The sequence below is a fragment of the Lagenorhynchus albirostris genome, chromosome 17 (genome assembly GCF_949774975.1).
Source record: "Lagenorhynchus albirostris chromosome 17, mLagAlb1.1, whole genome shotgun sequence".
Taxonomy (NCBI): Eukaryota; Metazoa; Chordata; class Mammalia; order Artiodactyla; family Delphinidae; genus Lagenorhynchus; species Lagenorhynchus albirostris.
In genome coordinates this window covers 72253444-72541801 of record NC_083111.1, presented here as the reverse complement: position 1 = coordinate 72541801, position 288358 = coordinate 72253444, and the positions used below count along the sequence as shown (strand labels likewise).

Below are 288358 nucleotides of genomic sequence, written 5' to 3'. Positions count from 1 at the left end.
GAGTGCGCCTGCCGATGCAGGGGACACGGGTTCGTGACCCGGTCCGGGAAGATCCCACATGCCGCGGAGCGGCTGGGCCCGTGAGCCATGGCCGCTGAGCCTGTGCTCCGCAACGGGAGAGGCCACACCAGTGAGAGGCCCGCGTACCGCAAAAAAAAAAAATACCCCTAGAAATGTCCTTTTTATTTATTCTATTATTAAGCAGTGTTTAACAACAACAAAGTATTGTCTACTCATGGTATGTCAGGGGACTGGGGATTCTAAGATGGACGAAACAATGTCGTGTCCTTCCTCAAAAAGGTCAAGGTCAAAGGCTCTAGAGATAGACACAGTTACTATGTCACAAGTTTAATGACAGAGGTCAGTATAGGATGCTATGGGCATTTTCTCCCTACTCACAAATAATTTCATTTTATCCCATATCATCCTCAAGCTACCAACCTGTATATAGCCAACTTACTTATATTTACTCTCATCATTTTCTTACCTCACTGAAATTCCTCAATCCACAGAAATCTAGAATCTAGCCCATCCTCCACTTACACTGCCCAACCAAGGTCACCAATGACCTCCTTGCCATAAATCCAATGGGCACTTTCACTCCTTACCTTAATTTGCATGGACATGTGCCTCCTCCTTGAAGTAACTTTTTCCATTGGCTTCCATGGCACCTCATCCTTCCAGTGGTTTCTCCAAGATTTCTGGTTAACCCATCTCAACCTCTTTCATGATTTCCTGTTATTCTGTTAGTCTCTTAAAGCTCAGTCCTATATATGTTTCCCACATATGTGAACTATAAATATGCTTGATGATTGCAACCATAAATATACTGGGTGATTGCAACCATAAACACACTAAATACTGACAAATCTGTATCTGACCAAAGTCTTTCTTCTGAGTTACAACATGTATATACAGTGCCAATTCATCACTTCTTAAGTGTCACTGAGGCCTGTTACATTTAGGCTAAACTAATGTATTGTATCAGAGCCGTAGGAATATATGTAGAGATAATACATGTGAAGGAGGTTACAAGAAAGTAGAGTTTTGTTATCTCAATAGAAATATTCAGATAGCTACACATATTTGGGACCCATCCAGTACACCTGCAGAGAATGTCTTCTGGTCACTGATCGTCCCTTTGTTGCTAAAATGTTCTTGCAAGGAACAAGCAACAACCAATGCCCTAGTTGTTAGAATAATTGACTCCTTTTTTCTCCATCTTTCTCTACAGGTAGATAAAGAGAGGGAAGGAGATGGAAACGAGCACAAGAATAAAAGTACATGGTTATCACGGAAGGATAACAAAGGAGATGGTGGGAGAATGCAACCTATCACTAAGGGGAGCCTTGGACTCAATCAGTTGCAGATAAATCAAAGGGAAAACTGAGCTAAAGGTAATTTTGCCCATGTGATTTTGAACTCAACAAAAGAAGTGTTTTAAAAATAGAGCCCTTGTGACTTCCCTGGTGGTGCAGTGGTTAAGAATCTGCCTGCCAATGCAGGGGACATGGGTTTGAGCCCTGGTCCAGGAGGATCTCACATGCCACGGAGCAACAAAGCCCGTGCACTACAACTACTGAGCTCGCGTGCTGCAACTACTGAAGCCCGCGCTCCTAGAGCCGGTGCTCCGCAGCAAAAGAGAAGCCACAGCAATAAGAAGCCCACGTACCGCAACAAAGAGTAGCCCCTGATCCCGGCAACTAGAGAAAGCCCGTGCGCAGCAACAAAGACCCAACGCAGCCATAAAAAAATATATATATATGTGTATATATATATATATATATACACATATATATATGTATATATATGGAGAGAGAGAGAGAGAGAGAGAGAGAGGTAAAGAGAGTCCTTCATTAAACATGCAAACGGATGCAAGATTTAGTGGAGCTTAAAGTGATTTATTGTATGGGAGCAGCCCTGGAGAGTGTGTATTTATGGACAATTATACACATCTCCAACAGGAACAATAATAGCCTGTAAGAAAACGTGCCCCACATTAGTTCTGGTGTGATCTTTAGAGCACTGCTTTTCTCCTAGGCTAAGCCTGTGGGCATGATGAGTGACAGGTGGACCAGTGGGGTTCCAGGAGCTTCCCTGATGCACCCACCCCTCCCTCATCTCTGACCTCTTCAGTTCACCACTCCCAGCCCCCTGGAACCTGGGAAAGAGTTGCCTTCCAGAGCATGGCAATATTTTACCCTCCTTTAACCCAAGGGTTGTGAAAGCAACTTGGAACTCTGTGAGACAGGGAGCTCAGGAGACATCAAATAATACTTTTAATAATAGCTAGTTAGCATCTATTGAAGACAGTGTGGCAAACACCCATCATCACCTATTTGGGATTCTAATGTCTTTACCACCATAAGTCTAGGTAGGGTACCCCTTCTTTGACCTGGACTACTTTATGAACCTCGTCTCACTGCTTCTGCTCTTCTCTCCCCCTTCCCCCTGATATCTATCTCCAAATAGGCAGAGCTATCATTTCAAAGTATCACTCACATTATATGATACCTTTGCTTAAAATTCTCAATGGCTTCAGACTATCATTGAACCAAAAGAAAAAAAAAATCCTACCACTCCCTGACTCAATAAATTCCAGCCACACTGGACATCTTTTTGTTCTCGAACCTACCATACTCATCTCCAAGAAAGAGTAGTTGTTATTGTTCTCTCTGCATGGGGGGCACTGCCCCTGGAGCTTTCCATGGGAGCTTCTCCTTGTCATTCAGGTCTTAGTTCAAATGCCACCTCTTCAGGGAGCCTTCTCTGATCACCCATTAGCCACTGCACTCTCACCTCTACTTATGCTCTCTTCCTTCTTTATATTTTGTTCCTCCACAGTTATTTATAACCATTTGAAATTCTCTTATTCATCAGATTGTTTGCTTGTGTATGGTCTGCCTCCTGCCCACCCACCATGGGAATGAGTTCCATGAAAGCAAGATTATATCTGAATCTCCAAAGACCTAGCATTCTGCTCAAAGCCCAGGTTGGTAGGTGACAGGGCCCACGTTGGAACCAGGTCTTCTGTGTCCTGTGCTTTCGCTGTGGTCAGCGTCTCTCCACCGTCTTCTTTCCAGAGAATAGTTTTGAATCCAATCTCAAAGAGTCATCTCATAGGAGGCCCACTTCTGACAAAGAGACTGCTGTGCAAGTGTGTCTGGGATCTGTGTCTCTGGACGCTGTTAACGAGCTGCAAGTGAAGGGACAGTACTGCCTGGTGGAAGGTCAGAGCTGAGCTTGTCCTTTTCCTCCTTAATGCTGGCCTGTGTCTCCACTGACACCCCCATGACGATGGGCCGGAAAAGCTAGAGGGAGAATTTTTTTAAATGATAATAAGACTGACTAGAATGACCTAACAAAGTGAGAAATAAAGACAGAAGACACATCTGACTGCCTGCTCGAGTGCATCCCCAAACCAGCCCCTGAAATGTAATAAACAGTCCCCAATCTCACCCTCTGCTGAGTCATCTGGAGCAGGGAACCTCATGCATCTCAGGGCCTGGTCTGATGCAGAATTCCTTTATAAACGTTTCCCTGAGGAGGAGCTGACACAGGGCTCATGAATAATCCACCACTCGGGCAGCTTTTTAGAGACCACTGCTCTTGATGAGAATGGTTCACATTTTCTAAATAATCCACACCAGCACCCTAAGCTCAGCTGTAAATAAAATAAAAATTAAAAACCCCCAAATATGGATTAGGGACCAACGGCGTTTACTCAGGCAGAGTTCTCTAGATAGGCCACTGGCTGCTCTCTTGACATAGGTGAGCAGAATTTCAGTGTTTAAAAGAATATTGGAAATTTTCTCAGCCCAGCATTTCCCAATGTGTGTTATACTAAAAATTGGAACTACAGGACATTGTTGTTTGGGAAAGGGAGGTTTGGGAATAGAATAAATGCAGAGAAGGCTGCTTCATGAAGTTCAACAAGTTTCTTTGTGTAAGAACTTATGACGTCTCTAAGGTGTATTGGGAGACTTTAATTGGGAAAAAATAAGGTTTCACATCTTATCTCGTTACCCCTGGGACTCTTTGCCACGGAACAGCTCGATGGAACAGTGTTGTGTGGGATACTAATTTGGGAGATGCTGGTCTGGTCTTACTTTACATAAGTAAGTCACCTTGATCAGGGAATAGCTGTGTGTGTCTGGTGTACAAATTTTTCTAGACATGCTTTTAACTGAAATTTATGGAAATCTAAATTAGAAGAGATGAAGAGCTGAAAACAAGATAGTTTAGTGGAATGTACATGGACTAGAATGCTGGCATACCCAGCCATGAGATGTGTGGTTTGGGGAGAGCTATGTTATACCTGTGAGAAGGCTCAGGTCAACCCACTGCCAGAAGGGTGAGCGACCAGTTATCTCCTTCTGGGGAAGAACAGCGGTGCTTGAGACCATCCATCAGACTTCAGCACCACAGCACATCCAAAGCTGGTGTCTGCTACCATCTGCCCATGCCTTTTTCAGGTATTTGGTTCTCTTGGGCAAAAGTTTATAACTACTTGATTATTTCCTGGAAAAACCCCATGTTCCTCTTCATGTCCAATAGACTACAACTGTGGGCACTGATTCAACAACATTTGTTAGGAACCTGCTAAGTTCAAGCACTGTGCTAAAAGCTGACAACGTAAATAGAAACAGACTAGGAAGAAGTTAAGGCCACATTCTGGGCTCTTGACACTTTCTTTTATACAGAGTCTCTCACCCTGATTCTAGCCCACATCCTGAGTCTTTCCTTCTACCTGCCTTCCAGGGAAAAGAAAGTACCTGTCACGATACCATCCTTCAGAACTTTGCTCTCTAACAATATGTTCATTCATCATTACATCCACTGAGCATGTACCTAACGCCAGGTGCTCTGAAAGGTACTGAGAGCCCACAGATGAACAAGACACAGGCCCTGCCTTCAAGGAATCCATCACTGAGCAAGCAGGCATGGCCAACCTCGAGGTGGGTGAGAGAACATGCTACTGAATGTTGCACAAAAGAAAACAGAGGCCTCCACTTAAAGCTGAAAGTTAGAAACTTTGATCTACCTTTACCAGCTGGGTAACTCTGAAAAAGCCCACTAACACCTCTATTTCTCAGTTGCCACCTGTTCAAGAATGACCTACCTGATCTCTGTTCCCAGGTTTTAATTAAACAGTGAACATTCACATAACATCTAACAGTATGTAAGTGCTTTTAACATCTATTTTTTTAATTAATTTTTATTGGAGTATAGTTGCTTTACAATGTTGTGTTGGTTTCGGCTGTACAGCAAAGTGAATCAGTTATACACATACATATACCAACTCTTTTTCAGACTTCCTTCCCATTTAGGTCACTAACATCTCAGCGGCCATGGCCCACAGGCCCAGCCGCTCTGCGGCACGCGGGATCTTCCCAGACCGGGGCACGAACCCGTGTCCCCTGCATCGGCAGGCAGACTCTCAACCACTGCGCCACCAGGGAAGCCCACTAACATCTATTTTTAATCTTCACAAAAACCTGGTGAAATAAGTATTTGTCATTAGTAATTAATATCAGTAGTAGTTGTTACTGTATTAGTACTAGCATCAGTATCATAAGCAATAGACGTATTAACATAGCAGGGTTAATAATATATCTGACAGGCCCAGAGCAGAGCCAGTGTGTGCTTGTATTCTCATACAATTATTAAAAGTACTCATCTTGAAGCTCAAAACTATCCAGGTTTGGATGGTACATTTTATAATTCCTCTGTCATTAGCCCCAATCCAAATAGGGTTCAGAGAGGCCATGGGGGACATTCAAGATCACAGAGCTGATCAGTGAACAAGCTCTGGTATGAATGGGGGCCCGTCTCATTCTAAATGCCATTTCCTCTCAAGCAGCACACAGAGGACCAATCGCTTTGTGAGAACGAATAAGCCCACAAATAGGAAAGGGCTCTGGAAACTGTGAGATGACGAGCGTTGTTTGGACAATGTGCCGTTACTAATAACCCATCATCTATCAGTCCTTTCCAAGATCTCATGTCAAGAGGAGTAAGCCATGGAGGAACAGCCAAGAGAAGCCACAGCAGAGGTGACCAAGGAGGAAGACGACTCTTCTCACACGTCGGTAAAGAAAAATCCCTTCAACAGAGGAAAACGGTGAAACAGGCTGAACGACACAGTGTCTGCCACCGAAAAGAGGAGACAAAGAAGCGAACTAGCATTTTCCTGAAGAGAAGCACAATACCCCCGTTCATGAGATGCCGTGGAACGTGGCATCCGGTGTGAGGAAGAGGCAGAAACATGGCATTTGTCCCAGAGAGAGATGAACCCACGCCGAGAACAATGACCACCTCTCCAGGTGGAAATGTCACCTTAGGAGCATTAATCATCTCCCAGGCTGAATGGGGTCCTGTCACAGCAAGGACAGAGAGGAAAGATGGCTGGTGGCCATTTCCTTTTGTGACCCTAGCAAACACTCTGTAGCTTTTCATTTTTTTTCCAGTTCTATTGAGAAATAATTGACATAACATTACTGTACAAGTTTCAGGTGTACAGCACCATGGTTTGATTCACATGGATTGTAAAATGATTACCAAGATAAGTTTAGTTAACATCCATCATCTCATAGAAAGAAAAGAAAGAAAAGAAAAAAAATGTCATTATGATGAGAACTCTTAGGATCTACTCTTTTAGCAGCTTTCCATATAACATACAGCAGTGTTAACCATAGTCGTCACGCTGTACATCACATCACTTGTACATAGTTGTCTTATGTAGCTTTTGAAGTTAAGGTAGGAGAAAGAAGACTAATTACAACTGAGTACTTGCTTTAAGCCAGGTGCTCTCAATTGACAAATATTTTCAGAGCTCCTAATATGTTTCCAGACACAGATTTAGGCATGTCAATGTGGAAAACAGATATCGATCCCTGCCCTAAAAAGAGCCTCACGATTAGGCAGCTTCTGTGGCTGGTGGTGACTTCCCATCGTCCTGGAGAAGAGTGGATCTCACTACCTAGCTCCTATCTGACTGACAAAGGACCCACTGAATTGTAAGCATTTTGCACATCTTTGCAAATCTGATTTATAGTGACTTTGCTTCCCAGGAAGGTGGACAGCTTATCCTTTTGATGACATACTCAGCAGAGGCCAGAGTTTTCCTCCCCAAATCTGTGTACTGCCAAGATGATGTAAGCCTTTGATATGATGCCTGTTTTTTCCTCAATAAATCAACTTTGATCAGAAAAAAAAAAAAGGAGCTTCAATTATGGAGGGGAGAGGTATACAATTAACAATAAGCACAATAAATCAGTACATCTTCTAGCATGTTAGCAAGAAGCAGGTACTACTTACCTAAAAAGAACAAATAAAACAGGGTGCCATGAGACTACATGGAAAAGAGGGTACCAGGCAGAGGGAACAGCAAGTGCAAAGGCCCTACAGTGTCTATATGCTTGGGATTCAAGGAACAGTAAGGAGGCCAGTGTGGCTAGATCAGAGAGAGCAGGGGCACAGCAGAGGGTAGAAGGATGGAGTCAGAGAGGAAAGGGGACCACTTCAGGCAGCACCTTGTAGGTCCTTGTAAAGGCTTTGGGGTTTACTCTGAGTGATAGTCTATTGGCTGTTGTAAGGTTTTAGAAGTAACATGATCTGACTTAAGATTTTGAAGGGTCACATTGTCTTCTCTGCTGTAAGGGAGCACACAGGCAGAACTAGGGAGACTTGTACTGAGGCTATTGCAATAACTGAGGTCAGAGACTTTGGTGGCTTGGACCGTGATGGTAGCAGCGGAGTTGGTAAGAATGGTTGGATTCTGGTTGTATATTGAAGGCAGATCCAACAAGGTTTTCTCATATAGAATATGAGATGTAAGAGAAAGCAATCAAAGGTGACTCCAACTAGAAGAACAGAGTGGTCATCAACCGATACAGGTAAGGATATGTGTGGAACAGTTGAGGGGAGAATATCAGAAGTTTAGTTTTAGACATATTTTGAAATTAATCTTAGTTGTCCAAGTAGAGATGTCAAGTAGTCAGTTGTTTTTATGAGCCTGGAGTTGTTTTTTGGTTTTTTTAATTATCTTTTTAAAAAATATTTATTATTATTTATTTATTTATCTTGGCTGCACTGGGTCTTAGTTGTGGCACGCGGGATCTCTTTTAGTTGCAGCCTGTGGACTTTTTAGTTGCAGCATGGAGGATGTAGTTCCCCGACCACGGATCGAATCCGGGCCCCCTGCATTAGGAGTGCAGAGTCTTACCCATTGGATCACCAGGGAAGTCCCTATCAGTCTGGAGTTTGAGGGAATGGAAATTATAAATTTGCCCTACCGATTGGTTTCATTCATTCCTCCTCAAAACCCTTCAAGGTAGGTAGGATTCCCTCTGGCTTGTTACAATGTGGTTGTGACTTACCCAGGATCCCATAATTAAGAAGGGACTAAAGGGGATTTTGAATTCATGTCTGGCCCCCAGAGACTATGCTTTGGAAAGTTAATCCTTCAAGAGCAAGCAGATCCCTTTTTCTCTTCTCTTTGTTCTTTTAGTTTTATCCCTGTATCCCAGTTTGTGTTCAGTTCAGTGTAGAATCATAAAGGGATTACGAAACCTAGAAAAAGCTGTGTAGATCTTTCCTCCCTCTTAATAACTTGGTTAGACAATCAGGAGACACTCTGAGATATTGAACCTGAAATGGGGACTTAGAATGGATGGACTAAAGGCAGTAAAGGAAGGAAACGCAAAGAAAAAGTGAGAGTTGACAAAGCAGGGCACTGACAGTCACGAGAACATCAGGGGTATGGGATATATCAATGGAGTAGCTCTCAGCCCTATCAGACCCACCACTCCTATTTTATTGCAAGTGAATTGAATGACACTTAGTAGCCCAATGAGTGCCTGTGTACATTGAGTGCATATATCCCAGCGAGTGGACATGTATCCCCACGGTGCATCATAAGAGTCCATGTACATGTTTTGTGCCCTGTTAGACTCTGAGCTCCCGAAGGACTAGTACATTTTGTGTCTTATTCACCTTTGTAACTCCAGCACCCTGTATAATGCCTGACATGGAGTACATGTAAAATGGACACTTGGATGAATGAATGACTAAAATGCTAGATAGCGAAGAATTTGGTCCTACAGTTTCCTGAGAGGACATTCTTGAAAGAAAAAAAAATAATTCAAACGAAAATCAGCATCTTGTTATTCTACTTCAACATGAAGGGTAGCAGATTTCTGTGGACATACATTTGCATATCTTTTTCTTAAATAGGCAGGCCAATTTACATACATTTGTATGTACCATTCAAAGAAACTTGCTGTCAGTGTGTAAATTACTCAGCACATTAAATTCTCCTTTTCTTCTTTCCATTTGTTTCTCATTTTTGCTGTTTCTTTTTCATACTTAAATATGCAGATTTTATGCAAATTCCCTCCATATTCTTATCATGCCTTTCAATGGCATATATTATTTTAAATAAAATTATATGATTATATATGCATTATGTATATATGTATAATATACGTTCCGAACTTTTATTTATTTTTGGGGGGGCCACTCCCCCCCAAAATGGGATCTTAGTTCGCAGACCAGGGATTGAACCCTCACCCTCAGCAGTGAAAACACAGAGTCCTAACCACTGGACAGCCAGGGAATTCCCCTGAACTATTATTAATCAAAGAAGCCACATCCCTATAATTTAGTATTAAAATCTTTTATTTTGTATCCACCTCTCTCTCAAGCACAAAGTTTTATATACTGAGAACCCCAAGTCAAAGCTTCCTGACCCATCTCTGCCACTAACCAACTATATAACCTAAGAGAAGTCACCACACTCTGGGGTTCTAAGACCCACAAGCATTCATCGCATATCTTCCAGCTAGTGGGGATCTCTGGGAGACACACAAGCACAGGGCCTCAATGGGATAGGAGGAACTGTCATAGCAAAAGGGAAACATGGGCTGGTTGGAGAGGACCGAGAGATATGTAGGGAGAGAAATCATTTTCAGCGCAGAACAGAAGAAGCAACTGAAGAAACACACAGGCAAGAGCTCTATGAATTGGGTAAATTAGTGGTCCTGGGAACCACATATTCACAAAGAACACTGGGGACTCTGGTTGTTTCTTTTTCTTTTTTTTTTTTTAATCAGTGCTCATTCCCGAGCTCATTAATATCAAGCTGCAGTCCTTTCCTTAGGAAATTTATCCTGAGCGAAGGAGAAACTATTTCATCTCCCATAAACGGCTCCCTGCAAGAAGAATCTTCTCGGAGCAGAATTTGTCCTGCCATCAGAACATGATTTTCAAAATGGTCAACAATTCTGGCAACATTCCAAAAAGAAAAAAAGAATAGTGTGTGAAAAACCACTTTGTGTGTATATGTAAAGTGAAGTTAGATTCTAGGCTGCTATAGGAATGGGCTTTTCACCTACATGAACGGTGAGGTATGAGAACATTTTTCAGATTAGGAAGAAGTTCTTCGTCAGGTGTGTCCTGACTGTTCAGAAAGTCTAGCATCCCTGGTCTCCATACGCCAAATGCCAGTAGTGACCCCCAAATACCGTGACAAAGAATTCTCCCGTGGGGGGGAATTCCCCGGCAGTCCAGTGGTTTGGACTCAGCACTTTCACCCGGGGGGGGGGTCCGGGTTTGATCCCTGGTCAGGGAGCTGGGATACTGCAAGCCGCAAGGGGAGGCCAAAAAAAAATTATAAAAAAAAGAAAAGAATTCTTCCAGGGGGATCGAATCTAAAACATGGTCCCTATAGTCACTGAATCACAACGCAATGTGATGTAACAACGGAGAGGTGCAGAGTGGTACAAAAATGGCAGGGAGGTGCTACTGAGTAATCAGTCAAGACCAGGGTATTTTTCTCCCAGGAGGTTGTATCAGAATCCTGAACCAGCAGAGAGCACATTCGAATGGGATAAAAAGAGAGAGTTCACAGAGGGAGTAGTCTCAGAAGTGTGAGCAGGTTAAGGACATCTGACAGGGGTGGTGAATCCCCCCAACCCCGGTGGCTAGCAACCTGGAGGGAGCTACCACCTTCCTCTGTCTGAAAGGCAAGAGAGGGCGGCAGTTGCCATGAGCCAATGACAGTAGCTGAGCTAAAGGAAACTGGACGAAAAGAATCTGTGATCTTTGCTTAGAAAAATATCAGCCAACGCAAGGTCTGGCAGGAAGGATCCTATAAAACACACTGAGCGTCCTCCTTCTCTGCATTTCCTGCAGTATCTCCCACTGGTCAAACCCAACCGGAAGTTGGAAGGCACAGAGCTCAGCTGATGCCCTCCGTAGAAATCAGCCTCCTGGGGCACAGTGCAGACAGAAAATGGATCTCTAGGGGCAAATGGGACGTTAGCCAGAGAAGGACTGTGGGTGACCTCTGGGAGCTGAGGGCAGCCTCTGACCAACAGCCAGCAAGAAGGATCTGGTCCAAAACCAAGGTGTTTGCAGGGTTGCACTTCCTCTGAAGGCTGTCGGGAGGGATCCTTCCTAGTGTCTGGTGGTTGACTTGTTGAAGTATCTCTCCAATATCTGCCTGCATCTTTAAATGGCCTTCTCCCTGTGTGTGTCTCTGTGTCTCTATTCTTTTTATGACACATAAGTCATGCTGGATTTAGAGCTCACCCTAATCTACCATGATCCCGTCTTAACTAACTACATCTGCAGAGAAAAAACCTATTTCCAAATAAGGACGTATTCTGAGGTTCCGATGGGAATTTCTTTTTAAGTTTCATTTTATTGTAGTAAGAATTTTCCATTTGAAAAGGAAAAGTACGTTGATCACGGATGTCTGAATGAGAGAGTTGTGCCACGTGACCACGGGAATCCGGGAACCACGTTGGATCTATGGCCGTGGCACAGTGAAGCTTCCACTCCAGCCACTCTATCCAGAGCTGCCCAACTTTACAATGTCCAGTCTCATGAAGCAAGCACTCTGCCTCCAGTCTCTGTGCAAAGAGCACACAGTGGGTTCACGTCTCAAGGTTTATACAAGGTCCATTGTGTAGCTGTCAGGCTTGAGGCAGATAAAATCATTTTGATTTTGAACTTCTAGCCAGTTGTGGGCCCAGGGTGCTCCCTGTTGGGGCCTCTGCAAGCACAGAATAAAACCACAGGATGTGAACAAAGAGGTAACAAGGGAGAAGCAGAATCTTAGATGACAGAGTGAAATGGGCGTTTGTGGCTTTCTCGGGAACTTCCTTCTCCTTAAAATTGGAGTCAGAGAACCAAGGATCATAAACGGCCAGCCTTTTTTGAAAGAAAAATAAGAACAAAGCACCTTTGAAAACTTGTTTTTCTGCCCACAGCATTCTGTGGATGATTTCTGGGAAAGGCCAACCGTTTCTTGCAAGGCATTCAGAGCATCTGGTCGGACGTGGGGCAGTAGTTCAGTCTGTCTTCCTAGAAGAGGCCAGATCATCATACGGATATCTGCAGACTGGATGCATCTGGAACAGATCCCAGACTGAGCCTAGAATCCCAATATGGCTGCACCTTTTGCTTCATTTATAACCTCCCCTAGAGCCATCTTACAGGTTATATAAGTACTAGTATTCCTCTCCTTTTAGGTGGTCTGACCCTGCCGAAAGTCCGTACTTCTGCATCTTTAGGGAATAGAGTTGATGCATCCCAAATTGCCCTTTTCTCTGCCTCCATTCAACAGTTACCTGGCATTTGACTTCCTGTCACCCAGGTCTGCACGGTTTTTACTTTTACTAGATAGCAATATTCTCTCTTGTCAATAGCTAGAAGGCACAGAACATTAAAGAACATGAACAGGTCATTCCCCTTTCTGTGCCTTGCATCCTCACCTGTAAAGTGGATGGTGAGTCAAGTGAGATGCCTGCTAGGACGCCTGTCAGAATCACCGCTGTGTGCCTCACATCTTCCAGCAGAACTCCCCATGTAATCAAGACTTTGGTTTTTCCACCAGCTGATTTCTGGAGGTTGGTTCACACTATGTCATTCCTCTCCACACTCCTTTACTAGATTGAGAAATTCCAAATGATAACAATAACTACTGTCGATTTGGACCTGCTCTGTGCTTTGACCTGTACAAAGCACATGAATGTATTAACTCCAATCTTTACAACAACTGCGCAATTTGCATACTACTAACTCAGCTCTGCAGATGGAGAAACTGAGGGTCGGAGAGGTTCAGTGACACTCCCAAAGCCACCCAGCTACTAAGTGTTGGTGTCAGGATTCAAACTCGGCTCCAGTGGCTCCTGGGTCCACAACCCTGTCAACTCTAACCGATGGCCTCTTTCTCAAAGTCAGACTACGGCCTCATGCATGTTGGTGTCTCCTGTCCCTAGTATAGTTCCTGGAACAGAGCAAGGACAAAATGAATATTTAACTAATTAATTGAAATCGGAGTTATGTTGTCCCAGAAATTATAGGGGGAAATGAATACCCATGCTTCCTTACCGCTGGGCACCTCCCACCCTAGCCTCTCTGCTTCTTGGAGTCCAGCCTCAGTCTGCAGGTTTCAAGACTCAGGCCAAGGGCCATCTCCTCCAAAAACACATCCCTGATGGCTCTTGCCTGCATGTCTTTCTCCCACTTCTGAAATCATTCCGTACGCACTACCTATACATCATGCATCTAATGTATTTGACATTTGAGGAGTTAATCCCAGCATCCTGGAAAGCGCATCCCTGAGAGAAGAGGAGGAGGTGCAGCTCAAGTCCAGGTTCTGTCCCTCCCCGGCAACAGGGACTTGAGTATCTGTTAGACTCAGGCCTGGATCTTCCTCTGCAGAATGGCGATCATATGCGCCCTATCTCCCTCACACGTCTGCTGGGAGGACAAAATCAAATTGAGGTAAACCGTATCCAACTCTTGGCCCAAAATGCCTGCCACGGAGTGTGCTGTCAGTAAATATTTGACTTGATGTTGCAGCTGTTCTTTCAAAGCACTGTGCAAATTGAAAGTACTGTTAATGATAGGATCAGAACGTTTCTGTGCTCCCACAGAATATGCACATGCCCTGAGAAAGCAGGGAACCTGGCTTCTTTGTTTCATCACAGCCCATGTTCACACATTCATCATCTTTCACCTAGATTACTGAAATAGCTGCTGAACTACTTTTTTTCTTTTAAAATTTTTTTTCCCTATTTATCCTCCACAATCAACCTAATGAATCTATGTCTATTTTCTAAAGAAAAGCTGCCAGTTTCCTTCATTGCATAAGAGAGGATAGACAAGCTCTTTGGCATGTCATATAAGGTTCTCCTTGATTTTGAACTTACCTCCCAGCCTGGCCTCTTGCCATTACTGAACCTCACATCCTAGGGTCCATCCACCTTGAGGTTCATCTTATATGATGTCACTTGAACATGGGATTCCATACGAGCTCTCTAGACTGGCCCTGTATTCTGTAGCTCACCATATCATCTACTTCTACCCCAGGGAAGACAGGTACCATATACTCCAACCAACCCCCAAACACACAGTATAGCCTGGAGTGCCCTTCCCCTCAACTTCTCTACCATGAAAAGTCCTATCTCATCTTCAAGACCCTGCTCAAATATCACTTTCTTTTTTTTTTTATTGGAATATAGTTGATTTACAATAGTGTGTTAGTTTCAGGTATACAGCAAGGTGAACAAGTTATACATATACATATATCCACTTTTTTTTAGATTCTTTTCCCATATAGGTCATTACAGCATATTGAGTAGAGTTCCCTGTGCTATACAGTAGGTCCCTATTAGCTATCTATTTTATATACAATCGTGTGTATATGTACATCCCAATCTCCCAATTTATCCCTCCCTCCCCTTTCTCCACTGGTAACCGTAAGTTTGTTTCCTACATCTGTGACTCTATTTCTGTTTTGTAAATAGGTTCATTTGTACCATTTTTAAGGTTCCACATATAAGCTATAGCATATGCTACTTGTTTTTCTCTGACTTACTTCAATCAGCATGACAATCTCTAGGTCCATCCATGTTGCTGCAAATGGCACCAAATATCACTTTCTCAGGAATGTATTTCCTGACTCTCCCAGTCAGAATCAATTGAGCACTGAGTGTTCCATCAATATTTGGGGCTCACTTTGACTATAGCACTGGTCCCTTATTGTGGGTGTGTAATGCAGTCTTCACCGCCCCAGCATCTATACTATGAGTCCCTACAAAGTAGAATTCTTCTTTACCATCTCCTAACTCATAGAAAGCATTAAAAAATAATTATGAAGTTCAGAGGTTAAAAAGGCAGGCGGCCATAATCGGAAGTTTCTCCCAGCAACTGCACACATAGAATTTTTCTGTTTGAATACATTTGGTGCTACCATTAAAAAAAATCAGTAGAGTAAATAACAGCAGTGCACAATGAAGAGAGCTGGAATTAGAATGAAAATAGTATGGTAATGGTGAAAAAAACAGTGGTGACTGTGCAATGGAATTGCCAGTAAAAATGATTGAAATGTGGAACTAGTCACAAAAACAATTGTGAGGGTAATGTGGGAAATGAGCTTATGTGGGAAGTAGAACTTGTCAGCTTTTCTATGTAAGAATAATAGGTTTTAGAAGATGGCATATGGGGAAATGTCTCCTGGGGAACACAAGCTCAGCCTGCTGGGCACTCAGCCTAGGGTTGTTGATTGTCATTAGAAGCAGGCAACCTGTGGGTTGGTTTTTTTTTGTTATACATGTGATTGTGTGCGTATTAACTGCTTGACCCATGTCACCATTATAAATATCACAAGAATTACTCAAAATATCTATTTTTTAAATACGTTAAAAAAAATGAATCATCACAGGAAGTGCATAGGCATGGAATAAAAGAAAATGGAACAATGGAATTAGCATGACCTTTGGAAGTTGAAATCCACCAGTTCTGCTCCACCCTAGCTGTGTGACGTTGGAAATCCTACTTCACTTATTTTAGGTGTTTCCCCTTTAAAATGGAGGGAGCCACTCCTTTCTCATAAGGCTGTTAAAAAAAAAATAATAAGCTAAAACAGTAGGTTGGTTCTTCTGTTCTTTCTTGTAAAACATCGATTGTTTTGGTCCAAATAATAAGAGTCAGTAGCTGGTTCTAATTTTTCCTAGTTTTAAATGAACAGTCATGAAAAGCAAATACTATAACACATTGAACTTGAATTTCAAGTTCAATACACATCTCATGCTTCTTCATTTCACTGTGCAATGCAGCAGCTCCATTACAAACCGCTCATGACGTCACTGTGATCTGAATGTTTACTAACTTTGGGTCTGAAGTCTAGCATCTTTTAATCTTCTATTTTTATGTTAAACATATTTAAGGATCAAATAAAACTGATCACTTAGGGAAACCTTGCTCTCCCTTTGCTCTTTTTCCTGTCTCCTCCAATTTCCTAGATAGTCTTTGTTTGTACTAAAATGCTTATCTCAAAAGTTATCTGCATAATTCAAATGAAGTAAACAGTGGACAGGTTTTTATTATGAATTAGCTGTGTAACTGCAAGCTAGTTACCTGAATTTGCTCAACTCTTGGCTTCCTAATCTGTAAAATGGGCATAATTGGACCTACACAATTCCCAGGTCCTGATAAGGGATCAGAAATGTGACACGAATGTACTTTGTGTAATGTAAATGTGTAAGCCAAGGCTCTAAATTGACTTAGGATAAATACCTAGAAGCTATATTTCTGGTCCTAAGGACATGTATATTTTTAAGGTTTTTGATATATATTAGCAAATTATTCTCCAAAAAGCTTGAGATAAGTATATGGCTAAATGAGAATGTCTGTTTTTTTCTCCCAAACTAATGCTAAATTTTATTAAATAATTTCAGCAATTAGCATTTTGTGTTGTTTCATCAAGCATATTTGATAAAAACCAATAACCATAGTCCCAACTGCCAGTGGAAAGTCATCTCACATGAATAATGGCTCTATTATCAGGAACGGAGGGCCTAGACTCCTGTACAGGATACATCTATTAGGTCTCGAAGAGTTTGCCCTCAGCAAATAAGGGAGAAATCTGTATTACTTCAGGTCCAACGTACCAACAAAGGTCAAGGTTGAAGCTGCCTCAGGCAAAATGCCTCTGCTCACCCACCAAGAAGAGTTGATTCTTTGAAAATTAGCTCATCAGAATCTTATAGAAAAGGTTGTAGAGGCAGTTCATATGCTATGAAGACCAGTCTAAAGGTCAGATCTGCCATTAACCATGTTGAAGCCTTTAAGAAGGTTGCTTAAGTCATCTGGAACTCAAGAGAGCCTGACTAAGTAATCTCTCAGCCCTTCCAGGCTCTGAAAATATCTGAATCTATAGTTTGAGGTTTAATTACTCTTATAAGAATAATTAACTCTAAGTCATATCTCACATAGGATTGTAATTCATTCAACCCAATAGTCTGTCTGAAACAGGTACCAGAAGATGCTTTTTAGGATGTTTTATTCATTTATTCCTTTATATATTATTTATTCTCCTCAAATAATTTTCAGTAAATAATAATAAATAAATAAATATGGAAAAATTAGTTAGGCAAAATTAGGACAAAAAACAAGACCTGGGTTTCCCTGGTGGTGCAGTGGTTGAGAGTCCGCCTGCCGATGCAGGGGACACGGGTTCGTGCCCCGGTCCGGGAGGACCTCACATGCAGCGGAGCGGCTGGGCCCGTGAGCCATGGCCGCTGAGCCTGCACGTCCGGAGCCTGTGCTCCGCAACGGGAGGGGCCGCAGCGGTGAGAGGCCCGCGTACCGCAAAAAAAAAAAACAAAAAACCAAGAGCTGAGGATAGGGAAGGTTGAAAAAAACTGTACGTAAAGATAACCACTACAGTAGAATGCTCAGTTTAGCTCTGAGCTTCCTGGTAGGCAAGGCAGAAAGAGCAATGCAGTCAACCTCAATAGATCTATGTCTCAAAATCTGACCAGTGGAAGCATAACTCTTCATTAGAAAAGAAGTGTGTTTCTGGTTTTGTTCCCTTGCACTGGATATTTACAAAGATCTTTATTTGTTACATCATTGGAAACACACACACACATCTTTATATTACATCAAATACTTCAAGTTTCCAGATTTCCTTCAAGTATGCCTGATTGCTCAGCTACCCAAAATGTAAATGTAAATAGCACCATCAAAGCTTTAATAGCTCTTTATATCCTTAATCTACGCCACCTTTTAGAGTAACTATCTACACCTGTACTGTCTAATATAGTAGCCATTAGTCATACGTGCCTATCAAGCATTTGCAATGTGACTATGCAAACTGAGATATGCTTTAGTGTACGACACACACTGGACTTAAAAGATTAAGTAAGTACAGGCGAGCCTCAAAGATAGCGCAGGTTCTGTTCCAGACCAACACAATTAAGTGAATATTGCAAAAGAGTTATACAAACTTTTGGGTTTCCCAGTGCTTATAAAAGTTACGTTCACACTATACTGTTGTCTATTAAGTGTGCAATAGCATTATGACTAAAAAAACCAATGTACATACCTTAATTAAAAAGAACTTTATTGCTAAAAATGCTAGCCATCATCTGAGCCTTCAGCGAGTTGTAGTAGTCACATCAAAGATCACCGATCACAGGAGTATAATTGCTTTACAATGTTGTTAGTTTCTGCTGTACAACAAAGTAAATCAGCTATATGTATACATATATCTCCATATCCCTTCCCTCTTGGGAGGGTGTCCCTCAACTCTCCCTATCCCACCCCTCTAGGTGGTCACAAAGCACCCAGCTGATCTCCCTGTGCTATGCAGCAGCTTCCCACTAGCCATCCATTCTACATTTGGTAGTGTATATATGTCAGTGCTACTCTCTCACTTTGTCCCAGCTTCCCCTTTCCCCCGCTGTGTCCTCAAGTCCATTCTCTACGTCTGCGTCTTTATTCCTGCCCTGTCACTAGGTTCATCAGTACCGTTTTTTTAGATTCCATACATGTGTGTTAGCATACTGTATTTGTTTTTCTCTTTCTGACTTACCTCACTCTGTATGACAGACTCTAGGTCCATCCACTTCATTACAAATAACTCAATTTTGTTCCTTTTTATGGTCGAGTAATATTCCATTGTATATATGGGCCACATCTTCTTTGCCCATTCATCTGCTGATGGACACTTAGGTTGCTTCCATGTCCTGGCTGTTGTAAATAGTGTTGCAATGAACATTGTGGTACATGTAGTTTTTTGAATTATGGTTTTCTTGGGGTATATGCCCAGTAGTGGGATTGCTGGGTCCTATGGTAGTTCTATTTTTAGTCTTTTAAGGAACCTCCATACTGTTCCCCATAGTGGCTGTATCAATTTACATTCCCACCAACAGTGCAAGAGGGTTCCCTTTTCTCCACACCCTCTCCATCATTTATTGTTTCTAGATTTTTTGATGATGTCCATTCTGACCAGTGTGAGGTGGTACCTCATTGTAGTTTTGATTTGCATTTCTCTAATGATTAGTGATGTTGAGCATCCTTTCATTTGCTCCTTGGCCATCTGTATGTCTTCTTTGGAGAAATCTCTGTTTAGGTCTTCTGCCCATTTTTGAATTGGGTTGTTTGTTTTTTTGATATTGAGCTGCATGAGCTGCTTGTATATTTTGGAGATTAATCCTTTGTCAGTTGCTTCAATTGCAAATATTTTCTCCCATTCTGAGGGTTGTCTTTTCATCTTGTTTATGGTTTCCTTTGCTGTGCAAAAGCTTTTAAGTTTCATTAGGTCCCATTTGTTTATTTTTTATTTTATTTCCATTTCTCTGGGAGGTGGGTCAAAAAGGATCTTGCTGTGATTTATGTCATAGAGTGTTCTGCCTATGTTTTCCTCTAAGAGTTTTATAGTGTCTGGCCTTCCATTTAGGTCTTTAATCCATTTTGAGTTTATTTTTGTGTATGGTGTTAGGGAGTGTTCTAATTTCATTCTTTTATATGTAGGTAAAAACATAGAATGCTTCACGAATTTGCATGTCATCCTTGTGCAAGGGCCATGTTAATCTTCTCTGTATCATTCCAATTTTAGTATATGTGCTGCCAAAGCCAGCACACACTTTGCTTTTGCAAGTAAATTTGCAAGGATTTAGAATCGTTTCAGCTTACTTCGGGTGCAGGTATAGTTCATATATCCAACCCCTGTGGATATGGTACATATTCCTATATTTAACCCACAGGTGAGAAATAAACAGTGATGGTAAAGATGAAGAAAAAAAGCTAGAGTCACTTCAATTCTCTCATTCTATGTGCTCTTAGAGTGTTTATTTCAATTTAAAAGTGAAACAGAATGTGAAATTCAAGCAGTAAAATTTTAATTTGGCAAATACAAATTTTGGTTCATACATGAAATATATTCATCCCATTTCATGATTATTACTGAAAATAATTCTGCTTATAGAAAGAGTCCTCAAAAACAAATCTGTTTCAGGGGATCAACCAGGCTAGATTTGCCAGTTCACTCTCTGAGTTTCAAAGGACAAGCAGCCTCATCTAAAAATGTCATGTTCTATGATTATATCAACACTCATTCTTCATATTTCTGAACTTGGGCAGCTCAGTGTGCCTGAAATCCTGCTACAAAACCAAGCAGGAAATAAAGGAACAAAATTAGTTGATACCAGATCCCTAAATCGTGTTCTTCACTTTATTCTGATGTTTCTTCACTGTGTTTCTGAGAAATGTGGTTGCCCAACCACAATGTAAAGTCAATGTTTCTTTGTAGCTCTGACCCCATCGTCCTCCCCAGCTTCCTTTTATCCTAACAAATTCTTGCAGTTTTCCCCACGATGTACCGTGGTCTCCCTCACCTCTGCTTTTGTGTGCCTGTTCCTCCCTCCACCTCCTGCCTTTCTCCCTCTCTGACCCACCTTGTCTGCTGGAAAGATCACTCCTCGTCCTTTAGGACTCAGCTCATATGTTACTGTCCCCTGAGGAAACCCTCCTGACAGTTTTGGGCAAAATTAATGATTATTTTCTCAAAGAACCCTTACTATAATCTCTTGATAGCTAATTTGCATGTCTGCTTCCCCTTCTTCCACCTTAGAAGTGGCCCCTGAAGCTCAGGGATAACTTTCTCTGCATTCTCATACCTAAGAGACCCAAAATACAGCCTATTGCCTTGTATGAACGCAATAAATATTAAGCTAATAAATGTATGAACGGGGTCCAATGTCATCCAATTGATGCCCCTAATGAAGACTACAATGATATTGAAAACAAGAAGGAAAATTATCTAAGTGTGGGTTAACTAGAAAACAGTCTGAGGCAAATCTTAGCTAACATTTTTCACGGGGGTGTAGTGCCAGGGCACGGGAGAGAGGGGCAAGAGGGAAGAGAGAGGGAAGCGGGGAAAACAAATACACGATGGGCATTAAAAAACTGGTCCAAGTTTCAGAGGAATAAAGGGAGAGGGTGGATTGGTCAGGGGGATGTCCCTGGAAAAGCCAAATGGGGCTACATGCTTCACTGTCTCAGAGGGAAGAAGGGAAGCAATTCATCTGCCAGCTCCTTCCTGCCTCCTGTATCTCGCTGGTCCAAGTTCACCCCATGAGGTGTCAATTGCACCATGGTGTTTGGCTATGTTACACGGCTTTTTTTTTTTTTTTTGCAAGCCCCTTGGAAAGCCAGAGCCTCTTGGGTCTGGTGGAGTCAAACCTAGGCTCTGTTGCTACCTCAGTCCTCACCCCTGAGGGTCCTTGGAGGCTAGGCTGAAGCCTGGTTCTTGTCCCCAGCGGAGGCCCCAGTAGGATTCAGTGATGGAGGCTGCAGACAGGCTTTGCTACTATAGGACTTGGAGAAGCCAAAGTCAGGAAAAGGACAACTGACTGAGCACCAAGCGGTTCACCAGAAGTACGTACACTGAATCCACTAAAAAAATATTAATAATAAATAGCGGCTGAAATGTACTAATCGTTTACATTGGTCTGACTCAATTCAACACTGCACTCTGGGACCACAACGGCGAGCCAAAAAAAAAAAAGTAAAAAACACAGTCCGTCTTCATAGGGTCTAAATGGTCTGGCAGGAAAAACAGACATTAATCAAGTAACTGCCAAGTAAATGAAAAATGGCAAATATGAAAAGCAAAGCACAACCAAGCAAAAGTGATGCCACTTTTCAGAGCCTGTGATATGTGCTGTTGACCAAATCAGGACATTGGGGAGAGATTCTCTGAGGATATAACAATGAAGTGGGATATTAAGGACAAAGAGGCATGATTGAGGTGACCAGAGGACCAAGGAGAACACAAACAGCGGTGATGGTGGGCAGAAGCCCATTGGCAGTGAGGAGAAGGTGTTTAGAGAATGTGATCAAAGCTGACACTTGGGGCCAGGTGAAGGTGGACAGACAGACAGGGGCTGGGTCAAGGGAGGCCCTGAAGTCCATTCTGGGAATATCTCTCCTAACCATAGGAGCAATAGGAAGATACCAAAGGGGTTTAGTAGACTTGTTGTGTGCTACATGCCAGATTAGGATTGCCAAAAGATTATGCTGACAGTGGAGAAGAGAATAAACAAAAGAGAGAAAAGGATAAAGGGAGACCACTTGAGAAATTATTGTACCTTGGACAGAGGAAGTGACATTGGAGTTGGGAGAAAAAGTAGAAAGATTTGAGAGATGGTCAAATATGACAGACATCTTGCAATAGCCGATGAGGCAAAGCTGGAGAAGGACTGTAGCCAAATGGTCTAATAACCCTAGTTTTACATCTAGGCTCCTATGCCTGAAAACTGTGGGTTATATGTTGCTTGAATTATCTTTCTTCTGAGTACATCACTTCACACTGTCCCAATCATGTCCCGTTTCACATAATCTTCTGAAACCTAGTTGAGCTCTTCTCCCTCTCAGCCAGGTATCCCGCTGCAGAGCAACATCTATAAATGGAAAGATTATTCTTTCATTCCGTCTCCTGTAATGTTTAGTAATATATCAAGAAGAACGCCTACATTTCTGGGATGATACATTTTTTAAAAATATAAATGGTAAGCATGTTAATAATAAACAACATCATCTCAATTTTTCTAGTTTGGATGGAGAGAGTCATCTGTATTTTTGAGGAACTTTGCCCAGGTCTGCAAAGCACAGGACAGGAGGCAAAAGAGATGGCCATTTACAGTTTACATGAATGAAGGCAAGACTCTCGACCTCACGGCTTCCTGTGCTCATCTTTACAAAGACAATCGGCTCTATTCACCAGGTTGTTGTATAAGCCAGTGAGAGTTTCCTTTTCTGAGACGAAATCACTTATAACAAGGATCATTATCATTACCACAATAGGAAATTGTAAAAGGACTGTTGAGTGCAGTGCAATGCACTGTAGTGTAGGATTTTTTTTTCCACTGCAACAGGAAACATGATACTATTTTTTAGCGTAGTAATGCTGGTAGCAGAGGAAAATTCATTAAACATTCTTATAAGATACAATTATGATAAGAAAAGACAAAATACAAAGTATTGTGGATGGTATTAAATACTAAACTTGTGTGAAATCTACATAAAGTCCCATCAGACTTCTAATAGGCAACTTGAACTTGCTTCTCTGGTGATAACTTCTATTTCACAGTAGATTTTATGCTTGAATTGGCCACACACAATTTCTGATTGATACTTTCTAATGAGGCTCTTTTCAAAGTTTTAATAGTTACCACAACTAAAAACTGTCTTTGTATGAGTAGGTGATAATAAAATGTAAAACTATTTCACAACCATTCAAAATTTGCAACAGCTGAAATTAAATTTACAGAGTCCAAAAGATCTTTCTCTTCTTTCATTGACAAAAGTATGGAGGAAATTTCCTGCGGTAACGAGAATAGATTTCAAATGCAATCAAACATTTTCTTACAGAGTATCTCAAAGCAAAGCACAAGTTCTCTTTGAATGATGGTTAGGATAATTATCTTCTACAGCTGGTTTGGTCTAAAAGAGTGTAAAAGAAGTATCACTGAAAGAACACATCAAGAGCAAATCGAACAGGAGTATCCAGCATTGGTGAAAACAGAGACTCTGGGCTCGTCCCTGGAGCTGTGCTTTCCAGACTTTGCAGAAGCCACCTCTCAGCTTTCTTTCCTCTTACGTGGGCTGCAAGCTGTGCTTCTAGGGCACCTGGGAGGTAAACTTGACCTTCAACTCTGCCAATGCCTGGTCCACAAAAGGCAGAAAAGTGCTCCCCTGGCTATGTTTCACATTTAACAGAACAAGAAGAAGCATGTGTTGCTTATTCTGGTCAGTGTCAGCAGTGACCCCCTTGGCCTCAGTCATCAGCCTCCATGGTCCAAAAGCTTCCACGAGTCTGCGAAGACAATTATCACAGGATCCTGGCACCCACAGAGATGAGTATGACAAAGGTGCCCCAGGAACCCACTCCATTCAAACCATGTTCTAGAAAATTCTAGTTAAAGGAGCCTCTTCCACCCTCCATATGAGGAAGACAAGAGTATGTGTGTATGAAAGACTTGTAAACCCAGCATTACCACATCAGGCATGTTGTCTCCCAAAGGGAGAGCAATCAATTCAAATAAACACACCCTGGTGCTTCCCCAAATGGTCCTATCTGTTATGCAGTGGAATACAGCTTTATCTTCTAAGCCCATCTAAGAAATGTGGGCATTTTAATTAGCGAGGACAAAACCAAGCTTTTACATCTAAAAGTAAATGTGAGTCACTAGAGCATTATATATGTAGGCTGAAAATAATGATTAAAGATACAATTGCATCCAAAAAACATCTCAGAAACAGATTAGTAAAAATAAAGCTCCTTCGTATTCCATCACTCTCAGCAGGTAATGAAGAGTTCAACATAATTCAACTGAGGGTTTTGTTTGGTTAAGAATCGCCAAGTGGAAATCATGCTTCATTGCAAATCCCATCAGTAATGTCCCTTCAAAGTGACTAAATATTTCTTTGACGGGAAGAAACCTCCTCTATTTCTTTTTTTTTTTATTTTAAATTTTCTGCACAGGAAAAAAACTTTAGAATAGAACTCAGAAGAACTTTAATTCCTAATAACACCTCAATAATCTTACATGTGACCTTAGAAATGTCACTTAAAATCTGTGACTCGGTTTTCCATCTATAAACCAAATGCAGGAGCTGAAATTTTACGTGAGGCCACAAAACGCTAAAATTCTGGAATTTTATCTTTCTTTCTTCATATTGCTTAATCGATTAGGACTGTTTTACTCAGGAACTGAGTGTTTTCCCAAACATAAAATGTCATTCAGATTATCATTGAAAGTCAAGAAAATAAAATAACGATGTAAAAAGATGCAAGTTTTAGGTAATAAAAGCAGGGATGTGCTGTTGTTTATCTTTGCACCCCAGGGATGTTTAGCACATATTTGGTGCTCAGTAGATATTTGATGATGTCAAAGGATCCCTGCTAAATACCTAAACTTCCTTGATTGTTTTGGGGAGCATTTTTTTCTTTATGCTTATTTATTTTGTTTTTGGAAAAGAACTTCTTTGCTTGAGCTCCTCAGTACTAAAGCTGGGTGGCATATAGGAATCATCAGAAACTTTTTTTTCTTGGTTCACGGCAGCTTCACCCTAACCCTCAGTGTAGTGTACAGGGCTGTCTTCCCAGGCTGTGCCCTTGAAACAGTGGTTCAATGTACCATTCATTCCTTTCAGAAACATGAGTTAGGCATCTGCCTTGAGTCAGGTACCTATGTTCAAGGCAAGGGATATGGCGGTAAATAAAATGAACAGCAGTCCAGTCTTCATAGAGTTTATAGTCTAAAGGAGAAAGACATTGAGAATACATTTAAGCAGGTGACAAAGAAAATTTTCAGTCGTAATAAGTGTTATGAAGAAAAAATATAACTGGAGTAAAAGGGATGGGGAAAGTGGGGTGACTGGGCACTTCAGGGAGCGTGGCTCTCAAGAGACAACATCTTAGGAGATGTCATATGGCAAAATAAAGGCAGTCAGTGAAAGATCTGGGGACCCAGGGACCAGCCAGAGGCGGGGCAAGCACAAAAGCCCTAATACATGAAGATAATTTGGAGAGTTAAAGGAGAGATGTAGGTCATTGTGGCCACATCGTTCTGGGTAAGAGGGAAAGTGCGATGAAGAGTTGAAAAGTTCAGAGAATACTATTCAAGTCTCAACTGGTTGCTTACTCGTCGTGTGGAATCAAAACATTTCATTTACTCTCCGGAACTTATTTATCTTCTAACTCTAAGTCAGTAGGGCACAGCATGGTGATTATAGTCGACAAGACTGTATTATATACTTCAAAGTTGCTGAGAGACTAGATATTAAATGTCCTCACCACAAGAAAGAAATGATAATTATGGGATGTGATAGAGGTGTTAGCTAACCCTAGGATGGTAATCATATTGCAATATATAAGTGTATCCAATCAACACGTTGTATATCTTAAACTTACACAATGTTCAATGTCAAGTAAATAAAAGAATAAAATAAAAGATTCTGAGAGTGAAAAAATTAATAAATAAATAAAAGATTCTGAGAGTGAAAGATAAAAAACAAAAATCTCATTTGACCTCTTTGAACCCAAGTTTATGCCTGTGTATTAGGGGTGATAATAATTGCCCCATGGACTTGCTTATGGGTCGCCAAATGAAAGTCAAAACTCCCTAAGGCAGCACTCCAGGTGGTCTTGACCTGAGGTCCAGCTGCCTTGATAGCTTCATTTCAGCCTTTTCCCCTTCACTCACCCTTGACCCAAATACAACGTGTCCCCGCAGTTCCCTGAATATGACTTTCCATTTGTTCACATCCACCTCTATCTAAAATACCCTCCACCTCCTTCTAGTCTTAATTCACTTTTACTTGCTTATCAGAACCTGGCTCAAGCCATTCTTCTTGCCCCTCCAATAACACACAGAGCACCGCTGACCTATAGTTACTAATTTACTGATTTGTCTCTCCCTCTCTAGTGTACACGCCTTAAGGAGAAAAATATATTTGCACACCACAGTCCCGCATAACCTGGAACAAATAGGTGCTCTGTGAATGTTTATTGGGTAATCCCCATGTCACCTGGGGTCCACTTGATGCTGAAAATCTGGACCCACCCCGTTCCCACTGTCAAGTTCATATTCCCAGTTTTAGTCAAGTTAGGCTGGGTTATTCCATAACAACAAACATTCCTAAATCTCAACGGCTTAACACAAATGAGAATTATCTCTTACTCATGTGATATGTTCAACCTAGATCAGCAGGGGAATATGCTCATTATACTTCCCAGGACTGAAGAGGACAGAGGCTTCTTCTTAACACCTGCTTCCTTGGTCATCGCCACAGAGAGAAGTGAACTTTTTCTTTTCTGAAAGGATTTGGCTAGAGGATTCTCAAAGGCCCATTTTCTGATTTCTCATAAAGTGCTTGGTTTCCAGTTTGACCAGAATTTCTATGAGAGCAGCTCCTTTAAATATATTTCAAAAGTTAAGTGGAATGGGGAAAAAAGCCTTCATGTTCACTCACAGACACACACACACATGCACACTTGCAACACACATGTGCACATGGGAGGACACACACAACAATCAACAACTGTTTCTGAAATGTCACAAGAGCTTAAAATCCTATAGTCATCACTGTCACCCACCAGGTTTCAGAATAGAAGTGATTTCCATGGTGTTCAGCTATCTGAGCTGTCATATTGCCTTAGAGTTAGGATTCAGGGCCACATCCATGTGGGAGTCTTTTCACCTCCACCTAAAATAAAATCTAATTCCACCAGTAGATAGTGATACTGAGTCAGTCACTTAACTTTTCTGAAACTCAGTGTGAAACTAGTAATCAAAGCATCAAGACCATAACAACAATAGCAGTAACAGCTTACATCCACTGAGCATCTATTTGCATGTATTATCTTACTCAGTTCCTACTCTTACACACACACACACACACACACACACACACACACACACACCCCAACACAAACCTATTAACTAGTACTATTATCCTATTTTGCAGAAAAGACAGCTAAAGCACAAAGAAGAGAAATTAAGTAATGTGCCTGGGGCTGCAATTAAGCCAAACTGAACCCAGGTCGAACTCCAGATCTGGGGCTCTTAATTCTAATCTTATACATCAGTGAAAGAGAACAACAGTGCCAAGAATCAATATGTGTGAGTGCATTAAATGGGAATATGTCTACAGAAAGTTAGTAAAAGGTAAAGAGGAATTCCCCAAGATGGTTATAAACATTTGAAGACGGGAATCATATTGCATTCATCTGAGTGTTCCTTGGCATACAGTAGATACTAAATAAATGCTTGATATATGCAGTAAACACCAATTCAGGTGATTCACTTGCCATATCCCAGTAGCCACATGGGGTACTACGGGACCATGCCTACCTGACCAAAGATGTTACTGTTGAGGTAGAAGAACTTGAGTAGGCTGTCAGTCAATCATTTCTCTTTCCTGGGAATAAGAAAGCTGAAAGGAAGATTCCAGAGACTGAGGGGCCTTGGAGCTGAGTTATACCAATGACTGTAATGTGGAAAGAAGATCAATAAAACCTGTTGCCGAAGCCCTCAGAGACTTCCTGGGTTTTATCCTTTCCAAGTTCCACTGTTCATCTCTTCCTTTTACACAGTGAGCCCCCTCAGTTTCCCACCATGAAATCCCACCCTCCCCACTTTTATTGGCTTAAACTATCTGGAGGCATTTTCTATAGTTTGCAGCCAAAAGAACTGTAACTAATACAATTAATTGATATTTACATGGAAAGGTATTATGGACTAAATGTTTGTGTCCCCCCCCCAAGATTCATATGCTGAAGCCTTAACCCCCAATGTGATGGTATTAGTAGTTGGAAACTTTGGGAGGCAATTAGACCATAAAGGTGGAGCCCTCATGAATGGGATTAGTGCCCTTATAAGAAGAGATAAGAGAGATGATATCTCTCTCTGCCATGTAAAGACACAGCAAGAAGGTGGTCGTCTGTAAGCCAGGATCCAACCATGTTGTCACCCTGATCTCAGACATCCCAGTCTTCAGAACTGTGAGAAAAAAAAAATGTTTTCAAGCAACCCAGACTATGCTATTTTTTTATAGCAGTCCAAACTCACTAAGACAGAAGGATATGAATAGCTATGAGAAACTTAGGGGGTAAAAAGATACTTATTAGAGTGGGATGGGAAGGAGAAGGAGAGAAGTGAAATAACCAGCCCATAGCAGTGTTCCTTGCTCCTTAAATTTTAGAGTGCATAAGAATTCTCTAAAGCTGAGGCCAGTTACTACAGCCAGTGGGTTTTTGTAAATAAAGTTTTATTGAAACACAGCCATACCATTCATTGACAATTTACCTGCTGTCTATGACTACTCTCATGCTACAAATGCAGAGGTGTGTAGGTGTGACAGAGCCCATATGGCCAGCAAAGCCTAGACTATTACTATCTTGGCCTTTATAGAAAACCTTTGCCAACTCCTGATCTAAAGCTTAGTAAAAACTGTGCCTTCCTGCCCCTAAGCCCCACAGATTCGGATTCTGTAGGTCTGAGATGACCCTCTGGATTGCCTTTTAACAAACGCCCCAGGTGGTCTGCAGGGTACAATTTCAGATATGGCGGTGTAGAAGTTAAAATACAAACATGGGGCTTCCCTGGCGGCGCAGTGGTTGAGAGTCCGCCTGCCTATGCAGGGGACGCGGGTTCGTGCCCCGGTCCGGGAGGATCCCACATGCCGAGAAGCGGCTGGGCCCATGAGCCATGGCCGCTGAGCCTGCGCGTCTGGAGCCTGTGCTCCGCAATGGGAGAGGCCACAAGAGTGAGAGGCCCGTGTACCGCAAAAAAAAAAAAAAAAAAAAAAACTTAAAAAAAAAATACAAACATGCAATGGCATCAGGGCTCTTCCTGACTGTGACCCTGCTTCTCCCACCTCCTCAGCCTTGAACCCTACCACCGCCTGCAGCTCAGGTTCCGCTCACTGTACAGCCTGGTCCCGCTGTGCCTTTGACCGTGTTGTTGCCTCTGCCCACAAGTCCACCCCCACCTTGTCCACTTGGCTGAATCCGTCTGACCCTTCCAACCTCGACTCAGGTGTCGCCTGCTCTGGGAAGCCTTGTCTGACAGCCCTCAATCCATCCTGGAGTGCCTTGTCACCTTAGTCAGTGCCCGTGGTGACTCACCTCCTGCCATCTTGTATCTAACTTCTTCTCCAGCTGTTATTTTTCTCCCCAAATATAGACACATACCTCTCCCTTAATTTCTCCAAAGAACAATTAAAACTGTGAGGGTTAACAAAACTCTATTGAAAATCAGGTATGACAGAAGGGAGTTAAAACTGATAAAAAACAAAAAAGAAAGCTTTGAATCTAAGTCTTACCCCATAGCCTGGCATAGAAAGGAGCCCATGACCTGTTGAACAGATGAATGAGTGTGTCCCGGCACCCCTTGAATCCATGGCCCCTTCTTTCTCAACTTTGCAGCAGCGTTCCTTGGCCTAAGCTTCCCTTCATCAAGTCTTGGTCTTCAAACCCCTTTTTCCCCAAGGGAAAAATCATTTCTTTCCCCAGCCAGATCAGAATAATCTACAAATATTTAACCTCACATTATTACACCGAACCACCTGACTCTCTTGAACTCCCCACTCCAGACTAAGCAGGAATTTGCTTTATTTTTCAGACAAACAGTGTTTTTAAAGTATTTTTCTTAATAAGACAGAGAGAAAGAGACAGAGGAAGGAGGGGAAGGAGAGAAGGGAAAGAAGAAAGATAGAAAGAAAGAAAGAAAGAAAGAGAGAGAGAGAAAGAAAGAAAGAGAGAGAGAGAAAGGAAGGAAGGGAGGAAAGGAGAGAGGGAAGAAAGGAGGAAAGGAAGGAGGGGAGGGAAGGAAAAAGAAAGAAAGATTTTTTAAAAATAAGAGAGAAAGGAAGAAGGAGGAGAAAGAGGGAAGAGGGAGGGGGAGGGGAGAGAGGGGTAGAGAGGAATTAGTCTTTCTCCAAAAGACGAAGTCTGGCAAAAAGCTGCTGGCAGCTTCATAAGACCACTGTGGCCTGTCGCAGACTGAACGCTTACCTGTGCCAGGATTTCACAGTGTCCCATTTGTACCTTTAAGATATCTTTCTGGATACATGTTACTGTATTATCATTCCTAATTTGTAAATAAGGAGGGAAGATAAGTTACATGGTCAAGGGCACACAGCTGCCTAGGAGAAGTCAGGATTTGAAATCAGATCTGACTTCCAGACTGCGTGTATCCCTCTCAGATGGATTACAGTCCTGTAATGAGTAAACATGGGCCCCAGTCCTGATGGGAAATTCCTTTAACCTCCCTGCAGCTCACCTATGAAATGAAAGAATGTAAGTTGAGTCTGTACTTTCCTTTCCCATAAGTCAATGGTTTTATTATCACCAAAACATACTGTATTTCTTAGAACGTAAAACACCATTAATTCTAAGACACTCCATACTTCACGCATCACTAAAAAAGAAAAAAAAATGCTGGTAATTAAACTATAAAACAATGCTTTTTACCACTTAGAATTTTAAATATGTACTTATTGAAAGAGCATTTAAACAGCTAAGTATAGATTTTAACAGATATCACACTTGAAGATACATATATACACACACACACACACACACATATATATGTGTATATATATGTATGAAAATGTCAGTGACATTAATTGGGAAATATATTCCTAAAACTGGTACCATTCCTAAAGTGGTACCATTCTGAATAACTTTTCACCTCAGAGTCATCAGTGTTCTATGCCGTCAAGAGCATTGGTGTTGCATCATTTCGTTTCTTAAAAAGATCTTCTATTGTCTCCTGGATGTTCTTCCAAGCTGCTTACCTTCATTCTTCAAGCTTCAATTCAGGCACTTTCTGGATTTTACCAGATGATGTCAACAGAAGATTTTGTAGACAGCCTCATGGAGCTATAACATCAAAGGGTAGAACTGTGGTCCTTTGTCAGTTTGAGGGCCTGGGACCAATGGCCCTCCTATGTTGGGACCCCCCACTCAGGACCACCTCTCCACTCCAAGTTACCTCACCATGGGAGACTCTCAGATAAATCTGGGTGCGGTGGGACCTTAAGCTGAGCACATGGAGAACCAGTAACCATATCCTGCTTTCCAGCCATCAGCCTCTCCAGAAGCTGAAGCCAAAGAGAGAAGCTTTATTTGTGATGATCTCCTTCTGTGTTCCACAGCCACAATGTCTAGACACTATTTATTGGCAACCCCCCTGGGGTTTGTAAGGAGTACACTCAAGTCTAATTAATCAATCTAATAGCGTGCACGGTCATTAAAGAGTAACCACAGCTGTAATGAAGACAAAAGGGCACCAGATGTCACCTTTGATCGTAATTGGGGCTCTTTGCCTCATCCTTCCCTGTTCTTTCCTTTCCTTACCTGGCTGCTCCCAGACCTCACTCATTTTCTATCACCTCCTTATGTCTTTTCTCCTGTGATTTAGTGGCAAGCACAGAACTTCCAAGCTTCTGCTGATACTCAGTCCCATTCCTGAATCATCTAGATCAGTGGTCTCCAACCCCCAGGCCGTGGATCGCCAGCGGTGGTCCACGAGCCGGGCCGCACAGCAGAAGGTGAGGTGCAGGCGAGCGATCAAAGCTTCATCTGCCGCCCCCCATCGCTCGCATTACCGCCTGAACCATCCTCCCCCGCCCCTGCCTCTGCCCCCAACGGAAGAATTTTCTTCCACGAAACCAGTCCCTGGTGCCAAAAATGATGAGGACCACTGATCTAGATGAGTCGCTGTGAAGGCTCGCTGAGGCCTCTGTTTCCTCATCTGTACTATGGGGGGAATGGTGTCTACCTCACAGGGTTCTTGTGTGGATCTAATAAAGTATGTGGAAATGCTGAGTTCACACTGAGTAGGTGCAGGTTACCCTCATTTCTTCTCTCCCTCTTACCTTTCTCAATCTTCCTTCTATTCTTCTAACCTCTTCCCTTTTATATCTTGTTATTTTCAAAGCCTTTTCCACCTCTCCTCCCTCTTTCCCTTCTGTCCTTCCTCCTTTCTTTCTTTCCTCCATTCTTTCCTTCCTTCCTCCTGTCCTTCCTTTCCCAGGCTTCCTCTTTTTTGCTCACCCTCTCCTTTCGCCGCCTGAAGTCATCACATGCACCATAGATCTGAGACCTCTTTGGGTGTCTGGTAAGGCTGGCCAATTTGTAAAAGACTAAAACACAAGAATAGCTCTTGAAGTGGCAAAATGGATAAAGGTGTTTGTTGTTTGTTATTACAGGAAGACTATCTTTCTCTCACTATCTTGGCTGGTGAGGAATGCTCAATGAAACAAAAGATTGAGGAGGTCAGGAGAAAAGAAAGGGAGCAGCCTCTCCTATTCAATGCCTCCTGTTTTGTACCTTGTGTTTATTCATGTTCACCACAGAGGAACAGATACAACTAACTGTATACTTGGAAAGTTTCAAATATTTGAGCACATTAAATTAGTTCTCAGTGACATGTATGATCTTTGAGCAAATCTGTAGGCAAATCTAAATAGTGTTTGTTTGTTTGGGTTAGTTATTTATTTACTTTTGAGAGTTACTACGGCTACCTGGGAAGCAATCTCTTCTCTCTGCCTGAACTGTAATCCCAAGTGGTTTTCTGTTATCACAATGGTGGAGTCTGGAGGGGTGAACCAGTCATGTCAATCCCTTTCCTCACTTCCTCGGCCTCCCTTGCGGTTCATGTGACCATGTCGTCTAGTTCTGGCCAATGATATCTACGTAGAGTCTGCTAAAGAGTGATGGTTTGAGCGAAAGCTCTTGATTTTCTTTAATAAAAAACAAAAAAAAGGTAGATGGAAGAGATTGACAGGCATAGCTCTGTCCTCCTCCTTTTCTTCCTGGCTTAAATGCAGATGTGATAACTGGACCTATAGTAGCCCTCTTATGACCGTAAAGGTCAGGATAATTTCTCTCCAAACATCTTTGAGATCCTGATTCAATGCTTGTAGCCACCTACCCTGAGAAAACTAACCCACCATCTATATACTTAAGCTAATTATTCATGTATTGTTATGGATAAATTATGTCCCCCTTAAATTCATACGCTGGACCCCCAACACCCAATGTGTTAGTATTTGGAGGTGAGGCCTTTGGGAGGTAATTAGGGTGAGATGGAGTCATGAGGGTGGGGCACACACAGCAATAAGGCAGCCTTCTGCACACCAGGAAGTGAGCCCGCACCAGGAACCGGATCAGCAGGTACCTTGATCTACAGTGAGGAATAAACATCTGTTGTTTAAGCCACCCAGCCTATGGTATTTTTTTAGGGTAGCCCTAGCAGACTACTCGTATACTTGTAGCTAAAAAAATATAGCTAATCAATATCCTCCTGGCCTTTGGAAAGAAATAAGAGTCCCAACTCTTCCACAATCCAGACCTGAGCGCGAGAGTTATTCTGGACGTATGCAAATGCATTCAAACACCTTCCTGAGAAAATAGCACTAAGCCTGATATACAGTAGATGCTCTAAACATCTGTTCTCATTTTTCCCGGAAAATGAGAAAGTGCCCCAATTAGAACCCAGTGAAACATTCTCAGTGCACTAGGCTCTCCTTTCCTAATGTTGAGGTTTGTTCTGCTCCAGCTCATGAAAAACATAGATTCTTCTCCTAACCTGGCTATCTCTGCTTCTATTGCTTCTGTCAGAATCACTAGTCAGGAAGTTACGAGAAGTGGGTCATTTTTCACTCATTTGTTCAAAAACTGTTTGCTAAGCTTCTGCTACATGCCATGACCTGGGGAGAGAGTGGAGAGTAAGGCAGAGACTGGTCCTTGCCCTCAAAGAGCTTTCGTTCTAGTCAGAGAAGGCAAAAAACAAGTACACAGACATCTAAATACGATCGTTGCAGATGGTAAGGTGTCCTCTATGGGAAGTAAACAGATATTTGGGGTTGCAAAATTCTGGGAGCAAGTAGCTTAAGTGGAATGGTCAAGGACCACTCCTCTGAGGAAGTGACTTCTGAGTGAGGCCAGAATGAGGCGAGCAAGCAATGATCCAGAAAACCCTCTTAACACAGGGAATGCCAAGCACTGGTGAAGAGCAGCTTGTCCTCTGTGCCTTTCCTTCCTGGCTAGTAACTGAGTTTCAGCACCTATTTGTCTTTCAAATCCTGGTGCAAATGTCTTCTCCTGGTATCTCCACAATTTATATCCATTTGTCCGTCAAGGAATGAATGAATGAATGAATTGCAAGAAGTGCAAAATATTCCAAGTACAACAGGAACCTAGTGAACGAGTTTAAATGAAGTGTTATTATCTCATTTATATGATGCTCCCTACCCCAAGTCACTCATGACCTTATGAAAATAAAAATGATCACTGGAACCATACAAGACTTCTCCTTCCTGTATCTTATGAATTAAATATAAAGAAATGCCTTTCTGTCATTCTGAGTAGTGTACAACTGGAGGCTGTATTCTTTGTTTTTATGGTTTTGTTTTGGTTTTTTTTTGCTGTACGCGGGTCTCTCACTGTTGTGGCCCCTCCCGTTGCGGAGCACAGGCTCCGGACGCGCAGGCTCAGCAGCCATGGCTCATGGGCCCAGCCGCTCCGCTGCATGTGGGATCTTCCCGGACCGGGGCACGAACCCGTGTCCCCTGCATCGGCAGGTGGACTCTCAACCACTGCGCCACCAGGGAAGCCCTTGTTTTGGTTGTAGTTTTAAGAAACGTATAGTTTACTGGGGCCCTCAGATAGCGTATCAATTATCTATTGCTGCATAACAAATAACCCCAAAACTTAGGGACTTAAAACAATAAACATTTATTATCTCACAGTTTATGTGGATCACAAATGTAAAAGCAGCTTAACTGGGTGCTTCTGGCTTAGGGTCTCTCACGAGGGCTGGTGCAGCAGCATCTGAAGGCTTGACTCAGGCTGGAATGTTCACTTCCAACGTGGTTCTCTCGAATGGCTGCCGGAAGAGGCAACAGTTCCTTGCTCACTGTTGACAGGAGGCCTTAGCTTCTCCCCACATGGGCTTCTTTATCGGGCTCCCTGAGTGTCCTCACAACATGGTGGCTGGCTTCCCCAAGAGCAGACAAGGCAAGAGAGGGCAAGACAGAATGATCTAGACTTAGGAAAGACATACCACCCTTTCTGCTGCACTCTGTTGGTCACACCAACTGATTCTAACACAGTAGTGGAGGGGATTATGCAAGGGCATGAACACCAGGAGGTGGGTGGTTATTGGGGGTTATCTTGGAATCTGGTCACCACAGATGGGCAAAGAGGAGGTGACTGGATAGGGGTGCGATGGAGGTGTACAGTTTGCTAAGGAAAGAGCTGAAAGGGGCTATACTACCATCTCCGTTACCTATCTGAGATCCATTCCCCACATTCTTCTTTGTTTCAGACCCCTTGATCACTGGGGGACCCCGGGTCCTGGCTTAGAGTTAAGCAAGTGATACAGTTCTGGCCAATGAGATATACGTGGACGTTTTCTATCAAATTCCAGAAAGAGTTTTTTCATCTCTGGTAAAAAGAAGGTACTGAGGAGAAACTCTGAGCAATGCCCCTACTTCTGCTTCTACCTTTCTATGCGGTAGAAGAGAATGAATGCTCAGAGACGCTATAACCATCTTGTGACTGGGAGGAAAAGGCACTCTTTGTGCTAGAGTGCTAGCACAAAGCCCCTGATAGAATTAACTTCCTGAACCAAAACAGCAAGTCTCTACAGCCCCCATTCTTGTTGTGAAAGAAAAACAAACTCCTATTTGCTTAAGCCATCCTGATTTGCATTTTGCCATTATCTGTAGCCAAAAGCATTGCTAATTTGTAGAGGCAGCTAACCTAGACCTGGGAGGCCAGGAAAAGCTTCTTGAAGAAAGTGACACCCATGCCAACAGCAGAAGGATGAGTAGAAAGAGGGCTCCAGGCAAAGCGAATAGTAAGTCCATAGATTCAGAGCGAAGAGAGAGCAAGATACCTTTGAGGAGCTGACAGACTGACAGCAAGAGGAACAGCAGTAAGAGGGGGCCGGAGAGAGAGGCAATAGCCTCTCCTAGAGATGTTTGTCTTCCAGTTTAAGGCATATGAGGGCAAAGCAGAGTCATCGCAATGTTCTAAGAAAGACAGTGACGTGCTTGGCTTGGGGGAAGGGGCGGTGGGGAATTGCTGATCTCTGGGAGATATAACGTTTCAGTCACGTGGGATGGAGAGGGGACTTGGGAGATACCTCACATGAGGATGAGCACAGCGTTGACAATTTGTAAACTAGGAAACTGCTGGGAGGGTAAATTTCATGTGTTTTTTCCACAATAAAATAGAGTGACATGATCATATTTTTAAATTTAGGATGATCGCAGCAGTTGGAGAAAGGAGGCAGACTACAATAAGAGAGACATGTTCATTCTATTGACATCATCTAGGTGAGAGAGGATGGTAGCCAGAAATAAGAAAACAGCAATGGAAGAGGAGGAAACAAAAGAAAGTTGTGATCTACTTGGTCAGTAGTGAACAGGTCTTGTTTGTGGAGTTGGTGGGGTCGGGTGAAGTCTTCTATACTGAGCATTTCCTATGTGCGATGCACCGTCCCAGGTGCTTTATATGAATGACCTTTAACCTTCACAAAACCTGGCGAAGTTGTTATTTCCCCCCATATTATGAAAGCTCAAAAATGCTAAATAACTTGAGCAAGCTCACAGGGCTGGCACCTCGTAGAGTCACAACTCAAGAAGGAGTCTTCCTGACTACAAAAGCAACTCGTTTCACTAAACCACGACTTCGGGTAAACGTAATATTGAATAATTCCACTACGGAGCTGAGGACTGGACCAATCACCTCCAAACATTTTTTTTACTTCAATTCGCATTACAAAAGCCACTTTAAATGGTGCCCAGTGCATACCATGTGAGTATGTGTGTGTTTGTGTGTAGGTCATGCTCTTCAAATCTACTTGATCGCTAATTATATAATAAGAGTTGAAATATCAAATTGGATAGTGAGAAATGCCATATTAAACTGAACTTTGTTTTGTGAAGTTCAAATAATGTAATTCCAAGAGTTTGATAAGGTATTTTTCTGAAATTTCATCAATTTTTTTTCTGTTCTTAACTTCAGAGGAAGAATTTGGATGCAAAAGAAAGCCTTTGTATAGAGTAGCAAGATATAATTATCCTTATGATTCTATTCTACTCTTTTATTAATTTATTCTTTGAATGCTAATCGTGACCCACAAAGGTGATTTCACAACCCACGATTTGGTTGGAACTCACAGTGCAAGAAAACCACTGATCAGGGGGAGGGGTGAGTCTCATCTATTTTATATGTGTGGATCCTATGCTGAGATACGAATTTATGAGATTTGCTTTGGTGCACCTCCTTTTTCCCTTTCTTTCATGCAAGCCTTCTACAAATCACTTCCAGAAAGGATGAACAGAAAACAAAAGTAGTCTTTCCATCTTTCCATCTTTTGTTTTTATAAAAAAATAATTCCCAAAGAGAACAGGAAAAGTCAGATGGGCTTGGAAGAAACATAAAGCAAGGATTCTCACGAGCCTAAAGGAGATACTCCCGCACTGGGTCAGAAGGAGAGAAAGGAAGAGACAGAAAGACAGAGAGACAGATAGGAACAGAGAGAGAGAGAGAGAGAGAGCTCTTGTGTGCTAAATAATGGCTTCCCAGGGGCGTCCTAGAGAGGATCCAGCACCCTAAAGAGGAGGGGCAACGTGTTACGTCAAGCACATGGGCCCGTAAGCTGACCTGTGAAGGCTCTCCTGTCTTCGTTCAAAGGAAGCAATGCAGATGCTGCTGGTCCCATAGGGACCGTGTGATGTGGACAAAAGACGGACTGCCTCAGTGGTGACCTTTATGAATAGACAGCTGAAGACCAGAGGGCATGCATGTTTATGGATGCATACCCTCCTCCCTGCCACCCCCGCCCCCGCCACACACACACCTGGGTACTACATAAGGGCCTGGATAGATGGCATCTTCCTGGGAGTAGGAGGGTACAGATGAAAGCCTCAAGAAGGATGCAAGTTAAATGTCTCACAGACTGCGTGAAAACAGAAATACATTGATTTTTGAAAGGTGAGGAGATATGTTTCTTTCACACTTAATCAATGGATTGAGATTCATATATACAACTACATAAATGCATATAGATTTACTTATGTTATCTATAAACTTTTAGCCTAAATATTCTACATAGATCCCAAAAATCTCCAGGAGGGTATGAGTAATGCAGTGAAATAGTTTAAAATATAAGAAGTGTCTGGTATTAAAATAAGAATCAGGTAGATTTTAAAAGAGAGAGAGAGAGAATAGGGGAAAATGATCTGCTTTGCTTCCCACTGTCTGATCATTTTGCCCTAAGACTTCTTAAGTGTGTCAAATTAAAAAGCAGGTATTAAACCATGGCCAAAAGAAGGTTTTGGTGATGGTGTTACTTTTCGTTTTGTTACTACTTCTTTTAGGTCACTTCTTAATAGTTTCTCCAATGAGCTGTACGTGTGTGTGTTCTTATTATCGTTTCAGTAAGTGAAGGCTTCATAAGTGATATCACAGTAAACTTATACTCTAGTTAAACCAGAGACAAGGGAATCATCTTTTAAGAAGAAAACAGTGTTTAAGTCTGTCTCCCTTGAAGATTTCTTCCTCTGACTTACCTAACTGATGAATTCCGCATATAAATACGTTGTCTCAGAATTGCTTTCCCATTGATGAGACTGTCTTCTTTCAGGCACCAGAATCCAATTTAAGCTAGTTCCCGCGAAGATCCAAAATGTATACAAAATTTTCCCTCTCTTACATTTTACAATGCAAAGAAAATACATGATGGGTGTAAAATAGACATTTCATTTTTTCTAATGTATATTCTGCTGCATTCCAGATGAAGTGTGAGTGCAAAGGTTTTCATTCATAGACCATTTCCATGTATAAGCCTTATTTATTTTAGACATTGACTGTCCCTGGAGTTCCTTCAAAGCAGTCAATGCCTTTGATACTTGGTAAGAGCAGTGCTTCCAGGCAAGACAGGCATATCCTTTTCAACGCCCCCGCTCTCCCCGCAGCTTCGTTGAGGTATAATTGAAAATAAAAATTGTGTATATTTAAGATGTACAGCTTGACGTTTTGATATACAATATGAGTTTATCACAATCAGTAATTAACATATGTATCACCACATAGAGTTACCATTTTCTTTGTTTTTTTCCTTCGTGTGTGTGTGTGTGTGTGTGTGTGTGTGTGTGTGTGTGTATGAGAGAGAGAGAGAGAGAGGACATTTAAGATCTATCTTCTTAGAAAATTTCATGTACTTTTCCTTTAAGGACTTCCAGCTTTGGAAGCTGCCTTGTCATAAACACCCTCCTTCCCTTTGGAAACAGGATCTCTCTGGTTTCAGGTCCCCTTCCTGAACTGAGTCCATCTTTTCTTTTACATGTGAATATTTTATATGTCTTCAGTGAGTGTTAGGGTTTCTATGGGTATTTTGCAAAGGCCAGAGCTCTTATAAAATTTAAATTCATGTATTAACACAGTTAGCCTAGAAAGTCAAAGAGGCTTTTGAGAGAAACGAACTTCCCTTCTTAAATATATCTACTATAAGTGTGGCCAACGGTATGCAGCAAGATCATAAAACAAATATGTTCTTTTCCGATGGGCCAAAAGGATGTTCTGCCACTTCCACCCTCAGCCAAATGAAGTAGAGGGCAACGATTCATTATTTTGGTTAAATACAAAATGTGAAAAAATCTGCTTTTCCACAAACTAGAAATAATGTCAATGGCTTGAACTGAGCAAAACCTAACAGACCCTCTAACCAAACAAGAATTGGTTGTGCTACCTCATCCATTTGGAGTCATCCTACTAGACTTCTCAAAGCCCAAACGTCTTAGAGGTCTCTTATTTAATTTGCATTTGGAAAGTCAAAATATACTTCACATGTTCTTGTCTATCAGTCCTATTTAGGTGAAATGTGTTGACTGCCTGTGGTAACATTTTTATTGAGCACATGGAAGCCAGATTTATACAATCTAAATTTGATTGCTGGAATTTTGCTATCGATGAGATCCTGGGCAAGTTCCTTAACCACATGGAGCCTCAGTGCCCTAGTCAGTAAAATGGGAATAATAAAAGATAGAGAAGGCTCTAACTCAGAGAACTGATGGGACGATTAAATGAAATGGTTGTAAAGATGGTTGTAAAGGGAAAAGTATGCCATCAATTCTTGCTAATCTTATTATTATCTCTATGTACGCTATAGTTGCTAGAAACTAAGGGATATGGACCCAGGGAAAATCAGTCTTCTCCTTCAATGAGCTCACCACTTCATGGGGAGAGGTGAGAGAAAAATGGGTAAGCCAATGGGGTAGAGCCAGTGCCTGTAGTAAGAGCCATACTGGAGGAACCAGAACAGACTTTTGAACAACAGAAAAGGAAACCATTAATTCTCACTGGGAATATCAGGAAAGCCTTCGCTCAGAGACAACATTGCTCAGGCTTTGAAGGATCAAGTGAGTAGTGTTTTGAGGGAGGGAAATGGGGGGAATAGAGGGAAATTCCAAGAGGAGGGAACTGTGTACAAAAAGACATTGAGTTGGCAAAATACTGTCTCTGGAACATAGTCAAGATCCAGCCATAGTAAATATGCAAGGAATTAAGTGAACTTAATTCACTTAATTAAGGTCCATGAGAGCACCATGAATGAGAGGTCCATTATAGCCTCAAAGCAGTGTGTTGACTTCGCTTGTTTTAAGTGATAATCATTTGGTGGTTTGCAGATTCCCAAAAGCCTCTTGATATGTGTACTGAGCCAATGCTGTCATTCAAAAACAGAACTTGGGGGTGTCTGAACAGCACTGTGTCATCCCAACAAGAAGAATAACATTTGAATCTAATTGTGTCATCTATGCTCTTATTTTCAAACAACATGCCCTAACGGCCCTACAGCAAAGGAACTTTCAGAGGAGTCAGTACACCAGATGCAATGTTTTCTCCCTGATATGTTAGTTTCAACCTCTGAGTTCAGGAAATTCTTTGAGCGTCTTTCTGTAGCAGGCTATGCTCATTCATCAGCCTGAGTCATTTTATCTGATTGGGTCCAATCTCCCCCTCCTTGGCAAGCCTCCTTTTGCTGCTGAATAAATCATCCTGGGATATGTCCAGGAGGAAGATTTTCATAGGAAAGTTCCATCTGCATTCAACCCCTCATTTATTCAGGCTGAGCTCTCAGGCTCCCAAGGAGAAAGAATTGAGAAAAAAAAGAGGTGTGTCTTCCACTGCCAAGTTTACTAATATGCTCATTAGCACAGATGACTTGGGGCTATGCCTGCAGATCAGGACACAGCTCCCCACACACATCCTGGCATAGGGTCTGCAGGAACCCGCCTCCCTCTCCCACCCAGCCCTCTGCCCTGTTTGGACTCCCTGCCTCAAGATATTGATTACCCACCCTAGAGTTTCAGGAGAGCTGGCCAGCCAGAGTCCAAGGAATTTAGGAAGGGAGAAGCAAGTGGCATTTCTTTCTCAAGGATGTAATACCTGGGATTATTTCATTAAGGTCTAGATAACTGCAAAACCGAGTTTTGGGGGAAGCGCTTTGCCCTTAAGTTCCAGCCCCATGGAATAGTCCAGCTATTCTGGGATACCTTTACTTTGTTAACAAGTTAATTCATCTACAAACTGGGTTAAAGATAGAATCGACCTTCTTTCAATTCAAAATTGAGCACTTAATTTTGTTTCCTTTCTTGAGCGGTGTAGTTGTAGAGTGCAACTCTAAGGGATTAGGATTAAAGGAGTCTTTTCCAGGGTGTGTATGACATCCCAGAAATCTACTGTTAAGGGAGATCGGGGAAAATGTTGAGTCTTCTTTCTACTTTTGGGGGGATTCTATGTGCAAGGTAGTTGACCAGTTCTGGGTTTAAACTGAAACCCGTGTGTGTGGAAAAGAAAGACTTAAAAAGGAAATAATGCAATCTCGTGTTTCTGGGACACGGTGGACACAAATAACCCTGGAGATGGTGTGTGCCTCTGAGGAGGGAGATCGGGAAAGATATTCTTGCCCAGGGCAAGCAAAGGGAGGGGAGTTTCTCCTAGGGAAAGCAGGGGAAATCGTCCGCCCAGGGGGGCCTGAGGGAACAGCGTGGAGGTCTTTGGTGCTTTCAAGGGAAGCCATGGGGAGCCGCGAAAGCGCCCAGGGTCTGACGTCATTGGCCATCAGCTGACTGTGCTCAGGGCCAGGGCTCCACCGGCTGAAGCCGCAGTTCCACCGTGGCTCCGCCACATGCAGCCGGGCTCGGGACTAAGGCGCTTCCGGCGGACCCGGCGCCCGGAGCCCCTGCTCGGCCCGGCGCGGGCGCAGACACCACGTGCCCACCGTGTTGCGCCTGGATCTGCCCCGAGCTCCGCCAGGGGCTTTGTCCGCAACTGCTCGCCGGAGCTCGGCGGGCGGGAAACCGGGCTCGAGAGGGCGGCTGGAAATGCCTTCCCCACGCCCTCCGTTCTCGACCCCTACTGTAAGCGGGGAGAAACTTGGCTCTCCGAGGGCCCTCGCATTCTAATGCCTCGCGCTCTCCATCCCTCTGGATTGGTGTAGTAAAGAGACTCCCTCAGGAAGCTGCCGGCCTCTGCAATTGCGGCTTCTTGGGGGTATTTTGCTTTTAGCCCGAAAGTTGGCTTTGCCAAAAGACGCCCCAGTGGGGAGAGCGTAAAGGAGACCCTCTATGCCTTCGCGCTGGGCTCTCGGAGTCCGTGGGCAAAGCGGCTTACGAGTCCTGGCTCCGCACCTGCACAGGACCAAAGCCAGTGCCTAAAAAAGAACAGCGTTGGAACCGGCCAGCTCGGCCAGCTGGAGCGCTGCATCTCCACGCCGGGGGCTTGTCGGGGGCGCCCGCCCCGCCCGACCCCCCAACCCCATCGTCCTCTCCCACGCGGGTCTGCCCGTGCCGCTGCCTTGAAGACCTGGGGCGTCCTGGCCAGATCTGGGCGCCAGGTCCACGCCACCACCGCCACTCCGCCCCCGCCCCGTTCCGGGGGCGTGGCTTGGCGTGGGGGCGGGTCTAAGTCTCCTCCGGTGTCCAACAGCTCAGACAGGTCTCCAAATTCTTCCCTGTCGCCCGGCGCCCGCAGCGCGCTTCAGAGCGCCAGGGTGGCACGCGGCGCTCCCCTGGATCCGGCGGCGACTCAGGCGACTTCCCCGCGGCCTCGGGCCTCCCTTCTCGCCCAAACCTCACACCCGCCGCACCCACCAAGCTATGGTTCTTAGCCTCAGCGACGGGCACCAGTGGCTTCTCCTCGCCCTCGGAGCTGTTGGCTTTGGAGCCCTCCCCACTTTTTTCCTGCCCTCGCCTCCTGCACCTCTCAGCTCCGGGCCAAAGGGATTCCAACGAGCGAAGTGAAGGGGGTGAGAATCTTGTGCTGCGACCCCTCAGAAACACAGCTGGAAAGGCTGACTTCGTCTTGTAGCCGCGACTGGGACCCTGAGGCCCTCCCCCTTCCCCGAGGGATGCGTCGGGCCAGAGCCAGCGCTGCGCTGTCAGTCTTCGCTCAGGAAGTGGAGACAGCCAGAAATGAACGCGGGAGGGAGCCTCAGCACACCCGCACTTCCAAATTAACTGTTTGGTGACTTGTTAGCGCTGAGGCTAGCACCTCGCCAATCCTCCCGCTGGGCACCCTCCACCTCACTGTCCCCCACTCCTCCCCCTTCATTACCCCCGCCCCCAGCTCCGCCCCGGCTCCCCATCCCGGCGCAATGGAGTTCTCCGAAGGACTCTGTTCCAGCCAGAGCTGCTAACTTCGCACCCATCTGCGCTGCCGGTCACCCCCGACCAGCCCCCCCTGCAGCCGCCGAGTCGTGGGCGTCCCGAGCCCAGTGCCGCAGCCAGGACCCGCCCGGCGCGCAGCTGAAGCACGGAGCCCAGGCGCCTGGGCGCCTCTTGGAGAGCAAAGGCAACGCCAAGACGCTGAGTCGAGACCCAGCCAGGAAGCCAGAGGCCGGGAAGGGGGCTGCGTGGCTCAGAGCGCCGCGGCTTCTGCGGACAAATAGCCCCCGCTGCCACGCACCCAAGCTGCGCGGGCTGGCGGGAGGGCGACGCGCGAGGACGCAGGGGTCTGCGGCGGTCTTCCAGACGCCCTTTGGCCCGGGGCGCACTATGACCTGACGTGCGGGGACCTCCTGCCCAGGGCGGCTGGGGATAGAAGGGCTCGCCGCCAAGCTCCCACCAGGCCGCCTTTGGGTCTTTCGGGACCCCTTCCCGCCGCGGCCTCCCGCAGGTTCTGCGCCTCCCTCCCAGCGGCCCGGCGCCATGGAGCTCTCCGATGTGCGCTGCCTTAGCGGCAGCGAGGAGCTCTACACCATCCACCCGACGCCCCCGGCCGGCGACGGCGGGAGCGGCTCCCGGCCGCAGCGGCTGCTGTGGCAAACGGCGGTGCGGCACATCACCGAGCAGCGCTTCGTTCACGGGCACCGGGGCAGCGGCGGCGGGAGCGGAAGCTCCAGCAAAGCCTCGGACCCTGTAGGCGGCGGCCCCAACCACCACGCGTCGCAGCTGGCCGGCGACTCGGCGCTTCCCCTCTACGCGCTGGGCCCCGGGGAGAGAGCGCACAGCCCCGGCTGCACCAAAGTCTTCCCGGAGCGCAGCGGCAGCGGCGGCGGCGGCGGCAGCGGGGGCGCGGGCGACCTGGGCTTCCTGCACCTCGACTGCGCCCCGAGCAACTCGGATTTCTTCCTCAAGGGGGGCTATAGCTACCGAGGGGTCATTTTCCCCACCCTGCGCAACTCCTTCAAGTCCCGGGATCTGGAGCGCCTCTACCAGCGCTATTTCCTGGGCCAGAGGCGCAAATCGGAGGTGGTGATGAACGTGCTGGACGTGCTGACCAAACTCACCCTCTTGGTTCTCCACTTGAGCCTGGCCTCGGCCCCCATGGACCCGCTCAAGGGCATCCTGCTGGGCTTCTTCACGGGCATAGAGGTGGTGATCTGCGCCTTGGTGGTGGTCAGGAAGGACACCACCTCGCACACCTACCTGCAGTACAGCGGCGTGGTCACCTGGGTGGCCATGACCACCCAGATCTTAGCAGCAGGTCTGGGCTATGGGCTCCTGGGAGACGGCATTGGCTACGTGCTCTTCACACTCTTCGCCACCTACAGCATGCTGCCGCTGCCGCTCACCTGGGCCATCCTGGCTGGCCTGGGCACGTCGTTACTGCAGGTGGTCCTCCAAGGGGTCATCCCCAGGCTGGCGGTCATTTCCATCAACCAGGTAACTCCCGCCTGCCTTGCTCGTCCCCTGACTCCCCGGGGTTCTTTCGAAATCGCTTTTCTAAGAGGCAGGTTTGCCTCTCTCCCTTTGAGTCCCCTCCCCCAGCCCGACACAGTGCCTTGCACCTAGGAGGTCCTGGGTGTTCGTGGGATGCCATTGCTCTAGAGGAACTGAAACTAAATGATCTCTGAAGTTTCTATCATCTCTACTCTTCTACTCTGATTCTGTGAGTAATTCTTTGACATCAGCTAAGAAGTAGTCTTCCTTTTGCCCCTCATACATCCCCCAGGAGCTGCCCTCAGTCTCTGGAGCAAAACACAGAAAGGGAGGGGAGCATCCCGATTTAGAAGGCGACCCACTCCTTAGCAGCTTTACTCATGAGAGTTACAGCAGGGTGTCCTAAGGGACTCTGAGATTCTGAGTTAGGTTTCTCTGTGTCTTTGCGCCACAAATCCTCAGTTCTCGAAGGAATCAACATTTGTTAAACGCATACTAAATAGCTGGTGCTGGGTACCTTACTTAAGCTATCTCACTAAGTCCTTCAGACAAGCCTGTGACGCTCGTTTTTTTTCTTTATTGCCTTGGGGATCTAAGGTGCTATCTTCTCTTGCTACAGGATCCAACCCCAATGCTTTGAATAAATCAACCTCAGGACTTTTGGGGCTGGTGGAGAGGGGGAGCAAGCATGTCATTGGCAGAGAATGCAAGTTTTGCTTGATTGAAGGGGGTGTTTTGATGTAGATGGTTTGAAATATTTAGGTGGAACCTGACTCTTAAGGTCGCTTTCTCCTTTCTCCCCCTTTCTTCCTATCTTTCCCCATTAAAAATGGATGTGTTTCTGTGAACAAAGTTCTCATCGTCTGTGAATGAGGAGCTAGATGATGACTCTATTGTTTAAATTCCTTGAAATCATTGATAATTAATGATCTGGCACTTTCTTGGCCAAATGTCTGGTAGGTAACAAGGGAGTGAATGGGGGTAACAGGAGAGTTTTATGGGAACTTCTCCATAAAAATGAGGGAAATGTATCAGCTGGAGTGTTTTCAAGTAAAAAGCTGATGAGAGGTGCTTGGACATCAGAGGCTCCTCTTGCAGTCTGGTTTGAATAGATGGTTCTTAGGATAAACAGGTACAACACCTATGAAACTGCTCATGACTTTTAGGGCGCTGGTACCGTCAGAGTGCTTTACCCATCATTGACCTGCTGGACTCCTAGTTGATTTGGGATTCTCTCTCTTTTCGGATGGCTCTATATCCATTTGCTTAGGTTACTTATCTGGTTGGCTGCTCTTACGGTGCTTTTTGAAGTCTCCCTGGGTAGAGCAAAGAGCATATGAAGTACATGGCTATGATCATCAGGCATGAAATGGGGGGATGAGAGCCTCTGTAAGTAAGGTCTGACCCGTTGAATTTTTCTTATTAAAAACAATAATGAGGGATTTCCCTGGTGGTGTAGTGGTTAAGAATCTGGCTGCCAATGCAGGGGACACGAGTTCGATCCCTGGTCCAGGAAGATCCCACATGCTGCCGCAGAGCAAATAAGCCTGTGCGCCACAACTACTGAGTCTGCGCTCTAGAGCCTGCGAGCCACAACTTTGGAAGCCCACACACCTAGAGCCCGTGCTCCTCAACGAGAGAAGCCACCGCAGTGAGAAGCCCGGGCATGGCAACAAAGAGTTAGCCCCCTGCTGGCCGCAACTAGAGAAAGCCCGCGCGCACAACGAAGGCCCAATGCAGCCAAAAATAAATAAATAAATTTATAAAAGAAAAAAAGGATTACAAAAAAACATAATGTTTTCTCAGAATAATCATGAACCTTTAATACCCATATATGATAAAGTCTCAATTTGGGATTATATAAAATTATATTTCAACTGTGTTTCTGAATCTTGTTTACACGTGGATTTGAACCCAAGTGTCCTCTGAATCTCTCCCTTTCTTCCAATTTCTCTCCTGTTTTGCATTCTCTTTATTATGTACCTAGACGTCAGCTGACCTCTCCTTGCTCCTGTTCCCTTTTTTCCCTTTCTCATCTTTTCTGTCTCCTTCTCCTTCTTCCTTCCCCTTCTCTTCTCTCACTATAAGTCGTTTTCATAATGCATCATAGCTATCTGACCATTTGCAGAAAATTCCATTTGTCATAACCCACTGCTTCTCATGCAGTAGCCTTCCTTGGTACACATTACTAAAAGACTTTGTCAAGTAACTTTGGAATAGTATTTAGAATAACATCCTAAGTAGCAAATTATGAATATTTTCAAAGTCCTAAGTATAGAGACACTTTTCTTGCCAAATGAATCCAGAAAGTAAATTTTGGCTCCATATTTGTTTTATGCTCCACTCAAATACTACCAGATGGGAGAAGATTAAAAATAACCCTCAAATGTCTTCCTACTCCCACCCCATCATAAACAATCCTTTAGCGTGAAAACCAGCGTCCTGGTGTATGTATACCAAGCTCATTCAACTTTCTGTTTGGGTAGCAAATGTAGATGAACAATCTTTTCATAAGGTGTCACCTTTTGCCAGACTCTGAAGGAACGAGCAGAGCGCTCTCCTCTGATTTTAGGTGCTGAAAGAACCTTTGTGGCTTGGGCCACAAAAGGTTTTCCTTTGGCGCCCTCTAGAAGTTTAAGTGTCTTTCCTAGACCTTGTAGGTGGATAAAGTAGAGAATTAATCGCTTTAAAAAAAAAAAAAGAATCTGTGATTTTTTTTTTAATCAGTATTGTTTGGTTTTCCCTGTTTGGTGACATACAAGACATACTTAACACCTGCTAACGACCTCGGTTAGAAACTGGAATAAAATCCTGACTCCTTACCATGGCCTACTGGATCCTCTGTAAGTTGGTGCTACTTCTCTCGCTAATTATATTTCTGTCTCTTCTACTCCTCAGCCTCCAAATATATGCTCTATTTTCTTGTCTTTCAAATATCCCAAGCTCTTTCCCACTTCTTCACTTCTTAGGCTTTGTGACTGCTGCCTAGAACAATTTTTGCCAGGTCTTCACATGACTGACGCATTCTCAATATTCCAGACTCAGTTCAAATGCCACTCCCTAGTAGTGACATGTCTTATTTTCTCCAGAACACTTATACCATCTGAAATTATCTGACTGGTCTATATTTATTGTGTTTTTTTCCCCCAGCCCCACACCCTCACAAGAATGTAAACACCGTGTAAGAGCAAAGACATTGTCTATGTGTTTATCCTTTTATCCTCAGCGCCTAGAAAAATGCCAGGCACATGGTAGGCACTTAATCACTGAACGAACAAGAGTACTCACTGCATAAACAATATTAGAAAATAGCCAAGTCCCCTGACGTTGTGTTGGTGAAAGCTTTCTACACACACACACGTAAATGTGTGTAAAGCAGTCTTTTACACGTAAACACCTTTGGAGAAATCAAAGCACAGTCAAAATTCTTTACATCTGTACAATATTCTACATGTAATCAAGAGCCTTTACATACACGATCACATCTAGTGCTAACAAACTGATGGTATCATCCTTCACTTTTATTTCAGAGAAGAAATGACAGATTCTTAGAAACTTTAAAGGCACATACCAATGATGATGAGCCTGACAGGTGGTGAGGTCAGGATTCAAATCCTAGCTCAGAGCCAGTCATTCTTCAGAAACCTTTCAGAGGGTATCCTTCTAAAAACATAAGCATTTGAAATGACTCAAGAGCAGCGAGAGGTACCTGTTTCACTACTCAAGAGAGTAATACCCCGTATAGCCCACGAATTAACATTTAATGAAAAAGCCAAAGGGCAATCCTAAGGGGAAAGTGATTGAATTGCTGGGAACAGGCTCTGTGTAGCTAGCTCATCGTCTTGCTCAGTGGGATATAAATTTATCAGCTGAAAGCCATAAACACTGGCGTATCTTCTTTCTCTACATTAATCTTGATTCCCATTAAGAGGATGGCTCATGTTTAACTTAACATTTTCAAGAAGCAGGAAGCTAGAATGAGGATACAGTAAACACACCTCGGCAGGCTGTTTCACTTCACTGAAAATGCCATTTTCAAAAGGAACAAATGAGCTGATAATTGCCTTCTCTAACCCAACCTTGAGAATCGGCTTCTCCTCTTTCCCTCTGGAAGAAAATTATATCTGTGGCTTGACAGGGTAACGACCAAGCTGCAGGTCTCTGCAGATGCCCTATATGAAGAGAGAACGCCCTGTATTCATTTATCTATCGCGTACTTTCCACTGTGGTTACGAGGTAGAACCTTAAAAGGGCCAACCAGGAGGTCCCTTGCTATCAGCAAAGAAATAGTTTCTGTTTTCTCCACTCAGTGAACAGTTAGACGAAAGTCGTGAACTTCCCACCCAAAGAGGTTCTTGTCCAGGGCAGATGTGATCCCCGTGTATTTTCTAGGTCTAAGTGGCACTGGAAATACTGAGGAACCCTGAGAAGGTTCAAAGCCCAATTCAAAGGATTCCTTTTCCTTTCCCCCTGAGAAAGTTCAGCTACAGGTAGCACTAGGGCTGTAGGTATTCCTTCCTTGGGGAGCCTCACTCATTTCAAGTTAAATCAGCTTCATTATGTGATTCAGGCTACAGACAGTAGTGCCTTTGTCCAGATTCTCTCTACGACACAGAATTTTCCACTTCTTAAACAAATTGTTTCTCTTGCCAGTTCAATTTACCCATCTAAAAATTCATTACTAAATGACATTATGTGTATAAAGAAAATATTAATGATAAGGTTGTATTTGGTAGGTTCTCTCACCAGGGAGATACATTCTAAGCTCTGTTGCTGTAGTTAGCATTTGATTCTGTCTTAACTGCTGGTGACAATAATACGAGCTACCTAACTTTTGAAATTCATCTCATTCTCATTCTTCAGCTCATTAGTGATAAGATGATGAAGATCATTTAGTTATTGGAAAACTGAGAGGCAGCAATATTTAACTACAAAGACTGCTGCATGATGCTTCCCTCTTGGGATTCTAAAATGTCACAGCTAGTGGCTAATTAGCCCTCTGTACCTCTTGGTGAGGCATAGAAGCAGAAGTGTCAGAATGGAGGTGATTTCTCCAAGGTAGCTCTATGAGCAAAGGCAGCCAGGTATACAAATCCAGGTGAGTTAGTGCTCAAGGTCATGCTGTCAGATTTGAATTTCTCAAGCAGCAGCCTTTTCTTCCTTGTCTTACACACATCCAAACGAAACAGAAAAGTCTAGAGCCAGAAGAATGCTAATTAAATCATGATCTTTAAACTTGATTAATAACGAGGGATTTTTAGCTTGCCATTTGGCCTTTAAAAAATCCTTTTGGGGAAAATGCATCGTTTATACCAGGTAAGAGAGTGGTGTATGGTATGAGCAGGTGGGGGTCAGGAGAGAAGTAGGCTTTGCATGTGCTTTAACATGCGTTTCTGATCATTTAAAGGAAGGGTTAACTTCACAGTAAAGTCAAAGTGAGTATAATGGAATTACCAAATCTCTCTCCCCATGTGTAAATTTAAACATATGCGTGTATTATATGTCCTTTGTCTATGTCTGCTAACTCGAATCAAATAAAAGGAATCTTACGACTATTTAATGTACAGCAAATGACATGTAATTTAAATCATCTCAATTTGGTATTTGATATCAAGGTAGATACTTCAGGAAACACAAATGTCCATTAAATGGGTGTAACTGGGGTCCTATTTAGCGCACCTCACTAGTTATGATGTGCATTTTTTAAAACGACAAAGACCTCCATTTCTGTACATTTTCCTTTGGCAAATTCATATAGGCTTTAAAAAAAAATAATTGCAACATCCCAGCCTGTCAGAAAATGACTTTCAAAAGCAGATTTGTGTGTCAACATTCCCAAGGGGTTCCTCTGAATGCCCAGAAATGGAAATATTATTCTCTCTTACTTGTGAAAAATACCGAGAGACTGTCCTTTTTGGTTCTCTTTTCCTTCCTTCCTTTCCTTTCCCTTTTTTTTTTTTTTTGGTTTTTTGTGATGGAGAGTAGGCTTTGCAAAGGATATTTTTAATGACATCTGAAATGACAAACTAAATCCCTTCAGCCCTGATCTGTAGACAACTTTGCCCTGGAGTTGCCAATAGGCTTGGCGTCTGTGTATTCAGAGGGAGTTGTAAAACGACGTGTGGTGTGGCCTTTGCAAGACTGCATAATGAATTTGTTTTTCTTCCTACCCGGTAATGTCACCTGACTGGTTTCAGCGGGTCGGAGCATAATTAGGTTGGAACTGGGAAGACTGGGAGGACTTTATTTCTGGAGCAGCTGTTGCTGTGTCATGCTAAGTAGGACAAATGCATTAGTCACATTCACACCTCGATGACTGATGGCATTTTAAGAGCTCATCAAAAATAAGTGAAACCAAGCATTAAAAGGAAAGATTAAAAAAAAAAAAAGTTGATCCCAAATTCAGTGCTGCTGGCAACGTATAATCAAAGGACACTACTACAGTCACGCTGCTGTGACACTTCACTGTTGTCTAAATATTTCTTAGGATGCTAATTTATTCATTTCGCAAGTGTGTCTATTTGAGTTGATGCTACATGTGTTTGTTTTCAGAACATAGGAGACACTTGCAACATTCATCTCAAACCTTTCCTCTCACCGACGAATGGGCACTCTATTGATGCTCTGAGAGACCAGGAGGTCTAGAATATGCAGTTGGATGGCGTATCAGTTCCCTAGGCCTATTGCTTTGTAGCATGTTCTTTGCTTTCTGTGGAATGCAAGGGACCCAAAGCAGAATGTAGGCAAATTTCTGGGATATTTAGGTCTGACCCTCAGTTAGCAAGAGAATCCGTTCTGTAAATGATTTCTCCCGCAGCATTTTCTTGGGACTGGAGTAGAAGAACGTTCGTCTACCCAGCCAGACAATCTTCCCTGTGCTTTCCCAGGAAACATAATTGGATTTATACACGCAAATTAGATCATGTGAGTTTGTTTATGAAGGACTATTTTAAGAAGTCAGGTCACTTAAGCAGTTACTTCAGAAGCCAGCTTTTCTCACTCCAAGATTTTTCACAGTCGGCTCTGCAGGGTAGATTAATTAACCGTTGCTGTCCCAGACATTCCAGGGGAGGCCTGGCCATCTCCCAAGGGGAATAAAAGCCATTCTACCAGTGACTGCAACTGTGTGACCACCTTCTCAACCAATGAACTGGGATTATAACTCCATGTGTTGTCAGATAAACCGCATTTCCTTGTTTCTTTGATATCTCTGCACTGGACTCTGACTGGGCACGTTTGTGATTTAGTATTTGAATTGCATTCTCAGCTAGATCACGTCTTTTAATATGTGTAATACCTTTTGCACATTCATTAGTCACTGGGGTTTTCTTTCCCTTCCACTCCACTTCCTGACTTATATGCCTAACTCAGGTGTTATGAATTGCAAAATATCTTTGAAACACAAAATTCTCCTAAATCAGAAAATGATAAAAGTGGACATGGTGAAGACGTGAGCTAAATATGAAATTAAATCGTATTAATGTTTGGGGTTTTTTTAATGAGTAAATTTGTAAAACTGTCATCTTTATATAAAGAGCATACCAGTATAAAATGTTCACACGTAACAAGAATTATTTTGTTGAGCTGTCTTATAAACTACATCCTTGTCCTGTGTCAGCTGGTTTTCCAGTTGACTGGAGTAAACCATTTCAGAATCTTTTCTCCTTTTTCCTGTGTGATTATGTGCTGAATACACATGATTGCTTATAAAATAGAGATGACTAAGGATTAGGGAATGCATCGTCAAAATATATGTATTCCTTTAACTCAGAACATGGGAATAAGAAATGCAGCAAAACAGAACAGGACCAAAAAAAGAAAAAGAAAAACCCTGCAAGGCCTAAGACTAGAAGAGATATGGTTGGTGTCCTCAAATATTTGGGATACTGCCATGACAAAGAGAAACTGTTTATTTTATGTGTCCTCTAAGACAGAATAATGATCAATGGGTGGTCGTTATACCATGAGAGATTTGGTTCACCTAAAGCTAAGGCTTTGTAACAGATGGACCTGCCCAGGGAGCTGCTTTTTGAAGTGATGAGCTCCCTGGCATGGGGATTTTTCAAGGGAAAGCTGTACAGAAATCTATCAGGGACGGCCTAAAGGCGAATTCCATACAGGGAGGTCTTTTCCTCAAGGTCCTATGGAAACCACCAGTTGCATCTCTAAGCCATCACAGCCACTTTGCAGGCAGGAAAAAAAAAAAAAAAATAGGACAAGGAGCAAAGGGCAAGAAGCCAAGATGCCTAAAAGGCATTTGCCCGCTGAGTCGGCCGCCCTTTCAGGAGCTCCTCTGGGACCCCTGCCCAGTGATGTCTGCCTCTATTTTGGGGAGCAGAATTCCGAGCCAAGGCCCCTCCATCAGCAATAAAGGATGGCAAAAGTAGATTTGATTTTCCTGCTTCTCAGAAAATCAGGATTGCATTAGGAAGAAGGGGAGAATGAGGATTGAGTAGGAAGATTATTCAACAAATACTTGTTGACTGACTGTTGGGTTCTGGATTGAGACACGGCTGTGTACTCCACAGTCAGGGTTGTTGCTGTAATGAGGCTGGTACTTGAATGGATTTGGGGAGGGAGTTTGTGACTCTGATGCAGAGGTAGGAAGGTTTGTATTCTCAGATTCTCAGAACACGTCTGAAACACAGCATTCGGGGAATATTTTACACAAATGCAGGTCTTGGCTCTTTTTACTACAGACCTCTAAAGCGTGAAAAATCGAAGCTGCAGTGGATTTCTTTTAAGAGTTGCGTGAAAGGAAAGGTCAGACTTTAGAAAAAATTGTAAATGGGTATGGATCTTCCTAGGGAGAATGTAAAGGGACCCTGGGGAAGAGTCAGGAGGTCAGTTATGTAAGCATCACCTTATCACAGACTGAAGGCATCCCGAGCCTGGTAACCAGAAGACATGGCACAAGAGAGCATCTGCCTCATGTTGAGAAGGTCGGGCTTGTCTGCAGCTCCAGGCTCTCCTAGTTGCTCTGTGTTCACAGTAACCCCAGCTAAAAACTGAGCAGCTGCCTTGGAGCCCCAGGCAGCCCATTCCCACACAAGGTGGGCAGACAAAGAGCTTAAGCAAGGCTCAATTCCCTCTCCTTGGTACATTGCTACACTCTGCATTTTCAACTATCAGAGCAACGTCGTAACATGTCATGTGCCTACCAGGCTGTGAGCCCCTTGAGGTCAAGGATTGTGCCCTTCTCGTCGTTGTGTTCTTAGCGCCTAGCATAGTACCCGGCACGTGGGCAGTTCTAAATATCGTACTCATAAATGAATGGAATGAATGAATATTACATGGCCCCCTTCTCCCCCTCCACCCCGCGCCCACACGCACGGTCAAACAGTCAGTGAAAAGCCAGTGAGAGAAAAGAAATCAGTTTCTCTGGTCAATACAGGCAAAAGCACACCAAATGTCATCCCAGGAAGTGCTTTGGGCAGAAAGCCCCAAGCTGAGTGTTTGCTAGACCTGTGTTAAGGAAGTTATAGTAGATAACATGAAGAAAAATTCAAATCACTATCCGGATCATTTCAGTCAAAAAAGATAGAAAAGGAAAAAGGAAGTTTAAAAGTCATGGACCTAAATTATCCATACTTATTTGTCCATTCCTGAAACTTTTAAGTGGTCCGGTCCATCCATGCAAAATAGAGTCCAAGCATTAATGAGGGTCTCAGCCCCTCGTTGGCTTCCTTATCGGTTCTTTAGCGCCCTGGCCCTGAATCCCAGCACCGACACCTCACTCAGGCTCTTTGCTTTGTGGTATACTACCCCATCATTTCTTTGGCCTGACCTCTCAGTGGCACCCGCTTCTGGTCACCTGTAGATGTTCACCCTCTGGCTTCATACTGGGGCAGTTGTGGGCAAGAGGTGCTCCCACCTTCCTACCTGCCTCCAGCACTCCTTGCCAGCCAGGCTGGTCTGCCTCACTCCTAGGAGGAGAACCAGTTGTCCTTACTGAGCGTAGTAACTGGACAATTGCTTAGTCTGCCATTTCCCACAGCTTAAAACCTACCACCTAAAGACCAGTTTGTACCCTAACTGGACCAGTTTATCTGTAGACCGCCTAAAGGCAAAAATAAAGCCTGATTTTCCATATTGGAACCCAGCGCAAGTAACTAAAACAGTCTTCATGACGTCCAAAAAGGTTATGAGTAAGTTGCCTGTTTTCAGTTCTGTGACGCATTATCCCCCTTAGTTCACTTTCCTGCTGCTGATTAGTGCAAGAAACAAAATCAAAGTCAATCAGAGCCGGCGTATTTTCTTCTACGTTCAGCATCAAACGTCCCCCATTACTTAATGAGTCTTCCTAGCCTACTGGTGACGGTCAGCTCATTTGCGGGTGGGATCATGGGACCAGACAGTCAGTGCCCAATGAACAGAGGGTCCCCTTCCCTATTTATGAGAGAGATATAGCCTTTGTCTCTTACCAAGTGAATAATGACATCATGTGCAGCTCTTGGGGCCCTGCCCAAGCCATTTCAGCCAGAGAGGAACTGCGAACTGTGCCAATGGACGGTGAGAGATATTTTTGAAACTATGTAAGTACATTTCCTTAAAAACATAGAAACTACAAATTGTCATCATGTTTTTGCCGTGAATTTTTCCCAGTGACATTGGCCAGATGGCTTTGGCTTCTCCAGACACAAGTATCTTGATACCTAAAAGGGTTTTGTGAGTAGGGGGAAAATGCAAAATTAGGAAGTTTTTCCTAGTACCCAGACCTAGTTAGATATTCCTCCTTCTTTGACCGCATTACCCCTACCTGCCTGTCCGTCCTGCTACAGGCCGTACTGCTGTTTGTCTCCACGTCTCTCTCTCTCTCACCAGCCAGGCTGTGAGTTTCACAAAGGCAGGGGTTGTACCTGAGTCACGGGTGTGTCTCTGCAACTGAGTCTAGTGCTGGTTACATACACTCTTCCTTCTCAAGTGCTTTCAGGGCTTGCCCTTCAACTCTTAAATATTGAGGCTTCTTAAATTCCCATCCCATACATCTCCCCATCACCCTGGGCAATCACGTCCTCCTTTAGTTGACGACCATACACCCATGTCCTACATCTGTATCTCCAGCCCTGTTCTGTCTGCTACGCTGAAGACCAGGGTATTTCGTGACCTGCTGGACACCTCCAGGCAGCTCAGTCTCAACAAGTCAAAAATCAACTCCCAGTCTCCCAGCATCTCTGTGAAATCCTGATGGTTTCATCTCCCATCGCTGGGATCTGTCCAAATCTCTCCATCCTACTCATTTCATTCTAGGGCAGCATGCCCTCCCCAACCATTTCTCAATTTTTTCATCCCTCGTGCTCCTCCAAGCCGTCCCCACCCCGCAAGGGTGAGCTTCTCTCAAATACTAGTATTCTCACCACCTCACACCACCGGGTAAGTTCCACAGTGGAATCCCATCACCGGTTTTCCTGGGTACCTCATGCTGGCTTATGCCTGAATGTTTTTCTGGAACAACTCTCTGGCTCCTTCCTTCCTTGTCTGCCAGCTCAGGTGTCACCAGCTCCAGGAAACCTCCCCTGTGCCCCTTCTTCAAGACACATGCCAGCTTAGGAACAAATGGTCTGGGTGTAATTGTTTGAGAATCTGAACTCACATTAGGTGTTTAATGGAGGAGGGGCAGGCAGATGTTACCAGATTTGACAAAAAGACAAGCAGGTCCTCGAGCAAGATGTTTTCAGTGGGAGAATGTCGATGTTGAGCCTTGCCCTGCCCCAGACCTACACATCTCACGGGAGGAGCATCAGCGTGTGGAGATCACAGTGCAGGATGTGGATTCAGACCACGTGGGCTAGATCTGCCATTTATTAATTTCAGGACACCCTCAAGGGCCTTACTCTTTCTGTACCTCACTTTCTTTAGCTGTAAAATGGGAAGAATCATAGCAAGCCAGAAGATCACTGAAGAGATGAAATAATACGCACAATTTAGTATTTAGAGTATTTAGTTCAGGGCCTGGTACAAAGAATCACACAATACCTTTTATGTTTTATTATAACTTAATTTTCAAAACAGTCCCCCTTTTTCCTGGAGTCCTCTGCCCTGAGTGGTCCTTTCCTGGGCTTCACTTGGCAAAACCCACAAACTTTAACGTGCTTTGGGATCACATGGAGGTCTTGGTGAAACCTTTGGATTTAGGGGGAACCCAAGATTCTGCATTTCCAACAAGTGCCCGGGTGCTGGATACTGCTAGCCTGCCAATGACAATTCGAGGAGAAAGGCTCTGGAATTCAGCACAGACCCCACCTTCTCTGCAGTGGGTTTTCTGACGCTTTACCAGGTGGGTTTAAGTCCCTTAGCTTGCCTCATGCCCTTTACATCTCTCTGTTATTCATTAACTTATTCTTTCATTCAGTCCTTCATGCATAAATATTTATGGAGTACCGCCGCGTGCTGGGTGCAAACAGTAAGGATACTGTGGTGAGGAAAAGAATCCAGAATCCTACTATTAAAGGGATTATAATCTAGAGTAAGAGACACCCATCGATCAAATAGTGACCTAAACACGTGAAAAATTTCAAACTGAGTTAAGTGCTTTTAAGTCAGGTGACCTGGTTTAGTGCCAGGCAGTGACCAGGTTGAGGCTAGTAAGACACCCAGGGTGCAAAGCGTAAGAGGCACTCACTTCAGGTGCCGACTCTGCACTTGTACAACAGGAAGTGCTTTCTTAAACTGTACACCCTAGGAACCCAGCTGGCCTTACCCTTGTCCTGGTCCTGGTCTCTGTTTAAAAGAAAAAAACCTGACTTGAACTGAGAGGAGGAAAGTATTCTTAATTAAGACCTGGAGGAGGAATAGGGGTTGGTAGGTGAGACTGGAATTATAGTTTCCTTATTTGTTTCTATTAGTAAACCATATGCACTTTGAGGACAGGCTCTGTCCTTTTGTCTGTCCCTGGAACGGACATTGGCACATCATGGGAAAAGCTTGTAGCGGAGGCTTCTTGAGTCAGGGCCTGGAGAATCATCTTAGCATCAGTATTTCTGCTTCCCTTTTTATAGCTGAGGATGCTAAGCTCAAGAGTATTACATCATTTCCCTTTGGTCAGTCAGCTAATAAAGGATTTTAACCACATCTGTCTCATTTCAAAGCTGCCCCTCGATTTGATGTTTTTTTAAGGCCATTTTATCTCAGTGAACTCTGCTAGTTTCAGAGGCAGTGAGTTAAAAGTAATAAAGGGAAAGAAAAATGAAATTTGTATTCCAAATCGTAGCACTGCGTATAACGATGTTATCGTTCTGTGGAGCCAGGGGGCTGGTACATGGTATTGAAAGTAGCACCTGAGAGTCATCAAAAGATTGACCTCGGACTTTACATCCAAGACAGAGCAACTTTGTACAGACCACGCCACCTGTCTTGGCCTTGGAATGAATTCCTCGCAGCTCTAAAATTCTATCACTAGGAAATGACTTTTGAGATGGCTCCGCGCTCTACAGTTTGTATTCCTGTGAGTTACAGTGAATGTGTATGTGAAGAATTGTATGCTTTCCTGGTTTATTTTGCTCCCAAGATCAGATGATGACACAGCCCATATAGAAAACATAGCTGGCTGAGGTCTGTAACCCCTGAGAAGGAAGAGAAATCTGAGTAAGGGTATAGCAGACGCTGCGAGAATTACTTATTAGATGGTATTTAATTTCTCCTAGTGGTTTAGTTACATTGACACCGTGCATTGTAAAATTGTATGTGATTTTAGTCATTCAATTTGTTTCCAAGGGAATCGTAACTGAGATATTTAATTGACAGACAGTTGTTTCCTTTGAATATTTAATTAGTGATTTTGTGGAGCTTGTCAGAATTGCCCATCTAGCTTCTGCAAAATGCGCATGTCAGCTGTGATCAACAAGCCGTTTTATGTCAGTGTTACCCAGGAGTGATGGAGCTGGGCATCCGTGCAGCCTGAATACCTACAACCTGGAGTCTGGCTTCTGTGGTTTCCTATTCTTTGTCTGCAGACCCCAGGAAACAGACCCCAGGACCTCGAGGAACTAACTTCATCCTGCTGTACGTTAGTCACATCACCTGTAACAAGATGAGGATGTAAGATACCTGCTGTCAAAACTTCACAGTTTATAGATATGAAAGGACTTGATGAATATGAACGATTGTTGAGATGATAAACAGGAGTAACCAAGCACTGGAAACCAGTAAAGCACTGGATAGCAGCAGCAGCAGCAGCAGTAGTAGTAATAGTAGTAGTATTTCTGTAACACAGATGGGCCTGATGTGGTTGTTTACACATTGCCAGGCTGCCTAGCTCTGAGATGGGGCTGGAACTGGCCAAACACAGGACAGCAGTCCACAGGCTGAGTGCCTGATTCCTTATATGTGGAATCTTTAAAAAAAAAATGATACAGGGGCTTCCCTGGAGGTCCAGTGGTTAAGATTCCATGCTTCCACTGCAGGGGACATGGGTTCAATCCCTGGTCGGGGAACTAAGATCCCACATGTCTCTGAGGTGCAGCCAAAGAGAAAGAAAAAAAAAGGAAAATAAAATGATACAAATGAACTTATTTACAAAACAGAAACAGACTCACAGACTTAGAAAACAAATTTATGGTTACCAAAGGGGAAAGGTGGGGGGAGAGGAATAAATTGGGAGTTTGGGATTGACACATACGCACTACTCTGTTTAATCAACGAGGACCTACTGTATAGCACAGGGAACTCTGCTCAATATTCTGTAATAACCTATAAGGGAAAAGAATCTGAAAAAGAATAGATAGGCGTATATGTATAACTGAATCACTTTGCTGTACACCTGAAACTAACATAACATCGTAAATCAACTATAGTCCAATATAAAATGAAAATTAAAACGAAAACAGTGGGTGAAATGGCAATTCTGCCCTGGCCGTGTCCAGCAATAATAGTCATTTCCCACTAGAAGCAAAAACTGCACCTCAGGATGAGCGCATGTCCACTCAGTTTCAAGCTACACATTACTTAAGTGTTTCATGTACAAAAGTATCAGTCATCAGGAATCACCCCTTTGCCATGTACTTAGAACATTCTTGCAGGGAAGCAAAACCATTTTTTCACTTAAATGCTGTTATGTCTCCACATAGATTACCACACTGATGTTTTTCCTCATGAAAAGTCCTTCCTAATTTTGTGGAAGGTGGAAACAAATTTTCACTTGATATCCTGCCCAAAATACCTTGGTTTGAGGTAATGTGGGTGTAAAAAAAGGCTGAAAAGATCATTTTAAAATCTAGTTGATAAACTTAATTTTTTTTCAGTCCCATCTCAGGCACGAGCACATAATTCAAACTGCGAACCTATCCCAATACTAAACAACCATTAAAGGGCAGCAAAATGAATCCATTGTCAATAAAATTAGCAGGGAAACTCATAGTGGGGTAAATATCAACTTCCCGCCAACAAAGAGGATAAACAGAAGAGGATTTAGAAGAGCAGCAGTGTTTTTTTCAAACTAGACTAAGCACTCAAATATAAAACTAATGAAAATGACACTGCAGGGTGGTAAGAGTGGAGGGAGACCCACTCTGCCTCTCTTTGTGCTGCATTACCATTCATCCTCTCTAACCGCTTTGCCATTCTTCTGCCCAACCCGCCGAGGCACCCCCAAGGTTCCACTGAACACTGTTTGAGAACCACTTCTTTAAAAGACCCCCCCCCTTCCAGACACCTGAGGAGGAATTTTATAGGGCTTGCTTTGCTACCACCTATTCCCTGTTGTTTTACTGGTTTACAACCTTCTAACCAGCAGTGTAGATATCTGATAGCATCTAGGCTCTGGGATCGGTCAGTGGAACAATTTCTAATTTCCAGGATGCTCCGTGTACAACACATTCTTTGTACTGAAGTGCTTTCTTCAAATACTCCAAAATGCTGTCCTTTCCCTATCAGGTACAGTAAAATTCGTGTGACAACCTGATTCTCCAGTAAGTTATAAGGTCCCTAAGAGCAGAGACTATGTCATATATGTTGAATAAATGAACAAATAAACCATAAAAAATAAATAAATACAAGACCCCCTTCCAAATCTTTGGGCTTTGAGACCTTAACTTAGATGTTCCAAAGGGAGAACCAGGTAGAAGAGCTGAGCACACTCACATTTGGCAACGCCTCGCTGGTGTGTGTTTTGTGTGGTTCACCTACATCCTGTCCACTCTGAATGGTGTATCTGTGCAGTAGAATTGCAACCCTCATTTCAAAATGAAGAAATTGAAGATCAGAGATGAATTTGGCTACAGTCGCTCCGATTGGGTGTAGCCAAGTGAGGATTTAAACTCAAGTCTGTTTGGTACCAAACATACATGAGTTCCTGCTGCCTCCCCCCCATGCCCCTGCACATGCCAGACCGACATTTAAGTAAATGTATATTCACATTTAATAATGCATGTTCCTTTCACTTATCAACTGTCTACAATATGCTGAACTTGAGGAAGGCAAAGTCAAATAAATATTTCCTGCCCTCAAGGCATTTATATTACCAGAGGCAAGAAAGAATTTATCCATCGATGCCTGGGCCGCCTCCTATCGAGGCTCTAGGGAGAGCTGCAGTGGGTTTCATGCCGTGATGCTCTAAAGGTCTGAGACACAGTCTGCTCCTTTACCTGGCTTTCTGCGTGTGCCGCCCGCGCTCAAAGTAGAATTAACACTTAGACAAGAAACTGAGACTGAGAAAAGTCTAAAGTTCTGATGACTTCCTGGTTCCCCAGTCTTCTTCAAAACCAGATTAACGGATACACCAGAAGGAAATGGGGAAAGAATCATTACATAATTTATTAAAATATGCACACCAAGCCCTTATTTTAACCCACATACCTACTAGAAAAAATAAATCTCTTTCTTTCCTGCCTATGTTTTGAGAGTAATCTAGACCTAGTTGCCCACAGGATTCTGAGTTACCCTAAATTGCTTCATATGCGTTAAAACGTTAAGCCATTTGAGGACATGCCTGTTTACCTGGGGCAAGTTTCTGCGCACATACTGTGCTTCAGACACTGCTGGGTGGCTGCTGACAGACACTCTTCTTTCTTTCTTGCATATAGAACCAGCCTTGGGGAGGTAATGTGACCAGACGTGTGTGTGTGTGTATCTATCTCAGGGGTGTGTGTGTGTGAGTTTATATATATATATATATCAGGTGTGTGTGAGTGTGTGTGTGTGCCTGTGTGCCTTCTTTGTAGCTTGGGGTAGCCAATAAGGTATAAGTGGTACTCATCACTGGAAGGTTTTGGATAGCTTTGAAAAGATGCCTGATTCTTCTGGGAAGTCTGCTTTTTTTACACCCACCCCACTCTAGTCATCTTTCTGCCTGGTAAGCAGATGTAATGGCACCTCCACCAGCCACCTCAGGCCATGAAAAGACCTTGAGGTTGGAAGCCACACAGTGGGATGGTGGATCACAAAGAAATAAGGATTCTAATAAGAAGGAAGGAAGGAAAGAAAATGATAATTATGTGAGGTGATGGATATGTAAATTAGCTTGATGGTGGTAATCATTTCACAATGCATATGTGTATCAAAATATCAAGTTGTAAATCTTAAATATATGCAGTTTTTATTTGTCAATTATACCTCAGTAAAGCTGAATAAAAAACTTAAAAAAAGAAATAAGAATTTTAGGACACTGATAATACTATTGAGGTCACCGTACCAGCCCTGGATGGCTCATCCCTAGAAATTTTTTTATAACACAAAATAGACTCCAAGTTTGTTTAATCCACTATTATTTTACTTCTTCATTACCAACATCCAAATGAAAGTTCTAATCAATACTGGCTGCAAAACATATTCATGGTGTATTGACCGATAAATAAACATTGACTACTTCTTGAGATAACATTGCTACTCTTCTCTTGATGACCTGATCATCTAAGACGAACAGAGCCATTTTCATTTTGTGATTTTTTTTTTTTGCTCCATATTTGAGGTTTGGGGAACATAAAGAAAGACCCAGATCAGATGTTATGTCATCTGATATGTTATTTATAGCCTTGGAATAAATGCCAGGCAATAATTATGGCTGGAGAAGACTTGTAGGGCTATGTCCCAAGGGAAGAAACTGATGCCTTCCTATTTATAACTCTTTGAAATTGCACTGGGCTTTGTGAGATTAAAAGGCATCCCTGGAGGTGTTTAGCAGAAGCCAGATGCCCATTGTCAGGGATTTGGGGCAAAAGGCAAAGGGTTGAACTAAATGATTTTTAAGATCCCTTCTAATTCGAAGCTTATGACTCTGACTCTCGGTGTTATAAATAATTGGTTACATGTAGAATAATTGGACTCTAAAAAGAAGTCCAAGAAACCTCCTAAATCTCATAGAGGAAGGGGGGGACATTTACATCCTGCAGTTCCCCTAACTTTGTCCTCTTCCCGGACCTTGATCTCAGTGAATCCAGGGTTCTCTGGTCCATCCTTGGAGTTGCCCAAACCAGAAAGCCCAAGGCATGCCTGTCACTTCTCCATCTCTCAGTCCCCATGGCCAATCTATTGCAAATTCCTGACAAGTTTCCCTCCTGAATATGCTCACATCCATCCACTTTATCTCCGCCCCTTTCACTTCAGTGCAGGAGACCCTGTTCCTCATCTGAATCACAGTCGCTGCCCTACACCCAATTTAGATCCTTTCCGATCTACTGTCCACAATGTCACCAGGGTGGAGTTTTTCTTATGGGGATGATTGCTGAGAACCCTTCAGTAGATATCAGTAGCTTCCCATTGCTCTTAAGGCAAAGGCAGAACTCCCTCTTGAGACCCACGTTTTAGATCTGGCCTCTGTCTTCCTCAGGTAATTCCATTCTTCATCTCATTCTCACTCCTGAAGTCATGATGACTTTGGTTCAGTTTCTTGAAAGACCCATGTCTCTTTTTGCCTCTGAGCTGAGTTTCTGTTCCTCCTTTTCCTGAGAAACTCTTCCCTCATTCTCTGCACAAGGAGCCTTTATCAGGGAGGCTTCCTCTGCCCTTTCTTAGGTCACAACTTAATCACATTTTACATGCCCCCATACTTTTCTTAGATAACACATACTACTGTGCCTGTGTGTGTGTGTGTGTGTGTGTGTGTGAGAGAGAGAGAGAGAGAGAGAGAGAGAGAGAGAGAGAGAGAGAGACAGAAAGACAGAGAGAGAGAGTATTTGTTCCATGTCTGTTTTTCCACCAGAGAGTAGGTATGATGTAATAGGGAATGGGTAAGATTTGCTAGCATACCTGAATACTCTCAGCCTCCCATGTTTGATGAATATTTATATAAGAATGAATAAATGAATGGGAATACCCAGGGCTGATGTTCAGGGCCAGATGGTAGTTCTGGCTTCTCTAGAGGATGTATTACAATAGATTTTAAGGTCCAAGATGGTGAACTAATTGTGGATTAGACCAGCATTCAGATTTGTGCTTCTAGTGGGCTCTGGTCTCTTTCTTTCTGGTTCTAGTCCTGGGTTAGGCTAAAAATTGCAAATAAAATATTTTTGGTACTAGGAGATGAATAGGAATCATACCAAGGGAAGAGGACCTAATGAATTTGCCAAATTGTAACTCCAGTGATCCTACACAAAACCATCATGCAAGGGTGATGCTTTTCTTTTAAAAGTCCATGTTCTGGTAAAAAATACTCATGTCCTCCACAGTCTTTAAATAGATAGTATCATTAAAGAGGCAAACACCAATTTTATTAAACATAATTATTCTTATCTTATCGCTTTTTTCTTATGATGGATTTCAATAATGTTGAGTTATCGAATAAACATATAAGATCTGTTGACCTCATGAAGAGGAAGTTGACACAAATACTGGATCGGATGGCTAATTAGCTAGCTAGATACATAGATAAATAGGTAGGTAGATGAAAAGAAAACGTACATACTACTGGGGTTGATTTTTGAGTAATACAGGCATTTATTTGTCCTCCCAATTTTGGGAATGAGTCTGGGAAGAGTAATGAACATTATAAGTAGGATATAGATTACTACACTTAATCTGTACATTTTCCACTGAATATTTATACCAATTCTGCTGGAATACCCCAATGACAGAGAACTCATTCCATCCCAAGAAGGTCTTTGCATTGTGTGACAACCTACTTGTAGAAAATACTGTTTGTTGTTGACATGGTATAGGCAGCTACCGTATTTTTTGTGTTGCAAAGGGCCAGGACCACCTAAGATATCTCAGATCATTATTTTCATTAATCCCAACATTACCTTTATCTCCATCACCACCATCATCGTTCCTTTTCTCCTCCCTTTTCATCATCTCCACAAGAGCCCCTGACATTTCTGTCGTATTTTGAGCCAGAAGAAATTGTCATTAATTCTGACTGGGGACACAGGAAAATTTCACTGTGGTGGCAGGTGAACTAGGAATTCAAGGGTAAGATTTAGAGATACCAACAAAATGGCCTGGTTATAAGGCGAGACCTCCACTGCTGGAAGATGAGATGCCCATATCCACGTCCTCCGCTACATTCTAGTTTTCAGGAAATGTACACTTCTGTATTTCCTCTCAAACAGAAGAAGGTGTTTTGGCAAAATGAGTGAGAAGAGATGCTCTGGAGCTAGAGTGCTTGGGTTTGAATCCTGACACCACCACTCATCAGCTTGTGACCTGGCAAGTTATTTAACCTCTTTAAGCCTCAGTTCCCTCATCTGTAAAATGGGGATAGTTATAGTATGTATCTTATAAGGGAGGTGTGTGCATTAACAGAGGTGATGTGGGTAAAGTCTTGGGACAGTGCTTAGGCCAAATGTGTTACCTGTTACTACGCGGTTTGCAGTGAAAGCCTAGTGAGGGCAGAGACCTTGATTCTTAATTCACCATCATATCTCCAGCAGCTAGAACAGCGCCTAGCACATAACTGATGCTCTGTAAGTAATTATTGAGTGAATGAACAGAGCAACTGGGGAGAGTGACATGGCCAAAATGAAACAGTTGGCAGAAGGCTCAGGCCAAAGCACTAGCGAATAGCCTGGTTAATGAAAATGTATGCCTCTGATATTTTTAACTGTTATTTCCAAACCATTTGATGGAAGGCTGAAAGAATATATTTAATACAAACATCACTTCTCCAAGATGGTGTGTTTTACCAAAAGGAAAAAAAAAGAACTGCCTCTCTTCCTTTGAGTGTTCTCTGTGACCTTTAAAAAATAATAATAGCTAAAGGATTCAGTACTGGAACTCTCTTGAGTCACTATTTTGATTAAATATTGAAGGAGAACATGTATTTCAAAGCCCACTTCTTTCCCATGAACCAACTACTTCAAATGATCCACTCACTCAGAGCACTCATACCAAAAAAGTACTTGGCATTTGTAATACAATTTATATTTTAAAGTTTTCTGATATTTAGTGTAGCAGATGGTATAATATCTTGGTTATAGAGTTACTAGCAAGTTACTAGCCCTGCTGCTTATCAGGCTTGGAAACTTGGGCTTGAAAGGTTTCTTAATATCCAGACACGGGGCAGGCTACCATCCTGGGGTGTTCATCTCCTAGTGGGATTTTTTTTCTCTGACTTGGTGTACTTCTCTGTCACCATTTCTAAAATTCTGATGGGCAGAGGAAATTAACTGCTAATAGGCTGTGATTGCTAATTGGCTCTGATGCCTGCTCCCAGTGGAGAGTGAGGTCAGAATTGCTGGGGGTCAAAAGTGAGAGCAGTGCCCTCCGGCAGCTGCCTCCAGAAGTTTCCAGGAGATGGTGTGTCTCTTCTAGCACCTGCTGCTTCCTGGTTTCCCATCCCAGACCCTAAAGAGCAATTATGCAAACATATGTCCTGTACTTCAATTCAAAAGCCAAGGCGGGGACTCCCCTGGTGGCTCAGTGGTTGGGAATCCTCCTGCCAATGCAGGGGACACGGGTTCAAGCCCTGGTCCGGGAGGATCCCACATGCCGCGGAGCAATTAAGCCTGTGCGCCACAACTACTGAGCCTGCACTCTAGACCTGCGAACCACAACTACTGAAGCTTGAGAGCCACAACTACTGAGCCCACCTGCCACAACTACTGAAGCCCGCGCACCCAGAGCCTGTGCTCCACAACAAGAGAAGCCACTGCAATGAGAAGCCCGTACACTGCAACGAAGAGTGGCCCCCTCTCTCTGCAACTAGAGAAAGCTTACACACAGCAATGAAGACCCAACACAGCCAAAAATAAATAAATTTATTAAAAAAAAAAAGCCAAGGCGATTGTCTACAGAAGGACTCGGAGTGGGAGCAAGGAATTCCAGTCTGAATTCTTCCAGTCATCTAGCTTGGATTTCTACTGCACTTTATAATCACGGGCATTCCAAGTGTGAGGGGGTGCTCAGGACAACAAAGGTCCCTTCTAATCAAAGGAGGAGTCCTTTCTCCAATGTCCTGGATGGGTTGGGAGGATGACTCAGAGCTGAAGAAACTTTAGGAGAGCTCAGGAGGCCATTTGGTATTCTGTAGGTTCCAGCAGATGGACCAGTGGCTTTTCAGAGGATAACTCCTGGACCGAATGTGTCATCAACGCAGCCCCTCCTCTGCTGCAAACCTAGCATGCCTCCCCGTTTCATGCTGGTCAAGCCGGTGTCCCTCAAGTGGTCCACACCACCCACTCTGACCGTCCACCTTCTGCCCTGGGTCCTACTACTCTCCTCCTTGCTCACCCTGCTCCAGCCTCAATCTCTCCTAGAAATTCTTTGAGTATACCCTCCTGGCCTTACCACTGGCTCTTCCCTCTGCCTGGGATGTCCTTTGCCCAGAGATCCCTGTGATTCGCTCACCCTCCTCTTTCAAGTTTTGGCAGGAAAGCCACCTTCTTGGGATGAGAGCATCTACCCTGATGCCCTCATTTAAATTTGTAAAACTCTCTCCCACACGGCATCCCCACCCTCACCCCACATTCCTCTCCTTTTTACGATGCTCTATTTTAAAAACACATTTTTTATACCTTCTACCTCTCCAGATAATTTACTTAATTGTATTATTTACCTCTGCCAGTAAGGCAGGTGTACAGATTTTTTAAAAATGATGTCCATCTTTCACTAATGTACCCCCAGAGTCTAAAACTGTGCCTGGCACGTAGTAGGCCCTCAGGAAATATTTGTTGAACGATGAAGGAAGGGATGGATTTCCATTATTAACTGTGTCTTCTTGTTTACTCTTGTTCTCAGATGGACACAGGCTTCTTAATCTAGGTGTTAGGATTAAAAGCAAAGTCTTCAGGAAAGAGGCCGGACGCTTGAAATCTGCAGACTTGGATCTGCATTTCGGGCCCAGTCCCCACTACCTTGCCGTGTACACGGACAAGGGTTTTCACCTCTCTGAGCCTCGTGTCTCTCATCGAAAAATAGGTGTCTTAACCCCCATGCCGACCTACTGTGGTAAAGGAAAAAATATTTTTTATAAAGCACCACGCATCTCGGAGATCCTCAATAAATTTAACTATTATTTTTATAACGGTGACAGCTGGATAAAGCTATATGTTATGAATTATTTAACGATCAAATAACCAAAATTATAGAGAAGGCAATAGGCATATATGAAATGAGTTTTTAAAGTCTCTGTAAAATGGATTAGCTTATATCTTGTCTGTCATCCTCTATTTTTTGCCTTTTGCATTTATCAAGGCAGTTGCTATGAATGTTTGTTGATAATGGAATATCTACTCCACATTATTCCTTTGTATATCTGCATGGTTTGCTTACCTTTTGGGTGGGGGTAGGGTGTTCTGCTCCAATACAACTTAATCAGAGAAATCTTTATTTTTCTCCGTAGCGCTTTTCACGGATGCACAGGAAATGCTATGATTTTGCATTCCTTTGTTTATTGTCTGTGCCCCATAGGTTGATGAAGGGAGTTGGTCTATTTTGTTGACTGACGTATCCCCAGATCCTAGAGCTGTGCCTACACTTACTGAATTGAAGACACTACTCTTTATTAAGCAATTTCCCAGGAATATAGCTCGAAGGTTCATATAATTGGCCTGTGCCACACGTAGGATGACCATACGTCATAGTGTGCCCAGGACACTCCAGATTTGTGGCTACCCCCTTTCACTCTCAGAAATATCCCAGTTTGCAAAATAAATGATGTTGTCCTGATAGCTATGGCATCCAAAAGAATTAAGCACGACAATAATCCTTCATTAAAAGAGCACATAGTCTAGATGAGAAAAGGAAAGAAATTACTATTGATAGTAACAACCGACGTGTAGTGACTGGTCATCATATGTCAAGGGATCCATGTAATCACCTCTCAATCACAACAACCTATGAAGTACGTACAGTTATTATCCCCATTTAACGCATGAGGATGCCTGAAGCTTAGAGAGATTAAGTAAAAGTCCCATCTCCCCACAGTTAGTAAAAGGCAGAGTTGGGATTCAAATCCCAGAAGCATATCTTTGCCCTACTTGGCTAGAGTAGCAGACACCATGGTGGGGCTTGTCCATACATGAGCTCTTTTTCTCTTGAGGCAATCCTGGAAAGTTAATTGTCCCACTTTTTAAAGCTGGCAAAATAGGCTTAGTTGTGTTCAGTGGCAGAATTAAGAGCCAGACATAGGATAAGCATAGTTATGAAAAATAATTGCGAACAGGATGGTGTTAGGTATGAGTCAGCATGGGCTGAAGGCATTTGATGTTCCTGGCTTCCATAGTACTTTCACTACGTAATGTGTCACAAGGTATGTAACTCAGCCTTATAGACCAAAACACTTGGCACTCACTCATAACCACCATGGACTTAAATGTCAGAAGAACATTTTATTTGATTCAAACATTAAATAAGTAAACTTGAAAAAGTAAGGGTAAACTAAACCCTTGGTAACAGACTAGCCAATGTCTATTCCCTACTGCAGAGGTTGACCCATGTTTGTCCTTCAATAGATTGCCATTTTTCAACTGCTCTCTTCTCTACACTCATCTGAGAAAAGAAATGCTGGGAGACTGCTTTATCCCCCGACCCTGTAAAAATTGTGTAGTTGAGAAACTTTATAAAGTTATTCCCTGTAAAGTTACCTTCTCTATGCATTGGACTCCTCAACTTGGATGTAATAAACCAGTTTTTTCATCTCTCCAAGTCTACGTGATACTCCTTTGTAACAAGAAACACACTTTTTTGTAAAGTAAAGCGGACGATAATTTGACCTTCTTTGGAGGAGTCAGGATCAAGGTTTAGGTGACTTGAGAAAATACTCCAATTTTTGGTGCATACTGTACTTTATCAGAACAGCAGAGACATTTTAAGACAAAACAGGCTCTTAGTGAGGTACTAATTTTAGCTCAGTAACTAATGATGAATCAAAACGTTTCTTCAAACCCAATTACCCAATAAAAATTTCCATAGTGACCAGCACATTACACAACACATCCTTCATGCTCACACCAAACACTTCCTAGGAACTGCTGCCACCACCTCCTTGGCTCCGCCATCTGCTGTGTAGCGGGAAGGAGGAGGAGATGGTGGGGGAGGCGAGGAAAAGGTAGTTCTGATCTGTGCAAATCGTAGGGAAGAGAGAGTCTCGGGGCAGAGGTATACTGGATAGAAGAACCATCTTCTGTGGAACTCCATACTGGTTTTCACCGTGATCTAGAAGTGGCTCAACCTCAGAGCGCCAGGCTGAAGCAAGATGAGAGCTTCAACAAGAAGCCCTCTCCCCTTTCCCTCCCCCTACCCCACATACTGTAGGGTCACCCTCTCTGCTTCTCCTCTGCCTGGAATAATTGTTGCCTGCCTCTTTTATTGGCCAACTCTTCCTCATTCTTCAGGTTTCATTTAAATATTCCATCCCCAGAGAGGTTTTCCCTGAACTACTTGATCTAAGTTAAGGTCCTCACAGAATGTCCCACGAGGAAGGGACCTTGGTTGTCTTATTTGCCATGGGAATCTAAAACAGACATGGAGGCAACCTAGATGTCCATCAAAGGAGGAATGGATGGAGAAGATGTAGTACGCATATATGATGGAATGTTACTCAGCCATAGAAAAGAGTGAAATGATGCCATTTACAGCAACATGGATGGACCTAGAGATTTTCATGCTAGGTAAAGTGGGTCAGATAGAGAGGGACAGATATCACGTGATGTCACTTATATGTGGAATCTAATTAAAAAAACGATACAGATGAACTTGTTTATAGGACGGAAACAGACTCACAAGTCTCGAAATCAAGCTTGTGGTTACCGGAGGGGAAACATGGGGGGAAATGATTGGGATTTTGAGACTGGCATATGCACACTACTATATATAGAGTGGATAACTAATAAGGACCTACTATATAGCACAGGGAACTCTACTCAATATTCTGTGGTGGCCAATATGGGGAAAGAATCTGAAAAAAGAATGGATATGTGTGTGTGTGTGTGTGTGTGCGTGCGTGTGTGTGTGTGTGTGGTTCACTTTGCTGTACACCTGAGGCTAACAGCATTGTGAATCAACTATACTCCAAAAAAATTTTTAATAAACTAAAATAAAACAGTGCCTAGGTCATTCTTTTGAGGCTCAATAAATATTTATAAAATGAATGAAGAAAGAAGTGAAGTATCTAAGAGACTGTCGTCATCCTCCTCCATCTAATGGATGGTACAAATTATATTCATTAATTAACTCATTCATTCAACAAACCTTGGAGGCTGACAACATTAGTGAGGGTTGTGAATGCGTCTTGGTTATTACCGTTTGGGTCCTCTGAGAAGCAGACTCTGAGAGGGAAGTTAGTGTGTCAGAAGTTTCTTAGGGGATGCTTTGGGGATCAGCAGCCTTAGTAGGGAAGAGGAGGAAGTAAAACTAGACAAAGGGACACACTGAGCTGTGATGCAGTTTCAACAGCAACCTCAGTAATCCCGTGGGGAGTTCTGAAGCTGGGATGATGTTTCTGAGCTGGAGTTATGAGCGTTTATACCTCCATGTGGATTGGTCTTGGAGAATGACCTTGGGTGAGGAGTCCCTCTCAGCTGAGTTGATCCTCAAAGGATGATAACAGCCAATGGCTGTCTGCCAGCAGTAATCCTAGGAGAATGCATCCCTGATTCCTGAAGGGAGACCTAATGGCTCATCCCAAGATACACCACAACTCACCCCTGGGCCACTAGGATCCACGTGTGCACACAAGTTCTGAGAGTTGTTTTTCTATGACCCTGGTGAGCCTCTCTTCTTTGGGCGAGTTTAGAAGAGGACAGTAAATGAGATAAACTACAGTCCCCTTTGCTGAAGCTGGTCTTGGGGCCCCAAATGATATACATGGTCTCCCTCCTCTTCTCTTTGTTCCAGATTCCCCTCACCCCCAGCTAGCATCTCTGCAGGTTTTGGTGGTTTACCTGATGGCACGATGCAGATTCTAACCCCTCAGGCATTTGGGCCTCTGATCACCATGGCTTTCCTAGGCCAGGGTATAACCCCTGCCTGAATGGTGACTCTTCTTGTCTCCGGCCCCTTGGCATAAGGAGCCCAACATGCCACATTTTTATAGTTCAGTGGGACTATTACTGTGTCGCTTGGTGGAAGTAGTCAACCTGTGGAAAGCTGGAACTCTGAAGCTATAGAATCCAGGGTTTCAGGCTCCCCGAGTGGGTCACTGGGAGTGATGGCAAGTAGGGCCACTCCTGCTTCCCCCCGCTTGTTTCCCAGACTCATGCATCCCACCTACCAGGGCGTAACGTCATACCTTTGATTTGTAGTGTCCCCTGCATCCTGGAGGGTGGTGTCCCATCTTTAGAGGGTATTGATTTCAAAATGACACCAGGGTGCTCCCTTATTCTATCCTGGCCTCAGCTTCTAGGAGTGGGACAAGTGATGCAACCACTGGATCCTGCAGTCTTGTGCCCATTCCCACACCCCCTCTGCCACAGAGGACTTCCCCAGGTCTGACACGACACTACTGGAGACACCTATAGTATTCTCCCCAAGCCAGACTCCCCCGCCCCACACACACATTTATCTCCAAAGCTAGAGCAAAGCTACCCCAGGCTCATACCGTCACCTCCATTTTCAGATTTTTGAAGCTAACCCTGGAAGAAGCAGCAATCTTAAAGGTAGCTAAAGCAGGCTCTCAGCTCTCCCGTGCCCTGGGTGTCAGGAACGGAGAATGTGGCAAAGGTGGAAATTTCATCAGTGACCTGCCAGTGACCCGACCAGGAGGGTCCATCCAGCAGGGGAGCAATTCACATGAGTCTCAGAGGCCCCGACTGGCCCTTTGCTTCCTTCCAGCCACATCCATAACGCACTTTAGATGCAATGCTTGACAGGCCCTCGATGGAGAGGGAAGAGAATTGAATCACTGTCCACTTTGGTCTTCAAAACATATCTGATTTGCCTGCCTGTGAATATTTATAGACTTCATTTCCAACACAGCGTTGCCAAATGCCTGTGCCTTTTGCATCAAGAGCCTTTTCCGAAAGGACACCTGATTCTTTCCTGACAGCCAGCAGCAGATGGGTCATTAGTTCCTTTTCTCATTCAAAAAGCATTTATTATTCACAGTGTTCCCTATACTGCGAGGGGTTGTGGCCATGAGACTGTGGCTTTTCCAATGTCTGCTTCTTTTGTTGACTTCTTTATTTTCTGTTATACGTGTCATAATGCAACACTTATGCTACTTAGGGGAAACCTACACTTCTTTGGCATCACAACTTATACTGAGGTTAGGTTTTAAAAGCTAACAACTTAGTCAAAAGTCAGGTTGTAAAATAAATCTCTTAAATGCCAAAAAAAAGTCAGCAAATGGTTGTATCATATCTCAATAACCCAACACAGCCAAGTTTTCCCCCGGAATGGTTGAGCTCCAGATGAAGTATTTGGCTTGTGTTTAGAGATCATGATGTGTGACGAAGATGTAACTTTAAAACTAGTGGCACATCCAGTTCGATGGGGATGGGCACCCTGCTGGAGGCCACAGACTGAAGCAGGCTGTAAATCCTCAACTTCTCACTCCACGTGCCCAGGAACCGACAGCACTCAAACCATTTAGAGTGCTTTACCTCCCCTTCCTGCCCCTTCTTTATTTCTCTTCCCTTCTCTTCCCTTCCCCCACCTCTCTCCCTGTCTCCGTCTTTCTCTCTCTTCCTCTTTCTCACCCCCAACTTGTTATTGCAATACACATAAACTAAATGCACAAATGAGAAAACTCCACTGTGCTATAATTTGTCACGCTGTCGAACTCAGGGTCAAATAGAGAAGCTTCCTCCGATACTCTGGGCACATTTGACAAAACTCTGAACCTGGACCTGGCTCTTGGTTTTCTTTGCAAAGGAACAGTCAAGTTGACCTATGTGGTAAACCTCTAGAAGAAGCATCTCTTCCTAAAACAAAATCCATTAATACTGATGTTAATAAGAATTCCTTGATGATGCTGTCTCTAGCTGGAATGTTTAAGGAAGTGTTTTGTGAGTCCTAAAATAAAGAGGGCCAGATATTCTGCAGGTAAGGATTGGACACAGTGACATGGAATGGATTTTGGCATCAGACGTACTCCCAGTTCCCCTGTCAAATATTGATTCTGGGGGCAAGTTAGAGGAGCTAAGATTCTGTTTTCTTTTTCATATAAAATGATGAAAGTCCTGCTTTGCAGGATGCGGATGCGGATTTGATGAGATAGTGGTGCTAGCATGGAAAGCATTCAGCATATAGTAAACGCCTTACTCTCTTGGTCCTCTCCCTGCTTTTGCTTCCACGTCTCTCCCCTCCAACCTTACCACCCTGCTTTCCAGCTTTTCTGGGCATTTTTCAGTTCCCCAAAGGTTCCCTGCTTTTTCTTACCACTAGGCTTTTCCACATAACTACTTCTTCAAAACCCTTTCCCCATTCTTTCCTTGTCTAACTTCCAGTCATTATTCAAGGTTTGGCTTAAATGTCACCTCCTCCAGGGAGTATTCCCAGACCCCCTACCCTCTATTAGACTCTACTGTGATGCACTGTCTTTACTGCACAGTGTTGTCAGTGCTCAAAAGCGTAGGTTCTGAGGACTGACTGGCTGGATTCCAAGAGAGTATCCTGTCAACAAACATTTACTGAGTGACAGCTATGTTTTAGGTACGGGATACAGCCATGGGTGACAGTAGCCACGGCCTTCAAGGAACACAGGGACAAGTCCCGGGAACTGACAGGATGTGCAAGGCAGTATACAGCCAGAGTCTGCTGGTGGGTGACATGAATGAGGGACTGCCTGAAAGATAGGGGACTTTCACGGCAGAGTCCCAAAGAGAAGATGCTGCCACTGCATCTTGAAGGATGCCAGGGAGGTAGGGGTGTGTGTGTGTGTGTGTGTTTGTGTGTGTGTGTGTGTGTGTGTGTGTTGGGAGAGGGGAGGGGGCAGGGAGACATTGTAGGAAATGGGAACCAATTATGCAATGACCTGGAGATGTAAGAGGCTTGGTTCATGTATCATTCAGGTCTCAGCAGGAAACAGATAAAGTCTCCTAGGGGTAAGTGAAGTGAGCTCAAGCAAAGGTTTGGGACAGGATTGAGGGAACGAGAAGGCTTGATGAGGCACAGAGGAAGCTGTTTCCACCCCCAGGGGCCTGATGGAGCAAGGAGAGGGATGGTATTACCAGAACCTGGCAAGAGCTGTCATGTTATGGAGGAACAACAGCCATGGCCCAGACTGCTGCAGGATGAGGGATTGCCCCAGTCTCTCGCTCTTCCCATCTTCCTGTCTCCTTCTTGAACTAGCCATGGCAGAACCCAAATGGAAGTTGAAGGCATTGAGACCCGATGCAGTTCCAGAGACATCAGGCTTTCGGAGCACTGAGCGGGGCACAGAAGGGCAGCTCTTCAGGGGCAAGAAGAGAGTAACCAGCAAAGTTGATCCAGATAACCCCAAAGTATCCTATGTGACTAGAAGCCAGGGAGCACGTACGGGGGAAATAGTTAGAAGAGCAAGACAGAGAGAGAGAGCCAAGTCCCAAAGGCTCTTCCTTAGTCTCTGCCCACTGCCTTATTCTGGAGACAGCCTGTGTGAAGACCTCGGCAGCGGCTGCCGCGTTGGGGCGTTTACTGTGTATCGGGTGGATGCTAAGTTCTTTATGTATAGCAGTTATATCTCCTTTAATCCTTGTAACCACCCATGAAGGATCATCACCTGTTGACCGCTAAGTTATAATAACTTCGATAGTGACTTTTGTGTGTTGTTTTATTTTATTCTTGCAGTAACCCTAGGTCATAGGGATTTCTTCCTTTTGAATGTGAAGAAATAGTTCACTAGAATATAGGCTTCAGGAGGAGGAGACTTGTCCTGTATCCCTGGAGCCAGGTATAGTGCCTGGCACATGTATAATAGGCCATCAATAGTCCTTTCTATTAAAAACCAAAATAGACTGAGAGGCTTTCATAGGTAGAGTGCTGGGGTTAAATTCAGACTCCCAAATTCTAAAATCCTAAACCACAGAACCTTCCTAGAATACTTAAGGGGGAACCACCACGGACATACACTTTCCTTCTTCCCTTGCGTGTCCGTGAGACTCTGCTTTAGGCGGTCCAGTGGTTAGGACTCTGCGCTTCCACTGCAGGGGGCACGGGTTCTGCTGGGGGCGTAGCTTCAATCCCTGGTCGGGGAACTAAGATCCCACAGGCCGCACGGCACAGCCTAGAAAAAAAAGTCCTGAGAATCTGCTTTCGCTGAGGCCTCCCCTAAGGGAAGGCAGCAAGCTGAAGAGCTCACATCCCTATCGTCTCTCCATCCGCAAGCTCGCTCATTCATTCAACAGATAGATCCCGAAGGCCTGCAGTATTAATGGTCTGTCCGTTTGATGAGGGCAGGACCTGTGTTTGTTTGGTCCACCTCCACATAGGCTAGCGTGCTGCCTGACCTGTTGGAGGCACTCAGTAAATAACTGTTGACGCCAAGGATGAATGAGGAACAGGATAAGTGTAGGTGCTGTGCAAGGCCCTGGGGAGGTAGAGCTGACAGTGGATGAGATCTATCACCAACATGTAAGGGCAATGACAGATGACTATATGAGATACAGTCCAAGAGAGAAGGAAGAAAAAGGGGGGTTGCTTCTACATGGGGAGGGGACCAAGCTGAGTCTTGAGCTCCATGAGTCGAGTAGATGATTGCCAGACAGATGGCGAGGAAGCTTTGGAAAGGGCACACTAAGAAAACTCCTCCTGGTTTTCCTGGGACCACCCAGGCTTTAAAAACAAAGTTCTCTGTTCCAGGCAAACCAGGACAGTTGGTTATCCTACTACCACTTACTAGCTCTGTGGCCTTGGGTAATTTCTTAGGCTCTCTGAGTCTCATTTTTCTTTTCTATGAAATGGAGCCAATAAGACCAAGAAGGGTTGCTATTGGATTGCCGTAGAATAGCATATGTAAAGGCCAAAGCCAGGTACACAACTGGAGTGTGTAAACAGAAGCTCTCCTCACATCGCCTTGCAAAGAGGCAGGCGATCTAAGTGGTAGAGTTACCTCAGCCTGGAAAACAGTCTTGGAGCAATTATCGGCTACTTGGTTTGTCCTGCTCTCTGAATAAAGTGGAATAGACATTATAAATGTGTTAATATCTTAAGCCACTTTGCGTTAGCATAGTTTATCCTTAAATTTTGAGCTACCACCTGTTATACTTCTCATATTTTTTTAAAATTTAACTTCATCATCTTACCTCATCTATTTTTAAAGGGTTTAATCATTTATTTTTCCTCACCTCCAGTCCTTCCTATTTTTAGTCTTTAACATTTCTACTTTCTTCTTAATGTCAGAGTTTTTTTCAATCCATTTAAAAAAAATCTTACGCTCCTGTTCTCTTATTCTTTTCATTCTATTTTTCAAAATTCTCTCTTCTTGTTTTCTTCTGAAAAGACTGCCTTTTCCCCTCATTACTTTGTCATTTCTCAAGATATTATTCATTGAACCCAGGGTTTTTTATGTAGGCTTTCCATCATTGAGTTTTACTTGTTATCATATGCCCTCTGAGTTCAGCATGCCTGCATCATTTTTGTTTCCTTAGATATGCACTTAAGTTTACTACTTTAATGCTCTGTTACTTTTGTAAACTTCATTACATACTATCTATAATTTCTTTTTCTAATTCAGCATGTACTACTTATAAAGGGCAAGCAGGAAGCAAGGTCACAGGCTGACAGCTGTGGGAAGAGCCCACGACCCTGGCAAAGATGCTGGCGGTACCTTGGTTCCTCCAGTTGCCCCTACTGAGCCTATGGATCCTCCTTATCGCCCCCACCCCAGTCTTACCTGAGTCCCTGAAGAGTGAGTTTAACTTGGGTGATAAATCTTCCTCGTGCTGTATTACTAGACATCTTTCTCAAACACCACCCTCACCAGGTTGCGTACTGCTCAGACCCTCCGGAGTCACTCTTAGGACATAAAAGACAACAAAAGCAGTAATAACAGTCATAACCATGACCGCAGTCAATACATATTGAGCAATGATTGTCTTACAGGCCTTTTGCTAATTACTTTTGTCAATTACCCAACAGCATTTTTAGGAAGGTATTCCTATTTGACAGGTGAGGAAATTTGAGGGCCAGAAAAATTAACTAAGTTAAGCCAAGTTCACATAGCATATAACTGGCATTATTGGGTTTAATGGCTCCCTGCCAGCATCACCCTACTACCTTCTCTATGGAGTAAACTATGAACATAACCATTCTTCGTAAATCTGCATAAAATACAAAAGGCGTTAATACTTCACGGTCCTCTGAGTTATTTCTCAACCTGGAGGAAGAAACTCTGTAATGCATCATTTATTCTAAAATAAAAAAATATATACTACACCAAAATATATATGTATTGGAAAAAAGACGGCCTCATATTTAAATATATATCCAACATTTATTGGTTACCTGTTATCTGCTAGGCACATTCATATATATATTGTATCTATACATTATATAAATCTAGAGATCTAGATATGTAGAGAGATATACATACATGTAGTTCTATGAGGCAAAGCTTTATTCCCATTGTTCCGACGGGAAAGTTGAGGTTCAAAAAGGCACAAAGTGACTTGCTTAAGGTTGTATGCCTAGTAAGTGGAGGAGCCGAGGAATGCAGACCCAGGTCTCTGGTTACCGAAGCTCCAGCACTAAGTAGGTGTGAAGGGCTTTGGTTGGTGTCTGCCCCACTCACTTTGTCAGGACCCCCAGTGCCCGAACGCCTCCTGGGGGTTGTGGAGAGTATCACAACCTCCCTATATAATTTTTCTAATTCTCCCCTGGGTTCGTGCTCCCCTCCTTCTGCAGTCCCTCCCTCTGCTCCATGTGCAGCCCTAAGGCCTAAGTCCAAACGCAGAGAGGCCTACACATGGGCACATTTCTGCAATTGTAAGAATGCCTTATGAAAACACACGGCAGCTTGCCAAGAGCACGGGCTTTGGTGTTAAAGAGCCTGGTGTCAGTCAGCCCAGGCTGTTTAGCTTTGGGCAAGTTACTCTCAGGGTCTTGGTTTTACTATTTATAGACAGAGGTGCACAGCCCTCCCACAGCTCCTTTCCCTTTACCAGGCTCAAGAACTGAGCCATCCAGTGGCCACATCCTGTAGTCTGTCATGCATGTGCTGAATCCACATTTACTGCTTGAGTGAACTTTCATTGCACTAGTACATCAGGATACGTCGGGGTACATCGGGGGTGAGGTTGGAGAGCACAGTAGTTCTCAGTTCAGGCTCTGGCTCCCATGACCAGGGTTCAAACCCAGCTCTACCACTCGCTCCATTAGTTATCTTGAGCAAATGGTCAAACTTTGAGCTTCAGCCCCCTCCTCTAGACAATGCCCATCTTAGTAGTACCTACTTCATTGGGTTATTGTGAGGACTAAATGAATTAGCACATGCCAGGCCCTTAGAATGAGTCCTGGCGTATATTAAGTGCTAAATAAATGCTAGCTGTCTCCTAGAGGATGACACCAGACCCTCTCCAGCTGGATTCATTCACCTAGAGATACGAGTGCTTTACCCACATCTTTCATATATTTCATACACCCATTACATGCTGGCAAAATATTCAACCTTCCTAATGCATTGTCCTGTGTTTATTTACTCAATATACCCTCGTCTCCTGACTGGGTTCCATTTCCTCTGCATCAAAGGTCTCCTTCAGGTCTTGGCCAGCTTCCGCTTGGATCCTGCAAAGTCACACTTCCTGTGTTCAAATCCTTGCCCTCCCACAGTGAGGGCTGTTTAACCATAGACAAGTTACTTAACCTCTCTGAACCTCAGCTTCCTCGTATGGATATGATAATTTTTCCTGCCTCATTGAGATTCTATGAGAACACCCATGGAAATCACTTAGTAAGATGGCCTGCACTTAACGTGAGCTTTAAAAAGTAAGTTATGATTGCTACTGTTTAGTCTCCCAATTTCAGTTTGAGCATCCTCCAAAATTTATGTTGGGTCCTAAAGACAAATCAGGGTACAAATCCTTAAGAAAATAGTTTTCAACATTTTATATAAATTAAGCTTGATGGTATTACCTTTCAAATTCCTGGTTTCCATTAAAATACTGGAAAATACCCAAATGCAAAGTGATCGTATGGATTGCAACAGATCTTTTCTTTATTTTCTTACTAAATTTAAAAAATAAAACTATCTTCAGGGACAGGTCCAATAGTCACTTTCCCAGAGCTAGTCTTTCCATACACACAATAGCACTTGAGTGGATGCTTCCAGAGACCCAGAAATCAATGGAAGGAGAGTCTTTTCCTGCTCTTAATAAAGCAGGGCTCTTCTAGCCTTCAACAGCTTCTACTGTAGACTGTGGAGATGTTCCCTGTACAAAGCCAGCTGCAGAGTAAATGTGCACATCCCTGTGGCATATAGTTTGAGTGCAGAGGGGAGGGGAGGTCCCCAGGGAGCCAGTCCTCTCTCCCACCTCCAGTCTGGGCGGTTGGCAATGAACAGCAGAGGCTCTTGCTGCAATGACAGAAATGCAAATCCTGTGTCAAATAGGGGAGCTGACTGTGCGAGCCTTTCCCGCTCCAAATAGGGGAGCTGACTGTGCGAGCCTTTCCTGCTCTGAACTCCCTGGCTTTGGCCACAGTGTGGGCACTGTGGCCACTGTCCCGGGAAAGAAAGGGGCAGCCTGGCCCACGTAGAGAACCTTCCATCTCCAGGGCTTGGAGGAAGAGATGGGGGAAGGTGAGGAGGGACTCACCCTGCCCTGGATGACTTTGTGGAGGTCTTCCCACTCAGAGGGACAACTTCCCTCTTCCCAGTCATCACAAAACTACACCAAAGAGGTGGGTCACTGGAATTCACTCATGTGACTGTCAGGTTAATTAGATTTGACAAGTGTTTGTTGAGTATTACAATGCCAGGCCCTGTGCTAAGAGACGAGATACAATGGATGTGGTGTCTGCCCTGCGCCAGCTCAGAATTTAGTAATGTTAGCGAACGCGAGTTCCTGTGGCCGGGGCACAGAGAGGCTGAACAATACCGAAACGTCCGAGTTGGGAGCAGAGAAAGGTTTACTGCAGGGCCATGTGAGGAGATGGGTGGCTTCCGCCCCAGAAGAACCCCAAACTCCCTGAAGGGTTTCCGCAAAGCATTTTTGAGGTGGGGAGGGGCAATGTTGGGTGTTGCAGACTTCCTGGTGCAGGAATCCTTTGTCCACTTAGGTCAGGTCACAATGTTACTGTAAAACTCCAACCAAACAAACGTTATTTTCTGTTCTGCAACTTTTTATCTCTATATGAATGGAAAAGCGTTACACTCTTAAAGGTCAGAGCCTTAAGAATGGGCTGTCCTGTACATTTCAGGCTATAGGCAACATTCTTACCTCCAAGCAAAAGCAACAGAATACAAAGGTTAAAGTAAAAGAAACAGACCTAATATGGGGTCGGCTTTGTTCTTCCCTATTACAGTACAGGCCGATGCACACATATAAAGGAGGTCAAAAGGTGGTGTTATCTGTGATCTTCAGAATATTTTCATGAATGTGTGATTCCCTATGGCAGCCCATGGACCCACTGCAGTAGATGACTCTGGCAGCTTTCTAAAAATAAAGATTCCCAGGCGGCCTCATCCCTGGATATTTTTATTCAGAAGGTCTGAATAGGGCCCGGGGAAATCTGCATCTTTTTAACTCTCCCAGATGATTGGCCTGTGGAGTCAGAATGATTAATTTTCTGGAGGTCACACTCAACTCCTCTCTTTTATCATCTACACAAAATTTATCAGTGAATCTTGTCTTTACCTTTGAAATATATTCAGGGTCTGACCAGATCTCACCAGCTGCACAGTCGCCACCCAGGTCCAAGCCCACAATCTCTTCCCAACGGTATTTTCCTGAAAACCTTCTAGCTTTTCTCCCTGACTCCATCCTGGCACCCCCTAGAGTCTGTTCTCCTCATAGCAGCCAATGCATGACTGGCTGGGGACCTCCCGGTACCCAGGATTCTCCCATGCCTTAAAAGCCAATATTCTTATCATGTGCAAGACCATACACAGTCTGACTGCTTGTTACCTTTCAGGGCTCATCTCCTAAAGGTGCCTGCAGCCTCCTGTATCCCTTTCTGCTCCAGCCATGGCGGACTTTGAGTGGGCTTCTTGCTTCTCCTGCCTCAGAGCCTTTGCACTTTCTGTTCTCTCTGCCAGAACTGCTCTTCCCAAATATCCCATGACTCACTCCCTCACTTTCTTCAGGTCTTGCTCAAGTATCTTCTTATCAGAGAGTCCTTCTCTGAACTCCCTATAAAGGAGCAGCCCCATCCCTACTGTATCACTTTCTATCCGCCTTATGCTGCTATATTTGTCTTCTTAGTATTTATCACACACACCGCCACCATGTGTTAAGTAGTCCTTCATTTATTTGTTTATTTGTTTATTGCCTGTCTCCCACCACTGGAATGTGAGCTGAACTTTATCTCCTTTGCACGTTGCCAGTTCATAAAACCATACCTGACACATAGAACTTGCTCCATACATCATTTTGAACGGATAAATTATTTAGTAGTGAAGGGTTAGGAAGACTTGTTAATGGCAGTTTACAGGTATGTAAGGGTAGAAAAATAAAGCATTGATCGACAAATGTTTCTTAAGCGTCTCACGTTCAGAATCTTAGCTCTGGGGCAGAGGTGGCTTACAGGTGGGGCTTACAGGGGTCTAGAGAGAGTTGTAGGTTGGAGGGATTACATAATAGAATCAATCTGAGGCAGTCATAACAATGTCCCCCCACCCCTTTCATGGAACCACTGATCTGCAGCTGCTATAATGGAATAGCATCTCCTTCATAAAATTTACTTTAAAAAAGCAATAATCACAATTTAGGTATTTTTAGATATTTATTTGATACTAAAATGCAGCAGTAAAGATATTTGTGAAGTCAATTACTGACTAAGGATCAAGTTCCTACATGAGTGGCTGTTTTTGGACTCTCTTCTCCTCCAACGTCTCCACTTTGCCTCCCCTCAGCTTTTGTTCCCCTGGTTCCTGAGTCTTGAACTCTGCTCTGCTTCTGAGACTCTCAGTCACCTCCTTTGGAATTTGCAGATGCCAGGCTCACCTGTTTGGGTGTAATTCTTCTCGATCTTGACTCCTTATGTTTTGTTTTTTTGTTGATTTGTTTTGTTTTCTGCCTTGTTAGATCTTCACAAGTAAGTTTGTCTGAGTAACCTATTCCTCCTATTTCAATACACACACGCACGCACACGCACACGCACACTTATGCATGGACATATACATGCAAATATATGTATATATTTATTTCCTTTTATTTTAAGCATTAAGATCACACGGAAATTACAGATTAGTGTTTTAATACAGTTTTAAATATTACAGCTTACTTAACGTATCATAAAGGTTTGCTCACGTCATTAAATATTTTTAATGCAATTTTATATTCCCTTGTATACGCCTCAATTATTCAGCCATTTCCCCTGCTGTTAAAAATATGCAGTTTCTATTTATTTTTAAAAACTTTCATTAATAAAGCTTCAATGAACATCCCTTAACAGAAATTTCTGATCCTGTATTTGATTGTTTCCTTTAGATAGATAACTAGAAGTTGGGTCACTGGGTCAAAAGAAATGAGTAAATTTTGCAACATGTTGCCAGTTTGTTTTCCAGAAATACCTAGGAAAGTCCCTCCACATCAGCAATGTATCAGATTGATTTAAGTGTTTTAAAAAAAACTACTGGGACTTCCCTGGTGGTCCAGTGGTTAAGAATCCGCCTTCCAATGCAGGGAACGCGCGTTGGATCCCTGTCCGGGGACTAAGATCCCACATGCAACGGAGCAACTAAGCCTGCGCGCCACAGCTACTGAGCCTGCGCGCTCTAAAGTCCACGCACCACAACTAGAGAGCCCAACTAGATAGCAGCCCGCGCACTGCAACTACTGAGCCTGTGTGCTCTAGAGCCCCTGCGCTACAACCAGAGAATCCCATGCGCCACAACAAAGAGCCCACGCACTGCAACGAAGACCCAGTGCAGCCAAAAATAAAAATAAATAAATAAATACCTTAAAAGAAGAAAAACCGCTACTTACCTTTAATTTGAGCCTCGGCTCAAGCTTTTCTGCTTAAATTAGAGCAATATTCCCTTTTATTTTCTTTTCCCTTTTTGGTAGTCTCATTTCCCACATTTAAGTCTTTATTCCATTGGCATTTATTTCGACATATACTATGAGGGGACTCTAAGCCATTTTTTCCAATAAATGACAAATCAGCCTGTTACTGACAATTATTTTTTCCACTGAATCGTTGAGCTGTCTGGATCATATACAAACTTGTTATGTTTTCTATTTTATTCCACTAATTCTTCAGTTGAGGTTTTCACTATTGCCACAGAGTTTTAATTATTGTCCCATGATGGTATACATTACCTTCTGGCTGTGCAAGGACCCCCTGTAATCGCTTTTGTAAGAATTTCTTTAGTATTCTAATTCATGTATTCTTTCAGATACACTTTTAAGTCATCTTCCAAGTTCCAAAGGAAAATTTCACTTGGGATTTTGATTGTTAATCATGTTAAAGCCATAAAGCGATTTGGGTAGTATTTACATAGTTAATAGCTAGCATCCCTTTACTAGAAATGCTTCCCTCCTTTATCTTTTATAAAGTCGTATGCTTTAGCTCCCACATATTTATTAGTGTTGTCAAGGATATTTTTGGTGTTTTGCATTATTATTGCTATTTTAAGATCATTAGTCCATCATATCTTGTAAATAATGATGGAAGCATAGGAAAGCTATTAACCCATTCCTTTACTCATTCAGCAAATATCCAGCACTTATTAGGTGCTGAACAGTTAACAGGCACTGTGCTGAGCACTTAGCCACTGTGCTAGGTACTAGGTGTCAATCAAGGGCTAAAATAAATGTCATCCCTGCATTATTAGAAGTAATAATCCAATGTGACAGATTGGCACCAGACAACCAAGTGTGCAAATAAATATATAATTACAAGTTGTGATAAGTGCACAGAGTGCCGGGATAAAGAATGGCAGGGAAATCCTACTTTGATATAGTGACCAGGGAGTACCTCTCTGAGGAAACTAATAAAGCCAAGAACAGAAGGATAAGAGGAATCAGCAAGGCAAGAAGTGTGAGGAAGAATGTCCCAGGCAGAAGGAACAGCTTTTGCAATGGACCAGAGAGAGGAAATACTTAGAGGAGGAATAGAAAGTAAACCCGATTGGTTGCAACAAAACAAGTAAGAGGAGAAATGGTATGAAATGAGTTTGAAGATCAAGCAGGCTTTATTGTCATGATGAGAAGTTTGCATTTTTCTCTTTTCTAACAGTACCTTTATCAATCTATTTATTTAAAAATCTATGTATTGGAATAGGTACCACACTTACATGTGAAACTATAAACGGTAGAGATGATAAATTTAGGCTTCAGTTTCTGTCCCCAGAATTATCCAGTACCTTAAGGAAAGAGTCTATGCATAGAAAAAGGATAGGAAATATTAGTCCTTTATTTTTTTCCCCCACTTAATAGTATATATTGGAATGTTCTGTGTTAGTATACAGAAAATTCCCATGTTTTTATCTACATACATATTCAGTCGTATGGCTTTATAATTTAACCAGTCCTCTATTCATGGCCGTCTAGATTCTTTCCAACTGTGTGCTTTTACAAAGAATGCTGGGATAGCCTTTGACCTTTGCACCTGGAGCTACACCAAAATGGAGTTACTGAGCTGATGAGTATGAATTGATGAGTGTCAATTTTGATATATATTGCCAAACTCATGGATTCACCAAATAGGTATAAGAGTGACTATTTCCCCTGCAGCCTAGCCAGAGTAATGTGTTATCAAATTGTTTATCTTTGACAATTTGACGGGTAAAAAGTGGAGTCATGTGCTATCTCATATATTCACAAACAATGTATTACTTTAGTTTACTTGTTTTTGAACTTATTGTCATTAGGATCACACTTTTTTCAATATTGTTTTCTCTTCTTATCTATTTTGATTCATACAATAATAGATTTATTGTCACCGCTGAGTAGTATTTAATTATTTTAATACATCCTAAAATATCCATTCTACTATTGGTGGACATTCAGATTATGTCCAGTTTCAAGCCCTTGTAGAAAATGCTGTTCTTAACATTCTTGGGCATGTCTCCTGGGCCATATTTGCAAAGATGGCTCTGGGTATGGAGGGGAAACGTGCAGTTTAGCAATGTACAAATTAAACATTGTGCAGAGTCTAAGTAGCAGTGCCAATTCACATTGCCAACAGCATCCTTGCTGATTTGATAACACCCTACTATTTTTTTTTTTCTTTCTGGAGCCAACCAGGTAGATGTGGAATGGGTATGGATTTTAACTTAGAGTTCCTAGATTGTTACACATATTTTCATATTGATAGTCTCTTGTCTTGGAAATACCTGCTTATTTTTTGCCCTGTATTCTATCGGATTGTTTTTATTTTTTATAGATTTATGTAAGTTCTTCATATGAGCTGAAAATTAATTTTTGCTAGTTATAAATGTTGCAAATATCTCTTCTTATAGTTTTTTCCATTTTATTTATGTTGTCTTTCAATGAATAGAAATGCTTAATTTTATCAAATGTATTCATCTATTTTTATGGTTTGTATTCTTTGCGTTTTATTTTAAAAATCTGTTACAGTAGTAAAAGTATTCTCCTAGATTGTCTTCTAAGATTTCATATTTGTTCCTTTCATATTTAAGACTTTAATCCACCTGCAGTGTATTTCTCTGTATTGGATTAGGCAGAGATTTACTTTTACTTTGTTTCCCAAGTGAATAACAAACTGTTCTAACACCCTTTGTTCACAAGTCCCTCTGTTCTCCTTATAACTACAAAGCACGATTATCAAATTTGTGTGTTTATGTTTCTGGGCTCTCTATTCACATTCACTGGTCAATTTGTGTATCCCCGTGTAAATACCATGAGGTCTTAATCACTGCAATGTTATAACAAGTCTGTTACCTGGTACTGCAAGTCTCCCATTTTGTTCTCCTTTAAGAATATCTTAGTATTCTTTTTTTTCTAAACATTTGTATTGGAGTATAATTGCTTTACATTGTTGTGTTAGTTTCTGCTGTATAATGAAGTGAATCAGTTATACGTATACATATATCCCCATAAGAATATCTTATGTATTCTTGACTCTTTGATCTTCTATACAAATTTTAGAATCATCTTGAATTCCACTGGGGGTAAAAATACCTACCAAGTTTTGAAATCTTTACTATAGCAATTCTTTCATCTTACAGCATAACATGGTGTACAACCCTCCATCTGGGTCTTATTTGATTATTTTAAATTCAATTTCATTATTTTCTCTGTTAAATTAATTTTCTATCTGTTTACCATGGTTGCATTAGAAATGCAATTAGCGTTTTAATTTGACTTTATATCCAACATCTTTGTTAAATTCTTATTAATCCTAGTAATTTTTCTGTAGAGACTTTCAGATATTCCACATAGATAATTATCTGCAAAAATGAAAGTGTATTTCTTCCTTTCCAAGTTTTATCACCTTTATTTTGTTTCTGTTTTTGTCTTACTGAGATCGCTGGAATTTGAGAATGATGTTGAATACATTTGGAGATAACTGTCATCCTGGCCTTTAAGCAAATGTTTTTAACCTTTTATCATTGAGTAAGTTGTTCATTTTAGGTGTTTTTGTCTTTGTTTCTGTAGATATTCTGCATAGTGATTAAGAAAGTTTACTCCTAATCGCCACATTTTTTTAAATGAAAGAATATTGAATTTCATCAATGCTGTTTCATCTCAGTGGGATGATTATATGGTTTTTTTTAAAGCTGTAAATGTGGTGAATTGCATTAGTTGACTGGATAATGTTAAACTATCCTCAGATTCCTGGGGTAAATTTAATGTAGTCAAACTGAATTATTTTTTCTATGTATTGATGGATTTGATTTAGTAATATTATGTGTAGGAATTTTCTTTCATGTTCATGAGTGAGATTTATCTGTTAATTACCTTTGTGCACCAACTTTATTGGTTATGGTAGCAGGATGCTGCTAGCCTTATAACCTGAGTTGGAGAATATTCCCTATTTTCCTACTCTCTGGACGAGATTATGAAATATTTAAGTTATTTCTTCAACATGTGTTTGTAGAATGCTTTGATGAAGCCATCTGGGCCGGTTGCTTTCCTTGTGGAAAGATATTTAATTATGACTGCATTTATTTAATTTTTCTCTTGTCTTCTTGAGTCAGTTTTGATAAAGATATATTTTAAGAAATATGTAATTCCATTTATGATTTTCATTAGCATTGAACTTCATAATATATTTTTATTATCTATTAATTTCTGCCATATATTTAAATTCTAATTTTCTATTCTTAATATTGCTTGTTTGAACCTTTTCCCTTTTTTTCTATATTAAGCTTGTAAGAAGTGCTACTGTTTTATTAGTCCTTTCAGAAAAAAGACTTTTGACTTTATTGAACCTCTGTATTTTATATTTGGTTTTTACTTCATTAATTTCGGCTCCTTTCTTAGTTTTTTCCTTTTACATACTTTGGATTTATCTTTATATTTTTTGGGTTTTGCTAAACCTTTAAGTTGAATGGCTAGCACATTCATTTTCAGCCTTTTTCTTTCTTTAAAAATTTTTATTAGAGTATAGTTGATTTACAATGTTTTGTTGGTTTCAGCTGTACGGCAAACTGAATCAGTTATATATATACTTTTCTTTTTCTAATGAAGCATTTATTATTATATATTCCTTGGTGAGGACTACTAAGTTTTTTTCAGTAGTATTTTCATTATTCTTTAGCTATACATATTTTCCATTATGATATATTTTTAGATCCATGAGTTATTTAGAAGTATTTTAAATTTCTAAACACATGGTATTCTTTTAGTTATCTTTTAAATTGCTTTGTAACTTGATTTTATTGTAGTCATTGACTGTGGTTACATGATACTAGTTCTTTGAAATTTGCTGAGGCTAAGCTAACTTCAGGTCCTATCATAAAATCTTATTTTACAAATATTCAATATGTGCCTAAAAAAAGAATTTGTACTATTAAACTTGCATACCATGTTCCATTTCAAGCTTGTTAATTGTATGAGCTTTTCAAGTTGTTTCTATCTTTGTTGATTTTTTAAAAATCTTTATTAACTGCTGAAAATTGTGTTAAAATAGACCATTATAATTGTAGATTTATAAATAATTCCATAGATTTATATCTTACTTTGTATTGGGTGTTTTGAGGCCATATTGTTAAATGTGTCCAAGTTCATACTTCTTATATCTTCCTGAGGAATTAAACCTTTTATACTTACATAGTGACCCTATTTATCTCTAATGATTTTCCTTAAATTCTCTTTAATATGTATTTACACAGCAAAACCAGCTTTATTTTGTTTTGATTTGCAAACTTTTTATATCATTATGTTTTAGCAATGCATTTCTTTTATCTAACTGAAAATCATTATCATAACTGGAGAGTATGTCCTTATATATAACATTTTACTCTGACTGCTCTTCATATTGTCTTTGGTTTGTTGATATAGCTTCAAGCTTATTGACTCTTTTTTCTGTCATCTAAATTCTGCTGTTAATATCATTCAGTAAAATTTTAATTTCAGGTATTGTGTTTTTCAGTTCTAGAATTTCCATTTTGTGTGTGTGGTTTCTATTTCTCTGCTGATATTTCCTATCTTTGCACTAATTACTAGCATATTTACCCTTATATCATTGAGCAAAGTTGTAAGAGCTACTATGATTTTTGTTTGCTACTTCCAACATCCAGGTCAGATCAGAACAGGTCTATGTTGATTATCTTTTCCCTTGAGAAGGGGTCACATTTTTCTGTATATGCCCATGCCACGTAATTTCATGTTATGTTCAGGACATTGTGGATGTTATGTGGTTAAGACTCTGGATTCTCTTACATTCTTCTGGAAACTGTGATTTTTGTTTTGCTGTGCTGTATTTTAGAAAGTGGTTAACTTGGTTGGCATCAAATGACAATCTTTGTCTTTTGAAATGCAGTTCAAATCTCAGTTCAATTCTTTTATCATCACCTCAATCCTTTGCTGTTTGCCCTGTGCATATGTGGTTCAGGGAAGAGTTTATATAGGAATTTAAGGTTCCCCCTCATTGGTTCTCTTCTTTGGGGGCTTTTCCTCTCATTTTTCAGCAGCCATAGTTGTTCTGAACTCTGTTCTTTGCTTCTTCAGGCCACTGGGATTTTCTGTTGGAGTTTTTCTCCCCTACCCTATACTGAGTGTTACCTGCCCGCAAGCTAAAGCCATAAAAAGCAAGAAATCCACACTGTGCTGTTTCTTTCTTCCAAGTGTTGACTCCCTTCCAGAATCTGCCTGCTTTTCTTCACTAGAGAGAAGTTTGGAAGGGGGCAAATGTGAAAGTACAACGTTTAATTTAAGAGTCCGGCCAGGAGATTTTGGAGCCTAGGAGATGGGTAACGGCAATGGAGATGGAAAGCAGTAGACAAATATGACATCTTCTCTTCAATTAGGAACATCAGGACCTACATGCTACTCAAGAAGAACTGGGTACCAAAGTCAAAATACAGTAGTACCATTCAGCTAACGCCTTTCCTGTTTTTTATTCATCTCTTTCTCTTCTTCTCACCTGGTTCCCCAACCCCTTAAGAAGAGGAAGAGAGAAGAAGCTGCCCTATTTTACTTGAGGTTTCCAATCCGAGTTCAAATTCAGACGTGGAGAGAGAGAAGCTTTAAATTGGAGAGAGTGGTTGAGGGAGGTCTGAGGAGATGAGTTGACCCCAAGACCTGAATGAAGGTTCTACTAACCTGCTACTTAACATTTGGATTACTACCTTAAGATTTAGATTGGAAATTTTTATGTATTTACTTTTTCTCTTTGCCTGCAAACAGCTCTTGTTTTAACCACCTGACCAGGCTATGTCTGTATTTCTGTTTTAGGTTGTGGCCCAGGCAGTGTTATTCATGTGTATGAACACGGCTGGAATCTTTATCAGTTACCTGTCAGACCGGGCCCAGCGCCAAGCCTTCCTGGAGACACGGAGGTGTGTGGAAGCCAGGCTGCGCCTAGAGACGGAAAACCAAAGACAGGTACCAACTGGAAGGGCCATATGCCCTGGTTGTCACCTAGCCAGTCTCTGAATCACATGGAGCTTTTTTCTCCCCAGACACATCCTGACTTAAGTGTTCTTTCAGAGTTTCTGTCATGGGATTCCAGAGTCTAAAATATTGGGTTGGCCAAAAAGTTTGTTCGGGTTTTTCCATACACTCTTATGGAAATAGTTATGTTAGACTCACGGGTCAAAGTGAGTTAGCTTTATTCGCCACACTCAATTCATTGTTCCCCACAAGAAATAAAATGATTCTAGACATAAAGTGATTTTCTGACGCTTTTCACTGACATCTGTGTTTGTGGACAAGGCCATGGTTTCTGAAAACCATTAGCATTCTCATCTTTGACTCTCCTTTTTTCAAACTATAAATTGCTGTTTCAAGTAAATTTTTTACCACATAGCAATTCAAATTATAGGAAGCTCAGAGGAAAATCTTTTACATGTGTAGTTCCTAATACTTCATCCTGATTTTCAGAAGACATCATTGAACACAATAAATTTTATGGAACATGATACCAATCCCAGGATAGGGGATGCAGAAAAGAAAGCAAGTTGGTTCAAGGTGGAGACCATGAGTTTTAGTTGGAGGAGGTTAAGATAAAGGAGTTTCTTGGACATCCTGACTGGGTGGATGTTATAAGGTTTTACAAAATAGCTTTGGCCTCAAATGATATGTTTCCCCAAAATAAAATTAGCTTTCAAAAAAATAAAGATTTGCTCCTATTAAAATTATTCATATATTTACAACTAATGCATATCTTTGCCTCTGAAAGTAATGTTCAAATAGGAATAACAGGAATGTGTTAAAATTGGTTATAGGATGAGCATATTTTATGTTCAACATGTCTATATGCTCATGGGAATCCTATGCTCAATAGATTTATTAGTTCTACCGTACCAGGCTCTTTTTTAAAGTTACGTCTATGGACATATGCTTGTTATTTTAAGCTTTATGCCGTAATAGTTTGAGACATTATAAAGAAATTAGCTTCAAAAAATGCAACATTTTTTTTCATTTTAACCTGATCGAATCATCAGTAAAACGTGGATCTTTAAAATGAGCAAAGCCAGGTCTGTGTGATAATGAAGGAGGTGGACAGGTAGGGTGCAACCTGACAAAACTCAACTCCCACTGCCATATGTTATTGCCAGGGGCACAGAGAAAACTACTGAATTTCCAGAACCTACATGGATTTCATAGGATTCAGAATTAGGACTTTTCTAAGTTTAAGCCTAAAGCAATTGTGGAACCTCCTAATAGATTTTTTGTAGTTGCCCTGAACATCACTATCAAATAATTTAGAAAAATAACTTTAAGAAAGAAATCCCCTTGTACAATAAACATCTCCCAGTATCTTCCAGGTTATATATACATATACATTGTGTTCTTCTGCAAAACAGAGCAGTTGCCACTGGCATGTCACTCTTTCCATGGGATCTATGCCAATTCACACAGTGCTGCTGTATTAATAATTCATCAACTGTTCTTGATGCTCTGTCACAACCAGAACTGCAGTTGTGGATAAGCTGTCTGGGAAGCTCAGTCTTTTATTTAATGTATATGAAATATTGGAGACGCTGAAAATGATTGCCTTATCATACCCATAAGGCTTTTCTTCTTTTCCCATTCTCCAAGTTCAGTGTCTCAGAGTCACTATGATGTAGTAATCTAACACAGTGAAGGGAGCTTCCTCCATCCTCCCTAATCTTTATTTTTTTTTAAGTTGATGGAAGGAAGAAGAAAGTAACACACAGAGGTGAGAACAAGTGACAACTCGAATGTGGTGAAAAGTTCGCTAGAATTCGTTCCGCAGCCATATTACCTCCTAGTTGGCCACCTAAACCACTTAACTGTCAGTCCTAGGTTCCTCGTCCATACTTGGGACAATATCTTTTATTTCAGCATTGTGTTTGCCTCAAATAAGGTGACATATATAAAGCAATACAAAACTATCAATCAGCCTCATTTTTTTAATAGATGAAATACAAGAAGAGGCTCTTTTGGTGGAAGGTTCTTTGCTCTGAGGATTAAGTAGAATACGCTGTTGGTTTGTTATAGCCCTGTGTGTACAATTCTGATAAAGTATTTGTGGTCTATTGGCCACCCTCTTTCCCTCCCGGGCTAGTATGTAAGCTAGCTGGCTCTGTATCATTCAGTGCTAAAATTACTTTCCATTGATATTGATCTCTGATTCAGGTTTCCATTATCCCTGAGAACTTCCTCAGTGGTAGATGGGCGGAGAAGGCACAGGCTTTCAAATGAGACTGCCCAGGATTTGAAATCTTTCCTTAGTTGCTTACTATCCTAGTGAACGTGAGCAAGCTCTGAGTCTTAGCTATTCCACCTGTAGCATGGGGATAATAATACCCTTCCTGAAGAGGCTCCTTAATGGTTAAAAATATTGTGTGCAGAGCCCTTGCAGCTCAGTGGAGTTTTTACTAGCATGATGGTGTACGATGATTTATATGAATCAACCAGCATAGCTCAATCCCAAGGGGACTCGTTTGAGCACATGTTACGGACTGGCTCGTCTCAGGTGAAACCCCGGTTGAAAGTTATTGACACAGAAGGAAATCAGGACGGTGGCTCTCCTCGGGTGTACGGTGATCAGAACTCAGCATTAGGCTCTCGGTATTTTAAATGTCAGTCACAAATCCAACCCCATTTACGTTTTCAGAGCTAATTATAATACCGCAACTGTTAGAAATTCTATATCATGTGAAGGAAAACATTGCAAGTGCCTAAGTGACAGCAGATCCTTTTTCCTTAGGAAATTATCTCAAGGGTGACTAAACTGCATTTTATTTTTGCACTTGCATACAGAACCAAGAGGTCTTATTCTACAGAAATGTTCAAGTTTTGTAGGATTTTTTTTCAAGAACTGGCTTTCTCTTGTGGTAGAATACAAAGGAAATATTTAAGTGACTTAAATAGGTTCATCAATGAATTAATTCATTTATTGAGGATCTATTATGTGCCATGAGCTTTGCTGGACCCTGGGACTATAATGGTGACTAGCAATCAATTCCTGGTCTTACACAGTTTATGGACAGAGATGGACAACTACACAGACACCTATATGGTGTTTGGGTTCTACCTAAACGGAAGGTTGATAGAAGGTTAGCTAAAAGAAATGATGCCTGAGTTGACTTGTGAATAGGATTTAAAACTCAGTAGAGAAGCAGTAAAGAGTATGGCATGAAGGTCTCAAACAACACATATAAACATCTTGAAGGAAGAGAGAACACTGTCAGGGCACTTACAAGCACTCCCATGATCATTCATTTATTTATTCATCCACCCATTCATGGTGGAATTACAGAGACAAGTAACACTCAGTCTCTCCTCTGGATTGGATGAATAGAATTTTAATTATTGGAAGAGAAGGAAGAAAGAATTAGCAAAGGTACTGATGACAAGATATATATGATCTGATGAAGCCTGGCAACATTGGGAAGCAGGTTTCCTCTGATACCTCACAGCAAAGTTGTGTACTTTCTTGAGTACACTGCACTTTTCCACTCAGGGAAGATATCTACTTACTGAGTGTTAACCTGTGCAGTAGGCATTGTTCAATGTGCTCTGTATGTCAAAATGAACAAAATCTATTACAGATCTCTCTTACAGCATGCCACACTGGATCTGAATCACTGCATGCCTGTTTGTTAGGATAAACTGTCCCTTAAGAGTGACCTATGGTAGCAGTTTCTGAAAACCAGTGAGGAATAAATGGTTCTGAAATGACTGAGATTGTCAATATTTAATAATAATGTTTAATAATGGTTACTAATCATTTTTCCAAAGAAAAATTGCCAAGCAATAGCTAAAGGATAAGTGGCACATGAGCCATGCTTCCTTTTGCTTGGTGGGTCCCACACCATGATGAGATACTTGAAGTCCTGAGAATCAGGCTTTTTCCTTAGATAACCTGAAGTTGCAGGCATTGTTCTTAAGGTCGAGAGCAAGCAGACAGGAGGAACCAGCAAATGCTAAAACTCTTTGCTCAAGGTCTCTTCTAAACTAGGTTTTTAACAAAGTTCCTTGAAGGTGACTCTCAACTTTACCATAACCCTGTTCCCTCCCATAACACCTGGCACAATACCAGGAAGAAACTACTGAATGGGCCCAAATGTTGACATTTTTAATTTAGATGATCAGCTTCAAGAAGTTGAGCACATGTTGGCTCTTTTTTTCTGGGAGGCAAGGACTTGGTCTTTTTCTTTTTTTTTTAACAATTTTGTCATCAGTTGCAACTAGCACAGAGCACACTAAGCATCCCTTACCTGTCTGGTCTCTTGGTCTCCATACCCAAAGCCTGGTCTGGTTCAGAACCAGTGCACCGTAGGTGTCAAAAGCAAAATCTTCAATGTCTGGAAGATCTGGCTTCCAGTCCTACTTCCTGTGCTTCCTGGCTGTAGGGACTTAGGCAAACTACTCTCCTCTAAAGACCTTGATTTTGTGGGCGTAAGATGATCATAATGGTCCTACCTTCCTCCAAGGTTGTGGTGAGATTAAAGATGAACAGTTCTCAGCCCAAGGCGGAGGATATGTTCAAGGCATATTAGAGAGGATGCTGTGATGACAATGACATTGATGTCACTCCTCTCTGCGGGAAAACCCTTCAATGGTAACATTCCCTCCAAGATAAAATTCAACCCCCCATGCATGACCCAACAGGTCCTCCAGGATCCACCCTTTTTACTCTCTCCTCACATCCCTTTCCGCCTCCTTGCCACACACATGAAACCAAATGACCATCAGCTCCCTGAACTGCTATTTCCCTGCTCTGTGTCACGTGGTTCTTGCAGCCTAGAAAGCCACGTCCCTCTCATTACTTTCAGAGTAATGTCTCTTGCCTGGATATACCGTTCCAGCACCCCTTCCTCAGTGAGGCTTGCTTAAGTTGAAATGTTTTCCTTATACTTCCAACATGCCTTAAAGTTAACTGTATCATAGAACCTGTCATACTTTATAATGTTTACTAGTCTGCATTTCTCTTTTTCCATGGCCAATAAGGACTACTTAAAGGCAGCTCTTCTACATGATTCATCTGATTCTCTGGTATTTATCCAGCACAATGGCTGAAATATAAGATCTTCTGATTAACATTTATTTAACTGAGTTATGTTGAATTCAAATTTTGGCTCCTTTCACCTCCACCTAAACCAGGGTCATGTTGTAATAATTCTTCTGTATAAAAGTAAAGAGACTTGGTACTTCTCTGGTGGTCTAGCGGTTAAGACTCCACACTTCCACTGCAGGGGGTTCCGGGTTGATCCCTGGTCAGGGAACTAAGATCCCACATGCCACATGGCATGGCCAAAAAAAAAAAAAAAATAGTAAAGAGACTTGTGCCCACCGTGATCCCCATTAAAAATTTGGAGGAGGACTCATCTAATTCAGGAGAGCCTTGGACAGGCTGAGAACATGTCTTATACAGACCTGTGAAAGGAATTTTCCATCTGGAAGTTACGTCTTACAACATCTCTCTTTGGGGAGTTAGATTCTAATTATTGTAGTTTTTGTAATCCCACCTCTCTTGCAAATGATCCAAATGGCCCATATTTGTTTTAAATATTAAAATGAGTTAATAGTTTTTCTTTCATCTTTGAGAATTGCCGAAACCTACTTATGGTAATCATGGCATTTTGAGGTACCTCCGAAGCTCTGAGGGCCCCGGAATAAAGTTTCTGATGATGCCATATGTTGCAACAGCAGGAAGATTATTATTAAATGCAGCAGATGTTTTAGCTGTATTAAAGCAATTTTGTTTAACTTAAACATCTTTGTCAGACAATATTGGTGTAAGCTAATGGTTTGCACAATAGATTGGGTGAGAAAGTTGGGTTTCTTACAGAGTTTTGAGTTGGTTGTTTGAATGCATGTTGGTGCCCAATAGCATCTAGGGAAGTGTTTTTTCAAGCTCTAGATAACTGTTACCTAGTAAGGCAGAGCCTTGACATTCATTCATTCAAGGAAGAATCAAAGTTGACCTGGAATTTGCAGAACCTCAGAATGTTTGTTTTTTCTGCTCCAGTTAGATAGGTCTTTTCATCATGCGCCAGAAAAACCTTTTTGTGCTATTCTCCTCTTACATTTAAGACCACCCATGTGCCATGAACAAGACCATCATGTTCATCCTTATCTGATATTAATATATTTCATATTAACTATTCTCTAGTTTATAGTGGAACATTCTCAGTTTCCTGAATATTCTTCTTATCTTATTACACTCGTGCCTTTGCTTATGCTTTTCCCCCACCTGGTATAAATTCCTTTCATCCCTAAACCTTATCCACGCTTCAAAACTCAGCTGAAAGTTCACCTCCTCCACCAAGACCCTCTCTCTTCCACCTAGCTGTGACCTCCTTGAGTGTTTCACTTGTATGTTTCTTTGGGGAATTAATCTTCTACATTCTGCTATGCTCTTGCTGTATTTTTCCTTCTACACTGTAAACTCTTTGAGGATTGGATACATGTTTCATTTGTGCTTTTCACAATAACTGTGGATCCAAGAGGGGGAAAACTCAAGCTAGGAAGAAAAGCAGAGACAATCAACATTTAATGGGTGCTATAATTGTGTTTGCTAAATGTCCGTTCACTCAAAAATAGATGTGAATAAATAGATTTGGGAAACACTCTCCTCCCATGATGTGATTGTTGGGTCCTTGTCCTCCAACCCAGGAGTCTGATCTTTCCTTGACAATTAACAACGTTAACTTCCTCCATCTACCAGTCCAAGTTCACTTGTCTCTTATTCCTTTACATAAATGACTTCAGCCTAGGTAGAGTTCCGCCTAAGCAACATTTTAAAAGCTATATTTTGCCGGGAGGCATCTTCTCGATCATCTTACTCCTTGAAAGCTTCTCTGCCTCTGTGCGCCACTTCTTTCGTAGTTTCGTTTCTTTTCTTTCAGGTGTGTTGGGGAGAAAAAGTAAAGTGTTCTTCCAATCACCATCCTCAGTCAATATATAATACTCCACAACTGTACTGTCCAATAGAATTTCCTGTGATGACTGGAAATATTCTGTATCTTTGTTTTCCAAATACCATTAACCACATATAACTATTTAGCAGCACATGAAATATAGTCAGTGTGACTGAGGAGTTGGTTTTTTATTTTAATTCTTTTAAATTTAAAGAACCATTAACTAGCCATTTTATCTCTTGTTTCTCTTTTGGGGATTTATCATGACTTCAACCATCACTTCTGGATGGTTCCATATCAGTATCTCTAACACCATGTTATTTTCTGAGCTCCAGATGCCCGGCATCAACATCCTGCCGGACAGCTTCAGCTGCATCTCCCACAGGTACCACTGGCTCAGCCTGTCCTTGATTCTCTCATCCCCCCAAAATGCATTTTCTTTCTAATAGCACTTCCTTGTACCTGATTCACCCACATCAACTGTGGTACCAGTTCCTGTTGATGCCATAATCCCCTGTATTTACTAACTGTCCCTATATTTCTTTTTCTAACACTATTTAAGTCCTCCCACAGAATAGCTTCCTAACTGGCGCTAACCAGTTTCTAACCAGTGTGAACTGCTCTAACCACCTGGAGTCACTCCACCCTAAAATGATTCTGGAAAAAGAAGCTGTATTTCGCTTCTTCCCATTTTCTTTCTGATCTGTGACATGGGAGACTCTACACATATGTGAGACCTCATGAGAATGTATGGAGCACGAGCTCCTGTTTTCTCTGCATCTATACTTGTCCCTCTCCATCTCACAGAGAGTAAGAGTCCCGTGTAATGTATTCGTGTCCAGGCCTTATGTGGGGTAAGAATGCGGATCCTCCTCTCTCCACCGGGAGCCTGCCCACGGAGGCTGCTTTCCTCCCCATAGGGAACCCACTGATTCAGTGAGCCCTACAGTGGCCCAGATGCTCCGTCTCTGGCTGAGGAGCTGTAGGTAGTACAAAAAGAAGGCCTAGGACCCACATTGTTCACTCACTTTGCAGCCACGGCCCCCATCTTTTTTTTTTTTTTTTTGCGGTACGCGGGCCTCTCACTACTGTGGCCTCTCCCGTTGCGGAGCACAGGCTCCGGATGCACAGGCTCAGCGGCCATGGCTCACGGGCCCAGCCGCTCCGCGGCATGTGGGATCTTCCCGGACCGGGGCACGAATCCGCGTCCCCTGCATCGGCGCCACCAGGGAAGCCCGGTCCCCATCTTTTTTGCTAGTAATAAAGTGTCTTGATTCCTGTCTGCCTCTTGTATCTGTTTCTCAGCAGGTTCATTTGAGAGGTGAGGGATGAAACTCACTCACATCTCAAAACCCCAACAGAGTGTAATGCCTGTCAGGATCATCTTCTTGTGCCCAATTTTGATTATAGAAGATTTCACACTAAAGCCCCCCACGGATTGCTACCGCCTGTAGACTCTAAACCAATCTCGTTTGCGTTGTATCACAACCCATCCACTACCTGGCTCCTGCCCGACTTTTCAATCGTGTCACTTGCTACCACTGTCCTTGTACTGTTACTCTCCATCCAACCCAGTAAGCATGCCGCACACTTCTGTGCCTTTGATTTCTTGCCCTCCAGGTCCAGGCTGTATCCTTCTCTGCCTTTCTCTGTGCCTCAGGAAGCTAACCTTTGTGGATGCATCAGCAGGCTTGCTACCTCTAACTACTGGTCGGGTTTGGACAAGGAGAGGCACTGGCTGGGGACTTGAGGGTGGGAAGGCGAAGAGGCCATGGATTTATCTCCTCACTGTCTACCTGGCTGGATGGTGCACTAACAGTGCTTCCATCTCTCTACCAAAGGCCACAGTTTCTCTCAGGCAGCCATTTCCTAAGGCTACAGGTTTTTCCAGGCTCCAGGAGTGTTTGTAGCTCTACTCTTCCTGTTTTGGGGTGCTTGAGCACCCATTGTTGGGTTCCTTAACTCCGTATTAAACTCTTTCATTACACGTTTTGAGGTACCAACTGCATCCCTCCGCGATTACCTGCTCCTACTGTTCCCTTTGCATGAGATGCCCATCTCCCCCCATCTGTATTTGTGAGACAGTTTGGCAGAGCAGAAAGACAAGGAATCAGAAAAACTCTGCTCCGTCCAATATAGTAGCCACCAGCCACGTGTGCATATCGAGCACCTGAAATGTGCCTAGTCTAAATTGAGATGTGCTGGGAGCATAAAATACACACCAGATTTTGAAGACAATACCAAGAAAAAAAAAGGAATGCAAATTATCTCATTGATAACTTTTTACATATTGGCTACATGCTGATTACACGTGGAAATGATATATTTGGGGTATACAAGATTAAATAGAATATACCATTGACATGAATTTCAACTGTTTCTTTTTGCTTTTTTATGTGCGCACCGGCTCATATTCTATTTCTACTGGACAGTGCCAGCTTAGATGCTCATCCCATGTCAAGTTCCAACTTGCTCTTGTGACTTTGAACAACTTGTCGAATCCCTTTGTGCATGTTTCCTCAGCTCTCAATTAGAAATGATAATGCATACCCGAACCCACGGGGGCATTCTGAGAGACAAATAACTTATGTTATTTGCCTGAAAAAGTGTTATTTCAACTATAAAGAACTCCACAAATGTTAGGGCTATTTCTTTGAAAATCTCGCCAACACTCCAAACCGATGTGGAGACGTCCTCCCTTTAGAAAGCCTCCTCTGCTGTTTCCAGTCATGAACTACTTCTTTTTCCTTGGCACTTAGATATTTTTAGTTAACACGGGTTCTTATCACGCTGCCTAGTGTTGCAGTTAGCACCGTGATCCCCTCTGTCAGTAAGATTTTGACCAGTGAGCAGACACACAGTGCTAATGGCCGTTGAGCCTCCTGGCAGCTGACTTCACTCAAAGGATTTGTGTTTACCCCCTTGCAGCTCTTGCAACCATCTGGCTGCCTAGTTCTTTGCAATCTTTCTAGCGCATGATTTACATCTTCTGGCGTGGCAGGAAGAGTGAAAGCTTTGCAGAAGAACAAACCTGGATGTGATCGCTAGCTACTCCACGTCTGGGTGACCTTGGGTGCGCCAACTAAACTCTCTGACGTTGGATCCTTTATCTGTCAAAAATGATACTCTCTCAAGGTTGCTGTGAGGAAATCAAGCAATATAGACGAGAGTTGGGCATTATAGTTGGTCCTTGAACTGTTGGACCACCTGGGCCACAGCCTGAGTTTTAAAACAGAACATGCTCCGATTCTAGTAACTATAGTTTTTCTTCTTGCTATTTGTGTTCTTATATCTGGCATCCCCGTGCAGTACTAATTTAAAATACTCTCCTTGATCCCAAGAGAGGCCATCATTATGCACTCATTTGCATACTATTAACATTTACAGAGGCAGTTCAGATAGAAGAAATCAATCACCATCATTGCTCTCAACACCTTTGATCCAGCCGGGAGAAGCTGAAGAGCAGCTGAATAGCCATGTGGGGACCTTTTATCTCATAAATCCTTCCGGGGAATTTTGACTAAAGAAATTGGAATGGGAAACTTAACACAACCTAATAACTTTAATGCTGAAGGGAAGGTATGATTTGTAGTCTGGAGATAGTTGAAGGCACATTTCAAAAATGGTAGTAGAATAAACGAGGAGAAAATAAAATATGTATTTTTAAAAAATAATCCATGCTTAAAGTATTTTATTTCAGCTGGATGTGAGTATGGGTCCATTGAAGGGAATTCTATACTCTCTATTTTGCATAAGCCACACTCAAAATGGATTGACCATAAAAGAGGGCAAATAATTTAAAAATACTTTTAGAGCAATCTGAGAGCCATTGTAGAATTTTCTTTGTTTCCCGTCTTTTGCAAATTTCATGCCCACACCTAATTTAAAAGCATTTTTTAAGAAGGAAACTGAGAATTTCTTTAAAGATGATACAAATAGATGGAGAGATATACCATGTTCTTGGATTGGAAGAATCAACATTGTGAAAATGACTATACTACCCAAAGCAATCTACAGATTCAATGCAATCCCCATCAAACTACCACTGGCATTTTTCACAGAACTAGAACAAAAATTTTCACAATTTGTATGGAAACACAAAAGACTCTGAGTAGCCAAAGCAATCTTGAGAAAGAAAAATGGAGCTGGAGGAATCAGGCTCCCTGACTTCAGACTATACTACAAAGCTACAGTAATCAAGGCAGTATGGTACTGGCAAAAAAACAGAAATATAGATCAATGGAACAGGATAGACAGCCCAGAGATAAATCCACGCACATATGGTCACCTTATCTTTGATAAAGGAGGCAAGAATATACAGTGGAGAAAAGACAGTCTCTTCAATAAGTGGTGCTGGGAAAACTGGACAGCTACATGTAAAAGAATGAAATTAGAACACTCCCTAACACCATACACAAAAATAAACTCAAAATGGTTTAAAGACCTAAATGTAAGGCCGGACACCATCAAACTCTTAGAGGAAAACATAGGCAGAACACTCTATGACATAAATCACAGCAAGATCCTTTTTGACCCACCTCCTAGAGTAATGGAAACAAAAATAAACAAATGGGACCTAATGAAACTTAAAAGCTTTTGCACAGCAAAGGAAACCATAAACAAGACGAAAAGACAACCCTCAGAACGGGACAAAATATTTGCAAATGAAGCAACTGACAAAGGATTAATCTCCAAAACATACAAGCAACTCATGCAGCTCAATATCAAAAAAACAAACAACCCAATCCAAAAATGGGCAGAAGACCAAACAGAGATTTCTCCAAAGAAGATATACAGATTGCCAACAAGCACATGAAAGAATGCTCAACATCATTAATCATTAGAGAAATGCAAATCAAAACTACAATGAGATATCATCTCACACCTGTCAGAATGGCCATCAACAAAAAATCTACAAACAATAAATGCTGGAGAGGGTGTGGAGAAAAGGGAACCCTCTTGCACTGTTGGTGGGAATGTAAATTGATACAGCCCCTATGGAGAACTGTGTGGAGGTTCATTACAAAACTAAAAATAGAACTACCATACGACCCAGCAATCCCACTACTGGGCATATACCCTGAGAAAACCATAATTCAAAAAGAGTCATGTACCAAAATGTTCATTGCAGCTCTATGTACAATAACCAGGACATGGAAGCAACCTAAGAGTCCATTAACAGATGAATGGATAAAGGAGATGTGGCATATATATATAATGGAATATTACTCAGCCATAAAAAGGAATGAAACTGAGTTATTTGTAGTGAGGTGGATGGACCTAGAGACTGTCATATGGAGTGAAGTAAGTCAGAAAGAGAAAAACAAATACTGTATGCTAACACATATATATGGAATCTAAAAAAGAAGAAAAGAAAAGAAAATGGTCAGAAGAACCTAGGGGCAAGATGGGAAAAATATGTAGACCTACTAGAGAATGGACTTGAGGACACGGGGAGGGGGAAAGATAAGGTGGGACAAAGTGAGAGAGTGGCATGGACATGTATACACTACCAAACATAAAATAGATAGCTAGTGGTAAGCAGCCGCATAACACAGGGAGATCAGCTCGGTGCTTTGTGACCACCTAGAGGGGTGGGATAGGGAGGGTGGGAGGGAGGGAGATGCAAGAGGGAAGAGATATGGGGACATATGTGTATGTATAACTGATTCACTTTGTTATAAAGCAGAAACTGACACACCATTGTAAAGCAATTATACTCTAATAAAGATGTTTAAAAAAAAGAAAGAGGGCTTCCCTGGTGGCGCAGTGGTTGAGAGTCCGCCTGCCGATGCAGGGGACACGGGTTCGTGCCCCGGTCTGGGAAGATCCCACATGCCGCGGAGCGGCTGGGCCCGTGAGCCATGGCCGCTGAGCCTGTGCGTCTGGAGCCTGTGCTCCACAACGGGAGAGGCCACAACAGTGAGAGGCCCGCGTACCGCAAAAAAAAAAAAAAAAAAAAAGAAAAAGAAAAGAAAGAAACTGAGTATTTCTGAAGCATTCAACTTTTCATAGAAACAAAAACTTGCTTTCTTTTCACACTCACATTCTGTTGTTTGTACTATATTTAATTACATTCTGTTTTAACAATTGCAACTACAGCTGACATAAACAAATTTGGAAACACACCTACTGCCTCTAGGTAAAGTTACAACATAATTGATGCTGCAGACATGGGAGGTGGACTAGACAGGGGCAGCTAGCTATGGGTATTTAACATGTTGGGGACGTCCATCAGTAAGATAAGTTATTGGATCAGTTAAGTAGAGGTTTACTGTCATGCAATGCCATTTTGTAAATTATCTATGAAAGTAAAAAAATCCAAATTGGCCTTTAAAAATATTGAAACTATACTTGGTTAGCAGTCGGAGTCTATAAAGTTGAGACTGGCTGAGAACTAGGCTCTCAAAGCAAGTAGAAATTTGGCGTGAAGTGAAATCATCATTTCAACCTCCATTCACTCAACAAGCATAGATCCTTCCTTCTCCAAAGCTTTTGTTTCTTCAGTATTTCCTCTCAGTGAACAGAATCAGTGGTCCACCAGCTCTCCAAGTCACACTAGCTCCTCGTCTCCATCTTCCCTGATATCCGGTCATGATCATGAGCAGTTGGATCGTCTTCTTGGCCATCACTCGTATTTTTCTCCACCTTTCTAACCCTACTTCTTGTTCCATTTCTCTCCTGGATTGCGGTAATGGCCCCTTCACTCCCTACATGTTGTTCTCCATGCCGCAGCCAGAGTGATCCTTATAAAATCAAAATCTGCTCAGGTCACCTCCATGACTTCTATATTGGACTGAATAGCGCCTGCCCCCCAATTCACGTCCACTCGAACCTCAGAATATGACCTTATTTGGAAGGAGGACCTTTGCAGATGTAATCAAGTTAGGATGAATTTATACTGGATTAGGAGGAAGCTTAATTCAGTATGACTGGTGATCTTATAAGAAGAAGAGAGAACACACAGAAACACAGAGAGAAGAAACATACAGGGGAAAATACCATGTGAAAACAAAGGCAGAGATTGGCAGGATGCATCCCAGAGACTGCTGGTAACCACCAGAAGCAGGGAGAATGGACAGTTTCTTCTCTACGAGCCCCCACGAAGGAACCAACCTGCTTACACCTTGATTTCAGACTCCTGACCTCCAGAACTTTGAGAGAAGAAATTTCTGCTGTTTTAAGTCATCCAGTTTCGTGGTGATTTTTTACAGCACTCCTAGGAACTTAATACAAGTTCCCATTGCCTTTAGAATGAAATCCAATTCATTTCTTACCTCTCCACCTAAAACATTAGCTGGATAGAAGTAGCAATAACTAGCCCATATATCGCATTTACTATGTGCTGGATGTTATACGATACACTTTACGTATATTACTTTATTTTATTTTAATCCTCAGAGCAACCTTATGAGGTGGGTGGTATTTTAACCTCCATTTTATAGATGAGGAAACCAACAAACAGAGAGGTTATGTAATAGCTAGTAAGTTGCAGACCTAGACCGTCTTGCTCCAGAGCCTGTATACCAACTGTTATGCCATGTGGGTTAATAAAGTCTCCTGGACATGCCACCCTGTTCACAATCTGTGCATCATCATACATCCCTCCCTCCTTTGGGAGGGCTCTTGCCCTCTCTTCCTCACTGGAGACTCTCCAACTAGTTTTGGTCTTAGCTGTAGGGAGAATGCATTGCCTCATGTTACTGAGTATCTAGGGGTAGGTGCACAGATGCCTCACCAGGACTATGGTGTAATCAATGGTAATAAACAGAGAGACTTGGGGAAATCAAATCCGTTTTCTTAAGTAGGGAAAAGTTATAGGGATTCTACCCAGAGAAGCGTCTAGTGGAGGTGCTAGCTTCCAATGAAACCTCCATGAAAGTTTCTACTGCCAGTGATGGAGTCCAGGAGGCCCAAGAGTAGTGTAGGGTTTGGGGGCAGTTCCCTTTGCTTTTCTCACATGGGATTTTTATGCTCTCCTTTCTTCTCCCAGCTATTCCAAAGGCCCCAGCTTTGCACCTACCTACTCACCGAGTGCAAGAAACTGATAACCACCGAAGATTATTTTACAAGGGGCACACGCCTCCCAAGCCAGCTTTAGACTCAGAGTTCCATTCCTAACGGGCTTCAGGCACAGCTTGATCCAGGGGCCGTTTAGTACACGTGGCTGATTTCCTTTCACTATTTAGGACTCAACTAAGTCAACAAAATCCAATCAGAATTCCACATTAACCACTTTTTTTCTCAGAGCCCTTTTCAGAGTTTTCATAATAGTAACAAATGTATTGCCAATAGCCAATCAAGTTAGTGCATTATGAAATATAGACCAAGCCCTGAGTTAGGTGTCAGAAATAAAAGTAAGATTTTTTTAGATACAGTTTTTCAGAATACACTGGAGTTTGGTAAGTTTGGCACTTTGCAGCTTGACTTGTGTGGCGTGTCTTATATATATGTTGACACTGGGTTGCAAGCATCTTGATCCATGGAGGACTCATATCCACCCCCCCTCATAATATCTGACTTGGTATTAGACATTCAGAAAGTAACATTGTATGAAATGAATGAAATAATGATTGAGTTAAGGAGCAGTTCCCATGAGGCCCCTTCCCCAAGTAGGAGGGTATTGTTGACAAACATTGAAGAATGCTTTCCCTTCCCCTGTAGTCAGTTGGGTGCTAGCTTCTGCAGAGGTCTACACATCCCACAGGGGGTGTTCCTGTTGAACTCTCCATGCCATCAACTCTTCTTTCTTCCTTCCCATTGTCCAGAAGAGTTTGTGGTTTAGCTCTATCGAAGCCACCTCTTTTGTCTATTAATCACCAGGATGTAAATATTTCATCTCTTTTCATCTCTCCAACAGCTCAAAGCATTTCATTTTTCACGTCTGTTATCCTGGTATCTCTTTGGAACAGGCAAGAGACAGGTGGTGCCCTGGGCTGACTTCTATCATAATGTCATTAATATTTTATTGCAGTCATTTTCGGTCTCTCTGTCAACTAGGCTGCATGCACGGAGAAGGAGAACGCTCCCCTTTTTTTAATTTTAAGACACTGTAATATCAAACTGGAATATCTCATCCTCAATAAAGCCCCTCTGTGGAGCAGGTAGAGCAAGATTTAATGCCTGCTTTTATACCTGAAAACTCAGATTCAGAGATATTTATTATTTATTTTATTTATTTTTGGCTGCGTCGGGTCTTAGTTGCGGCATGCGGGCTTCCCTCTAGTTGTGGCGTGTGGGTTTTCTCTCTCTAGTTGTGGCACACGGGTTCTAGGGTACGAGGGCTCTGTAGCTTGTGGCACAGGGTCTCTCTCGTTGAGGCGCCCAAGCTCAGTAGCTGCGGCACGTGGGCTTAGTTGCACCACGGCATGTGGGATGTTAGGTCTCCCACCAGGGATTGAACCCACATCCCCTGCATTGGAAGGCAGATTATTTACCGCTGGACCACCAGGGAAGTCCTAGATTCAAAGATACTACGTAACTTGCCCAAGATCAGAAAATTAGTAAGCACATGTGGGAAAAAAAAAGACTCAAATTCAGTGCTTCCGATTGTGATTTCCAACATACAACAATGTCTTTTTAGTGAAAATAGCACAATGCTTAGTCGTGTTACCTGTGTCTGAAAAATGTAGTGAACCGCATGTGCAAGAGCCTTTTAGCACTCTCTAAAAAGACTTTGAAATCCTCAAGCCTTAAGAAGTGCTGAGATTTTCAAGAGGGGCTTCTTAGCAGCAAATTTAGTGCCTAATGTCTTCTGGGCTCACAAATGTGTTCTTTATTCCTCCCATTTGACTAAATTCCTTTCAGGAGAGCTCAGCATCTTGCCCAAATGTCATATTGCCTTTGGTTTATCATTTCTTTCCCAAAGAAAACAAAAGTAACTTCCTTTTTATTTCATCGTGTTAGAGCTGTTGATGCATCAGACTAGACCCTCAACCAAAGGTTACCATGGGTGTGCTGAGCCTTGGTTAGGGTGAGACGGATGACAAACGTGTGCATTGCTACATCACGGGCCACTCTGCATTCAAAGAGCTGATTGCTCTATACTATAGAGTGTATTATATGCCAGGTTCTCTGCTAAGTGGTCATCTCGGGAGTGGAGAGGAGTATTTTATTGCTGACATTGTTTAAAACTGCTAATGAGGCGTGATAATAAAAGGCAGAACAACCTTAATCCTGTTATAATTGGGGTTTTTTGGCCACGCTGTGTGGCTTGTGGGATCTTGGTTCCCCAACCAGGGATTGAACTTGGGCCCTCAGCAGTGAAAGCAGGGAGTCCTAGCCACTGGACTGCCAGGGAATTGCCCTGTTATAATTATTTGAAATTCTCTACAGACAAGAGACCCCCTTCCTGCCTGCACCCGGTACAGACCACCCCTACTTCCTCCTCTCCACTCCCAGGGTTGAAAAAACATGTCTCACTGGGTCCTGACAATAATCTGATAAGGGAGCTACTGTTATCATCTTACAGATGAAGGAACTGAGGCTTGGAGAGGTTGAGTAACCTGTCTAGGATCACACAGCTAAGTGACAGGATCTGAGTCACAGTCTGTGAAGGAGACACGGCCTCGGTTGGCCCTGTGCACTGGCATCTCCGGGTACAGAGAAGGAATTCAGCAATGACTGAGCAGATGAAAGAATGAGCCAAGAGCATTGTCTCAAGGTTCCCAATTTGATATATCAGGGAACTACTAAATGAAGGGACCTGAGAAACTCTCAGCTCCTTGAAGAGATTAAGAAAAAAGTCCCCCAAATCTGAATTTTGTGATTCATCCTTTAAATTGCACTCATGGACTATAGACTATGGAGCAGTGCAGGCCACAGTCTATGACTTGACCACTGGGATGAATTAAAATACATCTGATGACTACTGCTATTTAATAAGCACCTACTGTATACCAGGATCTATAAAAGAGGCTTTGTGATTTAATATAAAAAACAATTTCTGAAAGACATGTATTATTATTCCCATTTTGTAGATGAAGAAACTGAGGCACAAAGGAGTTGCTCATGTAAGTTATCATAGTTACAGAGAAGTCAGTTGTTGAACTCAGACAGGTTTCAACTCAAGCTTGCCTGATGCCAAAACCCGTTAGTCGTTGCATTTCTGAACAGAACCAGAGTCCCTGGGGTCTTAGACCACTAACAAGTAGACATGAGTGTTACCCAGATTTTTTTTTAACCTCCTTGCTGAATCAGCCAAAAGTGCATGTACAGAGTATTCTTTGTATCCTTTAGGAGACAATTAAACAATAGCTTTTGCATGGCTGTGCTCGCACTTGGCTTTCAGAAACAATAACAGTTCTGGGTGAACATTCCATATAAGCCCTTTAAGATAAAAGTTCAAATGACAAAGTCAGATTTCAATAAAATTTTTAACTTTTTAATTATTGAAAGTGTGACTGGAGGTTTTTCACCATGTAGCACGATTACCTTTTCACATACAGTCAGCCTTCCATATCCATGGGTTCCACATCCACAGATGCAACCAACCATGGATGGAAAATATTTGCAAGAAAAAAATTCCAGAAAGTTCCAAAAAGCAAAACTTGAATTTTCCCCACACCGACAGCTGTTTACATAGCACTGACATTGTGTTAGGTGTTATAAGTAATCTAGAGATGATTTAAGGTATACAGGAGGATATTCATAGGTTATGTGCAAATACTGCACCATTTTATATAAGGCGCATGAGCATCCATGGATTTTGGTATCTACGGGGGGTCCTGGAACCAATCCCCCTCGGATACAGAAGGACAATTGTATTCTGTCTATTCATTTTCCCCATTATTTCCTGCGTAATGTCCCTCTATTCTAAAAGCTTTATGTTTTAGCGCCACTATACAATTAGAGTTCTAAAACAATGGCTAAAATACAGCATGCTTGCCAGTGAATTTAACAAACATTTGGCCTGTGGTTACAGTATGCTAGACACTATCAAATTCTTTTACAAATATTAGCTCATTTAAGCCTACACCAACCCTATGAAGTGATGCTAAGATTATCATCTCCAATTTACAGAGGGGAAACTGGAGTACAGAGAAGGTAAGTCACAGAGTCAGGAACGGGCGGAGTTAGGATTCAAACCCAGAGCCCAGCTCCAAGGCAATGCACGTAACTGCCTTTTCCCTCATTTACCTTTACTTCAGATTCCCTGCCCTCCATCTCTCCTGTGAGAGCTAGACCCTTGTTCAGATGCAGGCATCTTATCTATTATGCACCTCTTTCTTCTACAAACATACATTGGCTACCATATTGTACACATAGTTTTTTTGCCACCACGTACCCACTTTTCTGGGACTTCCTTCTCCTGTCTGCACCTAACCCACCCCTCTTATTGGTCACCCCATTAATGACCATGATGTTTATCCTGATCCTGCACCCTGACTAGATGTTGACCCAAGCAGAGCCCCTATGCAGACATGTTGAGTCTTGAACCTAGCATGAATCTTCTCAAAATGGCCAAAGATATAAGGCATAAGGACCAAGAGCTCCCAGTGGCTTAGACGTGAGACAGAAGGATGAAGCTGACCTACAGGAGAAGCAGAGACCCAAGTTTAGGGGCAAGAGTCATTATGGGTCCCTGGATCCTTTTGTTTCCAAAGTTCAGCCTCGGTTCTGCCCTTAGATTCCTTGAGACACCCAGTATAGTTACAATAATGCCTGATTTTTTTTTTTAAGCTATGTTGAGTAGGGTATCTGTCTTGTCACCAAAGGAATCAGATAATATGGCAACTCCTCACGAGGCTCTGGAGGTGGAGTAAACATCCTCTTGGCTCTCAGATACTTCACAGTTTAGGGAGGGTGACAGACACCCAAATAAGAATTGTAAAATCCCTTTAGCTGAGATCATCTGGATGGAAGGTTACTCGGTTAATTGAAAAAGTACATTGAAATTGGGAATTATGAACAATTCAACTTAAATATTTTATTTGTAACTTAAATGTAAAATAATATGTTCATTATCTAGTCTCTTAAAATAACGCCAAGGCATTTTTTACGGAACTAGAACAAATCATCTTAAAATTTGTATGGAGACACAAAAGACCCCAAATAGCCAAAGCAGTCTTGAGGAAAGAGAATGGAGCTGGAGGAATCAGACTCCCTGACTTCAGACTATACTACAAAGCTACAGTAATCAAGACAGTATGGTACTGGCACAAAAACAGAAACATAGATCAATGGAACAAGACAGAAAGCCCAGAGATAAACCCACACACATATGGTCAACTAATGTATGACAAAGGAGGCAAAGATATACAATGGAGAAAAGACAGTCTCTTCAATAAGTGGTGCTGGGAAAACTGGACAGCTACATGCAAAAGAATGAAATTAGAACACTGCCTAACACCATACACAAAAATAAACTCAAAATGGATTCGAGACCTAAATGTAAGACCGGACACTATAAAACTGTTAGAGGAAAACGTAGGAAGAACACTCTTTGACATAAATCACAGCAAGTTCTTTTTTGATCCACCTCCTAGAGTAATGGAAATAAAAACAAAAATAAATGGGACCTAATGAAACTTGAAAGCTTTTGCACAGGAAACCATAAACAAGACGAAAAGACAACCCTCAGAATGGGAGAAAATATTTGCAAACGAATCAACGGACAAAGGATTAATCTCCAAAATATATAAACAGCTCATGCAGCTCAATATTAAAGAAACAAACAACCCAATCCAAACATGGGCAGAAGACCTAAATAGACATTTCTCCAAAGAAGACATACAGATGGCCAAGAAGCACATGAAAAGCTGCTCAACATCACTAATTATTAGAGAAATGCAAATCAAAACTACAATGAGGGCTTCCCTGGTGGCACAGTGGTTGGGGGTCCGCCTGCTGATGCAGGGGACACGGGTTCATGTCCCGGTCCGGGAGGATCCCGCGTGCTGTGGGGCGGCTGGGCCCGTGGGCCGTGGCCGCTGGGCCTGCGTGTCCGGAGCCTGCACATCCAGAGCCTGTGTTCCGCGACGGGAGAGGCCACAGTGGTGGGGGGCCTGCGTACCACAAAACAAACAAAAAAAACTACAATGAGGTATCACCTCACACCAGTTAGAATGGGCATCATCAGAAAATCTACAAACAACAAATGCTGGAGAGGGTGTGGAGAAAAGGGAACCCTCTTGCACTGTTGGTGGGAATGTAAATTGATACAGCCACTATGGAGAACAGTATGGAGGTTCCTTAAAAAACTAAAAATAGAGTTACCATATGATCCAGCAATCCCACTACTGGGCATATACCCAGAGAAAACCATAATTCAAAAAGACACATGCACCCCAATGATCATGGCAGCACTATTTACAATAGCCAGGTCATGGAAGCAACCTAAATGCCCATTGACAGATGAATGGATAAAGAAGTGTGGTACATACATACAATGGAATATTACTGAGCCATAGAAAGGAATGAAATTGAGTCATTTGTTGAGACGTGGATGGACCTAGAGACTGTCATACAGAGTGAAGTAAGTCAGAAAGAGAGAAACAAATCTCGTATATTAACGCAGGTATGTGGCACCTAGAAAAATGGTACAGATGAACCAGTTTTCAGGGCAGAAGTTGAGACACAGATGTAGCGAACAAACGTATGTACACCAAGGGGGGAAAACCGCGATGGGGTGGGGATGGTGGTGTGCTAAATTGGGCGATTGGGATTGACATGCATACACTGATGTGTATAAAATTGATGACTAATAAGAACCTGCAGTATAAACAAACAAAAAACAAACAAAAAACTAATAGTAAACTTTCTTTGGGTTATTTGTATGGAAATATGTTAATATAAATGTTTCAGACATTACATGAAATTTCTAAAAATCTTATATGTTCTGGTATAATAAGTCATAATTCTAGTTATTACTTTAAAATGTATATCTCAGAAATAACTAAATTTCCTTGTCAATTGCATTATTATGAACTTTCATTAAATCTTTAACCATGGTCATTTTTAAGTCTTTTGTCATTTACAGACAGTTCTGGGTGTACTCTGATGCTTTTGCAAAAATGTTCCTATAAAAGGGTTTCATCTTCAAGGAATTCATGGAAAAGACTCTGACAAGTACAGGTTTCTGGTAACTGACTATACTGCTGAACTGAATGAATAAGCATTTTCAGAACTCTAATGGAAAACTGATGAATTCATAAAAGTGCTAACAAAAGATCAAGGTGAAAAAAAATTAATTACATAGGACTGAGTGAACTGATGAGGATGATTACAATTTTTGTGACTTTCTGTTTGAATAAAAAAAAAATCCCACAAGGACTCAGAGGCAAAAAATATACAAATCAATTTTCACTGCAGAGTAAAGGAGCTGTTACCGTGGAGGATTACTGGACTGAATGTCAATATCATGACATAGTGTGAGTGTGTTTCGTGTTTGGTAATTGCAATCATTGTTGCTTTTGTTGTGGTCATCCATTTACAATGCTTGGTGTCAGTCTATTTATCTCTTGTAAAAATAAAATACAGGGTGTGTGTGTGAAAAATAATAATAAGGCCAAGGTATTTTCCTGAGCAGTGATCTACTGCTTCTTACAGAGACCACAGCTAATAGTGCATCAGCCAGGATTTCTAGTTCTTTAAAATGCAGCCAAATATTTAAATGTACTCACAAAATTATCAGAGTGACTTCTGGCTTTTTATTATTTTTCCCACTAATTTATATGGCTGGCTTGCCGACATCTAGGTTGTTTGCAATGTTCTAGCTACTCAGTATTACCAAGTCTTTCCAAAGCATTCGATTCCATTTTCATGTCAACAGCATCTCTTATTCTTACTCAGTATTTTTATTTACCATTCATTACCTCTAGAACATTAGCTCTACAAAGGTGAGTACCGTGTCTGGTTTTGTCTACTGCTGGTTCTCCATGTCCAGACTGCACCTGTCACGCAGCACCTGCTCCTTGACATGGTAAATCAGTGAATAAATGGATGAATTACAATCTGAGTTTTAAAGAAAAAAGAAATGGGCTTGAGTCTTCACTATGCACTTACTGAGTGCATGACTCCAGGCTGCCTCATTTCACTTAAATTCTTTAAATCTCAGTATCTCATATATAATATGCGATGAAAATAGTAACCTACTACAATTAATGTGAGGTTTTGATTAGATACTGGATGCAAAGCACTTGACACGCTACATAATGAGCGATCACTTTAAAGTGAGACATTATCTATAAACCCAGGATAAGTCTCTCATCAGTGCCTGGACCTTTACTGCAGTTAACACTGCTTGGCCTGCAGTAGAGAGAGATAAATGGGAGGTCTCTCGGTTTGCAAGAGCCTGAGAGTGGCGAGTTCTTCCCTAAGCCATTCAGGATAACTGCCCAGAAGTGCTGCCTGCATCAGAGGACTGCCTCGCTCTCTTTCTCTTCTCCACGACAAGCATTTACATAAAGTGAAGATCCTGAACCCCTCACGGTTTTCACCTTGGCTTCCCCCTAAGGGTGCACTGTAGCAATTGTTGCCCATGAAGCCATTTGGATGACGTGAATAGAGTAAGTTATAGGAGATGAGAGGAAAATCCAGGCAGGAGCCACCGATGCACTTGAAATCAACCCAGGGTCCCTTTTCATGCAAATGCAGAAAACCCAGGGAGAAAAAGATGTGCAGAATGTGAACACAAAGGCCACCCTGGGTCACAGTCTGGCTTCAGGAGAGATTCTTGTACTTCTGATCTCCAAAGCCAGAAAATGAGATGTTATGCCTCAGCAAGAGTTGGGAATTGTATTAAGGGGCAAACTTTCCCATTTTCTTTCAGATTGTGTCTTCAGGGCATTTGAACGCTGTTTCTCAAGCAGTGAACAAATCCGAGGGAAGCAAAAGTGTGCTTTTATAAGCAGACTCCAGGCAATTTCCCATTGCCTGCCAGAAAATGCTTTACAGAGGCAGGACCTGGGGCAGTTGCCAGTAGCAGGGCTAGCCGGAGGCTGGCAAGCCTGGGTGCTGGAGAATTTTGCTATGAAAATTTTATTTTGAAAGTCTCCCATAAAGCATCTGTGTCATACTTGAAGATTGAATGTGCATTGCCAAAGAATCTATTTAACAAATAATTATCCTGTACCAGGGACCGTGGTGGCCATTGGAGGCGTTGCAGTCATGAGCTAGACACAGTCTCCACCTTCTCTGGGTTCACTCATTTGTTTAGGAAATATTTATTTAGCACCTACTGTTCTGAGGCTTCAGGTGCTTCAAAGCTGTGATGAGCACCGACTCCCACCCCTCAGGGATTGCAGGGACAGGGTCACAATTACCTGGGAAGTTGACAGACAGCATAATGAACATGAAATGGACATGAGGCAGACGGCTCTCAGCCCCACGATGGGACAGCTTTCAAGAGAGGAAAAAGCCTCATCGTGTGAAGCTCTGTGGACACTTCATTAATAAAGCCCTTCCCATGAGGGCAGGGTTGAGGAGAGCAGAGAGGAAGCGGGAGGGAATAAACACCAGGCCCCTCACATATTTTATTTCATTGAATTTTCACGACAACCCTGTGAGGTAGATATTACAGTTATTTGCCAAATTAGGGAACTAAGTTACAGAGAGGTGATGTCTCTCGCCTAATGCTATGTTAGAATTAAATGGATAGAGGCAGGACCCAAACTCCAGTCAGACTCAAAATCTGGGGCTTTTCTCATCTCACCACGAATCCCATCCAGGAAAAACGTGGTAAAGGACTGCATCCTGCCACTGCCACTTGGTAACTGTTCAGGTCATGCAGGTAATTTGACTTGACTCAGTCTGTCCGTTAAATAAAGATAATTATTTGTGCCTGCTTATTTTCAGGGTTTTGCAAGGAACAAATAAAAGAATAGATGCTGAAAATGCTTAGGGTCCATAAATATCTATGAAGATATGAGAAACTATGGTGGTTAAAATGTACCCATCTTACAGGGAGCGGTTTGGGGGAGGGATGGAGTGGGAGGTTGGGGTGAGCAGATATAAGCTATTGCATCAATATATAGAATGATAAAGAACAAGGTCCTACTGTATAGCACAGGGAACTATATTCACTCCTCTGGTAAATCATGATGGAAAAGAATATTTTAAAAGAGAATGTGTATATATATATACATATATGTACACATATATATGTATATATGTATAACTGAATCACTTTGCTGTACAGCAAAAATTAACACAGCATTGTCAATCAACTACACCTAAATTTAAAAATTATAGCCCGGAGATGGAAACAACCTAAATGCCCGTCATCGGATGAATGGATAAAGAAGATGTGGCACATATATACAATGGAATATTACTCAGCCATAAAAAGAAACGAAATTGAGCTATTTGTAATGAGGTGGATAGACCTAGAGTCTGTCATACAGAGTGAAGTAAGTCAGAAAGAGAGAGACAAATACCGTATGCTAACACATATATATGGAATTTAAGAAAAAAAATGTCATGAAAAACCTAGGGGTAAAGCAGGAATAAAGACGCAGAACTCTTTGAGAACGGACTTGAGGTTATGGGGAGGGGGAAGGGTGAGCTGTGACAGGGCGAGAGAGAGTCATGGGCATATACACACTAACAAACGCAGTAAGGTAGATAGCTAGTGGGAAGCAGCTGCATGGCACAGGGATATTGGCTCGGTGCTTTGTGACAGCCTGGAGGGGTGGGATGGGGAGGGTGGGAGGGAGGGAGACGCAACAGGGAAGACATATGGGAACATATGTTTATGTATGACTGATTCACTTTGTTATAAAGCAGAAACTAACACACCATTGTAAAGCAATTATACCCCAATAAAGATGTAAAAAAATAAAAAAATAAAATAAAAATAAAATAAAATAAAATATTAAAAAAAAATTAATAATAATAAAATACACCTGTCTTAAACTCCATTCCACCCTAGAGCAAATTATAGGAAAAAAAAAAAAAGAAGCAGATTCTTGCCTCATTTCCACAGCACAAGATCGTTTTAGGATTTAGTTCATGTTGCTAGTTAAACAGTTATTTTGTTTTTATCTGCTGTGTTGATCACAATGGAAGAATATTATTCTGTCAAGTGTTAGGTCCCTAATTTGTGGAGGTGTGTGTCTCATTTCCTCTCCTCTCCATAGTTAATGTCTCTGAGCCTGGTTCCTCTCCTGTGTGCCCTGTTTCAGTGAATGGAGCACAGCCTCCCCATCAACCAAACTCAAAACCTAGTCATCACCACGGTTACGCCCTCTTTCTCTCCTGCCATTCCTATTGGTTGCCAGTCCTATAGATCTTATCCCCCCATCACCTCTCCCCTGGACCACTGCAGGAGCTCCCCCAGCTGGTCTCCCTGCCCCTACCCTTGGCCCCCTTCTCATAATTCATTCTCCAAACCACAGCCAAGGGTGATCTTTTTTTTCTTAATAAATTTATTTATTTATTTATTTGTTTATTTTTGGCTGCGTGGGTCTTCGTTGCTGTGCGCGGGCTTTCTCTAGTTGCAGCGAGCGGGGGCTACTCTTCGTCGCGGTGCACGGGGTTCTCATTGCGGTGGCTTCTCGTTACTGAGCACGGGCTCTAGGCGCACGGGCTCTAGAGCGCAGGCTCAGTAGTTGTGGTGCACGAGCTTAGCTGCTCCGCGACATGTGGGATCTTCCTGCACCAGGGCTTGAATCCACGTCCCCTGCACTGGCTGGCGGATTGTTAACCACTGTGCCACCAGGGAAGTCCAAGGGTGATCTTTTAAAACATCAATCAGCTTATGTCACTCCCCTGCTTAGTATCACGCGGTGTCTTCCAGCTTTAGCTGGAATTAAATGCTAACATCTCAGGCAGGCCTGACACATTTATCTACACCTCCAACCTCATTGACTGTCACCACACCCCTCTATCACCACCCTCCAGGCACACCATTGCTCTCTGTCTCAGGACATTTGCACCTGCTGTTTCCTCTTCCTGCAGCTCCCTTCTCCTTGTACCACACAGGGCTGGCTCATTCCAAACTTTCATGTATCTGTTTACATATCAGTTGCTCAGAAAAGTCATTCCTAACCCCCTATTTGAATCCTGTGATCAGCCATGATACTCTCTGATCATGACCTGTCCTTGCTTGGCACTTGTCACATTTTGTAAGTATGTGTGGGGATGTTTGGGTGTGTGTATTTAATGTCTGTATTCCTTATTAGAATGTAAGCTCCACAGTAGTAGGGCTGTCATGCATTTGGTTCACCACTGTATACCCAACACTCAGCACAGTGCCTGGCAAATAACAAGTACTCCGTAGATATTTGTCATGTTCGTAGGATGGTACGAAATTAGCAATTCCTCGAGAAGTCAGCCAAGAGCCCCATCACTTCTACATGGTCCATCCACCTTCTGAGACCCAGTGGTCAGCCTAACAAGACTGTCCCTCGTCAACTGAAGAAAAAATTCACAGCCTGAAAGTTGAGAGTTATGTTTTATTCAGCAGACTTTGTGAGGACATCAAGCCCGGGACACAGCATCTCAGATAACGCTGAGAAAACTGTTCCAAAGAGGCAAGGTGGGTGGGAGGGAGCCGAGATATATAGGAGTTTTTGCAACAAAGGACCAGGTGGTTGGAACATCAAAGGATTACTGTTAATTAAAGAAAACCAGATATCTCAAGTTAAGCAGTTTAGCACTTTTCTATGTATAGGAAGATACAGGAGTCTGGGCTCATTGAAATCATGCTTTTGATATGCAGCTCGGCTCTCTGGGGCCAGCATCCTGTGTTTTCTCATGCTGAGTTTCCTCAGGGTGCACCTTTGTGGGGGGCTGCAGCAGCTGACTGCTAGATGGGCTTGGCAGTGGGCGGGCCGTTTGTCTCCATCCTGGGTTCCCTTTGGGCTCACCATGCAGGCGGCTGTAACGGAATGGCTTGGTGGCTGCAACATCTCTTGTTTACCGATACGGCAGGCAATACTTTAGTTCTCACCCTTACATCTGTGTGTCCCAGGAGCGGCTTGTGCTGTCTGTGCTCCCCCGGTTTGTCGTCCTGGAGATGATCAATGACATGACCAACGTGGAAGACGAGCACCTGCAGCATCAATTCCACCGGATCTACATCCACCGCTACGAGAATGTCAGGTGAGAAACGGGACACCTCGCCCAGGTCTCTGCGTGATCCCCGTGCTCCTGGCTGCGCTCACCTCACGGCCATGACTTCTGTCTGCCCGAATGTCAGCGCCTTTCTTCAATTGGCTGAGTAGTTCATTAACTAGTGATTATTCATCAGAGAGTTCTACATTTCCAAACTGCGGCTCGAGAAGAGTGTCTGCAGCTAAATTTGCTGGTTGACTTACCACCTGGCTCCCCTGCAGTAGGCTTGCCTGCCTTTACGTTTTGAGTAGGAAAGGCAAAAGCCTTTCACACTATGATGGGAAAAATAATTCCAGAATGTGATCTGGAGGCCTCAGGGGTGTTCTTTATATTCCGTGTAAGTGTCTTTAAAACAATACCAGAAAAAGGACTACAGCTTATTTTTCTTTTGCAAACATATTTTTGGTCACTCATTCACCCATCCATCCCTTCTGCATCCACTGGCCCTTGCATCCATTCACACACCCAGCCATCCTTCCCTTCATCCATCCATGCATCAGTGCCCTCTCTTTGCCCAGCACTGTGCCAGACAATATACCTCTTCAGTGAGACAGGCCTGTTTAGAATCCCAGTGCTGCCTCTTCCTTGTGTATGACCTTGGGCAATTTACATACCTGACTCTCAGAATCCTTCTCTGTAAAATGGGCGCTTTAACAGCCACCTTACAGGGGTTTATGTAGATGATGTGAGTGAAGATATATACAAAGCACAGGACTGGCATAAGCATATAGTAGAGCATTCAGCATGTTGTAGATTGTTTCAGACATATTTCCTCGTTGCAAGCAGAAAAAGAATCCAGCCCCGGCTGATGTAAAAGAAATGTATTGGAGGGCTACATGGGGGCTCCCAGAGTCACTGGGGAAGGACGGAGAGGCGGGCTCAGGAAATGGGCCGGGAAGGAGAGGAAGGCACAGTCGAAATCACAGCAGGGCACTAGGCCAGTGAGGACGCTGCTTCCACTGTACCTGAAGAATCTGTTCCCGAGGAATCCGTTCCCTGTGCTACCAACCCTGTCCCAGACACAGCTGCCTCCTCTGCACACAGAATTCCTCCGCAGCCCCCAGGATCTGGACTGGCTGCCTTTGTCCTGCCGCACTCTCTGACCCCGCTGCCTCTTTGCATCTCAAGTTAAGCCTGAGGCAGATGTGTCTGACTGGCTGAGCCCAGTCATTCCCCAGACGTGACTAGGATGCAAATATCTGACATTTTCAGCTTGTACAGGAGAACTATATCTCCCTCCCACCAAACATCATAGGGTGGGAATTTCCCAAACATAGGGGAACATCTGTAGGTTGAACAGCTCTAAAAATGACCAGTGGTACCCCCTTAGTTCCTTTCCTCCTAACTTTGGTAGGAGGGAAGAACAACTTTTCCTTCTCACCGGCACCTCTGGGTGTTTTTCTGGCGTGCCAGGGCACTTATGTGAATGCAAGTCTAGCAGAAGTCTTGATTCTAACGCAACCTTTTAGCACATATATCTGTGTAGGTCATTCGGGGTCTCATCCAAGAATTGAGCTACACTGGCTTAGATGCTTGAGTTTGCAAAGAGCCCCTTGTCAAACAGCAACTCTATTAAAAGATGCACTCCAGATCTAGGAATTTGTCCCACAGACAGTGGGAACTCATCAATACCAATTCTCGAACAACGGGCTCAAGGCAGTACTAGTCATTATAATACAGTGTGAGGTTCTATTATCAAGTAAGCAAAGGACAGTAAGAGATCATAAAAAGAGGAAGACCCGGGGTGGGGATGGAGGTGCGTAGAGAAACAGTCCTAGAAGGGGTGATCCTTATTTGCCTTCTTTGAAATTGAGTCTGCCAAGTGAAAAAAAAAAAAATCAAAGAAAAGAATCCTAGGCAGAGGAATCAGCACAAGTGAAGGCAGAACAGTGAGATAAAACTAAGAAAAATGCAAAATATATATCGTATATTTGACATATATGACATATTATGAAATATGTATTGACATAGTATAATGATTCATATATAATTATAATGGTATGTAATTTAATGAAGTATAATGAAATAAGACATATTATAAAATATATATGACATATTACAAAAGTGTCTGTCACCACGGAGAAAGAGGAGAATAAAAAAAAACGGCCCTTCATAAAGAAAAAAATAAACAAGCCTGCACACCCACGTCAACCTACTTGGGAGCCTTAAGTTCATTAAAAGGCATGTCTGGAGTTCTTCCCGCACTTATCAGTTTTCAGTGCTTCCCTTAGTGAAGAACAACTAAAGTTACTTCTGCACCCTGCACCCTGCCCGTTTATCTTAAATCATTGAACTGAGATTTTGTGCTCCAGACTCTTTTCCAGAGCTTCGCACCGCACTAAATTGAGATTGCGTTTGCTGCCCTGCATTCCCAGCGGTCTCAGCTCGCAGTGAAGGAGCCACTTCTAATGGGAGAAGAATGGCAGAGGTCCTGGCAGCTGGAGGGGCCCCTCCCAGCCGTTCACAGAGGCAGTGGTGGCGAGATGCCCACAGCCCTGCTGGTCCTGGGAAGATGCACTCAACTCGGGGCGGTGGAGCCCCTCCTGCCCATTGCAAGGCTGCTGGGTGCTAAAATAGGACGAGAGATGAAAAATGCAGAGGAGGATGGGCCTTAGCCCGTGTCTGAGAGCAGAGTCGGGCCGGCTGCGACACCCTGTTCCCTAGCCCCCAGAGCACACCCACTGCAGGAAAGGGAGCATTTTTGAAACCATTTCCCATCCTGTCACTGTCTTTGAGGAAACCCACCTGGTTCATTCTTTCTTCTCTGTTGCTTTTTTGTTGGTATGGTTTTGTGACCTTTCCCTAAAAACAGTCTGCTATAAATGTCTAACTCAGTCCTGTTTCATACAGCTCGTTGCATCCTGTCCGGGTAAGGTGCAGTAAGAGGCTCCGCGCCTGGCGACATGAGTGGCCGAGAGTGGACTGGGGCGAGCAGATCAGGGTTTTCATCCCAGAACGCTTTGCATGAGTCCCCTGTGAGACTTCGGTTGCATCATTTCATCTTTCCGGATCTCCGTTTCCTAATCCAAAAACCAAGCTGCTTGAAATGGACAAAACATTTGGACTGTCAAGTCGATTTCAGCTACAAACATATGAGCCTTCACCAGATTCATTCTGGAGCTCCACATGGCCACTCGGCTTTTTATGAGAAGCCATTTGGGCTTCCAATCCCATCTGCCCAATTCCGCTTCTCTTTCCTTATTCCCCATGTAGTTAAGCATTTCTTGCGCTAGTTAGGGGAATGCTCTAACAAATAACCTGTCAATTTCAGTGATGCAAACTCAATATAATTCATCCACACAACTCCCCCTGGCTTATACTCCCTGCCAGTGGGTGATTCAGGGATAAAGCCCCCTGCATTTCATAGCTGTATCACCCCCTTGGGCTTCAAAGTTGTTGGCATTCAGCTCTTGGAGAGAAAAGGGTAGAAAAGGCACACCTGCTTCTTTACCACCTCAGCCCAGAAATGGCATCTATCACTCTGCTCAGATTCCATTGATGGGACCTGATTCCATGGCTCCACCTCGATACAAGAGGGGCACAGAGCCCCTGCTAGTGGTCTTTGCTAGTGAGAGGCAGGCATGGATTTGGTGGACAGTTAGCTTCTCTACCAGAGCTCCCTGCCCCCATTCCTTTTGCCCCCAAACCCCATGCCATGTACATTTGCACACATTTGCTGGCATAACTCAGTCTACTCACTTTCTTGAATGACTGTTTCTTCCCAGCCAGGCCTGTCAACATGTACAGTCATCACATTGAAGCCCAATCCGGCCTCTGTACCCTGACCCCAAATTAAATCTCGGAGACAGAGTTTTGGGTGAAGTAGAAAAGAATAGCTTTATTGCTTTGCCAGGCAAAGGGGGCCACAGCGGGCTCCTGCCCTCAGAACTGTGTGTTCTGACCAACCTGGTGGGGGTAGTGAGGATTTTTGTAGTAATGGCTCAAAGAGGGTGTGATCAGCTCGTGGACATTCTTCTGACTGGTTGGTGGGGAGGTAAGTGGGAGTCGGCATCATCAACCTTCCGGTTCCACCCGGTCTGGGGTCTGCGTGCTTGTGGGCAGCAGGCAGTTAACTTCTCCCACCTGGTGGAGGTTTCAGTATCTGCAAAACAGCTCAAAGATGTTGTTATGTGTATCCCTTGAGGGGGAACCAGGACCCAGCCCCAAGGCTGCACTATTGTTTCTTGACTGTTCCTCCCTTGTCTCTGCATCCCCTCCCTTCCCTGATTAGCAGCGGTTTGAACCTGCTAGTTGGAACTCAGGGAAGGTCATGGAGGCTGAGTGAAGCCTATTTCCTGTAATCAAGAAATGGGGGACACAGAAAGGCTTTTGTGCCCAGGAGCCCCACAGGGTCCTGCTTGGTTTTGACATTGGCCTTGCAGACTTCCGTTTCACATACAAGCAAAATGCAGTTGAGTGGAGCTAGAGAACTTGGTTTTGGAGGTCTGTTTGTGTGGCCATCTATTAAGCACTCTCCGATTCCCAAACATTTCCACAAGGAGTTACATACTCTCCACTTATTGAGGACTATGCCGTGATTTACATGTGAGCTCCTTTCAGTAATCCTGCAGAGTAGCTTTAATGATCTCTGCTTTATTATAAAGAAAATGGAAGCTCAGAGTGGTTAAATAACCTGCCCAAGAACACAAGTTAGGAATAAAAGTCTACACAGGGCTCGTGTTCCTAATGAGTCTAGTGAATTCTCCTTGAGGACTCTGTTTTCAGAGTGACTAATAGGTAACATAGCTTATTTTTAGCCAAATAAACAACTTATATAAGCAAATTAGATTTGACAATTAATATGGCCTCTTCGGTATAGTCATCTGGAAGATTACAAGTTTATACCTAGAGTCAAAAGAACTGACCGTGAGCCCAGCAACCGGGGGGAGCAGAATGAACAAGAGAGAACCAGGGCCCTGGTTTCTGCTTCTTGTCTTTCGCTCAACAAACTCTTATTGCATAACTATGACTTAAACCAGGGCTTCTCCATCTTTAAGGCGCACACAGATCACCTAGGGCTCTTGTTAAATTCTTGTTAGATTCTGATCTAGTGGGTCTGGGGCAGGGCCTGAGATCTGCATTTCTAACCAGCTCCCAAGAGATGCCAGCAGTGGCCATAACCACACTCTGAGGAAGGAAGACTCAATTCTGAAGATTTCTGATGATTCAATTCAGGAAATATACCATGAGGCCCACCATGCGCTGGGGGATGAGATATGGAGGTAACTCTCTTCCTGTTCTTTAGCTCGTGGATGGAGCACACTTTGCACACATGATTGTGTTACCAAGTGATAAATGCCATGACAGAGGGGAGCACAGGCTGGGCAGGAGGCTAGAATAGGGGTGACAGGCTATGCTTAGGGAAATCTCCATAAAAGTAGAATCTTAGCATATGAGTGGGGTCTTAAAGGACAAGTAGGATTTTAATAGGTAGCAACAGGAAAGAAATTATGCCAGGGAGCAGGTATGTCATGTACAAACACCAGTGTATAAAGCACGGTGTGTTCAGAAGACCGCAAAAAAAAAAAAATTCATGATTTTGGAACACTGAACACATCTGAAACTTTTATGCCCTTTGCTCTCAGGGAATCCCATCTCTTCTTTCAATAGACTGCATGTTTCATAAGGGCTGTGGTGGTACTTTCTGTTCTCCACTGTATCTCCAGTATCTGATATATATAGTAGGCATTCCATTTATTAGCTGTTGAATGAATTAATTAATGAAGCTGTCCTGCCATAGACAGATAGATATTAATAGTTTGGGGCAAATGGATCCATAATGTGAGTAGTTGGACTAGATGATCCCTGGACCCTTCCACTTCCCACCTGCCATGATGATGGCTTACTTCAAAGGTGGTATTACTGTAGTGATAAACAGTGTAGATTCCAGAACCAGCCTGCCTGGTTCAAATCCTAGATTTTCATGTCTGTGGGAGAGTTACTCAGGCTTCAATTTCCTTCTCTGTAAATGGAAATGATCATCCTAGGTCCTACCTTATAGGTTGTTATGAGGAATGAACGAGTTCATACCTGTAGAACTCTTAGAGCATATCAAGTCCACAGTTAACACTCTGTAAGTATTGCTGCTACTATTGTTTCAGGATTCTGTCAACAGGAATTCTTTTAGCCACAAGTCACAAATAATCCAGTTAATGGTCAGACTCTCTTCCTTCTCTGTTACCTCTTTCTCTCTTCCCAACCATTCAATCATAGTGCACTTTTGTACAATAACGATGGAGAGAGCTAATGCATTTACGGAGCACTTACTATGCCAGGCGCTGTGCTAAACACTTGCTACCCACTAGTGAGGTAGGTACTACAATCATCTTCAGTAGATAAAGTATTGGAGAAGTTCATAGTATTCATAAGTGGTGACCTGGGGTTTGAACCCCAGTCTGTCTAGACTCAAATCCTATGCATGTGACCAGCTACTATGCCACCAGAAAGCTGTAGAGGACAGTGGCAGTGTAGTGACCCTGCCAGAGGAAGCCTTATACATTAAAAATCTAAAGGTATCACTCCCACGCTTAAAACCCTTCACTAGCTTTCCATCATGTTTAGGGAAAAGTCTGTATTCATCAACATGGCTAATCAAGCCCTTCCATATTGTTCCTCTGCTCACTTCTCTGACCTCATCTCTCTCTCTCTCTCTCTCTTCCTTCCTCCCTCCTTCTTTCTCTCTTTTTTTTCTCTCCCTCTTCCCTCTTCTCTTCCCACCCTCCTTGCTCAATACTACCCTTTGACTAGCTGTCCTTGAATGCTTGCAGAACCCTGGTCCATTTGCTTGTTCTTCCACCAGACCCTAGTATGTGCTGATCTCTCGCTAAGAGCAGCCATTCATTTACTCACTTTACCCATCAAGTCCCCGAGGTCCTTCAAGACTCAGCCTGGACTTTGCTTCACTAGAAAACTCCTGATCCCCCAATGGCTGGTCATCCCCAGTGTGTGTCTTTTTATCACAGTAGTCATTGCCTATGTTGTTTCTGTCTTTCTCTTTGTCAGCCCAACTCCATTCCCCATACTCTGAGCATCTGAGGACATGCACTGAGGCTTCTTTATCATTTAATACAACTTCCTAGCACAGTGTGTAGCTGGTCACATAGTAGATACATAAATATTTGCTAAAATAATTAAGGCATTATCTAATTAATTAAAGCAATAGTTTTTAAACTGAGATCTAAAAATTCTTAATGAGAATCTGAATGGGCTTCTGGGAAGGTACAGATCCCTTGAAATGAAGTGCAAAATTTTGAATACTTGTACGTTTTTTAGGAACGAGAATCCATAAAAATGGAGACAACTTTAAGAACCACTGAATACCAGGGGTGACCAAAGTAAGTCAATGCACATTCCACAGTGCCTTCCGGCTGATTCACCTAGTTCATTAAAACTAGTCACACCAATGGTAGGACACCATTATTTTATGTAACACTAAGAAAAATAATCAAAAAGTTTGACACACTGCAGAATGCCGTCAGTTTCAGAGATGATCAAACACGAGAATCAAGAAAATACGATACACTTTTTGGTGTTCCATCCTTCCTCTCAGAGGTGTTCCTGTGATTGCGTCAGTCCCTGAGATGGTGTGTTTAGGTGGGTGAAGCAGTGCCCCACCGTGCAGTTCAGCCACGTGCACGATCCCGACTCTGCCCCGGGCTACTAGTAAATGTTGAGCAAGTTTCCCTCCTCTCTGAGCCTCACTTTCCTCATCTTCACAATGGAATGAACAGTCCCTTCCCCACAGGGTAACTGGATGGATTAACAAGACAGTGTTCATTCAGTGCCTTGCGTTTATAAGGCTTTCAAGGACTGCCCCTTCCCTTCCACCTAGCCATATGCATAGTATCAGACCTCACCTAACTTAGTAAATGTGCGTTTCAGTTAATTAATTATTCTGCCAAAGGTCTCCCAGGCTTGCTACCTATTTCCACAATTTTTGGAAAATGCCTAACTCTGTTTGCCTGCCGTTTTGGGTAGAGTATACGTGTGTCATTGGGCTGAAGATAACGAGGTTTCGCATTCTTCTGTCCCCGTGTCCATTTTGCTCTGTGCTCATGCAGTCTGCTTTGCGGTTCATTGTGAAAATGTAGAGATAATTCATAGTGCTTCATTTTGCTTTCCACAATAAATTGATCTATTCCTAGTGAAAAATTCCCTTTTGTGTTGTTTGCGTTGCCCACACTCCACAGCCCTGCAGAGGAAGAAGGGCTTTCCGTTGCCTATCTTGTCCTTCCTGAACCCCTGGGTGGACTCTCTGCTGAGATGTTTGTTAAACACTGAGGCATTCCTTGAGACCTCCGTGGCAAGGAGAGCTAAAATCTCAGACCACACTTGGTTTGTTTGAATCGTGATGTGTCTCCCAGGATAGATTAAAATATTAATGTGCTTTTCTCCCCACCCGATCCCTTCCCTGTTGTCCAGTATTCTTTTTGCAGATGTCAAAGGATTTACCAACCTCTCCACGACCTTGTCCGCCCAGGAGCTGGTCAGGATGCTCAACGAGCTCTTTGCTAGATTTGATCGACTGGCCCACGTGAGTTGAATTTAATTGCCCCCTAGTCTTTGCAGGAGTGAGGGACTGCATGCGGAACGAGGGAAGAGAGGGACTCAGCCTTCATCACCAATGTCATTACCATTCCGCATCCTGACCCCAGACATGGATTCCTGACCCTCGCGCTTGCTGGGGACCGATGTTAGTTATTCACAGGTCTCGGATGGGAGGTTTGTCAGATTTTCCTAGCTGAGAGACAGCTGGTTGAGTGACAATTAAACCAAAGTCCTTTTTAATCTGCTTTCCATTTCCCCCTGCCTGTGGCCGGGCACCATCCAGCCACAGCCTCAGGGTTGCTTCATGCAGGAATGACTGCCTGAAGTTTCCCAGCCAACCGCGGCCATCTGGAATGAATGAGTCTCTTCTCAAGGACCAGTGAGCTACTGGCCCATCCCGCCACCATTTTGTTTGACCTAAGAGCTTTGTTTTTAGCCGACCAGACACTACTTTTCTCTTTCTGCTGGCTTGGCCAGAGCTAAAATAGAGAAGAGGTTAAAGGGAATGAACGTTTGCCACCAAAACCCAGATTCCTAGTCCTCAAGCCACTCACATTACAGAGGAATGTCACTGTCATGCTATATTTTAGAGTGGGTTTGGGGTTCAAATTGGCATGCCTTAACTTCCTACTTTGTAAAGGGTGTATACTAGTGTCCATTTCACAGGCTGTCCTGAGAGTTTAATGAGACCGCATCAGTGGGAGTTCATTGTTAGGTTATCAAAATGTCCTATTTTAAGGCTGCCTCACTCCAACAGAGATCCATTCACACTTGCATCTGAGCACCTAGTAGGTGTTGTGTTGGTAACATGGGAATAACTAAAACACACTTTCCCCCTTAGAGCTAAGTCTAGTCATGGATACCTAAAAAAGTCATCAATGTACAATGTGCTATATGCCATGATGAAGGGAAGTCTAGAGTGCTATGGGAACACAGAAACAACATATAACTCTTGGATCAGAGAAGACTTCCAGGGGAAAGTGATTCTTAGACTGGGTCTTAAAAAGGAGAAAACAAATAGAATACCGTTCATCAATAAAAAGGAATAAATCACCAATACCTGTATCAACATCAGTGAATCTCAACTGCAATATGACAAGTGAAAGAAGCCGGACACAAAAGGCTAGACACTTTATGATTCCATTTGTAAGACATTCTAGAAAAGACAAAAATTATAGGGACAGGAAAGAGATAAGTCATTGTCAGGAGGGATGAGGGGTGGAGGGAGTGGACTGATTGCACAGAAGCATAGGGTGAGGTGATTTGGGGAGTGATCCGGTTGCTCTATATGTGAGTGTGACTGTACACATTTACCAAAAAGGTAAATTTTATTGTATAAAAATTATATACCGGGGCTTCCCTGGTGGCACAGTGGTTGAGATCCACCTGCCGATGCAGGGGACACGGGTTCGTGCCCCAGTCCGGGAGGATACCACATGCCGCGGAGCGGCTGGGCCCGTGAGCCACGGCCACTGAGCCTGTGCGTCCAGAGCCTGTGCTCCACAACGGGAGAGGCCGCAACAATGAGAGGCCCGCGTACCGCAAAAAAAAAAAAAATTATATGCCAATTAGGTGTAAAATTGAGGTGAACAAGGCAGGGAAGGTCCTTGTATGCAGAGGGGAAAACAAAAATTAAGATGCTATATGTGTAGAGAACCAGAAGAGATTTAGCACTGCTGAAAGGAGAATTCAAGGTAGGGAGTGGTAGAGGTGAGGCTAGAAAAATAAGCAAGGACCTGCCAAGGACCCTGCATTGTAATCTGTAGCTACTGGACAACTATTGAGTAGGAGACTGACATGAGCAGAAGAAGAGGTGGAAACTGAGGTCTCCTCCTGTTGGAAGGGTTGGATTAACCTGAAGGACCAGGAATTTGAAGGTGGGGAAGAATGTGCACCATTTCTTTTTATTGTTGCCTCAAGGGCGGTTGGTGCCAGTTACACATAGTTATTCTACGTTACTTCCTGGTTCTGAATATTTCTGCTCAGAGATACTAAGATGAACAAAAATGACCCTCCAAAGAGGACTGAGAGACGTGATCAAGGTCCGTTTCTGGTGTCACAGTAATCCCCATCGACTCAGAGAAAGGGTCGTTATGTAAAATGTAATCCAAGTTGTTTAGCCAACACTTATTGTGTACCTACTAGGTGCCAGGAACCGTGCAGCGCTCTGGCGAGACAAAACCAGTCCCTGCCCTCAGCGTCTGCTAAGGGAGAAAGACAAGTCCGTAGAATTCGCAGGACAGTGTGGTGCAAGCAATAGGCACGGAAGTCCTGGTGGACGGAAGAAGGAACAGTCGGTGCTTGGGGTGAGGAGGGCGGTAACGTAGCACCATGAAGAGAAGAGGCTATACGCAGCTGGATGTGAGGGAGAGCGGGACCTTTCCCGGCATCAGATTAGACAATGAAGAGCCTTCCAGGCTGAGCCATGATGCAAAGGCAGGAAAGTGTGAAAATGTGGAAATGTGGCTGCCTATTTGGGGAGCTATAAGGAGCTCAAGATTGCTGGAGCACAAAGGGCATGGGAGACTGCAGTGAGAAGTGAGCTTGAAGAGGAAAGGGAAGCAGGTCTGGAGGGCACCATGCGACCTTTTAAGGAACGTGGACTTGGTCCTGTAGCCCGGGCTCTTTGCCCTGGTTACAGTGTACGTGGTGGGAGAAGAGGGAGTGAGATGGGGGTGCACAGCTCATCGAGCCCCAGTGGGCGCAAGAAGCTATAGTCCATCTTCTGGACAATGAGTCTTACTGAAAGATTTAAAGAAAAAAATCAAATTAAACACATACCAGTGAGGGAGTAAAATTATTATTAATTTTGATCATATTTAACATTCGTAAACTGCCTGGTGTTCATTATGCACTAGACTGCGTATTTGCCCTGGATTGCCTAATTCAGTTCTTAAAACAAACCCACAAGAGAGGTTCTTTATTGTTCCCATTTTACAGAACAAGTGACTGAAACTCAAAGAAGTAAAATAATCTGCCCAGAACCCCTGGTAGGTGGTGCGTCTGTGATTCAGACCGTCTGAGACCAGGTGCTCACTCCTGACCACTGAGCAGTGCCCCAGGCACTTCAGGGGATGGAGCTAGATGTCAGAGATGTATTGCCGTCCATGCCAGCCAACTTGAAGATTTAGATTTCTAGAACTTCAGCTATGGGCTGGACTTCAATTAACTGTACAGATCCCCTCTCTGAGTCTCAGTTTTCCTATCAGAATTATAATGAAGGATAAATGAAACAATACACAGAGACTGGCTCAAAATAAGTACTCAGCACCCGTAAGTACTCCGTCACTCCCACTCTACCCCCTACCCCATCCCTACCCACCCTAGCTGCATCAGTCTGTTCTACTCTAGGGGCTTCTATGGAAAAGCTTGAGAAACTCTGCCAGTGAAAACAATTCTACTCACCTTGGAATGAGAAAACCTACTTTAAATGTTTTTGCCCCCAGCCTTAGGCAAATCACTTCACCAAGTGGGTCACAGACTTTGCTTCTGTGTAAAAGGGGATTGGACTTGCCTTTTGTGATATCTTTTAGCGTCAGAATTCTGTGGCTTTATGATGATCTCTCTCTGCCTTGCCATAATTATTTGCTTTAGATTTTCATTATGTCGTACATCTGACAGAACCCACTTCCCATGTAAATATGATCCATTGCACCTTCCCATTTATCCACTGCATTATTGTGGTGCAGGCAAAAACTTCAAAGCCTTCTGTTAAAGATCCTCTCAGTGTGGTTGAATTCCTCAGTGCCCTTGTGGCTGCTCAAAGCAGAGTGTTTTTGACCCTTTCTAGTGCCCTTGGCAAACTCTAGTAACTTTTGATCTTTGATCTTGTTTTAAAAAAATAAAGTAGTCCTGGACTTCCCTGGTGGGGCAGTGGTTAAGAATCCGCCTGCCAATGCAGGGGGCACGCGTTCAATCCCTGGTCCGGGAAGATCCCACATGCCGAGGAGCAAGTAAGCCCACGAGCCACAACTACTGAGCCCGCGAGCCACAACTACTGAAGCCTGCGTGTTTAGAGCCCGTGCTCCGCAACAAGAGAAGCCACTGCAATGAGAAGCCCGTGCACCGCAACGAAGAGGAACCCCCGCTCACAGCAACTAGATAAAGCCCTCACACAGCAATGAAGACCCCAAAATAAATAAATTAAATAAATAAATTTATTTAAAAAATAAGTAAATAAAGTAGTCCCTACCTACTCCTCTCCCTAACAAATTAGGAATGAAAAATATGTATGCTATTATCGAGGCTTTGAAATCAACATCATTACATCTTAAGCCTTGTTTCAGATTGCTGACAAAACGGGAAGCAACCTAAATTATTGTTACAGGGAACAATTCCAACACTATGGAAAACTAATCAATAGATTTTAAAGAATGAGATAGCTATTTCTGTACCGACATAGAAAGAATTTCAGGACATGTTGCATGATAAAGCATGTCTCAGATCTATAAACATAGTATGATCCATTTATGGCTAAAGAGCATGAAAAATGGTGCATATATATAAACATAGAAATGTATATATTAATGCATAACAGCCTCTAAAGAGGGGAAAGGAGACCAGGTTTCCAGGGTGTGGTGTGTCTGAGGGGGAGAGGCTACTAAAGGAGACATATCTACAGTTTCATTTTTACTAGGACAATATATTCATGTGTTAATTTGTATAATTACAATTAGATACAGTACTACAAAAATTGTCATGATTTCTCATATAACTTTTTAAAGTGTATTCGTAGCACTAATGTTTTTGTTCTGAGAGTCTTTTTTCTTTTCATTTTTTTCTTCTGATTACTAAAGCAATACTTGTCCATTATGTAAAATTCAAACATCAAAGATAGAGACAATAGAGAAAGTATGTATCCCTGTAATCTTACCCCTCCTCAAAGATATAACCATCTTTGATAATTTGGTGCCTATATCTCCTCGGTGTTATGTGCATACACGGTTTCATAAATTCTCTGGATTTTTTTCCAAGATTTTTAATCATATCAAAGCCATCAAGATGGGAGGAAAAGAATTATATTAAGACTTACTCGATAAAATTTACAAGACCCTCACCCTACTTTATTTTTCTTTTTCAGTATCTTTTTTCAAAGCAACCTGGCTTTTTTAATGTGAGTTTTTCAAAGCAGTTTCTGGTAAAAAGTAGTTGCTTGGATATTACTGTCAAATCGTCTGACAGCTCACGGGAATTGATCAGAAAAATGTGTCTGCAAATTGACAGAACTTGACAGACGAGAAGACAGGCCTTGCATATTTATATTTATATATACATACATGATTGGTATATATACACATATGCATATATACATACCATTTATATGGGGCCCACAGTTTTTCAAGGAGGCTGCCAGCTTCACCTTTTGTTTAGAAGAAAAATGAACCCTGGGTTACAAACATCTTCACTTTCCAAAGGGTAATGAACTATTTTACAGATCTCCTTCCAAAACACATTTTTGTCAGGAGATCTACCATTCTGGTCTCTGCCATAATTTCTGCAGTTTTGTAAAGAAAGAGCATGGAGTCCCAAAGTCAAACAGACATGCTGTGAATTCCACTTCTGTCTCTCATTTGCTGTGTGACCTTCACTTCCTTAAGCCATCTGTGAAGTGGCACATGAGTCAGAATGTGGTCGTAAAGACTAAACAAGATCAATATAATGCCTTTAACACATAGCCCGGCACATAGTATGTGCTCAATAAATACAACTGCCTTTCCCTAAAGTTTTCCAGAATGTTTTCACCTCTGTTTGCATGGAAAAATCACTGATTTGGAGCTTCTGAATATCATATATAATCCATATCCATTACTTTTTAGCCAGCTGCTCTGTGGCCCAGGAAGTTTTCCATCTGTCTTACACTGAAATTTTCGTATCTAAAAACATGGTCTGCCATGTTCAGGGTTATTGTGAACTGAAAGGAGAAAAGATAAGGCACAGCATTAAATGTGGAGAAGACTCTTTTCAGGTTAGCTGTCACTGGCATTGCTAGTTGATGACCATGCTTACTTAGTTATGTATTAAGGGCAAGGGGACCATTTTCACATGCGTTACATATAGGGAATTGAAACCCACTTATCAGTGGCTTCAGTGACTTATCGAAGGTCAAACAGCTGGTAAATTTGACTAGAATGCGGAGGTCTGATTCTTAGACCAAAGTATTTCCTGCTCTACCCTTTCCCTCCCCCTCCCCATTGTCAACAGGGAGGCAGATCTCTGTGCTGACCAGGCTACCAACAGCCCCAGCACGCTCTGCCCCAGAGACCATCTGAAGGCAAAGTGTGGTTGACTGAAGTCACCAACCCCTACCTCCCAGCCTCAGTGTTCTCCGCTGCAGAGTCAGAATAAGGGATTTGCTCCTTTGCAAACAAATGGTAGGAAGTTTTAACTTGTGGCCACATGCGAGATACCTATATGTATATGCATATAAAAACTCGCTACATTGCTGTAGGATATACACAACATATATATATACAGCAGTATATGTAGTATAAATATGTACAGCAATTGTGTGTGTGTATTTATATATATATATATATATATATATATATACGCACACACACACACACACACACACACACACACACACACACACACTTCAATGTATTGAGTTTCTATCATTCATTTCATTTAGTGCCAGGAACTTTCCTTTAGTCCAAGAATATGTCTTTTTACTTTTTTGGTGTTAAAAATGCCCTTTCTTTCATAAAGTGATGGGGATAGGTGGTAGTTTGGTTGTTATTTTTGTATGTTGATGGACTTTTCATACTTCCTTGGCAAAGCACAAAATTGAACTCTAGAGAAGCACCTTGGACCTTCTGGGTTTTTTAAGCTTGTCCCGTGGACTCCACAAATCTGGAAACTGCCAGGACCAATGGGTCAGGTCTCCCTAGTTCCATGCTGGCCATAACAGTCTAGAGTGTCTTAGAAGAAACAAGTGAAGGTCTTGAGCTTCCCTTTTTGCTCTCTTACAAAATTAGTTGCATTGAAGCAGCCAATAGATAGGAACCACACACTCCTAAAAATAACCGCGGGATAGCTGTGCCTGCTATCAGCGTTCTGAAGATCGCATCTGTGCCCATTTGGGAAGGTTGGCAAGGCCCTGGAGATCTGATCCAGACAGGGAAACACCAGAGCCAGTTCTGATTCTCTTTTCCCTGTCTGATATTTGTTTTTTATTGGGAAAGTGATTTCACTTGTTACCCAAACATGATGTCCCAACGCCTGATCAGATTAGGAAACCAGCATGGTGCTTCGTAACTTGGCAGTACCAGGGCATCCACTATGCTGCTGGCATCTCAAGTAGGCCCCTTTCTGTCTGCAACTCCCTTCCTCATGCCCTTGGACTGTGGTTTCCCAAGGAGAGCCCCTAACCCACAAAGCCAAAGACCCACAGGCACCTAGGGCTTCAAATCTAGAAGACATCTCAGAGTCGTTCCGTCCCAACCGTCTACCCAAGGAGACCTAGAGAGAGTCTGCCTGTGTCACAGATAGAAATGTGAAAGAACGAGGACAGGAGTCCAAGTCATCATCATAGAGATGGGTGACATTAATTTAGCGCCCCATCTGCTTGACCCTATACTAAGCCTTCACATGCCTCATCTTCCTACATCTTTACAATCACACAATGAGGTCCTATTCTTATCCCCATTTTATAGATGAGGCAATGGAGGCTCAGAGGTTAAGTAATTTACCTAAAAACATACAGTGAGGATGGGGTGGGGGGTCTAGGATTTGATCTGCAATGGGACTCCTCAGCCAGTGCTTTTAGCCCCTATGCTCTACCGCCCCAAGTTCTCTTTGCTCTGTAACCTGCAAAATCCAGCCTATTCCCATCCAATATGAAAGTATGCACCATTTTCTAGGTACCTGTTGCTCTTTGAAACTTTGTAAGGATCATGTCTTCAAGATTGTGAATCCACCAAACAAACAGGTGTGTCCTTCCTCTCACTGGTGAAGTGATCAGGATAAAAATTGTACCTACCTCCAGGTTCTTGCGAGGGTGCATTCTGTTTAATGTATAATAGGGGTTGTTTTAATCATCTTTGTGTCAGGGACAATGCTTGCTTTATGATAGATGCACACCTGATATTTATCAGTGAGCAAGCATGTGAATCAGTAAATGAATACAAGTATGTACAAGACACAGTCAGCCCCTCTTCTTAAGGTGCCAGTGCCGTCGTTGGGAAAGGACTTTATGTACAGTTGGAACAGTTGGCATCCCTAAGTGATTTATTTATTTATTTATTTTTTTTGCGGTACGCGGGCCTCTCGCTGTTGTGGCCTCTCCCGTTGCGGAGCACAGGCTCCGGATGCGCAGGCTCAGCAGCCATGGCTCACGGGCCCAGCCGCTCCGCGGCATGTGGGATCTTCCGGGACCGGGGCACGAACCCGTGTCCCCTGCATCGGCAGGCGGACTCTCAACCACTGCGCCACCAGGGAAGCCCCTAAGTGATTTATTTTTTAAGTGCTTATTGTTGAGCTAGCAACTGATATAAACTGTTAATCCGGAGACATGTCCCGAGAAGAGATACATCAGTGGGAGGAGGACTTGAGTGTTCAGTGTTCCACGGGGGATTAAGATCAGAAAGGTACTACACGGCAGAGCTGGGATATGGCCCTGTATCTGTCAAACTCAAAATCCAGTGTTTTTCCATGACTCCGTTCCACCACTGAGCCCTTCAACTCCCCCCTCCAATTTCCTGGGAAGAAAATAGCGGCACATTTCAAAGGTAGAAGTCCCTGATCCCAAGGTGCAGGGCTGCTGACCCGGCTCCCCTCTTTCCCAAGGCTTTCGGAAGCACTTACCCTTCTGTTGACTCAGTCCTTCCCTCTCCCCCCTTGTTCCTTTCAGGAGCATCACTGCCTTCGCATTAAAATCCTGGGAGACTGCTACTACTGCGTTTCGGGACTTCCTGAGCCCCGCCAGGACCACGCCCACTGCTGCGTTGAAATGGGCCTCAGCATGATCAAAACCATCAGGTAATTTGGGACCTTCTCCCTAATACCCGAGCCTTTGATGTGCTTGATGGGAAAGACCAAAACCACCCCATCTATCCTTTGCGGTCGATCATGTGTACGTTGAAAGGTGGAGCTCTTTGACTTACTTCATGAAGACTGTATACCCATTAGTTCTCCCATAGGAACCGCTAGCTTCATTATGTTCTAGTTACACCCCTTTCAATCCTTTGTGCAACACATTTGTATGACCAATGTCCTTGTGGGGATATAGCAGTGAACATGGTGAGCATAGTACTTGCCCTCAGGGAGATTACAGTGCGGTGGGAAAGATAACTGCATAGACGATTCCAATACGGTACAATACGCTCTGAGACGAATCAAACCAGGGTGCTCGGGGGCAATAGAGAAGTAACAGTTAGTGCAATCTGGGGTGCTGGAGAAGACTTTCCAGAGTACACATGTCTAAGCTGTTACCTGAAAAGTAAGACATTAGATCCTGGAGGTGGAGTGGAGCGCTTGGAAGATAGGTGGCCATGTGCAGGATTCGGGCTGTGCTGTAGTGGCAGCTGGTGGAGCCTGGGGTGGAAATGGTGGTGACAGGTAGACGGCACCCTGGGGGCATGCAGAACCTGCAGGGCCTTCTAAGCCGTGCTAAGGGGTGCATTTTATCCTAAGGCCAACAGGAATCACTGAAGGGCAACCTAGCCGTCTTCACGGGTGTGCGGCAAGTGCTTTTGGCTTCGGTGAGTGTAGCTGACAAATAGAGGCTGAATCAAAGCTGAGCTATTGTGGTCAAGGACTTTGGAGCTAGGCTGTTTATGGCTTTGGGACAGAAGCTCAATATTGCCAAAGCTCCCCTCAAGTTTCCAGAATGTTTGCAGATCCTCCAAGCATCACATCTTCCCACGGCCACAGCAAAGGGAGTAAAGAGTGGACACATGGGCAGAAATCTCCGTGGATTATGTCTTCATCTTATAAGGGAAGAAGAGCACTGTTGGAGACAGACCAGAAGACTCTCCTCGTGCACTCGCACCTGGGTTGTGTGGTCTGTCAGGCATCCGTGTGATGCTCGGGAATGTCGGTCTGGATTCAGGTTCAGCCAGGACAACAACCCCTGCTCCGCACCCGCCAAACACACACCCTCCACTGTAGGCTCAGCTTGCCTGCTGGCTCCCAAGAGCAATCCAGGAACAGGCAAGGGAATCTAAGGAGTTGGAGGCTCCCCTTCTAGAACCCGGCCACAGCCAACACAGTGTGCCTGACCCTTCTACTTGCTGACGGATCCCTGACTTTATTCGGGTTTCAGGCAGAGTTCTGTGGACATTGGGAAATGCTGTGAAGTCCCCTAGTTAAGAAGAGGGCACAGAAGCCCTTTTCCTAAATATGATCCTGTTCTATTGACGTGACACTGGTCATTTCAATACTGAGCCTGAAATCACAGTCTGGGTGGGCAGATATGCCCCACGGGTGGGCCCTCAGGGTCCCACCTCTGGAACTTACCCACAACCAGGGCCTGATCAAGGCAGTGAGGTGCTTTGCCATGAGGTATAGGATGAAAATCCAACCATAACCATCCCTAAGACCAAGTAGGCAGGTGGAGAGAGGCTGGAAATGTCCACTCTGCTGTTGCCCCCTCTTTCACAGAGATGCAGATGTTTCCCCCAGTAGGGACCGTGGAGAAGTAGCCCACCCCTCCCACCCAGAGTTTCCTTTTGATCAGCCTTTGGTAGATGGAAAAGGCTGCAGGTGCTTCTTGCTGTTAATTTGGACACTTCGGAGTCTTGCCCTGAAAACTAAGATGAATTGTGATATGTTGACTGGTTTCAAGGGAGGCAGTGGGACCGACACCCAGAAGCCCCAATGCCTTGTACCAACTCTACAGCTGATGAGGTGTGCAAACGCTATTCTGTCAGTAAATCGTCGTTCAACAAATAATTTGTTGAGTTCTACCATGTATCAGACACTGTGTTAAGCCCTGGAAATACAGTGATGAACAGGTCACTCAGGGGTCCTTCCCTTGTCTGTAGGTGCCCATTAGAGGTATTACTTGGAGGCTTGTCTATGAAATGAGGAAGTTGGACTAGACCTCTTCTGAAGCCTCTGAAAGTCTGTGATTTACCAACCATGTCAAAATCAAGTTCAAGCAGCAAAACTTGCCTTTCTTTTTCCTTTCTTTCTCTAAATTTTTAAGATATAATTGACAAAGTTGTATATATTTAAAGTGCATAATGTGGTAATTTGATATACTTAAACTTTTTTTTTTTTTTTTTTGGCGGTACGTGGGCCTCTCACTGTTGTGGCCTCTCCCGTTGCGGAGCACAGGCTCCGGACGCACAGGCTCAGTGACCATGGCTCACGGGCCCAGCCGCTCCGCGGCATGTGGGATCTTCCCAGACCAAGGATCCTCCCGGACTGAGGCACGAACCCGTGTCCCCTGCATCGGCAGGCGGACTCTCAACCACTGTGCCACCAGGGAAGCCCCTATACTTACTTACACATTTTTAAATGATTATAACAATCAAGTTAATGAACACATCCATCACCTCACGTAGTTATCTTTTTTTTGATGAGAATGCTTAAGACCTACTCTTGGCACATTTCAAGTATACGATAAGTATTATTAACTATAGTCACCATGTTTACATTAGAACCTCAGAACCTATTCATCTTAAAATGAAAGTTTGTACCCCATGACCAACAGTTCCCCTTTTCCCTACCCCAATCCTAGCCCCTGATGACCACCTTTCTACTGTTTCTATCAGTGCAACTTTTTTTTTAGATTCCACATATAAGTGGTACCATAGAGTATTTGTCTTTCTCTGTCTGGCTTATTGCACTGAGCATAATGTTCTCCACATTCATCCATATTGCCGCCGATAGCAGGATTTCCTCTTTTTTAAGGCTGGATAATATTCCTGTGTGTGTGTGTGTGTGTGTGTGTGTGTGTGTGTAGAGAAAAAGAGAGGGAGAAAGAAAGGAAAGAAGGAAGGAAGGGAGAATATCTTTTTTATCCGTTCATCCACAGACTTTCCATAAGAGTTCCCATCTTGAACTTAAGCAGAAGATATGCTGCAGAGATGGCATTGCAGAAGAAATAAACATTGATTATCAAAATGCTTTAAGGGGCTTCCCTGGGCGCAGTGGTTGAGAGTCCGCCTGCCGATGCAGGGGACACGGGTTTGTGCCCCAGTCCGGGAAGATCCCACATGCCGTGGAGCGGCTGGGCCCGTGAGCCATGGCCGCTGAGCCTGTGCGTCTGGAGCCTGTGCTCCGCAACGGGAGAGGCCACAACAGTGAGAGGCCCACTTAACGCAAAAAAAAAAAAAAAAAAACAAAAAAACGGACAGACAGAACCCTAGGACAAAAACAAGGGTTTTTGTTTTTGTCCTCTGTGCGGGAATCTCCCCACTTTGCCCTCCGCACCCCTGTTGCTGTGCTCTCCTCCGTGGCTCTGAAAGCTCCCCCCCGCCACCACCCCTCCCTACACCAATGAAGGGGTTTCCTAGTGTGTGGAAACTTTTCCTCCTTCACGGCTCCCTCCCAGAGGGGCAGTTCCAGTCCCTCATCTTTTGCCTCTGTTTTTTCTTTTGCCCTACCCAGGTACGTGGGGAGTTTCTTGCCTTTTGGGAGGTCTGAGGTCTTCTGCCAGTGTTCAGTAGGTGTTCTGTAGGAGTTGTTCCAGGTGTAGATGTATTTCTGATGTATCTGTGGGGAGGAAGGTGATCTCCACATCTTATTCCTCCGCCATCTTGAAGGTCCCTCCACGTTGGTCCTTTTGACCGAGATCCAAAGATTGTTTCCCTATACACACACATATATATATGTGGTGTGTATATGTGTGTACATATGTATACGTGTATGGTGTGTATGTGTGTTTGTGCGTGTGCTTGCGTGCAGATGTGTAGATATGCATCAGTATGTGAGCACCTATGTGTCTATACTTGTGTGTGCGTGTGTATGTTTGTGCATATATAGGTGTGTGTGTCAAGGATTTGAAGCAGGCCTTGGTGATGCCTACAATTCTAAACTCAGTCAATGGAGTTGGTGCACAGATAGTTGGTGACCTTGGAAGACATACTGGGGCTTCATTCCTCAGGCAGTGGGAAGTCACTGACACTTGAAGTGGGGAAGTGTCATGTTCTGATCTGGGCTTGAGGAGGGTAACCATGGAGATGGATAACTCTCTCTCTCCAGTTTACTCTGGATGAGAGAAATCAGAGGCCAAGGGGAATGAAACTGACTGGGAGATATTTTTGTAACGGTCCAGTAAAGAGAACTAAGGACCTGAAATAGAGCAGTAGCTGTGAAATAGGAAAAGGTTATAATCCTCCAAAGCTGAGACCCCAAGTACCCCAAGACACCATATGTGACATAGAAGTTTAAATTAAATCAAATGTTTATCATTATAGTAAACTTACCTTATCAATTAGTAATACTCTAAGTATTTTGGACAGGGTTCCACTTTATTAAAGATAGAGTTTGTTGCTGGATGTGATCACAGCAATGGTTCCTTGAAAGAGTGACTATAGCACCATGAGATGACTTAAAGGGAACGTACTGACCTTGACCTGCAGTCAGCAGACATAACCTGGTTCCTGCTTCTTCCCATTATTAGGTGTGTGGCTGGGGATGAATGTGACTTAACTTCTCAGAGCCTACATGGCCTCTTCTGTGAAATGGGAATCATAAGATCCCAAATTCAGAGTGTTCTTTTGAAAATTTAAGTAGATAGTATGCATGTTATCACCCTAGAAACATTTTTTAATAGGATCTTGCCATTAGGGCTGAGACTGGACACTGGAAAATTTGACTCAGTTAAGTTACAGAAAGCTATTCTAGTAAAATAATAATAACAATAACTAGGGTTTAATGAACACCTACTACATGCCATCAACTGAGATAAGGGTTTTACATACGTTAGCTCATTTAGTCCTTATAACAATCCTGGGAGTTAGGCAGGGGTGGAGAGCAAAATATTGAACAACTAGTATGGCTAAAGCATGGACTAATCAGAAGAGGCCAGGGAAGCCAATCAGAATGGATGTTAACCATAAACAACCAGTATAGCTATATGGGTACATCCTGACTAAGCTCTGGAATTAGGCTCCTACTTTACCAATGAGGAAACTGGAGCTTACGGAGTTTGGGTAATTGCCTGAAATCACACAGCTGGTCGGTGGCAGAATAACGGCACCAATCCAGAACCATCTGACGCCAAAGCCATTGGTCTTAACAATTACGGCATCCTACCTCCTAGCTCCAGATTTCTGCAATTGTTTCTGATGCCTGAAATCTGCCATTGATACCCAAAGGATCAAAGTGTAGCCTAGGAGGTCTCACATACATCCTTAATAAGTTAGCAGAACTGACATTGAGAGGGAAGAAAAGTCAGTAAACTTCTGACAGTAACAAGATCATAAGCCTTAATCAAGCCTCTTAGTAAATTTATTCCATCAAAAAACACACACTTGATTTTAGAAACATGATATTAGCTAGATGAATGGCAAAAAAAAGTGATTGAATATAACTTTATTTCTAATAAAGCATTTAATAGCATCTCATGGATGTCTGTTCATAAAATTTAATTAATTAAAATAGGCTTAGATAATAATTCCATTACGTAGATTGAAAAGGGGCTCCAGGTGGCTCCTCTTCACGCGCCCTGGCTCTATTTTGGAAAGACTTGATAGCTGAGGAGACACTAGAGCTGACGGTGGGCTGTGTTATATGCAGTATCTTTATTAATAATCTCCAAAGCTCCCTTGATGAATCTTAATGAAAATTACAGAGCCTGGTCTTTTCAGCACAGTTGCTAAAAAGGCATGGAATGACACCAGAATGTCAAGCAGGAACTGGCTCGTCCCTGATGGTTAAATGGAACAAAGGTCTTAATCCTTGTGACGGGGTTGCCCTGCCAAGCAACATGGCAGGACAAGGAATGAAAAGCATTCCTCACTGGAGGCAAGAGTGCTCAAGCCCCCTGCATGCCTCGCGGCATCTGTTCCTCCTCCTCTCTCCCTCCTGTAGTTCTTTTTTGCTTTGTCTCCCTCTCTCCCTTGCTTCTCTCTCTCTCTGTCTCTTTCCTCTTCAAACCCCCTTTCTCACCTTGTTCTGAAAAGTCCCTGATAACAGCATCCGTAAGGCTGCACTTCTCTTTGAAATGCATCAGAGTTGCCTTTAACATGAACAAGTATTCTTTTTGCAAAATTATTGACCATGGTGAAGACTGAAACTATCTGGTAACAATAGCTGATAAAGCTAATGCTGATTGAATGCTCACCATGTGCCAGACACTATACGAAATAACCTTCCTGACTCACCTCACCTAATACTGACCACGGCCCTGAGAGGAAAATAACTATTACTTTCCCCAGTTTTCAGACGAGGAACTTGAAATTCTTGTAGGATAAGTAACTTCCGGCCAATGACACGCAGCCTAAGCAGCAGCGCAAAGACCCTGAGGCATGCTCATCTGACTCCCTAAATGTCTAAAGGCAGGGAAATGGTTAGATAAAGTTTTGCATATTACAAAATAGGGAAATGGGTAACCATTAAGTACCATGACTTACATTAATATTCAATGACATAAGAAAATGCTTGTGAGTTTAAAGAAGTACGCATTGCAGAGTATGAACACACACACACACACCATTTAGGGCAACCTTAGTTTTTTAAAAATCTACTTTTACAGAGAGAGAAAGACATAGAGCTCAGTGTGGGAAAGGGGTGGCTGGATTGCTTCTCTTGCTTTTCTCTCATGCAGTCCACACTGTTTTTGAACAGGAATCCTGCTCCAGGTTTTCCCATTACCTTTCCACCCCCAAAAGCAGGAGGGTGATGCTGAAGGGAGTGCAAGCAGCAGGAAGGTGTCCAAAGAGCTCTCAGCTTGCAGTCTGGCATTGTGAGGGCCGATCAGGACCCATTACTTCCTGACCTTGAGCGAGTGACTTAACCTCTCTCCGCTCCCGCCTTCTTAGCTGTAAAATGGGGGGAAACCATCCTAATGCAATCTCCATAAATACAGGAACTGATTTTCTAATTTGTCTATTTCGTTCCCTGCTTATATCTGCAGAGGACTTCAAGAGATGCTTGTTGAACAAATGAACAAATGAGATAAATGGACTGTATATGTGGCATAGGGTGAGAATGAAACGACATCTTTTATGAAGATAAAAGGCCAACACAGAAGAGATAATATTTACATCTTAACTCTCCTGGAGCCTCAGTTCCCTCATCTGTAAAATGGAAATTTATAATGCTGATAGATATCTACCTATCAGAACTGTTGTGGGCACCAGAATGAAGTACTTTGTGAAACTGCAACTTCCACGCTAGGATAAGACACGGTAGCTTTCCAACTTTTTAGAAGCAGATGGGCCCCATGGTTTGTAAGGCAGGCTGACTCTGAAGTCCAGTAAAGGCTATAGGATAGATCGTGGTTGAAGGCAAAGTCGGGCTCCATGGCCACCATGCTGGCAGCTCCCACCCCAACAGTGAGTGACCCCTGAGGTACCCTCAGTGAACTCTGGAATCTGCAGAAGGGAGCTTGCTATAGTCTGCTGACTTTTGGAATTAGCTGGCAGAGACTGTGTCATCCATCTATTGGGCAGAGCCAGACCAAACCCCAGTGGTTCATGTACCCCTAAGCATGACTCCTTTTTCAACATAAACCATTCAGGGTAGAGGAAATGGACCACTACATTTAGGCTCACACACCTGGGGTGAAATTCCAACTATTCCACCTCTATATGTGTGACCTAAAGAAAGGAACATCTTGGAACTCAGTTTCCTAATTTGTAAAATGGTACTGGTAATGGTACCCAGGGTTATTGTAAAGATAAGACTTGACACTTGCACAGAACACCCTGCACAGTGACCGTAGTTGACCTCCATAACCAACTCCCTTGTTTTTCCATTTTTCCCAGAATGTCCAAGGGCACTGTCATCTAGGGAGCTGAGGACCAATCACTCAGTTCTTACTACACTGTAAATTAGTTCATCCTTTTTGAACCAATATATGCCTAGGAACTGCCCAGTTGGTGTATGAAATGGGTTGGTTGAAGCTATTTAGATGTAAATAGAGCAAACGCAGGCACAATTTTAGCAGGAAAGGGTAGTGTGATCAATTCATAATTTTTTTTTGGTCTGATTCAACCTGTATATAGTTGTATAATTACAAATTGTTAATTTTGTTAATTACTAACAAAAATTAGTAGTAGCCACTATTTTTGAGTGTTCAAACTGCACCAGGTTAAGTGCTTTGTATGCATGGTTTTATAAACTATCCTAACAACTCTGCAAAAATCTAGTTCTCTTTCCCGTTGCACCTAAGAAAACTGGGACTCAGAGACTAATGCAACTAGCGTGAGTCCCACAGGTAGTAAGTTGAGATACCTAACTTCACATCCAGGCCTGCTTTAATGCAGACTCCATGCCCCTTGGTGGTGTTGAGAGTCCTTGCTTTGAGAAGCCCATATCATTCCCATTTTACAGAGGAGAATTTACTTCCTTTGCTCCAGTTTCCACAGCCAACAAGGGGTAGATGCAGCATTAGAACTCCAGTCTCTGCTCCCAAAGCTGAGGAGTTGGATGTACTTCACCCACAGTACCAATCTGCTACTCTGCTGAAGTTTGTCTCTCTATTCATCCATTTATTTAACGGTGGAGAAAGTCTAATCTACAGATCAATGATGGCTGTCATTTCTCCAGCACCATCGATGGATTGGTTAATTGGCTAAAAAATGAACGATTTGAAGCATTTCAACTGAAAGAACATTTCTAAGGTTCTTCGTCTTTTATCATATACCAAACACTCATCTTTAATAGTTCAATGAAAGGAAATGACATCATCGCTCTTATGCTGGTAAACTGTTGCATTATTGGTACCCAGCTTGATCTAGAGCTACAAAAAATAATAATAACTATTAAGTGGAGTCTTTATTGAAAATAAATCTTAGCTAGAAGCCCTCCATGAAAACAGATGAGAGCAAAGCTGCTTTAATTGAAAGGGAAAGATGTAGAGGGTCTCCCCACTCCCCAACTGGCAGGGCCAAACACACCTCCGTGGTTCCCCTGGGACTCTTAGAAGCATCTTGGGACAACAAGGGGCTGTAGAGCAAGAAAGGTTTTGAGCTTTGTCCATGAATTCAACAAATACTTCTGAGCACTACGTGCGAAGCGCTGTGCTAAGTGTGGGCACGTGGAAATGAAAGATGGTACCCCTGCCCTCCAGAAGCTCAGAGTTTGTGGAGAAAAAGAGCGGGTGCAGATGTTTATAAGGCGAGTGATCTATAGTCATTTCTTTTTCTTTACTTGCGACTGACGAGGCACAGCAAAGCAACGGTGGGGCTCTACTTCGGAAAAATTGAAAAGGGACCCGTAACTCAGAGCAGAATTCCCTCCATTTTAGCATCAAGAATGCTCAAAGGCCCCCTCCCCCCTCAAGAACAGATCTTGAAACACATGGAATGTGTTTGTAGTTCTATGCAACCGCTGGGTAGCCTTTCCAAAGAGGATGGCTGTCTGTAAATTATTCATTACTTCTCCGTCATTTCATTCTTCTCTTTTATTAAGTCAAATCCCAGACACAACAGAAAGAAAAACAGTGCAATGAAAAAGTTTGTCTTCTTATGATATTTGTTTTGTAGAAGAAAATTAAAAATCTAAATGTCTTTTCATTAAGATGTTCCAGTGCGTTCCCTGTACCATGCTAATTGCCTAATGGCATTAGCATGGTGTGCTGTTTAATAGACCCTCACAATTAGTTGGCAAAGCACTTTAACAGCCATTATCTCCTTTGGGGCTCACAAAGGCTCTGTGAGTGAAACGATCAGCTAGAGCTTTATTCTACAACCACTGAAACTCTGGATAAGATTAAGCTATTTGCCCAGAATCACACACCACATACAGTGTCTATGTTGCAAGGAGTATGAGGTTTGAAAAACAGCAGCTCCAGTTTTGTCTTAGAATCATGCTTACCAGCTGTGTGGCCACAAGAAAATAGGTTAACTTCCCTGCAGTTCCTTCATATGTGACAAGCAACCAGGTAGTCCTTAGTACGTGCCAGAGACTATTCTCAACTCTCTACATATCTTTATTCACTTAACCCTGACAATGCTATTATCGCTCCCATTTTATAGACAGAAGTTAGGTAACGTGCCTAAGGTCATGCAGCTAGTAAGTGGCAGAGCAAGATATAAACTCAGGTAGTCTGGCACTAGAGTCCATATTACACCCTCTACTATAGTGATGCTGGGCACACTTTAAAACTAAAATTGTTTGGATTTTTTTTTTTTTTTTTGCGTTATGCGGGCCTCTCACTGTTGTGGCCTCTCCCGTTGCGGAGCACAGGCTCTGGACACGCAGGCTCAGCGGCCATGGCTCACGGGCCCAGCCGCTCGGCGGCATGTGGGATCTTCCCGGACCGAGGATCCTCCCGGACCGAGGCACGAACCCGTGTCCCCTGCATCGGCAGGCGGACTCTCAACCACTGCGCCACCAGGGAAGCCCCTATTTGAAATATTTTGAAAATGAAGAAGGAATGTGTGTGCCCAGAGGAAACTCCTGATGGTAGAAATCTTCCTGTTTTCTCAAGCTGCCTCCTCCCCCATGCTTACAGTCAGAGGTCAGTCTGACACAGACCCTGTAAGGCGGCTAAAGTCAACCCATATATCAAATTCTGGTAAAGATAAAACACAAAAGCTATGGATGGAAGTTGTATCACTGTCTTCCTGCTTCCCAGCCATTGACCCAGCTCAGCCCTGGGATGTGAGCACACTCCAGACACCACTGCTCTAAGGAGTCAGGAGGTCAGGAAGGAGTTTCAGACAAGGCAGTGATGGAGGGACAAGGTCACTTTTGTGTTTGTGATAGCCATGTAGAACATGATAGAACATGAGCTGGAAGGTGGTCAGGCTGAGGCAGGGACCCCAGGCTGAAGCCTGATGGTGGCCTGAACTAGAGTGTTGGTATGAGGAATGGAGAGAAGAAAATAGTATAAAAATTAAAATATTTAGGTTGGAAGTGGAGTGTGCAGTGAAGTGCAGAACCTATAATCTATCCCAGGTTTGTACAGTAGTGAGTAGAGAGAGAGATTGATGCCATTCCCTGAGACAGAAGTTATATAGGATGAGCAGGTTTGGGGAGAAGGGTGATAAGGGCCCTTACACGTTCAGACAAAAGACTAGTAGAGTTTGAAGGAGGAAGGGTATCTTTCTGTTATCAGGAAATCCAAGTAGGCTTCATGGAAGAGGTGGCATATGAATGGACAGGAGTTGAACTTATGGAGTAGGCAAGACCCAGGCTGCCACCCAGGCCAAGGGTGCCTACACTGGCCTTTTACATGTGTCTCTGCATTCACCTATGTCAACAGGTATGTGCGGTCAAGGACGAAGCATGATGTTGACATGCGGATTGGAATCCACTCGGGCTCAGTGCTATGTGGCGTGTTGGGTCTACGGAAGTGGCAGTTTGATGTCTGGTCTTGGGATGTGGATATTGCAAACAAACTTGAATCTGGAGGAATCCCTGGGTAAGCCAAAGTAAAACCCTCTTCTTGCTTAACACTTATCATTTGCTCACTTTGTGACAGTGGGTTTCCCATGTGCAGAATTCAAAAGTATATGTCCAAGAAGCAATTATTTTGGAAGTGACAGAACATTAAAACATCATGCAAATATTGGCCTCAAAACTTTAGTGACATTTGTTATAGGCAATGAGGACGGTGAGATGACACTCAGGTGTTCAGGACCTAACACTGCAAAGCGTTGGTCTTCAGATTTGATTTTACATTGGAACCAGAAGAGGAGCATTTTAAAAATCCTGGTGTTCCTAAAAAAAAAAAAATCCTGGTTTTCCAGACCCCAGACCAGTTCATGTAAAGCAAAATCTGTGCAGAATCTATTTTAAGTTCTTAAAGCAATTCTCATGGGCAGCCAGGGTTAAGACTTACAGACCTGCTATATGACCTTACCCTTCCTTTGAAAACTCAGACATATCTCTGAACTTTCCATGATTTGAAATTGTTTGGCTTTTTATTTTTCTGCTTTTTTAATGTCTGTTATTTCCCCTTCCTGTCAATCACTATTTGTAGGAAAAAAACTCAGCTTACTTTTCCTTTCAATGAGCGAGATAGCCCCCAATTCTAAACACATCTTGAGTAGTGCTAAATACCATGAATACATCATATCATTTGATCTCACCCCATGTAGTAAATCGTGGCTTCCTTGTTTTAATGGGGAGACTGAGGCTCAAAGAAATTAAATCTGTCACATAAACGCAGCTATTAAGTGCCTCACTACCCATCCCTGTCTTCCATTGTTAATTTATCAGTCCAGTTTGTTCATGATTGTTCTTTTATTATGAATCTCCAGTCCCTCTGTGTCCCCAGTGCCTAGCGTGCTGTATAGAACCCAGGAAGAAGGGAGGGAGGCGTCCGACGCCACGGCATAATGATCGATAGTCTGTAACCCGCAGTCATGCAGAACCCATACGCAGTTTGTTAAACCATCAGTAGCTACGCCCTACCCTCAGAGTTTCTGATCGCTGTGTCTGGGATGGGAACCGAGACTATGCCTCCCTAACAAGCTCCCAGGTGATGCTGACGCTGCTGGCCTTGGTACCTCATTTTGAGGATCACTGTTCTCAACCTTTAGTTAAATGAAACACTGTATATAAAGTCCTTTGCTCAGGAAATAGCTGTGGTTGTAGCAATGACCCTATGATGTAGCTGTAGGGTCTTGGAAAGACTCTGAAAGTGAATGTTTTTGTCTCAATCCAGCACTGCCATCTACCGCTGATGGGACTTTGGTCTAGTTACTTACTCACTGCCTCTGAGCCAGTTTCACTGTCAGCAAAGTGAGGGGGAAAAAACGCCTTATCACCTGTAGTTGTTGGAAGAATGGAAATTATATGAGATGATCCATGGATCAAAGCACATAGAATACATTTGGCTACAAAGTAACATTTACACAAAATAAGTGTTGCCCGACGGTTAGATCTTATTTACTATCATGACTGTTATTGGTATATCCTGGCATTTAAAATGATCAGAAAGTGTCAGAGTTACCTGACATTCAATATATGAGAATATTGTCTGAGAACTGACTCATTTCCTTAGAGGGAAATGTAATCCCCAGACTCTCAGCTGCAAATGCATTACTCCAAAGCTCAAGGTAGTAGCAAGGATGAAAATGAACACCTAAAATCCAGTTTCTATCAAAGCATTTAAATATTGATTAGAACTTCAGCAGAAGGATCAGGAATAAGTAATGGCAAGGATGACTTTCACTATGGAAAACATAATATTGATTTAGGATATGCAAATATTAGTCCCCCGAGCATTGACAGCAGAATAATAAAATGTAGAATCTAGAGAAAATACCAAATGGGGTGGTATTTCACTTGATTATTTTAAAAGAAAATCAGCCATTAGACTTTACGAAACATGACCAGGAGTTTCATTTTGCCTGGGAGAAAAAGACAGCTTTCAAGCACCCAGCTCTGAGCTTGATCTGAGAAAGACTGGGACATCTATTCATTTCATGGAAGGTCACACATCTTTTCTATTCTCCTAGGTCAACGCTACTGAGTTCCTATGTATTGACAAAATTTATCATGAGAATATCTTGTAATTAGCACTTTTCTCAAGAGAGCTCAAAACATCTTTCACATGCTTTTATTTTTAATACAGGCGTACCTTGGAGAGATTGCAGATTGGGTCCCAGACCACCACAATAAAGCAAATATTGCAATAAAGCGAGTCACACTAATTTTTGGTTTCCCAGTGTATATAAGTTGTGTTAACATTATACCATAGTCTATTACGTGTGCAATAACATTATGTCTAAAGAAATCAGTATACATACCTCAATAAAAAAATACTTTCTTGCTAGAAAATGCTAACCATCATCTGAGCCTTCAGCTAGTTGTAATCTTTTTGCAACAGTAACATCAAACATCACTGATCACAGATCATCATAGCAAATATAATGAAAAAGTCTGAAATATTTTGACAATTACCAAAATGTGACACAGGGACATGAAGTGAGCAAACGCTCTTGGAAAGACAGACTCGCTCAACTCAGGGTTGCCACAAACCTTCAATTTGGAAAAAATGAAGTATCTGTGCAGTACAAAAAAGGGAAGCACAATAAAACGAGGTATGCCTGTATCTTACCTCACGTTTGAAATCAATGTCTATATACAAGGATACTTATTTGGAAAACATGCAGAATGTGCCTTAAATGAACAGAAATGCATTGTTTGTAGTTTCTGTTTCTTTACATGTCCTTTGCAGTGGATTATTTTCTCTGTAAAACTTAGCAGGATGGGTAAGGGGGGTAACAGGAGAAGTCGGGGCAGCACTGAAGAAAATGCATTTGGAAACATCACTTTAAAAAAATTGTTTCCTTGGATGTATTGTTTCTAGAATCCAAAAGCCAAGCAAAGTCTTAAGTATCTACCTTATTCATTCATTTAAAAGAGCACTAAAGTCAGCCTAGGGAAATGAATTTGTGCTGAATCAGGGAGTAGGAAATTGTGTGGAAAACACAGCGTGAGCATTCTAAGCAGGAAGAATGGCTTGTTCTGAGTTTAGTAGGTGTGAAGTAGCACCTTGAATTTGACGACATGCCAATTACTTGATTAGCTGGAGAGAGTGTCAGAACATGAGCCTTGAAGTCGCAGGGCCCAGAAAGTGGAGGTCTTAGAGACCTTGTTCAGAATTTAAAGTGTACCCTATAAGCCTTGAGGAGGCATGGAATAAACAACAGAAATAAGATAATGGCATTTTTTAAAATAATCCTAATAATTTAAGGGTTTGTTCTTGTAGCATGTGCAGTGTACCATGCACTGTTTTAACTACTTTACACGAATCAACTCTTACAACTCATGAAGACCCTAAAAAATGGGTACTATTATTTTTCCCATTGTTATGGGTGAGATAACAGACTCATAGAAAGCTTAAATAACTTGCACAAGATCTCTCAGCTAGCAAGTGGCAGAGCTAGGGTTTCAATGCAGGGAATCTGGCCAAAGCATCCACGCTTGTAACCACCAAGCTAGTCTACCCAGACCACAATGCACCACAATAAGTAGTCTGAGTTAGGCAGTTATGAGAACAGAAGAACTCTTGCCCAGAAGGATTTACCATGTGACATTCCCACAATTCACGTCTGATCTTTAAGGCTCTTGATGTCATCTGTCGTTTTGCTAAAAAAGAAACGTGAATCTTGAACTATGATGGCTGATACGAGTCTCTTACCTTGTGAGTGAGCCTAGCCAGCTGCCAGCCTGCACGTATCCACAGCTGTGTTCTCTTCCGCTTTCCATATACACATTACAAGGGAAATGGCATCTTACAGTGGTTTTCCTAAAGGACCCTCCGTGTAGCCCTGTGGACTTATAAGACCTGCCTTTGTTCTTCAGAAGATTATAGACAAGTTGAAGAAATAAGGCACAAATAGGTGAAAATTGGAAAGGTAGGAAAAGTTCCAAAACAGTAAGCACTACGTTTGCATGGTGATAGGACAAGAATTGCCATTGAGTTCAGAAACATTTATGGAACTTGTTTTTCCAAAATAATCAACATGACTGAAAAAATCACTGTTTCTTAAAAGTTGCTGGGATCAGGCTGACAGAAGAAAAACCAAAGGAAGTGCTTAAATGTGGCTCAATGGGGCTGTGATTTATCAAAGTCTACAGCGACCCTTGGGGTGAAGTTGGTGATAGATACCTGCTCATTGATTTATGCTTATACTTTTGTTTTCTTTTATTCTTTCTGCTTTTTCAGGGGAACAGATACTGTCCTTGAGGACACGTCCTCACAGCACCCATGCACAGCCCTGATGTTGGGTTTGCACAGGACCGAAAACAGAGATGGCCTTTGCAAGCCACGTCAGGTGTATAACAACCTATGCTTTGTCCACACAGGAGGATTCACATTTCCAAAGCCACGCTGGACTGCCTCAACGGTGACTATAATGTGGAAGAGGGTCATGGTAAAGAGAGGAACGAATTCTTGAGGAAGCATAATATAGAGACCTATTTAATTAAGCAGCCTGAGGAGAGTCTGCTGTCTTTGCCTGAAGACATCGTCAAGGAATCTGTGAGCTCCTCAGACAGGAGAAACAGTGGGGCGACATTCACAGAAGGATCCTGGAGCCCCGAACTGCCCTTTGATAACATAGTGGGGAAACAGAACGTAAGTCCTGGCTTGCTTCTTCTGGTTTGCTGTGAATGCATGTGCACCTCCAACCCAGTTGCCTCAGAGAAGACCAATTCATCTTTAACCCTTTCTCTGCTGAGTGCCTTAATCGTAATTGATCAATGTATCACTTCACGACAGAATTAACCTACGTATGTCATTTCAGGAAATGCCAGAAATACCAGAGGGTTCCCACCACCCTCTCCTTTTTTTTGACCTAGCTAAAAATAAATGTCCTGTGAAGCTGAATTATAATTTTACCAAAATTAATTACTCATGTTGGAAAGGATAAACCTCATTTTATTAAACTAACAACAAAGGGGGAAGGGCAAGTCCATGCGAATGTAATTTTTTTAGGTAGTTGGCCGGCTAGGAGTACCGAGGTGCCCTCTGAAATTTAAAATCAGGAGGGCATTGTGGATTTGGAAATATAAAAGATGCAAGCGAGGTAAGGATGAGGGCATTCGAGAGTAGTAAGCAATTTCAAAGCCACCCACATAATGCTATTCTTATGTAGTGTGGATTTGCATCTTCCATGAGGGATAAAGCAACAAAGTCAGTACATCAGGTGTAAGTTATCAATCATCAAATTATTTTTAAAAGTATATCTTCAAATACCAGAATCACACTAAACCCAGTGAGCTGCTCTGACACTGAGAGGCACCAGAGAACTGAAGTTGATCAAGGGAGAACCAAAGTGGATTCAGAGATGCTCCCCTCTCCAGAATGCTTGTTCAGAGCATGGGCAAAATCACCTGCTCTAACAGGTTTTCCCTTCCCTTCCCTCAGGCCAGGCACATATAGTTGAACTCATGTAAGTTGTGTGACTTCATTGTGCTTTTTTAAAGAAACTAACCCAAGAAAAGCCACTATATAAGGCTTGTAAACAGCTTCTGACATTCTCCCGAGCCAAGGGAAAGCTGACAGTACTATGAAATAAATAGACCAAATTGATAGTGTCTGGGGCTTTATGAAGACATATATGTGTTCATTGTTCTAATCCACAGACCTGAACATTTCTCATTAACTTGTCGTTAAGAAAAATCTGTCTGCTTAAAGACATTTAAAATGGAAAAGGTTAAAATGCTGAAAGTCTTGCCTCTTTATTCTGCATTTGAAAGATTGATGGGGCGCTCTGAGGCCAGGTTAACCTTGGTTTCCTTCCAGCTCTGTGTGAAGGAGCTAAGGATCAATGCATGGACCCCATTCACTGGTCAAAGATGCAGGTTGAACCCTTGAACCCAGCCCGCATGCCTTGCAAGAGCCTTTAATATTCTTTTGTGGGTGTTTGCTTTCCCCCCAAATTATTATGCCTACACAAGTCATCACTGATTTCAACGCCTACCTCTTTCCATCCCTAAATTGGTATGCATGGTACAATTTGCTGTTATAGAATATTACGGTCTTAAATACTTCCTGGAGTTGGTGCATGCCCAGCTGAAAGTACCCTCTGTTTCCTCTGCCTATTGTTAGCTTGAGCCTGAAGGCTGCTTATTTTAAAAAGATGCATGCCTCACCCTGAACACTTCAGTAATTCTGCATAAAGTTTTCTCTCTTGGTTTTTTGTTCTTCTTTTTCTTTTTGGTCTTTCCTTTTGAAAAACTCTGTCGGTTTAAGCTGATTGTGGAAATGGGGATAATTCCTAATTGTTCTCATCTCAGTGTGTACCTATCCTTGCTACTAGGAATTGAGAACCCAGAAGAGAGGTAGAGGTGCTCGGTTTTAAGTCATGATTGATTGATCTGGTAGAATTATATAGGAATACTGGAAATATTTATCTGCTGATTTCCTAAAGATATTTACTGATGTCATCAAATAGTTTTTATAAAAGACGTCATTATTAGTCAAAGATTCTTATTCTTGGTGTTTAACCATACCATATATTTCTTATGATGCCTGAGTTTTGCCTGTCTTTGCCATCTTCCACATGAATAATCTCAATTTTGTTTTATGTCTTCATACTTAAGAGCCAATGAATGTATGCTGATATTCATAAATAACCGAGTGGCACTAATAACATTTTGGAAATTATTGAGTCAATTAAAATGGTCACAAGCATCAGAATTGCACTTATGCTTAGCTCTGGAAGTCAGTGATTCATATGTGCAATTCAGAGACATAATGTGTGCCTGGAAGAGATCAAAACTGGTCTGGCTAAGCCTGTGCTCTGCCAAAACACCCAGTCAATACCACAGGAAGCCCGGACCATCTGGGTGTTTGCATAACACAGATAAAACATACTAATGCTTCACTGGGGATTTGCTAGCTAACTTGGCCAGATGTTTTAGTTTCTATTGATTCACAAAGTATGCTTTGAAATATTTTTAACGACATTGGTATGTCATGCCATAATCTGTGCTATATAGACAGCAGATGTTCAGATAGTTGCATTCTCATGTATTCATTCATTCAATAAAGATTAATTGAGCATCTGTTACATGCCAACTACTGCTAGTAATAAAAGAGGAGGGACAGAAGAAACACTTTGGAGATAAAGTCAGCCGGTAGTGTATATGCTTCATGAAGACAGGAATTGTTTCTGTTTCCCTTATCACTATTTAGTCCATAATTAGAACAATACCTGGTAAGTAACAGGACTTGCTTGCAGTTTGATGAATGAATTAATTAAATGATAGATGTGGGTGGTACAGGAGAAGACCCAGTCAAGTTTGACTTCCAGGTTTTTTTGCTTGCATGTGACTGATTAGATGGTAGAACTGCCCACTGAAATAAAAAATAGTGGAATGGAAGGAGATTGGGTGAGAAACACTAAGAATTTAGTTAAGGACGTGTTCAACTTGAAATGCCTAGGAGAGGTCCAGGGAGAGATATCCAAAAGGCTATTGAACACACACTTCTGAAGCTCAGGCATGAAAAAACTATGCAAGGGATGTGAGTCTGGAAGCATTTGAGTGCTAGATGAAGCCATGAGAATGAAAGAGAGAACTGCAAGGAATATGTAAAATAAAACACTAAGAAGGTACAAGACAGATCTATAGGAACACCAGATGGAGGTGAAAGAGAGTCAGGATCCCGTGACAGAGACAGATAGGAAGCAAGGGGACCAGAAGAGGATTAGGCAATGTGGTATCATGGAAGCCTACAGAACAGAGCATTTTGAGAACAACAGGGTGATCAACACTGTCAAATGTAGCCAAGAGGTGCAGGACGATGAAGACTGGAAACTGCCAGTGGGAATTGGATTGGAAAACGTCATTGCAAGAGACAGATTTGACATAGTGGTGACGTCAGAAGCCAAATTGTCCCAGTTGATAAGCGAGAGCTCTGGATTTCCAAGAACCCCAACTCTATCCCAGTCCCCTCTCGGCTCCCCATTTCAGGAGTCTGTCAGTGGTTTGCAGGAGCAAAAAAGTCACTTAGAATTATTTCTGGCCCCTGTCTGAGTCTTCCAGTCCCTGTCTATGCCTGAAGGTAATCTCTTGTTTTTGATGGTGTGCATCTTCCCAGCCCTTATAATCTGTGTCCAGTTAAGCTAAAATTGTTGGTTCAGCCCACTCTTGGACGCCCTGAGCACTTATGCTTTGCATCCCTGACTCCTGACATGGGCCAGTGTTCTGCCCACTGATTTGGTATTCTGGATCCCTGAATCCTGGCTCAGATACCTGTCAGGCTTCCTATGCTCTGAGCCTCTGAATGGAATGAAATTAAGAAAACTAGAAGGCAAGAGGCTTATGATCACAGGTGGACTATTGAAGTGTAAGATTACAAAAGTAGAAGTAGGTAGTTGAAGTACACCAGAAGTGAACATTTTTGACATGGGGGAGGATGTCCAGAAATTTCAAGGCTAAGTTGTTGGAATGAGTCATCAAAATGGTCATTGAATCTCTCAGAATAAAGACAAAATTTGAGATGAAAATGAAGACTTAAGAAAAGGGTCCTCATATGAAAGGTTGTATTTTCCCCTTCTGGTTGCATGCTACAACTAAAATCTGTTTGTAAGCTTGAGCTCTGGTTCATTCAATTGTTTAACAGATGTTAGTATTCTAGATGCTGAGGATCGAGTAATGAGGGGACAGACTTGATTCCTGTCCTCCAAGAGCTACATTTTAAGGGAGTGGAGAATGCAGACAATTAACCAAAACACAAAAGTTCTGAGAAGGAAATATAGATGAATATATGAGTAGGGGGCAGATAGAATTACTGCAGATAGGGTCATCAAGAGACCTCTGAAAATGTGACTTGAGTGCCAAAAGGACCCTGCATTTGAATAATCAGGAAAAGAGCATTATAGATAGAGGAAACGGCTAGTGCAAAGGCCCTGGGGTGGGAGAAATTTGGTATGTTAGAGCAACAAGGCCCAAGTGGCTAGAGCATAGTGAGTAGGGAAAGAAGGAATACAAGAAGAAGTTAAAGGAGACAGACATTGATCTTGAAAACCTAGTCGACTTTGGATTTTATTCTAAGGGAAGTGATAGAGATATTTTAAGCTGGCCAGTGACATGATCGGATTTAGATGTTTAAGAGACCACTTTAGCTGCCTGTGGAGAATGGATTGTAGGGACCAAGAATGAACTCCTTAGACAAACAGCATCTTTACTTATGATTTACAAGAGGACACCAAAGGGTGAAGCTTTTGTGTCGCTATAAAGTGTATTGTGTAACGATATGAATCATTTTAACTTGATTTTTATGACAAGTGATAATGCCAAGAGAGGTGGAGCCACCCTTTTAGAAGCAAACCCCCTTTTAGAGCCTGGGTGCTGTCCCTCATATATTGAGAAATCATCACCATTGTCCCATCCATCCCTTTCACCTTGATCACAGCATCAGAACCCAGGCATTTTTCTATTACTCCTCCAGACCTTTTAAAAGAATCACCTGGGGAAAAGTACACATTTGGTACTTCCGTTTTCTATATTAGTTGTTTCTGCAGAGTAGAAGTCATTTGGTCATTATTGTTATCATGAAGTTCATATGTGTACTGCGAAGATTGAAAACACAAAAGAAATTTCTGTACAGGCAAACCTCAGAGATATCGCAGGTCTGGTTCCAGACCACCACCGTAAAGCAAATATCACAATAAAGCAAGTCACACTGATGTTTTGGTTTCCCAGTGCATATAAGTTATATTAACACTACACTGTAGTCTATTAAGTGTGCAATAGCATTATATCTAAAAAAACAATGTACGCAAGTGTAATTAAAAAACACTTTATTGCTAAAAAACGCTAACCGTCATCTGAGCCTTCAGCAAGTCATAATAGTGACATCACAGATCACTGATCACAGGTCACCATAACAAATATAACTATTATGAAAAAGTTTGAAATATTGTGAGAATTACCAAAATCTGACACAGACACACCAAGTGAGCAAATACTGCTTTTAAAATGGCACCAATAGACTTGCTTGATGCAGGGTTGCCACAAACCTTCGCAGTATCTGCAAAGCGCAATAAAGTGAAGCACGATAAAGCAAGGTATGCCTGTGTTCTGCACAACAAGACAGAAAGCAAATGTGTTTCATTGCCAGGAATATAGACGAATATCCACAGCATCATTAACGCTAATAGAAGTAGAGAGCTTGGGACCAGGTACCGTGTTGGGAGCATTGCTCTCTCATATGCTTTGCATTTCATTCTCACATCAACCTTACTGGGTAAGTGTGACGTGCCTGTTTTACAAGTGACAAAATTGTGATTTGAGAGATCAGTTAGTTTTTTGAAGGATATACAGTGAATGAACAACAGAATTGGAATTAGAACCCAGTTATGTCTGATTCCAGAAAACCACATAGTCTCCATCAGGGTGCATTGCCTCCCCTTTTGGTCCTGAAAATATATGCTGCGTTTCTACCTACTACCTTGTTTCCTGGTCAGTTAGTATTAAAAGGTTGTGTGCGTGTGTGTGAGTGTGTGTACTCACCCTCTGAAGCTAGGTCACTCTCTCAACAGGGATATTTAGAAATTTTCTGTGAAAGCTCCTGGAAACGACCAACTTCTCCTCCAGGTGGTGTTAGCATACCCCTAACGTCTCATACCCTGAGTGTCCTGATGTGATCATTGTTTGCATGGAAAGGGCTAAGCAGGGCAGTCGCTCAAGTCTACCTAGGAATAAAACAATCATTTGATTTAGTCACACTTAAGACTGCAGAATGTTGACACCAGAAGAAAAGGAAATGTGTAGGGAGTGGGGCTGGCCATGGTGGAAAGCAGGCTGTAAGAACATATTTATGTTACTATGTTTTTATCAGTCCCAGCTGGGACTTTTCTTAGATCCTGTTTTCTGTATCCACTGGAAGAAAAAATTCTCATCTGATTGCCTTGCTGATCAAAACCATGTTGACCTGTTGCTGAGAGCCGTTTCCTCAGAGTAAACCAGTTAGTCCTGTAAGCTGTGAGTCTCATGATCTTGGGGCATATCTCTGCAGGACCCAAAATTTACCCATATGATAGTGGGAAGGGCCAGAATGGAAACCCAAGAGAACTGAGTTATGGCCCTGATTTCTCCACTTACTATTGCAAGGCCTTAGGGAACCACGTCTCCCCTCCCAACCTCAGTGTTCCTATCCGTACAATGCCAGAACTGGACTGGATGATCCCATCACTTCCTTTCAGCTCCAACATTGCCCATTCAGTTTCTCAGCCTCAGACACATGCTGGGAGTCTGTTTCTACACTGGTGAGTTACCTACACTTCGGAATCCTGCCACCCAAAGCCCAGAGAACCAAATAATTCCCTGGAAAGTAATGGGGTTATCCAGTTTGCAATTTTCCTAGTATAACAATTTAGCATAACTGTCATCCTAATGAACTGTCTTAAAGTATTAATACCAAATCGGAAGCAAGAGTTAAAGTGAAAAAAAATTATTGAGGTAAAAATCTCACCTTACTAGGGGATGGAATTGGCCCTTTCTCTCAGCATTCTGGATAACTGCATTTTGCACCAAACCAAACATCATTATAAACATCATCACATTTTGCCATCTTTCAGAGTCCTGTTTTCAACATGATCATTATGTTCTCCTGTTGAGAAATATTGATCACTAGGGTTTGATTTCTTTCCTTCTGTTTCTGTCCCTAAAGGTGAGGTGCAAACTAAGTGGCTGACCCCTTCTTTTTGCATATAAAAGCCCAGAAGACAAAGAACACTCTTAGGGCTTCCCTGGTGGCTCAGTGGTTGAGAGTCCGCCTGCCGATGCAGGGAACATGGGTTCGTGCCCCGGTCCGGGAGGATCCCACATGCCGCGGAGCGGCTGGGCCCGTGAGCTATGGCCGCTGAGCCTGCGCGTCCAGAGCCTGTGCTCCGCAACGGGAGAGGCCACGACAGTGAGAGGCCCACGTACCGCAAAAAAAAAAAAAGAACACTCTTAATTCAAACTCATTTTACTTTTATCATTTGACTTGGGCAAGTCAGTCCCTCCAAGATGTTCGTTTGTTTCCTCATTCATTCAGCCACTGATTATTCAACTACTTAATGAACTACAATTTCCCAAGCATTGTGCTGGGTGCTGAGGTTGGGAAGATGCAGAAGGAGGTGCAAAACTGTCGAGGAGCTCACAGGCCGGTGGTATTACTAACAGGGCAACAGGCTAAGTGGACATCGCTGTCTTTCTAGCAGGACTGAATATTGATCCCAGGTAATCAGGGAAGACCTTCCCAAGGAAATGACTGTTAAGCTGAGATCTACAGACAAGCAGGAGTGAGGCCAACAGTGAGGGAACACGACCCCAGGAGGAGGGAAACGGTAAGGCCACCATCTCAGCCTGGGTTTCTGCTCCTCAAGACCAAACCACATGCTTCTCTTTCCCCTCAGAGAACTCTGACCTGAAATTTCTACCCCGAAAAATGCCTGAAATACTGGCTCTTGGTCTTGAAGAGGAAGCTGTGTTTTCAGAGTTTGCTGCTTCAGTGATAAGCTGCTGAGTATCTAATTGCCGTGTTCAGTCTTGATATACAGGAAACCACAGGCAGATTTTTCTCCATAGGTAATTTCTTTTGAACCATTTTAACATCAGATGAAGTTCTGATGTGCATTGGGTGGGACATCTGTAGGCTTTCGGGGTAGAGACCATGAGGGACTCTGGACATTTCCCTGAAGCCCATCTGCACTCTCACGGTAATGTGGCTTTTACAGACCACAGAACTCCCCAGCCTGCTTTTAGCCCTGACTCTGAAGACAGCAGCTGAGTTCAGCCAGGAAGAGTCATTAGAGGGACCTGGTTTTTCACTCTCTTCAGAAAGGCAAATGGATTTGAAGCCTTCCAGAGAGCGTTGAGTGGATGAAGTAGGCAATTTGATCCATTAACTTTGACACATCATCCCCCCTTTCTCTGAAGTTCCAGAGGTAGACTAAGGTGGGAAAGATAAAGGTAGAGAGAAGTTTGTGGCTCACGCGGAATTGCAGCTCTGGAAGCGAGCATTTAAGTTGGCACAAGACACAGCCTGTGGTTACCCCATAGCCAACAACTGGCTGAAACTTTGCTAAACTAGTTGGACTCTTCTTTTACCAGGGATTGACTAGTTGTTTGGGGAGCCGTAAACATCTGAGGAACTGGAACCAATGAATGCAACAGTATTTTAAATATGTGAAGATAAGTGTATAATATTCTAAATGTGTGAAGATAGATAGGAAGAGAAGAGCAAAAATCTGGATTTTTTTCTGACTTATTTCCTCGCTTTGAAAAAATAGAACTGGGATTTAAGTTTTATTAAACTTAATGCCACTTTTGCTATGCGTGGGCTGAGAGGTGTCCTTGTAAACGTTCTTCATTGAGCTATGTCAGGATTTTCCCATCTTTTCTCCACCAAGAAGACCTTTCATTTCTCTGCCGGTGCAATTCATATGCATTAAGGTTTTTCTTTCCAAAGAAAATTGCATTTGTATTCCCCTTTTTTAATATTAGTTGGCACGTATGCTGTGACCCACCGTTGCTGCTGCTCTGCACAAGGAAACGAATGGTACCACTGTAAGGTGATTCGGTTCCAGCCCAGAGCAGAGACACTTGATGTTTTTGTTGGCATGACCCGCCTCATCTTGGCTTTTAGTGTATGTACTTATTTTTGCTTCGCCTAGGGTCTAAAAGGAGTTACAGTCCTAATCCCTTGGGTACTGATGGAACTTGAAAGCCCCTCACATCTCAAGGATCTCCAAACTGCTACTGTGAATTCCAGGTTATGAACCACTAGATTCCATTGTGTCTTTCCCACTTTATGGCTTTTATATCACCTTTAGTCCCTTAAAGGATCTCTTCACACCTTGAGATGATAAGGGCTCTGTATACATCTTACGTGGTAGCCCCCACTCAGGAGTCCATGTCTTCAGAGTACTTAGATACAGGACTGTTCTTAAGTGATAAACTTAGAAACAAATATTTAGGAATAATGATAGCCAAGAAGAGCTACACTAATTAGATGAATCCAGTAGAAAAGTGTGTGGTAGAAAAGTTAGGATAAGAGGAAGTAGAGGCCACTGAGCAGTTTCTTCTTTTCCCAGTTTTGTCCTACCACTATTACCCACCAGCGTTCTTGGCCTCCTTAATCAATAGAAATTGATCAGAGGCCAGACAAGAAATTCAGGCAAGGCTTTACTGGGGCCCCTGCTGCAGCAGCGGGGAGTGGGAACAAGTAACAGCTTCCCTTGCTCGCTCACTCCCGGGGGCGGGGGGATGGGGGCCCGTGAGCTCGTTCCTTATATGGGGTGAGGGTAGGGGTGTGTCCAGGGGTCGGGGCCGGGGGATAGCTTGGGTGGTTTGCCCACTCCTTAGGTGGTGTTGTGCGCAGGGGGCGTGGGCAGTACCCCGCTTTTGCTCCCAACCCCTGTTTTTGCTCCCTGCTCTTCAGAAGTGGCATGGGCTTTTTTTGGGTCTTTTTGTATCTTTTGTCCAGAACTTGCCTCAACTGCGGCAGGTGTGCAGTTATTTTTAGTCCCATATAGTTTCTTTGTATTTTGTTGCTGGAGGAGAGGTTTGTGCAGGTGCAAGCATTGCAGCACTGCAGCAAAGGGTCCGAAGTCCCAGCCGATCTCACCATCCCTGGGGAAAGGTTAAGAGAGGCTGCATTCTTGAAGGTCAGTAAGGTGAGCTCCATTGAAGCCAAATCCGGGAAAGCATCAATCACTAAACTTTTAATTAGTAAATTGTATAGTAAGACCTATAGCCTTAAAGTACCAAATGGGAGCAATTTATCAGCAACTCTTGATGTAATACGTATGTCGTAGTCCTAAACAAAAAGAGTTACTTCAGAACCTAAAAAAAGATAAAAGTTCAGTAACTCTTCTATTTCAGTTTTCTCCACATTTCTGTTAAGTAAACAAAGACACACATATAAACACGCACACACGTGCGTGTGCACACACACCCCCACCCTCACACATACACTCATTTTCCCCATGGCATTGACATTTCTGAAAAATCTACGTCTTTTCTTAAATTAATTTTTATTGGAGTATAGTTGCTTTACAATGTTGTGTTTCTACTGTATAGCAAAATGAATCAGTTATACATATACATACATCCCCTCCTTTTTGGATTTCCTTTGAAAAATCTACATCTTTGGTATTCACAAGGAAGCTGAGGAACTGAAGTCCTGATATATGTTCATTGATTTATTTCCTGAGCTGAAATTATCTGATTGCCAAGACAATCCATTGCCCGCTCAGGGGGGTCACTTGGTCAAGTGGGTTAGTCACCACCTCTCCAGACACAGCCTGTGACATTTTGGCCCAGTCATTTCAGTGTTGTGAGTACTTTGATTCTCACCTGTCCCGTGGCCCTGTAAACAAGTGACTGATGTGTCAGCCTCTCAACCCTGCGCCTCTGCCTGGGCCCACCCCGTCCCTCTCACCCACTCCCCCCAACCCTGAGATGAGATCAGTGCTGGCGTTTACACATCTGTTCCACACATTACTATGGATGTGATATTTTAAAAGCTAAAATTCAATTTTGGCAACTTGCCTCAAACCATGCAACTTCAAAGAGGCCACATCTAACTGGATGTGCCAACTTCTGTTTCAGCCAGTTCTGCAGCAGTTTAGCGACGATTTTTTATTTAAAATGGCTCTAGCATGTAATGACTAAAGTACCATCACATTCCCAAACTGAGATGAGCATCTTTCTGAGGAATTCAAAGGATAAAGTCAGAGTTAAGGGATCCTGAATTAGCTAATAGAGGACTGGTCAAACAGAGCCAGACAAGCTTCTGGAAGGACAGAATCAGTGTCAGACACCACTTGTCCTGGGCTAACCTGGCTCTGAGGTCCTTGGACCAGACCTTGGGGACAAAATCTGGAATGCTAGAAATTCCCTCTGTGGGCTCTGAGTCCCCTTATTTTGAGAGCTCGGCCCAGTCACCTGGAATTGTGGCTAGCCCGGAAATTCAGCCACAACTGACCATTTGCCCACCCCTCATGCAAAGAGAACCGAGCCGGTGTGTCTGCGTCCAAAGCCAGTAGTCACTAGTAGGATGAACTGAAGCAAAGAGCAAGGCATTTAACGTCAGGGAAAGTACACTGGGAAAGGAGCCGAGCACATCTGGGACCTAAACCCCCAAATAAATAAACTGCTTTCATGATCCACCTTATCAATATTAGTCAAAAGGTCAAGAGTAAAGTTGTGGGATTCAGATCAATAGCAAACTAATAAATGCTTATTGTGGGATCTGCCAGAACTCGGGGTACCTCCCCTGTCATTGTTTTGTTCTCTTAATCATAAACAGTTTGAAATTTCGGACCACACAGTGACAAAGGCCAATCAAAGGAGTTTATACATCCTTTATTCCCTATCCAATGCAGCACCCAGACTATATTTGCAAACTTCCAGTTCTGCGCCAAAGCAGGAAGCAGTGATTATCCAAATAGCCTGGGCCCCAGACATATTGTTTGCTCACAGTTGAGCATCAGGAACCAGGCTACAGAGGGGTGCTGGAATCCTGCAGCAGGCTGGCTGGAAATGTCTGGACCATTATTTCAGCAAACAGCGTGGACATTCTGACCCTTGTTATTTCATTTCCTGGAGCAGAAGCTATGAGCTTATTGTGAAAATTATTTAAACCTCTTCCTGTAGTTGTATTCCCTAGACCTCCTCCCACAGTGAGATCTCAAAAAATATTCTGTTGCTTTGTTTGGAAGATAGATTATGATGGCATAAATATCTAAAAAAGAAAAGAGAAAGTAAGTAGTATCCCTAAACTAAAAAACCCATCAGGCATATCATTTGAATGTGATATCTCGTTTTCTCTCAGTACAGACAGGAAAAGTTGTGACCATCTTGGCTAACACCTCTTGCTTATGAAGAATGGTCTAATTCACTAGCACCTCCATTTTTATAAGAAGGAAACATTGTGTGTGATGGGTTCTGGGGAGCCCTGTGTGGATATTTTCCCAGGGTCCACCCCCAACTCGGTGTTTGCCCAAAGACCCCTTAAAACCTTTTACCAGAAAAACATTACATGCACATCCCAGGAAATCTCTGCTCCCCCATCCCTAGATTTGAGGGAAAAAAATAATTGTGCCACTTTCAAACACAGCAAGCATCCTTTCTGAGACCCTGAATGCCAGTCATTGTGGACTAGATCACTTCAAATCTTTCCCAAGTGAGCTTTCATAAAAAGAGCACAAAAATAATTTTTTAAAAAAAGGAGGAGCCTTCTTTTCTGGGGGTTGGTTGGGGGTTTAGTAAACAGTAGAGAAAATAGAGCTCTAATGTGTGCACTTGGGGGCCCTTATTCAGGCTTAGCTTTTGTTCCTGGCGATTTTTCTCAAGTCGGCCTATAGTTGTAGGACACAGGAAGTGGGTTAGGGACTGAAAGATAAAAATCCCTGCCTTTTCCACAACCCAAACCCTGCAGGCGACAAGTTTGAAATGGAGCCACAGAGGCCTCCAAAGGAGGCACGGGCAGATGCTGCCATAGAGACGATGGAAGGATGCTCCGGAGTGAGTTGAGGAAGCCGCTGGCTCTACCTGCTTCTGACTGCAGACTCCAGCCTGAGACTGGAAGCAGGCAGAGTCTTGGGAGAGGATAAGCCATCTCGGCCTGTAAGATGGAGGCTGCTATGAGGCTCTGAGCCTGTTGGACTGGGCGTCTTCTCTGGGTCTTTCCCAAGCAGCAACAAGCTGGCCTACAATGCAGGATCTCAGTCACAACTACCTATAGCTAAATCTCAAAACTGCCATGTCCATCTCCCAGAGAAGCTAAAAGATGAGGCCCTTTCACTGATGGCTTTAACCTTACGCTTTATGCTGGTTCGTGGGAAACACTCAAGTTGATGTTAACGCAGGCGCTGGTCCCAGAAGAGGCTGTAAGTTAGTGCTTTCCCATCTGTGACCTCTGGTACCCTAGCAGTCAGCACCAAGAGGTAGTAGTAGGGAGGCATTTTCTGGATTCCAGAAACCTGAGTAAAACCTCCTGTTGACACAGACCATAGGCTGCCTGTCCAGGCTCTCGCTCTCGGCTGGAATTCTCTTTTGGAGTTTGTGGTAATGCCTTTTATCCCCTGCTGGTCCAAAACTAGGCATTTGATTGAATAATAGGAAAACAAACTACTCTTATGTAATACATTCAATTTGGTAAGCAGAGTCTTCCTAAATTTGAAGTCCATTTGGGGGAGAACAGGAAAAACGTAACAGGACTTTTCGTAGCAAGAGATGGAAAACAATGCCCGAGGAAGAGTCTTACATAACCATTGAACTTTCCATTCATGCATGCATTCATTCATTCATTCCAAAAGTACTTGTTAAGAACCTACCAAATTTGCCAGATGCTAGAGATTTAGTTATGGGTAAAACACAGTGCCTGACCCTCCAGGAGATCAGAGCCTAGAGGAACAGACAAATACACCAGAAGGCAGTTACAAGACATCACAGTAACTGCTGTGCTAAGGATACGTGCAGACTCAGAATAGGCTTCGTGGAGAAAGAGATGTCTGAATTGGTTCTGAAAGAAGCAGTAGGGCATGCAGCCTAGCTGCCACACGTTCAAATGCATAAAACGTAATAGACTAACTGTTTAATAGGTCATGCTGTGGTAGGTGCCTTGGCTCCAACACAAGGTCAGATGTCGTTTGCACTGGGTCTGGTTCTGTACAGTAGTATACTCAGGGTATGGACAAACTGGAAAGGATTGTGCCATATGTGGAAACCATGTCACCTGTGAAGTGATTGGGAAAATTGAAGGCATTAGCCTGTGGAAGAAAACTCTGGAGGGGGGTAAATAGATCTTATTCAGAGATCAGAAACAGATCCACTGGGTGAGAGTTGTGAACAACATCAGGGAAGAACTTTAGAGTATTGTTTCCCAAGTGGTATTCCATGGAATGTGTAGAGGAGATCCGAGCAAAAACTGTTTTATGGTTATAAAAGTTTGGAAGGTGCAGAGTTTAAAAGTCTTACTTATGTAGAACTTATCAGTGCTTTTATTTCAGTAACGTGTACCGTGAGACTCCCATAGGAGGATATAAGAATTTTTTCATTCAACAAACGGGTACCGAGTGCTTACTTAGTGCCAGGCCCTGGCATAAGCACTCCAAACAAAAAGAGACAAAATCCCTTCTCTCTCAGAGAGTAGTGAGAACGGATGGCAGTAAACAAACAGTGGATCCACATTTCCTAAATCGACTGGTCCACAGAACCATTTTGTGAAGAAACATCCCTTCCTTCTTGTGTTCCTTGGAACAAAATTTTTGGGAAAGAGTTAATTAAGGGGATCTAGTGATGAAAGAGAGTGATGATATCCCCAGATTCCAGCACTGAAACTATGCAAGCTGAGTTACAGTGTCTACAGGGATGCTTTAGAGCGTGTTTTGATATTGGAATATGTGATCCAAAAGAGCTAAAGTGTTTTTGACTCAACAAAACTGGATGTTTCTAGAGAGTACACTTTCAGCCTGAAATCTTACTAGGAATAATTTATTTGCTGACCCAAACTGATTAAGGAATACAAAGGGTATTGCTATCCATGAAGCAATAGGACCTGTAAAAAAAAAAAAAAAAAAAAAAAAAAAAGTAGGTTGTTAGTGTGTACATAAATTAAAAAAAAAAATAAAAATTCCCAAAGGAAAGTCTTCTGGTCATAAACCAAATGATGAGCTTAAGAGGATTTATGATTTCCCCCACCCCATTCAAATGCAGTTTACAAACGGATATGTGGATGGTAATTTTCACCAGAACCCCCAGGCTCACAGGCAAGACCTTCTGATCAGAAACTTGGGTTCAGAAGGGACTCTGGTTTTCATTTGGGCTTTGATCTGTGTTAAGCACCTGTGAGTAAGGAAGTAATTGAGATGCCTGAGGGGGGCATGGATCTCAGGATAAATCACCAGGCTGCAGTGTCTTTTTGTGAAGAGACTCAGACGTGAGAGGCCCCCTCAGCTGCAAACTTTGATTTTTCCCAACATTGCTGCTCTAATCTGACCTCCTAAATGTCTGAAAATGCCAGCTAAAGAAGTGAATATACACATTTAGTATTGTATATTAAGTATTGTATTTAAATTGTTCATAAGATATATATGATACATATTTGAATATATGTTTCAATGTGTAATTGAATTATAATTACATTCATAATCATTGATATTCAATTATTCTCAGTCATTTCCCATTTCATCCATTATTTCCCCCATTCTCTTGCCAGTTGCTTAAGCTGTTTATGTGGAAGAACAATCTCAACATTTTGGGAGGTCAGTTTAAGACTGGAATCATACTTGAAAGCCTGTACTACTTTTTTTTTTTTTTTTTGGCTGTACGCGGGCCTCTCACTGTTGTGGCCTCTCCCGTTGCGGAGCACAGGCTCCGGACGCGCAGGCTCAGCGGCCACGGCTTACGGGCCCAGCCGCTCCACGGCACGCGGGATCCTCCCGGACCGGGGCACGAACCCGCGTCCCCCGCATCGGCAGGCGGACTCTCAACCACTGCGCCACCAGGGAAGCCCGTGAAAGCCTCTGCTACTTTTTAACGTGACTCTGATCTCCCTCACACTAGTCCTGTAAGTCTTAAAGGGAGAAAACCATATTCTATGGAAAATAGCCTGTTGCATCATAGACTCTAAACAGGCAGATAAGATGTGTTACACATTTGCCAAATACTGCTTACAAGTGAATCACTGTGAGGATATCAGCTTACGGATCTTTACTGTTAGCATTATCTTACTGGAGGCCAGCACATGGTGAAGTCATCTCAGTGGCCATGACCAGTGGAGACGGAGTATCACAAATAATCTCAAATTAAGTATCCCCCAAAGCCATTCATACTTTTCAGGGGTGCACTGGGGGTAAATGAAAGCAGATGGTTTCTCTTCCTGATTCCAACCTGCTTGACTTACTGAGTTGATGCTGGTCTTCCCTTGAGCGTATATGTCCTGAAGGTGTGAGGTAGGCTGAGAGAGATTGCTCGTCAAACAGCAGGTATAATTGTCATATGTAATTGACAAATGATCAGAAAAGGAATGGCTGAGCATGGACTACCTGCATTAAAACACTAGGGATATAATTGCAAGGAGTAAAAATAATTGCTTGGGCAAGAGAAGCATTCTTCATCTCAGCATCATTGACATTTTGACGCAAGGACTCCTTCCCAGCTCTTAATTGTAACCTGGTGGCAATGAGGAAAGAAAGAGAGGTGCTTCCAAGTTTATCTCTCACTTGAAGCAGCCACACAGACAGTCAATAAGGGGCAGGGGAGCTCTGAAAGTAGGAAGTTTTACTGGTCTCTGCCTTACAAAAGTGTCAATGGCACAGGCACTCAGGACGCAACATCTATTCCTGGTTTTCCAAAGGTCTCCCTACAGACTGCAGTCCCTGATAACATTTTCACCAGCCCCCATCAATATGAGAAAAATGGGGACATTCATTAAGTTAAACGCATTCATTTGTTTTGAGCTTATGTCATTCTTGTTGTAAAAAAACATGCCCTTTCTTTTATGAAATGGTGGTCATATAGAGGGTTGTAGCTGTGGCAATCACTGCAGCTACTGCTATAATTTATATAAAGCAGTCCAAAAATATTTTTGAAACTCCCCTTCTCTGTGCAATCCAGAGGTCTAAGAGCCATTGAAGGCATGAGGGACTGGTAGAGTGGAAGGCTCAATTTAGTTCAAAGAAGGAAAATAAAAATTACAAAGAGAGAGAGAAATTCCTAACTGTGGATCTATGTAGATAGTGAGCTGATTTCCTCTCCTTTCCTGTCAAATCCCAGCTCTGAGCATTTTCTAGGAGAGCATTTTCGCATCTCTAAGCCAGAATGTATGTCCAGACGAGGGCAGCTTGAGTGTCTTTTCCACCTCCTCTCCAAGGTAGAAGACTAGATTTTGTCATTTTCCAAACTATGTGGAGAGAATTTCTGCCCAAGAAACCAACAGGAGATCCACAGAGGGTGGGCTCCAGTCTCTTTCACCTTCTGAGACGCTGTTCTAACATCATTTAATCCCAGGGCTCAAGCCTTCTGGCCCTACATGGACCCTGCTGTTCAGTTTGCTGGAACATTGGTCCCTGTTTCCCTCTCTCTGCTCCAGCTCTTCTCTTCACCTCTCATCCTGCCATACCTCCCCCTAGCATCTATCTTCTTCTCTGTGGTAGCCTCCTTCGTACTCGGAGCTGAAATTAACTTCAGTGCCCTAAGAGCATATACTTTACTTTTGCGTGTTGGCACATGCAGCTCCATCCTTTATCCTGGGGCTGGAGAAGAAGGTTTCCATAAACTCTACCAGTGATGAAGCCCTGCTCAAGACTTCTTTAGAGACTTTGAATTTAGGTTACGTTGAATATCTCCATGAAGCTTAAAAGGAAGAGTCCAACAGGAGGACTACTTATGGAATGGGCCAGAAGGCTCCATGAGAGCAAAGCCCCCGACTCTGGCTCTGGGGTCAGAGGATCTGACCTGGCTGCAGAAAAGCTGATGGCTCGTGAGCGTGATTCTCTGAGGCTCTCAGGTACATGAAGGGTTCAGGCAGAAGGACCTCCAAGATGTTCTCTCAGCTCTCACAGGCTGCCATTTGATGATCACACCAACTTATCTCAGTCTAGCCTATGGTCTAACATTGGCCAAGGTGAGAGGCTGGCAGCGGGATGAAGATGCAGTGAGAGTGTACAGAAGCAGAGTTTTCTCTTCCCCTTTACAGATGTACAGCATCCTATACCTCTCCCCAAGGAAATCTTTTGAGGGAGGAGATGAGCATCATTGTCGTTATATCTCTCCAGCTCCAACTCCCATGTTTTTGGTTGTCTTAAAAGAAGACATATAAAGACATAAAGAAGACATATAAAGATATAAAGAAGTTGTCTTAAATTGGAGCTGTGAGTGAGCATTGCATTTGGCTAGATCCAGCCAGTTGATCTTGTCACCTGCAGCTAAATTGCCAGGAGACAGAGCCCTCCCTGCCAAATCTGGTGTGTCTTCATCAGCCAGAGCTGTTTCTGCATCCATGTGGCCACACCCAGTGACCAACCACGGGGGCTGTGCCTTTCCCCAGCTCCTGCTGTTTAACCTGTGAGATGGTGAGAGGCTGAAACTGCTTTTGCATTTTTTTGCCTAAAGGAAATTAAACACATATATCTATGTGAAGATATAGATATATAATGGTCTGTGGGGGAAAAAACGTTCGTCTAGTGTAAAAATCTAACAATCGTTACCAAGTTTAAGGAGCAGATCCTGGCTCATTTGGCTGTCAGCGAGGAATGCTAAAAAAGGAAATGCAAGCCGTTGGTCCCCAAGCCTCTCCACCACAATTAAAGGAAAGACCACATGGAAATGTGGAGTCTACCTGGTTGGAGAGGATCATTTCCATGGACTTTTCAGATCTGTTTTCCTTTCTGCTATTTGTATTGGTTTTCTTTCTCTCATGCCAGGGTTGTGCCTGGTTAGAGAAAGGGTCTTTTAACACGTCCAAATACCTGAACCAAGGGAATTCAGTGCACCTACGCAGAGGAAAGAGAAATATCCCTCTTGATGTGCTATTTTTGCCAGGTTGTGTTTCTCTGAACCAAATGCTAACTTACCAACTTCTGTAGGTCTCACTGAATACGACTGCATGGATTGCTATTACTGTTTGCAATGCAACCTAATCTGAACACATTGCATTTCTTTTTAATCCAAAGGGGACTAGCAGGTTTATTGTGTTTGCATGTGCTTTCCCCCTAGACTCTGGCTGCCCTAACAAGAAATTCAATAAATCTACTTCCAAACCATCTTGCACAAGCTTTGCATGTCCAGTCTGGGCCTGAGGAAATTAACAAGAGAATAGAACATACCATCGACTTGCGGAGTGGCGATAAATTGAGAAGAGAGCATATCAAGCCATTCTCACTGATGTTTAAAGATTCCAGCCTGGAGCACAAGGTAGACCTGGGTCTCCACAGTGGCTCTTTTTTCTGGAATAAATTGTCGTAAATGTTCATGGGACTGGAGAGAGCCCAGGGGCTGTGGTTTTGGTTGGTGTGTTTGTTGTTTCTTTGGTTGGTTTGGTACTGTCTTTTTCTCTTTGAAAATCATGAGTAGACTGAAGGCCATGTAAGGAGATGCTGGTTAGATAAAGAGAGCCTCAGCTTTGCTTTTTAAGGAAAAGATGACGGAAAGAACAAAGGAGTACCTTCCACTTTGAGATTATTAACCCAAATGTCATTGGCACCCACGTGCCTTTGATTGTAGGTGAATCTGCCACACTTGTAACGTAATATATGAGGGCACCCGACAACCTAATGCAAGCATTAATGATAAACACTGTCTTTCTTAGATTGGAGACACCTGTTTTCCTATTTTCCCAGTCGTCCACTGCTCAGACCCCCTGATGTAAGGCACAGTAGGTGGGTTGTGAATTCAGAGTTGGGTTCGAATTCCACCTCTGCCACTTCCTTGCTAGGTGACCGTCAGTAAGTGAAGGATTGTGTGAGCACGAAGTCCTCTCTGTACAATGAGGATGATGGGCGTGCCTCCCTCTTAGGTTATGACGAAAGGCTCCAGGCAATGCGTTGATCAGATCAACTGTTCAAAAGTAGCCCGCGTTACCGTACTGCTGATGACTTTTTTCCATGCCCCTTCTCCCAGCCCAGCTCCAAACTGCAGAGTGTAGTGGGGAGGTGGTGCTGTCCCTGCTTAACTGGGCTGCTCTTTTGCACGGATGGAGGCTGACAGACCTTCTTTGACTGAGCACAGGAGGTGCTTGGCATCTGCAGGAGCTTCCGGCAAGAACAGCAGCGAATTTGCAAGCAAATTTCAGGAGTTTGATTCTATACTGTGCAAAGCTCCAGCGAACAATGTTTTGTGAGTCTAATCAGCTGCCTGGGAGATTCTACTTTCCTAGGCTTGGAGAATTCACACTTCTGTGCACATGCATTATTCCCAGCGAATCTCTTTGATAAACTCCCTGAAGGTTGCAAACTCCAAAGTACTGTCTTCACCTGTGATTGACCATTTGCAATGTATCATGTCTATGTACTAACAAAACAAAGGAAAAGAAACATTTTGCTTGCTCAACAGTCCCCCTCAAATAGCAGGTGGACTTCTCTTGTTAGTAATATAACTAAGGGCTTATCGTCCAAATTAAATGCATTTTCTTTCCTGCTTGCTACATAGAAGGAGCTAGGAAGAGCAGGGCGGTCTCGCAAAGAATCTTCTCAATGAGCCTGTGTAAATATCTGTGTCCAGAGCTATACAAAACCTTTTTATTCATTCTTGCTAAGGAGGTACTTGCTTCACTAATGACCTGACCCTTGCAGACTAGAGATAATTTCTAATGTGTTTTATTCAGTAGTGTCTGGCCCGCACCTGCAGGCACCTGGTGTTGGAGGGGGGATGGATCTAGGGGAGGTACAGTGTATCTGAGGTTGATTTCTGTGACCAGCTTCTAGGAGAAGCAGAGGGCAGCATCCTGGATGGACATGCAGGGATGTAGCCACTAGTCCAGCTTTGCATCACCTAGCGTGTGCTCTGCGTTGTGTAGGTGACGGGAGTGAAGGCAAGTGGGCACATCAGCTAATGTTCACTCCCCTCGTGTCACAGAGACGGCCCTCGTGACTCTTGCTCTGAGACCCTCTCCAGGGGCTGCGTTACTGCTGAGCAGAGGATATATCAAAAGTCATAGTCAGTGGGTATTTACCAAATACCAGGCACTATTCTAAGCTGTTTGCACATATTGACTAACAGTGACAGTATGAAGTAGATGTTATTAGGAGGCTCATTTTATATTTGCTGAAATGGAGACATGGAGAGATGATTAGGTAGCCTAGCCAAACTCGAACTGTCAGTAGAAGGGCTGCGATCTGAGCCCACTGTGACCCCAAAGCCAGTGCCCTTGTCTGTTCACGACACTGCCCCTCCCAGGAGCCCTGGGGACTTGCTCTCCCAGGCCCTTGTCCGAAGAAGACAATCCTATGCTAGCTTCATCCTCTTCTCCTTGAACTTTGGATGAAGTGGGAGGCACAGGACAGGGGTTTGGGAGAGAGATCAAGTAAGAAAGGGTCCTAGAAACCTTACCAAAGTAACAGGGTCTTCAAATCCACAGGACTGCAGAGTTAGCGAACAGCATCAGTGTGAATCTGCTCTGTGCCTGGTGTTTCTGTATATCGGTCTACTGCATCCTCAGGGAAACAGTACTATCTTGCTTTCAGAAGAGAAAACTGAGCCTCCTAGAGGTTAAGGAGAGGTCATAGCTCTCAGAACCTGGATGCCTATTTCATAGACTCTGAGGTACCATCAACTGTGAGGTGCTTGATTTTTCTATGCAGCACTAAGAAAAACCACCCAATGAGCTGTGCTTACAAGGTAAAAATGAACAGAAAAAAACCCACCCAGCAGACAGAGTCAGTGAGGAAATTCACATGCCTCTATCTGGGTATTGGTTAGATTAAAAAAAAAAAAAGAACTCTCCAAGAAGTTGAATCCAAAATGAAATCCCTGAGTTCACACACTCAATGTGATCTTAAAAAAAAAAAAAAAGTCAGGCAGAGAATTTAAAATGGTTCTGGGTTCATACTGCCCCCTGGTGACCAGCAGGAGCAATCACAAACCTCCCTGGAAGTTCTCATGTTTCAAGACTCCTTTGACAGTTAAGATACTTTCTGATTTCAGAGATGCTAAAAGGTGGGGTTAAAATTGTGCATCTTAGACTTGTTGAAATATTTACAGTATTTGTGACTCCAGTCTTTTCTCTTCCCACTGCCCTAACTGCTTCTTGGGAGCACGTTTGAACCATAAAAGTATGTTTTCTGAAAGGAAAAATGGAAATGGAAAGAATGATTTTACCTTGGAAATTCTGTAGGGAAGAAATTTTTGAAAATTTCTTTTCAAACAGAAAAGAAATTCTGTTCAAACAATATACAGATATAGGAACACGGGAAACTGTTCTCCACTCCACCTTTATTCGTGAATTGGAGAACACAAAAAACTCTTTTGAAATGTCATCCAGACACTTCCTGGTTACATTAGTTTATAAAAATAAGCATATCTAGCAAGTGTTATGAGAAATGGGACTTTTATTTGTCTCCTGGTGTTGCATAAATACTTGTTGAATGAATGAAGACTCAGGTTAAGGAGAATCCTTGAGGAGATTACCTCGCAGCTGGTCTCAGGATATTTTTTTGTGAATTCTAAGAACCAAAAGACATGGGTTGGGTTTTTGTTTGTTTGTTTTAACATCTTTATTGGAGTATAATTGCTTTACAATAGTGTATTAGTTTCTGCTTTATAACAAAGTGAATCAGTTAAACATATACATATGTTCCCATATCTCTTCCCTCTTGCGTCTCCCTCCCCCCCACCCTCCCTATCCCACCCCTTTAAGTGGTCACAAAGCACTGAGCTGGTCTCCCTGTGCTATGTGGCTGCTTCCCACCAGCTATTTATTTTACGTTTGGGAGTGTATATATGTCCATGCCACTCTCTCACTTTGTCACAGCTTACCCTCTCCCCTCCCCATGTCCTCAAGTCAATGCTCTAGTAGGTCTGTGTCTTTATTCCCATCTTACCCCTAGGTTCTTCATGACCCTTTTTTTTTTTCCCTTAGATTCCATATATATATGTTAGCATACGGTATTTGCTTTTCTCTTTCTGACTTACTTCACTCTGTATGACAGACTCTAGGTCCATCCACCTCACTACAAATAACTCAATTTCGTTTCTTTTTATGGCTGAGTGATATTCCATTGTATATATGTGCCACATCTTCTTTATTCATTCATCCGATGATGGACACTTAGGTTGCTTCCATGTCCTGGCAATTGTAAATAGAGCTGCAATGAGCATTTTGATCTGACTCTTGGCAGTGGAGTTTCAGGAGAGACGATTGTCAGGTTTGCTCACTCCCTGCCGTGTCATTTCATGGTGGTTCACCCACATACACACAGAGGAATCCTTAGAGTTAAGCTTCAGGAAAGTGTGCTCGTGCCTCATTTGTCTCAGCCAAGTTTGAGCAGCACATTTTCCTTCTGTGTTCCAGGGTTTTCGCATCTGTGAAATGAGATAGTTGGACAGCTCCTAGTAGCTTTCAGCAGTCAGTGCTATGAGGCTGTGAATTCCCTAGGGTCATGAGGAACACATGTGCTAGTTTGCCTGGTTTACATCCATTTTCTGAGTGTAATTATAAACAGCACCTCCGTTCACTCAAAAATCACGTGGGTGACAAGTCATGTGACCCAAGGCTTAGACCTTGGCCAGGTTAGAATTAGTGGTTCTCAACATCTTCACTTCCCTGCAACCCCATGAGGTCTCTGGGAAGACCCCAGGATGGGGAAGGGGCCCTAATCCTGTCCTCAAAGGTCTCCTCCAGTTCCTCCCAGATTTCACAGAAGAATCCTCCGCCCTTCTTTAGTTTCCAGCTAAAATTTCCTAAGGGAGCTGACAGATCTCAGGGGCAAACAAAGATTAGAACTATGGTAAAGAGATGTAGGAAACATGACCTGTCTGTCAAATACTATCAATCATATTGGAATTTTTTCTTTTATTATATATAATTATTTTTCTCCCTAAAAAAAATTAATTCATTTTCACCAGCAAAAGCTTATACCAAGCATATAAGGCAAGAAGAAAATGACATCTCTTGTCATCTTACAACCCGGGATAACCATCGTTAACATTTTGGCATCTGTCATGAGTCTTTCATGAGTATGATTCTTTATACTTATCTATGCAATTTTTCTATTAAAACAGGACCATTTTATACATCGTGCCTTGTAACATAGTGTTAAGCATTTTTGCTTGGGCTTTTCCCCACATTATTAAATGTTCAGTTACAAAATAATTTTTGTAACTGCATACTAATCCAGTGCATGTTTTAACCATTTGGGGCTTTTTTTCTCTCGGTTTCTCACTATTATAAATTATAAATTATAAATTGTGTTGCAATGACCATTGTCATAGTTAAATCATACATCCATGTTTAATTATTTTCTCAGGATAAAATCGTAAGAGTGGGTATGAGATGCACATTTTAAAATACTTGATGTGCGTTCTGAAATCATGCTCAAAACTTATGCCTATACTTTTTAAAACTTGCCAACTTGATAAGATACAAGCAGCATCTTCCTGCCATTAAAAAAATGTATTATTGTGGTTGAATGTCTTTCTGTATGTCTTTTATGTTTTGGTCTTTATATTTCTTCTTTTGTGATTTGCACACTTGTCTTAATTGTGCAATCTGTCCATTTATCTTAATTGTGTAACTTAAACTTTTTTCTTAATTTTCATCTTTTATTGTGCTGCTCACCTCTGTCTTATGGATTTGTGTGTATTCTTTATATAGTGAAGAACTTAAGCCCAGAACACTTAACAAGAAGGTGATATTTCTCAGGCTCTGGCCCGTATTTCTCTTCTAGGACAAGACTCTGAATAAAGCTTAGTATGGGGGAAGGCAATTAGTTATAATTATTTATTAATGTTTCCAGGCCAGAGAAACCAACCCAAAACTTTCAGTGCCTTAAGAGAGCTTAATAACATGAAAACACTTATTTGGAGTGACCTCACTCAGCTTAGTGTTACAAAAACAGCGTGACCATCTCAGAATGAGGCAACTTCCTCATCTTGACTGAAGATTAAGATGTTTAATAAAAGCTTCAAAATTGATTGAAAATTTATGTTTTGATGTGGGTATTCTAGTGGGATAAGTGTTAAAATCAAACCATATCAATGATGATTAGATTTCCTTCCTTCTTTCAATGCTGATATCTTTCTGTTAAATTCTGAATTTTTTTTCTTTGAGAAATCAGGCCTCCTTTGTCAATATTACAAATTTAGCAATAAAAAGCCTCTTTGTCCTAGGATGATAGTTTTCAAACTTGAGGATCACCTGGGGCTCTTGTTTAAAATGCAGGTGACTGCCCATCACCCTGCCCCCAAGAGTCTGATTTTGCAAGGGGACCTGTATTTTGAGAAAACCCTTCTGGGATTCCGCTGTCCTGAGTTGTCAGCCGCCTTCCTCTGTCCTTGGCGGCACATTAGGACTTGGGCTAGTCACTTGCTTCGTGCCTTCAGAGACCAGGTCACACCAGAAGTTACCGAGTCCATACTCAAGGCCAACATGGCCTCAGACAGGCCTAGAAGGAATGTCTCCATGAGCCCCCCAATGCTCCCAGGAGGTCAGGCTCGGGGGTCAAAGAGACCTTGGTTCAAATCCCACTTTGGAAATAGATGTGGGTGCAATGGATTAATTTACCGATCGTTATTGGATACTGACAAGTTGGTAGCTTTCCATCACTCAGATGGGCACACATGAAAAAGCTTCATTTATTTCACAAGTGTTTGGTCTTTGCTAAAAGACAGAGGGAAGAACATATACTTGATTACTGAGTAGACATGACTTGAGACCAATTCCTGCTAGATACTGGCTGGGTGTTGCAGGACAAGGTGTTTGATCTCAGTGAGATGACAGTGATCATACTACCTGCCCCTCATTGGATTGTTCTGAAAATTAGGTGACATAATACTCATATAATAGGTGTTTGAATAAATGCAATAGGTATTGTTTTCCCTTTCCTCCTAATGAATTCTGTGCCAATCCAATTCTGGGTGAGGCTACACCCTCACTTAAAATAAATCTTACACTTCTAGAGCTTCTTTAGAGAAACTACTTTGTTTAAAAGGGTCGGGGGGAGAGCAGTGTTAATGTGTTAGTATCCCAGGGTACCAGGGTCGTGACTTTCATAAATACAGATTTATATAAGTACCTAAAGGTGTGTCCTAAGCAAGTACACACCTATAGGCCATTGATAATGCTTGCTATGAACCAAGTTCGGTGCTGAAAATTCTCTAAACATTCATTTAATATTACTTTTGTTCCATCGGTAACCACATAAAAACAAGGATGTGTCACACAAGGAAACCTTGAGATAGTCCTTTGGCTGAGTACAAGTGGTTCTTATCTCTGTTCAGAACTTCACTCAGTTTTCTCTATCTTTAATAAAGAAAATCAAAGCTAAGTGGAGGCTTAAGAGATTTCAGGAAAAATGTATCACAGACTTTGAAATGTTTCTTCTTCCCATAAACTCCTATTGGAGTTCCAGTAGACTAAAATAATTAAGGAGGAATTTCAGCAAAGCAAAGAAGGCTAGGCAAATGAATGAATAATCTGATGGATTAAGATGTTGGATTCTGGAATTAGGTAATGAGAAAAATGCTTTTGTCTATTTTCGGAGACGTTCAAAATTTGTTGAAACACACCACTTCTTATTTAGATGCAGAGGAGAGGAACATGGAACACTGAACCAAGTGGTCTTTGGTGTTCTCTCTCATTTAACTGAATTAGACACTTCCTGCTCATTTTCATGATCTTATTTTTAAAAATTCTTTTGAAGGAATTATTCTGTTATAGGGTCAGGTTACTCTTGAGTTTTACTTCTCTAATAAGGCTCAGAATAATAAGAATATTTATTTAGGCCACCTCCTTCAGGTAAGAAGGACAGATTTCAAAGAGACTTAGGGGAAAAAAAAATCCATCCCTATTCAAACAGTAGCTAAGTGAGACTCCTTTACATTCTTGATATTACCTTGTAAAATTCCTGCTATTTCTACACCCTCTAGGTAGTCAAGTGATATCAAGGGCCATTTCACTTGTATCTTTTTTATCAGACCAATTAGCTAGCTCCAGTCCCACAAAGCCAGCACCTTCAGAGTCAGGAGTACCAATTTCACTTATAATAATGTAGTGTAGGATGATAGAATTATGATGATTTCAACCTAAAGGTCATCAGCTCAGTCCTTAAAGTAATCCTAGTGTTTCATGTGTGGATGTCACCATCACCTATAACCAGGGGCTTCTAGGCAAGGAATAAAGAAAGAGTTATCACTCTCACTGTTGGGGGACTGGGCCAGTCAAGAAAGGAAGAGTCTTTTCTCCCAAGGATGGGAGATTTGGAGGAGGGTGAGCTGGGAGAATGGTGGGTTGGAAACTTTATGAAGTTCTGCTTGGGAAGTCTCCTATGACAATCCATCCCCCTACCAAGGAAGTCCATATATTGTCATTATCAAAAATATTTATGTAACATATTATCATTGAGTCTTCTGTCATCTCTGGGATGGCATCCTTCCAGCCTCATTCTTCTGAAGCTGTCCATCTTAAATACATGCTAGCATGACCTTGTGAGTTTACTAACTATGAGGAAATCTACTTTGTTCAAAGGTCAAGTTACTTGGGAAGACATATACCAGTGAGACATTCCTCAGATACACCTGTCACTCGTAGAATTGTTCTTGAAAATGATTTGGTTAGACTCTAGACACCAGGATAGGGAATATATTCTATTTCAAAATATGAAATTATTGAAAATTAGTTCCTAGCTTTTTTATTGCAATTGCTTTTCACCCAAATGGTCTCATTTAAGGGAGCTCTAGCCAGTGCCATCCTCCATAATGCATGAATTCAACAGAACAGACGTTACATTCCTTCATTCACTCAGGCAAAATGAGCAGATTGTCCCAGTTGAGATTCTTCTTTAACAAACATATTAATTTATATTAATGAGAGATGTGCTAGAAAATTGTTTTTCAAATTAGATTTATCCAAAGGTGGAATGGGCTCTCAAGTGAGGGGCTGATTTCCCCCATCACACTCAGACAGGAGTTAATGGCTCATTTCTGAGAGGTTTTACTGAGTGAAATCAGCATTACTAAGAGCTGGACCAAGGTGACAAATAAAACCATTCCACCTATAAAATTTTTCAATCCACATACACACTTGAAACAAAGACCAGAAGAATCATTGTAGTTGGGACAATTAACTAGACTATTGCTATGGTTAGAAGCATCCTCTACATCTGGTAGGGATGTGAGAATTTAGTCAGTACCTTTTAGCTCATGGTCGAAGAAGAGGATCTAGCAGAGCGGGGTGATTTCCCTCCAACCCACCTAGGAAGATTTTCCGGGCATGTCTCAGGCACAGAAACATAGCAAATTAGAAGCTCTGTTCATCACCTCTGCAAGCTAGCTTCCCTGGTCACACCTCTGGGGAGGAACAATCTAGAATGGGCTTTACCTTGTGTGATCACACTTGGGGTTCCAGGCTTCCTTTTGACAGATCTAGGAACCCACAGATCCTCCTGGCTCTGAGTTCATTTATGAATATGCCTTTCAAGAGCGTGCAGAGCCGACATCCACAGACATGAACAAAATGGAACACAAGTCCTTCCTGTTCCCCTTCCTTAGCAGGGAACCCAAGTCTCGACCTGATCAAATCAAGTAGGAATATTCATTTTAAAAACAATTTTTCAATTCTTCGAAGACGGTGGTCCCTCTTATTCTGTTGCATTTAATAAAATCCACTGTATCTTTTCTTTTCTTCCCTGTTATTTGTTCACTCCTCTAGGCCTTAAGGAAAGGGTTCTTTACATTGTATTGCTTTGTGCTGAGGAGCTATTCATTAGTCATGAAAATGCAGCAGTGCCAATTTATTAGACTAATTCATGGGCTGTTTATGAGGTCCATTCTTTGCCCAGATCATGTTTCACCTTCATTCTAATGAAGATTTACATAGACTCAAATTTTTAACCCATTTTCTTTCTTTGTATTGTAAACCACATCACTGAAATACAACAAGACACATGATCATGCACCTTGTGAAGATGATTTTACCTTGAAAATAGCAAAGTTGCAGCAGTTAGTGCAGCCAGTGAGGCCTTGCGCTCTCTGGATTCCGTCCTTACAATCTGTGAGGTCCTAACTGAGTTACTCAGTGATTCTAATCTTCAGATTCATTATCTGCAAAATGGCGATATGATCAATGGGATCTTCTTTAAAGTGCTGTCATGATAATTGAATGAGACCATCCACATAAAGCATGTAGCCTATTGCTCACCTTGCACTAGATATTACTCATTATTACTCAATTTGTTACACTAGATTTTGACCATTTCCTGAATCAACCAAAGCCTTACAGATTGAAAAGTAATAATACAGTTGTTCCTCTGTATCAGCAGGGCCTTGATTCCAGGACCCCCCTACCCCTCGTAGATACCAAAATCCACAGACACTCAAATCCCTTATATACAATGACATAGTATTTGCATATAATCTACACACATCCCCTCCTATACTTCAAATAATCTCTAATTTACTTGTAATACCTAGTACAATATAAATGCTATGTTAATAGTTGCAAATGCAGTGTAAGTACTGTGCAGATAGTTGCCGGTGAGTGGCAAGTTCAAGTTTTGATTTGGGGAACTTTCTGGAGTTTTTTTTTCACGAATATTTTTGATTTGTGGTTGGCTGAATCTGATGTGGAACCCCTGGATACAGAGGGCTGACTATAATCAAAATTCTAATCTAAGCTCTCAAAGGAAGCATTTGTAATTTGTTCCAAGTGGCACGGTCTTTTTAATTGGTATTAATCCCATTTATAGTTGGCTCAGTTACTGTCTTCAGGCATTTCCTGCCCAAAGACACTGATCTAGGAGCCAGGAGATGTGGCTTATCATCTGAACTTTGCCACCAACCAGCTAATTGACTTTGATCAGCTCTTTCCCCTATCTGATTCTCAAGTTCCTCATTTGTAACATATACAGTTGCCAAGTCCTCTTACAGACCAAGGACTCAATGAATTATGAGGGCCCAGTGGTCATTTCCAAGGACAGCTTTCCTAAAGGTCCCTGGAGAAGGGAGAATTCCACCCATTGATGGAGGATCTTTTAGGAAGAAAGGGAAGGAATAAGGACAAAGTCTTTTCCTAAAACAAAAGACTGCACACGAGATTATAATTCCCCTTTGAAGAATCTTTTCTAACTTGATGGACCAATCAGTCAGCAATGCTTTGGGGGACCCTACTGAGTACAAGGTATATAATTTTGTACAGAGAAATAGAAGACAGCGTTCTAGAAAGCAACACTGTGGTTGAAAAGTAGGCTTCAAAAAGGTAACAAGTATAGCAAAAAAATATGTATAATTAATTGATTATAGTAAACACTTATGTAAGGTTACCATGTGCTATAAGCATTGCTCTAAGCACTTTGCATATATTAACTCATTTCATCCTCCTAGCAACCCATACGAGATAGTTTTTATTATTATCCCCTTTTTCTGGATGAGGCAACTGTGGCACAGAAAACCTAGTAAATTTGTCCAAGGTACATAGCTAGTAAGTGTTGAAGCTGGTATTCACATCCGGGTAGTCCAGCTCTAGATGAGTCCATGCTCACCACTAAGGTAGAAAAGAATATGTGGCACCACGTGAGGACAGAGCAGAGACCAGATAAAGAGTCTGCCTATGGCAGGAAGGAGAATACGTGTAACTTAGTGTAGCTGTGAACCAGAGTGATCAGATCTTCGTAAGTCAAGAGGAAGTGAAATGAATTATCACTCAATCTCATCCTGAGCCAGTTAGGAACGTTCTTTCCATAGTTCTGTCTCCTTACATTTCCAAAGTACACTCCATTATGAAACCCAGTATTTTATATTTGATTGGTTTCATCTTCACAAATATTCCTTTCTGTGACTGTGCTAGGCACTGGAGTTCAAACCTGAAAATAAGAGAATTTATTATTAAATTCTAGCATAATAAAATACAGTAAAATGAAAGAGCACTGCAAAACCTGTGAATTGTATTCATTCCCCCGTTTGATAGTTAAGAAAAGTGAGGTTAAAAGGAATTGGCTTTGCTCACAGTGAAACACTGACTGAGTGGAAGATCTGGGGGTACAGCAGATACTTTGTCATTAACCAGCTTGACTTCTGAAGGAAATGAACAGCATGAAACCAGATGCAACTTTAGTCTGGACAAATGATGATTATGTGACTTTTTTTTTTTTTTTTTTTTTTGCTGTACGCGGACCTTTCACTGTTGTGGCCTCTCCCGTTGTGGAGCACAGGCTCCGGACGCACAGGCTCAGCGGCCATGGCTCACAGGCCCAGCCGCTCCACGGCATGTGGGATCTTCCCGGGCTGGGGCACGAACCCGTGTCCCCTGCATCGGCAGGCGGACTCTCAACCACTGCGCCACCAGGGAAGCCCGACATTTTTTTTTTTAAGTCATCAGTTAAAACATTCAGGAAAGGAGTCAGGACTCAGGCTTGGGATCGATAGGAAAAAAACCTCCCCACAGTGAGAATGAGCCCAAAATGGGAAGGAATCCTTTTGCAAAGGAATGAGCTCTTAGGCGCTAGGAAGATTCAAGTTGAGGGTGTTTGAAACCCTAGGATGCCCTGCCGCAGCTCGGAGAAGAGAACCCCACTGCCACCAACGAAGCAGAAAAGGTCACATCTGATGATAATCAGCAGGCATTTGAGTAGCCCTCAGGGACGTTACGGAAAGGATAGGCCACAGTCCATCATGACTCCAAGATGCTGTGATGATGGAAGTGAAGAGGATGATAAAGATGAAGATGATGAAAAGCAGCAAGAGAGAGATTCGGTACATGAAAAATTATTATTGTTCTTAAAATCTCATTATTGGGCTTCCGTGGTGGCGCAGTGGTTGAGAGTCCCCCTGCCGATGCAGGGGACACGGGTTCGTGCCCCGGTCCGGGAAGATCCCACATGCCACGGAGCGGCTGGGCCCATGAGCCATGGTGGCTGAGCCTGCGCGTCCGGAGCCTGTGCTCCGCAACGGGAGAGGCCACAACAGTGAGAGGCCCGCATACCGCAAAAAAAAAAAAAAAAAAAACCAAAAAATTCATTATTAAATCTAAATAACCAAGCTGGTTTGAAAGCAGACAGCCAACAAAGAATAATTAGATCTTGTGCAATCGGTTGTTAGAAGGAATTCAGACATTTATCTTTCTTTGAATTAACTGCTTTGTGGCTCCTTCATTTATCTTCAGGCTGGTATGTGTGGGTCTCTCTGATGGTGCCCTGTTCTTAGGTAGGGCTCTTTGAAAACTATCAGTAGCATGGATTTTCTGTAGCTCTATCAGGAGTGAAGGTGGCTACCGTGATTGTTCAGGGGCTTGTTCCCCTCTAGATATGGAGCAGGTTGTCAGCAAACAGGCAGAGGCCTCCACACCAGGGAGCAGAAAAAGCATTGCCCTATGACAGCAGTGAATGTGCAGTTTCTGAGCAGCATTGTGCTTCCCCCATGGATCTCACCAGCTACCTGTCATTGCCGCTGTCCAAATCACAGCCATGACATCGATCAGTGAGTTCAGTCTAAAACCCAGACCACGCCAAGAAGTAGGCAAGAGAATAACAATCATGTAACCATTGACTATGACTCCCATATCAACAAGTTGGACTAATTTTGTTTCACTGAGCTGACCAAAGCCTTCTCTTGGTATTAGGGACATAGACCCGGAGATGCTGGGATAGCTCTGTTTACTGGCTTCCTTTATAAAATAACCGTGAAATCAAATCAGGGATCATATAGTTCCAAAGCCGTGCTTCGCTTTCTGTTCTCACCCCCCAAAATGCTCTGTGCTGTGTGATTTATGGCAAGTTACTAGACCTCTCTGTCATTAGAGTAAAAAGAAGGACTTGGTTTAGGTTAATTTTAAGATCTTTTTCAGCTTTAAAAATCCTTTCTTCTTCTGAAGGAATTGAATTATGCCTCAGTGACTAGAAGATGGTTCAGGAAACTAGGCAGGACTAAGGCAAGTATATGCACATTCAGTGCTGACCTTCCAGAAGCTTCTAAGGCTGGACAACGAAATGACTGAGTTCTCTGGATAATCAAAACAAAGTTAGCACCATTCCCCGGGGCCACCTCGAGCAGACAACAGAAGGGCAGTCAAGCACATTGGTCGATCAGTTTGGGTTTCTCTTGTGCAAAATGAAACAGCTGCCCTTGCTGGAGATTTCTTTGGCTGTTTTCTATTCTGAGATTCCATGAATTTATTTTTTCAGTAGTTTTTATGAAAAGAGAGGCAGACTCTCTGGTCAAAAATTTCCCTGTGTCCACAAGAGCAAGATCCTTAAATGACTTAACGTTTACTCATGAAGAACGTCAATGTGAGTTTGATTTGCTGTGTATATGGTGTGTGCTCTTCTGTTTTGTTAAAATGATGTTATTTGGGAGGAAGGAGGAGAACTGGTTTATAAGTTTATGCAAAGTCCCTCTGACGTTCCCCTTTACTATGAAGGGAATCGTATTCACCCCTGGGCTCTCACTGGAAGGTTGGTGGGAGGGATGGAGAAAATGCTCCGTGAAGGTTTTATTAAGATATGGATGCCTCTTAATTTTAAAAATATACACATTTAAATGCCTTGTCTCTTCTTGATGTTTATCCCCAACTCCAAACACTAGTAAAACTTCACTCTTCCAAGTGCCCACCTGTGCTGCAAAGTAATTCATTCTCCTTTTTTTTTTTTTCATTACAGTATTCTCAAATGAGGGACGAAGTATTCAAATCAAACCTGGTCTGTGCGTTTATCGTTCTTCTATTTATCACGGCAATACAAAGTTTGCTTCCTTCTTCAAGGTAAATATGAAGGGACTAAGTTATCAGATGAAATGTCTTTGTGAGCTGATGGGCCCTCACCTGGAGCTAGCCGCTGACCTTTTCAAGGGATCAGAATTTACAATGACGGGATCCAGGATTCATAGCAAAATATTTGACAGTATCAGAGTCTGTTCTGGTTGTCTTATGCTGCATAGTAATCTCATTACCAAGACAAGGGCTTTTTTCCAATCTTAATAAAAACAACCACCAAAATCAACGTAGGCCTCCCTTTTATTTGACATTGCACCCATGAATGCAGAAAGTAAGTATAAGTTCCTCCATCCCCATTAACTTGTCCCTTTGTTAATTACCTCTTTGTTGTTCATAGATACAGGATCATAGCTTCCAGGGTCAGCAGAATTGGCACTCTAATAATACTACAAACAAATATATGTGGCCTGTCCCTGATCCAAATTCTTTATATACAGTGACACACCTAAATCTCATGGCAACCCTATGAGGTAGGTACTGTCATTATCCTCACTTGAAAGAGGAGAGAACTGAGGCCCAGCATAATGAAATAAGTTGCCCAAGGTCTCACAGCTGAAAAATGTTACAGCCTGGATTCAAAATCAGGAAGTCTAGCTCCACAGCCTGGACTCTTAAGACTCTATTAGACACAAACTTTTATTATACAGGTTATAGGCGCCAGATTAAACTAGATTTAAATCTAGTTCTGGATTAGTCCAAGGACCATGTTTTTTCCTCTCTCCTGCACTGTAAGGTAACCCTTGCCTCTTTTCTCGGATATATTCCCTTCTCCCTAAACTAACCAGGAATTTCGCCCTTTCGTGTGGTTAAAAAATAACATCAACAAATATTAGTTAGATGTCTAATACAGGCAAAGCAACTTGCTAGCCCTTGAGGATGGTATAATTTTTCCAGAGGAAGTCTGCATCTTCTAAGATATAATTTAGTGGGAGAGAGAGAGACGTTAATAATGGCTTCCAGTTACTGAGCATTTATTATATGCCAGGAAAGTGCTAAATCCTTTGCACAGATTGTCTCAATAAAGCCTCAAAAATAACCAGTAAGTAAGGCAGCATTCTAATCCCCATCTATATAGTGACTGAGCTGGGATTTGAACACAGAGACAGTCTGTGCTTTTAATTACTTAACTGCTTTGTGCCAAAATCAGTGATTCATTCTGCCTAGGTGGTTTAAAGAAAGTTGGCACAAGGGGTGATGCTTTGAGCTGAGTAGGATGAGGGAGAAAGAGTGGAAGAGTGTCCGCAGCTTAGGAAACAGTGCAGGCAAAAGCACAGAAATGTGAACGACCTCGTGTTTGTAGCACGGTGAGTAAATGGAAGACTTAAGGGTCAAGCATTTGTGCAAGGATGTGGTGGGTGCCATGGCTGAAAAGGGAGATAACCTGCAGGAGGGCAGCGTCCACATGCTCTGGCAAGGAATTTAGAATTGAATCTGGGAGCAGGAAGGAGACCCTGAAGGTTTTTGAGGAAGGTTGTAACATGATTCTGTGAAGGAAAGACGTTCAGGTTAACTAACAGTCAGGGAATGGCAATGCTTGACCTTTTCCAGATTGGCAGGGGTGTAAGGGGAAAAGGGATTCAGGGAAGATGGTGGTAGAAGTAGTCCATTTCTGAATTTCTCAGAATTCCCACATATCTGAGCAACTGCATAAAACCAAAAACCTCAAGGACCATATTTACAACAAAAATAGGTGATGTGGTAAACCCATAAATTTAAAAATGGGAATGACAATCTCCCAAGAGCCCCAAGATGGGGTGTGATATCAACATCCGTGTGGGAGGAATTGGAAAGAAACAAGTAGGCATCTGTCATATCTGGGAGGAAAAGAGCCCCAGTATCGCCAACAGATACTCACTGGGAAGGGCCATGGGCCAAATTGCAAAAGCAGTTGAAAGTGGGAGGGGGTTTGCCCAATCCAACGTCAGGTGAGCGCAAAGGTCTGCAGTTAAGGTCCAAAGAGCTAGAATTGTCAGACACTATGAACTCCCAAAACTGACCAGTCAAATCTCCCTCCCAGGATAGGGCCCTGGAAGGAACTGTATGAATAGGATCAAAATTACTCACAATAGGGCTTCCCTGGTGGCGCAGTGGTTGAGAGTCCGCCTGCCGATGCAGGGGACACGGGTTCGTGCCCCGGTCCGGGAAGATCCCACATGCCGCAGAGCGGCTGGGCCCGTGAGCCATGGCCGCTGAGCCTGTGCATCCGGAGCCTGTGCTCCGCAACGGGAGAGGCCACAACAGTGAGAGGTCCGCGTACCACACACACAAAAATAATTACTCACGATAGGGTTATAATGAAGAAGGGAGGGTCCAAGTAAAAGTGGAAAGGGAATCTAGCCATCATGTTTTGAATACTATGTGAAAACAACTAAAGAAGTCTCTGTGGAGTTAAAAAATAAACTATCCCAAAAACACTTCTTTATAAATGTTCAACCAAGTTAATTTTACACAAAAATTAGCAACAAAATGTATTGATGACAATCCCATAGTAAGCTATTATAAGGAAAACAAGAATTAAAAGTAGATTAATATCCTGATAGGCAATGAAAGCACTCCAAAAGGACATGCCTACAACATATAACAAAACATTAACCTACTATTTCAAAAAGAACTGAAACCCTTAATGTGACTTAAGACATCAAATGACAGCCTAAATCAGAATTAGAAAAAACTTAGCGATTTGGGAAGAGTGTTCAAAAAGGAAATAAAAATAAAAGAAAGATACATTTCAGAAATGAAGACTTAATACGAGGGAACATAGGGCACATGAACATAGCACATAATGCCTTAAGAGAAATAGAAGGTGGAAAGGAAGAATATTTTAAAGTCGAAAAGGAGATTTAAAGAATTGACAAAGCCCCATGCCCCACACCTGCTCCCCACACCAACAACCCAGTATATTATTTGCGGGCTGTGGCTGAAAGAATTGCAAGGCCCAGATTCTTTCTCAGTATTTAGGGGAGTTCGGTTCAAACACAAGGAAACAAGAAGAATCTGGAGTCACTGGTACATACAGGTACTGCAAACACCAAGCATAGCCCAACCTCTAGCCATAAATCCTCACAGTAAAGGTGTATTCACCTCAGTTTCTATTACCTGATACAATATAACCAGGTTTCAACAGAAAATTACAAGTCGTGTCAAAAGGGAAGAAGAGACAAAGCAATCATCAGAACTAGACTCAAGTTATGACACAGCTGTTGAAATTATCAGAAAGAGAATTTGAAATAACTATTATTACCATATCAAGCATCCCAACGGGAAAAGTGGACACCACGCAAGAAAAGATGGGCAATATATTCCAACCCAATAGTTGGAAACTCTAAGGAAAAGTCAAAAAGAAATGCTAGAACTCAAAAACACCATAATAGAAATAACGAATGCCTTTGATGGGCACATCAGTAGATTCAACAACGCCAAGGAAAGAATCAGTGAGTTTGCATATAGGTCAATAGAAACTTCCCAAATTGAAATGCAAAGAGAAAAATGAAATTAAAAAAAATTAAAAATCACAGCATTCAAGAACTCTGGGACAATTCCAAAAGGTGTAACTTACACGTAATTGGAATACCAGAAGGAGATAAAAGGAGAGCTGAGCAGAAAACATCTTTGAAGTAATAATGGCTGAAGACTTTCTAAAATTAATGACAGACACCAAACCACAGAACCAGGAACCTCAGGGAACACTAGGCAGGATAAATACAATAAATAAATAACCAAACAAATCAATAACACACTTAAGTATGTCACATTCAAATTGCAGAAAACCAAAGACAAAGTCTTAATGGAAGACACAGTGCAGGGCCGTGTGGGGAGGGGGTTACTACTTACCTATAGAGGAAGAGGAAGAATTACACGGTGCTTCTCATGAGAAACTGTGCAAGCAAGAAGAGAACGGAGCTGGACCCACCAACCTAGAAGTCAAAAGCAAAGGAAAAATGAAGACTTTATCAGACAAATAAAAATGGCATTTCCAGATGACCTTCCCTGCAAGAAATGTTAAAAAAAAATAGTTCTTCAAACAGAAGGAAAACGATGTAGATCAGGAACTTGCTCCACGCAGAGAAAGGAAGAGTATCAGAGAAGGAATAATGAAGTTAAATAAAATGGTTTTTTCATATTCTTAATTGATCTAAAAGATAACTGTTTAAAGTAACAATAACGATGTATTTAGTGGTTATACATATGGATGAGTGAAATGAATGACAGCAGTGTCAATAAGGCATGTGAGGGAGGAATTGGGGATGCTTTGTTTTCAGGTACCCCCATTACGCATGAAGTGCTACAGTATACTTTGAAGGTAGACCTAGATTAATTTCAAAAGCGTATTGTAAACTCTAGGGCAAACACTAAAACAATTTTAAAACAAATAAAATTGATATGCTAAGAAAGGAAACAAAATGGAATCATATGAAATGCTCAGTTAAAATCAGAGAGCATGGGCTTCCCTGGTGGTGCAGTGGTTGAGAGTCCACCTGCCGATGCAGGGGACACGGGTTCGTGCCCCGGTCTGGGAAGATCCCACATGCCGCGGAGCGGCTGGGCCCGTGAGCCATGGCCGCTGAGCCTGCGCGTCCGGAGCCTGTGCTCCGCAACAGGAGGGGCCACAACAGTGAGAGACCCGCGTACCGCAAAAAAAAAAAAAAAAAAAATCAGAGAGCATGCAAAGGGAAGGAGGATATTATTTGGGGAGTGAGGAGGAAAAGGATCATTGCATAGACGAAGTCCAGGAGATGTTTTTAGGGTGGTGAAACTATTCAGGATGACACTGTAATGGTCATGATACTATGACCATGCATTTGTAAAATCCCATAGAACTTTACAGTACAAAGAATGAAAACCTTAATGTATACAAATGTTTTTAAATTGTTTACGAGTTCAGGGAAACCCATGATGAAATCAGACTGCGATAAAAGAACATAACTGTATTAAAAGTGTGAAACAACCTCACCAAAGGGGGTAGGGAGAAAAGGTGGTTCCTAAGTAGCTTTGGAGATGCGTGGACTCTTGAGGACTAAACGCAGAAAGAACTGTGCAGTAGCGCCGTGCGTTAGCTGATAAAGGTGTTTCTCGTGGAGCTATGTGTGAACAACCTGAACCACAGTATATGTGCGCTATAATTGAACAGTTACGTAAATGGATGGAAGACTGTGGGAGTCAAGTTTCTGACTGTTGACGGAGAAGGTTACAGATAAGCAAGGAGAAAACGCTAGAATGATCCATATGATAAAGGATTAGAGTTGGAGACATTAGTATGAATTTGTTTAGCTCACTGTAGTTATAGTTAGATATAGGCTGTCTGTATAAACACAGATATGTTTATCGATACAGATTAGAATACACATATGTGTGTCCTTGCTCTGTCAGCAGAGGACGCCCAGGAGCAATGACGCCTCAGTAGTAACACCACATCAAGCAATGAGCACAACCCTGATCTTGATTTCTAATATCCATATCCAATATAAGGAACCAGGGCTCCTTGGAGAGCTGGCTGATTCTAAGTCTGGGCTAGTAAATATACAAGAGGAGCCTGGAACATCATTTAGGGCCAGAAAAGAAGGAAATATTAAAACATACACACACATGGAAGTATGTCAAAGGGACACAGGGAAAGCTCCCTGGAAGCAGAGCTGGAACAACTTGAGCAAGAAAATAAATAAAATAGTATTGGATTATAACCCAAAATATAAAATAAATATTCATAGGTTCACTGATGTAAATAAATGGTTGAATGAATAAATAAAAGGTGAAGAACAGACAAATTTCCCATGGGGAAAAATCCAAGGAATTTATGTAGATGCTCTGTGCTCAGTGAGGTGGAACTGAAGCCCCTCTCCTCAGGTATGGCTATGCTGAAGGTGACTTCCACAGCGTGGATGCCAGGGTATACGGAGAATCCCGGTACACACTACCTCAGCCAGCTGATAATGGTTCACGCCAACAGTGATGTCATGTTGATGAGCTGTGATGAGAATGCCATGAGCTCTGTGGTCTTCCTCCCCAAAATCCATAACTTAATCACGAGGAAACATCAGACACATCCCAACTGAAAGACATTCTACAACATATCTGACCAGTACTCCTCAAAACAGTCAAGGTCATTTAAAACAAAGGAAGTCAGAAAGAGAAAAACAAATACCCTATGCTAACACATATATATGGAATCTAAAAAAAAATGGTTCTGAAGAACCTAGGGGCAGGACAGGAATAAAGATGCAGATGTAGAGAATTGACTTGAGGACACGAGGAGAGGGAAGGGTAAGCTAGGATGAAGTGAGAGAGTGGCATGGACATATATACACTACCAAATGTAAAATAGATAGCTAGTGGGAAGCAGCCGCATAGCACAGGGAGAGCAACTCGGTGCTTTGTGACCATCTAGAGGGGTGGGATAGGGAGGGTGGGAGGGAGACTCAAGAGGGAGGGGATATGGGGATATATGTATATGTATAGCTGATTCACTTTATTATACAGCAGAAACAAACACACCATTGTAAAGCAATTATACTCCAATAAAGATGTTAAAAAATAAAGTAAAACAAAGGAAGTCTGAGAAACTTTCACAGCAAGAAGAGCTTAAGAAGACATGAGAACTAGAAGGAAGATGGTATCCTGGATTGGAGATATAAATATGGGAAATCCTAGAAAGAATTTCCAACGCAGTATAAGTATATGTGAGCATAACTAGGGGCCAGATTGTGGTCCGGAAGTAACATATCACAGTTGGTTTTTTTGTTTTTTTAATTTTGGAGATATGTTTGATTCTACGGCTGGGACAGGAAATATGCAAGATAGGCCTGGAACCTCTTGTCCTACTAGAATGCGAAGAAGCCATCATGCTTCTTAGTTACCTCTAAAGGACTCAGAAACTGCATTGAAGAAGCTTCCACTGTCCAAAGATGGAATAATTTTAGCCCCAGTGTGGATCATTGTTAAAACAGTCGATGAAAAACCAGCAAATATTTTAAACTTTATGAGTTTATAATGACATTTTTAAGGGTTGATAACCTCTGGTGGATGATAGGGAACTGATCTGTTGTATTGCAAACTAGTGAAAAAAGGGAAAGAAACAATTTTTTTTTCTGTCTTTCCTGCATGAACTGCAAGATCAGGTGAGTGGAAACACCATAAAATCATTCAAGCTAATACAATTTAAATAAATTATAGAATTAAAATATCACCATTTTCCAACTCTCAATGAATTAATGGATCTAGGAGTTAATAGCACAAAAAGGAAAGACAAATGTATCTTCTGATGGAAGAACACAAGTCTGTAGTCTTATCAAAGGGGCCAAACCTGTGTGACCAGGAATCCAGTTCCCAATTTGCAGGAATCACAGGGGACAGAAGATATTGAATGAGTAGACAAAACCAAAATCCAGGATAAACAACAAGGTCCTACTATATAGCACAGGGAACTACAATCAATACCCTGTGATAAACCAAAATGGAAAAGAATATGAAAAGGTATATATATATATACTTTTGTATATATATATATATATATATATACACAGCAGAAATTAACACAACATTGTAAATCAACTATACTTCAAGAAAATAAATTAAAAGAAAAAAAAGTAAAATCCAGACAGTGGGAAAGACTACAGGTCAGGGGCACATACTCTCCAATAAATAAATTGTGAGGAATGAGATAAAGAGAGAACCTGTAGATTTTTCCTAAAGACTTAGAAGACAAATCAAACTTAGCAAAAAAATAGGCAAGACTAAACTGTAGTGTCTAAAAAGGATGATAAAACTATAAAGAAATGGAAAGTGGTTAACGGGATGGGAGAGAGGATTATGCCTGGAACAGGGGACGTGGATGGACCTTCGGAATGCCCCACAAAGTTCTGTTTCGTGAACTGAGTGACCTTTATTAAGGCAGACACTTTAAAATAACTAATTAAGTGACACTTATGTGGTTTTCTGTATTTATGGTTCATTTTACAATTTTTTTAAAAAAAGTTTTAAATGAGAGAGAGAAGGAAGGACCAGGTACCTCTTCCAAATGGGGCTGGGGAAACCTTGCCTATTGTGAGCCAGATCTGTTCTAGATGCTGGGGTTATGTCACTGAACAAAAGATACAAAAAACAAGACAAAGACAAAACAGAACAAAAACAACAAGAACAAAAAAAAACCCCTTCCCTTCTGAGCCTTATAATCTAGTGGAAGGAGACAAAGAAGTAATTAAAATATATGCTTGTGTCTAGATGTATATATATGCTATAAATGTAGCTATTTATATGCTATGTACGTAGATATGTCTATGGTATGCATGTAGATATGTATATGCTATGCATGTAGATTTGTAAATGCTATGGCAATGAATAAATCAGGACAGGGTACCAGGGAATGCCACAGGAGAATGGGTTTCCTGACCACCCAAGAGCCATGTGCGGACTAGGGTCCTGGGAAAAAGGATGGTCTCAGGGTGGTAAGCTGTGGGTGTTTGTAGGGTCTTTTGCCAGATCTACCGAAACTTCCTTGACTCCCCGCTTCACTCCTGCCAGTGAGGGTGAGGATGTGGTCATATCTGGTGCACGCTTCCCTCTGGACTCCGGGAGCACAGGGCGTTGACATTCCCAAAAAACATCCTGTGAGCACTTGCTATGTGCCTGTCTGTGCTGGACCCTGGGGCCACACAGTCACAGTCCCTGGCATCATACAGCTTACAGCCTACTTGGGGGAAAGAAATGAGTTCAACAACTATAATATAGTGCTACCACTGAGGATAGGGAAAGGGTGGCATGGGCTGTGTAGGAGTGTGGTGAGGTGGAGGGATCAGGGCAGCTTTCCCAGAGGAGGTGACACTGACACCTCAGCCGCATCCTGAAGGACTCTCCCGGTTATGCGAGAGGACTGAGAAGGAGGGGAGTGGGAAGGGCTGGAAACTGGGTGTTTTGGAGGTGAGGGGTTTGTTAGCCTTGTGGAGGATTTGTGACTGGCTGGCAGAGAAGACTTCATTGAAACCTTTTAATCCAGGAAGTGACATGATTGGATTTGTGTTTAGAAGCGTCTCACTGGATGATGATAGGAGGGGATCAGGTTTGGACCTGGGAAGACCATCTGGGAGGGGATTGCAAAACTCCAGGGAACAAATAATAGGGACAAGATAGTGGCAGTGGAGTGAACCAGAGAGGACGAATGGGCTCGGTATTTAGGATGGAGGGTTGACAGTTCCCAGGACTGACCAGGTGCGGGGGATGAGACAGGAGGAGGAACCCAGGATGGACCTGAGGATCTGGACTTGAGAAGGGGTCCCAGCCCCCTTCCCAGAAGGGGTGACCAAGGAAGATGAGCCGCCTTGATGCCCAATTCCTGGGTTCGGGGGAAGAGATCTGGAACCTCGCCTGGCAGCTGGCTTGATGGAGTCCCTCTGACTGTGGGGTACAAGCTGAAGCCAGGAGCTAAAATACCAGCCAGCACCCCAACCTCACTTGCTCAGTGAAGAGAAAAAACTGATAGTGAAGACAACGTCAAAGCTGAGCTCTGACCACACAGCCCACATGTAGCGGGAACTGAGCAGCCTGTGGGCCCCAGACACAGCCCAAGCTTTCTTCACTGTGAGCTCATTTCCCCTCCAACTCACTTTGTTTCTGATTGATTCTCTGCGACTGAACAGATGGTAGGTGACTTTCACTCGCGTTTCTTCCGTCATGGACTTTGTAGCAGACAAGGCAATCTCTGCTCATATGACCACAGCTAATTCCCAGCCCCCAAAGCAAAAATTAATGGACCCTGGCAAAGAAAGACAGTGCTTGCCTAGCGCTTTCCTTTAATTTCCACATGCGTGCAGCTGTTCCTCTCCCAGAAGGGGAAACTGAGGAAAGGCCAGACAATACCTTTTGTAATTATAGAACAGTGTATCTAAGTCTGCATGCATAGTAATGACAGAGGGATGGAGGGAGGGAAGAGGTAGGAGGGAAAGGGAAAAAGAGAGAGGGAACAAGCAAGAGAGGGCAGATAGAGAGGAAAGAAAGAGGCCCTGGATATTAATAGATCTACTTACTATGCATCTTACTGGCTATGTGTCTGTACTTGACCTCTCTGAAGCCTCAGTTTTCTCATCTGTAAAATGGGAATAACAATGCCAACCTCCCAGGGTTGCTGTAAGAATTAAATGAACCATACCTATTTTGATAAATCCTGGTTCCCCTTCCCTTCTTGAGTCACCATATTTTCACCTAATGAAGAGGTTAAAATACTGACTTCTCAGGGTTGCTACAGGATCAAATGCACTATTGGACTCGCAGGCTCTTTGCAGATTCTCGAGGATAGTCCAGGGTCATCTTTCAGTCTGCATTTCTGTTTCCGAATGCACCACAAGCTGCTAGAGGCTACTCGCTCATCCCCCCAGATCCCTGCCTCCCCAGCAAACCTCCAGTCATGGTACCAACCCAGACTCTGCTTTAAAGACACACTGCAGAGGGTAAATTAGAACTTAACATCTAGAAATGACTTGGATAGAGCTGTTCGCAGATCCCTTGCCATTCTTTTTCAGATTTGATTTCAGAAATGAAAGGTTCCCTTGCCTCTTACGTACACCAAGAATGCAAAAGCAAATTCAGAATCCCTGGATGCCTGAGTAGCTCTATAATTAGATAAAAATTACAGTCCAATATTATAATGTTTATGTGTGCAGAAATAAATGAACGCTGAAGAGCTGCTGCAGAGATTTCCAGAGGAATTTTATACATAGCGCCAGTACCTTGCTTAGAAAGTGTCTTGCAGTTCATACTCTTCCCAGACATCTTTAAGATGCCTTTAAGTTTCCTGATTTTCACCATGAATAGAGAAAGAAAATGAATGTTTCCTTGAGTTCTTATTATGTGCTAAGCATTACATTGTTTTATTACTTTAACCTCAGAGCCTCCTTTAAGAGGTGGACTTAAAAAATCCCAGGTTTGCAGACTAAAATAAGATGCACCCAAAACTTTAAAAACTTAGATGCTCAGAAGAATGGTACCTTGCCCAAGGTGCGTTACTGGTTATGTCTCAGAGCTACAGGTTCAAATCCACAGGGCTTGGCTCTTGCCTGCCTTTCACTTCCTGCCCATCAGGACTTCCTGGGGCAACCTGAGCTTCCTTGCTTAAAGGAAGAGGTGGCCTGGTCAAGAGGAAGAGATGACCAAGCCTCTTCCCACAGGGAAGGTCAAGGAGGAAGAGACGACAAGCATCTGAACTTCCCATAAACACTGACCTTTAACAGCGACACTGCCCTCCAGTGAGAACCAGGTCCACTGAACACTCCAGATGCATTCCAAGAAGGAGGGTTGGCCCTTCTTCCTACTTGAAAAGGACACAGCAGGAGGGCAGGCAGAGGGGCTGGGAGTGCAGATGGCAATACAGCCTAAGAAGGCTGGTGAGAAGAGAAACAGTCTTCTCTCCCCACAAAAAGGAAAAGTCAGTGAGTATTTATTGAGCACTTTCTATGTACTTAGCCTTATGCCAGGTGTCTTGGAAGAATCCAAAGAAAGACCGAGCCTTGAAGGATGACCAGGATGTTCCCCACCCCCCACCCCCCGAAAAGTGAGAAAATACAGAGGTAGGAGTAGCACAGCATGTAGGGCATGTGCTTGAGGATTTGCCCATGGCGTACAAGAGGTGGAGAAAGAGAAAAGGCAGCAGTGAGAACTAGGGGCACCCTTCTAGGCCGGTGCGCCATGTGAAGGTCTGTGGGTTACCTGGACGGCGGCCATGACCGTGAGAGAGTTTGAGTCTCCTGCTGGGCGGCTTTCAGACTCAACCTTGGCCTGATTTGCTTCTTCCTTCGCTTTGGAACAAGATACTTGTGTTCTCAATGGCTGCTTCACAGTGTTGAGACACGTCTCAGCCTTGGAATTGGCCCCTTCTCTCCTGGGAGTGCCTGACAATGCAATCCACCTGCATTCTCTGTCATTGGCTTCCCCTGGGTGCCCAGGAATAATGGTGTGTTGTCAGGGTGTGTTTTTCCAGCTTGTGCGGGGGGAAGTTACCCATCTGCGTAGGGCCCTCTGGGAACCCACTGCTACACAGACCTTCTGTTCTTATCTAAAACACCTGCAGAGATTTCCTATCAAGGTGATCCATAAAATCAAAACTGTGCAAGCATTAAAAACAACAACAACAAAAACCCTCCAACAATGGTAGCTGGGCTGTAGGAGAAGTCACTTTCCAGCCTCCATGATGCTTGACCACGCAGAGGAAATTGACAGTCTTGGTTACTCCGTCCTTTAAATGTCTTACACTCCAGCTCTCATGATGCCGTGCACTCCTGCTCTCCTGTGTACTGACTACATTTCCTAAATTCCCTTTGATGCCATCTCTTCTTCTGGCCCGTTGGCTTCTCCCGTAGCTTCACCTTTGGTCTTCTTATTTCTTACTCTGCACACTCTCTTTGGGCAGTTTTCTCCAATCTCAGATTTTTCAACCATCGCCTACATGCTCCGAACCCAGAGTGCTAGAACCATCCCTCTAGCTGCCTAGACGTCTAGATGCCTCCAGCTGGAGGATCCACAAGCACCCAAAATTCAACTGGCTCAAAATCAAATGTAACCCTTCACCTCTGTAGACTAGCTTTTCTTCCTGCACTTAACCCAGGTAAGATGGTGAAAACATTCGTGTTGCTCATAATGACTTACCTCTCCCAAAAGCCCCCCTACACACACATATAAAACACTTATTAAGATTACCTCCATAGGGACTTCCCTGGTGGCACAGTGGTTAAGAATCCATCTACCAATGCAGGGGACACGGGTTCGAGCCCTGGTCCCGGAAGATCCCACATGCCGCAGAGGAACGAAGCCCGTGCGCCACAACTACTGAGCCTGCGCTCTAGAGCCCACGAGCCACAACTACTGAAACTCGCACGCCTAGAACCTGTGCTCTGCAACAAGAGAAGCCACCTCAATGAGAAGCCTGTGCGCTGCAATGAAGAGCAGCCCCTGCTCACCACAACTTGAGAAAACCTTTGCGCAGCAACGAAGACCCAACGCGGCCAAAAATAAATAAATAAATAAATAAATAAAGATTACCTCCACATAGTTCCTTGAACGTCCCAATTATCAGTGCTGTTACCCTATGTCCCTTCCTCGTTAATTCAGGCCTCAACTATTTAAACCTTCTAAATACTTTCTCTCTGCTTCAGTCCTACCACCTCCCACCACAGTTGTCTTTCACACTCACAGATATGATCATGTCCTTCCCTGATTAGACATCTTAAATATCAGTGCATTGCCCACAGGCAGAGCTCTCTCGCACAGCATTTATTGGACCACTTGTTCTCCAGTCCCAAAGCCTCACCACCTGGCTCACTGAAAAGCTCTAAACACACTGGTCACTCCCATTCTTCTGTTACTTTGTTCACATTCCCCAGTCTTTCCTCCCAAAACTCCTTCTCTTCAACCTCCAAGACCTAACCCCAGTGTCACCTCTTCTGTGAAGCCTTCCTTGATTTCCTTTCTTATTTTCTAAAAGATGTTTGTTTATAACCTTTTCTATATCATAACATAATATGTAATAGTTCATCATTTGTATATCCATATTCCCCTCTAGATTATGATCTCCTAGAAGATGGGCAAGATGTGTCTCTCATCCTGGTACCCCCTGATGCCTACCTAGGAAGAAAGCTTGTTGAACGAATAAATGTCACAATGAAACCACAGAAGCAAAAAAGATTACTGCAAATATGGGACATACATTACTCACCAAAATGATTAGAATAGCAGAGTGGACTTTAAATCCTAGCTCTAACACTTACCAACTCAGTAACCCCTGGGAAGTTACTCCTCTCTGAGCCTTAAATCTTCATGTGAAAAAAGAGATCAAAAGACCTCTTAGGTTTGTTCTGAGGAATGGAAATGAGGTATTGTATATAAAGTGCTTAGCATAGTGCCTAGCACGTAATCAGAGCTCAATACAGTACTTACGCTAGTATTATTAATAATAAGAAAATTCCGGCAAGAGGATAAGAAGAGGTAGCATTAGAAGAAGGTGGGTTCAACTTCATTCACTAAATGTACATTTATTGAGCTCCAGTCAACACATTAAAGCCAAATGAAGGAGCTTCACTTTTTAGAGGAAGGAACGGATATAAAATCTCCCACCATGTCCATTAAGGCACCATTTAACATGCAGCAGTTTGCTGGCTAAAATAGAGGTAGAGAAATGACAGGTGCCAGCCAAGGACACAAGTGGCTGGACAGAGAATAGAGAGCAAGGGATAAATTCCCAGGGAGAATCCTGGTGATAAGTTGGCTGATAAGGAGAGGAAGCAGATGCCTCCAGAGATGGGGTTTTAGATCACCGCCTGACACCCAACAGAGGTGCCCACTAGGCAGGAGCTACCACAGGACCGAGCTTTGAAGCCTGAGATGTAGAGTCGGTTGTGATGTTGAAGCCTTGGGCATGTATGAGCTCTACATACCCATGTCCCACACAGCACATAGTATAGTCTTTGCAAACCGTGATGTTCACTAAGGAAACTGAGCAACGTGCAGAGGTGCCAAGTTCAGTTCTTGGCATCAGAGCGGCCAAGAGGGAAAATGCTTCCTAAAACCCACCTTGAAGGGGAAAGTGCGTGTGGGTCTCTCCCACAGCCAGAGTACTGAGATAGAATTCCAGTGGTGTGTTGCCTTGGCAGCAGGGCTAGTGAGAAAGGAATGAGACAAGAAGTGGGAAAAAATGGGCAGAAGCAATAGATCAAGCCAGATGTTTGATGCTCATTGCAAAGTTTCTCAATAGAATTTTCTAGGGATGGATTTAATTGGTTTAAAAAGTCTTCTGTTAATAGCCCTTTTCTTGAACAAACAGAGCTTTAGAGGAATTACGGGGTGCAAGGAGTGGGAAAGGGCGATCATGAATGTGATTGCCAGAGTTGCTCATCGAGAGGGGATCACACGATTAATGCCACGTGACCCAACGTTCTGTGTTTCCCTGCAGGGTGATGCCAATGGCCATCCAGTTTTCCATCCTGATTATGCTGCACTCGGCTTTGGTCCTCATCACCACAGCGGAGGATTATAAGTGTTTGCCCCTGGTCCTCCGGAAAACTTGCTGTTGGATTAACGAGACCTATTTGGCCAGGAATGTCATCATCTTTGCGTCCATCTTGATTAATTTCCTGGGCGCCATCCTAAATATCGTAAGCATTCCAAGCCCTTTGGTATCTAGTGTGTAGTCAGGAATTAAGAGTTTATGGAACCTGCAGCTTCTTACCTTGCCTTCCTTGGTACTAGTTATCTTCATGTGCCTGGTCCAGCCCCAAGCTCAGGGTTAGAGAAGGAAGATGTGGCTAAACTGTCAGAACTGTGCATTTTCCTGGTGGAAAACTGTCTTTTTCCCAGTGGCGGAGGTTATTTGCTCTAAAGGAGCTCCAAACAGCCTTAAGTTTCTGTACTTTCAGTGGCCAGTGAATCATAATCGTAAATAAGAGTTACTGCTTATGAAGTTCCCACCTGCTATGTGCCATGCACTGAAGGAGGAGCTGTATGTGTTTTTCATGTTTAATCCTCACATAAACCCTGTGAGGTAAGTCTCATTATCCCCACTTTATGGCTGAGGAAACTGAGGCTCAGAGACATGAAATAACTTGCTACTAAGGTCTGTCTGACTCCATGACTCACACTCGTTCTCATATGCCAAATTGTATCTCTGGGAGTGGGAGTGGGGGAATGGGAATAAATAGCTGTCATTTATTTATTGAGCACCTACTGTGTGCCACAGGTAGGTATTATTGTTCCCATGTAACGGATGAGGAAACTGCATTTCAGGAAGGTTGAGCATCTTACCTATGACGTTCTAAGAGTTCATATTGGATGTGACACATTGAACTCGGATGAATCTCCAACTGCCGTATTTATCATTGTTTTAATTTGGTGATCCATGCTTTAATGATTTCATTTTCTCTCTAGAATGGTAACATAGTCGCTCTAGGCATTATCTGTGTCTATCCAAATAGTCCGTGTTTTCCATGATTTAGGGATCTAGATTTTAGGAAAGATTTATCTGATCCCAGGTTTTGAACATTGAGGGAGGCTAGTTGAGGCATCGTCTTGTGGCTGAAACCATCATTGTGCCCTTTGGGCCTAAGGGAGGGTCTCCAAGTGTTCAGGGACCCAAACTGTGAACTCCACAATTGTCAGCCCCTGTGTTGGAGGTTTATACTGCCTGAAATCCATTGTCCAAATTGGCCCAATAATTACTTAGAGTATATGTCGCTCAAGCTCTGCGGTTGGCCTTGTAGTAAAGGAGTCTATGAAGAAAGCGGGAAATCCCCAAAGAAAAGGGAAACCATAATCTAATTACATTCATCATCTAATGAACATTTTATAGATTATGGCAATTGAAAATGGAAGTACTTAGGATCATTGATCACAGACTGCCAAGCCGTAGCCAGGATCTCAAGTCTTGATGAATCAGATGTTTCTGGGGTGCAGGATTTGGAAATAAACCCGATGACTGTAGGTCAGGGTTACCTCTGGGGCCAACCGTGCCACAGTGGAGTGGAAGGTCAGAGGCTTTGGAGTCAGATAGACCTGCGTTCAAATCTCAGCTCCACCACTTACCAGCTTGGCAACCCTGGACAAGTTACTTTGCTTCTCGGAGTTTCATATTTTTCAGTTGTAAAATGGGGATAAAAGTGGTAGCTACGTCACAAGGTGGTCGTGAGGCCTTTTTGTACAAAGTCCCTGGCACAGCACGGGCGCTCGGCCACCGGGAGCTGTGCTTTTCTGAGCACCACAGAATCTCCTACAGCAATCTCTGGCCTAGGAAGTGCCCGCCTCCCCGGCGCTAAGCGTCTTTCTGGAAAGCGTGCCCCCTTGGATCCCTCGAATCTGCCCAGCTGTTGACGTGGAGACAGGCCGTGAGTGTTCCCCAGACCTTTTCTCCTGCCACCTGGCTCTCTTCAAAGCCCCACTTCAGTGACCCTCTGGGAGGGGGTCAACAGAGCAGTCTCACCCAGGTTTCGTGACTGGCTTGCAAATGTTTTTTCTGAGCCAGTACTTTCTTTAAAAGGAAAGGAAAAATCCCAGCTAGCACTGAATCCTGAAATCAAACCCCTCTAGGGCCTGGCCTGCTCCAGGCATTTGCCGAAACCCAAGAGCAGTAGCAGAGGACTCCGTCTCCAGCTTACACTGACTTTGTTGTTCCTGTGTTTTTTTTTTTGTTTGTTTCTTGTTGTTCTTTTTTTTCTTAATCCGCAGCTGTGGTGTGATTTTGACAAGTCGATACCCTTGAAGAACCTGACTTTCAATTCCTCAGCTGTGTTTACAGATATCTGCTCCTACCCAGAGGTATTTATTCACGAGCTCCCCTTGGCGAGACTGGGGCTTAGGTATCTCCACAGCTCCAGAAGAACAGGACTGGCTGAGGGCCTTAGACATGCTAGCACTCCAGAGGCCCGTCTTCCCTCCGCTGCCTCTCCTGTATCTTCTGCTTCTCCCTCTGCCTCTTTCCTGCTCGCTCCTCTGCCTCTCCTTCCCGTTTCTCTCTTCCTTATTCTCCCTCCTCCTTTTCTTTCTTCTGCACTTTCCCCTCCATCCACTCTCCTCTTTCCCTTTTCCTTCTCTTCCCTTCTCATTTCCTGTAACTTGTCTTAAAGCCCTAGAGCAGAATGTGCTGTTATCTCCAACATAGGGCAGGGCACAGAGTTATCGCTCAATGTTCGCTGCACTGGAAAAGGAAGGATGGAAGGAATAAAGAAAGGAAGGAGGGAAGGAGGGAAAAAGGAAGGAAGAAAGAGGAAATAGAAGGAAGGAAGGAAGCTAGTAAATCACAAGTGCAGAAAACAACAGCTAAACATAAATCAAAGTGGTATAGAAAATGCCCAGAGCATCACAAACTCAGGAGGTATCCCAACAGGACACTCACCGTCATATTGTAAGTCTGACCCTCTCTTGGCTACACAGCTACTAGTCTGGCCCTGGGCCTTGGGGTCAGTTTAAGGGGTCAGGCAAAGGACAGTCTTTGGCTCTGTTAAGCCATGACCCAGATCTTCACATATTGGGATATAAGTTCTGGGTCAGGAGGGAAGACAGTTGGGACGTCCCAGTAGGCCCCAGCCAACCCTATACCTTGAAGACCTTGGGTAGGTTTTTATTCTCTGAGACCCCCTCCAATGTGTGGTGGAGGAAAGGCTCTCTGTTATCTCACCTTGGCCCCAGAATTGGTCTGAGAAATGTTCTGAAAAGGACAGAAAGCCTCACCTCTGACCCCAGACATAGAGCATCTACTTGATATGCATAACATCGTAAAATCTTCAGGATATGTGGAGGATGCTATGACCATCTCCATGTTGTAGGTAATGAAACTCAGGCTCAGAAAGTAGCTTGCTCAGTGCTACTCATGCCTGGCTTCCATTCTTTCTCATTTCTCTTCATTCTTCCTCCCTTTCTGTCCTTCCCTTATTAATTCAGTTATTAAGATTTAGTAACTGCAATTCAAACCATATCTGGCTTATTCTTGAGCTCATACTTATGAATCCAGGCTCCGTCCCTAGGGAAGAACCAGGCTGTTCCTAAGGACGCCCTGAGCAGGATGGGGCTGGCTCTGGTTTCAGGGCTGTGTGGGGCAGACCATGTGCTCTGGGACTCTCCCACCAAGTACTGAGTGAGCTCTGATTTTGTAAACTCTGTGGGACACCAGCTCCCTGAGAACTTCGCAGTTTGGAGGGCATGAGGAGTGTCCCAAGAGGCAGTAAGTTGGCCAAGAATCAGACATTTAGAGTTAGGCAAACGCTGGATTTCACTCCCAGTTGAGCCCCTTTACTTGGTAGCAGTAGAATCTTGAATCAGTTCATCCTCTCTCTGAACCTCAGCTTCCTCATCTGTAAAGTGGGAAAAATAATACCTTCTTCACACAGTGATTGTGGAATTAAAGAATATCATGTTCTCGCAGTGCCTGCCTAGATGAGGTGGCAAACGTTGAGTTTCTAACGTGTGGTCTGACATGAAGTTGGTGTTTGCGAAGTACTAATCTGGACCTCTGAATCAACACTTGATATATACCCTTGGCCCCAAACTTGAACTCCCAAACTCAGGACCACAGCACGCATGGATTTCCCGTCCTGAGAAAGGGGTGGGGAAGCTTCTGGATCACATAGCTTCATCTCTGTGCCTCTGCAAAATAAGGATGAAAGTAATACCTTCTTGATCGGTTGTTGTGAGGATTGAGTGAATTCATCCATGTAAAGTGTTTAGAGCAACACCTACCACAAAGTATCTGCTGATTAAATGTCAGCTGTGACTTATTTACTAAGTAAAAAGGCTTAGAGCTTGCACCATCAATATATATTTATCTATAAGTTACATACCTATACCACTGTACTAACATACCATGTACATTATGAAACATACTCATAAAATAGAAATGTTAAAAGTGAGATAAAATAAATGAGTCCAAGTTTTAATATTTTCCTCCCACAGACAAAGGATCATCTTGCCCAGGGGTCAGCAAACTATGGCCACAGGCCAATTTCCACCTGCCACCTGTTTTGTAAATAAAGTTTGATTGGGGCACAGACACACTCATGTGTTAGCAATGTCTACAGCTGCTTGTATAATAATACAACGGTAGAGTTGAGTAGTTACAACAGAGGTGGTGTGGCCCACTAAGCCAAAAATGTTTGCTCTCTGGCCTGTTGACAAAGTCTGCCAACTCCCAATATCCCATCAGGGGCAGAAATCCCACTGGCCTAAAATGTGGGCATCTGGACTCTCTCCATCACCAGCTACTACAGCAACCTGGTTTGACCCACCATTTGCCATCCTGACATATATGGCCGTGCTTCTCTCCCTAAGGATTTGTCTACCAAACTAGAAGGAATCAAACATTCAAACCTTCTAAAAGGCTTAATCTGCACAACCACCTCCCATCACTCACAAGTGTGTGTCCGCAAGCAAATCACTTCATCTCTCTGAGCCTTGGTTTCCTCGTCTGTATACCGGACCTTTCCACCTCACCCGTGAGAAACGATTCTCAGGCCGGAAGCAGTTGATTAAGCTGGATGATGTGACATAAACATGAGAGGCTGTCATCATATATGGTATAAAGTATAGTTTATTTCTGAACTGGAGCTTGCCAATTACTAAAAAAGAGTGAAGATACAGGAAACGACCGTGAAGAAAGCCATGTCCCAGCTACAATTTGAGAGGTAGTCTAAGAGGGGAGCGAAGAGACATAGGTTTGTAAAGTGAATGACAGGCACGGGCACAAACCATTCCCATCATCTCAAACACCAGAATGCGGTTCTCGGGAGGCTCAATGGGAAGATCTTCATTTTACACTCGAGCCCCTTTAGTCTATGCTCTGGTACATTTGAATGACTAGTCAACTGTACTTGCAAGAGCAATCAGTATGCTATGGTTTTAAAGGGTCCCTGAGAACCAATTTTCCCTAGAAGTATAATCATCTGCGTCTTTGTATCCTGGCACTTTCTGCCATTTCTCCCCCATGAATTCAGGTCCTAGCCAGCTGCAAGCCTCTCTTTTCCAAGTAGACCCAATCCCTTCGGATTACTTCCTGCCAGCTCACATATCCTTAAGGCATCATCTTAGTACCCTCACTCCATCCTTTCTATAATTTATTTATCTAACTAGAACATTTTTTCCAACCTTTCAAATTTATAAATTGCTTTAAGGAGAAAAGACAATATTGTATAATTTTCAACATTACCTTAAGGGCCCAGCACGGGACAGAGCCCACAGTCTATTTAATAGTTTTCCTTTAAAAAAGATGTATTTCCAGTGGAGTAGCAGAGACAAGATTTGCATTGCCACCTGAAACAGCTTAAAAATAAATAAATAAATACGTGAAACAATAGTTTTCAAGACACTGGGCATCAGGTATTGAAGGACAGCAATCCCTGAAAAACAAGAAGCAAATTAAGTGAGTCCTGTGATTGCCAGAGCTGTATCTTGTTCTTTTTTTTTTTTTTTAAATTTTGTGGCCACACCACGTGGCATGTGGGATCTTAGTTCCCTGACCAGGGATCGAACCCACACCCCTGCAGTGGAAGTGCTGAGTCTTAACCACTGGACAGCCAGGAAAGTCCCATGTATCTTGCTTTAAGAGATCTTGTTTTCAGACTGGCTCAGGTTGGAAGAACACACATGGAACCCTGTGCAACTCCCGGATTTGAGGAGACAGAGCCGAGAATCTGGGGGGACCAAGGTGGCTAGAGTTTGTAGGACTCACTACCAGAGAGAAGAGAGTTGCAGAGACAGAGAAAAGCTCAGAGATCTGCAGAGGGTCCGATCAGTGCATGCATGTGAGGAAGCTAAGCAATGCTTGGGAAAGAACCATCTGAAACGATTAGTGCCCAGCGCTCACACAGGGCTGGGAATAGTGTCTTTTCCCACCAACCAGACTGAAAAACATCATAATTTGTGGGGCATTAAGTAGAGCAATCGGATGAGTCCTGCTGCGGTAGCATACAATAATTATCCCTAGATTCTATGCTGCTCTAGTCCTTCCTAAAAAATCTTAAAAGACTGAAAGTCTAAAGACTTTTCTTCTTTCTTTTTAAGGTCAACCTGTTTGTGTGTGTGTGCGTGTGTGTGTGTATTACAAAAATGAAAATAAATCCAATCAGATAATGAAATAAACATATAGGGCAATCAGTCTTTAAGTAGGGATAAATTACTGTAAAAGAAATGAGTCCTACATAGTTTTCCCTTCAAGTCAAGCGTTTTGTTGCTTAATAAACTTCTTGTTTAAAGAAATAATGAGAAATATCTTATATTAGAAAATGTGAAGTTATATTTCTATATTGGAAAAGAATGTTCATATCAGTCTTCTTTGTAATAGCCAAAACTGGAAACAACCCGAATGTCTATAAACAGATGAAAGGGTATACAAACTGTAGACTATCCCTCCAGTGAACTACTGCTCATCAGTAGTAAGAAATGATCTATGGATATATGTGCAATAACATGGATGAATCCTAAGATCATTATGCTGAAGGAAATAAGCCAAAAAAACAAAAGTATGCATTTTCATGGTCCCACTGATCTAAAACTCTAGAAAATGCAAATTGATACGTAATAGCAGAAAGAAATCAGTGGTTTCCTGGCTTGGGATGTGGGAGGGAGGAATTATAAAGGGATACAATGAAACTCATGCAAGTGTTCATTTTCTTGACTGTGATGGTTTCACCGACTTATGCAAATACTGAAGCTCATCAAATTGTGTACGTTAGATATATGCAGTTCATTGTAGGTCCATCATAACTCAATAAAGCCATTTAAAACATTAAGTACAAAAGAGGAATCAGAAAGACAGACAGAGAAAGACAAGAGGGAAGCAGAATTACAGAGTCTGTTAGAAACCTGTAGTCAGAACATGTTGGCTTAAATGGCAGCTCTGATGTTTATAACTGTGGTCTTGAGCAACTTACTGAAGCTCTTTGAGCCTCATTTCCACCCTGGGGGTAACAACTGTGCCTGCTTCACAGGGTTGTCAGGAGACTTAGATTGATAGAATATATGTATACACTTACTATAGTTCCTGGTACAAAATAAATGCTCATTAAACATCAGTCATCTTGATGATGATGATGATGATGATGATGAAGATGAGAAAAGAAAGGGGGGAGTTAAAAGAGGAAGATAAAAGGGAGAAAAAGCAAAAAGGAGCAAAAAAGCAGGAAGAGAAACAATGAAAAGAGAAGAGAGAATCAATGATAATAAAGCAAATAAGCAGAGTTTTTTTAATTCCAAAAGTGACTGTACAAATTGGTGCTCCCCTAAACTCTTGCCTTCATTTCTCTGGTTAACTCCTCAGGTAGGAATCAGAACCGTAAGTGATTCTGAAGGAAAATTTATTCATTGTGGTCTAAAATCCCCAGCAAGTAAGTATTCAGGATAAAATTAGATTTTCCCAAGCTTCCACAGTGGCAGTCCCACCAAATAATTCAAACAAAGGATAAGTGTCAAATAGCTCCACTGTAATTTCAGAACTTTTCATAGTTGAACAGAAGGATCTTATATAAGCTCATTTTGCTTCTACACTGAGCCAATTTTAGGTTATGGCTAAATACACAGAGGAGGTCATTTTGTTTTTTCCCAAATAATTAATTTTTGGAATTGCCTTTCCCCACAAAGTGCCAAAAGCCATAATAACACAGTATGATCCAAAAAACCATTCCCATCTCACTGAAGCTTAGATTCCAAGGCTCTAAGGACATTAATTGTGCCTGGGAAACAGAATAGGCTTGAATGACAGAGGCTGTGTGGTGACATAGAGTGAGCAAGCACTCTTCTTTTGCCATTTACTAGCTGTGTAGCCTTGGGCAAGTCACCTAACCTCTCTGAGCCTCAGTTTCCTCATCTGTATAATGGGATTATTAACAATACTACCTATCTTATAAGATCGGTTGGGTGACAAATAGAGATAATATACATAAAACATTCATTGAATGTTAGCTTCTTCTCTCCCTCTCTTTCTTGAAGACTTTGGTAACTAAGAGTGAATAGTGCCTGCCCAAGAAGAGATTTGAATTTAAGGAAGAAGATAGGGATGTAACAACTTTTTTTTAAATGCGCAAGACTTTATGCTCTAAACATGAGATTATCTACGTAATCATGTATACACCATGTGACTAAAAATCCGAACAGGCCACAGTTTCATAGCAATACCAACCTCCTATCAATTATTTACAAAATGGTGACCACCATGAGTTGGATCATTCTCAGGGAGCCAGACCCTTCCAGACCCTCACTTGTTGCCCAGGCCAAGGGAGTGGCCTTGGAGAGCAGGCACATACTCAGACAATGCCACCATCGTCCTCTTTGCTGATTGTTCTTAGCTGAAAGCGTATGCTTCCTAGGTATGTTCAACAATGTCAAGTTGTTATCCTCTGGGAACAAATTTAATTTGTGAAAGTCACCAAGATGAGTGATCTGGCTGGACATCACTGTTTAGGAATCAAATACAGAGAGATGCATTTTTGGGGTTTTTCAAAAATGGACTCTGAAGATAATTCACAGAGATCTGAGCTCAGTCATCAAAGATGCGTGGTCAGGATAAGCACATAGTCCCCCAAGGTGACGACGTTGAATTGACCAATAACAATCATCAGGAGAAGCATCATTCTTATATTAAAAAAAAATTAGGTAGTGATGTCTTTCCATAAGAAATAGCTATTTGCCTGCTCATTGATTCAGTTTTGCCTCATAGTTATACTGAGTCCTCATTTGTGGACATCATTAACATAGCTGTGTCCTTCTGTGCATTATTATGAGGTAAAAAGAGTGACTGGAGCTGCAGTCCCTTCTAGGAAGTAACCAGAAGAGTACACCCTCAACCCAAGTCAGACACAGACATCAGCACATCTGCTCGTGGAATTTAAATGCAGTTTCAGCAGATCTAAGTTAGTAACTCTAAGGTGCTAGAGAACATTCATCATTCTTCCTCTAGTATTGAGGAGGAAAGGGGAGGTCAACCATGGAAACCAGGATCTAGAACAAGCCAAAACAGAGTAAGATTGTACCAGAGCACCACACACACACACAATTCCCTTTCCCCTGCCTAATACAACCAGGAAACAGCTTGGAGGGTCAGGTCATTTATCTCCACTCAGCACCTGCGGTGGCCCCAGGTTCATGCCAGCCTCACTTCTGGGCCACGAGAGGGGTCAGAGCTCAGGGAGAGGCAGAGAAGCCCTGTCGTTGGCCCACGTGCCCTTCACTGTTCTGCTTGTACCCAGACTTGCAATTGCAAAGAGTTAGATTTTGTGTGAATCAGGAAGTTGGAATCTTTTCTTTGAATGACAGTGACTCCCCCAAATTATCTGCTCTCTTTCCTTCTTGTTCCGTGAGTTCATGATGCCACGGGATTTTGGCAGCAACCAAATGGGTACAGACACTCCAGTATATAGTACGCGTGTGGGCGAATGCTCAAGCCCTTCGTTGAGTTATTGTGTAAAATTCTTCTTCCTCCTTCTCCTCTGAGAGGAAAATGTGCACATAGAGCTAAGGTAATTTACGATGCATTAAGACAATGTCCTGGCATTAAGATGGTGCCTTCCAGCCTGGAACAATTCTTGCTGCCCAGCAGGTCCTCAATCAACCGAATGTAGAAAACCGAATGCGTGGTTGAGTTTGTTAAATGCTCACTTCAAGGAAACAGGCTATTGCTCCCCTTAGCACTTTGTCAAGACATGGGACTCCAATTTTCTTCAGTACAGACTTAGAAGAAATTCTTAATTTGTAATTTCCCAACTCAATATATCATCTGAGAGAAGAAAACCTTGAGTATTAAGAAGCAGAGAAGTGTTACAGTACTTCGTCCGTCTTCTGTAAAATGGGCATAAGAATAGCACCTGTCCTTGGGTCTTTTTAAGAATTAAAAGAACACATGCCCAACAAAATGCTTAGTTATTGTCATTGCATCTGTCTTCCACTAACTTACCCCGATGCATAGGCATCCTCACTGCCAGTTGATCCCCCATCTTACCTAGAGTTCATCTAATATAAGAACCTCTAACCACGTAACATCTTCACTGAAGATGTTAGTCCATCTTCTTCTACCTACATTTCAACCTAGTTACCAAAAGGCCTGTGACCTCTTTTTCTTATTGAGGTACATGATTTACAATATTATATTAGTTTCAGGTATACAACATAGTGATTCAAAATCTAATCCAATTAACATTATTATAAAATATTGGCTATGTTCTCTGTGCTGTACAATATACCCTTGTAGCTTATTTAGTTTATATATAGTAGTTTGTATCTCTTAATCCCCTACCCCTATCTTTTTTTAAATTACTTTTTGTTGGAGTACAGTTTCTTTACAATATTGTGTTAGCTTCTACTACACAGCAAAATAAATCAGCCATACATGTACATATATCCCCTCCCTTTAGGATTTCCCTCGCATTTAGGACACCACAGAGCATGAAGTAGAGTTCCCTGTGCTATACAGTTATGTTCCCGTCAGTTGTCTATTTATACATAGTATCTTTCTCCTAATTTGGGCACCTTTTTTTCCCTAACTAGGGCACCAAAGTGCTGATACCCATTACAGCATCCAATCTTTTTATTTTTCTGCTCAAAAAAAAAAAGTGTCAATATTGGGTGTCTTCTTGCCTCAGAATATACATAGCTTATCTGTTCCTTTTCTTAAAAGATTGCTGGAAACTTTGCCCAGTGTCTAACATTTCTCATATAAATCCTGGCATTATTATTTTTCATCATTAAAAGATCTAGGAAGAAGCAGAGAACCCCATTACTAAATGGGATACAGAGTCCTTGGGAATACATTTGAATATATTTGATACGGCGTGTTACAATCAGATTAAAGGACATTACAGAGAGCCGTAATTCATTTGAATGCTGTGTCATATCTGTGTACATATTTTGCATTGTTGTAATTATAGTATATATAAAATTCTGTGTCCTTCTTTCCATTTGTAAATTATTTTGAAAATATTTTCTCTCTTACCGTTTAAATGCTCTTCTCAAAACCTTTGTCTGTGGGGATTTTTTTCTTTGGACTGTATGTTTTTTCACTACTATCTCCTAATTCCCCTCCTCACGCCCCCAACAGTCCCTAATCGATGTCCTTACTTCTCTTCTTCCACAGCCCCTCAAACATGATAGTCTCTAAATTTTAGTCTCTCTTCTGTCTTTATTCTTTTTTTGTTTTTTTTTTTTGCGGTACGCGGGCCTCTCACTGTTGTGGCCTCTCCCGTTGCGGAGCACAGGCTCCAGACGCGCAGGCTCAGCGGCCATGGCTCACGGGCCCAGCCGCTCCGCGGCACGTGGGATCCTCCCGGACCGGGGCACGAACCCGTGTCCCCTGCATCGGCAGGCGGACTCTCAACCGCTGCGCCACCAGGGAAGCCCTGTCTTTATTCTTTATATTCTTCTTGGGTGGTGTCTTCCACACCTGGGAGCTCAGCTGAACAATGTGTGTCTCGAGACCCCAAATGTCTTCTGAACCGCAACCTCGTGTTTGTAGATGTTCACAAGAGTCCTTACTGAATCATCCCTTTGGTGCCTGAAGCTTGAGGGGCCTAAAACTGAACCTGTTGCCTTTCCCCCATCCTTTTTCTGTTGTTTTTTTCTTAGTAGGTTAATCCAAGCTGGGAATCTTAGCACCACTTCTGACTCTTCTCTTTTCCTCACCTCCAAATCACCTTTTATCTCTTAGGTCTAGGCCAAGACCTCTAAGTCTACTGGGTAGATCTCCTACCTTGTCCTTAAATCTTCAGCTTTTCTCCTTTTTTTTTTTTTTTTTTTTTTTTGCGGTACGCGGGCCTCTCACTGTTGTGGCCTCTCCCGTTGCGGAGCACAGGCTCCGGACGCGCAGGCTTAGCGACCATGGCTCACGGGCCTAGCCGCTCCACGGCATGTGGGATCTTCCCGGACCGGGGCACGAACCCGTGTCCCCTGCATCGGCAGGCGAACTCTCAACCACTGCGCCACCAGGGAAGCCCAGCTTTTCTCCTTTAATTACAATCCATCTTGTACTCTTCCCTTCCACAACCTGTTTCTAAAGCACTGAGCTAATGAATCCTCTACAAACATGAAACCCATTCATGTCTCCTTGTGGAATAAAGTACACTTCGCAGTGAAACATGCAAGAGTTTTTGCAATGTGGCTTTGCCTCCTATTCCTGCCTTATCACACCTATGAACCCCTATACCTAGGGTCCATTCAAGGGACACTCTAGGAGCTGTGGACCTTCTAAGTTCCTGGGGTAACTTAAAAGAACACAGAAACTATTTGTTGTTTAACAGAAACTTGGGAATTGCATTGAATCCAGCACCCTCCCAAGTTATAGGAAGCATGGGATTGATGGGTCCAGACCCAGCTGAAAGAGAAGGGTTTTCATAAAGTCGTAACACTTCTGTTCTTCTCCCATTTCCTGGTCCCACCCACACTATTCATTCAAGGCACAAAAGAAACAGATAAGAAGCTCCTAATGGTATTTTTCTAGGGGCCGCATTCCTTTGATGTCTTGTGGTTTACAGCATCACCGGAAGGTTCAGCTCTATACTTTAAAGTAGAAAGTTGCCTAAACCATGCAAGGCAGTGAGTGGGGTGATTCCTTTCAATGGATTGGCAAGAGCACACTAACACAATTGGTTGAGGCCACAAAAAGACAAAGATCCGTTCAACCATTGTGCAAATGTGTGACTATATTTAGCTATTACACTTTCAGAAGTCTTGGTAGAGAAAGGAGGGCAACACATTTGAAACCTGCCTGCCTATGTTACTAGCTCTACTTAGGATCAATTTTATGATTCTCTAATGTACCCAAGGAATTCATTCTCCTATAGCTTTGTTCCTTTATACCTTTCAGTTCCCTCCATTCTGTCCTCCCAGAATGTTCTTCCCGTTCCATTTTCTGTCATGTAAAATCCAGTCCATCCTTGAGATCCTTTTCAAATCAGCTCTCCTATAAAGCCTTCTCCAAACTTGCTTCCTCCAGACAGAATGTACTCCTTCTGCCTCTGTATTCCCATCACATTGGATCACGTTCCTGAAAGATCATTTTCCACAGGATGCTACCATTGGCATTTTGTCTATTTCACATTTTAGACCATGAGTTCCTTTAGACCTGGGCCATCTCTTTGAATTCCCAGTGCCTAGCACCATGCCGTGATTATGACATGCATGCAATAAATGCTGGTTACATTTTTTAAATTTCACTGTGGTGCCCTCATAAGTTTTTGCTCAAGAGCACAATCATTTCAATGACTTTTGACCTAATAAGTGATTCATAATTTGCATCGACAAAGCCATGCATGACCATTTGTTTTGATGCAGGTAACAACGAAACAGGACCCCTCAGATCTATTCCTCTTTCCTCCATTTGTTTAAGTGGAAGATCTTGGGAGTTTCTCTGGATGGAGAAAATAAACTCTGAGCAATGAACTTATTATTGCCTGCTCGCTTCACTCACAGCTTCCTTCACAGAGGCATCAAGATGAGTTAACCTAAAAATCTTGCCAAGGGAAGATCTTAAAGGAGAGTTGAAGAAAGCTTATCATCCTATTGGAGACAAGGACATATTTGGATTTATTAGGAAAGGAAGAGACAAAAGTAAAGGACTCCCCAAACACTGGGGCCCTTAAGGGCAGGGCAGTGCCTTATTCATTTCTGAGTCCACCCCGTGCACCACAAAGGCACTGGTCCTTTGCCCTCAGGGGGGAACTTATTCAGGGTGTTGTACATAGTTGTTGATATCACTGTTTGTTGAAAGTAGACCTGAGTGAGTCAGCTTGACTTAAAAAGTCAGCAATCATGCCTTCAGTAGTTGCTCTGGGATTTCCAGAAATTCTTCTGCCTCTGCCCATACAGAAATTGTCTCTTAGTGTAATAGGAGAGGGAAGACAACCAGTTGTTGGAAAGAACCATGCATAACAAGGCTGGAATGGGTTTTAGAAATTATTAAGCCCAGTATGCCCACTAGAGTTATGTTTACATGCACAGGTTGTACCCAGATATCCTAGGTGCCACTTTCTAGTTATGAGAACTTGAACAATTTACTTAAGCTGTATGAGGCTCAGTTTCTTCACTTGTAAAATGGAAATTATGATTCCCATCTTGACCAGTTACTTTGAAAATTAGAAGAGAAGACAGTGTGTATAAAAATCGAAGTACCGCCACCAAGTGGGCCTTTGATAATGCAAGTCTTATTCTTTTTTCCTACTGGATGCTCAGAATCCAAACCTACCGTCCAGAATGATACATGGGATACTTCTATAAGGGAAATGGGTTGAGACACTTCCTACAGAAGGCTGAAATCTAGCTGGGCAGATTGACACCTGGGGGCCACTCCAATATTATAGTCCTTGAGTGGTTCCCAACTGGCCTATTGAGCAGCTACTTCTAATAAGGAGTGGCAGGACTTCCCCCGTGGGCCAGTAGTTGACTCTGCACTTCCACCACACAGGGGACTGGTTTGATCCCTGGTCGGGCAAGTTACACATGCCGTGCAGGGTGGCCTCCCCCAAAAAAATATGGAGTGGCAAATATTATGCTGGGCTGTGAAGGATGCTGTGGAGGAATGAGGCCGTATCCAGAAGCACCTGGAGACATGCATGAAGGCTTCTTAGAGGAGAGGACACCTGAGCTAATGCTTGTGAGAGAAGTAAGGCTTAGTCACATGGATGAAACTTGAGAAACAGGGCACTGGAGATGCAAAGCACTGAGGCACGGGAGAGCAGGGAAAGACGTATGGGGGAGAGCCGATAGTGAGGCTGGAACATATGTTGGGATTTGAAAAGTGAAAGGAAATCTGATATATGATGGTCTTGAGAGTTTTGCCATGCAGGAAGGAGAATATAATTTGTGGGAATGGAGAGCAATGAAAAGACTTCAAGTTAAGGAGTGACATGATCAGATCTGTGTTGTGGAAATACTGGATGGAGAATAATAGTGTGTATTCAGTAGGGATTGGGAGCTAGAAGCTGACAGAGCTGCCAGAAAACTGTTGCAAACTGTAGGTGAGAGCTGAAACAGAAACAGGGTAGAAGGAGCAAAGTGGATGGACGTGTAATCTATTAAGGAAGTAGAATCTACAGACTTAGGATGACCTGGCTGTGGAATGTGGGGGAAAAGAAAGGCAACAAAGATGAGAGACCAAGGTTTCTGGCTTGAGGAGTGGTGCAAATGGCTCCCCCAAGAATAGGGAACAGAGGTTTGGGCGGTGGTAAGGAAGTGATGAGTTCAACCTGGGACCTGTTGAATTTGAGGATGGCCTGAGATCTCCAAATGGAGATGCTCAGCAAACATCTGTATAAAGAGACCCACTGGAATCCATGACTAGGAGAGTGAGCCTCCCACATTCCTGTTGAATCTGACCACCTACCTTCTCTGTTTTCAGTACTTTGTCTTCACGGGGGTGTTGGCCATGGTGACCTGTGCGGTTTTCCTCCGACTTAACTCTGTCCTGAAGCTGGCTGTGCTGCTGATTATGATTGCCATCTATGCCCTGCTGACCGAGACCATCTATGCAGGACTCTTTCTGCGCTACGACAACCTGAATCACAGTGGAGAGTAAGTGCCCATCACTGTGTTCAAAAAGTGCTCAACTTTCGGTGGGAAATGGAACCATTGGGAAAACGATCAAGGTAGAGTTATCAAAATTTGGGGACTTAAGGAGTATCAACATGTTTCTTGTTGTGTACACTCTCTGGATTACCAGTTTAGGCAAAATTCCTAGTTTTCCATTTTATCCTGTATATTCATTACAGATTAATAAATGAATTAAAGTTTGGACGAAACCATAGCTCAGGTCTCCCCAGATCTAATAGTTGATGACTCCTTCAACTTTAATAGCTCTAAGATTTGTAGGGTCTGATTATAATTTTGCTGTAGCACTATTAGTAATAGCAGACATTGTGCATTGAGCATTTACTATACTCCTTGCATTTTGTTATTTTTGAAATATAGAAAAATACCAAAAAATAACTTAGCCTAGATTCCTTAGAGAACAGAGCCTGAGGCAAGCATGAAGTGCTAATGCAAACCCAGGGCAGCAAAACTGAGGGAAAAGAGACGTGAAGAAGAAAAGGATGGGAAGCAAATACAAGCAAATGCCATGTTGTGCTGACCCCATGAATTGCGAAGCTGGTGCCTTGGGAGTTGCATTCATTTGGCCAATTGAAGTATCTCTGGGTAGGTGATGAGGTAGGGAAGTGTCACAAACAGAGGAGGGGAGAGGAATCTACTGGCTGCTGCCCTCCTCTTTCTCCCATTAGTCTCAGTTCATCTCTGGATGTACTTGCTGGTGACATCACCTGGCCATTTCCACAGCCCTTGGGGAAACCAGATCCCACAACTGCCTTATGGAGCTTCATGGGAGCCAGAAGTGATGGAAAGAGCCAGAGACTGGACATGTTGCTGATTGGCCTTGGGGGTGGGAAGCACGTTGGCCTCACTGACACCAGAGCAAGTGGCCAACAGGCTGAGAGAAAGATGAGGTCAAGTTAGTTCAAGAAGGGACTTCCCTGGAGGTCCAGTGGTTAAGACTCTGTGCTTCCACTGCAGGGGGTGCGGGTACCATCTCTGGTCAGGGAACTAAGATCCCGCATGCCACACGGTGCAACCAAAAGTATTTTTAAAAATTAAAAAATGAAAATGCAAATGAAAAAACAAGCTAAGTTAGTTCAAGAAGCCTCAGAAAATGCACCTGATGCTAATAATGTGAACATCTATGAACCAACCCCTGGAAATAAACAATGCTAGCAATTAGTCATGTTTCTTTCTGCATTTTTAAAAGGATAACGTTATTTCAGATATTGTTGAAGTTCCCTTTCCCAACATCGTTCTTTTATCCTCCTCCCAAGAGTCAACTTCTAATGCACTTAATATATATGCTTCCCATCCATGTGTTTTATATATATTTAGTTTTGTCTGTATTATAAATTATATGTAAAATTCTTGTGTTGCCATGCAATATAGTATTTTTTAGATCCATCCAGCTTCATATCTACAGATCTGATTCATTTTCTTTTTGAATTTTATTTTATTTTTTATACAGCAGGTTCTTATTAGTCATCCATTTTATACACATAAGGGTATACATGTCAATCCCAATCTCCCAATTCATCCCACCACCACCCACCCACCCCCCACTTTCCCCCCAAATATGTTTATCCTTTGACCTATTAAAAGGTTATCAGTACTTCAGTGATCATCATTGAAAATGTCTCCTGGGGTTTAGATCTAAAAGCACACTAGCTGGAGTATAGGGTATCTGCATTTTCCACATTTTAAAATATTGCCAAATGGCTCTCCAACAAGATTGGAACAATTTCTCTCTTACAGGCAGCGGTCCTTGTAATTCTTATTGAATTCCTGAGTGAGGATTTTATCTCATTATTTTCAATAGTAGTTCCTTGATCATGAGTAAATTTGTGCATCTTTTTTGTTGTTGTTTATTGACCATTTTCGGTAAACTTCCAGGTCATGTCTTTTGCCTGGTTTTTTATTAGGTGGTTTGCGTTTTTCTTACTAGATTTGTAAAGGTTCTTTATAAATTCTAGGTACTAATTTGTGTCTGTTACACATCTGCATCATCCACTCTATATCCGCTACCCTATTTAACCCTCACGGCAACCATCTGAGGAACACAGGCTCAGAGAGGTTCAACAATTACCCAGTTGCACATGGCCAGTAGGTAACAGATCCAGATTCAAACTCAGGTCTTTCTGGCTCCAAAGTCCATGTTTGTAAATAATGCGTGCATCTCTCTTAAATCAAGATGAAGAATCTCTCACCATATGCCCAGGGTTCAAAGAAAGTCAAAACAGTTTCAAATTAGGTAAAATAGTTAGTGCCAAGAGATGTCCCGTGGCCAAGCAGAAGCTAGCACAAAAGACGGCCGAGAGATGTATGAACCAAAGAGGCCACGTTGGTAGTAGAAATAAAAATTAAACCATCTAAAATCTATTCATTCAGAGGAAAACACAGCATTAATGGAACAAGCCAGGGCTTTGGCTTCAGATCCAGACTGTTGCATTGGAAAGTCTCTTCCCAGCTCTGGACCTCACTTTACCCATCAGTGAAGTGGCGTAACTACACTCTGGTACGGGACTGCGTGAGGCTGTGATGTGCCTGGCACATAGTATGTGATCAGTATCTGTTCATTCCTGTCCCCTCCTTCATTTTTAGGAGAACGTTTTAGTTCTGAATTCTGTTTTGAGGTCTTAAGGAAAAACTGGTAGTTAAATTGTTAAGTAGGGTTGTAAGAGTAAAGCAGAATCCCAAATTCATTGCTGCTGACATTCAAGTGCTTTTCTCAGCTTCTTCCTGATTCAAGGTCAATTATCGGTTAGTCTTGTATTCACTCACACTCTGCTATCAACAGAACTAAATGAATAAGGAACGGAAGAGTTCGTTCAGCCTTCCCTCTCAGCTGCGTTATAAGTCAACGGGTCAGAAGTCAAACTGTGGATCCGTTTGGCAGCCTCAGTCTGCTCATGCTGTTGACATTTAACCAACCCTGTAGGAGTTCACGTTGGTTCAGGGCATTTCTGCTGGTTGTTCCTGAGGGTCAGATGCCTGGGAAAGTACAGAGAACCTTGCACAGGGCAGCCCGGCTGCACCCACACTGAGATGACCCCAAATACTCAGACTCTCTATCGTCTCATGAGGCCCCTCCCTGACAACCCCCTGTCTCCGCGGATGACACTGAGCCCAAAACAGGGGAGGCACCCAGTGTCTTATCAGTGTCCCTAAAGATTCATCCTCCTCAGCATCCCTTCCAGGGACGACTACATCATGACATTTGTGAGTACAAGTTTAGGAGCTAAACCACCTGTATTCAAATGCCATCTCCACCATCAACCAACTGTGTGATCTTGAGCAAATTAATTAAAAGTGACGATGTCTCTAAGCCCTGCTTTTCTCATCTGTAAAGTGAGGATGATAATAGTACCTATGTTGTAGGAATATATGAGACATCTAATGTGATCATGGAAACTTAGCACAAGGTCTGGCATAGCATAAGCACTTGATGAATACTAACGATTATTATCAGACGTGACCCCTTCTATACCACAAATACTGCTGTTCTAGAAATATCCCTGCTACCAGCTCTGGACTGCTGTACGCTACCTGATCCCCCAGCCTGCACTCCCAATCCACCCTCCTCAAAGCCGTCAAAGCCATGTGGCCAACACATTATCCTTCTTAAAATCCTTAAGCGTCTCCCTATTGCCTCTAAGGAACAAAAAGTTCAACCTGCTTGTCAAGAACGTCCAAGCTCTCCCTGGAGTCCCGTCGACTCCTCCAACCTTATCTCCTGCAGCTCCACAGGTCACCATTTATAGCCCGTAATCTAGCCACAGGAAACCACGTGCCGGTTACCAGATTCTGCACACACCTCCCCCGCCAACCCATCACACTCAAGGCCCTCCCCGCTCAGGGAAGCCCACTCTGATCATTCCTCATTTTCTAATCTGTGCACATAATTTTTTATCATTTTTTGCACTTACCTCTGTCTGTTCCAACCTTTAATTGCCATGTCTTCCTCTTCCATTAGAATAGGAGTTTTGAGGGCAAGGGCCATTACTCATGTTCATATTTTTGGCACTTAGTGGAGTATCTGGCAGCAGGTGTCCAAATAAATGTTTGTTGAATGAAATATGAGATGAATGAGTGACTGATGGAAATATTATTTCATTTATAATCATATTACACCATTAGTTCACAGTAAGCTACGTGTCATCTATCTACAACCCTATGATTTTTGCTCACCGTTACCCGTAAACCTCGTGTTCCCCATCCTGTAAGCACAATTTGCTTTCGGACTTAAGTGTCGTACCTTTGTTGTGGGCTTTTGTAGGCCCTGCAGATTCACAGATGAATAAGACACTTAAGGAGCTTAGAGGCAAGTATTTATAAGTAAGTGCATGTAGGAGGGCATGATAGCTACAGAAAAAGCCTCGTTGAGATCTGGATTGATAGCCTTCACCATTCACTAGATCTGTGAGTTGGAGTGTATCGTTTAACATCTGAGTCTCAGTTTCTGCTTTACTAGAATAGCGCTAATAATATTTTAAGTGTTGCTATGACAATTAAAGTAGGCAGTGTATGCAAAGTGTTATTAGAGGTATGACAAAATCAGCGCTAAGCCAATGCAGTCATTAGTATGGCAACAGAATAAAGGATAAATTCAAACTGGCTGGTTTATTTTGGGTTTCATGAGGGGAAATGGGAGCTAATCGCTACCTTAAAATTTGACTTCAGGTGCTCAATCGCTAATGCTCCTGAGATGGTGCCTGAGATGTGAATTCTCATCCTGGCTGGGACACAAATCAGCTGTGTGACCTTAAGCAAGTGCCTTCTTCTCTCTGGGCCTCAGTTTTCAACCAATAAATTAAAAGGCTTGCCAGGACTATTATATTATGTATGGTACACATAATATGGAATTGGATGAATCCATTAAATTCACATTGTAAAGTATTTAACTACACGGAATTCTTTTCATAATGCCTACTAAGTGCAAAAGTAGGTTACAAAACAGTACGAACCATACAGTTCTAAATTTGTAAACATAAATATATTTTTGCATAAAGGAAAAGGAAATGACACTGAGGTGATTCCAACATATTAACCATTGTTTTCTCTGGGTGGTAGGCGGAAGGATAATTTTTATTTTTATTGTTTTATTTGTGAATTTGTATTAGCTTCCAAATTCACTACAACTAGAATGAGTACTTCTATAATGATTAACACTCAAATTAAATAGGAATTTTTATAAGACACCAGATAAGATGATCTCTAAAGATCGTGGTATCCTTGAGAATCACATTATTCTACATGTGTTTTCACTTAGTACGTCCTTTTCTATGAGCATAGGGAGAAGATAGTATTAATTTACCAATTTTGTTAATACAAATAAATTAGTTCAAAATGTCCTGGGTTTTATGTCTCTGCCACCCAATAGCTAGAGGATATTGTACAGATTTCAGCCATTTGGCTCTCTTTGGAATTTCTTCAACTAGTCATAGAAGCTACAAAAAAAGAAAAAGAAAAAATCTCTTCTAAATTCAAATCCCAGCTCTTTCTCGATGTTCCTTGGTCAGGGTGACTTACTGCGCATATTTTGTAGTCTCTACTCAGGTCATATTTTTTTCCATCTGAAATACATCCTGAAGACTCAAAGACCATTCATAATTTTCCTTTACTTCTCTTCCGAATTTGATCCAGCCATCTCTCTATTTTTAGTCAACCACTGCTTTCAAAATGATTCAAGAGGTGTTTATGTTTTCTCTTGAAAGTGTGTTTTAAGTGATAAATTGCTAAGCTTTAAAAAGTCTTCTGCATCACAAAGAAAAGGATATCAGAAGTGCCAGTCAGAGCAGGAGTTTATTCACGAGGAGCTAAACACAGGACATCGCCCATTCAGACTAAGGCGTGTGAACGAGTGATTTTGTAAAATGCCGCCACCAGGGCCAAGATGATGCGCTGGGAGCTTTAGGGGGTAAAGAGAGGGGGACATGGGCCACGCCCCATGCCAAACACGTTACCAAGATTTGGTCAATTAACTCTCACAATTAGGGAGGTAAACGCAGTTAGAGTCTTTCACAGGGCCACGAACCGAGGCTCAGAGATATTAAGTGGCTTGTCCAAGGTCAAACCACTGGTCAGCAGCAGACCTGAGATGGGAAGCTGGGTCTGCATGACTACAAAACTCATGACTTTTTATTATTTTTTCAGGAGTCCACAAACTTCAGGGGCCAGAGAATTAATTGACATGAAGGAAAGGGTGGTACTGGAATGTGCCTATTCCCCAAAACAAGCACTATGGTGACTGTGACTGAATGAATGAATGAGTGAGTCCCAGCGCCTAAAATTCTGGATTGACAATATATGGCTCACAGTCCAACACTCTTCACTTCAGCGCTGGTGGTGGACAGCGCTAATAGATCTGAGTCTGCGTGTGGCCTCACTTGATATGTGATATTTACTTATCCCCCTACACTAGAGGCTTGTTAACCAGCTAGCTAAGCAAGATATATGTCTCATACCTATAGAAGGCATCCCACCTTTTCCTCCCAAAGTCTTATCGACCTTTCATATTCAGCTCTTGAGCCTTCCCTGAATATCCAGCCTGGGTTACCTTCTCTTCCCATATATTCCCATGGTAACAAGAGTGTATCCTTACTAGGCAGTGTATCATGTTACAAAATTATCTGTCTGGTTCTTTCCTTTTCTGAACTGTTTTGAGGGCAAAGACAATGTGCCTTCTTCAGTTCTGTATCCTAGCATGTGCCTGGTACACAGTAGACGCTCAATAATTATATGCCTCACTGGAGCTACAGAAAAGAAATATAATAGTGAGTTTTATCTTTGATTAGCATCTTATCTCCAAGGAAAAGCAGACGGAGCTAGGAATTCACAAATCTGAATCTTGTTTCAGCCCACAGAGTTCCTTGGTCCCCTGGGTCCCCATGTGCACAATACCTCCCGAAGAGAAAGCATGTTTCCATTCCTGAGTCCCTGTTCTACCTGGAGAGCTGGACTGGGGCTGGCCCCGTGTAAGCTGGGAGGGTCTTTTAGCATAAAGCTAGGTGAGCAGCTGGCCTTGGCAGCCGGGATCATGCTCCCATTTCCCTAAGCCCCATGCTACTCATGCTGGTGTCCAGTGAGAGTAGAAAAGGGAAAGCTGGAGATTGCCCGGGGGCAGCCATATTAGTGCCCTTTCTACTCTCTCTGAGCACTGCGTCTCATCCATGAGGGCCCCACTGTGTCCTTAACCACATCAGAGTCAAGTTACCTCTGAGTGAGTTCTAAGCATATGTATGCTTGTTGTTGGGAAGCTATAAAACAAAAGAGTAATGTGATCTGGCTTTAGTGATAAAAAATATTCTAGCAGCCACGTAGAAGAGAGCTCAAAGAGGGTAACAACAGTGCCCAAAATGGAAATAGGAATTTATATAAAAACCTAAGTGTGGTTCTTATAGCACTTAGACCAGGGGCTGCCACATAGCAAGTACCTTGCCTGCCTCTTAAATAGGCTAACATCTAAAGAAAAAGAGGGGATGTTTGTCTTCACATGGATTTTTGTGACAAGGAAGTATCAGAGCTCTTTGAAATCTAGAAAAAGTGTTTTGCAAATAGAAGGCATCGTTATTAATGTAAGTTCATTGTCTAGATGCTGGATTCTAGAGTCTCCCAGCAGGTATGATCTGTGTGACCTCATGCCCTTGGGGATCAACTGAGTTCTGAATTAGCCTGTATGAAAGCCTTATAGAGAAGCCCCTATCATAGTGGGAGCTCAAGAAACAACTGCTTCTCTCTTTTTATCCCACTCCAGTCTGAACCTCAGTTTCCTAATGGGCCTCCTTGAAGTCCTTCCATGTTTGTCAATAACCATGCCACCATTTGCATTTCTTCTTCCAACAGAGATTTCCTGGGGACCAAGGAGGCGTCACTGCTGCTGATGGCCATGTTCCTCCTCGCTGTCTTCTACCATGGACAGCAGGTAACCTGACATTTTCCTCTAACTGCCTTTGATTACTTGGCATTTCCCATTGCCATAAAGTTCACCTGAGAGGCAGCCACTCATCTCTGCAATAAATGACTTCTAGTTGCTTGCAGCAAGTGGTGATTCTTTTTTCTTCTTCTTCTTCTTCTTTTTTTTTTTGTTTTTTTTCCTTTGGCCTCACTGCGTGGCTTGCAGGATCTTAGTGTCCTGACCAGGGGTTGAACCCGGGCCCCAGCAGTGAAGGCGCCAAGTCCTAAGCACTGAACCTCCAGGGAATTCCCAGCAAGTGATTCTTAAAGAATCAATTCCTAGCACGCACCACTTAATAAAAAACTAAGATGGAGATAATTTGGAGAGCAATATGGTTTTCATTCCCTTTAGGTATATCTCTTTCAATAAAACTATTGTTAAAAAAAAAGAGCTTTTTCAATTTCTGCCTGAGGCAAACTGGGACCCCTCCCAGTTCTATTACTATAGGAGTTGTGTAAACTAGGTAAACATTCAGGTTTGGGGTTTTTTTGTTTTAATTTTTATTTTATACTGAAGTATAGTTGATTAACAATGCTGTGTTAGTTTCAGGTGTACAGCAAAGTGATTCAGTTACACATATACCTGTATCTATATTCTTTTTCAAATTCTTTTCCCATTTAGGTTATTCCAGAGTACTGAGCAGAGTTCCCTGTGCTATACTGTAGGTCCTTGTTGGTTATCTGTTTTAAATATAGTAGTGTGTACATGTCCATCCCAAACTCCCAATCAGGTTTGAGGATAATCCAGGCCAAGGTTCCAATCCTGCCCTGCCTCCCAGAAATGTGTGGCCTTGGGCAAGTAACTTATCTCCCTGAGCCCCTGTTTCCTCCTCTCTAAAATAAGATAGTAATGCCTGACTAGGGCTGTTTTGAAGCATCGTTTGAGATGATTGCATGCAGCATTTTGAGCACTGCCTTACAGAAATAGAGGAAGCGCTTCATCACTGATTTGTCCCGAGTAGATAAAGTGCCTACCGTATCGATGCCACGTCCCCATCTGCCAGGATCTAGGGTGGGCACCATGGATAGCACTGTGCAAAATCCCATCCACGGCCCCAAGGGCTCCTATCTCCTGGAGGAGAGCGGACCCTAAATAATGCAATGGGGGATGTGCAATGTGTGGACCAGACTTGTTCAAGGACTTCAAGAGTCAAAGAAGCAGGAAATTATTCTGCACGGGAGCATCGTAACAGGCTTCACCCAAGAGGTGTCACCTGCTCTCCACGTCCGGTACGAGTTCTCCATGCAGACTCAGACCATGAATTCAGTAACATTCCTCACCTGGGGAGATTCTCACTTTCTGGTAGAGCCAGGCCCTGTCTGCTTCACTGCTGCGCTGTGGATCCCAGTCTCTCTCTCTTTGTGTGTGCTTCGAAAAAGTAACCAGGAAAGGAAAAAACAAAACAGGAAGACTTTTAGCCAGAGCAGAAATAGAAACATACCACTGAGAAATCACCATGGAGACAGGGAGGTAACGCATCCTGAGAAGCCAGGGATGAAACAGCTAAAAACCTGGAAGCTAGAGACACATACATAAGTTATTTGTAATAAAGCGAGACGGGAAAATGTAGTCAAGGGGAAAAGAGAGTAAATAACACTTGGCAATCGAAGAAAAGGGGGTAAGAGTTAGTATGTATCAAGCTCCTACTGTGTGCCTGGCACTCCGCCTGTGTTACCTCATTGGATCCTCTCAACAGCCCTAATGGTCGTTATTATGGATCCTGTTTTACAGATGAAGAGAGTCAGGCTACTCAGCTAGTAAGTGAGAGAACTAGAATTCAAACCCAGATCTGTCTCCAAAGCCCACCTTTCCACTTTCTAGATTGGGGAAAGACAGAAAGAATTGTCTGCGTATCTTCACAATGCCAAGGGCATTCAATCCTGCAATATGACCTTACCTTGCTTTTCAGTTTTAGCTGAATTTATGGTGAAACAATAAGCCAAATGTCAAAGTCTGGCCATTTGCAGAATTCCTATATTTAGGTCTTTCTGGTTTTCTATGAGAGCTGGGGTCATGTCCTCCACATCTTAATGGCTTCTAGTTACAGGAGAGGACTCCTTAGTCTGACATGCAAATGACAGCCCATCTGAGGGCCGTGAAGACAGAGTCAGACAAGGCAATCCTATAGAAAAACACGCGTACACTCCATCACACAGGTTTTAAACTGACAATGAGAAATTCTCAGAGATAGCTAAGAGAGAGCAAGTTCAGAGTAGGGGTCTTCGTTCCGTAATAAGAAGGATGTTTCTATCTTCTCTGGCACCTTAAGGAATTACTTTGTCCCCTCTCAGTACTCCCTTCCGCAAAACCTTTCTAACATTCTGATTCCGTTTATTCTACTCTCCATTTGTCCTGGGAAAGCAGATAAGCTCCTCACATGAAGATGGGTATGAAGTAAGAATGTATAAGTGAATAGTGAGGGCCTGAGTGCTCAAGCGATATCTGATTTCTTTTTTCTTTTTAACTTTCAAAAGGTTTTGAAATTATATAACTACATCCCATAACTGTAGCAGTTACAGATGTAAGCCTGGGAGTGGGGTAGGTAATATTCAAACGCCAACTCCGCCACTCAGGAAATATGTGACCTTCAGTAATTGACTTAATGTTCTGTCTCAGTTTTCTCGCCTATAAAATGGATATGATAATAACAGGTTTTATAAGTTTGTTATATACTATTACATGAGAATATGATTATAATATACCTCTCCCAGTGATCTGCACGTAGAATAAGTGCTCAAAAGTTGTGAGCTATTAATATTTTACTCTGAAAGCAAGAGTCTGAGACAAACAGGGAATTCCCTGGAGGTCCAGTGGTTAGGACTCTGTGCTTTCACCGCTGAGGGCCCGGGTTCAATTCCTGGTTGGAGAACTAAAATCCCACAAGCCGTGCAGCACAGTCAAACAAACAAACAAACAATGACAACAACAACACAACAAAGAAGAGAACACAGCAAACAGAGAAAGCATTATTATCCATTTGGTCCCAAGGCAGGAGCAGAGACTCAAGTCACTTGAGGTCACAAAGACAATAAGGAGGACCAGACAGAAACAGGAATCCAAATGCTTGAACTCCTAGGTCCATTCACTTTCCACCGTGTTCCGCTGCCTGTCTGCTAGAGGATGCTTTCCGCAGGAGTGTATCACCTCGAGTGTCATTTCATAACATCCATCAGAGTCCTGTTCATCCGGATCAAGTCCGTCTGCTCCTGGGTTTGCTACCAGCTTCCACCGTTTTCCCTCGTGACTCAGAGGCCCTCTCTTTTTATTAAAGGCTGAATAACCCCCATTGATGCCTGGTACGCAGCAGCCTCCCAGTGGGAGCGTGTGTAATTTTACATCTCCAGAGTGACAGAGGCAGTTATGTAACTGCATACTTGGGAAGGCTCATCCTGCACATATGTGGAGAGATATGCCAAACACCTGCTCCTCTGAGGCAGGTGAACATCCGGAACGTGGGACAGAAGAGAGCAGACAGGTGCCTCCTACCTCGTGCCTGATTCACGTGCAGCCCTGAGATTTGGGCTTTGCCTCAGCATCTCTCTTTAGAGCAGAGGAAGTCACACCTGCGCACGGAGACAGAGATTAATGAGGTCAGGTCTCCAGTCACTTACTTCTAGGTCTGATAAAGACAGGCACTGGAATTGTGCAGCTTAGAAAGAAAGACCCAAGCCTTGGAACGAAATTCTTAAGTTTGCATCCCAGCAGTGCTGCTGGGAGAACAGGTGACCTTGAGATGCTCAACAGCCCAGACCTGCCATTTCTTTACCTGCAAAATGAAAAGTCTAATAGTTATCTATTGAGAGTTGGAGAACAGCTGAATGAGGTCATAGACGTAGATTATAGGGCTTCAGAGCCACAGCTTGGAGCCAAAATGCCCCGAGTTCAAATCCCAGCCTCTATTTGTGAGTCCTTGGGCACCTGACTTCCCCTTACCATGCCTCCATTTCCTCAGCTGTGAAATGGGTATAATAAAGTACCTACCTCGTTGAACTGTTGTGTGATTAAATGACCTTCAGTACTTACGGAGTGCTCAGAACAGTGCCTGGTCCAAGGCAAGAACCCGGCCAGTGTTAGTTATCTGTCTGTGATAAGAGCCTGGCACAAAACATATGAACAATGTGTATTAGTTCCCTTGGTACTCTTTTCATGTAGCCGGTTCCTAAATGGTTTGGTAAAAATTAGGAGAGTGCACTTCCAAATCAATTGGCATTTCTTGAGCAAATGCTGAAGAATGGTCACTTTTAAAAACTCAGTGCTTTGCTTTGCTTTGCTTTTCTCTTCATGTCTGCTCTGACCACACTGTGTTGAAATGATCTCTTTCTTTTTTGTGCTCTCCTATCACCACTCAGCTGACAAAGAGACTGTTTTGCTTATCTCCATATGCCCAGCCCCTAGCACATAGTAGGTACTCAGTAAACTGAAACGGAATACTTTCCTTCCATGGACATCTAAAAAATATGTGACACATGCCTTCACGAGACTGGCTTTGTGAAGAGATAGGACTGTACTTGGACTAAAATATCTCTTTATGAACATGCCTTAGATGCAGTGACCTGCAGTCAAAATGTAAAGTATGTTCTTGTCTCGCAACTGGAAAATTCTTGCTTAAGTCAACTTCTGAACTCCAGATTTCCCTACTCATAGCTCTGATTTAAATTTAGTCGGATGAGAGTATTTCAACAGGAAAGAAATTTTAAAAATGGTCTCTTGCTTTAACCAACACTGCATTTTTTAAGGGTGGAAATGAAACATTTCATTTGGAAAAAATTGTGGATAAAATCCTCTCCTGCAACTTGACAAATCAAAACTCGATGCTCTTAAGTCTGGAGGGAAAAAAAAATTGAAAGCATAGTTTCGATCAGATTTCATCCACAGACACCTTAAAGTCATAGTAATACTCGATAAATCTACATTTTAGACATTTCCGAATTCTTTTGCATACATCATGCCTTTTGGTCCCTACGATAGACCGTATGATAATCCATGTCTCGCATTAAACGAGATGAAGGCAATTATCCTCATTTTTTAGAAGGGGAACCAAAATACAAGAAGTTGAATGAATTTCCCACAGTCACACAGCCACATGGTAGAACAGGACTAGCATTCTTTTATACAACCTGCAGCCACCGCTTACGTTTTTAAAAATTTATTCTTATGCAAAATTTCAAACATATACGAAAGTATGTAAAATAGTATAATGAACTCACAGCTTCGACAGTCACCAGCTCATGTGCAGTCTTTTTTCATCTACATCCCTATTTATTTTGCTCACTGCTCCTTCCCAATTATTTTGCGGCAAATTCCAAATGTCCTATCATTTCATCTGTAAATAATTCAATATGCATCTGAAAGAGAATTTCAGCCTAATCACAATACTATTAACACACTTTAAAAAATAAAACAGTAATTCTTTCGTATGTTCAAGACTTTAGTCAATGTTTCAATTTCCTAATTAGTTTATATTTTTTTAAATTTTGTTTCAGTTGGGATCCAACTTAAGTCCATATATCGCCATTGATTGATATGTCTCTTATTTCCTTTTACTCTAAAGAACCACCCTCCATTTTTTTTTTTTTTTTTGCAATATTTTGTGAGAGCCACTGACCTCTAGAATGTCTCTCAGTCTAGAGTTTGTTGATTGCACCCTTTATAGGGGTATTTAACACATCCCTCTGTCCTTTGTTTTTCCTATATTGGTAGTTATATCTAGAAACTTGCTGAGATTCAAGTTCAATTTTTTTCTGCAAAAAGATTTAATTGGTTAATTTTGTGAACTACTATTAAGAGGCATATAATGTCTGCTTATCTCTCTTTTGTGATATTAGCAGCTCTTGACAATAATAACCTACATTCATTTATATTCTAGGTAGTGATATTCCAATTCTATCAATATTTCATAATTTGCTAGCTGGAATACAGTTTTAAAGAGAACCTTCTCGGGCTCCCCTGGTGGCGCAGTGCTTGGGAGTCCGACTGCCAATGCAGGGGACACGGGTTCGTGCCCGGGTCCGGGAAGATCCCACATGCCGCGGAGCGGCTGGGCCCGTGAACCATGGCCGCTGAGCCTGCGCGTCCGGAGCCTGTGCTCCGCAACGGGAGAGGCCACAACAGTGAGAGGCCCGCGTACCGCAAAAAATGAGAACGTTCTCCTCGCCAACTAGTTGTTACCTTCAAGTACAGCTCATAAAGCAAAGGCAGGGTAAATGCTTAATTCACCTATAAATTTTTTCCAAGTTTCCCAATAAGCTAGTTCCTGAGCATCACCAAGATGCGATCGATGAGGTTCTATGTTTTAAGTGTCACTATGAACTTTTGCATTTTAACGTATGTCTTTCATTTCGATCCATTGCAATTATTATTCTTATTAAAGTTCAACTTGCCATATATTTGACAGTGGGGTGGTCTACTCCTTTCAACATAACCCCAGTCTCTGTTGACTACTTGCTTTCTGGTACCAAAAAATGTTCCAAGCTTGTACATTTTCCTCCCTAAATTTCAGCCTTTTCTGCAAAGAGTACAAGGTCCCTTTTGTAGGAATTGATATTTTGAAACCACAATCTGGACACTGGGATGTTTTCATTGTTTCTAGACCTTGATTTTCATTGTTACTACTAGGTTTTCATTGTTTTCTACTAGGTTTTCATTGTTTCTAGACCTTGATTTCAGTAGGCAGAGCCAGGAGATACATATAGATCATAAGTTCATAGTGATACCTTCCAGTTTTCATAGGACGCTAGGCTTTGGACTTAACCTCATCAATCTTATATCCGCATCTCCTTTTTCCCTTCCCCAAAATTCGAGTTCTCAGTGACACCAACACAGTTATTCACTTGCTTTATCCTATAATTCAGATACCATAATCTAACAATAATACTACAAACGCCACCACCTACAAGGTGATTGTTATAAACGCTTTTAAGATTCTTGTTGCACTCTTTCTAGCCTCAGAGTATTTCTCCCTACGAATGTACCATCAAATTATTGTGTTAAAAGGCATTTGGAATAGTTCCTCTCTGTGTGGTTGTGCCTGTAGCTTCATTTGTTTGTTTGTTTGTTTTCACAGAGCTTTTAAAAAATCCATTTAGTTTTATAATTAAGTAAAATATTTCCATGATTCAAAAGTCATGTTTATAAAACAAGATACCATTTTAAAAGTTTAAATTCTATCCCTATTTCCCCTCCCTAGGCTTCCCTTCCTCATCTCATCGGTAATGATTTTTTATGGGTTTTTTACACCTCAATGTTTTAATAAATAAATTAAGAAATATATATATATGGAGAGAGAGATGTAGATATGTCCTTTCCTTAGATCAATAATGGCAAACTCTGCATGCATTTCTCCGTTTCAGAGGCCAGCCCATCAAAGTACGTACAGAGAAATATTCTTTGTTTCTTTTTATAGCTGTATATAATAGTTTATTCAACCAACAAAATGAACACTTGGATTGTTTCCAGCTTTTGCTATTACTAATTCTGCTGAATGAATAACCTTGCACCTCTGTTTTCTCATACTTTTGCCATCCACTGAGATTTGCACGTAAGAGAAAGAAAAGAGCTAGCTGAATTTCCTTAAGCCCTTGAATTCAGGGCATCTAACCATGTGTTTAATGGTGCAGAATACTGTTCATTTTAATAGTTCAAGTCTTTGAAATAATGACATTTCCCAAAGCTGTGGTAAGTATAGCTTGTGAAATTCTTTAGAAAGGAAGCTCTCCACTTTCCAATGAAAAGGGATGCTAGGACAAGAGGGAACTAATGGTTATTAAATACCTACTATGAGTCCCATGCTCTACCTATAACTTCCTAAATAATTCCTCTTCCAAGCTTGCCTGGTCATGAGCGTTCATCCCAATTTTAGAGATGAGGAAACAGAGATGTAGGTACTAGGCTGGGTTACAGTGCTTGAATATGGGACCAGGACTCTAGGCCATATTGGTCTCACAACTAAATCCACTATCCTTCCATTATTAGCTCATACATTTCTTCCTTGTTGCCTCGACTGAGCTCAGACTCTAGAATTGGACTCTGGGGTTAAACTCAAATCCTGGCTTCCCCACTAATAAGTGTGTGACTTTGGTCAAGTGACTTCACCAGTTTGCTTCAGTTTCCTCATCTGTAAAATAAGGATCTATAATAATACCTTCCTATGAGCTTTGTTGTATGGATGAAAGGAGTTAATACGTGTATATTCCGTAGAATAGTGCCTGGTACCATCCAAAAAGCACCATCTAAGTGTTAGCTGTCTTTATTATTGTAACTTATTTGTTGAGTCAACAAATAGTGACGCAACACCTTCCCTGTGCCAGGCACACTGCTACACGGTAAGGACGTGATGCTCAGCTGGTGAGAGGACCCCTGACCTCATAGCACTTACAGTACAGTGGAGGCCACAAACAATTACAAAATCATAGGTGCCGTATCCTAGGAAGGGGAGGTACACGGCCCTATGAAATCTATCACATTCGGATCTCTTCATGTCAGGCAAAAGGCCTCCCGGAACGTTCAGCTCAGGCTCTATTTCGTCTGTCAGGGGTTCTGGAGAAGCCTTGTCCGCCTCCCACGTGTGTGTGCCTGAAAGCTTTCCTTCCCCTTCTGTCCCCTGAACCGCAGCTGGAGTACACAGCCCGCCTGGACTTCCTCTGGCGAGTTCAGGCCAAAGAGGAGATCAACGAGATGAAGGAGCTGAGGGAACACAATGAGAACATGCTCCGGAACATCCTGCCCAGTCACGTGGCCCGCCACTTCCTGGAGAAGGACCGCGACAATGAGGTGAGCCCAGGCTGGCCTGGCCCCGGAGGAAGGGTTGCCGCGGGAGGGCTGCAACTGGACACACTGGTCACTCATCCCAAGCTCGGGGAGGATTTCCCTGTCCTCCTGTGAGCCCGTGAGCATGGAGGCCAGGCCAAGCACGTGGCGCCAGGCCACCCAAACTGTCCAGCACGGTGAGATGCACACACGGCCTCCCCAGCATCCAGTACCTCACGTGTAGGATGGATGTAGTAAGATCTCCAGGGCAAGACTGAACTGGCATTTTAAAGTTTTATGCGTGTGTGTGTGTGTGTGTGTGTGTGTGTGTGTAAAACAATTCCAGTTCGGGGTTATATAACCAAAAGGATTGAAAGTAGGGTCGCAAGGAGATATTTGCACATTCATAGTCATAGCAACACTATTTAAAACAGCCAAAAGTTGAAAGTGCCCAAGGGACAAATGGATAAGCAAAATGTGGTCTATACATAGAGTGGAATGTTATTCAGTCTTTAGAAAGAAGTAGAGACTTCCCTGGTGGCGCAGTGGTTAAGAATCCGCCTGCCAATGCAGGGGGACATGGGTTCGAGCCCTGGTCCAGGAAGATCCCACATGCCGTGGAGCAACTAAGCCTGTGCGCCACAACTACTGAGTCTGCACTCTAGACCCCGTGAGCCACAACTACTGAGCCCACGAGCCACAACTACTGAAGGCCGTGCGCCTAGAGCCCATGCTTCGCGACAAGAGAAGCCACTGCGATGAGAAGCCCGCGCACCGCAACGAAGAGTAGCCCCCGCTCGCCACAACTAGAGGAAGCCCGCATGCAGCAAAAAAGACCCAATGCAGCCAAAAAAATAAATAATTAATTAATTTTTAAAAAAGAAAGAAGTAAATTCTGACACATGCTACAACATGGATGAAGATTGAGGACACTAAAATAAGTGAGATATGGCTTAGCCTTTGATCACAAAAGGGCAGCTTTCTCTGAGCAAAGCAAACTAAACCTTCCAGGAATCTGAGTCACAACAAACATTCAAAAAATATTTATGAGGCACAGACTGTGGTATAGGCACCATGCCAGCCCCCTAAAAGGCTCTGGGACTCTCGTGGTGAATTAAATACACAAGGACTTGCCGTCATGTAGCTTATATTCAAGCGGGGGCAGACAGATAACAAGCTAGTTCAGAAACACGTCGTGAGGGCACCTCACATTATGACGGGTGCTCTGATGGGTGAACAAAGACTACCTGCTGGTAGCAACTGGCCAGGGCAGGTGTGGTCGGGGGAGCCGCTCAGAGAAGGCCACGTCTGATCTGTGGCTGAATGATAGGAAGGACCAAGTCATACCAAGAGAGTGGGGAAGAGGCAGGACCGTCCAGGAAAGAGAGGACAGCACAAGCAGAGGCACAGGGCGAGGATGGGCTTGGGGTGAACAGGAAGGCCAGGGTAAGAAACTGTACCGGTTTCCCAAGGCTGTTACAGCAAATACCACAAACTGCAAGGCGAAAAGCAGCAGAAGTGCATTCTCTCACAGTTCTGGAGGACAGAAGTCTGAAATCAAGGTGCCAACAGCAAGCTCCCTCTGAAGTCTCTAGGGAAGAATCCTTCCTCCTCTTCCAGCTTCTGGTGGCCCCCAGGTGCTCCTTGGCTTGTGGCCCCGTCACTCTAATCTCTGTGTTGGTCACATGGCCTTCTCCCTCCTTATAAGGACATGTGTCCTCTCGTCTTATGAGGGCACTAATCATTAGATTTAGGGCTCTCTCTATGATAACATTTGCAAAGACCCTGTTTCCAAATAAGGGCACATTCTGAGGTTCTGGGTGGACATGAATTTGAGGGGTACACTATTCGACCCATTCCAAGGATGAAGGGTAGTGAGTGATATGAGGAAAGCCTGGGCCAGGGCCTGGCAGTCAGGTCTTATGGACTATAGCAGGGTTGGGGGCACCCTTTTAAGTGCTACGGGAACCTTTGGAAAATTCAAGTGTTCCCTAATCTGACTGGTTGCTGATAGAGTATGGATAAAAGGGTCACAAGACCAGAAGCCAGTTAGCAGACCCTAAAAGAGTCCAGGAAAGGGCCTGCTGAGGAGGCCTAGGATTTGGCAGTAAAATGGAGAGAAGTGGATGAATTCCAGGTACCTTTGCAAGTTGGAGTCAATAGGGCTCCATAACGGAGTGGATGTGGGAGATGAGAAATGAAAAAAAAAAAAAAAATCAAACCACGGGCTTCCCTGGTGGCGCAGTGGTTGAGAGTCCACCTGCCGATGCAGGGGACACGGGTTCGTGCCCTGGTCCGGGAGGATTCCACATGCGGCGGAGTGGCTGGGCCCGTGAGCCATGGCCGCTGAGCCTGTGCGTCCGGAGCTTGTGCTCTGCAATGGGAGAGGCCACAACAGTGAGAGGCCCGCGTACTGCCAAAAAAAAAAAAAAAAATCAAACCATTTGGCTCACACTTTAACCACCTAGAAAAAGGTAACTCAAGAGGGAAGTGAAAGATGCCTTTAAATGCCTGAACAGTTATCCCAGGAGAGGGACTGTCCTTACGCAATGAGACTCCAGAGGGCGAACGGACAGTCCACAGGGGATATCTCTGTGCTCTGCACTATGAGGAACCTTGCGATGATGGAGACCCGCAAGGGTGGGGCCCACATCAGCCTTGGTCACCGCTGGTCCTCGCGGCACAGTTTACCTCCCCTGTGGTCCTGCACGTTAAAGGTTTGTGGAAGAACTGGAATGGTGAGTTCCCTTGCTGAAACTTTCAAGTGGTGAGAGGAGAGCCCTTGCCGAGGATGCTACAAAGGCCAAGTCGGTTGTCTGGGAGACTGCACTAGGACAACCCTTCCAATATGGATTTTCAAACTAAGCTAAACAGGGGATGCAAAACCCGCAGGACAGAGGTCACAAACTGGCTGCCTCTGAGACAATCTGATCAGCAAGCCAGCAGCTGGTTGGTTGGTTGGCTTGCATGTTTGTTTTAATTGGTAGATCTGTTGCCTTTAGGCGTGGAATGGGCTCTCCAATGTATCCACCCTTATCCTGACACTTATGTTACCTGCTGGTCCCCTGAAGACATTTGGGTTTGTGACCTTTGCCTTAGGGTAGAACTGGCGGAGACCGACAGCATTCATCTCCCATCCAGGCATCTGCAGGAAGACCAGTGGGAGAGGAGCCAAGGGCATGAGTCATGTGCTGCTGGAACAATCAGCTCTTGATGAACTCAGGCCCTTGAGAGTCTCTTGGATGCAGACGAAGGCACCAAACACCCTCAGCAGATGGAGTTCTCTGGAGCTGGGTTCAGGCCTGTTTCCTTAAGGCCCCCTAAGGTCAGGGGATTTGTTACAAGAGCTTCTTAACAAAGCCAGGAAAGCAGAGAGAGTGTCGTTGTACATCAACCGTGACCAGCAGACGGGGCAGATGAAACACTGAAGCCCTCAGAGGGAAGCCCCGAAAAGGTACGAGAGGAAAGCTCCTTTCAATCAAGACACCAAAACAAAGAGATATTTGGAACCAGTGGGGAAGAGCAAGAATGCACTGGCCTCATCCTGAAAGGAAGGAGACCAACCAGAGACGCCAAGACCCCAGGTCATCAGCTGTTATTCGGGCCAAACCCCCTGGAGCAAAACAAGTGTCAGGTTCAGCCTTAATCCCATGGATAAGACATTTTCAGTAGAAAGTCTTGTCAGGCTTATTTGTGGCTTTGTAAATATTTAAACAGTTCATACTCGGCTAGGCTTAAACAGAGAAAAATTTCACATTGCCTGGAGAATGTACACATTGTGATGTAATACCATTTTCTGAACACCTACTGTGTGCCAGGTACTAAGACAGGCAATGGATGAAAATGATCTTTCATTCTATTCACAACCACAAGAGGAGCGTTCTGTCATCCCCACGTTAGCAATGAAGAAACTGGGGTTCAGAGAGGTCCGTGATGTTCCTCTATTTAAGCTATGGCTCTGATCCAGTCCCTCAGATTTCTTCCATCTGTGCCACGTTACCCCATTACTGTGCTGCTACCCATGCTGCCCCTGGGAGTCTGTCCCGATGAGGGAGTGTGTGCGTGTGTGTATGATGGTTATGGGAGGTGTCTGTGTGGCAGGACTTGTACTGTGTAGGTGTTCAGAAGCATTGAGATGTGTGTAAATAGGAATGTATGAGTGGAAAACTTCAGTGTTTGTATGTGTCTGTGTCCGTGTGTGTGTGTAGGAGACACAGGCAGAGTAGTGTAAGGTGTGAAGGGGTGACAGGCAGAGGCAGGACAGCTGTAGCCTGCAAGAACTCCCAATTTTGTGCTCTGTTCCCATAAGAGGCATTTTTATCTTCTCCTCTTGCTACAAACCTAAACTGTGATACAAACCTCTGAATATCTGATTAGGGGACATTTGTGAGTTTGGGTTCCAGCTTTCATGGGGCAACAGCAGTGCCCATGGATGCAGGCAATAAGGACATAAGAATGATTATCCCTGTTTCATCGATGAAGAAGCTGAGGCTCAGAGAAGTAAAGGAACTTGCCCAAGGTCACAAAGCTAGTGCGTGGTGAGCTGGGATTCAAGTCCAGGTATGTGTAACTTCAAAGCCGAATTTTGGGTTTTTTTCCCTCCACCTTGCTGTTAGGGCGTGAGTGGCAGAGAAGGGGGAGCAGTGACAAGAGGTGGCTCAAAGCATCCAAGCACAGGGCAGTGGACAGAGCCTCACCCTCCGGAGCATCCTGTCTGAGTCTGTTCCAGGGCCAACCTCTGTGTCACCCACACAGAGGTTCTGGCAGCTTCTGCGGTACCACTGGACTTTTGGCTTAGAATAGCACTCACCACCCCAGGCAGGGACTTTCTTGCTGATCAGGCCAGCTGGGCTGGGTCATCCGTGTCAGGCAGGCTCTCGCTGAGTCCCAGGAAACCTGCTCACTCATCCTGGCTTATTAGACCTGCTGAAAGGACACTGACAAGGGCAGCTGTCTCAGGTGCTGGACAGTCCACACAGCACAAATTCTATCTCTGCCACTAACCAGCTGTGTGACTTGGGGCGGCTTACCCAACCTCTCTGAGTCCATTTTGTCATCCAGCTGATGAGGAAATGATACCAACCTTGCTGAGTTGGTGTGAGAATTCAGCTGGGTAGGAGCTTGGGAAGTGTCCAATGCAGCTGGCTGTGAGGGGGGCTCAGTAGAGAAAAGTCACTCGGTGCACTTGCAAGTCTGGTGCCTTGCATTCCGTCCTGGCTCTTCCTCTCACTATTTTGTGACCGTGAACAAGTGGTGAACCTCTCCGGACCTCATTTTCCTCATCTCCAAAGTAACAGTACTTCCCAACTGTATGTTACAACCTTTACGTGTGTTATTGTGCGCAAAGGGCTCAAGTGGGGTTTGGCACATTTGACGAGCATCCCGGTTGTTGCTATTATTATTTCTGACAATTATGAGCCGTCATTACTTTTTCTACTTTTTCCCACTCCCAGCCCCACCTCTCACGCACTCATTCAGTCATTCGTCCAGCAAGGATTTCTTGAGGGCCAACCCTGTGCCAGGAGTTAATTCTAGATCCTGGGGTTCAAACGGTGAACAAAGAAGGCAAAGTCCTTTCTGTTATGAGGCACATGTTTTCCTGGGAAAACAGACGCATACATATGTAACATAGAGCCTGGTAGTGCTAAGTTCTGCGAGGGTAGAAGAAGCTAAATAAGGGAACAGCATGTGTGAAGAGGGGGCATGTACACTGGGGGGTCATGGAAGGTCTCTCTGAGGACATGACGTTTGAGTGGAGACCTGAGGATGCAATGAGGACAACAGTCTCAGAGATGGTTCCTCCCCTGCAGAGAGGTGGCTTAACTCAGTATAAGACACACAGGGCTTGGAATCAGCCAGGCTTGGGCCGGTGAAGGACTGGACTCTGCTTCCCTGTGCAAAGAGGAGACCAAAGTCTTCACCTTGGCTTCCGAGTCGGGGGCGGAGGGGGAAGCGTTCATACACTCAGAATCCTCTGCGAAGCCCAAACCTGTACATCCAGCCAGAGGCGGATGACGATAAAACAATAATAGCCTTCTATACTCATCAATCCCTCCCCAGTTTACAGTGTTTTTATCTTCTTTGAACCAAAAATAGAAAGAAACAGATGGCGCACTCAGAGTGGTTGATTGGAGCAAGTCCACTGATGGGCACATCTTTAAAGGTGTGGGCAGGTGGCTGGAGCTCTCCCATGCGCCCCTCCAAGTCCCCCCACCCCCTTCTCCCTGCTGGCTTGGAGGGGGAGGGGGCCGACCTGCATGGGCCACGTCAACGACCTCGCAAGCCCTCTGACACCCAGCTGGGGGTCATCAACGGGGGACACTGGGTAGAAGATCCGAGGGAGGGGGAAGGAGAATGAGGTCGTCTAATGTGCCTGGTGCCCTTATAAGAAGAGGAAATGAGGACACAGACACACATCGAAGAGACACCGTATGAAGGCACAGGGACAAGAAGGCCACGTGCAAGCCATGGGGAGCACCCTCCGGAGGAACCAACCCTGCCAACACCTTGATCTTAGACTTCCAAGACCCCAGAGCTGTGAGAAAATAAACTGGTGATATTTAAGCCACCCAGTCTGTGGCACTTCGTTACGGCAGCTTGAGCAAACTAATACAATAGGAAACTGAGTAAACAGAGGGTTTCCTTCCCACCATATCACAGCCATTTGGAGGATGCGGTTCTGTAGGTTTGCTTATGCAGGTTCTTGCACCCATACAGCAGACAGTCACACTCCTCCTGCAGCATCACTCCACTGTTCAAGGCCAAGGTGAATGGCCCAGCCTCAGAAAGCCATGTACCATTGATCTACTCCTTGGCTACAATCCGCACTGCCCCGCAACCCAACCCAATCCAGCTGGTCACCAGCCACCTCTGCTCTTTTGTGGGTTTTTTGTTTGTTTTTTTGTTTTTTTTGCGGTACGCGGGCTTCTCACTGCTGTGGCCTCTCCCGCTGCGGAGCACAGGCTCCGGACACGCAGGCTCAGCGGCCACGGCTCACATGCCCAGCCGCTCCGCGGCATGTGGGATCCTCCCGGACCGGGGCACGAACCCACGTCCCCTGCATCGGCAGGCAGACTCTCAACCACTGCGCCACCAGGGAAGCCCCCACCTCTGCTCTTTTGAACAAGGACTAATGAAAGCATCTGTTCAGATCCATCTACACTGAAGCTCAAGTCAACTGATCGTGAATCAGGGAAACCATCTTTCACCGAGGTATGCAGAGTGAGGAAGACCCTGGACGTCTTTAGCTCCCTCTCTTCCGCTACCAACAACATGATCCCAATGTCTTAACTCCTCCCTGTTCATCTTCCTTATCTGTAGAGTGGGTATAATCACCGTACCTACTTCACAGGGTAATTGCAAGGGCTAAAGCCTTGAATTCATGTGAAAGTGCTTCGTAAGCCTTAATGTTTCCTACACAGGCGAAGGAGTCATTAACTCAACAGAATGTTGAATGTTTACCTCGTACCAGACCCTGTATAGGGCACGCATTACATTGCAGGCATCCAAGACATACTAATTGGATGATTTGAAAGAACTAAGATGTAAATGGCATGGAGTCTTTGCCCTCGCAGACTCCACACATAAAGGAAGAGATGGACATTTTAAAGGCAATAATGCAGGTGGTGAGGGCTCTGTGTAGAGTTACCCAGGTGCTGCCACAGCCCGAGTCAGCCTCCTGCCCCCATCGGTGAGTCTGGGAAGGTCTGTAGGAAGACAGGGTACCTAGGTGGCTAGTAAAGGCAGAAAACAAGAGTTAGCCTGGTTGGGGATGCTATTGCAAGGAAGGAGGGACATATCCCATCCAGGGACAGATGGTAAAAAATGAAAGCATTGAAGCATGTGCGTCTTCGTTTCGCTTCTTCCAGAAGCATACCTTCAGACAAAGATTCGAGTGCAAGTAATTTGCTTGGAAGTGGTCCCAGGAAGCCCACCCAGGTAGACAGGAGAGTAAGAAGGAAGGTCGGGAAAGGAAAGTAACCCGTTAATGAGGCATTATCAGACTAGTTACCTCTGTGGGCGACTGGAGCTGAATCCCAGTGGAGAATTCGGACAGTGGTGTAGAAAGCATCCCTCAGAGTTATCTGGCCCAAGGCGTGAAGTTGCTGAGGACTCTACACCTGTTCCCATCAGTCATTTGTTAAGAGCAGCTCCTGAGGGGGGCATTGATTTCCCGGAGCTTTCAGCCTGCAGCTCACGTGGGCAGAGTGCCCTCCAGTGGCCACAGAAAAACTCCATGCAAAGAAACGCAAGGGCTGGCTGACTGCCGGACCTTGGAAGAGAGAAAGCAGACCGGCACGCACAGCATCCGCTACAGTGGGCACAAAAAGCACAGATGCTTCGGTGTTGCTGGGACACAAGGTCCCACACAGGGAATTGCAGGCAATGAAGCTGAAGAGACAGGAGGAGGGGAGTGCCGGAATATGTGAATATATGTCGTGCTCATGTGTCCCGGGGGCTTTGTCCCGAGGGCAGTTGGAGGGCTTTAAGAACAGGAGAGCCATGGTCAATATTGTATCATTGAAATATCACTCTGGCTGCCATATGGAACATGCCTTTGGATGAGATAAGACCAGTCCCGAACCCAGGACTAGGCTCTCACATTAATAGTCAAGGAGGAAAACAGGAAGGGCCTGATAGAAATGATGGGAGGGTTAGAAAAAAATATTTAGGCGACACAAAGAAACCCAGGCAGCCTTGGTCATTTGTTGAATCTGAATATGATGGGGAGGAAAGAGTCAAGGTTGACTCTGAGGGTTTCTAACTTTGATGACTTGTCAATGCTAGTGCCACCAACTGAGTCAGAGAATGAAGTATCAGGAGCAGTTCTAGGTGGAGAGGAGATGCATTCAGGTGCAGCATTTATGATCTGAGGAGTGCAAGGGCAGCCCAGCATGAGACACAGGAGCTTGAAGCCCAAGGAGAACCGACTTGGAAATAGGATTTGAGGGACTCACACGTGAAAGGCTGAGAGTGAACGAGATAGCCCAGGGAAGGATGTCAACTTTGAACCACGCAGTGAGTCAAGGACAGAACCGTAGCAATCACCAACATTTAAGACAGTAGATAAGCAAAAAATAAATCCTTGAAGGGGCCAGGCACAAGGAAAACAGATGCGGTATAACTAGAAAGTCAGGAGACTTATGAACTTGGCTGTGATCACCACACCAATCTGCAAGAGCGTCCAGGAAGACTTGGACAGGGCTTCGTGTAGAGGTTTTCCCATTTTGTCTGGCAGTCTGACCTGCTCCAGTTTCATTTCGTTTCAGCCTGAGATGTGAATGGACATGGAGAAAAGTAGGAACAGGCAGCGGAGAAAACTAGTTTGAGAAGTATGGATGAGAATGAAGAGAGATAGGCTGGTAGTCAAGCGTCTGCAGGCTCCAGGGCACCTTGTACTTTTTCTTATAGGAGACACTTACAGGAAGTGGAGGAGGAGACGAGAAAGAAAGAAGAAAGAAAAGGATCCACTGTAGGAGGACGTTGCTGAAGAAGTTAGAGGGGGATCGAGAGATGAGGAAGAAGCATTGATCTTCATCAGGAGAAGGGAAAATGCATTGTCTGGAGTTGAAGCAGAGGAGATGAAAATACAGTGAACTACCTGATTGTATGAGTTTGGAACGTGAGAGCCTCAGAGACAAGATCATCTTCTGAGGGGAATCAAGCGGACAGTGAAGTTAAGGAGAGTGGTGTGTGTTGGGACTATAGCCACTGGGGAGAACAGAAAAGGAAGCTGACCGAGGAAAAAATGATGGGCAGGTGGAACTCTGGGCCCAACTGAGGCCGGAGACCATGAATTTTCAATGGTCGCAGCCCCCATGGTGACGACGCTAAGGTGTCGATGAGATGATGTCAGAGCCCCCATTCTCTGTCCTCTCTATGGGTACCTGTGCATGCCTTCAGGGGCAGGTACACACGGGGAGCGTCACTGCAGACCCTCACCTCTGATGACTGTTTCTGACTCCCTCTGTGTGTCCCTCTGTCCAGGAGCTGTATTCTCAATCCTATGATGCCGTTGGGGTGATGTTTGCCTCCATCCCAGGGTTTGCAGACTTCTACTCTCAGACTGAAATGAACAACCAAGGAGTGGAATGCCTACGCCTGCTGAATGAGATCATTGCCGACTTCGATGAGGTAAACAGAAGCCTGAGAAATTTACAATCACAAATAAGCCTCATGTTGTCGTAGCATTGTGTTGTTCATTGTAACCGATTTCTGCACTTAAAGAATTCCAGACTGCATTGTAAACACAAACAGGTATCATCTAATTTAGTTAACACAATTATCACACAAGATAAACCCTGTCTTCGCTCCTGGAGGATCAGGAATGTGAGCTTCAAAGAGGTTAGAAACTTAAGCCAATGTCACATAACTAGCAAATGGCAAAACCAGGACTTGATCGGAGGCCAGTGCTGTGCAGGCACTAGCATCACAGAGACTGGGCACTGATGGGGACATTTCTCCATCTGCTCAAATTACGATAAAACCATCAATTAGCATTTGGTCAGAGACCTAATCAAAATATAAACATACCCCAGATGGTACTTTCTTCTTCCAGTTTCCAGGAACAAGGGGGATACTCATGCTGAACTTTATTTACATCAATAGACTTAGCAGGAGTGGGTCTCTTCCCCTCTTCACACCCCAGCTTGAAGTAGGACACCTGTGTCCATCCACATGCCTAAACCTGAGACGGGAGGTTAGTGAGTGATTGAGAAAATGCCAGGGAAGAAGCCAAGCAAAAGGGTGGGTTCAGCTAACATCTACCATCCTCAGCCTGATTTCCCAGGGAGCGCAGGAGTATAAGTGGTACCACAGAGTGGTTGCCACTGAGTCAAGCCTTTTGTACACCTGCATTGGTCAGCCATTGGCCATGGGCTGCCCTGGTGGGTATGTGTGATCTCCCAGGCATCGCCAGCCAGGGGGCTTCCAGGGCTCTTCCCGAAGAATGGGTACAGCAATACGTTGTCAGCAGCCAGCCCTGACGGCACTCTGGAGGATGACCCCATAAAGGAGAGCTGAGTTGGGTACCAACGGCATCTACTCCATCACCCTAGACAAAGTTCTCTCCCTTAATCCCCACCTTCCGTCTAGACAGTCCTGTGGAGTCCCCTCACCACCTCACAGTCAAAGCTGCCCTTATCTTGCTTTAGGCCATATCGTTTCTCACCTGCATGACCACAGTCGTCTTACCATTCACCCTCCTGCATCTGACCATCACCAACCACCAAAAGCTGGAGTATTTTGTCACATTCCTTTGAAACCCAAAACCCATCGGTGCCTCCCTTTGCCAGTTCCTCAGAAGGCCACCGAGGCTTTGCACTTACTGCTCCTGTATCCTCTCCAGCCTTACCTCCTGCCATATGCCACCTGGTCCACCGTCCAGCACCATCTCCCTACTTAGAAGCCATCACAAGCCCACCTGGCAGTTTCACATACTGCTCTTTCCGCCTAGAAATGATGCCACCTTCACCGTACCCCGTCCTCTCTCCCTGGCTCCACAGCCAGCAGAAAACCTAGTACTCATTTAACAGTCCATTCAAACATCATCTCTACTTGTGAGGCGTCTTCTAATCCCCCCTCTACCCAGGTAAACGTTGTCACCCTTTTTTCAATGAAAAACTTACACTCTGAAAACTCTTCCATCATAGAGCATGAAACCCTTCAGTTTACAAATCTGCCTCTTAGTTCTGGGGCAGAGACCCCTCTTACTAATCTCCCCAGGTGTCTACCACATGTTGACTTTTTCCATATATAACATTTAGTTGTTGTTTATCCCTCACACCAAATCCACAGGGTAGGAATTATTAGCCTTCATTTTAAAAATAAGCGAAGCTGAGATTCAGTGACACCAAGAGGGCCCACTGTCACACACCACTAAGTGGCAAAGCCAAGTTTTGAACCCAGGTCCGCCATACTGTTTGGATTTTTAATCACCATGTGTGTTGATCTTCACTTAACTGGCATTTCATGGTGCTGGTTTTGGAGTCATAAACTCAACAATGGCCGTTTTAGTTGTCCTAGGAATGAGGATGGGAGTCAAGATAAATAAGACACAGTCACTTCTTGCCTTTCATGGATTCACAGTCCAGTGAGAGACAGAGTGACTATGAGTTCCCTTTACACAAGGAGTCAGTGGTAAGTACACGTGTATAGAGGGCCTTTCAATGTGGAGAATGGAGGGTGATTCTGTGGTAATGGTACCTTTATCCCATTCTCTGTGCTAAGCCATTAACTCGTGAAGATAAAAATTATACTCTTGGGCTTCCCTGGTGGCGCAGTGGTTGGGAGTCCGCCTGCCGATGCAGGGGACACAGGTTCATGCCCCGGTCCGGGAAGATCCCACATGCCGCGGAGCAGCTGGGCCCGTGAGCCATGGCCGCTGAGCCTGCGCGTCCGGAGCCTGTGCTCCGCAACGGGAGAGGCCACAACAGTGAGAGGCCCGCGTACCGCAAAGAACAAAAAAAAAATTATACTCTTATGTATTCTGTTAAGTCCCCAGGCCCTCCTACTGTGCCTAGAACATAAGAGATGCTTATAACAGATGCTCACTAAAGTGACTAGTCAACTAATTAACTCATAGGAGACAGAAACCATCTGGCAAATAGTAAGGTGATGGTGGGCTAGTCCGATCCAAAACATACTTCCAAATTTTTTTTTTTTTTTTTTTTTTCCGGTACGCGGGCCTCTCACTGCTGTGGCCTCCCCCCGTTGCGGAGCACAGGCTCCGGACGCGCAGGCTCAGTGCCATGGCTCACGGGCCCAGCCGCTCCGCGGCACGTGGGATCTTCCCGGACCGGGGCACGAACCCGTGTCCCCTGCATCGGCAGGCGGACTCTCAACCACTGCGCCACAAGGGAAGTCCCCCAAAATTTTTTTTAAATAACTCTAGTAAAAAGCTCAATCTGACTGAAGGTTGAGACATCAAGCTTTGTTTTATTTTAAAATCTATAGCACCGCATATCCCCAAAATTCTCACTTCCATGTTTTTAAACTGAAATAAATAAATGTGAAGTAAGTCTGTATCTTGGTGGCCCAAACTGTATCGATAGATACCCTGGAGTCTTCCCAATAAAGCGATGGGGGACAGCGCCCCTAGTGGTAGAGATGGGTGTTTGCAGAGGGAAGTAGGAGAGGTTTAGAGAAGGAATTGGTCCAGGAAGCTGAGCTCTAGACCAGGAGGAGGAAAAAGGGGAGATGGGAAGAGCTGAAAGAGGAGAGAGAGGAGAAGCAGGGATGAGAAGGAGGAAGAAAAGGAAGAGGGGCAAAGGGGAGGAAGAAGAAGAGAGGAAGCAGAGGAGAAGGAAGAAAGAAGAGAATGTAATCAACAGGAAGGGGAAAAAAAAAAGGCTTTCCCTGGCTTGTCAACCCCAAGGACTGTCAGCCTTTCTCACGTGGGTCCTTGGGTCACCCAGACCTGCCTTCTTTCTTTGGGTCAAAAGAGACCCTCTAGATTCTGCCCTCACTAAGCTCCAGCCAGACACCCGTCGGTAACCATACTGCTCTTCTTGCTGATGCAATTGCCACAGGAACGTGGCTCCGAGGAAGGCTGAACATTGCCCGGAGCACATGCTCCAGGACTGGGTCTGCAATAGCCCGGCACCAGGGCTCCTCAACCCCCACCCCCGCCCCGGCCTCTTCGAAGGCTGAAGAGCCCTCTCACATCTCGGGTCTCCACACGGACTAGAGGATGAACAAGGGGCTGATTAGAAGCCCCACTATGACTCCAGAGGCTTTTAGCTAGAGAGTGGATAAGGTTGCCGTGTGGTTAGTAAATGAAATAGCGAAGCCTCTTGCTGCCTCCTGATCAACTTCTGAAGAGGAGGTAGCTTTGCCTGGACCTGAAACTGGCCCTCACCCAAGTAGTTCCGAAGAGGAGAGGAAGGAAGAGTTTCACCTTCCCCCAGGACCCTGGGGAAGTGCAGCTGTAAGCGGGCAGAGGGAGGCAGGTGGGCAGCCAAAGGCATGTCTGTATGCCCCTGCCAACCCTTTCCGTGCTGCCCACCTCCTACTACACAAGCTCCACTGCTAGAAAAACCCCCCTCACTCTTCACAACTGAAATTGGAAATCACTTAGGGAAGCGGTCCCAGGTGCTCCAGATTTTATCAAAATCATCCATCCTCTTTATTCCTACTCCCGGTATGGTTCCACCATAAACTTTACTAAAATTGAGCTAGGACACCTGTTAGTGTGATGATTTATCTAACATCGGACACCCCTGCCTGGGCTGTTGGTTCCGTGATGGCTAGGACCTCATGTGTCTTGTTCATCAGACATTGTAGAAGCTCAGCCAGTAGTTGCTGAATTAGCTTCCCACGGCTGCTGTAACAAATGACCACAAAGTTAGTGGCTGGAAATAACAGCAATTCATCCTCTTATAGATTCGAGGTCAGAATCCAGAATGGATCTCACAGGGCTAATCAAGGTGTCAGCAGGGCAGTGTTGCTTCCGGAAGCTCCAGGGGAGAATTCTTTCTTTGCCTTTTCCAGCTTCTAAAGGCCCCCATCCGGCTTGGGTTGTGGCACCTTTCTCTGTCTTTAAAGCCAGCAATCATATCACTCTGACTTCTGCTTGCTCCGTCACATCTTCTCTGCCTCCTGCCTTCCTCTTTCACTTACAAGAACGCTTGTGATTACCTTGAGCCCGTTACTGAGGCCAAGCTCATGCTGCTTGCCACACGACAGGCCAATGAATGGAGAGACGAGTTGCTGGGACAAGAAATAGCAACTTTATTCAGAAAGCCAGCAGATAGAGAAGGTGGTAGACTAGTGTCCTAAAGAACCATCTTGCCTGGGTTTGGGTGCTAGTTTCTTTTATAGAAGAAAGAGGGGGAAGTAAGGAGGCAAAGTAAAAAGAAAAGAAAGCAGTACGTTGTTACATATGTCCTGGTTCCCGCCAGACTCCGGAGGGGATGTGTTAATTTCCTCTTTCCTGCAGCCGTTCATAGGTGGGCCTGGTCAGGATGTTTCTGTGAGCTTAAAGTAAGGTATTTTAGCTTAACCCTCAGGCATGAGAGGCAGTGTTCCTGGAGATGGGCCATTATGTATACTTCAAGCCTATAGGCAGCATCACTTTAGTGATTAACTTATAGCAAAAGCAATAGAATACAAAGGTCATAAAAGAAACGGATCTGATATGGAGTCATATTTGTTCTTCCCTATTACAAGCCCACACAGATAACCCAGGAAATTGCCCCATCACAAAATCATTCACTTAATCACATCTGCAATGTCCTTTTTACTACGTAAGGTAACATATCCATAGGTTCCAGGGACTAAGACATGGACTTTTGAGGTGGGGGGACAAGCAGAGAGAGCATTATTCTCTTAGCACAGTTGCTAAATAAGAAACCAAGGTTTCCCTTCCTTGGCGTTAAAATCCAAACTGCAGGTGAGGATGGAGGAAATGGCAAGGATGGTACCCATTCTTCCATACAGGTATTCATCCATCCCTACTGTGTGCTAGGCTCTGTCTAGGTGCTGAGTAGTAAATACGACAGGCAAAAATACCTGCCTCCAGGAATTTTACATTTTAATAGGAAAGATGACAATATATAAACACAGTCAGGGATAAGTGCTAAGGAGAGAAGATAAAGCAGGAAGAAGATGAGAATATGTATGTGGGGACAGGATATTGTGTTCGGTTTTGCATGGGGTGATCAGCAAGACCCCACTGGGATGACACTTGAGGAAAGACCTGGAAGAGGTGAGGGATGAGCCATGTAGTTGTCTGAAGGAAGAGCGTCCCAACAGGGGAACAGCAGGTGCAAAGGTCCTGAGGCAGAAACAGGCTTGGCTTGTTAGGATCAGCAAGGAGGTCAGTGTGCCTGGAACAGGGTGAGCGAAGGGGACAGGGCATGGCAGGTCTTTCAGGGCATGGTGAAAACTCTGGCTTTGACCCTGAGTAGAACGGGAAGCCACAGAGCAGGGACATGGTCTGACTTCCATTTAAACAGGATCACTCTGGCTGCCATGCTGGGAGTGTGGAGGTAAAGACTGGGATTAGGTACGTTATTGCAATACAATAACCAGGTGTAAACTAATGGTGGCTTAGACCAGGGTACTGGCAGGAAATGCTAAGATTTTTACATGCATGCTGAGAGTAAAGCCAAAAGGATGTGTTGATGGATTTGGGAATATTGGCAATTTTTTCTTTAAACTAATAAGATAGCTTTGTTTATTTCAAAGATTCTTAGAAACAGATCTAAGAGTATCTGGTCACACCCATCTCGGCACTTGGCACTTAGCAGGTGCTCAATAGATATCTGTTGAGAGCCTGAATGTTTGATTCTCAGAGAGAAAAGTGGCTACCTCAAGGATGCTAAACCATTCCGAGGGGGTCCTCACTGTGAGCCAGGGGCCTGTTTCCAGGAGCCCCAGGCTGCCGGGAGCACAAATACCAGGACTGACACTGTTGCCTGAATCTGTTTCAGCTGCTTGGTGAAGACCGGTTTCAAGACATTGAAAAGATTAAGACCATTGGCAGCACCTACATGGCCGTGTCAGGCCTGTCACCTGAAAAACAGGTAAAGGAATGCTTTGGACTCAGCCACAGCCTATGGCAGGGACCTTACTCTGGTCAGGTTGCTGAAGGTGGTGGAGCTGTCATCACCGGGAAACCTGAGGACAGGTAGGGAGAAAATCCGATGAAGTGGAGATTCTAGGCGTGTGCGGTACCTGCACCCCTGAGGTAAGCGGGGTCTACTGGGTGTACTGATGCTTCCTTATGATTGAGAAGCCTCTAGTCTTCATTCTGAACCTCTCTGTTCACTAGATGAACAAAATCAGGACCAAGAAATACCCTGGTATGATTTAATTGTAGGTGTTACTAAGCCCCTGATCCCAGCCTGTTTTATTCTTACTTTTGTTTTCTCCTCCAGAAGTAATAATAATAATAGCTCTGCTTTTTTGAGAGGTGACTGTGCCAGACACTAGCGTTAAGTGGGAAACTAGCATCCACCTTCCAGGGCCCATGGCTGACTTACCTGAGAGAGAGTCATGCTGGCCACACAAAGTCTTGCACCTGGTAGGTCCTCCATAAATGCTCTATGGAAATGGGCATAAGCGGCCAGGGAGAGGAATCCTCATTCCTCCTCATTCTTCTTTGCTCACTTTACAACTAAAAACCTAGAACTATTCCAAGACTATCTGAGAAGAAACCCTTTATAGTCATTAGGTACATGTGCACATCACTCTGCCACAGGGGTCCAGAAACACATCCCCCAGGCCAAATCCAGCCCACCATCTGTTTTTTTTGTTTGTTTGTTTTTTGTTGTTGTCAACATGCAGTTTTATTTTCTGAGGCAAATCACTTAACCTCTTTAAATTTAAACATTCTTATGAAATGCAAGGGTTGTCTAGTTGAACCCTATAGGTATGCCAGTAACTCAGGACCCAAAGATGAATAAATCATATTTTGCCCTTATATTATTCACAGCCTAGGGACTGGCAGAGATGTAAATTAACAGTTGCAGGCCAGTGTGCAGTCTAAGCTAAAAAATGTAAGCAAAGAGTTGGGAGAGCAAAGAAGTATAATAATATAGAGAGAGTGACCTAAGTGCTTCCAAATTACAAAAAGGATTGGTGATATTTTTGTCTCTAATAACAAATTTCATTGCAAATTGCTACACATTTCAAATCCTATACCAAGAAAATTTGAAATATCTCTTTTCAGCAATGGTCCTCTCAAATAGACACGCTAATATTCTAGGTATTACCATTATGCCGTATCTTTACAGGCACAGCATGTATGTAATAGTACTATCTATTGAAGACTTGGTTAGTCCTGCTTAGTAAATGTTTAACAGTTAGGGAGAGTTAAATCATTATACAACAAGTTCATTAAAATGACTTTATTATTATGGTAAAGAATCTGAGCTTTGTCAAATATTTCCAGTGTTAAAAATATACAAATAGGTTTATATTTTACAATAAAATACTATCAAAAAGTAATGACAGTTAAATCAGTTCTTAAATGGTGGGCATGGTTAGAATTTGTAGAAAGGAAGTGAAATGTGATCAAAAAGGGAATTGTGGAGGACATTCAAGATGGTGGAGGAGTAAGAGGTGGAGATCACCTTCCTCTCCACAAATACATCAAAAATACATTTACATGTGGAACAACTACTGCAGAACACCTACTGAATGCTGGCAGAAGACCTCAGACTTCCCAAAAGGCAAGAAACTCCCCACGTACCTAGCCATGTGGCTGACAGGTTCTTGGTGCTCCGGCCGGGTGTCAGGCCTGAGCCTCTGAGGTGGGAGAGCTGAGTTCAGGACATTGGACCACCAGACACCTTCCGGCTCCACGTAACATCAATTGGCGAGAGCTCACCCAGAGATCTCTCTCTCAATGCTAAGACCCAGCTCCGCTCAACAAACAGCAAGCCACAGTGCTGGAGAACCCTATGCCAAACAACTAGCAAGACAGGAAGACAACCCCACCCATTAGCAGAGAGGCTTCCTAAAACCATAATAAGTTCACAGACACCCTAAAACACACCACTGGACGTGGTCCTGCCCACCAAAAAGACAAGATCCAGCCTCATCCACCAGAACACAGGCACCAGTCCCCTCCACCAGGAAGCCTACACAACCCACTGAACCAACCTTACCCACTGGGGTCGATAGCAAAAACAATGGGAACTATGAACCTGCAGCCTGTGAAAAGGAGACCCCAAACACAGTAAGTAAAGCAAAATGAGAAGACAGAGAAATACACAGCAGATGAAGGAGCAAGGTAAAAACCCACCAGACCAAACAAATGAAGAGGAAATAGTCAGTCTATCTGAAAAAGAATCCAGAGTAATGATAGTAAAGATGATCCAAAATCTTGGAAATAGAATGGGGAGAATACAAGAAACGTTTAACAAGGACCTAGAAGAACTAAAGAGCAAACAAACAATGATGAACAGCAAAATAAATGAAATTTAAAATTCTCTAGAAGGAATCAATAGCAGAATAACTGAGGCAGAAGAATGGATAAGTGACCTGGAAGATAAAATAGTGGAAATAACTACAGCAGAGCAGAATAAAGAAAAAAGAATGAAAAGAATTGAGGACAGTCTCAGAGACCTCTAGGACAACATTAAACACACCAACATTCGAATTATAGGGGTCCCAGAAGAAGAAGAGAAAAAGAAAGGGACTGAGAAAATACTGGAAGAGATTATAGTTGAAAACTTCCCTAATATGAGAAAGGAAATAGTCAAGTCCAGGAAGTGCAGTGAGTCCCATACAGGATAAATCCAAGAAGAAACACGCCATGACACATATTAATCAAACTATGAAAAATTAAATACAAAGAAAAAATATTAAAAGCAGCAAGGGAAAAGCAACAAATAACACACAAGGGAATCCCCATAAGGTTAACAGCTGATCTTTCAGCAGAAACCCAGCAAGCTAGAAGGGAGGGGCAGGACATATTTAAAGTGGTGAAAGGGAAAAACCTACAACCAAGATGACTCTACCCATCAAGGATCTCATTCAGATTCGACAGAGAAATTAAATCCTTTACAGATAAGCAAAAGCTAAGAGAATTCAGCACCACCAAACCAGCTTTACAACAAATGCTAAAGGAACTTCTCTAGGCAGGAAACACAAGAGAAGGAAAAGACCTACAATAACAAACCCAAAACAATTAAGAAAATGGTAATAGGAACATACATATCGATAATTACCTTAAATGTAAATGGATTACGTGCTCCAACCCAAAGACATAGACTGGATGAATGGATACAAAGACAAGACCTGGATATATGCTGTCTACAAGAGACCCACTTTAGACCTAGGGGCACAAACAGACTGAAAGTGAGGGGATGGAAAAAGATATTCCATGCAAATGGAAATCAAAAGAAAGCTGGCATAATAATTCTCATATCAGACAAAATAGACTTTAAAATAAAGACTATTACAAGAGACAAAGAAGGACACTACATAATGGTCAAGGGATCAATCCAAGAAGATATAACAATTGTAAATATTTATGCACCCAACATAGGAGCACCTCAATAAATAAGGCAAATGCTAACAGCCACAAAAGGGGAAATTGACGGTAACACGATAATAGTAGGAGACTTTAACATCCCACTTTCACCAGTGGACAGTTCAACCAAAATGAAAATAAATAAGGAAACACAAGTTTTAAATGACACATTAAACAAGATGGATTTAACTGATATTTATAAGACAGTCCTTCCAAAGACAACAGAATACACTTTCTTCTCAAGTGCTCATGGAACATTTTCCAGGATAGATCATATCTTCGGTCACAAATCAAGCCTTGGTAAATTTAAGAAAATTGAAATCGTATCAAGTATCTTTTCCAAACACAATGCTATGAGATTAGATATCAATTACAGGAAAAAAATCTGTAAAAAATACAAACACATGGAGGCTTAACACACTACTAGATAACCAAGAGATCACTGAAGAAATCAAATAGGAAATCAAAAAATACCTAGAAACAAATGACAATGAAAACATGACAACCCAAAACCTATGGGATGCAGCAAAAGCAGTTCTAAGAGGGAAGTTTATAGCAATACAATCCTACCTCAGAAAACGAGAAAAATCTCAAATAAACAACATAACCTTATACCTAAAGCAATCATGGGAAGAAAAACAAGAAAACCCCAAAGTTAACAGAAGGAAAGAAATCATAGAGATCAGATCAGAAATAAATGAAAAAAAAATGAAGGAAACGATCGCAAAGATCAATAAAACTAAAAGCTGGTTCTTTGAGGAGATAAACAAAATTGATAAACCATTAACCAGACTCATCAAGAAAAAAAGGGAGAAGACTCAAATCAACAGAATTAGAAATGAAAAAGGAGAAGTAACAACTGAAACTGCAAAAATACAAAGGATCATGAGAGATTACTACAAGCAAGTATATTCCAATAAAATGGACAACCTGGAAGAAAAGGACAAATTCTTAGAAAAGCACAGCCTTCTGAGACTGAACCAGGAAGAAGTGGAAAATATCAACAGACCAATTACAAGCACTGAAATTGAGACTGTGATTAAAAATTTCCAACAAACAAAAGCCCAGGACCAGATGGCTTCACAGGCAAATTCTATCAAACATTTAGAGAAGAGCTAACACCTATCCTTCTCAAACTCTTCCAAAATATAGGAGAGGAAGGAACACTCCCAAACTCATTCTATAAGGCCACCATCACCCTGATACCAAAACCAGATAAAGATGTCACAAAAAAGATAACTACAGGCCAATATCACTGATGAACTTAGATGCAAAAATCCTCAAGAAAATACTAGCATACAGAATCCAACAGCACATTTAAAGGATCATAGACCATGATCAAGTGGGGTTTATCCCAGGAATGCAAGGATTCTTCAATATACACAAATCAATCAATGTGATACACCATATCAACAAACTGAGGGATAAAAACCATATGATAATCTCAGTAGATGCAGAAAAAGCTTTCAACAAAATTCAACACCTATTTATGATAAAAACTCTCCAGAAAGCAGGCATAGAGGGAACTTAACCTCAACAAAATAAAGGCCATATATCACAAACCCACAGCCAATATTGTTCTCAATGGTGAAAAACTGAAACCATTTCCACTAAGATCAGGAGCAAGACAAGGTTGCCCACTCTCACCACTATTATTCAACTTAGTTTTGGAAGTTTTAGCCACAGCAATCAGAGATGAAAAAGAAATAAAAGGAATCCAAATCAGAAGAGAAGAAGTAAAACTGTCACTGTTTGCAGATGACATGATACTATACTTAGAGAATCCTAAAGGTGCTACCAGAAAACTACTAAAGCTAATCAATGAATTTGGTAAAGTAGCAGGATACAAAATTAATGCACAGAAATCTCTTGCATTCCTATACACTAGTGATGAAAAACCTAAAAGAGAAATTAAGGAAACCCTCCCATTTACCATTGCAACAAAAAGAATAAAATACCTAGGAATAAACCTACCTAAGGAGACAAAAGACCTGTATGCAAAAAACTATAAGACACTGATGAAAGAAGTTAAAGATGATACAAATAGATGGAGAGATATACCATGTTCTTGGATTGGAAGAATCAACATTGTGAAAATGACTATAGTACCCAAAGCAACCTACAGATTCAATGCAACCCCTACTGTACTACCAATGGCATTTTTCCCAGAACTAGAACAAAAAATTTCATAATTTGTATGGAAACACAAGAGACCCCGAATAACCAAAGCAATCTTGAGAAAGAAAAATGGAGCTGGAGGAATCAGGCTCCCTGACTTCAGACTATACTACAAAGCTACAGTCATCAAGACAGTATGGTACTGGAACAGAAACAGAAATATAGGTCAATGGAACAAGAGAGAAAGCCCAGAGATAAACCCACGCACATATTGTCACCTTATTTTTGATAAAGGAGGCAAGAATATACAATGGAGAAAAGGCAGCCTCTTCAATAAGTGGTGCGGGGAAAACTGGACAGCTACATGTAAAAGAATGAAATTAGAACACTCCCTAACACCATACACAAAAATAAACTCAAAATGGATTAAAGACCTAAATGGAAGGCCAAACACTATCAAACTCTTAGAGGAAAAAATAGGCAGAACACTCTATGACATAAATCACAGCAAGATCCTTTTTGACCCACCTCCTAGAGAAATGGAAACAAAAATAAACAAATGGACCTCATGAAACTTAAAAGCTTTTGCACAGCAAAGGAAACCATAAACAAGACAAAAAGACAACCCTCAGAATGGGAGAAAATATTTGCAAACAAAGCAACCGACAAAGGATTAATCTCCAAAATATACAAGCAGCTCATGCAGCTCAATATCAAAAAACAAACAGCCCAATCCCAAAATGGGTAGAAGACCTAAATAGACATTTCTCCAAAGAAGATATACAGATTGCCAACAAACACAAGAAAGAATGCTCAACACCACTACTCATTAGAGAAATGCAAATCAAAACTACAATGAGGTATCACCTCACACCAATAAGAATGCCCATCATCAAAAAATCTAGGAACAATAAATGCTGGAGAGGGTGTGGAGAAAAGGGAACACTGTTGGTGGGAATGTAAATTGATACAGCCACTATGGAGAACAGTATGGAGGGTCCTTACAAAACTAAAAATAGAACTACCATATGACTCAGCAATCCCACTACTGGGCATATTCCCTGAGAAAACCATAATTCAAAAAGAGTCATGTACCACAATGTTCACTGCAGCACTATTTACAATAGTCAGGACATGGAAGCAACCTAAATGCCCATCGACAGAGGAATGGATAAAGAAGATGTGGCACATATATACAATGGAATATTACTCAGCCACAAAAAGAAACGAAATTGAGTTATTTGTAGTGAAGTGGGTGGACCTAGAGTCTGTCATACAGAGTGAAGTAAGTCAGAAAGAGAAAAACAAATACCATATGCTAACACATATATATGGAACCTAAAAAAAAATGGTTCTGAAGAGCCTAGGAGCGGATAGGAATAAAGACACAGACGCAGAGAATGGACTTAAGGACATAGGGAGGGGGAAGGGTAAGCTGGGATGAAGTGAGAGAGTGGCATGGACATATATACACTACCAAATGTAAAATAGATAGCTAGTGGGAAGCAGCCTCATAGCACAGGGAGATCAGCTCGGTGCTTTGTGACCACCTAGAGGGGTGGGATAGGGAGGGTGGGAGGGAGGGAGATGCGAGAGGGAGGGGATATGGGGATATATGTATATGTATAGCTGATTCACTTTGTTGTGCGGCAGAAACTAACAATAATGCAAAGCCATTACACTCCAATAAAGATGTTAAAAAGAACTTTTTTTTTTTTTTTTACGGGCCCAGCCGCTCCACGGCATATGGGATCTTCCCAGACCGGGGCACGAACCCGCGTCCCCTGCGTCGGCAGGCGGAATCCCAACCACTGCGCCACCAGGGAAGCCCAAAAAGAACTTTTTTAATAAAATAAATTTTTTGAAAAAAGGAACTGTTAGGTACAGCTGGCAACAGTGTGGGTGAATATAGAAAACATGGATTTTGACTGGGCCAGTAGCTGTCAGGGAATATATAAGTGAATCTTTGAAACCTAGATATGATTCTTTCATATAAATAATTTAATGAAGTATAATTAAACCAGAGTATATATTGTAGTTATAATTTAAAATTATACCCCACAAACACAAATACACAAACATATATCAAATATTGTACTTCAAGGCCTCATTGACTTAGGAGCTTCTAATGAAAATTTTAAGTATTTTCTCCCCAGCATCACCACGTCCAAAAACAAATTTAAATGTAAATAATTAACATTGTATAGGTTTTAGATTGATGTGGTGGCGATGGTAGAACGTGTAAACACTGGATGCTAGCATTAGAAGTATTGATTAAAAAATAACTTCAGTTTGGAAATACTGATAGACCATCATCCCAACTGCTATATTGGAGATCTGATGTATCCACCATCTGTTTTCGTAAATAAAGTTTTATTGGAACACAGCCACATGCATTCATTTATAATTTGCCTATGGCTCCTTTCTGGCTAAAATGGCAGTGTTGGGTAGTCATGACAAAGACCACACGGCCCACAAAGCCTAAAATACTTGCTATCTGGCCCTTTACTGACTGCCAACCTCTGCTCTAGAGGGGCACAGAATTCTTTCACATACACAATCTCATTCAGTCCTCATGAGGTAGGCAGGGCAACTATGCTTATCCCCATTATATGGATGAGGAAACTGAGGTTCAGAGAGCAAATGTCTATGTGAAACATCTATTAAATAGACACTGTGAGTACTTCAAAGGAAATAGACATGGTTCCTAGATTGGAAACCTCACATATATGAACATAAGGGTGTGTACACACACACACACAAACACACACACACACACACACACACACACAAGTGAACAGCATCAGCTTGAACAGACAAGGGTAGGGGTGGGGAATGGAATCTGAGAGTCACACATATTACACTCTCTGAAACAAATTTCCTGGTACCCTGTGTTTCTGGACACTGACTTAGGTGTACAGAGCTCACACACCTGCTCACTTCCCTTGAAGGCACGTGTGGGTGAGGTAGGACACAGACCAGACCCCTGCTGCAGCAATGCTCCTGTTTGCCCCATCGAATGACCTCTTCTCTCATGTTTGCTACAGCAATGTGAAGATAAGTGGGAACATCTGTGTGCCCTGGCCGACTTCTCTCTCGCCCTGACCGAAAGCATACAGGAGATCAACAAGCATTCTTTCAACAATTTTGAGCTCCGGATTGGTGAGTAGCAGCCGGAAGTGTGGCACCTCGGGGACCCACCGAGCTGTCTGGCCTTGCTCTGTTGAGCCCTCCCGTGCCCTGGGCATCAAGCCAGGGGAGCTTTTTCCCGCAAAATGCAGCAAATTTAGTGTGACCTGGCCAAGGACAGGCCTGTCTGGGCTTCCTCTCACTCAAGATGCTGGAAGCAGTGGAAGGATTTTGGCCTGTGTGCAGAAACACCAAGCAACTGATAGACGACAGCCACCTGTCCTCCAACTTGTCCAGAATCCCATCCACACAAGGCCCTGATTAGAGAGGTAGCTGTCTAATCAGTCGTTTCCTCCCGTCTTCTACGTCACCAGATACTGGAGGTCAATGCGTTACTCTCCCGTTCTCCTGGATAACACCCTGAGCTAAAAGCAGGATTCCGTTCCTGGGGATGTCATATGCTGACTTGAGCCAGGGACAGGCAGTTAGCTTTATAGCTCTTCACTCGGCCACACAGCTCATCCTCCTTTGGGCTTAGGTACTCCCTTGTGCAAAATGACAACAGTCACGGCTATGTAATAATAGTCATCTGCAATTTGGATAACTTGTTAATTTCTTCAGCATCTCTGCGGAGTCTGGAGGGGGCTTCCTAAAGCATAGTCTGAAAGCCCCTGCTCTAGTCCACATTCACATTTTACAGATGGGAAAACTCAGGCCCAGAGAAGGGGAGTAACTAGCCTACAATCACACAGCCAAATGGTCATCCTGGCAGCGACTCCAGGACTTCCTGACTGAGACCAGTGACATTCTGGCGGCCAGCGTGCGGCCTAAAACAAATGTTACGGCCGTCCTCGTGTCTTAGGTATCCTCTGGCTGGCATGCCATTTTACTTTCTTGGTTCTCCCTTAGCAGCTTTCAAGTATAAAGGGTCAGGTAATACCCATGCCTGACTTGTCAGATCTAAGGAATGTCACATGCCTTTGTTCACTGGAATAAATAAGTGATATTTTTATATTTTGATCTATGGATGGGGTGCTCAGGGCTTGTTTCCAGATCTTCCAACAACCCTACATGTCCTTTCTGAAATCATTGAATACATGATTGAACTGGGAATAAAAAGCAGAACTATAACCTTGAACAAAGGCTGTGTAATTTCAGGAGGTGTTGCTGGAATGAAGGCCAACCCTTGGTGTGATACATTATTCTCCTGGTATAGTTCAGAGGTTAGAAAATCATGTTCCCAATGGGATTGGGCCTTTCACTTTGTGTTTTGGGTCTGCTGTAACCAGCTCTATGACTTTGGGCAAGTCGTTTAAACCCTCTGAGTGTCAGTGTCCTCATGTGTGAACTGGGAGTTATATTATTACCTTCCCTGCCTACCTCATAGTAGTAAGAAGAGATGTGAATGGGATAGTGGTTATGGAAGGGCTCTGCAAATTTTAGGGCAATGTCCATCCTTGTGATTCCCATGCATTCTGCAAGAACTGTTTCTCGAAGTTCACAGTCAGTTCTATCTTATACGTGTGTGTGTGTGTGTGTGTGTGTGTGTGTGTGTGTGTGTTGCTTTTCCCTCTGCCTGGAATGATCTAACCCAGATATCTGCATGGCTTATACTATCACTTTCTCTAGATCTCTGCTCAGAAAGGCCTTTCCTAACCACCCTACTCCAAAATACACCCTCCTCTATTTTTCTATCCCTTTAACCTGATTGGTTTTTCTTTATCACCTTTATCATTCACTGACACTATATTGCCTTTTTTAAATTATTTTCTGTCTCTCCCCAGTAGAAGGTAAGCTCCATGGGGGCCGGGGCTATGTCTTTTTTCTTTCCCACCATAGCCCCAATACCTGGAACAGTGTCTGCTTTATAGTAGATGCCTAGTCAATGTTTGCAGAATGAATGAGAAATCCTTAGTCTAGTAAAAGGAGACATATATGCCCATGAATGTGTTTAGTGGAATACGGTCATTCCTTTAAAAAAAAAGTCTGTATTTCCTAAAGAAGGAGGTCTTGAAATTGTGATCTACCAAATAACCTGTGGGATTGGGGGTAAATGACAGTCCAAGCAGAGAGAAAGCCAGGGACAGAGGCACAGAGGTGGAAACGCCAGCAGATTAGGGGAACTCGAGCAGTGCAGTATGGAGACGGTGCAAAGGTGAGGGAGAGGGTGGTGACAAAAATGAGGCTGGCAAGTTAGGCAAGAGCCAGCTCTGAGAAGCCCTAGATTGTGAACCTGAGGAGCCGGGGCTTTACCCCATAGGCAAAAGGAGCTGTGGCCGGTGTTGAAGTGGGTGGTAACTTGATCAGACGTGCATCAGAGAGTCCCTCTGGTTCCAGCAGCAGCGTGGAGTCTGGTCTGCAGGAGGACAAGCAGGGATCCAGGGAGGCGTGTTAGGAGGCTGTGGCCATGGACCCAGGGAATGCTGCTGAGGACGTAGACTGAGACAGGGAAGGAAGAGGTGCTGCCCAAGCTCTCAGGGCACTGTGACCACAGAGGCAAGCGGCGATCCCAGCATCCCGACATCAGTGCCCTGTCCATCCCGCAGGCTAAGACAAGTCAGCATCCACGTGAGAGTAATCATTATTGCCTCTCGGGCACTCACTGGTTGTCTGGTAATATACCAGTGGCTTTACCTATATCATCTCATACCAGCGTCCTTTCATTATTTCCACTTGACAGATGAGAGAAGGGAGGTCCAAATCTGTTAAGTACCCAACCCAGATCACACACCTAATAAGTGACCGAGGCTGGATCTGTACCCTGCAGTTTACCCACAGAGATCACATCCTTCGTTTAAGGGTCACTGTCCCAGGCAGGGAGCGGCCCCTTCCTTGACGTCCCTCTTCTCTCATCTCTTGTTTCTCTGGTTCACCCACAGGCATCAGTCACGGCTCAGTGGTAGCTGGCGTTATCGGCGCTAAGAAACCACAGTATGACATTTGGGGCAAAACCGTGAACCTGGCAAGTCGAATGGACAGCACGGGAGTCAGCGGCAGAATCCAGGTCCCAGAGGAGACCTATCTCATCCTGAAGGACCAGGGCTTTGCCTTTGACTACCGAGGGGAGATCTATGTGAAGGGCATCAGTGAACAGGAAGGAAAAATCAAAACGTACTTTCTCCTGGGAAGAGTCCAACCCAACCCATTCATCCTGCCGCCGAGAAGGCTGCCCGGGCAGTACTCCTTGGCCGCGGTCGTCCTGGGCCTCGTCCAGTCCCTCAACAGGCAAAGGCAGAAGCAGCTGCTGAATGAGAACAACAACACGGGCATCATCAAGGGCCATTACAACCGGCGGACTTTGCTGACACCCAGTGGGCCTGAGCCGGGAGCCCCAGCCGAAGGCACCGACAAGTCCGAGTTGCCATAAACGTGTTTTCTTTGTGTTTCTTGTTTTGTATTTCTTTTATATATAAAATAAATATACTAATAAAAAGGTTTAATTTTTTTTAGAACAAGGATGGTTTCGTTGGTCTTTGGATGCACTAGATCGAAGACACGATTTGAGTTTCTCTCCCGTCACAGACATTTCTTGGTCATCTCTTCCATACAAGGTTTATCGGGAAGCAAAGATAAGTAAGACCTAGTCCTTGACCTTGGGAAAGAGGGACCTGTAAACAGAGACTCAGTACAGTGGGCTCATCATTAAGCGCTGCCGTTTACCGAGCGCTTGTCATGTACCTGGCACACAATAATATGAATGGATAATGTTAATAGGTAATGTTCCTATAAGCCAGTACATAAATACTCTGCATTCAGAGAGGGGTAGGTGCAATGAGAAATTGTGATAAAGAACTGGAGGTCGAGGACGCTGCCTGAACTAGAGGCACCGTGTCTTTGAGGACATGTTGCAAAGGATTAGCCTTAAATGATGAGAAAGAACCCGTGGAACCTGGGAGAAAAGTGGCCCGAGCAGAAGGACTAACAGGTACAAACGCCCTGAGGTGGGGCCACGGCCACTTGATCGGCTGCAGCCACAGTTAGAAAGTCAGCAGGTGGGTAAGTTGGTGCAGGCAGGCGCGCTGTTTCCTGGGAAGACTGCATCCCAGGCTCTTCTCGTCTGACCGCAAAGCCTGCCAGGGAAGTTTCCTACGGATGAGAAAGCTCAGAACAATGAAAGGAATTGCCCAAGACCTTACAGGTAGTTTTAGAACGAGGCTCAGCGCTGTACTGGTCAATAAAAGGGCTGTAACAAATAACTCTCATTCTCAGTGGTTAAAACAAAAGAAGAGATTTAGCTGTCGTTTACGTCCTCTTGCATGTGGGGCAGAGGCCTTCCAGGCAATGATCTCGGGACCTAGTCTTCTTGCACTTGGGACTTGGATGCCTCTGCTTGATCCTCTCTATCCAGCCAGCTGAAGAGAAGAGAGGGAAAGGAAGGGGGCTCACTCAGGAGGTCTTGGGTACCAGGCCTGAAAGTCGCCTACGTTATTGCTCTGTCACCAGCCAGAACGCAGTCATTGGCCTCACTTTACCGGAAGGGAAGTTAGGGGATGGATTCTTCCTGTGTTCACTACTGAGAGGAAAGCACTGTCTCTTCCATAAGAATCGACACCTGTCTAAGCCCACGTGTGCCAACACGAAGCTATTCTGGTAAGTTCTGTGTTGGAAGGATGGACAAGATTTAAGTAATGGAAGAAGTATGAAATCCTAATCATTATCTAAATTCTTGACTCTTAACAACAGCTCATTTAAAAGAGACTTAGCTTCAGGTAATGAATCCACAGTAGATACGCTCTGGAGGAAATACCCACCTGAGGCATCTCAGGTGAGAACCCCGTGATAGAAGGGAAACTACCCTTTCCTGAGAAGCACAAAGTACAGAAAGGGAGTTGACTTTTTTTTTTTTTTTTTTGCGGCACGCAGGCCTCTCACCGTTGTGGCCTCTCCCGTTGTGGAGCACAGGCTCCGGACGCACAGGCTCAGCGGCCATGGCTCACGGGCCCAGCCGCTGCGCGGCATGTGGGATCCTCCCGGACTAGGGCACGAACCCGTGTCCCCTGCATCGGCAGGCGGACTCTCAACCACTGCGCCACCAGGGAAGCCCCAGGGGACTTGACTTTGGAGTGGCCATGTTTGCAATGCTTTTTGTTCTCATATCAAAGAAATACAGGAGGTCCCGGTGGAACGTGAAGAGGGCGTCAGGTGAAAGCCTCTGCAAACAAAGCCCTCAACCAGTGTCAGGGGTAACTATTATCTTCGAAGACTCGGAGAAAGCCTCGAGGTTGACTCAGCCCAACCTGCTGAGGACATTTAAACAAGGTAAAGCTCAGGGCATGCCGAGAGCTGCAGCCACAGGATAGAGGGGGAAGCTGAGCTCGGGTGGGTCGGGGACTCGGCAAACATCACGGCAAAGAGGCCGGCCTTGGTGGAGGCAGTCCGGCTGCAAAAGCACAGTATCCAACAGAGAAAGCTTGATGTGCGGCGTCGGGCTTTGGTCTAATCCAGAGCATAGGGCCCTTCTGGAACCTGGGCCCGGTTCAGCAGAGGCTCCAGTAAGCAGACCAGCCCTGACGAGCTGGATCCTACCCCAGGGAGAGGGCTACCAGGGACAGAGGTTGTCCCTACACTCGGCACTGGCACTCAGGATAAAGTCCCTGGACTAGAAGTAGAATGTGGTCCTAGGGTCCTGGGCTGGGCTGGGCACACCTCAAGGGAGGAAGCATCCGGCCAAACCCAGGTCCGTGGATGCTGCCAATGTGGGGGGAATGATGAGGCTGTTGCTGTGAAGCTTCTCCCCGAACCCTGATTCAGGGATGCTGAGCCTTGGGGCGGGATGGATGGAAGTGATGGGGACCCCATCCTGAGTCTGGGAGGCGTGGTTTCATTCAGGGCTCCGTCAAGCAGAGGAGCAAGGGGGCAAGGCAGTGCCGAGAATCTCCATCAGATCACCAAGAACCCCACCGAGTGGGCATCCTCCCTCTGCTCCAGTACACCCAGCCCCAAAGCATTCAGCGCCTGCCCCCCAGGCCAGCCCATTTCATGGCCCCAGTGGACGTGCAGAGTTTGCCTACAAAGGGTAAAGGGCAAGAGACAGGAGCAGGCAACTGGCCTGTGGTTGAATAGTCGAGAAGCACGCCTCTTCTTGGGCCTTGGATAAGGCTGGAGGGGGCAGGAAAGGGAGACGGTCTTCCTGCAATTAGAGAGAGATTTTCTGTTCACCTACTTTTTAGTTTACTCCACTCATTTGTTCAAAGAACTCCAAATGTCAGGTGATTTCCAGGAACCCGGTGTAACTCAGAAACAAACCTGGCATAATATTCCAGCCAGGGGCTCCAACCTCACCTTTTCCCCTCTGAACTCTGCTTGTGACATTTTAGGTTTGATCTTAGAAACATCAAGTATAAACTGGCAGAAGGTAGAGTGCCCCAAGTGGTGAAATGCAAAGAGAAACACAGAATAGGGGGCTGGCTTAGTCTACGTATGTTCAAGTCTAAGAGAGAGGCTTTCTCAACAGCTCTGCATTCTGGCCTAATGTTGACGTCTTCTAAGTGCTGATCGAGGTTGCTCCCACCTTCTGTTTTTCAGCCTGCATGGGTAATGCACAGTGTCCCATGAGACAAGCACAACCCCTCTTAGAGCACAGGAAAGGGTGTCTACCTACTCATCCAAGGGCTGGATTTGAGGACCTGCTACCTCCCAATCCGCCATCCCATAAAGTCAGGAGGATCTTTTTTTTTTTTTGGCCGTGCCGCATGGCTGACGGGGTCTTAGTTCCCCGACCAGGGATTGAACACCGAGTCCTAACCACTGGACCGCCAGGAAATTCCCAGGAGGATCATCTTGAGCTCAGAGTCGCCCCCCCCGCAACCAGTTCCACTGCTTCCCTCCTGCTTTAGGGACCATGTGAGTGTAGCTGCCCTCAGCTGGAAGTAAGTACAATGTTATCATCCCCATTCTACAGATGAGGGGACTGAGGCACAGAGAGCTTGAGCAACTTGCCCTGGAAAGTTCTTACAACCAGAAAATAGTGGCACTGGGATTGAAACCCAGGTATTCTGGTTCTAGGCTCCTGCCCTGAAGCATCACTGCCCAGCCCTGTGATGGGTGAATCCTATTCTTTAAATGAAAGTTGAAAGTCTGGGCAGACTCCCCGCCAGCGGGCTGCAGTCTGTGTCAACGGGTGAGGACTGCAGGACTCTGGTGCAGCAGCTGCCATCGAGACAGCCTGGACCACTTGCCCTGGCCCCAAGCAGCCTCATCTTCTCCCCACAGTGGGCCAAACAACTGTTATCCTTCTCTGTGTATGTCGGGATACGGGAAAGGCTGAGAAGTACTGGGCTGAGTGTTACGAGGGCAGTTCCTTGAGGTGCGTGGACCTGGGTTTGAATCCTGTCTCTACTACTCGTCAGCTGTTCGATGTCAGACAAGTGGCATAAACGCTGCCCCTCAGATTCTTCACCGGCTACAGGGAGATAGCAAAGGAAGCGACTGTGATTTGGAATTCTGAAGTGTTCAGATTTGAGAAATATGGTAAACATGCCAAATACTAGAAAACATCCCAGAGGGGTCTGAGGCAGTGCTCAACAATTAAGCCCATTAATAATGTTGTAACAATACATGAATATTCACACCAAGTAGCATAACTAAAGGCTATAAATAGGACTGTTTAGCCCCCAAATTAGTTATAAAACAAACTTCAGCTTCTACGCCATTTTGGGTTTTGGAGTGTAGTTGCAAGATTGTCATCCATGCCACCAGGTAAGGCTGCCGTGAAGATAACAGATGCCATGAAGATGCATCTAAACCCCTCAGCATCCTGGCGCTCTGCTGCACTCCAATGTTGCTTGTCGTTATTATTAAACATGCAGTGATTTTATTGAAATAGTGGACATTTGCCATGTTACCTTGTCTTGACGTCATCTTGCTTGTCTATATTTGCAAAATTTTCTTTAATGAGTAGGTGTTCCTTTTAGAATGAAAAATGATAATTAAGAAAAAGTAAAGCATGTGGGTTTACTTAAAGGGCTGCAAAAGGTCTCACCGGACCCTTGGAGATTCAACCCTGAGTCAGAGGGTCTGGACCACTCCTGGGATGGATGTGGCCACCTTGCAGGGCAGTGGTGGGGTTGGTGGGGGGGCCGCCAGGCAGCATGCAGGAGCTCCCCCCATGGGTGGAATTTTTCCGGGGCCACAATAACTGCTGCTGACCGATTTCAGGGCTGTCCTTTCGGACGCAGTAAGAGAAGGGGTATTGGAAACTCATTTCTTTCCATGGCATTTTTATTCCAAACCCACAGGCTTTTCTGACACTCTGGCTCCCATGCCAACCAGCTTTTCCAAGTGAGAATGTTTCTCTCAGATTAGCTGTGGGCTCCACACAACTGAACCCAATATTTTATTGATGACTTACCAGGGGGCAGGGTGCCCTGCAGAATGACACCCTGTGCCTACTTCAATTATTAACTGCACGTCAGCCACCCTCCTGCCCGCTCCCACCCTGGGAAGATAACTTCGCCATTCTCTGAGCAAGCATCCTAACTGTTCTGGATCAACTCTGTGCATTTGTCTTTACCTTTTATAAAACAGACAGTGTGACTGAAATGCAAACAGTTTCTGTTTGGAAATAATCATTTCAAACATAGTCTTTTTGTAATACACGAATCCCCTATCTTGACATTATCATAACCATAATGGTTATGAAAACTAATGTTTTCAGAGTACTTTACAGTTTGCAAAGTCCATTTCCAAATATGATTTGATTTGATCTTCATAAAAATGCTCAGGGAGAGATATTATTTTCCCAGTTCCTCAGGAAACTGAGGCTCATAAAAATTAATAAGAATAAATTTTTGAAAAACTCTATCTAAACATTGAGTGTTAAGCTGAAAAGAGGTTAAAGAGCATGGTCCAAAGTCTTGATTTTACAAATAAAAAACTAAAGCCAAAGAGAAGCACACATTTGGCCAAGATTCAGCACCCGGATGCAGAATTAGAGCTGGAATGCTGAGAAGATGATTCCTTGTCTCAGGCCCTTTTGACTCCATCTGGGTGCTCTGACCTCTATTCCTTTGCTCACTGTAAATAAGACCCCGCCCTATAACCGGGAGGTCATTTAGGTCCTCCCTGCCCCATGGGCCTGAATGCGATTGGCTCGAATCCCCATGGAAAGCCCACGCTGCCTGCCAACCACCAGGTCCCTCACTGGAACTCTGCTTCTGGCTCCCACTCTCCACATCCCACCTCCATTCTGCTGGGACCCAACCCAAAACACAGCCCCTTCTGATTCTCAACACACACACACACACACACACACACACGGAATCTGCCACTCCAAAGCACTGTGAGCGCACATTCATGCTTCCTTTTTAACCAAAAAAGTGGTCCTGGTTCCCAATCCAAAGAAACATTTCAACAATAGAAGAAAAATAAAGAAATGTTGTTCCTTGAAAAACCTTTCTTGTTGGTTGTCTTTATTCCTTCCCTCCTCATATATAAAACTCATGGTTATTACAAATGGCAGCAGCAAACCTCAGACTTTCCCTAACAGTGTGTTACACGCGTAGGCAACCAGAGATCAGCTGAGCAAAGGTCCTTCTGAGTGACAGCTTACTCTCCTGCAAAAATGACCATACTAACCCAAACAAAGAAACTATTGAAGTTGCCCAAGTTCTCGACCTTTGAGACACCTTCCCTTGGACACCAGCCTCTGAGGGAAGTACCCTCTCTTGAGGGCTGCAGGAAGGCTTCTGATGAGTGTGTGGACACAGCAAAGGAGACCCCGACTGTCCACAGAAGATGCCGCAAGCTGGGACTCCTCTCCCGGGACCCTTATCAAATTCCAGATGAAATAAGGTCTTCTTGGTTCAAAGGAATAAATCCCATTTTGTTCAGATGACCTGTACTTGGGGTTGATAAATTGTTTTAACAAAGGCATGGGTGGGGAGAAGAGGGATCTAGGCACATACAGAGATTTGAAACAAATCCCTCAGCAGCCGGACCTCAAAGAGACTGGCTCCCCTCACCACGTCCTCTAGCCCTTGGCCGAACTCTCAGCATCAAGGGCTTTCCCCTGAATGAGACGGACAAGCACTCAAGGCTTTGGGGCAGAAGGGGCTCATGCTCAGACTTATATTTTTGCAGAAATGTCTGCCATGTTGTGATACAACGATGGGGAGGCAAGGGCAGAAGCTCACCATATTTGATGACGGATTGGATGCAAGGTATGGAAGAGAAGGGGCCAGGATGATTCCAGGTTTTGAGGTCTGAAGACCTGGATGGATTACTGATACGTTGATGACACTGGGAGAAGCGAGACTAGGGGAAGATCCCAGGTTTGCTTTGGGACAGGTCAAGTTGAGATGCCTGTGGCACCCCTGGATGTGTGAGTTGGAGGGCGGGGGAAAGATCCAAAGTGAAGATGCAGTCATAACGCTGGAACTTTCTGGAGTATGTGGCCCAGCCCACCACTCCCTCCTTCATGGGACGCTCACCTCCCTTGCTCTTCGTAGCTGCTTCCCTACTGGGTAAGACTTCAGTCAGTTTTCTGATGTCTCCATCTTAAGCTGCCTTCCTATACACAATCCGTTAGACTTCTTCCCATGACATCAGCCACCATCTCTGCTGATGATTCTAAAGATAAGCCCAGACCTCTCTCCTGAACTGGGAAACCAAATATCTAACAGGTTCCAAGTCAACCCCACCTGGCTGTCCCATGAGCTAAAAGTCCAGTGTTCTCTGTAAAGAAGCTCATCTTCTCTTCCTCTACCTTCCTGTGGCCCCAGCCAGGGTGAGAACAACTCCTTAATTCCCAGCTTGGCCCAGGCACATCTAGCTGGTTCTCCAACCACCCTGCCCCCTTCTCCTTCTTCCTCCTTATCTCTAGCTCTTATCACCACAAGTCCACACATAGACATACACGCAGGAACTACACAGTTATCCTTGATTGAGATCCTGCAGTGAATAGGCTGGTTTCTCCATCCGTAATAGCTCTCTGACCTTCAGCCCACTTGCCCAGAACCCAACAACACTATGTCATCCAGTGGTTAAGTGTGTGGCCTTTGGAGCCAGGTGCACTGCACTGCAAATCTAGCAACATGTTGTCCAAACAAAACTTGTGCACATGTTACAGCCACCTTGAGTCCTATATTTTTCCTTGAGTAGATGTAAAACGCCTCCAACCCATTGCACCTTGGAAAACTATAGCCCAGAACTACATGGGGAAGGGGATTCTAGGAAGCAGTTCTTGGCTTCTCTGTGATTCAGAGGGGACCTAAATTAGGAGAGGGTGACAGTGATGCCAAGTTGACGATCGACAACCAGCATGCCAGTGCTGTCGCCCCAGTTCCCCCACTGCACACTGTGTCTTGGTGCCCTGCCTCTCCCGCCCCCACCCCAGGAGTGTGCGCTCACACTTTACTACACTTTATAATAAACTACTAATTATCTATGACTTCCTCATATGCTAATTACAGATGAGATCACAGTTCCCGTTAATAGTTTAAAACGCAATGCCCTGAGCCCCTGTTGTTTAAATAGAAGGGATCTGTATCTCTTCCAGAGAATCCAACCTCCTAAAATATTGTTATTGGCCAACTTCAAGGCCAGTAGCATCCAGGCCTCCTAGAGGAACAGATTCAGTGAAGGAAAGAGATGCAGAGCCCAGATAATCAATTGATGGCATCTCAGGCTTCCGTGTCAGATGTGAACTCTCTGCAGGACCATGTCTCATTCTGGCTTCTAACGCTGTGGCTGATGTCATGACTAGCCATAGTAGGTCTTCAAAATCATTTGTTGAATGAATGAACCCCTAAGCGAACACAGGAAGGAAGATGTACACGAGCAGGTCCAGGTCTGCCTGCTCAGAGGCCCAAACTCCCCAGAAAGCCCTTCCACACTTGGCCCCTGACCCCTCTTTACCCACCTCTTTATCCAGCCCCGCCTCCTCTCTGGAAGTGTGTTCCACGCCATCCACCACAGTCTTCCATTGGTACAGGTAACAAAATGGACCCAAAAAGTCTTCCAAGAGGGCATCCTGGGCAAGAGGGTGGGAGGGCTGTGAAAAGAATGTAGATACCATCCCCACCCCGGGCTCAGAGTCCTCCGTGGGTGTCCTCCGGAAGCCGAATCCAGCCTCTGTACCCCGACACTGAATGAAATCTTGGAGACAGTTCTGGGTGAAGTAGAAAAGAATAGCTTTGTTGCTTTGTTGCAGGAAGGGGAAACCCCTTCCACGGCCCGAGAGTGGGCTCCTGTCTAACACTCGGAAATGAATTGTCTGAGGAGACACACGGGCTGACAAAGCAAGAGACTTTATTGGGAAGGGGCGCCCGGCTGGAGAGCAGGAGGGTGAGGGAACCCAGGAGGACGGCTCTGCCACGTGGCTCGCAGTCTCGGGTTTTATGGTGATCGGGTGAGTTTACGGGTTGTCCCTGGCCAACCATTCTGATTGAGGGTCCTTTCTGGTGGCGCGGGCATTGCTCACCCAAGATGGAGTCCAGCGAGGAGGATGCTGGGAGGTTGGTAGTACATGTGGATTGGTGTCTCCTTTTGACTTTTCCCGAATTCTTCCGGTTGGTGGTGGCTTGTTAGTTCCATGTTCCTTACCAGGACCTCCTGTTGCAAGATAAGTCATGCAAGTGGTTAGTGTGGTGCATGGCCAGGGCGGGCGGTTTCAGTCAGTGTTCTTCCCCTAACAGCTCTGCCAGGCAAAGGGGCCACAGAGGGCTAATGCCCTCAAAACTGTGTGTCGGGACCTGGAGGGGGTAGTGAGAAGTTTTATGGTAATGGTTCAAAGAGGGCGTGATCAGCTCGTGGACACTCTTCTGATTGGTTGGTGGGGAGGTAAGTGGGAGTCGGCATCATCAACCTTCCAGTTCCACCCAGTCTGGGGTCTGCGTGCTTGTGGGCAGCACACAGTTAACTTCTCCCACCTGGTGAAGGTTTCAGTATCTGCAAAACAGCTCAAAGGTGTTGTTGTGTGTATCCTTGAGGGGGAACCAGGACCCTGCCCCAAGGCTGCACTATTGTTTCTTGACTGTTCCTCCCTTGTCTCTGCATTCCCTCCCTTCCCTGATTACAAGGTTTGAACTGCTAGTTGGAACTCAGGGAAGGTCATGGAGGCTGAGTGAAGCCTATTTCCCAGGAGCCCCACAGGGTCCTGCTCCGTTTCACTCCTTCAGAACCCACAGCCGCCACCGCCTTTAGATAAAATCTTGGATTTCAAAGATGGCCCCTGGTCTGTTACCCTTTGCTTTGCTGTTGATCTTCTTTGTGGCTTAAAGATCCCACAGCTCCATTTAGCTCAAGCCTTCATCTTGGATTCCAGTCCCTCTCCCGCTCACTAGGTTTCCTCTCCACTCACCTCATTTTCATTTATTTTCTCCGTCTGTTGCAGTGAGGGCAGGGCAGGCAGGCTGCAGAGAGCAGCATGGGGGCCGCCGGGCATACCTCCAAAGCCGGCAGAGGAAATGCCATTAGCCTCAAATCCAGTGCAGGAAGGGAGGCCGGGATTTGCCACCCAAGGCTAAGCTCCTGGAGGAGAGGAGGCGGGTGATCAGCAGGGAACAGGAAAGCCTGGGGCAGAGCCCTCGCCTTTTTACAGCATGTACGGCAGAATCCAGCCCTGCAGAAACTGGGCACCGGCACTGCTGAGCACTTCTGCAGAGCCCAGAACAAGCAGACAGAGAGAGAGCAGGCAGCAGAGGGAGGCTATTTCAAGTACCCGTATAACCACCAGTTACAGGGACTGCGGGGATCTTGATGCAGCTGCCTGCAAGACAAGGTGATGTGAATCCTCTCTGGAAGCCGATTGCAGATAAGAGGATTGAGTGAGGTTAAGAGACTCAGTAAAAGGAACTAAGAAGAGAGAGAGAACGAGCAGCAGAAGTCAAAATTCTCCTTCTCAGGTCATGTCTGCATTCAGAGGTAGTAGAGTTCCAAGTTCAAAGGCTGCCTCCACCTCTTCTAAGCTGCAATGCCTGGTGGGACAGTTATTTCATCTCTCTGAGCCTCGGTCTCCCCGACACGTAGCAAGGGCGTAGGTATCTGTCCCTCACGAGGCTGGCGTGTCAATTCAATGTGATCCTGGGTAGAAAGCCACCACTAAATGTTTTCTGGTCACCTCAGGTGCCAGGGACTGTGCAAGACACCAGGGACAGGGCACTGAATGTGGGATGTGGTCCTTCTCTCCTTGAGCTTGCAACCCCTGGGGAGCAGAACAAGAGACAAATCCCCCCAAAACTGTGTGATCCATGCATCATAGGAAAAATTCAGGATGTCATGAGAGGGGCAGCTACACAGGGGGTGCAATTTGTTCCACGTTCATCAGTTCTTGTCTGAGCACTCGCCTGTATGCCAGGCATAGCTCCACTTCTAGAATCCCCTCTGACACTGTCCTAAACATCCTGGTGAGTGGAGAACCACGGGCACACAAAAGCAACTTACAAAATAGAGACAAAATTACTTCTGATGGCGGTAAGTGCTTTGAAAAAGTGTGATACAAAGTGGGGGCTACTTTCAATGAGGGGAAACATCTCTGAGAAGGAAATATTTGAGATATAACCTGAAGGCGCCAGCCATAACCATAACACCAGTCTCAAAATGAGATGACGGTGTAAAGATTCCTCATCAACTGTTGTTTAGGTGATGATACCTTTAGACATTCCCAATCCAGGCATCTAAGCCACACCCCACTCTGATTCCTCATCCCCCACCCCAGTGCCCCAGGGGGCACCATTTAAGACTCAAGATCCAATCCAGTGCCCTTCTTTGTGGTTTACACAGCTCTGCTAGACCACAGTCGGAAAGCATCCCATGGAATGTGCTGTCCCTTCACACCTGAGCAGCAGCGGGCCACTTCAAAGGCGCTAAGTAATAGGGATCTGCACGGCCCACAGTCAGGGAAGCTCAGGAAGCAATGAGAGCCCTCCATGTCCTAATGCAGGGAGACCTGGTGTCTGGAAGTGTGTAGGAGTCCTGAGAACTGTGACAGCCTTGTCTTGGGACCCGCTCTCCTTTGCTGCCATCTTGTGGTCATATTTGGGAATAACAGCCTTAAGTATGGGGCACTGCATTCTTCAAGGCCCTGTTCTAGGCGCCAGTGGTGGACATCCAGTAGTGAAAAAAGCAGACAAAAGGCCCGGCCCTCACAGAGCTTACATTCTAGCTGATTGGCCCAGATACAGCTGGGTAAAGGCTGAATCACCCCCATTGGACAGAGGAGACAACGAGGTTCAAAGAGGTAAAACGTTTGCCCAGACCACACAACTTACAAGTGGAAAAGTAGGATCTGAACTGAAAATTCCTTTGCACAGCACCCTCCTGCCTTCCCATAGTCTGTCAGGGGGACAGGAGGTTGGCCTTGAGTCAGGGGGCCAGACAACAAATCCTAAGAGGGCAGCATTGTGCTGAAAGGAAAGAGTCCCAGGCCAGGACCCTGGAGCCCCAAGTTTGAGTCTTGGCCCTCCCACTGTCTGGCTGTGTGACCTTACGTAAAACACTAAGCATCTCTGATCATCTGCAAAATGGGAATAACAAGATGCACGTTCCCTAGCCCGTCTGAGGGTTCATTGCACTGTCAACCTTACTGAACACCTAGCATGGCGGGCGTCGTGCTGGCCACACAGCTGGTTGAATCTTCACTCCCTCCAGGGCCCCCCCCTGTGCTGAGAAAGCCTCAGCACCCTCCGCCCGCAGCTCTCTAAAGCTTTCTCTCTCCTGCTCTTTAAGTCCGCTGGCCACTTTGGCCCCTCCAGGTTCTCCCGGTCTTGCTGCCTCCTCCCGTCCTTGAACTTCAATTCGTCTCCATGGTCAGTGTAATGACTCCTAACCGTTCCGCCGACACATACCCCAGGCAGCAACCCTGATAGAGTATCACCAGCAAAACCATGCTGACGGCGACCTCCTGGTCTCCAAACTCCACAGACCCTCCTATTACCTACTATCTCCATCTGAAATGTGTCCTCCTGTCTCCATCCCGATTGCCACTGTCCCCTTAAGCTACTGACCACCATTCTTTGACCAGATTTTCCTCTGGCAGGAGGTGTTCACCCCCCATGGTCTCACCACCTCACTGCTGGCTTTCTGCAGGCTAACTCTGTCCTCACCTCCTCCCAAGTGCAAAGCCCTGTCGACGCTCTTCAAGCACGTAGCCCAGCCCAGCGTGGCCGGCAGCATCTCGATGGCTTTTCCTCCCTTGGCTCTGGGCCCATCACGCTCCCTGCCTCTGAATATTCCACCTGGTTCACTGTCTGTAGGCAGAGTCTTATCACAGGGGCACTGCTGAGAAAGTCAGTGCCACTGCTGTTGTCTAAGTTGTCCCCTGCCTGCCACCCCACTGCCACGCCACTCCTTGGTCATGCGCTCTAAGACACTCCCAGTCCACCCAGCATTTACTGGGTGCTGACTACACTCCAGGCGCTTGTCTGAGCACTTCCCTGAATTACCTCATTTTCTCCTCTCCACAATTCTATTAGGTGGATGAGATTATCCCAGTTTAGGCTTATCCCAGATGAGGAGGACAAGCTTAGCCAAGGTCACAAAGCTAATAGGTGCAACAGTCTATCTCCAAAGTTTCCTCTTACCCACGACACGCATCCTCCGAAATTCACTGACAGAGGCCCCCCGAGAACTTCGGCTTCCCAACAAGTCATCCCTGAGAAGTCAGGATGTCACTTGAACACAGGTTCTTTGTGAAGTAGGAGATTGACTGCGGTCCTCAAGGGTATCAGAAGTAGTTTTCCTTCGTAGCTGTTATCACAGTTGTTCATAATACATTTACTTGTGTGATCATGTTTTAATGGTTTTCCCACCCAGGTTGGCCTGGCTCTCAATAAATACTTGTCAAAGGAAGGGGTTTGGTTAGAGGGAGAGAGAAGGGGGAAGGCAAGGAGGAAGAAGAAAGGGGAATTTGAAACATGGATCATGCAGCTGGGACCTGAAATGGCTTATCTGATCAATCTGTCCAGTTTCACACCTGCTTTTGGCCAAGAGGATTTGCCCACTTCTTCAGGTCACCATAACCAGAAGGCTTCAAGGTCCTTTGAAGGAGACAAATAGACTGGTTATTCATAATTCTGTGGACTCTGTGTGTGTGCGCGCGTGCATGTGTGTGTATGTGTGCATGTGCTATTGTTTTAACCATCAATTAACAACAGTTTATTCCATAGCATGAACCAGTTCTTACAGCACCTATTTAAAAAGTCCAGAGTTTGGAGTAGAGTCAGGACTGTGATGGAGAAAGCTAGGACCATGGCCAATGTTTACTTCTGAGAGTCTGCTGTCCATCCAAGTGTCACTGTTGAGCAAACATCTGCGGGGCCCACAGATGAAGTGGGAATGAACTGGCCTTGAGGGTCTTCAGTCCCTGAATGTTGAGTTTGCACCTCTCTCCACTGTGTTCTACTGGCCGGTGCTTCAAAAGCTCCCTGATGGCCTGTGTTTCTTTATATATCCTTGGAGCTGGGTCACTACACCCGAGTCATTCATTCATTCATTTAACAAATAACTATTGACTCTGTGCTAAGTTTTAAGAATGCAGAGGGGGAAAAAATTTCACACAGTCTTTACCCTGCCCAAACCTACACCATTAGCAGAAAAGGCAAGTAATTATATTGAAATGCATTGAATGTCGCAGTGAAAGAAGTGAAAGATGCAAAGCTATTTTCTGAAAGGAAGGAAGGAAGAGAAAGAAAGAAAGAAAGAAAGAAAGAAAGAAAGAAAGAAAGAAAGAAAGAAAGAAAGAAAGAAAGAAAGAAAGAAAGAAAGAAAGAAAGAAAGAAAGAGAAAGAAAGAAAAGGAAAGAAAGAAAGAAAAAGAAAGAAAGGAGGGAGGGAGGGAGGGAGGAAGAAAGAAGGAAAACAGAAAGAGGGGCAGGAAGAAGGCTAGCCTCCTCCGTGCGTGGGCTACTGTTAGGTATTGAGCTGGGATCAGCCATCCTTCCCATATTTATGTAGCATTTATGTAATCTTGATCTTCTACCAATTCTTTTGATGCTGGATATTTCAAGGATGTTGTATAGCTCTGAGCAGTACCAGGACACTAAGAAATGAGAAACACCCTGGTCCAGCTTTCAAGTTCTGATTCTCCAAGTCCCGTGGAAATCACCAAATTCGACCCATGGCCGCAAACACCTCTGACCTGAAGAATGGATTATGCCGGCTCATTTCCCTGGTGTCTCCTGCCAAGGTGCCATCGACCTAGAAAGAGATGTGGGTTGTTTGGGTGAGACTGGCAGGAAGTGGAGGGGAGGGAAGACGTTGCCATCTGGAGGGGACTTTGTTTCCGTGAGATTTTGTGAAGGTTGGTACACTGGAGGGCAGCCAAGCCCAGCTGGAGATGCACTGCCTCTGGGCATCATGAAGTCAGGAAAATACCCCAAGATCTTGCAAAGCAGACTGGTTTTCTGTCCTGTATTATCCTGGGATGCCCAGGAAGACCTCAAATAATAGAACCGGGAGTGGAAGATTGTGGAGGGTGACCCTGGGTCCAGGACTCCTATCACCTAACAGCAGCTTATTCTAGGTCATGTGTTTTAAACTATCGGTGCCTAGTGGGTTTGTAAATCAAGCAAGCATTTTTTTAAGAAATTGAATGGAGGGAATTTCCACGTGGTCCAGTGGTTAGGACTCCGTGTTTCCACTGCAGGGGGCACCGGTTCGATCCCTGGTCAGGGAACTAAGATCCTGCATGCCACATAGTGCGGCAAAAAGAAAAAAGAAATTGGACGGACGTATAAAAGGCAGTGAACATAGCAAAGACAGCTATAATTTTATGAAACTTTTGTTTGAGTCACATATGCACATGTCCACAATGTATTACAGGATGACGATGTAGTATCTATTTCTATCTGTGCATAGCAGTTTAGATTTTTTAAAACCAGTGCTTTCGGTTGTAGGATTATATATTTATATTCTTCAATTTTTTCTTTACTAAGTTTTTAATTTTACACAATAAAAATGTTTTACTTTTGTGGTAACTATAAAAAGTGGGAGTTTTTTTTCAATTTTTCATTATAGAGAATTCAATTGTACAGAAAAGTTGAAATAATAATACAGTGAATGCCTGTATACCCTTCTGCTAGGTTTACCAGTAAGAGCACTTGATCAAATTCGATATCATGGCCCTTTACCCCTAAGTTCTGACTCCTAAGATCTGGGACATAATCACAAAACAACCTGCTCAGGAAATTTAACATGGATATAGTGTTAGGTAATATACAGTCCACATTTAAATCTCCCTAATTGTCTTAATAATAATGTCTTAAAACTATGGTTTTCTTTTTGCTTTTTTGTTTAATCTATCAGTGAATCAATTATTGCACATTACATTTAGTTATTCTTAAAAGTGCAGATTTTTTCATTTTCAAAAACAGTAAGAAAGCACGAGACGGCAGAGCAGGTAAAGGACCCCTTAACGCCATACTGCATATGGGGGTGTATGTTTCTGTTCACATTTGTGCTTGGGGTGGCCATTATTACACAAGGCATTAGGGACCCAAGGTGTCCTACAGGTTCCCTTTAGCTCCTGATTGGGTGCACGTAGTGATGTTGAACGCTTGGTAAAACCCAGTGACAACAGAACAGAACTCACATCCCAGCTTCATTATTTGCCCTCTGGGTGACCTTGGGTAGCTTATTCACCTCTCTATGCCTCGGTTTCTTACCTGTCCATGGAATCATCACAGCGTTCGCCTCCTATGGCTGTCATGAAGGATTAAAAAGTACAATTTATAGACAGCTGTCTCATCATTATTCCAAAAATATTAGCTATGGTTATTAATAACATTATCTTGATTATCGTCAAGGGATCTTAATTAAGACACGCCAAGGACCATCACTCTAAGATGGCCCGACAGCTTGTGCATCAAAAATGAAGCTTCAATGCATCCACCGCGAAGTAGTGTGCAAGTGTGAAAAGAGTGGGGGTGTGACATGCTGGGTAGAAGACCACATCACCGCTTCCTGTCATTTAGTCTCTGCCAGTCTCTGCTTCTGTTCCTCCAGGATATAGTAAGAACAGTAGCTAGTAGGTTCATTTCATTGATGCAACAGGAAGTACGTGACAAGATGAGACCAGAGTCCTATTTTGAATACCAATTCCTCTGCTAACTTGCCCCTAAGATTTGGGCCACCATCTAACCTCTCTGAACCTGAATTTCCCTAACTGCCAAATTAGGAGTGCTGGCCAGGATACTCTCTTCCAACCCTAATGCTCCCTGTTTCTATAGGGAAACTATAGAACTAACAAACTAACTAACTAAGAACTAACAAAGCATTGATTTAGTGTTGTATATTCTTAGACATGATCAATATTCTTCTCCATGGGACCAGAAATAAAGCTAAAAGTCAGTCCAACAGGTACAGAGATAGAGACTCCGGGTCAGTCCCCTCAAGTCACTGACTCTCTCCTTGTTAGTTCTTCACAAAAGCACCCCAACCATGTCCAAAGTCAAACACACAAAGAAAAGAGTCCAGAATTTTTCACTGATTTTCATATATTTTCCAAATAGTCTGGACTCTGAATATGAATTTGTAGATCCTGAAGTCTTTCAATTAATTTAACAACCATAAATCCCCTTCACAAGATCTTATCTTTCTATCATTCCACACCTGACCAACCACATCCAGGCTGCAGCCCATCAGTAGTGACTCCGGAGCAGACAAAAGAAAAAGAGATCCACACCGCGGGCTCCTTTTCATGCGGGAGCGCTCTGTTTCTTATGTTGGAAATACAGTGGGCAATTTTAAACCATCGACTCCGCCATTATGTTATCTGGCATCGTCTGTCGGAAGATCTCAGCAGAAAAATGTATTAACCACCACCGACAGGGAGGACAGATAGAGTCAGTCAATTCTACCTGCTCCAGGGCAGGGGGCCATTTTGATAGTTACCTGTGATAGAGAAAGTATCCGTGTAGCTAAGATTTACTAAGTGATTTCTATTTGCCAAGTACTATGCTGACGCTTACGATGGAATCCCATCTCTCTGGATATGTGCCTTTCTCATCCAGAAGATGCAGGACAGCATCACAATCTGAGAGTTTACAAAGGAAATGAGTCGCTAACACAAAATCCTGCATAGCAGCAGCATGGACCTGGGTTCCACGTGACAGCGTCAGTGGTAGATGACACAGGCTTTACGTAACTTACTTCTACTCCCTGAACTTGCTCAAGCCTCATCCCACTCTCACTTCATGATGATTTTTCCTGGGCCTGCTCAACCTTATGACTGGATGGGCCTGGCAGAACCCAGTTCATGATAGGAAGCTCTGGCCACAGGAGAGGGGGATAGAAAGGCACTGTACAATTTAACAAATAAAATAATTATCCATTGATATCACTACTGTCTATTTAAGAGAGAAAAACGACTGGCTGGGGAAATTTAAAGCGTTTGTGGGGGGGTAGGGCTGTTCATGTTATGAGTCACTAATCAAGGAATTGAAAAGAACAAAAGTTCTTATGTCTTAAGGAGGTTCTGCTTTTAAAATGGTGATTAGGGAAAACCTCTATAGGAAGATGATTTAGGCTGAGACCCAAAGGATAAGAAGGAGGGAATTATGAGAGGGAGCATTGCAGGTGCAGAAACAAGCTGAAAGGAAACCAATATGGCTGGAGCTTAGTCAACAAAGAGGAGACAAGAGATGCATTTGAAGATGTGAGTACAAGACCATGCTCTGAAGTCCTAAGTAAGAAATGAGATTTCACCCAGTGTAATGGAAATCTGCTTTTGATGAAATGTCAACATCTGATTTTAAGAGAACCACTCTGGCAACCGTACGGAGAAAGGGTTGGAGGGGAATAGAGTGGAAACAGGAGACTGATTAGAAGGCGACTGCAATAGTCCGTGTGAGTATGAAGTTCATCTTGGTTACTTACCCTCATTCCTCTCTCATATTAGAGCACACCAAACACCTAAAACACCTGCAAGGGCCCACCTGTTTCTAAATCCAGGGCAAGGGTATTCAAAAGAAAAGCCTCATAACCCAAGTGATCTATATTTCCTTCAACATCAGAACTTCTCTTTCCAAAGCCTTGGATAGTGACTAATAAAATGAATAACTCCAACCCCCCCCACACCCAAATACTCTAAATTAAGAACTTAACACTCCATTTTTAGTGTTCTTTACCTGGAATAATTAACACCAGATGCAGAAGAATGGCAGTGATTAGTAATTTTCTCCCATGAGAGCCATTCTTAGGAAGGATACAGAATGTGTTCGTATTCCGCCACCTCCATCCACCCCCTCCCAGCTGTTTCCTCAAGCTGGGTTCCCACTCACCTGACTGACAGCAGTGCTCACGGGGACAGAGCATCTTGATAAAGAGAGGGGTGAAAACCAAAAAATGCAATACGCAAAACTGTAGCTAAACAAAAATAGTAATAATAGCATAATGGCAATCATTTGTTGAGGGCTAGGAGTCAGGCACTATATTAAGAACTTAATATGCCTTTTCAAAGTCCTGAGATGCCAAGTTATTATTTAGGATCACACTGGAACCTTAGCAGGTGTCCCCAGCACAGCAAAATGCTACAGGTCACATATAGGAAAAACAATATGGTGGTTACTTGGTGTTTACAAGAATCCAGACTTTGACCTATTCAAACGTCATCTTACCTAATTATCTAGTTTCCAACCCTGAGTTTGAATCTCTGGGTCCTCTCCTGCCCTGCTGTCTCAACTTGCTGACTACTTAAAAGAGTTTCTCATCTCCCCACCAGCCTGTACTAGTCCCCAGACTTCGATGAGCACCTGTGTCCTGGAGGCTAATCCCCTCATCACAGGCATCCTGTAAAGGCCATCATGCAAGCTTGGGTGGGTGAAACCTGACTGTATGTCTCTCTGTCCTTCCCAGATTGGCTCCAGGGATTTAGAGAAGACTGTAGGAGAAGCATTGATAACACTTTCAGCAAATTAACTTTTATTTAATGAGGTGTTGTACAACCTTAATTTTTTTCAATTATCTAGCTTTTCTTCCTGCCCCATGTTCCCTACATAGACAGCCAACTTCAACCACACACATATGCGTGAGTCATCGTAGTCAACTGCAAAAATAGCCACCCCAGTTCTTCACTCCTCCCTGAATCTGGCCACTTTCCGGCATCACTTTGAGGCTCTTCCCATCAGAAGAAGGGAACCTGTTTCACTGGTGCTTTTTATCTGGACCAGCCTCATGACCTGCTCAGGCCAATGGAATGTGGTGAGAGCAATGGGTTACCAGTTCCAAATCAAGACCTCAGGAGCCCTTGCACACCTGTGCTCTCCCTTGGGAAACCCGTGACTGCTACGTGAGCAAGCCCAGGCTAGCCTGCTGGAGGATGGGAGACCATGTGGAAGAAAACCAAGGAACACCAGCCAACCTCCACCTAGTGACCTTCAGCTGATGGCGGGCAGATGAGGAAGACTGCTGAAACCAGAACGACCCAGCTGAAGCATAGAGTCAGGAGCAATAGTAATTGGTGGCTACCTTAGGTCACAAAGTTTGGGGAAGTTTGTTATACATCAGCGGATAACTGATACAGTCAGGAACCTGAACAGCTATTTGAGAAAATCCAAATCACCATCCTCTTCTACTTGCCCATCAATCTCAGCTCTTACTTGTTCTGAACTCTTATGTCTTATACCTCTGACTTCTCCATCTATATACTATATCTATGACTTATAACTATGACTTCTACCTTAAAGCTCCTTAGCCCTGCTGAAATTAAAATTTGTTAACTCTGATGTTTGAAACTCAGTGCTACCCAAAAGGTTTTGTTTTGGAATATGATATACCAAAGTCTTTCTTATTAAAAAAAAAAATGTAAACCTTAATCACGTATCTGTGTGGCAGACACACATTAAGGTGACCCTCAATTAGTCGTGTCTTAGTATAACCCCCTCTTCTTGAGTACAAGTGGAATCTGTGACCTGCATATAGCCAAGAGAATATGGCAAGGGTGATGGGATAGTCACTCCACGATCACATTACATTATATAAGACTCCATCTTAGCAGACTGGATCAAGAATTGCCCCTGCTGGGTTTCAAGAAATGAGCTGCCATGTTGTGAGAGGGTCACATGGCAAGAAATTGTAGTGGCTTCTAGGACCTGAGATCAGCCCCAGGCTGACAGACAGCAGGAAAGCAGGGACTTCAGCCTTACAACTTCAAGGAACTGGATTCAGCCAATAAGCACATGATCTTGGGAGAGGATCGTGCAATGCCCCACCCCCAAATTCACATGTTATAATCTTAATCCCCAATGGTATGGTATTGGGGTTGGAGCCTTTAGGAGGTAATTAGTTCATGAGCGTGGAGCCCTCATGAATGGGATTCGTGCCCTTATAAAAGAGACCCCAGAGAGCTCCCTCACCCCTTTCTCCATGTGAGGACAGCGGTAACAGCATCTATGAACCAGGAGGAGGGATCCCATGAGACACAGAGTCTGCTGGTACCGTGATCTCGGACCTCCCAGCCTCCAGAACTGTGAGAAATCAATTTCTGTTGTTATTAAGCCACCCAGTCTATGGTATGTTGTTACAGCACCTGAATTGACTAAAATAAACCCCACGCTCCAGAAAGGAATGTTAAGTGCAGCCCTGAGAGATTCTAATCAGGACCCAGCTAAGCCGTGGACTGGGCTGCCTTTATGAGCAGGGAGTTCTCATCCAAACAGCTGGCAACCTTCTGGCCAGCTTCCTTCACGGAATGGAGGTCTGAACTGAGGCTCCTTAATGTCCCCTCCACCCCGAGGATTCTAAGATTCTTTGATTTCTACCTTTCTTAGTGAGCACAGCTGCTGTGCTCCCAAGAGCACCAAAGAAAGGGGCTCTCCCTCTAATCACTGTCTCTGCTAGCCTGATTTCAGCACTGAGTCAGTCAGAACACCTCCAGCTTCTCTTCCTGGTGAGCCAACGTGGCTGTTGGAATGTGGAGGGTAGTGTCGAGGGCCAGACTTGAACAGAGTGTTTTCAGCACGGTGTATTTCCCTGGGATCCATGTCCTGCTTCCAAAGCACTGCAAGTAACTCCAAGCAGAAGGAGGAGGATCTTCTGGCGGCTTATCTGCAAAAAACTAATAAGAGAACCCAGCCCAGTGAGAAGAACACAGCATAGGGAGGTCACAGGAAAACCATTTATTGAGGCTTAAAGTACACACAACGCACTGCACACTTCTGTCATACGCTGTCCCAGCAGACCTCGGGGGTAGCCATCTTCGTCCTTTTATTTGCTCAAGTTCCCAGAGCTAGTGTCAAGGCAGAGATTCCAATACTTACACAGAGAGAGCTGCCTGCTCTGCCTTGCAACAAGCTGAGGTGACCTTTTAAATTATGCCCTGGCCTGCTTCCCAAGTTAGATTCTGGATGTTAGAAAGAGGCCCCAGAGGGGAAGTGTTTGTCTGTGTCCCCCCAGCATTGTCCTCAGAGAGAATGCTCTGCTTCCCGAGGAGAGTCCCAGGTCTTTAGAGAGAGATCACCGAAGCACAAATGTCAATGGCCACCCTATGGTATCACCCCAGGTGTTAATGGGGGGCACCTTTCTAGGGCGGGGTCCCCTCCTGTCTTCCTGAATGGGGTTCATACTTCCATCTCAGCACATGTCACATGCTAAGGTAAGAACCCCATGTCCTCAAAAGTAAGATGCACATATTCTTCCATACTGAAATATTTGTGAAGTTGAGATGTGTCTTAAAACCACTTGTACATTTCAGTAAGTCCCCTATACACGAACCTTCCAAGCTGCGAACTTTCAAAGATGCGATCATGCATTCTCATGTCCAATCACGTAAGTTAGTTCACGTATCTGGTGTACACTGTCACGTGCATGCATCCTCTACAAGTGGTTGTGCTTTTGTGTACTTTACGGTACAGTACTGTATAGAGTACAGTAGTATAGTATCTTTATTTCAAGCCCAGGATGTCCGGAATCGAGCATAAAAGCAGTGGTGATGTAGCTGGTACAGTGCAGCCGATTGTGTTAGTTGGGTACCTAGGCTAACTTTGTTGGACTTATGAACAAATTAGACTTATGAACGCACTCTTGGAAAGGAACTTGTTCGTATGTAGGGGACTTACTGTATAGTATTTCTTTTGTCCTCATAAACTATAACTCAGTTAACAGTGCAGCTTAAGGTCAATAGCATCTTAGGATAAAGGTGATCCGAATGTGCTAGTTTTCTCTTTCTCCATCTTCTCCACTAAACTGAAACGCTCTTAAGAACAGAGATGGAAATATATTCATTCCGGTATTGCCAGTTCCCAACACAAGGCAGGTTCAAGAGATATGGAATGAATAAATAAATGAACAAAAATGTCTCTAAATCAGGAAAGGAAATACATTTTCCAATGCCCCAGTGCACATCGCCTTTATAAAGAACCTCTCTATGTACAATTCTGTGCTCCCTAAACATCCTTCAGATCAGTGGTTTGCTCTCTGTAGGTGACATTTCTCCCTAGAGGAAGTGTTCTATGAACACTCGCTGTTCCGGTGCTCAAGTCATGTAAATGTCACAGAGGAATTTATTAACTTGGGATGTCAGTCCATTCATCAGGTCCTTGGCAGTTCAGGTGGCAGGCAGCAGGCCCTGCGACTGGTTCCACCTGGATGCACTGATGGAATTGAGTTCTCAGGCTTACAAAGGTGCCACTGTGACCCTGGATAGCCAAGAACAATAGCTTCTGCTATTTCTTCCCCCTCCTCGGCTCTCTGACTAAACACATGGAATTAAAAATCAAAGGCCTCATGCCAGTGCTCTGATAGAGGTCTCTGGACGTGAGAGAATTTCAGAAAAAGAAAAAAAAAGTGATACCCCCAAACGACTGAAAAAGTTAATTTCTGGACATCCCTGCAAAATAAAGGGGTATAACTGCATCCTTTTGGATGGTTAATCGAGCATTTCTAAGCATCTACTGTGCGTGAGGTGTTATGATAGGTGCTATGAACTGGGCTTCATAGAGCAATGATGCAGGAGGGAATTCAAAGGCACCAAGATTCAGTAGTTTTGACTATGTAGCGTCTTTTGTATTCACTGCCTAACAGTAGCAATGATTAGTACAGAGAATTTGAGGGTTTACACTGTACCTGATTCAAAAATCAAAGCAATTCACATGAAAAGATGCTCAACATCACTAATCATTAGAGAAATGCAAATCAAAACTACAATGAGACATCATCTCACACCAGTCAGAATGGCCACATCAAAAAATCTACAAACAATAAATGCTGGAGAGGGTGTGGAGAAAAGGGAACCCTTGTGCACTGATGGTGGGAATGTAAACTGGTGCAGCCACTACGGTAGACAGTATGGAGGTTCCTCAAAAAATTAAAAATAGAACTGCCATATGATCCAGAAATTTCACTACTGGCTATTTACCCAAAGAAAACAAAAACACTAATTTGAAAAGATACATGCACTCCAACGTTCACCACAGCATTATTTACAATAATTTACAATAGCCAATTATTTACAATAGCCAAGATACGGAAGCAACCTAAGTGTCCATCAATAGACGAATGGATAAAGAAGATGTGGTATCTA

At 43.4% G+C, this 288358-nt stretch overlaps 1 protein-coding gene and 1 non-coding gene across 2 annotated transcripts; one reads left to right on the top strand and one right to left on the bottom strand.

Annotated features, from left to right (window-relative positions):
• Positions 1 to 19838: 19838 nt before the first annotated feature.
• Positions 19839 to 19945, bottom strand: LOC132508441 (U6 spliceosomal RNA). Its single transcript, XR_009536580.1, has one exon. It is a non-coding gene; the product is annotated as a U6 spliceosomal RNA (small nuclear RNA).
• A 25157-nt stretch (positions 19946 to 45102) lies between these two features.
• ADCY8 (adenylate cyclase 8) lies at positions 45103 to 264272 on the top strand. Its single transcript, XM_060127469.1, has 18 exons — positions 45103 to 46059; positions 92310 to 92459; positions 120327 to 120457; positions 128891 to 129002; positions 137868 to 137995; positions 149346 to 149504; positions 153905 to 154175; positions 173264 to 173461; positions 187849 to 187949; positions 202885 to 203086; positions 205149 to 205238; positions 218785 to 218957; positions 226818 to 226896; positions 235540 to 235698; positions 245662 to 245808; positions 252108 to 252200; positions 260824 to 260938; positions 263785 to 264272. Exons 1-18 carry the CDS (start codon positions 45103 to 45105, stop codon positions 264270 to 264272), a joined length of 3753 nt encoding a protein of 1250 aa, XP_059983452.1.
• The last annotated feature ends 24086 nt before the right edge of the window (positions 264273 to 288358 follow it).

Bases quoted from the DNA above. Each gene is read 5' to 3' on its own strand.
- ADCY8 (XM_060127469.1), top strand. From the start codon at position 45,103: ATGGAGCTCTCCGATGTGCGCTGCCTTAGCGGCAGCGAGGAGCTCTAC. The intron at 137,996-149,345 runs GTAATTTGGGAC...CTATGTCAACAG, and splicing joins AGCATGATCAAAACCATCAG to GTATGTGCGGTCAAGGACGA. The intron at 187,950-202,884 runs GTAAATATGAAG...GTTTCCCTGCAG, and splicing joins AGTTTGCTTCCTTCTTCAAG to GGTGATGCCAATGGCCATCC.